This window comes from Polyodon spathula, chromosome 4 (genome assembly GCF_017654505.1).
Source record: "Polyodon spathula isolate WHYD16114869_AA chromosome 4, ASM1765450v1, whole genome shotgun sequence".
In the NCBI taxonomy this organism is placed as follows: domain Eukaryota; kingdom Metazoa; phylum Chordata; class Actinopteri; order Acipenseriformes; family Polyodontidae; genus Polyodon; species Polyodon spathula.
The window spans coordinates 94,581,604-94,840,489 of record NC_054537.1 but is presented as its reverse complement, the minus strand read 5'-3'; the positions used below and the strand labels follow the sequence as shown (position 1 = coordinate 94,840,489).

The 258,886-nt window shown below is 39.8% G+C and overlaps 4 protein-coding genes across 10 annotated transcripts; 2 read left to right on the top strand and 2 right to left on the bottom strand.

The window, feature by feature from the left end:
* Positions 1-15,310: 15,310 nt before the first annotated feature.
* Positions 15,311-59,708, bottom strand: trpn1 (transient receptor potential cation channel, subfamily N, member 1). Of its 2 annotated transcripts, XM_041249172.1 has the most exons (28): positions 59,301-59,708; positions 58,503-58,604; positions 47,579-47,674; positions 44,218-44,331; positions 43,944-44,048; positions 41,545-41,643; positions 41,200-41,301; positions 40,717-40,818; positions 40,490-40,588; positions 39,949-40,149; positions 38,405-38,506; positions 37,979-38,077; positions 37,316-37,444; positions 36,919-37,047; positions 33,986-34,102; positions 30,286-30,384; positions 29,603-29,803; positions 28,752-28,850; positions 27,723-27,929; positions 25,816-25,917; positions 25,446-25,544; positions 24,644-24,790; positions 24,283-24,390; positions 23,871-24,068; positions 23,279-23,485; positions 20,460-21,816; positions 19,908-20,057; positions 15,311-16,969 (listed from the first exon to the last, which is right to left on the bottom strand). In XM_041249172.1, the coding sequence occupies exons 1-28, from the start codon at positions 59,448-59,450 to the stop codon at positions 16,761-16,763; spliced, it is 4,929 nt and encodes a 1,642-aa protein (XP_041105106.1). In that variant the 5' UTR covers positions 59,451-59,708; the 3' UTR covers positions 15,311-16,760. The 2 variants fall into 2 exon arrangements, with proteins under 2 accessions (XP_041105106.1, XP_041105107.1); XM_041249173.1 differs by lacking the exon at positions 39,949-40,149.
* Positions 59,709-65,590: 5,882 nt separating this feature from the next.
* Positions 65,591-72,435, top strand: cfap20 (cilia and flagella associated protein 20). Its single transcript, XM_041249171.1, has 6 exons — positions 65,591-66,123; positions 67,311-67,390; positions 68,265-68,376; positions 71,451-71,639; positions 71,963-72,073; positions 72,265-72,435. Exons 1-6 carry the CDS (start codon positions 66,040-66,042, stop codon positions 72,268-72,270), a joined length of 582 nt encoding a protein of 193 aa, XP_041105105.1. The 5' UTR covers positions 65,591-66,039; the 3' UTR covers positions 72,271-72,435.
* Positions 72,436-75,445: 3,010 nt separating this feature from the next.
* LOC121315166 (diacylglycerol O-acyltransferase 1-like) lies at positions 75,446-112,922 on the bottom strand. Of its 4 annotated transcripts, XM_041249169.1 has the most exons (19): positions 112,545-112,922; positions 99,508-99,595; positions 91,115-91,155; positions 89,677-89,762; positions 88,880-88,932; positions 86,909-87,014; positions 86,400-86,423; positions 84,724-84,852; positions 83,684-83,758; positions 83,486-83,589; positions 83,153-83,191; positions 82,446-82,487; positions 81,862-81,906; positions 79,925-80,007; positions 79,856-79,885; positions 78,457-78,522; positions 77,891-77,978; positions 77,430-77,492; positions 75,446-76,516 (listed from the first exon to the last, which is right to left on the bottom strand). In XM_041249169.1, the coding sequence occupies exons 1-19, from the start codon at positions 112,769-112,771 to the stop codon at positions 76,355-76,357; spliced, it is 1,551 nt and encodes a 516-aa protein (XP_041105103.1). In that variant the 5' UTR covers positions 112,772-112,922; the 3' UTR covers positions 75,446-76,354. The 4 variants fall into 4 exon arrangements, with proteins under 4 accessions (XP_041105103.1, XP_041105101.1, XP_041105102.1 ...); XM_041249167.1 differs by having other exon boundaries at positions 79,856-80,007; XM_041249168.1 differs by lacking the exon at positions 86,400-86,423 and having other exon boundaries at positions 79,856-80,007.
* A 605-nt stretch (positions 112,923-113,527) lies between these two features.
* On the top strand, positions 113,528-138,736 carry zgc:63863 (uncharacterized protein LOC393372 homolog). 3 transcript variants are annotated; one of them, XM_041249164.1, is made up of 8 exons: positions 113,528-113,757; positions 114,563-114,748; positions 124,879-124,959; positions 126,648-126,834; positions 128,501-128,602; positions 134,357-134,498; positions 135,039-135,223; positions 138,163-138,736. In XM_041249164.1, exons 1-8 carry the CDS (start codon positions 113,694-113,696, stop codon positions 138,413-138,415), a joined length of 1,200 nt encoding a protein of 399 aa, XP_041105098.1. In that variant the 5' UTR covers positions 113,528-113,693; the 3' UTR covers positions 138,416-138,736. The 3 variants fall into 3 exon arrangements, with proteins under 3 accessions (XP_041105098.1, XP_041105100.1, XP_041105099.1); XM_041249166.1 differs by lacking the exons at positions 113,528-113,757; positions 114,563-114,748 and adding an exon at positions 114,763-114,840; XM_041249165.1 differs by lacking the exons at positions 113,528-113,757; positions 114,563-114,748 and adding an exon at positions 115,029-115,116.
* The last annotated feature ends 120,150 nt before the right edge of the window (positions 138,737-258,886 follow it).

Here is a 258,886-nt window from a genome sequence, read left to right as displayed (position 1 = left end):
ACTTTGAACACATTCAATGGGTTAATAAATCTAAAATCATTTAATGGTGTAACCAAATATAATGAAAAAAAAAAATCTGAAATGTTGACGGAAGACAGAATGTGGGATTCTAACCTGGTGATTTCCCAGCTGTATACATTGTGCAGGGAAATAAGTAGAAGATGCATTTCCTCGTGTCACTTGTAAAAATCTAGATGTGTGTGACAAAGTGGTTTGCAGTGTACAGGTGCAGGAGTGATGCAGCGTGTAATTAACAAACAGAGACTTATAATCCATTTGGAAAGCGTTTTCTTTTATTTTATAATTCGAGGTCTGTTGACCTCTCTGTCCGTTTTTATGCAGTCACACATGACCCCTTGGTAAACAAGTGCAGTCGTCCCTCCAATCCGTGACTGCCACATCATTTCTTTTCTGGGTCGATGAGTTAATGTACAGGAGTTCCACCCCCTTTCTAGCTGGCCGATTTTCCTTGAACCCTGGGAAAGAACTGTCAGGCCAACCTGTCCAAGGTATTCTGTTCTTGCTACTTAGCATCCTCACAGGTCGGAAGGGAGATTTACCACCAAGAAACACTATTTCTGTTGCAATGTGCCAAAAAAAAACCACACAGACTGTAATCATTTTATGACCAGATTGGGTTTTGGTTGTTTTGTGATACGAATCGATTCTCAAATGAAGGAACTGCAGTGGTGAACCTAAACAAGAGAAGGGGTTGTAAAATATTCTGTGGCCTGTGTGCTCGAGTGGTCTGGACCACTGTAACATCACACCGCTGAGTGGGTAGACCACAGACAACATAACACAGAATATGCTACAACCCCTACAGCTACCCTCTGGAAATGATACCTACGACTGGGTTTTGCTTCTCCAAAATAGCGCTTGCAAAGCCTCAGAAATGATTCTAAATGGATTTTTTAATCCCAGCTTTACTAGACTTTCTGGTAGAAGTTTAGGATTCCCTTACATTTCAGTCTTCTCAATCCCTCAGGGATATTACTATCCAAAGAATAAAACAAACGGAATAAAGTTGAGATATAGATTACATTGCCAAGAATAGTTTTAGACCAGTAACTTATTCTGTTCTGTAAACTTTATACAGTTTTAGACCAGGTTTTATTCCCCCTCTGACACTCTGAAGTTACAATTATGTTTCTTTTGAATGGATTAGTTCTTTCACTTCTTTTCATGGAGGATTAATACTATAGCAATTTACTCTGTACATTAGCAGATTCCCTCTGCTCAACACATCTAGTTAGGTCCCACTGGATGTGATATTGCTTTTACATGTTATTTTTTTAATGGAATTTAAACTACCACATAAAGTCAATACATGTATGTCTTGATGGTGGCACAGGAGAACACCAACGTTACAAACACATGAGGAATGGAAGTTGGAAATATAAATAGAAAAAGACAACATAAACATTGCATGTGGATAAACCCTGAATCTGTAAGATTGACATTTTCCTGTCTTCTGTTTTATTAGCTGGCAAAAAATAAATAAAAAATGAAATAATCCATGAATTGAAGGTACTGCAATCCACACGATTTCTTTCACTCTTTCGACAGTGCCAGAAAAAAAAGTAGACTTAAAATAATTGAATTGCCTACTTCAATAAGGGCACAAGGAGCCTCTGGAATTCCCTCTGGGTTTTCGGCATGGAGCAGGAACAAAGACTACAGACTCGCTGGGTCAGATTTTGATTTACTGACGTCAACCCTGTGTTTTCATTAAAAACAAGCTCATTCATGTTCAAGATACAATACCACACTGTTTGAGGAATATGGAATGTAAAAGAACATGTGGGATAGGCTTGAGTCCAGGCTGGTCTGATTGAAATGGAATATGGAATCTAAAAGAACATGTGGGATAGGCTTGAGTCCAGGCTGGTCTGATTGAAATGGAATATGGAATTGTGAGGCGAGAGTGTATTAAATGGAATGTCCAGACAGTAATTTATGTGTACAGAAATAAAATAATTTATTTTTATTCTCTATACACAACAAAATGATTAAATAACAAAAGAAAACAAAATGGTGTGAGGGAAGGAGTGCAGGGGTGAAATCCAAAACAAACCGTGATGACTCGTCTTTAATTGTCTTCGTGGCGACCCATACATAAACAAAAAAAAGACAAAAGAAATGTTAGTGTTTTTTTGTTTTAAAAATCCCGCTGCACCAAACCAGTCTCTCCCTCCACCCGTTACTCCTCCTATTTTACTTTCGGACCAACCCCGAACACAGTAGTACGTTCCCTTTAGTATGTAATGTCCCGCCTCTGTAGTCAGTGGAACACCAATCCCCAACTGACAAGTGTCCTTATCCTTCACTTGACTCCAGTGGCTGGAATTTACATACTCGTACTTCCGCCCCTCACCAAGGTGCCGCCCCTCAAAAGATGACTTTTGCCATGGTCACGAGATCTTGGTAAGGGAAGTCCCGAGTTGGTTTGATGCCATCTACTGTCGGGAGGCTGAATCACAGACCGAAAACCCTTTGACTCATCACAGGAATCTAAAAGAACATGTGGGATAGGCTTGAGTCCAGGCTGGTCTGATTGAAATGGAATATGGAATCTAAAAGAACATGTGGGATAGAGTTGAGTCCAGGTTGGTTTTGATTGAAATGTTGACAGCATTGCCACAGGAACCCATTCTACACTGGATTTACCTGCATGACTCAAGTCATGCTAGGATCCAGATTAGCAGCAGGCTGCAAACTTCAGACTCAAACAATAAGTAACGGGGCCAATGAAATAATTCCAAAGTCATGTCATCCACGATTGTCTTGAAAACTGGTATATTTAACAAAGCAACTCCATTCTACTTGCAACGCCCGTCAGAGCAAGCGCTGCATTGAAATCCCCAGGCATGGTTAAACAGCTTGTCACGATGATGAAGTACAGGGGTTTTTGTTTACCAAGGGCTATATCTCCAAAGGTCACCATTTTTGTTGATCCCATTTGTAACAGGTGTGGTTTAGATATGGTTTCTCATCATATTATGACCCTGTCATGAACATTCCACATTCCACATGGCATTTTAACAATATTTTTTTCATGCTTAGAAGTGGTGGCTAAATTTCCATTTTTCATTATAAAACACAGTGCTTATTTTCAATTGCTATCCCTAGAAAACACAAAATATCTTGAGGTTCCATGATGCAATACAAACCGAGAAGTCCCTTCACCAAGTTAATGTCTATTTTTATTTTACTTAATTCTCACTATTGATTAAAACAATATTATAATAGACCAGTTATAAATAAGGGTTGCCTTTAGAAATGTGTGTGATTATTATTGAAGTATATGAAGTGGTCTCAAAAATTAAATAATAATTGTCTGGGCAACATGTTGGCTGCAGTGTGCTGTTATTGCAGAGAACGACACTGCACAGTAAGTGTAAACCCTTCTTAAAACAGTCGTTTTGTTTTTATTGATTTGAATAACGTGGTATTAAGATCTGTCACTGGATTAAACATATTAAATATACCCTTGTAGCATGTTTTTGCAAAGCTTTTTTTATATTAATTATCTTTGCTGTGTCTCACCAAAAGCTTCTCTCCAGCTAAAGGCTGAACCTGTGTCAGAATCGAGGCCCCTCCATTATTAGGAGTCTGGAGACTTTGTCTTCCTTTATCCAGATGGAACCTGTCAAAGACATTTTCCGTTAAATAAACTATTTAGAGCAGGGAGACAGATGAAGAGAGATGGGAGGTGAAGTGAACAGGATGAAATGTAAATCTCCTCTCAGACCCAGACTGGGACACGCCGACTGCATCAGGAGCTCTTAATGTAATGCTGTCAGGTAGGAACTAAGAAGGACTTGGAAAACCAGGCCAGTGCTTTTAAATCAAAAAGCCTCCATATAAGGGGATAAGGATGAACACAATAGGGAAACCTGAACACAATGTACACAGATCACTGTATTCCTGGACAATATTCCTTCCAGACAGAAACATTCTCAACTTGTTCCACTGATTGATGTCATTTTGACGTCATTTTAATTTTCTATTTTTTTTTTTTATTCGTAAAGCCTGATTTTCAGAGAACTGAGAGAATTACAGCGGTCAGAAATTAACAAAACTTAGTCCAGGTATAGGCCCTGTGGCTTGAAGTGCCAAATTAGTCACGCAACCACGGTTCAAATCCTGCTTACACCAAATTGCTGATGTTGGCTGTGGACCCACAGAAAGAGTTGTGTCCAGTATAGTGTCGTTCATCTCAGTGTTCAGGAGCTTGGTAACATCTGTTGTTTAGGTTCGGCAGGTGAGAGAGGCTTTGTAACATGCATTGGCTTGTTAGTGGGAATGGAAGTTCAGGTCCTTATAACCGGAAAGTGTGTTTCAGTGGTGAGGTAACATTCAAACTGGATAGAAATAATGTGGGTATGGGGTTCCTGAGTGACTCGCCTGGTAAAAGCCTGGGCGCGCGGTGTGCAGGGTGAGTCATACTGACAGGGGAGTGCAGGTTAGTTTCCTGGCTATGTGAAGTTGTTGGTCTTTGCTGGGGATTCCTTTGGTAGCATCGCATTGACTCCGGCGCTCCCATCTGCTCACAGTAACTCGCTCACATCAGCTCTCCAGTGCCTGGGTGTAGAAGAGGAAGCTGGCTAGGTCGTGGGATCGGAGGATGTCCACTGAACCTTCACATCTCCTGAGCAGCAGGAGATCCCCTGTATAACAAGCCCCAGGTAGGAGTGAGATCTGCTATAACAAGCCCCAGGTAGGAGTGCCCAGGAGATCTGCTATAACAAGCCCCAGGTAGGAGTGCCCAGGAGATCTGCTATAACAAGCCCCAGGTAAGAGTGCTCAGGAGATCTGCTATAACAAGCCCCAGGTAGGAGTGAGATCTGCTATAACAAGCCTCAGGTAGGAGTGATCAGGAGATCTCATGTGTAATAAGCTCCAGGTAAGAGTGCTCAGGAGATCTCCTGTGTAATAAGCTCCAGGTAAGAGTGCTCAGGAGATCTCCTGTGTAATAAGCTCCAGGTAGGAGTGCTCAGGAGATCTCCTGTGTAATAAGCTCCAGGTAAGAGTGCTCAGGAGATCTCCTGTGTAATAAGCTCCAGGTAGGAGTGCTCAGGAGATCTCCTGTGTAATAAGCTCCAGTAGGAGTGCTCAGGAGATCTCCTGTGTAATAAGCTCCAGGTCGGAGTGCTCAGGAAATATCCCGTGTAATAAGCTCCAGGTAGGAGTGCTCAGGAGATCTCCTGTGTAATAAGCTCCAGGTAGGAGTGCTCAGGAGATCTCCTGTGTAATAAGCTCCAGGTAAGAGTTCTCAGGAGATCTCCTGTGTAATAAGCTCCAGGTAGGAGTGCTCAGGAGATCTCCTGTGTAATAAGCTCCAGGTAGGAGTGCTCAGGAGATCTCCTGTGTAATAAGCTCCAGGTAGGAGTGCTCAGGAGATCTCCTGTGTAATAAGCTCCAGGTAAGAGTTCTCAGGAGATCTCCTGTGTAATAAGCTCCAGGTAGGAGTGCTCAGATCTCCTGTATAACAAGCCTCAGGTAGGAGTGCTCATGGAATAATAGAAACCTTGCTCTGGAGGCCCTCTATTCACCTCCGCTTATTAATACTCTAGCCCTAAAGCAAAGGCCACTCGCTGACGTCAAGCCGAGCTTTAGAAACAAATTCTGCACTGGAAAATGACTCAATCTACTTCAATAATCAATCCAGCAAGGCTTTCTGTCTTGGTAACCAGGGTTTCTGGTTTATATCACCAGCTTATTGTTAAAAACTAAAAGGCGACACCTCTAATTTCTTTAAAAAAATGTCACACAAGCATTCCTCTCCCAGCCAACCTGGATGATAAATATTCCAACATGGATGAGGTCCAACTGCCTTGTTCGCACGTACATGTCTGAACTTGTGCCTACAAGTTTTTACATTAAAAAAAAAAAAAAAAAAAAATATATATATATTATATATATAGTATATCTATCCATATCCTAAATATTATATTATGATATATTGTAATATTAAGATCATATATATATATATTTTTTTTTTTTTTTTTTTTTGTTAAGTGACATGTACACAGCTGGAACATGCGAACAAGGCAGTTTAGGACTGAACAAGAAAGGTGAGGTGGTCTGTTCTGTAGGACTACAAAAGTCCTTCAATTCACATCAGGTTAAATTCTAAAGGCCATTTACTCCATATCTAAAATTAAAAAAAACTCAGAAATTGATGGTTTATTGGGTGTTTTTTTCTTTCCAATACATAGGCAAAATAGGCAAATTAGTGATGGTCAAATTTAATTGTTGACTTCAATAGGCCACACGTGCAATTCATTTAAAATAGTAAGAGAAAAGGAACACACAGCCACAAGTGGTAAAATGCATGAGACTTTAGAAGTTGTTTAAGATGCCTAATTAAAATGGTCAAACATTTCCAGGGCTTTTTATTTATAAAATGGCTCGGAAAAATTAAGTGCTATGTTTGGCTGTATAAAATCACATGACCGTGTGGTAATGATTGTCATACCGCACAGCTATAACATCACAGACCAACTTACTTACTGTTAATATTACTACCACATAATAGTAACAATTATCTAACAGTGTTTACCTGGGAAACAATGTCAACATACAATTGAAACAGCATTTAAATCACTCAACAATCTGTTTTTTTATTTTTGTCTCTGTCACTAAGAATTACAGAAAAATTGGCAAATATACTGTGGTATTTATTTAGTCAGAGAACAGAACAAAGAAAACTCAGAGGCAAGCAGTAGCAGTAACACTATTCAAAAGCCATCTGAGAAATCACTATGCAAGTCTCACTCAGCATTAATATACTGTATATGCAGCAGCGGCATCTACTTATTAAACTAAATATCGCATTATAAAACTGACTAGTGAGCGTGCAATTTTTAAATTCAACACAACAGATACATCTCACCAGGGCCATTTCTTTTGGGGGCCCTAAGCAGGATTTGATTCCCGCCCCCGTAGCCCACTCCACTTGGCACGACATCAAACCAACATAGGCTTAAGCCTACTGTCTTAAAACGTTTGTATGAGCACACATATGTAATGAGCAAACATACAATGTACAAATAAACATTTTTAGATGTTTACCGAGATCACAGTAATGTGAACAAAAAAAAAAAAAAAAAAAAATATATATTATATATATATATATATATATATATCTATATATATATATATATATATATATATATATATAATGTATCAATCTTTACATATTTAAAAAAATGAAGTGGATACTTTTTTAATTCTTATTTTGGTCTTCACAGTTAAGAACTGAGACGATTTTTACCGAGGGCCTCGACTACCTCAACGGACGCTACGCGCCTGGGCACAGCCAATATGCAAGCAAGCTACAGCAATAAAAACGAAGCAAAATCAAATAATGCAATACTTTTCTGACAGTTTGTGCATAAATCCTTCGGTTGTGCAAACCCACAGTTTCATCAGCTGTCCGAGTGGCTGGTCTCAGACGATCCCACAGGTGAAGAAGCTGGATGTGGAGGTCCTGGGCTGGCGTGGTTTCACGTGGTCTGCGGTTTTGAGGCCGGTTGGACGTACTGCCAGATTCTCTAAAACAACGTTAGAGGCAGCTTATGGTAGAGAAATGAACATTCAATTCTCTGGCAACAGCTCTGGTGGACATTCCTGCAGTCAGCATGCCAATTACACGCTCCCTCAAAACTTAAGACATCTGTGGCATTGTGTTGTGTGACAAAACTGCACATTTTAGAGTGGCCTTTCATTGTCCCCCAGCACAAGGTGCACCTGTGTAATGATCATGCTGTTTAATCAGCTTCTTGATATGCCACACCTGTCAGGTGGATGGATTATCTTGGCAAAGGAGAAATGCTCACTAACAGGGATGTAAACAAATTTGTGCGCAAAAATTGAGAGAAATAAGCTTTTATGAGTATGGAAAATTTCTGGGATCTTTTATTTCAGCTCATGAAACATGGGACCAACACTTTACATACTGCGTTTATATTTTTGTTCAGTGTAAATAAATAAATAAATAAATAACACTCAGAAGCTCCTCCCTTGATGTCAAGTGCCAGTGCAGTGTTTAGCTGTTACATGAATCCTCCCTCAGATGTGGGAAATCAGTCTGCTCTCAATTCCCAAATGCCATTTTGTCTCGAAACTGTTACTATAAATAGGAATGTACTGTTTATGGCAAATAAGAAAGTACAAAATATATGTATTCAGGGACAAAAAAAAAATTTCAGTGGAAGGATATGTAATACATTCCTATTTTCCTTAAAAAAGCTAGTTTGTGTAATTATTTAAAAAAAAAAAAAACATTTTTTAGCCATTTTATAAGTGAAATAACCCATGACAGGGTGTGCAGTAAGACAATTCCTACCGCACTTCCTGGATGGTTGAAGGCACTCACAACACACCCAGGGCGTGCGGTAAAAATTGTCTCACCGCACACCCTGTCATGGGTTATTTCACACACACACACACACTATATATATTCATATATATATATATATATATATATATATATATATATATATATATACATACCACACAGTGCCGAGAAAAAGTTTGTGAACCCTTTAGGATTTTCACATATTTCAAACCTAAAATGTTATTAGATCTTAATCTAAGTCATAATAATAGATAAAGATAACCTGATTAAACAAATGACACAAAAACATGATACTTTTTCAACACTTATTTATCCACAAATGATTCAACATTCAATATCAATGTGTGAAAAAGTATATGAACCTTTAGATTCAGTAATTGGTGGCACCCCCTTGAGCAGCAATGACTTCAACTAAACGTTTCCTGTAACTGTTGGTCAGTCTCTCACATCGGTTTGAGGAATTTTGGCCCATTCCTCCTTACAGAACTGCTTCAACTGGGTGATAGTTGAGGGCTTTCTTGCATGGACAGCTCGCTTCAGGTCCTGCCACAACATTTCGATGGGGTTCAGGTCTTGTCTTTGACTAGGCCATTCTAAAATGCAGAATTTCTTGGTCTGCAGCCATTCTTTTGTAGTTCTGCTTGTATGTTTAGGATCATTGTCTTGCTACATGACTCACTTTCGGTTCAGCTTCAGCTCAAGGATGGATGGCCTGACATTCTCCTCTAGAATCTTCTGATACAATGCAGAATTCATGGTTGTGTCAATGATGGCAAGCCGCCCAGGTCCTGAGGCAGCAAATCATCCCCAAACCACCACACTCCCACCACCATGCTTGACAGTTGGAATGAGGTTCTTCTGTTTGAATGCAGTGTTTGGTTTTCGCCAAACAGAACGTTTCTCATTGAGGCCAAAAAGTTCTACCTTTGATTTGTCTGTCGAGAGAACATTGTTCCAGAAATCTTGTGGATCATCTATGTGCTCTTTGGCGAACTTCAGATGAGCAGCAACGTTCTTTTTTGAGAGCAATGGTTTCCTCCTGGTTATCCTTCCATGAACACCTTCTTGTTTAGTCTTTTTCTGATATTGAATCATAACCACTCACATTAGCCAAGGCGAGTGTGGCCTGCAGATCCTTGGATGTTGGTCTGGGGTTCTTTCTGACTTCCTTGATGATTTTCCGGTTTGTTCTTGGAGAGATTTGGTAGGATGACCGCTCCTGGGTAGAGTGACTGTGGTCTTGAACTTTTTCCATTTGTCTGACAGTGGATTGGTGGAGCCACAAATCCTTAGAAATGGTTTTGTAACCCTTTTTAGATTGATGAGCATCAATAACCGTTTTTTTGAGGTCCTCAGAGATTTCTTTTGATCCTGACATGACGTGTCTCTACACACCTGTATGGTGAAGACCAAACTCACAAAGTTTCTGATCTTTATATAGGATGAGGCCTCCCAAACTCACCCCTGAAGATCTATCTAATTATTTAAACACCTGATTCTAATTATCCCCTTAAATTAGGTGATACAACCAGGGGTTCACTTACTTTTTCACATACCTGAATTTTAATTACTCATTGTTTGTCTAATTCATACATCATTTTGTTTCAGAAGGCATGTAATTGGTTAATATAAACCCTATTGGATATTTAAAAAAAAGACTGGTTTTGATTCAAGAAGGCTATCATGGTGAAACTATGGAATATCCATAACTATCATCGGGGTTCACAAACTATATATATATACAGTGGCTTGCAAAAGTATTCAGACCCCTGACCAATTCACTCATATTACTGAATTACAAATGGTACATTGAAATTTCGTTCTGTTTTGATATTTTATTTTTAAACACTGAAACTCAGAATCAATTATTGTAAAGTGACATTGGTTTTATGTTGGGAAATATTTAAAAAATAAATAAAAAACTGAAATATCTTGCTAATGGATAATTGCAAAGCATATGACATGGTTTATTTTGATTTCCAGAAAGCTTTTGACAAAGTCTGGCACAAAAGATTAATTCTCAAACTGAACGCAGTTGGGATTCAAGGAAACACATGTACATGGATTAGGGAGTGGTTAACATGCAGAAAACAGAAAGTACTGATTAGAGGAAAAACCTCAGAATGGAGTGCGGTAACCAGCGGTGTACCACAGGGATCAGTATTAGGTCCTCTGCTATTCCTAATCTACATTAATGATTTAGATTCTGGTATAGTAAGCAAACTTGTTAAATTTGCAGACGACACAAAAATAGGAGGAGTGGCAAACACTGTTGCAGCAGCAAAGGTCATTCAAAATGATCTAGACAAGATTCAGAACTGGGCAGACACATGGCAAAATGACATTTAATAGAGAAAAGTGTAAGGTACTGCACGCAGGAAATAAAAATGTACATTATAAATATCATATGGGAGACACTGAAATTGGAGAAGGAATCTATGAAAAAGACCTAGGAGTTTTTGTTGACTTAGAAATGTCTTCATCTAGACAATGTGGGGAAGCTATAAAAAAGGCTAACAAGATGCTCGGATACATTGTGAAAAGTGTTGAATTTAAATCAAGGGAAGTAATGTTAAAACTGTACAATGCATTAGTAAGACCTCATCTTGAATATTGTGTGCAGTTCTGGTCACCTCGCTATAAAAAAGATATTGCTGCTCTAGAAAGAGTGCAAAGAAGAGCGACCAGAATTATTCCGGGCTTAAAAGGCATGTCATATGCAGACAGGCTAAAAGAATTGAATCTGTTCAGTCTTGAACAAAGAAGACTACGTGGCGACCTAATTCAAGCATTCAAAATTCTAAAAGGTATTGACAGTGTCGACCCAAGGGACTTTTTCAGCCTGAAAAAAGAAACAAGGACCAGGGGTCACAAATGGAGTTTAGACAAAGGGGCATTCAGAACAGAAAATAGGAGACACTTTTTTACACAGAGAATTGTGAGGGTCTGGAATCAACTCCCCAGTAATGTTGTTGAAGCTGACACCCTGGGATCCTTCAAGAAGCTGCTTGATGAGATTTTGGGATCAATAAGCTACTAACAACCAAACGAGCAAGATGGGCCGAATGGCCTCCTCTCGTTTGTAAACTTTCTTATGTTCTTATGTTCTTATGCTTGCATAAGTATTCAACCCCCACACATTAATGTTTGGTAGAGCCACCTTTCTCTGCAATAACAGCTTTAAGTCTTTTGGGGTAAGTATGTACCAGCTTTGCACACAGTGTTGGAGTGATTTTGGCCCATTCTTCTTGGCAGATTTGCTCCAGGTTGTTCAGGTTGGTTGGATGACGCTTGTGGACCGCAATTTTCAAATAGTGCCACAGATTCTCAATGGGATTGAGATCAGGACTTTGACTGGGCACTGTAGGACATTCACCTTTTTGTTCTTGAGCCACTCCAATGTTGCTTTGGCCTTGTGCTTGGGATCATTGTCCTGCTGAAAGGTAAATTTCCTCCCAAGCTCCAGTTTTTTAGCAGACTGAAGCAGATTCTCTTGCAGTATTTTCCTGTATTTTGCTCCATCCATTCTTCCTTCAATTGTAACAAGATGCCCAGGCCATGCTGACGAGAACCATCCCCACAGCATGATGCTGCCACCACCATACTTCACTGTAGGGATGGTGTGTCTTGAGGCATGGGCAGTGTTAGGTTTGCGCCACACATAGCGCTTTGAGTTTTGGCCAAAAAGCTCTATCTTGGTCTCATCTGACCACAAAACCTTTTCCCACATCGCAGCTGGGTCACTCTCATGCTTTCTGGCAAACTCCAGACGTGCTTTCAGATGGTACTTTTTGAGTAACGGCTTCTTTCTTGCCACCCCCCATACAGGCCAGTGTTACGCAGAGCTCTTGATATGGTTGACTGGTGCACCATTACTCCACTCCCAGCCACTGAACTCTGTAGCTCCTTCAAAGTGATTGTTGGCCTCTCTGTGGCTTCTCTCACAAGTCTCCTTCTTGTTTGAGCGCTGAGTTTTGATGAACGGCCTTTTCTTGGCAGTGCCTGGGTGGTGTGATGCAGCTTCCACTTCCTGATTATTGATTCAACTGTGCTCACTGGGATATCCAAGCACTTGGATATTATGTTGTACCGTTTCCATAATCTATGCATTTGTATTACTTTATCTCTAACTTCTGTAGAATGCTCTTTGGTCTTCATTTTCCTTCAGATTCACAGCCTTACCAATGATCCTTCAACAGTGGGGTTTTTATCCAGAAAATGTGACAGCAACTTTAATGGTTCACAGGTGGAGGCCAATGGTAAGGTAATTCTTTCTTTCATCGGTGCAAACTGGGAGCTTCCACAGCGCAGGGGTTGAATACTTATGCAAGCAAGATATTTCAGTTTTTTATTTTTCTTAAAAATATTTACCAACATAAAACCAATGCCACCTTACAATAATAGAGTTTCAGTGTTTAAAAATAAAATATCAAATAGAACGAAATTTCAATGTACCATTTGTAATTCAGTAATATGAGTGAATTGGTCAGGGGTCTGAATACTTTTGCAAGCCACTGTATATATATATATAGTTTGTGAACCCCGATGATAGTTATGGATATTCCATAGTTTCACCATGATAGCCTTCTTGAATCAAAACCAGTCTTTTTTTTAAATATCCAATAGGGTTTATATTAACCAATTACATGCCTTCTGAAACAAAATGATGTATGAATTAGACAAACAATGAGTAATTAAAATTCAGGGGGTATGTGAAAAAGTAAGTGAACCCCTGGTTTTATCAGCTCATTTAAGGGGATAATTAGAATTAGGTGTTTAGGTAATGGCTATTTGGAGCAACTACCTTTGACGATCAAGCCTATAGTGTGCAAACTTCAATAGCTCTTTCTATGTGAACAGTCCTATTCACAGCATAACATACTAACTTTAATTAGCTTTAGTGCAAGTCTGGCTTTGGTTTTCACATGTTAAACACTACAGATGTACAATAAGAAACTCTTTTCTGTGTGACTGCCTGGTACACAGACAGATGTAAAAGTTTCCATTTTCACTGTGTGAATGGACGAAAACTAGAAACAATTTTAAATAAATAATTTTCGTAAAAGGCAAAAATAAACCTGCTTGTCTTTTTTGAACAGGATAGCATAGCTTTCCAAAGTGCTCATACTCCCCAGGGAAAACAAACAGTATAGTCAATAAGGCCCAGACATGGTCAGGTCATGGGAACTTTAAGGGCAGAGCATGCCACCCCCCCGATCAGTCATACCGATTCAATAGGCAATGCTTGGTATATTAAAGGGTGAGTACTGTAGCTTCAAATGACATACTGTCATATTTATCCTGCCCCCATTATACTTCTTGTTCTTTTTGCAATTACTCAAATGTTGTTTTTTCTTTTTTATATGCCTTTGCACGTGCTTTCACCTGAATTCAGCAGCTGCTCTTGCACGTGCTTTCACCCGAGTTCAGCAGCTGCTCTTGCACGTGCTTTCACCCGAGTTCCGCAGCTGCTCTTGCACGTGCTTTCACCCGAGTTCCGTAGCTGCTCTTGCACGTGCTTTCACCTGAGTTCAGCAGCTGCTCTTGCACGTGCTTTCACCCGAGTTCCGCAGCTGCTCTTGCACGTGCTTTCACCCGAGTTCAGCAGCTGCTCTTGCACGTGCTTTCACCCGAGTTCCGCAGCTGCTCTTGCACGTGCTTTCACCCGAGTTCAGCAGCTGCTCTTGCACGTGCTTTCACCCGAGTTCCGCAGCTGCTCTTGCACGTGCTTTCACCCGAGTTCCGCAGCTGCTCTTGCACGTGCTTTCACCCGAGTTCCGCAGCTGCTCTTGCACGTGCTTTCACCCGAGTTCCGCAGCTGCTCTTGCACGTGCTTTCACCCGAGTTCCGCAGCTGCTCTTGCACGTGCTTTCACCCGAGTTCCGCAGCTGCTCTTGCACGTGCTTTCACCCGAGTTCCGTAGCTGCTCTTGCACGTGCTTTCACCCGAGTTCCGTAGCTGCTCTTGCACGTGCTTTCACCCGAGTTCCGTAGCTGCTCTTGCACGTGCTTTCACCCGAGTTCCGCAGCTGCTCTTGCACGTGCTTTCACCCGAGTTCCGCAGCTGCTCTTGCACGTGCTTTCACCCGAGTTCCGCAGCTGCTCTTGCACGTGCTTTCACCCGAGTTCCGCAGCTGCTCTTGCACGTGCTTTCATCCGAGTTCAGCAGCTGCTCTTGCACGTGCTTTCACCCGAGTTCCGCAGCTGCTCTTGCACGTGCTTTCACCCGAGTTCCGCAGCTGCTCTTGCACGTGCTTTCACCCGAGTTCAGCAGCTGCTCTTGCACGTGCTTTCACCCGAGTTCCGCAGCTGCTCTTGCACGTGCTTTCACCCGAGTTCAGCAGCTGCTCTTGCACGTGCTTTCACCCGAGTTCAGCAGCTGCTCTTGCACGTGCTTTCACCCGAGTTCAGCAGCTGCTCTTGCACGTGCTTTCACCCGAGTTCAGCAGCTGCTCTTCAGTAACAGGTTCCTGCATGAATGCAACATGGGCTTGATCAGTCACAGTGTCTTTATAGAAGACAGTGCTCCGGCAGCACTATCAAAGTGACCAGGTATTTTCCTTTTGTATTGCTGATAGTACGCAGCTGAGCACTAGATGGTGCTAGTGTGTCCCAATATAAAGCAGGCCCGACAGCAAAATACTGTACAAGTGTAACTGGAGCAAACCTTTAAATACAGACAGAATAGGTCACTCCACTTTCATTTGCATGCAATAATATAACGCTAATTTTCAGCAAAGTAAGCTGTCTATGTGCAAAAAAACGTATATGTTAAAGACATAAACACTTATAGAACAATCCCTATCTTAAAAAAAGAGTGCAACTTTACTGGTTTGAACAAAATGTAAAATCTGTCCATTCATTCATAAACAAAAAACACACATTTGTAAAGAATATATACTTTTATTCTTCATAAAAAATAAACATCAATTGAGTAGTTAAATAAAATACAAAGAAAACAAAAATAGTTTACACAATAAAGTAGGAGACGAAATCCATTGTACAAGGGTTAATACTATTCCTAGTGCAGTACCTGCCTTTATAGGAGTGTTCCACAGCAAGTTCTCCCTCACTGTAATGTTGCAGTTTACAATGAATATACTGCCATACGCTTTTAACATGCTGTATAATACTCAAGCCTGTTAGTTTTTTTACAAAGCTTTGTTACTTATCTGTACTTTACCACACTTGTACTGTGCTGTGGTGCTACACTTTGCTAAGTTTGTACCATGATATACTACAGTACATTTTTAAAAGGGCTAACCCTGTAGCAATTATTTCATTTTCCTAACTAACTATGAAAGGGTTTAGGTGGCGAGGTTGCATTGTTCAAAGATTTCCATAGTTATCAACAAGCAGAGTAACACTTATTTATCTATTCATTTTAAATGAAATTTTAATCTACAAGACATAGGAGCAATCCATTTGCAGGGTTTCAGGGGCCACTTGGTTGTTAGCATTTTAAACACCCTTAGTAAAGAATTCTAGCGGTTGTTGCCACAGAGTCTGATTCTACTGAGAAGGAGTAAATGGCAGCATGTGAGTGATGGGTAAGGACTATGGGGTTTGTAGGCATCAGTAGGGACTGTAGTTTAAAAACATCTTGTGCATATTTATTTCAATAAAACAGAACAGTGCTGCTCGTTAAATCTTTAATTCTGCGTTCATGACTGCAGCAATACAACATTTCTTGTGAACAATGCTTTGAAAGATTGGAGGGGGGCTTAGCAGAATTCTGACGTGACTATAGTCCACATTTACATATTTATGTAAAAAGATGTATTATAACATAGTAAAGAAAAATACAAATTATTGTGTTCATATATAAATGTTGGACAGAAACAAATAAAAAATAAAAAATACCCTGTGTTTTTATTTAAATTTTTTACCCCAAAATTAAAAAATGTATATACTGTCTAAGTTGAAGTTGGCTGACAAGAGCTATCAGGTGGCTGAATGAAGCTTTGAATAAATGGTATGCTTTCTTCCAAACTAAACAAGCTGACCAGTGAGAGTGAGCTGCTTGTACTGTAAATTATCTCTCGTGCCAAAGTGCATTGACTGCATTGCAACACAGACATGCTCCATTGGAATTGAAAATGTACTGGCTGACTGCATTGCCATAGAGACATGCTCCATTGGTATTTGATGTGTACTGGCTGACTGCATTGCCATCGACTGTTTCAGAGAGCATGATGGCAGCCCAGTTGGCCGTGTTACTGTTAGGCAGTGGAAAAGGCCAGTGTTGGTCAGGAGATCTCATCTGGTACCGTCACAGCGGAAAAGGCCAGTGTTGGTCAGGAAATCTCGTCTGGTACTATCACAGTAGAAAAGGTCAGTGTTAGTCAGGAAATCTCGTCTGGTACCATCACAGTGGAAAAGGCCAGTGAAGGTCAGGAGATCCTGTCTGGTATCTTCACAGTGGATGCAGCTCTGAAGTGTTCTGCCCTCATGGTCTCCTCGTAGGGAAACAAGTCTTTATCCAGCAGTGTCCCATCAGTCTGCCCCTTCATCGCTAAGTAACGAAGTGCCACACTCTGCCAGTCAGTCACTTCGTCGATATGTATGAGTCCACTCTGTCTGGAATGTCTTACCAATCCTCCTGAAAGACACAAACCATGTCTATGTATACCTCTACCCCCTGACCACAGTGGCTATTCTTTAAGTGTATTGACCCAGTGTGTTACTAAATCGTCTCACTGTTCTAATGGAGATGCTCTCTCATAGAGAGTAAGTAAAGGTCCTGTGAGCTTTACAAAATGTCTTGGAGACCAAGCCACTTTTCTTGATCTACATGTTATGTAGTAATAATCTAATCCCCCAAACCATTATAACTTTTTTTTCTATCTATGATTCTATTTTATAATGTATTTTTTTCAAAGTTTTGGCAGGGCAACATCTTGAACTCCTTAGAGTTCACACAAACTTTTTTAGAATTTCTAAAAATGGAAAACGTTTATATATATATATATATATATATATATATATTAATATTAAATCTCTCTCTCTCTCTCTCTCTCTCTCGCTCTCCCTGGATCACCCTCCCCGTTTCTCGGAGGGGCAAAAGAGAAGTGAACTGTTTAGAAAATTTTTCAAAAAAAGATGCAAACAAAATGATTTTTTTTTACGACAAAATAGTATATCTGAAAACTTTGGGTCAAACTACCCGACGGAGTGCCGAGTGGGCACCCACAGGGGGGGGGGGGGGGGGGGGGGGGGGGGGGGGGGGGGGGGGGGGGGGGGGGGGGGCTGACGGGGAGACACGGGTTCAGGTGTATACCTGACCCCGATGTCTCCGTGGAGGATGTGTTGTTGGCGGTGGGAAAGTCTCCACCCTGGCAGTCTGAGTGTTGGGGGACAACCCCCTCCCTCTGCCCCTGGGGGGAGGGGGGTGACTGTGTTTTAAGTCACGGCTCAAATGCCAGTGCAGGGGTGACTGTTTTATTTTCTCCAGGTTTTAAGGTGGAAAATGAGCAATAGATTACATTTTTCAAGTTAGAAAAGTAGAGATTACCCAGCAAAACACATTCAAAGTCATACTGGCACTTTAACACAACACTAGTGGAAGACAAACAATTCAACAATAATTTTAAATTATTTTGGGAAAATTGGAGAAAAAAAAAAAAGTATGCCAATTTGAGACAGTGGTGGGATATCGGAAAGATCCAAAATAAAGTATTTTGTCAGCAAGACACCCAGAGTGTCACCAGGTCAGTAGATGCGTGGTCAGTGAGTTAGAGAGTGAGATTGTGGAGTTTGACAGGCAGTTGGATGTTCAGCGCAGTGAGGAGGCATACCGGGGCCTGCAGGAGAGACGGCAGCACCTGGGCAGACGGCTGGAGGAGAAGGTGAAGGGCTCCCTGCTCAGAGCCTGCTTCACTAAGCTTAAAGGCATGGACGCTCCCACAGACTTCTTCAGCCCGGAAAGAAAGACAGCAGAGCGCAAGCAGATGATCTGTCTGAGGCTGCCCTATGGGAGAGAGGTCTCCAGCTCTGTGGAGCTCAGGCATGCAGCAGTGGATTGCTACAGTGGCTCTATAAGGTTGAGAACTGTGACCTGGGAGAGGTGGAGCGGCTGTATCAGGGGCTCCTCAGTCTGAGTGAGGAGGAGTGGCACGTGCTGGACACCCCGCTGACCTCCCAGGAGCTCACTGTCGCCGTCATGCAGCTCTCCAACCAGAATGTTCCTGGGATCGACGGGCTGCAAGCTGAATTTTATAAACAGTTCTGGGACTGTATCGGACAGGACATCTACAAGGTTCTTCAAGAGTGCAGCCGGGATGGAGAGATGCCTTTGAGCTGCCGCTGGGTATTAATCATGCTACTACCCAAGAAAGGAGACCTCTGCAACCTTAAGAACTGGTGCCCCGTCTCACTGTTGTGCTCAGGCACATCGGCTGCGGACACAAATAGGATCAGTGATGCATAAGGATCAATCCTATTGTGTACCAGACCGATCCATTTTTGATGACTTGCTTTTAATAAGAGACCTTTTTAATGTGTCCAAACTTTTTAATATTGACATTGGTTTAATTTCAATTGACCAGGAAAAAGCGTTTGACAGAGTTCACCATGAGTATTTGCTTCATACACTGAAGGCATCTGGTTTTGGCCCTGTTTTATTTCTAATATTAGACTCCACTATAAGAATGTTTTTAGACTGGTGAAAGTAAACAATGATCTGAGTGTCCCTTTCCCTGTGCAGAGGGGGGTACGGCAGGGCTACTTCCTCTCAGGGATGCTTGATTTCGTCTCTCTAGAGCCCTTCCTGCACCAGTTGAGAGAGAAGCTGACAGGGCTGGCTGTGCCAGCTGCACCCAACAGCACCTTCATCAGGCTCTCCGCATATGCTGATGACCTTAATGTTTTCTTCACCAATGACAGGGATGTTGCTGTGCTGCAGTCCTGCATTAAGAATTATGAAAAGGCTACCTCAGCTCAGGTCAACTGGGCAAAAAGTGCAGCTTTTCTGTCTGGTAGCTGGGAGGCAGTAACCCCCCCATTACTGCCCCAGCGCTGACCTAGGAAAACACTGGGGCTAAGATATTGCGAGTGTCTTTTGGAAAAGAAGCTGGGAGGGATTGCTGGATAAAGTGAACGGGAGGCTGCAGAGCTGGCGTTGGCTCCTTTCAAGACTCTCATTTACGTGGAGGGTCCTCGTTATTAACAATCTGGTGGCATCCATGCTCTTGCACAGGCTGGTGTGTCTGGACCCTCCCCTGGGTCTGTTAAATGAGAGTTAGAAGTGTCTGGTCCAGTTTTGCTGGAGTGGGGATCACTGGGTGCGTCCGGCTGTCCTGTACCTCCCCCGTGAGGAGGTGGGCAGGGGCTGATTGATATCCCTAGCAGGGTGGCAGTGTTCAGGCTGCCCATAAGCTGCTCTATGCCACAGAGCTGAGCTGGACAGGACTGGCTCACTCTCTCCTGCACAGAGCGGGAGGGCTGGGGCTCAACAAGCACCTGTTTTTAATACCCCCTGTTTTTAATACCCCCTGAACACCTGACATCAAACAATAAGAAGTGATGGTATTTCTATGTACCTTCTGGGGAGATCTGGGTCCTCTTGTTAGTGGTGCGCATCCAGCCTACAGAGGTGTGTGCCAGCGTATCCAAGGAGCGGGTATCTGTGTAGGCATCCAGCTCCTGCTCTTCTGTCATCAGGTCCCTCCCATCAGAGGAGCAGATCTTACCTGAGCAGACACACAATAGCACTGGCTACAACAAGGGCAAGGGGGGTGCTTGGTGTCAGGAAAACATGATGTCAGAGGAAGAAACATTGTGAGCCATGTTTGAAGGAGATAGTTTGTTTACAAGATGCTTCAAATAATTTTCATGCTAAAATTACATATACAAGCCCAAAGAAATTAATCAAAGTAATAAGAATATTAACCAAGCAAGAAACCAATAAAAAAAAAGGTTCTCACATGATGTCCTAGGTTAAATTAGGGAGGTCTACTTTAATGATCTAAACAGTGATCGATCTTAATACAGCCACCTAAAACATAAAGCAGATTTTTCAGAATGTAGACCTGCCACTGTTTAAGTCATTTAAATAAGGAAGGAAGTGAACAAGAAAAGAAAATAAGACCCACCGTCACGTTTGAAGAGCATCTTGAAGTAGCAGAAGAGGTTGGTAAAGAGGTTAAATGGGGACGGCGTTCCTGATTTCCGGTTCATATCCCTGATGAGCATGGCCCTCCCAAACTTCCACTCTGTGTCTGACTGCGCCTGGATTCGCTGGTAGGTGTCGCTCATCATGGCAATTAGAAGGTTAATCAGCACGATGACGGTAACCACCAAATACATTCCGTAAAAAAAATTGCTGATGACATTCGTAAACGCTGGCGTTCGACTAAGCTTGGGCATGGCTTCTGGGTCAACGAGGCCAAACAGCGCGAAGAAGAGCTTGATGGATATCTCTAAAGGGGTCTGGATCTCAGTGCTCTCACCCCCTGTGCTATTGGCGGACTGTGTTTCCTCGGGGTAAACCGGCTGATAGACAACAGAGAGATTCATAGTAAAGGCCGTGTGGAACAGCACGAGGATGACTGCAAATCGGGCCAGGTCCTTTATGAGGTCCCTGATAATGATGGCCCAAGGACCAAAGAGGTGGTGGAAGGTCAGAAACTCAAGGAACTGCACAAAGCTGAGGGTCATGGCGACCGCTAAGAAGATATTGCGGGCAAACAGGCAGTGCAGGCGGTCAGACGACTGGAAGGCAAAGGCAAGCAGGTGACAGAAGAAAGCGATGGCAGAGAAACCTAGGACCAGGACTCGGATCCAAGCCAAGCCAATCCTCTCCCCTGGGTGGGTCAGCTCAGAGACTAGCATCCCAGAGAGCCAGGCCAGGAGCAGCCACTCATTCCAAGAAGGCAGCAGCTTCCCCAGGTAGATAGGGCTGATGGGAGGGTAGACAATGGTCAAAATGAAGAATATCAAGAGGTATATGTGGGACACCAGGTGGCTCATGAACTTCATGATGGGGATCTTATTGAACCTGTGATTCAGGGGAAGGGAGAAGACCAGCCAGACCACAGGGCACAGCAGGAAGCAGAAGAATAGGAGCACTATCTTCCACGGCGCCCACTTCAGGTTTCCATACCAGACCTCCGTCAGGTACTTCTGCACTGCTGGGTGGGCCACCACGTCCTTCTGCTGACTCTCAATCAGACAGTCCAGCATGGGAGTGCTCCGGTGGTCCACTGCACGCAGGATGCAGCCGGCGGTCTTGCCTCCAGAGGCGACGGTTAGGAGCTCAGTGGCCATGCCCTCACAGTACTTGGCAGCGTTGAGGAGGTCCATGGAGCGCTCCTTCTCTTTCAGGGCAGTGAGGCTGAATGCCCGGGAAAGCTTGACAGCTGTGTCCAGGGGGGCTCTGGAGTGCAGCACAAACTCCTCGATAACCTTGTCGTTGTTCAGTTTCCCGCAGACCATTAGATCAAAAATAAACTGCAAACAAGACAGCAAACAGAATTTTTGCAAAAATGATCAAAGTATAAGACTCATATTATCACACATGCCCAGAACAAAAAAAAAAACCTGAATGAACTATAATAATAATAATAATAATAATAATAATAATAATAATAATAATAAATAATAATAATAATACGTACAAATATAAAAGTTATTCTTTCAGTAAAGTATTATAAAGAATTACATGCTTAATTGATGTTTCATTTCCAAACAAGTGAATGATAAAAAAGAAAGTCAGAAAGCAATTCATGTTTTGAACATTCTTTTTTTCTTTGTATTACTCTCACATATACTCATGTGTGTTCATTGAAAATACCCACAGTAAGTTAAAGGGAATATAACATTCTGCATCCATGCGCATACTTAGAATTGAAACCTTTTATGACGCTAGCCTAAGTTATGCTGCCATCTTCTGGTTAAATAAAAAAGGGCAACTTAAATCTGTATCTTTACTTCCAAAACCAATTAAACAGGAAAACATGCAGTTTAAACTGTATATGTACTATTCAGTTTACTAATGCAATAAAACCCCTCATATTATCTTTCAAATAATGGATAACACTTGTTTATCTTACAGATAAGGAGTTCCACCAATTGCATGTTAATGGTCCCTTTCTTATCCCTAATGAGAATCAGTACCATTTCCACTGTCCCTTTTGTCATGGTGAAGGTCAGCTGATTTGTGTCCTTTTTGGGGATCCAGAGGAGGATCTTGTTAGTATGTGCACACTGGGACAAATCTGCCTTCTAACATGGAATAGACTGAGCGAATAATTAGGTAACACTTTACATGGTCTTTAACTACTGTGTATTTACATAGTAGTCACTTAGTAAATACACATGTACTTACACATAACTACAATGTTACTATGCATAGATACAATCCACTTAATGTGGAAATCTTTTTGCATGATATAACACTAACCCTATTCCTATCTCTGAGCCTGACTCTAACCATTTTCTAATATAATTGAGCAATTACATATATCATACAAAAAGAGCTACACATTAAGTACATTGTTAAAAACTAATTAATCTATCATTTCCATTTTTATTTTACTGTTTTTCTGTTTTTATCTTTTTATGTACTAGAGTTTTATTACTGTTTTTTTATGATTTTCACAGTTTTATTTGTAATTTGAACTGTTGTTTTCGTTAAGTGCCTCGAGATGGCTCTGCCATGAAATGCACTATATAAGTTTGATTTGATTAGAATAATCCTATGGTATTTAACAAATAGAACCGTTGATAGGCAGTGAAAACAGGACTAACCCTAATACAAGGTTCAGAGTGTAGTGGTTTCTAAGCGAGTGCCAGTATAAAATCACCCTGTGCACACAGGGGCCCCACCTTCCTGTCCTCGACCAGGTTCAGAGTGTAGTGGTTTCTAAGCGAGTGCCAGTATAAAATCACCCTGTGCACACAGGGGCCCCACCTTCCTGTCCTCGACCAGGTTCAGAGTGTTGTGGTTTCTCCGGAGCAGGAAGCTCACAGTTCCCTGGTGGTTTTCCTCGGCAGCGTACTGAATCGGGGTCCGCCCCTCCTTACACTCGAGCTTCACAGACGCCCCACTCTCAACCAGGAGCCGCACTGTCTCCAGGAACCCCGACTTGGACGCGAAGTGGAGCGGAGTCCAGCCATTCTGGAGGGTTAGGGGGAGAGAGTCAGCATGTGTGCCCTTCTCCCTCTCTACCTACTTTACTGTTTATTAAGAAGGTAATATTGGGAAAGGCTAAATGGGGCTCCTATGTCTGGGAGCATACATACCCTTTCCACCCTGGGGGAAAATCATTTGATCCCTTTGTGCCCCCAATTAAACCCACTGGTAAAAGTGGATAGAAAGCTTTCGGAAAGAAAGGAGATTCTCTCTCTCTCTCTCTCTCTCTCTCTCTCTCTCTCTCTCTCCCTCTCTCTCTCTCTCTCTCTCTCTCTCTCTCTCTCTCTCTCTCTCTCTCTCTCTCTCTCTCTCTCTCTCTCTCTCTCTCTCTCTCTCTCTCTCTCTCTCCCTCTCTCCCTCTCTCTCTCACCTTGTCTGTGTCATTGATCTCGGCCCCCTGGCCCAGCAGCCCCCTGACCATCTCAAGGTGCCCGTTGGCAGCAGCCAGGTGGAGACAGGTGCGCCCACGCCGGTCCTTGAGGTGCAGCTGGGAGGTGGACTTGCTGAGAAGCAGCCCCACCACCGCAGTGTGCCCGTTCTGAGCTGCCAGGTGCAGAGGAGTGGAGCCCTGCGGGAGCAGAGACAGGGGAGAGATGGGAAGGTGAAATGGAGCCTGGCTGCAGGGCCAGGATAAAATCACTTCTTTGGAAACAAGTGCATCCTTATAAGGGGCTTATATACTGTATTGCAGGGGAGTGGCAATTCTACAGTGAGCCTTGCAGTCAACCCCATTTTGAAAACTTTGTTCTGAAAATAAAAACTTTGAATGCAACAAAACGTACATGTAGGTTAGTCTCTGCGTCGGCCTGCACCCCAGGGTAGTTGAGTAGAAGCCTCACCAGGCTCTCATGTCCTGACTGGGCAGCGAGATGTAGGGGGGTAAACCCTGACTGAAACCATGACAAGAAACACAACACAGAGGCGTTAGTTCACTGGTTTTAAACCGCTCCCCCCCACTTGGCAGTCACTTCTGTCTACTTGACTTCTTTCTAACTGTTTTACCTCAAAATGTGTTATTAGCTGTGAAGTTATGACCTTTTTAGACAGATGCTACATCTGTGCAGGTAAGTAGTGAGACCACATAAACATGTCTGCTTCTGTTGAAACACTTGAATGGAAAGCAGAGCTGCAGCGGTCAGGTACCTCGCTGGGCTGCTCTCGGATCCCCTGCCCCTCAGCTGTACTCTGGGGAGGCTCGCTCTGCATTGTCGCTGGCACCCTTCTCAGGATCTCCCGCACAAAGTCCACCTGCCCGAAACTGGCTGCCACGTGGAGCGCAGTCAGTCCGGTCTGCGGGAAAGGGAACACTGTATTACCATACACAGACTGACACTATTCAAAATGCTTTATTTCTAAAGGTTTGGTATACAAAAAATAAAAGATTATTACATATTAGTTGGACAATTATGCATTTCAATTGTAGGATTTATTTATTACCTGACAGCAACACTTGCTAGATAACAGTACTGGAGCTACAAAAATAATTAGTGGTAAATTATGCTTTGAAGAGATTAGTCCCAATGAGCACTAACACATGGTAAAGACTGCACTTGAACCACGCGTCAGATATTACTCCAGTCATTTCCAGTACTCTTGAATTACACAAAGAGTCTGCAATTGGCTACTCAGCACCTGTAAGCAGTTCTGGTACATTTCACATATGTGGTTACTGCTGGGAATGTCTTACAGTAATTTGTATTGAATATGTTGAGGTGCAGATAGTTTATACAATTTTAAAGTTGACAACCAGCTACAATACAGATAACAGGCATGCTTCTGGTTATTCCTTAGCTTTCAGTAAGTGAAAGGGCCCATTATAAATAATCTTATAAAGCACATAGACAGAAACAATTATAGTGCAGAAGTTGTTGTGAAAATAATAATAATAATAATAATAATAATAATAATAATAATAATAATAATAATAATAATAATCAACTCTTACCTTAGTGCTAGTTATTTTAAAGGACATACTCCCTTTAAGAGCATCCAGGACGTTTATGTGCCCGTTCTTAGCAGATAAATGGATAGCAGTCATCCCCTCCTGAAAAAAAACATATATTGCAACAATTTAAGAACATAAAAACCGGGCTGCTGCAGAAAGAGAATGCATTGATGACAGCGAGACATACAGTAAGAAATGGACTGTCAGTACAAAAAAAAGAGACAAACTCAAACTTAGGACCTGTGTGGACATGACAACATTTGTGTTGACGACCATACAGCGCAACATTTGAGGACTAACACGGTCGGTGCATTGGCTTGTCATTGAAATTAGTGCAGCTGGTAATTAAAGATGTGACGGCAGCACTCACAGCGTTCTCTTCTGCAGCTGAAGCGCCAGCCTCCAGTAAAACCTTCACAACCTCTGAGTGACCTCCAGCGGCTGCCAGGAGCAGGGGGCTGGAATCATTAGACTGGAAGGACAACAGAATTAGAGAGACAGGTGCAGTGGCTCTCTTGAAGTGAAGTCTCTATGGAGAAGGGTAAGAACGCACTGTCCAAGTATAACCAATAATGATTAAGTAAAAATAAACACCATTGGCCTCATTTTCAGAGCGTTTCCTCCAGTCTTTAACTCCTGCTTTTTGAAAGGAGAAATAAAATCATGTTACTGTTACAAAATGAGAAACAGAACCCCTTGAAGTGCTGAAGAGAACTGGGATTATATGGGTTAGGTGTCTAGTTCTACCTTTGTAAAATTAACTAACCCTAACCTTAGCCCTAATCCTAACCACAGGGATCAGTATTAGGTCCTCCGCTATTCCTAATCTACATTAATGACTTAAATTCTGGTATAGTAAGCAAACTTGTTAAATTTGCAGATGACACAAAAATAGGAGGAGTGGCAAACATTGTTGCAGCAGAGAAAGGTCATTCAAAATGATCTAGACAAGATTCAGAACTGGGCAGACACATGGCAAATGACATTTAATAGAGAAAAGTGTAAGGTACTGCATGCAGGCAATAAAAATGTGCTTTATAAATATCATATGGGAGAGACTGAAATTGAAAAAGGAATCTATGAAAAAGACCTAGGAGTTTATGATTCAGAAATATCTTCCTCAAGACAATGTGGGGAAGCTATAAAAAAGGCTAACAAGATCCTCGGATATATTGTGAAAAGTGTTGAATTTATATCAAGGGAAGTAATGTTAAAACTGTACAATGTATTAGTAAGACCTTATCTTGAATTATGTGTTCACTTCTAGTCACCTCGCTACAAAAAGGATATTGCTGCTCTAGAAAGAGTGCAAAGAAGAGCGACCAGAATTATTCCTGGTTTAAAAGGCATGTCATATGCAGACAGGCTGAAATAATTAAATCTATTCAGTCTTGAACAAAGAAGACTATGCGGCGACCTGATTCAAGCATTCAAAATTCTAAAAGGTATGACAATGCTGACCCAAGGGACTTTTTTGACATGAAAAAAGAAAAAAGAAACAAGGACCAGGGGTCACAAATGGTGATTAGACAAAGGGGCATTCAGAACAGAAAATAGGAGACACTTTTTTACACAGAGAATTGTGAGGGTCTGGAATCAACTCCCCAGTAATGTTGTTGAAGCTGACACCCTGGGATCCTTCAAGAAGCTGCTTGATGAGATTCTAGGGATCAATAAGCTACTAACAACCAAATGAGCAAGATGGGCCGAATGGCCTCCTCTTGTTTGTAAACTTTCTTATGTTCTTAACTAGGGCTAATTAAACACTATTTGGATTATATGGGTTAGTTGTCTAGTTCTATCTTTGTAAAATTAACTAGGGTTAATTAAAGACAGGAGTAAATGCTTTGAAAATAAGGCCCTACGTATCTAGATTTTGTTGACAACATCATGTACAGCTATGACCAAACGTTTTGCATCACCCTACAGAATGAACTAATTTTGTTTCATAATGTCAAATGAAACATGCTCAATAATGTGACATTAACATATTGAATTACATACTGCTTTGTAATTTTCCATATACTTTCCATATACAAAAATAGAAAACTAACATGAAATACTGTACTACTATATGGCTTCCGGTAGACTTTTGCAATATTATTTTGTAGTTTATTTGATTACACTATCTTAAATAAAATATCAAAATTATGTCATGTCTCAGTCCTGAAATTCTAGACGAAGCAAAACTTTTGTCCATAGCTGTACACAGTGAATGTCAGGTTTGCTTTTCCAGTGTTGCATCGTGGGATACGTATATTGCTCCCTGAAAGTCACCTGATTACGAGCAGAGGTCACCCCAACTTTGCTGAACTTGAGAAGCTCCTTGATAACAGCCACACTGCCCTTTGACGCTGCGATGTGGGCGCACGTGGCTCCTTCCACGTTGGCAGAGGTGGCCAGCTCCGGGCAGTGCTTCAGGAAAAGCTTTACCACCTCCGAGTGGTCATTCTCTGCAGCCAGGTGGAGGGGGGTCTGCCCATGCTGGAGAGAACACAAGAACTGAACCATCAACCCCTCTGCTGTCCATGCTGGAGAGAACATGAGAACTGAACCATCAACCCCTCTGCTGTCCATGCTGGAGAGAACATGAGAACTGAACCATCAACCCCTCTGCTGTCCATGCTGGAGAGAACATGAGAACTGAACCATCAACCCCTCTGCTGTCCATGCTGGAGAGAACATGAGAACTGAACCATCAACCCCTCTGCTGTCCATGCTGGAGAGAACATGAGAACTGAACCATCAACCCCTCTGCTGTCCATGCTGGAGAGAACATGAGAACTGAACCATCAACCCCTCTGCTGTCCATGCTGGAGAGAACATGAGAACTGAACCATCAACCCCTCTGCTGTCCATGCTGGAGAGAACATGAGAACTGAACCATCAACCCCTCTGCTGTCCATGCTGGAGAGAACACAAGAACTGAGCCATCAACTCCATCCACAAAGCACAGAGCACAGTGCACAGTGCACAGTACACAGTGCACAGTGCACGGTGCACAGTACACAGAACACAGAACACAGAGCACAGTGCACAGTACACAGAGCACAGAGCACAGTGCACAGAGCACAGTACACAGAGCACAGAGCACAGTGCACAGTGCACAGTGCACGGTGCACAGTACACAGAACACAGAACACAGAGCACAGTGCACAGTACACAGAACACAGAGCTCAGAGCACAGTGCACGGTGCAGTCCGCTTGTCGTCTATGAATGTCAGAAACATTTTGTTCATTTACTATTTTTTTTACTTTGTGAACTGAGCAACCTTTTGAAGGGTAATGGAAAAGTTGAGTGCTTACGATGTCCGTGGCATTAACATCTGCCTTCATGTTCAGTAAACTGCAGCATACGTCCAGCTGACCGCTGAGAGCTGCCAGGTGTAATGGGGTGCGTTTAGTCTGGAGGGGAATGGAGAGCATGGTTAGCACTCAGCCTCACAGACAAACATATAACAATATGTTTGCAAAAGGTAGGGAAATACAATGTAAAACATTGGTTTGCTATACATGCAGATTACAAACTCTGATCTCTCTTTCCATTGTCGTGGGTCACGCTTGTACCCCAAAATGTATTAAATTAGTATAGCTGGGAATTCATGCCAGTAGTCTCCTGTATTGCTGTGGGCTACCGACCTCAACACCAGGCTTGAGAGAGCAGCTATAGAGTTGAAGTAAAATCTCTTAACCCTAATTCATGGAGAAAGATTAATTTAATAAAAAAAAAACATGAAAAAGAAAAAATAAAACCTGTTGGTTCCATGAATGTGTTCTAAAACGACAAATAAGGGGCTTAACATCAACTTGCTGCAAGACTTACAGAACAAAGTTCCAGAAAGTTACAAAGATGCCTGGGTGGATTAGCATCTATTGAGGACTTTGTTGAATTGGTATGGACTAGGTATACTGGATCCGCAATCACAAAATATAAAACAACATTCTGAATAGCAAATAATGCATGGTATTTTAGTTTCTGACATCTGTGTAACAATATGTCTGGGCTATTGTTCAGTTTCCCTTGCTTTATTTATTTATTCTCTCCCTATATGAAAAACTACATGTATAAGTAAACCCAAATTTGCCTGAAAGGTACTATCAAAGCAGCCTGCTTATTTCTACTTGTGCCTGTAAACCGAGCCCTTGCTACTGCTCACCAAGGAGAGTGCGTCGATGCTGGCCATGTGAGTCTCCACCAGCAGCTTCACCAGCCTGCAGTACCCGTTCTGTGCTCCCAAGTGCAGGGGGGTCAGTCCCAGCTTGGTCTTGGCGTTGACGAAGGCCTTGTGAGACAGCAAGATATCTACGATCTCCTCGTGACCGTTCCCTGCAGCAAGGTGGAGCGCTGCCTTGCCATGCTACAAAAATACATGAGTGGTACAGAGGAGACTGGATCACAAAAGCCCATCCGGGTTTCATGCTGAAAAGGGGTGGTCTAAACCATTGAGACGCCCCTAGCGCTATGCCACTTCCTCGGTGCTACGTCACTACCCTCACCTCTCCAGCATACAACTGCCCTTGGGCTTATCGATTGTATACAGGGGTCTTCTGTCAGCCTAAAATATCTGTCAGGGAACCGTCTTACTAAGTTCAGCATGCAAGAGGTTAAATGCTGTATCAAAATATTGCTTTCATTTCTCTGTACGTTATATTTACAAATTGTGCTTTAAAATCACTTTCTCCTAAGTATTGAATATTGTGGCCCAATTGTGGCTGATGTCTTTATCAGTAAAGTCTGGTCAGATAATGTAACTACAGTTTGTGGTCATAGTATTTTGCTGTGTGTAAAAATCACAGCTGAATGCTGCCATTTGTTTCCCCCACTGTCTCCCTGTCTTACTTCATCAAAGACGTCCACGCGAGCGTGATTCTGCAGCAGGATCCTGACCATCTCTGTGTGACCTCTCTCTGCAGCCAGCAATAACGGAGACCAGCCATTCTGGAAATTAAAAAGGCAGAAATTAGCTAACACGTCTATCTGCTGTCCTCATGATTTTTTACATTACTTTATACCGGAACTACTGCCACGTGCCTCCTGGACCCCTGGCCGACTAACTTTGTCCATTTTTGTGCTTCTGATCTTTCTCCCTCCATTATGCATACTCTCAACCTGCCTCTGGGCTCGGTTCCTGCTGCCCTCAAGCTTGCCAGAGTCACGCTGGTACTCAAAAAACCCTCCCTTGACCCGGCTGACTTATCTAATTTCTGTTCCATCTCCAATCTCTGTTTTCTCTCAGAAACTCTCGAAAGGGCTGTAGCCAGTCAGTTGGTGAAACATCTTACAAACAACAATCTGCATCAGTCTGGTTTCCAGCCACATCACAGCACTGAAACTGCTCTGCTGCGGATTGTGAATGATCTCCTGTTCAGTGCTGATGCTCCCTCTGTGCTTGTCCTTCTTGACCTAACAGCTGCTTTTGACACCATAAATCATGGCATTCTTCTTGACCGGCTTCAGAAATATGCTGGAATCTCTGGAACATGTCTCTTCTGGATGTCCTCTTACCTATCCGGACACAGTCTGTTTTCTATGCTGGACGCAGTGGTGTCACAAACCCTGTCACTTGTGGTGCCCCCCAAGGATCTGTTCTTGGCCCCCTTCTCTTCAATATCTCCATGCTTCCCTTGGGTCACCTCATCCGCCAACACAGCCTCATGTTTCACTCCTATGCTGACGACACCCAGCTCTACTTAAAATTTGACCCTGGAAACCCCTCTGCCATGGCCCGGCTCTCTGCCTGCATTCAGGACATCGAGGCCTGGATGTCTGCCAATTTTCTTCAGCTAATACAGTAGCAAATCTGAACTCCTTCTAGTAGGATCTAAAACTTAACTTAAGAATCTTAATTTCACTGCCCTGAACCTCGGAAACTGTTAGCTGCTGCCTTCCCCCACAGTACAAAGCCTTGGTGTACTTCTTGACAGCAACCTCTCCTTTGATGCTCCATTGTCAAATCTTCCTTCTACCATCTTCGAAACATCTCCAAAGTCCGTCCCTACCTTTCCCTCCCGGATGTGGAGATACTTTGTCATGCATTTGTCTCCTGTTTCTATGGTGGCCTCCCGGCACGCACCATAAACCGACTGCAGCTAGTTCAGAATGCCACTGCCATGATCCCTACCAGATATAAAAAACCTGAACACATCACCCCCCGTCTTGCCCAGCTGCACTGTCTACCTGTAAAGTTCAGGATTATTTTCATAACTCTCCTGCTCACCTACAATGCCCTTCATCACACAGGTCCCGAGTACCTCCTCAACCTGCTGACCCGCTAGGTCCCTGTCTGCAAGCTAAGGTCCTCCAACTCTGGCTTACTTGTTATCCCCAAGCAAAAACACACCACTCTCAGACAATGCTCATTGAGCTTCATGGATCTGACTCTCTGGAACTCTCTCCCAGCTTTGGTTCGTGATGCTCGGTTTAAATCAACTCTCAAAACCCACCTGTTCTCTCTTGCTTTTCATGCTCCTTAAGCCTGATATCTGTTATTAGCTGCTGCTGCTATTTCACGTATTGTTACTATCATGTATTCTGCACGTTCCACTGTATTCAGTGTACTATTTCATGTATTATGTACATTCCACTGCATTTAATGTACTATTTCATGTATTATGCTACTATCATGTATTCTGCACCTTCCACTGTATAGCATGTATTATGCAATTCTCTATTTGAAGTATTATGGATTTTCTTGTATTTATTGCATATTGTAAAGCACTTTGTGATGGTGTTCCACTATGAATATAATATAATTTAAAATAAAGATTGATTGATTGATTACATTTTGTAATTGTGCTTTTATAAAATGGGATTAAAAATGCACAATTAATTAAAACCAAGGGTGAAATTCTACTCACTGATACTCTGTACTGGGACTTATTCTGATGCCGGTACTGGGTACCGGAACTTATTAAATCTGCTTTTCATCCAACGCGGATGCATTCCATCCACTCACACAGTCCACTAGCGCAGTATTTCTCAAATGCACTTTCATTCAGCACAGTTCAGCTGCTTGCATTCTGTTTCCTCATACTGCTTCTGTTACTGTTAGCTGCTACTGGCCACCATTAACATGAGTAAAATCACTGTGTGTTGATTGGTTAAGCTTTCATTCTGATCAGATTTCATTTTGGCATGAGTCACACATATCTGTTCATTTCGCTTTGTGTCAGTGCTCATTCATTGATAAACGAAAGGACTTTAGCAGTGCAACATGAAAACAGAGTTATGGAGTAATTATTATTTTCTTTAGGGTGGCGGAAAAACTACATGAAATATTCTAAACAAACATTGCTGGCCATAAATGTAAAGGCAAAAATCCATTGCAGTGTTTGCCATAAATTACATAGTTCATAAATATTAGAAATAATTATCATAACACATTTTGCCTTACACAGATTTACCACCTTGCCAGAAATTCTGTGAAATTTTCAAAAATGGAAAGTTATGTGCGAAACAGTAAGAATTAACAATAACATAAAAAAACAGGATCAAAGTACAGTTTGAGATTTTGGTAAGCGAGTCAGAATCGGGATACAGGTGGAGGCGTGCTTCACGCTGTTCAAACACTGGCCCAGCCTGCAAGGTACATGGTAAGCATAGTGATCAATGTTTTGTTTTGTTGCGATCCTAGTATTTTCTGTTATAAGGACTGTAATAAATGAAAACCAAAACGGTGAGGTGTTTTTTCTTTGTGCAATGCCCACTTTTCTAAAACATTTTGAAGAGTTTATTTAAGTTAAATGTGGGTTTTTACTTGAGTGCACACTCAGAAGTAAACCACAGTAATTATATTAATTTATGAAAATGTGTCTTTTGCCACTTTGTTTCTTGTGCAGAAACCACAATGCCAGGGATAAAATAACAATAAAAGTCTACTTTTATACTGTTTCTGGAATAGATTATGGTAATTAATCTACACAGAAACACAACAGAGAAGCACACAGAACATATCATTGGAAGATAAGTAATAATTACAAAATAAATAAAAGAAACAGGGATATATGTTCTAATCCAAGGCTTTTATTGTAGCACGGCCAGGTCCTGTAGGTGGGTACCCAGGGTCTGGAAAGCATGGGGATGATTGCTGAGAATACTATGGAGATTAAAATGGCCAAGTACATCATTAATAGTAGTGTCTGTCACATAATACATTTGAGGGGTATTGTAGACCCTTTTTATATCATTCTTTCATAATATGTTTTTTTTTAAACCATTTTTTATACCATCATCCCTTTTTTTAGGATATCTTGAAACGAAACTCCCTCTACAGCAGTTACTACATAGTGTAATATTACTTAATGCCTCAAATTGTCTCAATTTTTTAAATGTTTACACCCGGCTGTGCATATGAGTACCTACACTTTTTTGTTGAGAATTTCCACCCTGATTAAATCTACAAGTAATCTGTACACAAAAAATACATAAATAAGTGCACTGGTATTGGTTAGCCTCGGTGGATCTCTGCTTTGCGCACTCAGCAAGCTGATGTCCTCCCATCGTCCTCGTGATTAAATTTACTGTTTCTGAAACCCTGTACCTTGTCATGCTTGTTGATGGCCTGCTGCAGCTGGTTGGCGTTAAAATTCTTCAAAATCTCCAGGAGCACGTCAGTGTTCCCCACTCGGGCGCAGTAGTGCAGGGGAGTCTCACAGGTCTGCACACAGATCCAACACACAGGTCAGGACACACACATTGCAAACCTGCTAATCTAAAATGACTGGAGCCCATATTTTTGTGTACATTATCTGACCCATCAAAAGACAGTCAAGGGTTGAGAGGGGGCTGGCACAGGAATAACATATACAAGTGTCCCAGACATTCCAGAGGAGCAGCACACTCAACAGAAAAACTCTTTCAGACTCCTGAAGCTGAAGCATGTCTTACTCAGCTGTGACTGTCCCTGACTCCTGAAGCTGAAGCATGCCTTACTCAGCTGTAATTGTGAAGCTGAAGCATGCCTTACTCAGCTGTGACTGTCCTTGACTGAAGCTGAAGCATGCCTTACTCAGCTGTGACTGTCCCTGACTCCTGAAGCTGAAGCATGCCTTACTCAGCTGTGACTGTCCCTGACTCCTGAAGCTGAAGCATGCCTTACTCAGCTGTGACTGTTCCTGACTCCTGAAGCTGAAGCATGCCTTACTCAGCTGTGATTGTGAAGCTGAAGCATGTCTTACTCAGCTATGACTGTCCTTGACTCCTGAAGCTGAAGCATGTCTTACTCAGCTGTGACTGTCCCTGACTCCTGAAGCTGAAGCATGTCTTACTCAGCTGTGACTGTTCCTGACTCCTGAAGCTGAAGCATGCCTTACTCAGCTGTGACTGTGAAGCTGAAGCATGTCTTACTCAGCTGTGACTGTCCCTGACTCCTGAAGCTGAAGCATGTCTTACTCAGCTGTGACTGTCCCTGACTCCTGAAGCTGAAGCATGCCTTACTCAGCTGTGACTGTTCCTGACTCCTGAAGCTGAAGCATGTCTTACTCAGCTGTGATTGTGAAGCTGAAGCATGTCTTACTCAGCTGTGACTGTCCCTGACTCCTGAAGCTGAAGCATGCCTTACTCAGCTGTGACTGTTCCTGACTCCTGAAGCTGAAGGATGCCTTACTCAGCTGTGACTGTGAAGCTGAAGCATGTCTTACTCAGCTGTGACTGTCCCTGACTCCTGAAGCTGAAGCATGTCTTACTCAGCTGTGACTGTCCCTGACTCCTGAAGCTGAAGCATGTCTTACTCAGCTGTGACTGTCCCTGACTCCTGAAGCTGAAGCATGCCTTACTCAGCTGTGACTGTGAAGCTGAAGCATGTCTTACTCAGCTGTGTTTGTGTCCCTGACTCCTGAAGCTGAAGCATGTCTTACTCAGCTGTGACTGTCCCTGACTCCTGAAGCTGAAGCATGCCTTACTCAGCTGTGACTGTCCCTGACTCCTGAAGCTGAAGCATGTCTTACTCAGCTGTGATTGTGAAGCTGAAGCATGTCTTACTCAGCTGTGACTGTGCCTGACTCCTGAAGCTGAAGCATGCCTTACTCAGCTGTGACTGTCCCTGACTCCTGAAGCTGAAGCATGCCTTACTCAGCTGTGATCCCTGTGAAGCTGAAGCATGCCTTACTCAGCTGTGACTGTCCTGAAGCATGACTCAGCTGAAGCTGAAGCATGCCTTACTCGGCTGTGACTGTCCCTGACTCCTGAAGCCGAAGCATGCCTTACTCAGCTGTGACTGTTCCTGACTCCTGAAGCTGAAGCATGCCTTACTCAGCTGTGATTGTGAAGCTGAAGCATGCCTTACTCAGCTGTGACTGTCCTTGACTCCTGAAGCTGAAGCATGTCTTACTCAGCTGTGACTGTCCCTGACTCCTGAAGCTGAAGCATGTCTTACTCAGCTGTGACTGTTCCTGACTCCTGAAGCTGAAGCATGCCTTACTCAGCTGTGACTGTGAAGCTGAAGCATGTCTTACTCAGCTGTGACTGTCCCTGACTCCTGAAGCTGAAGCATGCCTTACTCAGCTGTGACTGTTCCTGACTCCTGAAGCTGAAGCATGTCTTACTCAGCTGTGATTGTGAAGCTGAAGCATGTCTTACTCAGCTGTGACTGTCCCTGACTCCTGAAGCTGAAGCATGCCTTACTCAGCTGTGACTGTCCCTGACTCCTGAAGCTGAAGCATGCCTTACTCAGCTGTGACTGTCCTTGACTCCTGAAGCTGAAGCATGCCTTACTCAGCTGTGATTGTGAAGCTGAAGCATGTCTTACTCAGCTGTGACTGTGTGACTCCTGAAGCTGAAGCATGTCTTACTCAGCTGTGACTGTCCCTGACTTCTGAAGCTGAAGCATGTCTTACTCAGCTGTGACTGTTCCTGACTCCTGAAGCTGAAGCATGTCTTACTCAGCTGTGATTGTGAAGCTGAAGCATGTCTTACTCAGCTGTGACTGTCCCTGACTCCTGAAGCTGAAGCATGCCTTACTCAGCTGTGACTGTCCCTGACTCCTGAAGCTGAAGCATGCCTTACTCAGCTGTGATTGTGAAGCTGAAGCATGTCTTACTCAGCTGTGACTGTGCCTGACTCCTGAAGCTGAAGCATGCCTTACTCAGCTGTGACTGTCCTTGACTCCTGAAGCTGAAGCATGCCTTACTCAGCTGTGATTGTCCCTGACTCCTGAAGCTGAAGCATGCCTTACTCAGCTGTGATTGTCCCTGACTCCTGAAGCTGAAGCATGCCTTACTCAGCTGTGATTGTCCCTGACTCCTGAAGCTGAAGCATGTCTTACTCAGCTGTGACTGTCCCTGACTCCTGAAGCTGAAGCATGCCTTACTCAGCTGTGACTGTCCTTGACTCCTGAAGCTGAAGCTGTGTTGATGGCCCTGCCTGATGTCTGAACAGGCTTCCACTGCATCCCAAAACACAAACCCTGCTCTACTTCGCCGCACCATTCCTCAGTAAATGACTTTCCCTGCTGCACAGATGACTGCTGTACGTTACCAGTCTGGTTGCTGCTGTGATGTCAATGTCATACTCCATGAGGATTCGGATGATCTTGGTGTCCTCCTCTTCAAAGTGGATCATATCCTTCTTTATCTCAGCCGCCAGGTGCAACGGGGTCTCTCCTTCCTAAGGGGGAACAAAAACTAAAATAAGATCCACTCCATAGATGAGGTACAGATAGCATTCTCAAGAATACATAGGTGCAATTACATCTCTTTGCCACAAGGTGGCTCCTGGTGTGTAGAGGTTCAATTACCCAACACAGCAGATATCGTACTAGAGAATATTAAGCAATACACGGCAAGTAAGATTTAATTCTCAATTTAAATTTTTCCATCTACAGTACCAGACCTTTCAGCACACACACATTGCCTGCCTCACCTCCCACTCTTACCCTGTTCTCCTGGCTGACGCACACAATGGCCTCAGCCTGACTCTTCTCGTTGGCCAGATAGCTGAGTATCTCCTCTACAACGTGAGCATGGCAGTGGCGCACTGCAATGTGGAGTGGGTTCTCTCCAGCCTGCGGGACAGAGGCGCAGCATTCACAGCGGTTTCAAAGCTCACAGAAAGACTGCAGGTGCATTTTGACAACAAAAGGATTAGTTAAAAAAAAACGTGTGTGCTGAAAAGCTGACAAGTAGACATGAAAAAAATAGTGTTCAGAACATCTTCAGTAACAGCATAGTGTAAATAATAAAACTGAGCACCCAATATTACAAAAAAGAGTAAACCAAAAATCAAGCAACATAGTATTTTCTAAAAGCTAGATTTAAATTAGAGCATTGATGTTGTCTGCATTGTTCAAAGTAACTGCATTTCGATGTACTATATATAAATACACACAAAAGCCGCACTCCATGGGGAGAGTCCCATTCGACTGATTAATGACAAGCCAATTTTAGTTTTTTTTTGTTGTTTTAAAAACATGTAAAATGTCTTTGTAAATACATTTTGCATTGCATAAATGTGAATCCAGTCTTGAAGTGGATTAAATACATAGTAAATGGCCCCTTTCACAATGCTAAATAAAAGACATCAAACCAATGTGGATTACCTTAGACTGGCATGTCAGGTCTCCTCCCTCCTCAATCAGAGCTTGCAGCATTCTGAGGCTGCCGTGGCGAGCAGCAATGTGCATGGCTGTCTCTCCATTCTACAGTCAAATAACTGATAGTCAGGGCTCTGAACTTTATCACTTTCCTTGAAAACTGTGACCAGGAACTTGTCTTAATAACAACACAGGCAAGGGCGGAAAGGGTTTGAAAATAGACAGGATCTCTACATAATAAAAACAATATTGAACAGGCAACTTGTTCAAAAAAAAATAAAAATAAAAAATAAATCTCCAAGTGCAAAGCTTGCGGAGCAAGGTTAAACGGTTGTGTGACAGTGGCATCCAGGAGCTCACATATCAGAACCTCCCCTCCTTCACCAGTGATCCTGAAAATGGTTCCAGTATTGTATAGCCTGCCTCTCTTACCTCCTGCTCTGCATTGACGTCAGCCCCGCTCTTCAGCAGCATCTCTGCCACCTTCTCTCCCTCCTTCACTCGGGCAGCGATGTGCAATGGGGTTTCCCTCGCCTGCATCGACCAACAACAGAAACAAACACACAGAACCACACTCACAGAATGCAATCAACACAACTGTGGCTACAACTTCATAGTCATAACTAAACAAAATATATAAAAATACAATGAACAAAAACACAAAAAGCAGGACCTGTTCAGTTTGAATCAACCCAACATTCTAATTAATTGTCTTGATGTTGTTCATATATGTAAAACCAGCCCTTATTTATACTTTTCGATATTTCAGACTAAACCATGTAAAAACTGCTTTAGTCCCAACGACATTCATAAATAAAAAAAGAAAATTTAAATCTCACTATAAAAATCTCAGCAAAAAAAAAAAACGGTCACAGAATGAAGTTGTGTTAAAGACACTGGAGTAAGCTCTATCAGGGGTAGATGCACTAAGATGGGCCAGTCGCAGTGCAAACATACTGCAATCTGCTTTTCCGTTGTGAGAATTCGCAAAGTATACATTTTGCTGTATGTACTAAGAAGAAAAATGTTAATGAAGACAGCCACAATATACTAATTCAAATATGTGTTGTCTCATCTCTGCTCCTGAAAGGGGCCCTTGTAGACAACACCACCAAGGACAGTTACAGTGCTCTGCACATCGCAGTGCAGCACTGCAAGCCTCCGCTACAGCGCACTGCACATCGCAGTGCAGCACTGCAAGCCTCCGCTGCAGCGCTCTGCACATCGCAGTGCAGCACTGCAAGCCTCCGCTTCAGCGTCCGGCACATCGCAGTGCAGCACTGCAAGCCTCCGCTGCAGCGCTCTGCACATCGCAGTGCAGCACTGCAAGCCTCCGCTGCAGCGCTCTGCACATCGCAGTGCAGAACTGCAAGCCTCCGCTTCAGCGCCCTGCACATCGCAGTGCAGAACTGTAAGCCTCCGCTGCAGCGCCCTGCACATCGCAGTGCAGCACTGCAAGCCTCCGCTGCAGCACCCTGCAAATCGCAGTGCAGCACTGCAAACCTCCGCTTCAGCGCCCTGCACATCGCAGTGCAGCACTGCAAGCCTCCGCTGCAGCGCTCTGCACATCGCAGTGCAGAACTGCAAGCCTCTGGTGGTGCAGACTCTGCCGGGCTTTGGGGCTCAGGTGCAGTGTCACGATTAGTACATCTCATTATAATATTTGAGAACCCTGATTTGCACTACCTCCACCCGTTTTTTGCGAATTTATGCAGGAACGCCCAGAAATACATATTCATCTAAGGCTGAACAGCAAATAAAAACTGTGGTCGCAAAGCATTCCCTAAAAAGTCGCTAACAGCATTGAGCTTGTTTAGTACATTTCACCCTAGACTTCCGACTCATTTTCAACTGGTTTGAGAGTATTGCGGCAGGTGGAACACTTTAGTACATCTACCCCTGGGTGTTAAAGACACGGGAGTAAGCTTTATCAAACAGACTGAGTGTTAAAGACACAGGAGTGGGTGTCCCCTTACCTTGCCCCCTTTGAGCTGCACCTGAGCCCCGAAGCCCAGCAGAGTCTGCACCACTAGAGGCTTGCAGTGCTGCACTGCGATATGCAGAGCGCTGTAGCTGTCCTTAGTGGTGGTGTCTACGTGGGCCCCTTTCAGGAGCAGAGCCTTCACCACTGCCGTGTGGCCTCTCTTAGCCGCTGCGTGCAGACAGACTGCTCCCGACTGCGATGAGAGGGAGTGAGGGCAGGGAGTAGTGTTAGACCAGGAATCTGCTGTAAACTGTTTTGTGGCACACAACAGCATGTTTCATTTTGCTTTGTTCTAGTGTAATGTTTAAACAATAATATTCACCACATTAAGCACTGCCAGCAAAATAGTTGAATGGTCAGCTCTCTGGAAGCAATATAATAAACCGTGTTAGTGCTATTCATTTCAATTAAGGAGGAGCATGCATAATATTAGTTACTTGTGCAAAAGAAAGTTGTAGGCCGTGCCTTTAAGTTAGTGACTATGAATCGTGTACAACTGACTTGTAACATTCAGGGGTAGCTATTTGTATTACCTTGTTGGGCATGTGCAAAGGGACACCTTTCTTCAGGAAAGCCAGTGCTGTTTCAGGATGCCCACACTGGGCGGAAATGTGCATCAGAGTGCTGCCATCCTACAATACAGAACAATATTACAGCTATTTCTTCCTCTCAAACACTTTACTTGCAAACAAAACTCAATCTCATGCCCCTCTTCATATTACGCTGTATTACGCTGGCACCCTGACATCCAGCACTGTACCTTTGTCCTGCCCAGAACATTGGACCTGAACTTCTCTGTCAGGACTTCCACCACGTTGGTGTGGCCTCTTTCAGCTGCAATGTGTAGAGGAGATCTGTCCAGCTGGGGGAAAAAACAAGACACTTTGGTAACAGTACACAGATACGGCAATGCATTTTACCATCAGAGCATAGTTACAAAAGTTTTATGGTAAGCAAAATGGAATAATTTGATACATTCACACAATATGATTATGTGTCACAGAAATCATTATTTTTTGGGATGCTTTTATTCTCGGGTAACTAATAAATGACAATTGTATTACTTTAATAGTTTATCTCAATATCTCATTTATTTATTTTTTAATCACAGCTGAAAGTGAGTGGCAGTTCAGTCAGCACTTTTACTATGCTGTTAAACAATGTCTGTCTGTCTATACTAACTGTTTCTATAGAATTAAAACATGTATTTGACTTCATATTCAAATGATATGCATAATAATACCTTGTCTGCAATGTTGGGGTTGGCTTTACACTGGTAGAAATATTTCAGCATGGATTCATCGCCTTCCCAGGCAGCCACGTGCAGAGGAGTCTGTCCTTCCTCCTGCAATCAGAGAAAAGGATCCTGAACTGGAGCAGCCAACGTTACATCTCACTGAAGGAATTGTACACTTCGCCATCAGATTCATGCTAATACTCACAATGTGGAAATCGAATCCCTGTATCTGACTGCAGCATTGTACACTTCACAATCAGACTCATGCTAATACTCACCCTGTGGAAATCCAATCCCTGTATCTCACTGCAGCATTGTACACTTCACAATCAGACTCAAGCTAATACTCACGTTTTGGAAATCCACACTGGCTCCGTATTCCACCAGCAGTTTCGCCAGGTCTGTATCCTTCCTTCTGCAGCACACGTGGAGAGGAGAATCCCCACTGCCCTGAAACCAAATGAAACACAACATCACACATAGCAATAACATTGCTCACAGTATGAAACACACATCACACATAGCAATAACATTGCTCACAGTATGAAACACACATCACACATTTCAATAACATTGCTCACAGTATGAAACACACATCACACATAGCAATAACATTGCTCACAGTATGAAACACACATCACACATAGCAATAACATTGCTCACAGTATGAAACACACATCACACATAGCAATAACATTGCTCACAGTATGAAACACACATCACACATAGCAATAACATTGCTCACAGTATGAAACACACATCACACATAGCAATAACATTGCTCACAGTATGAAACACACATCACACATAGCAATAACATTGCTCACAGTATGAAACACACATCACACATAGCAATAACATTGCTCACAGTATGAAACACACATCACACATAGCAATAACATTGCTCACAGTATGAAACACACATCACACATAGCAATAACATTGCTTACAGTATGAAACACACATCACACATAGCAATAACATTGCTCACAGTATGAAACACACATCACACATAGCAATAACATTGCTCACAGTATGAAACACACATCACACATAGCAATAACATTGCTTACAGTATGAAACACACATCACACATAGCAATAACATTGCTCACAGTATGAAACACACATCACACATAGCAGTAACATTGCTCACAGTATGGCACTCACACACAAACTCTGAACTAGGAGGCTCAATTTCATGTTCATATGCATTAGGAGGTGTGCTGACCCTCATATTTTATTTACGTCGTTAGGGGTTAATTAAAAGGAATAAAAGGTGAGAGTTACTCAACACTAATGTAAGGAATTTTTGTGTTAGAACTGATTATAATATGTTATTTTCTTTTACAAATTGAACAAAGAAGCTGGGAGTGGTATTTTGGGTTTTGGAGTTCAGGACTGTAAGGAAATGTAATGGTCCATACTCATATTGTCACAATATTTGGAATGTATGGTACTTTCAATGGAGATATATTGAGCACAGAGCTTAGGTGGGGTATTTTGGAATGCAGGGTCTGTGTCAATAAATTATAGATTCACTCGAGGGAGAATAAATATGACCATTTATGGGCATTTGTGAATGGGGTCCTTGGTTCAGCTCTGTTTGGTTGCATGAGGGGATGGGAGGATCTCAGAGATACCAGATGCATAGGAATTTGAGGGGCCTTGGTAAAGGAATGTTTGTGAGGCTTGGAAACTTGCCACATATATAGGTATAGTGAGGAGGGGGTCATTAAAAGGGTGTGTTTTGGAATCTACAAAACTGTAGTGAATGCATTGTCCAGGGCTCAGTTCTATCAATCTCACTGCAGCCCAGAGTGATGCGACTCTGTTCAATACAATTGTCTAACATATATAGTTGACAAAACTAATATTGTTAATCAGTTTCATTATTTCTTACAATTGACACTGTTATTTATAGAACTTGTTGTGATCAAACTAACTATATGTGATTATTTATCTTTTTTTTTTCACTTTCCTTAGTTTCCTTAGAAATGTGTCACATCTGCAGTGCACTGTGTGATTGTAGTCCTGGGCAGTGTTATCTCTGATTAAACTCAACAACAACATACATATCCCAGTTTCCTTGAATTAGGGTTATGGAAAGATCATGTTTACTTGACGAAGCAGTTGCATTTGTTAGTTTTGTAACATTTTAGGCTTTGGTACAGCAGTGCGGCAGTTAACCATTGATTGGTACTCAATAGCAGTATCAGCACACCCCTAATATGAATTATGGCACTAAAATGTTTGTTTTTTTATACTCGAAGGTGTGGTGTGCACAGAGGAACGATGGTGGTCAATCACAGTCTGATATAAAGAGTACCAGCACTTTCCTGAACATGTTTATGTCTTACCACTTTACATATATATGGTAATGTCAACCTTTTTATTAATTATAGCTTTGACTTTATGCAGACGTGTAATACTGTATATGTATATGCAACTAATGTATCTGAGCATGGCAAAATGACAGCACAAAAGAGCTAATAAATTTCATTGTTACATATAACAGGAAGCTGGAGCAAGAAAATAGGTCTCTATCAGCTAAACTCTCAGGAGCATCTTCTTTGTTCAGCCCCAAATGTGTTCATTTCACTCAAAATAATGAACCCTTTTAATAAGGTATCAAAAAGATGGGAAGGATTTACTTTTACTGACTCCTTTCAGGTAAACACTAGATTCGAATACCTGAAATTCTCCCACACTGGAATGGTGGAGTAACTTCAACACAACAGTATAACATACCTTCTTCTGTGCCCTGAGCTGCGCCTCAGTCATTACTCCAACAAGTTCTTTACAGACTGCGATATTCCCAGCTTCAACTGACAAAAACAGGGGGATGCAGCCATCCTAGATACAGTGCAAGACAGAAAGTACATCAATGCACACTGCTGCATAGCTTCTTTCATCAGAGATATGACATTTTACATGGCTGTTACGTATCTTCTGTCATGAGATCAATGAATACTACAGGATTGCAGAGATACCTCTTGTCAGGTGAACACGTGTAAAGGAATACCTCGTCTTGGACCAGGCGAGCATCTTTATGGGAGAACTTGAGTAACGTCTGGATGACATTCTGGGCACCTGTGGGGCGAGTGGCTGCATAGTGCAATGGCAGCTGCTCTTTGGGCTGTAAAATTATAATTAAACACACATTTTAACATCTACAAACAACTCAACTGCTCCAAACATTGGTAAGGTACAGCACAACTTAAATTGAAAATCGAAACAAATATAACATTACAAAAATGTAAACTTGCTGTATACAAATCTCTAGTTGTTTCACATCTTAATAATAACAAGCAAATCATTAAAAAACATTTTAATCTGTGTGCAGCCTTTTAAATGCTTCACTAAATGGTGTACTGTATTAAGGACTAGGACAAAGACTAATTGTTTCAAAGGAATACAAGCATTGTATCTAAATATTATAAGAACATAAGAACATAAGAACATAAGAAAGTTTACAAACGAGAGGAGGCCATTCGGCCCATCTTGCTCGTTTGGTTGTTAGTAGCTTATTGATCCCAAAATCTCATCAAGCAGCTTCTTGAAGGATCCCAGGGTTTCAGCTTCAACAACATTACTGGGGAGTTGATTCCAGACCCTCACAATTCTCTGTGTAAAAAACTGCCTCCTATTTTCTGTTCTGAATGCCCCTTTGTCTAATCTCCATTTGTGACCCCTGGTCCTTGTTTCTTTTTTCAGGCTGAAAAAGTCCCTTGGGTCAACACTGTCAATATCTTTTAGAATTTTGAATGCTTGAATTAGGTCGCCCTGTAGTTTTCTTTGTTCTTGTTAGCCTTTTTTATAGCTTCCCCACATTGTCTAGATGAAGACATTTCTGAGTCAACAAAAACTCCTAGGTCTTTTTTATAGATTCCTTCTCCAATTGCAGTATCTCCCATATGATATTTATAATGTAAATTTTTATTTCCTGCGTGCAGTACCTTACACTTTTCTCTATTAAATGTCATTTGTCATGTGTCTGCCCAGTTCTGAATCTTGTCTAGATCATTTTGAATGACCTTTGCTGCTGCAACAGTGTTTGCCACTCCTCCTACTTTTGTGTCATCTGCAAATTTAAAAAGTTTGCTTACTATACCAGAATCTAAATCACTAATGTAGAATAGGATGTTTATAGGACATTATAGAATGCATTTCCTTTGTTTTTGTTTCAGGGTGTTTAATAAGTGTTTATCCATTACTACCTAAAACCAGAAACCTATGCAGTATATATACAGTTTTTTTTGTTTTTTTTCTTTCATCATGGTTTCAGCATCAGAAGCACTGTGCCCCTTGAGGCTTCATTTGAGCCAGAGCCTGCTGAGGACCCCTGTAATAGAGTAGAAGAACTGCACTTTTACCAGCAAGGTTCCCACTGCACTTTCTGAGAGCAGCCATTCACTGGGAGAGTCCCATCAGCCAAACGCATCAATGGACCATGGTCAGACCCCTTGCCAGCACTGCAGTTCAAGGCTCTGGTTAGGAATTTTGAAAGCGCATTTTAAGCGTATTCTTTATTCACAGTTCTGACTGTGGGTTAACCTCTCATTTAGCCTTTTCAGAGAGCCTCTCTCGCTCTCTCCCTATCCCTCTCCCTCTCTCTCTGTCAGGTCTCTTGAAGTTTTCTGAGGACACCATTGTTTTTCTGAGGGACATTGTGAGCAGTCTTCCTGGGGGGTACATCTTACTTCTTAAAATGCACCATGCTGTCCCAACAAAGACACCAGTGTTGTGTTAGGGCACTCAAAAATAAAATAATTTTCTTCAGTACTTTGATAAAAAGTTTTCAGCTTCTAGCCTGTGTGTTTTGTATAATAATTGAATTCAAACTTTGTTGCTTTATAAATACGATTTCATCGTTCTATCTGCTTCCAGGCTGACGCAGCATGCATCATCCAGATACATCTGCATTAAAAGGTGCTGTTTGTTGCACATCACACAAAACCAGTATAATATTTGCCATTAAATAGGGTACAAAAATAGGACCAGTGGCATACTGCAAAATCTGTGCGATCTTTCTGAGTGCATATTCGGCATGCTGCTGTCTCTTCACCCGTTGTCATCACATCCTCACTCTTTGTAAGAGTCGGTGCATGAAAAAATGATAATTGCAAAGGGTAATTAAGGTTACAAAGTGACTGGGCATGATTTTGTTGGCCAAAAACCCCAGCAGAGCAATGACAGGGGGTGTGGTTAAACAATGACTGTCGATGAGTGCCAGTACAGATTACTTTACTCTAGTATTCAATTCAAATCCATAATGCTGTCCTAAAATGACCTACTGAGGTTCAGCTGTTTGCAGTGGAAGCTGCAAGCAGAAAGTTGATAAACAAGTGGCTTTAACGCAGCAACATCACACTGCACACAGCTGGCAGAGGGTAACACTTAATAAAAAACAGTACAGCTGGATCTACATAAAACAACATTCCCACTTGAAGGCTTAAGTCTGAAGTCACAATATCACAGGTCAATATAAATTTGAACTGCAGGTAAATCTAGAGCCAATTTCTACCATAATTCAGGATTGTTGAAGAAAAAAGGTGGCTGTACTGGAACACAGAAGTTTTTATTCAGCTCAAGTGCTTTAACCTCAACTTTGAAAGCTATTAGCCCTCTGCTGAATGGACAGGATTCTATATTTCGTTCTGATCTATCGAAATATAAGGGCGTATGAAAAATGGGAACGGTTGCTAATGATCACTAATCCAGAATTTCACAGGCACAATTTCTTGTTGTTTCGTATAAGAGTGAATTGCCCTGTAAAAAAAGAAAAAAAAACCCTAGAGAGAGAGAGAACAAACAGAGAGAGATATAAAAGAGAAAGTTTTCCGTCTTTAGAAAAATGTCCTTGTCAGTAAATCAGCAGGGTAGTTGGGTCGTAAATAAGGCCCCTGGTTTTTGTTTGCGAGGCCCTGTAGGCGTATCCTCCAACACTGTGCCCCGCTCTCCACTCACTGCGAGCCAGCATGCTGTAAATCAGAGGCCAAACACGGCAGCCTGGCATGTTTACAGGGTTTATGGGGTGACTGGAGAAACTGCATGGCAGCAGCTGTAAGTTACATTTGTGTTTCGCTGCCCTTTCCCTACCTCCGGCTGTCTATTAGTCTGTATGGAAATTATAGAAGCCCACTAGAACAATAGTTATTCTGGCATGAGCCTCAGGATGGGAGGGAAGGACTGAACATTACAAGACTTTTGTCTTGGTTGTTTCTTAAATTATCTGCCAATAATCTGATAACATTCAAATGAATTTGTTTAATAAGTGCTGGGCAACACGGCAATGCAAGACGCTCCCGAGTTGCTATGAGCGTACATCTCAGTGGCAAATGAGACAACAATAAAAAAGGTGAAAACCATGTGGCTGCACTTACCCCTCCAGGTACATTCGGATCTGTTCTCTTCACCAACAGCTTGACGATTTCATCTTTGGAATGAGCTGCAGCCACATGGAGAGCAGTCCTGCCGTCCTAGAGAAACAAACCCTAATCAGTGGATCACGTGCACCACAACCTGCTGACAGAATGGTACATGCAAGCCCCCTTGGTTTGGAGAAGAGCGATGCTCTGCAGGACGACAGCAATTCAGCATTAGGAATTTGAAGAGCCAATACAAGATGGGCAAGTGAACCATACGTACCGAATGTAAGCAATTTAAAAGTTCCAAAACTAAAAGAAACTATTTTAAGAATAGTGAAATCTGTACGAGGCCATTTTAAATTTTGACTGCAATATGTGACCAAATTGTTGCAGCCAGAAGAAAGCTGGTGCTTGCCAATGAATAATTAAATGCAGCAGAACGAACAGCTCCACCCTATTGACCCACCTACTCGCCTCGGATTCACCCAAAGAGCACAGAGACATGAACCTGAACATGCATAGGGTCATCTTACTGGCAACACCATCACAGGACCATGCCCTGACCATCGACTGCTCTCCTGAACATCCAGCAAAATCTGGACCAGGGTATGACACAGCCCCTCAATAATTCCATTGTGAGCATGTTCAGACTCTGCAGAGCCCCTCACTAATTCCATTGTGAGCATGTTCAGACTTTGCAGAGCCCCTTGCTGATTCCATTGTGAGCATGTTCAGACTCTGCAGAGCCCCTCACTAATTCCATTGTGAGCATGTTCAGACTCTGCAGAGCCCCTCAATAATTCCATTGTGAGCATGTTCAGACTCTGCAGAGCCCCTCACTAATTCCATTGTGAGCATGTTCAGACTTTGCAGAGCCCCTTGCTGATTCCACTGTGAGCATGTCCAGATTCAGTAGAACAGGAACCGGTAACCTGAACTGATACCAAGAACAGCATTGAGATCGTTGTGCTTTTCTAAAGCTACTACAATAAAACCTGTTCTTTACAGTATTCTGAGAGATCTACCTGTACAGTGCAGTACAGTATATAACTACAGCATACAGCTTCCTTACAACACTGCTCTCGTGGCAAGGAACAGCTGCTCAGCATTTAACCCTACCTAAACAATGCTGGTTTCAGGTCCCATAGCCTCTCTAGGGTCAGTGAAACCCTCATTCCAGGCTGCAGCAGTGCAGAGAGAGAGTGGGGTGGCCAGGCTACATCATATTTCAGTTTGGAGCGCTGGTTGTCATGGAGCTGGCTTGTTAAAGCATGGGGGGGGGGGGGGGGGGGGGGGGGGGGGGGCAAAAATCTGCAAAAGTACTGCAGTACAGCCTTTAGGTTCACCTCTGTAAACTTTTCAATTTCAGTTTAATTCCTGGGATTCAAATATTTGCAAGCCTTTTCTGAGTGAGCAACCGCAAAAAATAAGTAATGGAGATTTAATTACATACTCAAAAAAAACCACAAAAAAAACTGCTGATCCTTTAACTTTAACATTCATTGGTTTATTTTTATGGTAGAGGGGAATCTTTATTTAAATAAGGCAATGTGAAAAGGCTCCTCCTGCTTGCTTATTGCATGCAGTTTAAATAACTCAGTAGGGTTTAGTGGTGGGGGGTATGGAACAGGAACGCCTCGCCATTTTGCTTATATTGAGTGGGAACCTTGAAGACCGGACTTGAAATACTTATAAGATCAATCAGCTGCTCAGCTGCAAGTTTCCTGACTGACCTCATAAATTATCATGTGTTAACAGCCTACAACATGAGAAATACCCCGACAGGACGGTGCAAATAAATATTTTTAATGACTGGCCTTGTGGGTTTTCTGCTTGGTCACCTATAAAGAATTTCTTCTGTGCTGCGTGAAGCCATTCAGTGGAGACAGTTGAAGGACTCCAATAATCCTTCTCATACCAGTCAGTCCTACAGATGCTTTCCTCAAAGTCTGACAGCTACAGTGCGCAGGTTAGGTAGTATAACATTAATTATTTTTCATATGTCAGATATAATCAAGGAATCAAAAGGAAACTTCAGTTATAAACCACTCAAAAATTATCTCAAAAATGACAACTGCTGAGTGACAACCTACTACCCTATAATGATTCTTATACCAGTGTTTCCAGCAGGGACCCCCAGGTGTACCAGTAACTATGTGCAATCTTAAATGGCTGTTGTAGACCTAGCCTATTACAACTGGGCCTATTTTCTCACTGAAAATGTGATGGCATCATCTAAATATATGACAAGAGTTTACCGCAATCAACAACACAGAGTGGCTGCTTTGGTTCCCAATCAGTAACTTTGAAAGTTCACAACAAATACCTCTCTCTAGCAAACTGATACATTACCAAAGTGAGATTAAGGGAGTACTGTGGTTGAGGAATCATATCATCATAAAGAACAAATGTCTGTCACGTATCAAAGGTTGAAAACCACTGTTTTAGAACATACCATATTAGGTATTATCAATATTATCACTGGTGCAATATAAAATGTTAAACACTTTATTTTGCACTGGTGGAGGGGACAAACAGCAATGCCACTGCTCTATATTACCGCTATGTGAGACATATCATCACCACGCTACTCAATATGCATGTTTTCATGCACAGCAATGCTGAAAATGCTGTGGACAGGCGCTCAATCCAGGCTTCTGAGTCGTAGCCGTCAGTGTAGCTAGCCAGAGAGGGTTTAAGACAACACACAATTATAACCCTCACTCCTTCCGCTCACACGAGAGACCTTGAGAAAACCCCAACCTCCAGAGAGACCTCAGCACGCCTCCGATAACCATCACTGAAACTCCAAAGTGACCTCAGCACGCCTCCAATAACCATCACTGAAACTCCAGAGTGACCGCAGCACGCCTCCGATAACCAACACTGAAATCAGAGCGACCTCTGCACGCCTCCGATAACCATCACTGAAACCAGAGTGACCTCAGCATGCCTCCGATAACCATCACTGAAACCAGCGTGACCTCAGCACGCCTCCGATAATCATTACTGAAACTCCAGAGTGACCTCAGCACGCCTCCGATAACCATCACTGAAACCTGACCTCAGCACGCCTCCGATAACCATCACTGAAACCAGAGTGACCTCAGCACGCCTCCGATAACCATCACTGAAACCAGAGTGACCTCAGCACGCCTCCGATAACCATCACTGAAACCAGAGTGACCTCAGCACGCCTCCGATAACCATCACTGAAACCAGAGTGACCTCAGCACGCCTCCGATAATCATTACTGAAACTCCAGAGTGACCTCAGCACGCCTCCGATAACCATCACTGAAACCAGAGTGACCTCAGCACGCCTCCGATAATCATTACTGAAACTCCAGTGACCTCAGCACGCCTCCGATAACCATCACTGAAACCAGAGTGACGCACTCCGATAACCATCACTGAAACCAGAGTGACCTCAGCACGCCTCCGATAACCATCCTGAAACTCCAGAGTGACCTCAGCACGCCTCCGATAACCATCACTGAAACCAGAGTGACCTCAGCACGCCTCCGATAATCATTACTGAAACTCCAGAGTGACCTCAGTGACCTCAGCACCTCCTCCGATAACCATTACTGAAACCAGAGTGACCTCAGCACGCCTCCGATAACCATCACTGAAACCAGAGTGACCTCAGCACGCCTCCGATAACCATCACTGAAACCAGAGTGACCTCAGCACGCCTCCGATAACCATTACTGAAACCAGAGTGACCTCAGCACGCCTCCGATAATCATTACTGAAACTCCAGAGTGACCTCAGCACGCCTCCGATAACCATTACTGAAACCAGAGTGACCTCAGCACGCCTCCGATAACCATGAAACTTCAGAGTACTGAAACCATTACAGAGTGACCTCAGCACGCCTCCGATAACCATCACTGAAACCAGAGTGACCTCAGCACGCCTCCGATAACCATCACTGAAACCAGAGTGACCTCAGCACGCCTCCGATAACCATCACTGAAACTCAGAGTGACCTCAGCACGCCTCCGATAACCATCACTGAAACCAGAGTGACCTCAGCACGCCTCCGATAATCATCACTGAAACCAGAGTGACCTCAGCACGCCTCCGATAACCATCACTGAAACCAGAGTGACCTCAGCACGCCTCCGATAACCATCACTGAAACCAGAGTGACCTCAGCACGCCTCCGATAACCATCACTGAAACCAGAGTGACCTCAGCACGCCTCCGATAACCATCACTGAAACCAGAGTGACCTCAGCACGCCTCCGATAACCATCACTGAAACCAGAGTGACCTCAGCACGCCTCCGATAACCATCACTGAAACCAGAGTGACCTCAGCACGCCTCCGATAACCATCACTGAAACCAGAGTGACCTCAGCACGCCTCCGATAACCATCACTGAAACCAGAGTGACCTCAGCACGCCTCCGATAACCATCACTGAAACCAGAGTGACCTCAGCACGCCTCCGATAACCATTACTGAAACCAGAGTGACCTCAGCACGCCTCCGATAACCATCACTGAAACCAGAGTGACCTCAGCACGCCTCCGATAACCATCACTGAAACTCCAGAGTGACCTCAGCACGCCTCCGATAACCATCACTGAAACCCAGAGTGACCTCAGCACGCCTCCGATAACCATCACTGAAACCAGAGTGACCTCAGCACGCCTCCGATAACCATCACTGAAACCAGAGTGACCTCAGCACGCCTCCGATAACCATCACTGAAACCAGAGTGACCTCAGCACGCCTCCGATAACCATCACTGAAACCAGAGTGACCTCAGCACGCCTCCGATAACCATCACTGAAACCAGAGTGACCTCAGCACGCCTCCGATAACCATCACTGAAACCAGAGTGACCTCAGCACGCCTCCGATAACCATCACTGAAACCAGAGTGACCTCAGCACGCCTCCGATAACCATCACTGAAACCAGAGTGACCTCAGCACGCCTCCGATAACCATCACTGAAACCAGAGTGACCTCAGCACGCCTCCGATAACCATCACTGAAACCAGAGTGACCTCAGCACGCCTCCGATAACCATCACTGAAACCAGAGTGACCTCAGCATGCCTCCGATAACCATCACTGAAACCAGAGCGACCTCAGCACGCCTCCGATAACCATCACTGAAACTCCAGAGTGACCTCAGCACGCCTCCGATAACCATCACTGAAACCAGAGTGACCTCAGCACGCCTCCGATAACCATCACTGAAACCAGAGTGACCTCAGCACGCCTCCGATAACCATCACTGAAACCAGAGTGACCTCAGCACGCCTCCGATAACCATCACTGAAACCAGAGTGACCTCAGCACGCCTCCGATAACCATCACTGAAACCAGAGTGACCTCAGCACGCCTCCGATAACCATCACTGAAACCAGAGTGACCTCAGCACGCCTCCGATAACCATCACTGAAACCAGAGCGACCTCAGCACGCCTCCGATAACCATCACTGAAACCAGAGCGACCTCAGCACGCCTCCGATAACCATCACTGAAACCAGAGTGACCTCAGCACGCCTCCGATAACCATCACTGAAACCAGAGTGACCTCAGCACGCCTCCGATAACCATCACTGAAACCAGAGTGACCTCAGCACGCCTCCGATAACCATCACTGAAACCAGAGTGACCTCAGCACGCCTCCGATAACCATCACTGAAACCAGAGTGACCTCAGCACGCCTCCGATAACCATCACTGAAACCAGAGTGACCTCAGCACGCCTCCGATAACCATCACTGAAACCAGAGTGACCTCAGCACGCCTCCGATAACATTACAAACTTCAGAGTGACACTGAAACCAGAGTGACCTCAGCACGCCTCCGATAACCATCACTGAAACCAGAGTGACCTCAGCACGCCTCCGATAACCATCACTGAAACCAGAGTGACCTCAGCACGCCTCCGATAACCATCACTGAAACCAGAGTGACCTCAGCACGCCTCCGATAACCATCACTGAAACTCCAGAGTGACCTCAGCACGCCTCCGATAACCATCACTGAAACCAGAGTGACCTCAGCACGCCTCCGATAACCATCACTGAAACTCCAGAGTGACCTCAGCACGCCTCCGATAACCATCACTGAAACCAGAGTGACCTCAGCACGCCTCCGATAACCATCACTGAAACCAGAGTGACCTCAGCACGCCTCCGATAACCATCACTGAAACCAGAGTGACCTCAGCACGCCTCCGATAACCATTACTGAAACTCCAGAGTGACCTCAGCACGCCTCCGATAACCATCACTGAAACCAGAGTGACCTCAGCACGCCTCCGATAACCATCACTGAAACCAGAGTGACCTCAGCACGCCTCCGATAACCATCACTGAAACCAGAGTGACCTCAGCACGCCTCCGATAACCATCACTGAAACCAGAGTGACCTCAGCACGCCTCCGATAACCATCACTGAAACCAGAGTGACCTCAGCACGCCTCCGATAACCATCACTGAAACCAGAGTGACCTCAGCACGCCTCCGATAACCATCACTGAAACCAGAGTGACCTCAGCACGCCTCCGATAACCATCACTGAAACCAGAGTGACCTCAGCACGCCTCCGATAACCATCATGAAACCAGAGTGACTGAAACCATCACTGAAACCAGAGTGACCTCAGCACGCCTCCGATAACCATCACTGAAACCAGAGTGACCTCAGCACGCCTCCGATAATCATTACTGAAATTCAAGCCTGACTTTCTGAAGCACCTGTGCACTGGTGCAGTGAACCAGCATGCAGCCTCTTAAGTCTCTCTCTCACGCTCTAGCGTGCCTGGCGTAAGGCCCAGCCCGTGGGTAATGGGCCAGCAAGATGTGCTCAGTGTAAGTCAACAACCACAGACAGTCTGTCTCTCTGTCTATTATTATCACAAACAATGAATCTTATTTCTAAGATATTATAAATCCAATGGTGATTGCTGTGTCAGTTACTAATGTCTAGCAAGCGAGTGTCTTAACCACAATGCAAAAGAGCCAGGCTCGTCTGCATTTGTGGTTTTAGAACTTTTAACCTCCTTTTATCTCACCAACCGGGGACACAATCTGTAATGGCAGAGCATCACACAACACTGCCTGTTACATACACAGCTACACCTGTAGCTTGTATCTCCCTAATACTGTAGAATCAATCAAAAACTCTTCACCAGCATCCCCAGCCAGTTTGTCATTGAGTTTCACAATCTTAAATCTTCGACGTGAGTGACTCAGGAGTTAATAAGTGCTGACCGCTATTTTAAAATCCATTTTATTACCTCTCATTAGCTTTATTTATATCATTACTGCTTCCTTTTTTTTCTTTTACTGTACAGATTTCTTTTGGTTTATATGCTTTCTTTTTTTTTTTTTTTTTACAATCATTCCATTAATTTTCCTGTCACTTGAAAGTGGATTGTTAATTTTGAATTTCATGTCAACAGAACACAGCTGAGGGCTGCTAGGAGTGAAGGATGCTTTCAAAATAATTTAACCCCTTCAAACAAACCTCTGACAAAGTGATCTACTGAATACCATTCAACTCATACAGCAGTGTGCACACGTATTACAACACCTCACTGCTTCTGTGGTTTTGATTTGTTGTGCCTATAAAATCAAACCATTGGAACTGGAAATCTGGGAAAGCATCAATATAGGGAAATTAGTAATTGTCTAATTTAATTGATGACGTTAAGCCAGACATGCAATTAATTTAAAATAGTAAGAGAAAAGGAACACATAGCCACAAATGGTACCATGCATGAGACTTTTTAGGAGTTGTTTAAGATGCCTAATTAAAGCACAAAACGGTCTAACATTTTCACACGAGTGCCTATTGTTTCTATATCCCTGATTACTGACTGAAAATTGAAATGGTCACACCCAGAGGTTTCCCGCAGGTAGGTATATAAAGGTATATAAATGACACATCTTGAGGAGTTCTAATACATGTGCACACTACTGTACATGACTCACTGCTGCATGATTCTGTTCAGCTGTGCACAGTCATCCAGGACTGAGCAGCCTCACTGAGCCCCTCCGGGTGCTTGTTTGAGTAGCTGAATAACCCTCCACTCATTCCTTGAGAAGGGGCTTGCACTTGAACAAACTCAGGGGGTGGTCCAGTCATCTTGCAAGTGCAGGCAATAACAACTGCTGGAACTGTGCACACTCGGGGAAATAAGGACAGCAGTTACAGTCTGTTCAGAGACAGCAGAGCTCTTAATTGCATGGAGTGGTTGAAAAAAAAAAACATTCTTCTATACTATAGTATAGAAGAATAAGTCTTTGGCTCCCACAAAACAAAAGAAAAAAATAATCTTCCCAAACTTTTTTTTCTTCTTTTTTTTCTTTCTTTAATACAAAAAGAAGGTGTTTATGCCAGACAGGAAAGGGCCTTGTTATTGTGACCACAGTGACGTTAGTTGTCGAGGGCAACAGACAGAGTTATACAGCACATTGCACTGTTTAAAATTCATTTACAACCACTGAAGACCCAAGAAGAAATATTTTGATTTTGTTTGGGGTTCTGAGTCATGTCCCTCATAAAAGTCTGGTACATTTTGGGTAGGCAGTATTAAGCAATGCTTACAATGTTTAACATGGGGTTAGCAACAATTGATAATAAAACAAAAACATATTTATTTTATTAGTTTTGGGAAGGTTCAAAAATTCCCAACCTAACACATACTCCACCCAACCTTGTCACTAACCAGCTGGCTGCTTCCCTTAACGGTGGAGCTGCTAGTCCCTCAGTCACTATGGCCCTTTTCTCCACTAACCCAGAACTAATTACAGGATGAATCACCACAGGAAATAAAAACATTCCGTTTTTTTTTTAAATCAAATACACTGAGGTAATATAATGAAACAAGTAATAAAAAAAACATAATTAATACCAAGAATAAACTACATTTATGTAAATGTTCCTTCAGTGGGAATACTGTTGTTGTCTGGAAGGCCGCTGTATGACACACAAGCTCAGACTGGTGCATGGGTTTGCAGTGCATGTGTTTAAAATCATGACTTACATGTCTATGGGACTGCTGCTGAGCAACAAACAAGGGCTCCTTTTCATTCTGAGACAGGGACCAATATTTAGTAGCACTGGGACACTGTCATGTTATGGTTGTCTTGAAGCTCGTAAAGGGGCTACTGGGTGAGTAAAGCGGTCCCAAGCTTCATCAGCTGGAATGCTGGTCCGGACTATGTCTTGTGAATGAGCAGGTGGGGTGTACAATGATTAATCTGACCTAAATTATTAAAATTGCATTTCCAATCAATAAAAGAAAAAGAAAACAACAACAACATCAATGGAGTGAACATACAATCATATCTCGAAATGCTGATCTCCCAAACCGTTTTATTTTGTGGGTTGTGCAATGACTGGTTCATGTCAGTGTGTGGGTCGTGGTCTGCAGTGCCCTCAGAACCTTGCTGGTTCAGATTCTGGCTCTGTCCATCTTGGCTGAGGGCCCATGGCGAGCACTGACTATGACTGCATGTGGTATGATACATTTATATTAACTGCACGCACACCATCCACTGTACATATCTGTATATTGTACAAAAAAACCCACATAAACGTGAATGAATAGTCAAAGACATGAATAATAAGTCATATAAATCACACCGAAATATACAACACAAATTTATACACCGTCAGTGCATCAGCTAGCTTAGCATTTATCGTGACAAGCAGGGCCAAAATAATTATTCTGTTAAGAATTTTGCACAGGAAGCAGGGAAAGCACTAGCTGCGGTAGAATCTCCCACTACCAGTTCTTAATAAAATCCCTCCTAATCTCAGTCAGCAGATTTGTGTTGAATATGAAGTTAACCAAGCACTATATACAACATTACATATAGACCTACATTGTAGCAAACTAAAACCGAAACATGTATATAAAAATTAAATTGTGTTTACATATAGTATACGATTTTATATCATTCAAGCCAGGATGTTGGAATATCTTATAGGTGTACATTTGTGTAATCTGAGTTCTAGTTAACGAGATTTGACTGCATAAACAAACCTTATGGGCACTGATTAAAGATGTATAGAAGCAGCACTCTATACCTAGAGTTTACTCAAAATACCAAAAAAGCTTGTTGTATCCATTCTTTACTACTAGCGTGTAGCCTCTCAGAGTAGTTATCATTGTAGGCTGTCCTGCAGTATCTACAGTGCATGCTGTTGCAACTGGCAATCTTTAAAATTATATTTTGTGTGGTCTCAGTGGTGTTTAAGTCTGGCCAAGTGCTCAAGCGTCTAATGCTCCAAGCACCGCCTTTCACAATCACTAAATTCAGCTCCACAGTTTTGTTTCCTTCTTCCTAGGACATCAGCAACAACAGGGTATGCGCATCTCAAAGAGAGAGGATTTACCAGCAGTATTTCTATTTAAAGGTCAGTGCTACTGAATTCAGACTTCTTTATGGTTCTCTGCACCTCGCTGCTTTTTCTAGCAGTGTATGACCTTTTCCTCAAGGAGCACAAGCCCCCCCCAGCCTCCCTTAGCCCCCTCCCTCCTTGTAGGAACAACTTATTGGCATTCCTGACATGTGCGGGGAAGGAAAATGAAAACGGATTAGCTCTTAAGAGTGCTTCCAGGAATTCATTTTTTGCCCAATTATAAACGGTTTTGTTAGACAGCCTTTACAGGTAATGAAAAAAAAAGACTTAACAGACTGCTAAAAATCTAGATTCCTAACCGCCAGCCACTGTGCTGCTGACTGTCAGGACCCTGTAGCTTGAGTCACAACTAAAAGGGTAAATAGCTCCAAATGTCATTTTAACTGTTTTTCTTATTTTATGGCATTTGCAGTTAAATACGAGCTGTTCTTGTGGTCTTATCTTTTGATTTCTGATGCTCTTTTAAGAGTCGGGACATTTCACTGCTTGCTTAGCGTGATGGACAGGTCTCTGTTGTTTTTGCGTGTCACTTACCTTTGTTCGATCGGTTAGGTTCACTCCTAGCTCCAGCAATCTCTCCACTATCGACAGCCGGTTCTCTTTGACTGCAATCATCAACGGGGTCAAACCTGACTCCTAAAAAACATTAAAAGAAATACTGAATATTGCCTATCCTGCAAAAAATCTTAATATACTCATGTACATGCATACCCAGTCTTGCACTCCAAAAGACAGCCTTGGGAATATGTTGCAAAGTGCAACACTGGAGTTAATGTAGGATTCTCTCTACAAGGGACTTGGTAACTGTACCAGAAACCTTGGTCTATATGGCCAGACCCCCATCGCACAATATCAATTGCCATCGATCTCAGGCTTTGCTGGATTCTTTTTTAATTTGCACTCCCAAGATGTAAGGAAGCTGGTTGTGAACTCAGGACCTACTGTACTGACTTCTAAAACCAGTCCCACCGAACATATAAAGCAGCACCAGCTGCCTGATGCTGCTTTATATGTTCACTTGCAATTTGCAATACTTAAATGCTTGATCTAAGAATTTGTTGTTTTATGTTATATTTTAAATTGTTCTTCAAAATAAACGGCCCAATGTACAGCTGTCGTTACTCTGTAACTGTTTTTAAATATTGGTATATTTCAACAGAGTACTGTACACCACGGGTTTATTTTAAATACATACTGTTTATAAAAAGTTAGGGAAATTAGTAAGCAAGTAGGTAAGAAATACATTTTAAAAAAGCAATGATAAAATATAAAAGCAGAACTAACAGAATGATTATGTAGCACTGTAATGTAACATTGATTTAAAGTACTCACTTCATCAATGTGTGAGATTTCAGGGCCCCCCTTTTCAATGCCTTTAAGCGTCAGCTCAAGCGCGATCCATTCTCCCCTGCTCGCCAGTAAAAGCACTCGGTCACTTGAAGTCACAGTGGATCCAGAACTCACAGAGCTGCTCTCTGGCATGTTTTTTTCTGCTTTGTTTTACTCCGTTTTGGAGAGAAAGCAACCTTCAGATGTCTCTGTTTTAAACACCATCCCCACCGGAATAAATGCGTTTTGATTTCACTTTATCAGTCAGCCAGTTACTGTTGGTATGCTGCGTTTTAGAGTTTCAGATGAGTTTAAAGATAGTTCGTTTCCTTCCACCCGCCAATTCCCTCTGTGATTAATGTCAATTCCACTGTCCTGGTGGGAGTTAAGACTGGAGAGCTCGCCGTTCATTTCGCTATTTATCCAGCCTCTGCCAATGAGGGACCCTAGAGCCGCTGGTTAAACCTTTTAAACTCCGCCTTTGCATCCCCGTTACCGTGGAAATCAAGTGCCTGCGTATCTTTACTCATTTTATAATTGGCAGTTTATTTTAACACTATACAGACGGTCTAGTAAAGTTTTCTGAAATAGGTGCCTATTTCAATGTACTTATTGAGCACACTGTATATTGTGCTGCTGGTGTCTAGTTCAATGCACACATTGAGCACACTGTATATTGTGCTGCTGGTGTCTAGTTCAATGCACACATTGAGCACACTGTATATTGTGCTGCTGGTGTCTAGTTCAATGCACACATTGAGCACACTGTATATTGTGCTGCTGGTGTCTAGTTCAATGCACACATTGAGCACACTGTATATTGTGCTGCTGGTGTCTAGTTCAATGCACACATTGAGCACACTGTATATTGTGCTGCTGGTGTCTAGTTCAATGCACACATTGAGCACACTGTATATTGTGCTGCTGGTGTCTAGTTCAATGCACACATTGAGCACACTGTATATTGTGCTGCTGGTGTCTAGTTCAATGCACACATTGAGCACACTGTATATTGTGCTGCTGGTGTCTAGTTTAAGTTCAATGCAGTCAACTTATGCCTAAATAATGAGCACACTGTATATTGTGCTGCTGGTGTCTAGTTCAATGCTGAGCAGCACGCACACACTGAGCACACTGTATATTGTGCTGCTGGTGTCTAGTTCAATGCACACACTGAGCACACTGTATATTGTGCTGCTGGTGTCTAGTTCAATGCACACATTGAGCACACTGTATATTGTGCTGCTGGTGTCTAGTTCAATGCACACATCACACTGTATATTGTGCTGCTGGTGTCTAGTTCTGCACACATCACACTGTATATTGTGCTGCTGGTGTCTAGTTCAATGCACACATTGAGCACACTGTATATTGTGCTGCTGGTGTCTAGTTCAATCTTGAGCTGTATATTGTGCTGCTGGTGTCTAGTTCAATGCACACATTGAGCATGTATATTGTGCTGCTGGTGTCTAGTTCTATCTGTATATTGTGCTGCTGGTGTCTATTCTGCACACATAGCACACTGTATATTGTGCTGCTGGTGTCTAGTTCAATGCACACATTGAGCACGCTGTATATTGTGCTTGTCTAGTTCAATGCACACATTGAGCACGCTGTATATTGTGCTGCTGGTGTCTAGTCTATCTGTATATTGTGCTGCTGGTGTCTAGTTCAATGCACACATTGAGCACACTGTATATTGTGCTGCTGGTGTCTAGTTCAATGCACACATTGAGCACACTGTATATTGTGCTGCTGGTGTCTAGTTCAATGCACACATTGAGCACACTGTATATTGTGCTGCTGGTGTCTAGTTCAATGCACACATTGAGCACAAATATTGTGCTGCTGGTGTCTAGTTCAAAAGAACTAGTTCAATGCACACATTGAGCACACTGTATATTTGCTGCTGGTGTCTAGTTCTGCACACATTGAGCACATCTTATTGTGGCAGTTCGCTTGAAAAAAAAACAAAAACAAAGAAATACTTTTCTATTTGCATGTTCAGCATATTAAAAACGTATCGTCACAATAAACTTTTTTTTTATTATTTTTTTATTTTTTTGTATATCTCATACCTGCACCAGCACGGTTTTATCCTATTCTTTAGACATATTAAAATACAATGTTCATATAAAAATAAAGTATTGAAAGACAATAAATAAATAAATAAATAGTGATTTGATGACAGACTTAACAAAGACAGTACTTTCCCTCTGTTACCATTGTGTACACTTGGCCATTCAATGGGCCTTCTGTAGTCCGTTTACTGTTCAATTGTCTTTGACATTCCTTGGAGAAATGTCAGGGCCACCAGCCATCTTCCTGTTTCCTCAGCTGTGTTTTATCACACAGAACTGCTGGAAGAGGGAAACCATTTAGAAGGTCTATTGTAGGTGGGAAAGTAAATTACTTCAATCTAAATTATATTATACATTTCATGGTACCAACTTGCTTTTGCTCAGGACTTCTGCATTTATACAACAGCTCAGCTTTTCTTTACTGTCTCAACTGTGCTTTTCACAAAAGATATGAATAAAAATGAAGTCTGGTTCATACATTATGTCATGGTTTGTAGCGATTCCATTTTTTGTATCGATGGGGAGCTGGCTGTCATGACTTAGCCTCCTCCCTAATACCCCAGTAAAGGCAGACCAGCTGCGGATCATGCTACAGACTTTCTCTGAGCGATGCTTTGTCGGCTTGTTCCATCTTAAATTGGTCCAATGTCAGACAGACTTCAAATCTACTATATACTAAGTAAGCTGCTATATACACTAAATATATGGGTTTGAGGAGTGAATTATATCAATGTGCCACAGCCATCTGGGGGCTCTCCTGCCACTTTGGTTGCTTCGGTACTCCCATTTGTGATGCCCTACAGTGCTGGAGGCAGTGGCACACACTGTTCAACATCTTCAGCTGTTGTTCCTTTCAGAATACATGTGCTGACAAGTACAATACTGTACTGCAAAATATTCACAAACCTCAAGGCAAGGCATGCGTTCTGAAAATTCTAAGACAAGTTTTCTTTAAATACACTGCAGTAAAGCAGTACTGTTTTCTATGAAGGATATTACTTTGTTGCAAAAATGATCTGTAGGCTACCAATGATTATTAGATTTTCTGTTATGGATATCCATTCACAGAATTGCCACAAGACACAGCAGTAGCTCCCCTGTGTTACAGTGCTCACGATGAGCTAGTAAGTTGGTTATGAAGAAAGCCCTCACAACATAATGGTAATCATTTCCAATTATGCTGTGCAATAACCTGGGTCTGTTGCACATTCCTGTAGAAAATGATTTGTATTTAGGCTATCAAAGCACTGTAATTCAATCAAGAGGGAGAGAAAACTGAAGTTACAGAACTGTGCATCACGTTTTATTGCTCAAAAGACAGATGCAATGAAATATGAATCCCATTACCTTTATTTGATTTCACCATCGAACCATATTGATTGAGTTGGCATTGTGAAATGGTCAAAGAAACCTGAATTGAGTGAGTTCTGGTCGTCTCCATTTGGTTCAAAGTAGAATAATATCACTATCAAAAAAGTCCTAACAGACCAGTTAGAGCTCAGTAAATAAGCACACTATGGAATTAGGACTGTGAATGTGAAAGATCAGAAGTGTATAGAAGGGTGACACAGGGTTAGGAGAAATTATAAGAAGGCATTGGGAAACCTTGGAACCTATATTGCAGGACTGTGGGATTTATGTTCTGAAGTATTGCTAGTTGCACATTGAACTGTATTATTGTCTACAATTGTTGAGAGCAGCGTTAGTGGAGGACAAAGAACCAAGAACCAGACAGAGCGTTAGCATGGCAGAGACAGACAGACTGACCCAGAGGGAGGAGACCCAGCAAAGCAAAGGGCCGGGTGACCAGGGGAGTATATTGAAACGGGCAGAGCATCAGCATTGCAGAGACAGACAGACAGACTGACCCAGAGGGAGGAGACCCAGCAGAGCAAAGGGCTGTGTGACCAGGGGAGTATATTGCTTTCACTACCAATTGTATGCAAACAAGTGTTGCTGTGCTGAAAAGGACAATTGCTGCTGTATACATGCATGTGGTGTGCTCTTTGGCCCTAGCTATTCTTCTGGACGTGCTGCTGGGACGCAAGGGAGTGAACACGGCCCTGGGCAATGCAGGGGACCTGGAGGTTGCCACACCTCAAGGCCGGGTTAATGTGCCTTTAAGTCAAGTGTCAGTAGCCACATGCATAAAGGACATTAGCCGTAGAGGTGGAGCGAGAAAAAAACTGATAGTGACTGTGGCCAAGGAACTACATAACTCAGGGACGTGCATCCCTCCCTTTCCTTTTCAGGTAGAGGCAGTGTGTCGGAAGGGAGCTGAGCGACCAGCAGGGAGGTTATATGGGGACTGGTGAAACTATTTATTGTTCTTAGTGAGGGGTATAGGTTTTTGAATTGTATGCACTTATTCACTTTAGGTGTTGAGGTAGCTGAGAGAAGTTTTTCTGTTCTATTTTAATTAGAATAATGGGTGGATGTTACATCACTGTTTTGTAGTCATTTATTTCTTATGGTGGTCTATATTTCTGTGTTTGTGGGTACACTATTTAGCCATTTAAGGATTTAGACTGGAGGATATTTAATATACTGTTTGTCAATTTTAACTTGTTTGAACAATAAAGAATTATAATTTTATTTTATGGTCTGTGTGGTCTGTTGTTTTGTATCATTTTGTCTTTATTTTTTTATTCCTTCACATTATCTAGCATCAAGGTATTTTTAACAGAAACATTCAACATGAATACTTACACCCAAAACTGAATATGAAGCAGATAGGGTATCTAGTTAGTAATGGTTGGATTGAGAGTGAAGTTGGGTAGCTGTGATCTGGTTGACAGGAGGCCTGGTGAATACAGCTCCTTGTAAACTGATCATTACGTGAGATCATACTTCCATTATAACTCAACCATATATAATGTTTTTATGCTTTATAATGAATCAGTGGTCTACAGTTACAGATTTGTAACATTTTTATAAATGAATTATTATAGATGCTGTTTCTTAACATAATACATGGCAACTTAAGGCTAATTGTCCCTGCTCTTTAAAAAACAAAGCTGCAACAACTCCCCCACTGATTAAAATAAATAAATAAATAATGTACTAGAGTTTTATTGCTGTTATTTTTTTCAGATTAATTTGTTAATGTTTTGAACTGTTTTCTGTTATGTGCCTTGTAAGGCACTGTATAAGTAGTTTGATTTGATAATGAGGAATCAGTTACTCTCCTTGCTTGCTAACAGATTCATGGGTTGGAGAGGAGCAGCTGTATCCAGGAGTCTCTATGCAGCAGTGCTATGTTCTCAGTAACAAACCTCGCTTGTTTGCACAGGTTGATTAAATTGGGGTCCATTGAACAGCCTGGCTCTCTGTTTGTATTGCCTTTGTGTGTGCATAACCCAGTAAAACTGAACCGTTTAGTAAAGGTCTGTGTTGCAGTTGCGCTAGAAAAGAAATGTCAATCCTATATGGACAAGGTGGAGGAGCAGAGCATTCTGAACAGGCAGGTGCATAGTGACTGCACCAGACAGGGAGAGATATTGAAACCTGAAAACTATGATGTGAAAATAAATTGTGAGAACAGACACTTCAAAAACATACAATCATTCAGTACAAACTTTCCTGGTTCTTAACTTGATCTGGTTAAGAAGTGCTTTTAATAATAATAATAATAATAATAATAATAATAATATACAGCTGTACTGACATATCGAATTGTGTTTCCTCTTGGAATTGAAGACCACTGTTACAGTAACACCTCTATTAGCGCAGTATGATGACTGTTGTTGCTATAGTTACAGTTCTGCAGATTAGCAACTAACAAGAATCAAATTTAAAAATCCGTTCAAATTAAACCGAGCTGCCTGGGACTGGGATCTCTCTTGCAAAGGCACGGACCACTTGAACCGATTAAGCAGATTTGTGTTACTATGACTACCTCAGTGCGTAAACAAATCAAGAGCCCGATGTGATAAAGGAACCCGCGCAGTGTTTCAAAGCAACTTAAAATACAGACGAGGGCTCACACATGCAACTATGACTAGTTGTCTGCTGCTGGCGGAGAATTTAAATTAGACACGGGTTTGTATAGGAAAAGCAGTTACGTAACTTGTTTTAGAGGGTAAATCAATGCATGGTTGAGCATATAAAATTGTTAGAAATAATAATAATAATAATAATAATAATTATTATTATTATTATTATTATTATTATTATTATTATTATTATTATTATTTATTTGTCTTACAATTTGAGGTGACGCGCTATAGTCAACACCACACAAAGTGCAATATTGTAATTTATCGAGTTTTTTTCTGGTTGAGATTTCTAGTGGATGTTTTTTTACTGTATTCAGTATGTAATTAATTTGAGATTTTGAACTGTATTTAAAAATTCCGTCCTGTTTTTTTTTTTCAAGAATATCGTCTGTCAGAGCCAGAATACATTTCAGTGTTATACAGCTTCTTTTACTTATTTAATTTCATACCGCAGCGGAACTGATTATTTTCTGCATTTTGAGTGTTTGATTCTACCCGGAGGTTGTTTTGAAGAGTGAAGAAGGTGGCAGTTTTTTTCTGAATGTGATGTAGTTGTTTGTTTGAAACTAGGTTAACATATAATAAAAAATAATTAAACAAAACAGTACATTAAGCCGTCTTGTGTATATTTTAAATACATTATAAAAGAAGAAGAAATAAGAGATGTTTAAAAACACGTTCCAGAGTGGGTTTCTGTCTATCCTGTACAGCATCGGTAGCAAACCTCTTCAGATCTGGGACAAAAAGGTAGGAACAAAAATACCGAACGATACGATTTTAGCGGTAGGAATGCATGTTTAATATTGCTGAGGTAGAAATATAGTTTTCCTTAGACTGCCGGGAGTCTGCCAGTAGTTATGGCGAATATTGTCATGTATTTGATGCAAAGAACATGCCAGCGTGTTCAGCGGGACAGTTCAGGCTGTTTCAACTCACAACCCAATGCATTCTGGTACATTTGACCTGTTTCAGGTACCATTCTTTCCTTTAAGAGAAGCAGGACTACGCTTACCAGAATGCCCTGTGTTGTGAGTTGAAAAGCCTGAGCTGTCCCAAACTGTCCCGCTGAACACTGAGCCATATGGTCACCATAACTGTACTGCAGTGCAATTAAAATTTTCATTGAAGACAGAAACCAAACAAATTTCTGTTATTGTACTGTACTGCTTACTATAGTATTGCACTGTGCTTACTGTAATAGTGTAGCACTGTACTGCTTACTGTAATAGTACTGTACTGCTTACTGTAATAGTACTGTACTGCTTACTGTAATAGTACTGTACTGCTTACTGTAATAGTGTAGCACTGCACTGCTTACTGTAATAGTACTGTACTGCTTACTGTAATAGTACTATACTGTTTACTGTACTAGTACTGTACTGCTTACTATAGTACTGTACTGCTTACTATAGTACTGCACTGCTTACTGTAATAGTATAGCACTGTACTGCTTACTGTAATAGCACTGCACTGCTTACTGTAATAGTGTAGCATTATACTGTTTACTGTAATAGTATAGCACCATACTGCTTACTGTAATAGTGTATGTAGCACTGTACTGCTTACTGTAATAGTGTAGCATTATACTGTTTACTGTAATAGTATAGCACCATACTGCTTACTGTAATAGTGTATGTAGCACTGTACTGCTTACTGTAATAGTATTTGGGGCAGTTCTGCACCCACACCTTGTAAAGGTGTGTGTGGTATATATATATATATATATATATATATATATATATATATATATTTTATACTTAATATTGAATTACTGATTAACTGAACCAGATTGTGTTATTTGGTCAAATTCTGTTATGCTAGAATTCTGTGATGCCAGAGGAAGCATTTGTTTGTTAAATATTTTCCTTCCCAAACTATTAAATGCATCGCCTTTGCATTTGAATCTGACGTCTCTTATATCACTACATGTTCAGGTGAGAAATGGACACATTAAAAGGATAACGGACAGTGACATCCAGTCGCTGGTTTTGGAGGTTGAAGGCACAAATGTCAGGTGAGTGTAGTTGTCAAAAAACAGTACAGATGGTTTGGCTCCTTTCTTTCCTTTTTCTTTCTGTCAAATAACATCATGAACAAAATACTTGTTAAAGCATGGTTTCAACTACACTAAAGCATTTTATGAATCTGAATCATGGATCACATAAAACATGTGATTTGTCCTGACATTTACTATTGCTCCATCGGAACCGTGTGCATCAAAATCTGAATGATTTTAAGCGTATTATTGCAGAGAAAGTACACACACTTTTAAATGTACAGTAGTGTGCAAATTTACTAGACCCCCCCCCCACTGCTTGTGCATATTTAATCAAACCACCGTAACAGAATCTTGGAAAATTGTCAAAATAGGGAAATTAGTGATTGTCTAATTTAATTGATGGCGTTAATAGGTCACACATGCAATTCATTTCAAATAGTGAGATAAATGAAACACAGAGCCACAAATGGTAAAATGCATGAAACTTTTTAGAAGTTCTTTAAGAGGACTAATTAAAGCACAAAGTGGTCTAACAATTTCACACATGAGTGTCTATTGTTTGTATATCACTGATTTACTCACTGAAAATTGAAATTCTCACACCTTGAGGTTTTCAGGCAGGTACGTATCTGAAGGTTATAAATGACAAATCTTGAGGTGTCTAATAATTTTGCACACTACTTTTTTTTTTATTGCATGTTAGGAAGTTTTGAAAGATTTAATTTCCCACAAAGCTGTGTACCACATTAGCTCCACCTGACATGTTCTGAATTGTTTCCAGTCTAACCTAAAAACCCTCAGCAGCATGTGTATTTTTTGTTGGTTACTAAGATACAGAAATGACAGTATGGGTTTATGTATTTATTTATTTATTTATTTATTTTTTCAGCACTACGTATATCACATGTCCAGCAGATCCAAAGAAGACACTTGGTATCAAGCTTCCATTCCTGGTCATGATTATCAAGAACTTAAAGAAGTATTTCACATTTGAAGTCCAGGTAAGGTTTACATTTGTATAACCAGCTTTTGATGTGCTTTCAGCTGAATTATACTTGTTGGTTACTCTTAAAAGACTGCCTTTAAAGACTGCCTTTTTAATCAAGCAGTGTTGTCACGAGGAATTTTTCACAGCATGGCGGTGGGAGCAGCAGGGGGTGGGGCCTGGGCCGGTGCCGGGGCGGGGCAAGAAACGGAGATCCTCGCAGCTCACAGCAGGGGAGGCAGGACAAGTCATGCACATGCTTATGCTTTGTGGAAGTAGTTGTCAGCATGTATAATATTCTATATCTATGGTTGTCAGTAGATAGATGCAGAGGCTGTGTCATAGGATGACGTACTTCCTAGCAACGCATGGACGCCATCCTGTGGAGGGGAAAGCAATACTGGCAGCACATTCAACGTGTGCTGGTAGATGAGTCAATACAGACTGTTTAGTTTGATTTAATTTTGCCAAATGAAAGCTCTTTAGCGTCATCACGTAACATATCCATGCCACAAACAGGTGGACAGAGGCTCTAATAGAAACAATCAGCAGACAGAGCTGCTTGTAAAAAACAAAAAAACAAAACAAAACAAAAAAACCCCACATGGCATCCAAAAGGAAAAAAACAAATTGTACAGACCAATTACCAGAATGGAATAGCAGTCACCCATGCACACAACTAAAACATGACCATGATACTACTAGTCACAGGGAGTGAAGATGCCATGGTTTCAAACATACGTTTTTTTAAACACAGTAGTGGCTGTACAATCCTACCAATATTAATCACATTAGTACAATGTTGTGTAACTGGAGCTGCGGTTGGTCAGGGAGGCATTAATATTGTAGCATTCCGGGGTGAAAACGGAGGCAGATGACCGCAGCAAGATCTCATTCAAGTTTTATTGAGAAGGTCAGCAAACCACAGCACAGCCCACAGCAGCGTACAAGCTGCCCCTTTATACCCCAAAACCCAGTGAAAACATGTAACATTTAGACATAACAAGACACGTTACTAGACAACATTCACAAGCACACTGGGACCACGACTCATTCACGTGGGACTAAGTTTGGCATTTATTAAATGGGAATCAGAGTTATAGTGCAAATTAAATATAAGAACATAAGAACATAAGAAAGTTTACAAACGAGAGGCCATCTTGCTCGTTTGGTTGTTAGTAGCTTATTGATCCCAAAATCTCATCAAGCAGCTTCTTGAAGGATCCCAGGGTGTCAGCTTCAACAACATTACTGGGGAGTTGATTCAAGACCCTCACAATTCTCTGTGTAAAAAAGTGCCTCCTATTTTCATATTTATGTGTATTGTAAATGGTAGGTTATGGCATTATATGGCAAATATGTAGGTGTTTTCAGATAAAATGCACGTCTTTTTGCCTTGCTGAAACAGTATGTTAAGTGGCTAAAGTTTTTCCAGTGTGACTAAAATATGTTAAGTTACTTGTTACTTTTGAGGCATAAGCAATTAGGAAATAACACTTACTACCCAGGAACAGAAATTGTGTTACATAGTATTATTATTTTTTGGCCGTTACGCAAACTGAAAACACAGCGTAGCGGCCTGATTACACCGTCATTTTTCCAGTTAACAATGTAACGGCCCGTTACGCTTAACAGCGCTGGCGAAAACCCTGACTCGTATTCAGTCTGGAGTAGTTGGGGTACGGTTTTGTTATTAATCTTACACTAGCAGACCACATTGTAAACAATCATCAATTTAGGGATTAGGCTGAAAAATAATGGAAGCATCTAAACTGGCTTTTCTGATCTACATTTTTACCGAAATCCTCCTCTTCAAATGTTTCTTTTTTTTGTAAAGGCGAATTTCGAGCATGAAGCCCTTTGTGTTCAGTGAATCCCAAAGTTTTTAGTGTGTCCATATCAATTTAAGGTTATTTACGTAATGCCAGAGTTAGAACTGGGGAAACCCTGGGCATGATCCAGCACACCATATCAATGCAGTACACATACATCCTTATTGCTATGCAAGTGGCAGAGTACCAAACCCTCATTTGTGCAACAGAGCATACTACACACACTACTATACGATTGACAGCAACACCCACACTGTTTAAATAGCCGATTCAATCACACCTGACCGAATCATATATCTAGCAATGCTATATCCCCTTCAGTCACTGGGTGCACAATATGTACCCTGTTAAGTTTCATCTCTAAGAATCTCTGTTGTAATGCATATTTTTTTATGGCAGGGCAACACCATAGAGTTCACACAAGCTGTTTTAACATTTCTCAAAGTTAAATAAATTAGTCAGTGTACGGGATATAAGACAAATCAGTCATGAATCAGTTACATTTTTAAAAAGGACTGTTGCACATCAGTCAAGAATTTGAGCCTCGTACAGTGGAATCGAACAGTGTTAGTTAGCTTAAGCCAGCCAGTACAAAACCTTTTAATTGTAGTTTGGAATTTTACTTGTGATATCAAGTATGCAAAATTTTGGCAAGCCTTTCTAATTGAACCTCCTGCACGAATTTGCTTTGTATGTCGACCCACTTGTGTTGCTTTTTTTTTTTTTTTTTTTATATGGCTGATGGTTTAACTCTTTCTTGACTGTTTTTGCACATGTTAAATCTGCTGCTCGGATATCATTGGCAGGTGTTAAGTGGCTCACCGATGTGAGTCTTTGTGATGGGATGGATTAACCCAGATTGTATTCTAATTCTTTATTATTAGTAAGGATGAAATAGGTATTTGTGCATATTTACAGGGCACAGCAGTCTTACTTTCTTCTGATCTAGCAAATAGCTCTAATAAACTTGTTTTATGCTTGACCTGGCACCTTCCTGTACTCTTATCACTCCTGGTCACTTCTAAGTTCCTGCTTTTCGTTTATAATTATATCTAATCATGCAGTGAACGCATCCAACATTATATATCTTCCAATTAAAAATACACAGTTATACAAGTTCCAAGTTTTTTTTTTTTTTATCAGTTAAAGGCTAGACATTGCTGTGACTTACAGCTGCTGGCTAACACAGGGGAATAAGTACATTATTAAACGCAGCTTGCAGCAGCATTGCATTGAATGCACTGTCTTGTATTTCCAGGTGCTGGATGACAAGAACGTCAGACGCCGTTTTCGGGCGAGTAACTACCAGAGCACCACCCGGGTGAAGCCGTTCATCTGCACCATGCCCATGCGACTGGATGACGGCTGGAACCAGATCCAGTTCAACCTGTCTGATTTCACACGCCGGGCGTACGGGACCAACTACATTGAGACCCTCCGAGTGCAGGTGAGCAAGGGGTCAGCCACAGGGGTCGGTGGTGCTGTTGTTACAGAACTTCATTTATCTCCTGGCGTTTAAGGAAATGTAATGAATAAAGATGTCATGGAATAAATGTGAAGCCAGTGTTGGAGTGAGCTCTGTTGGTGTTAGTCTAGTTTTCCTAGTGGACTCGCATTGCAAGCTGCTTTGTTACCGGCGTTTTGGGAAAAGTTAAAGATTAGATGGTCTTTGTTGATTATCATTTTAAACCCATGGGTGAAGCATGTTGGAGGGATAGTGTTTTAAAGGCGCTCTTGTAGTGATAGCGTTTTCTTTGTTTTTTCTTTCAGATTCATGCAAACTGTCGTATTCGAAGAGTGTATTTCTCAGACAGACTGTACTCGGAAGATGAGCTTCCAGCAGAATTCAAACTTTACTTACCCGTCCAGAATAAAGCAAAGGTAAGCCATTCGTTACCAAGGTAACATGCTAGAGTTATAGGCAGATCTTGATCAGCACTAATCTTGGACTAACTTAGGAAACACTAAAATTCTTGATGTAGGCTTAATACTTTCTTTTCTTATGTTGTGTTGTGTTATGTACCACACAGGGATGGATAGAAAAATCTGTTTTTTTTTTTCTTTTCTTGCAGCAATGAAGTCAGCAGTTTCAACCCAGATGTTAAATATTTACCTTTAGATCCTGCACTAGAATGAGATAAGAACAGTCTCTTATACAGTCAGTTTTTTTACTACTGATACCTTAATTTGTGACCCACGTGATTGCCTCTGTATTCAGCAATTAAAGATGTTTATATAACAAACCATCACTGAGGACTTCTTTATTTCTTATATTTAGAAAATGTTGTAAGTGGCCATTCTTTCAAGTTACGATTTTTATTTTTATATTAAATTAATGTAGTCTGTTGCATTGTGCTGTCCACATCACAAAACCGTTATTTCTGCATAAGGCCCAGGACTCAATAGGCAAGGCAGCAGAGCTGACTAACTTTGAAGACAGATTGAGGACACTCAAGTTAACACATTGAAGAATTTCCCTCCCAGGATTTTATAAAGCTTAAAAAAAAAACATTAACAAATTAATAAACCTTATTTGTGCTCTGGATTTATTGAAGGCAAGTGCCGAATGAGAAGATAGGGTTTCTTAATTTTCAGGTTTTAATGAGTCATTTCAAAGTGATTTCTTAACCCTCCCCCCTCTTTTCATTACTTTCAAATGCAATACATTTTTTTAATTTGAGTTACAGGTGCCATTTGATAGTTGTGTACAAACCCAAAGTGTCACTTTGAAATAAAAATGAAGAATCCTGTTCCAGTTGTAAGGTACACATACCCTGTGGGTATAGAGAAAAACAGATTTTCCATTTAGTAGACCAATTTCTTATACCTTATAGCAGAGGTGACCGGACCGTTCAAGTACGGCTCCCAGTGAAATGCTGGGTGGCGCACACTTTGTGGCTCAAATGAACTTAATAAACAAAGAGTAATAGACAAAAACAGAGAGAAAAAGCGAAAACATGAGTTTATTTGTTTTCTGTATTCATTTATGTTTTTTATTCTTCTCTTCAGTTTCTTTGAGCCTGCATTTTCACTACAAGGACATTCAGTCACTTGATAACTTTCAACATCGTTCGCTGGCACAGGCGTATTTCGATCACCTCGAGTGTAAGCTGGATGTGCAGTTGAAAGTTTATTTCATAATTAAGTACTTGTTTGTTTCGTGGTCTCATCTGCGACAAACCGCTTACACACTAGTCTGTACAAGAGCAACCTCAAATGCCATTCTGAAACAGATCACAGCACATTTTCATCTGAGTATCCTCCTGGATCAGACAGACAGGCCTCTTTAAAAGCAGGCCTCATCCGTCAGCTGATGCTCCTTTTGGCCTTCAATAAAAAAGCTGATGTAATGACTCAAGACTTTTGTAAGGCATGGAATATCACTCACGTCAAACGTCCTTATTCCGATGAATGAATCTTTTTAAAATTGGCAGCGTTGGCGCTAGACTAGAGAATGCATGTTTACATGTTTATATTGCAGGTCTGAAATTTATTACATTTACAAATCTTGCATAACGTCATGAGCAGGTACTGTAATCCGTTTAAAAAAAAAAAAAAGTGCATTTGTCATCCACAAAGCTCTCAAAGGTATTTACTACATGCAGCAAAAAAGCTATGTTATTTATTTGGTTTTAAGCCCATCATTCAGATCTTCAAGAGCTTATCAAAAAGAATCCTTACAAAAATATGTCTGGTGTTTTTGGTGAAATCAGCGCAGTTGTCGTATTTTGCTTCATAATAACTGAATATATTTGAAGTGCGTAATACACAGTATAAACAGAAATAATGGAACACACCAGTGTTACATTTAAAGTTTAATAAACTGTAAATCACCATTACAACAATTACATACAAACTGTAAAGCTCTGCAATGTTCTCTCCCTTGTTTTTGTGTATTTTGCTGCAGACAAGAGATAACTACTGCACAGACCAAGATTCCCTTATAATGTCTGAGAGAATTACACATTTTTAAACACTGCTAGTATTTAAAATGTCTTGCTACAAACACTTCATTTTGTACAGTACGTGTCTTGCGGCTCTCTGCCATATGAAACTTTTGGTATGCGGCTCGTAGGGTCAGAAAGTTTGGCCACCACTGCCCTAAACCATGTATAATACAAAGTGATAAAACAGAGGTGCTGCCAAAATATGGATTTGTATGCACCAACTATTTTTGTATGTGTGCAACATGCCCTTTAAGCCCATTGGTACAACTCTGCATACCTCAGAGACTTAACATCTAAAATGAACAATTTTGAAAATACAGTAACTTTAGTTCCTAAACACACAGATTTGTGTTTTATAAACTTACTGAAAACTGTTACTTAAAAGGCAAGCGTTTATTCCAGAGGTACAATAAAAAAATTTGAAAACAAAAATCCCAAGTATCTAAATTTTACAAAACAATTATATTAAAAATAATAATAATAGTCACAATAAAAACAGATTAAGGTGCCAGATCTGCTCAGTTATACATTCACTTTTTAGCCATCAGTTTAACATTTTAAAGATTGGAGAGTCCAGTGAATTAACATTGACCCTTTATAAAAACATGCAGTGGTTTAAAATGGAGTAACTTGCAGTGCCTCAGGACAATTGAAAAGAAATAGATCCAGAACCCCCCCAAGGATAGTCTTGTTGGGTCGATTGCAGCGTACAAGTGATTCAGCCCACATCAAGTAGACTAAAATGCGGACTAGAAAATTCTGCATATCTGTACTTAATCCTGTTTGCAGCGTACCAAGCAGATGATCCTGGTAACTGGCTTAACTGGTCTGAACAAGTCCAACAAGTTAGACAGATAATAGGGACTAACCTACAGCTATGGCCAAAAGTTTAGCATCACCCTATAGAATTTACACATTTTGCTTCATAAAGTAAAATGAAACCTGTTAAATAATGTTACGTTAATATATTAAATTACATACCATTGTAGGTTTTCCATACACAAAAAACACACATTGAAAAATGTGACATTTAGAAATCTAACAAGAAAGAATGCACTGTTAGGCTTCTGGTGGACTTCTGCATTATCATTATGTAGTTTCTTTGACTATATGATGTTGAATAAAATATCTAAATTATGTTAATATTGTTTTTTTTTTTTATTTTGTACATGCCATATATATATATATATATATATATATATATATATATATATATATATATATATATATATATATATATAATAAAGTAAAAGTCAGCTATATCTATCAAGTCAAGAATAGGAAGTGTATGATGCAATAGAATTCAATGCATAGGACAGTCAAGAATACTAAGTTAGTCTTATCCTTCACAGTACTGAGCAAATCCACTTGAACAGGATCATCTGAGATCTGATTTGGTACGCTGCTGCAATGGGGATCATGTTTAGTCTGATTTAGCAGAAGATCCACCTGTGAGGATTACCTTCTTGTACGCTGCAATCAAGATTTGAAGGTGTACTAATTTAGTCCAATCAAGTGGACTAGAACTGCTTAATCCACTAGTTAGACACATCAAGTGGACTAAATCTGGTACACTGCAATTGACCCATTGTGACTACTTACTGAGAAAACGGGAGTATATACGGCACAGTTGCATTGGAGACCACACGGACAGCATTCCCGCAATAACCGTTCTCAAAGGAAAGCTGGTGTCGGTACTGCATGCTTTCCACTTTAGGTACTGTATACCACACAGGTTCACAGACCTTCCCACCCCTGTTATGAATATCTTCCTCCATCCCAAGCATTTTAAAGTACACGGTTTTACAATATATAAAAGAAAAACAGATGATTTGTTCTAAGGTTTAATGAGGGCGCTTTTATTGTTTAAATCAAAAGTAGTAAAAATAACCGAAAAAACCATAAAAATACAGGACACACACACACCAAGAGCTTGCTTTGGCTAGTAATTGTTTGCTGCACGACAGAAGCAAATAAAACTCAATGATCCATCTCAACAAAGTACCCACTGCTCCACTGATGCTCCTCTTTGAAAGGATTACACATTTACCCTCCACAATTAAATATGTCCAAAAATATTTACCCCCCCCACCCCCGTTTAAAATAGAAAATGATATACAAGGCATTATTGTTCTTGCACCGTGTTTGAGGGCATCTTCGCACCTCCGTGATACCTGGTTCCTGATCCCATCTTCCTCTTTCCTATTTATTGTTCTCAAGCCATTCCTGCCACTGGGGTTTCCTCGTAGTTCAGGATGTAGTAGTCATGAACATACATCAGCACTGCGACAGGCTGCCCAATGATGAGAGAAATCCAGACTGCAGCATTGCCATAGTTGCCTCTCAGAAACCTGCCCACAAACCAGGCCAGGGGAATCTGTAGTTGTTGGAAAACATGGATTGAGAATTGATTAGCAGTTTGCTACGCATGTGGACTGGCAGAGCTATACTGGTGTTTTTTTCTGAAAAGAGACTAATATTGCAGATAGCAGACTGTTTGGTTCAAATTGCATGTACTGCTTACAATTGATAGAGACGATGCATCTACAAGTTTCTTGCCCAGCATTGACTGCAAGCTAAAAAGATAACAATGCTGTGGACCTGAAGGGGCCAGGCTGTAAGACTTTGGAATGCAAAGCATAAAGGGGCTAAAAGGCTCCCAGGGACTGGCGTTGGACCCAGAGGTTCTCAGAGAGATCGAAAGAGATAATGCCACTGGGATCAAAGGGGCAGATTTATGGACCTTTTTTCTCCAGGAGTGTGAAGAATGCACACTAGACTACACACACACACACTAAATTGACAGAATAACGTGTTGTACCTTGACCATTGGTTAAGTGTCAGAGAAAGGGGAGGTGGACCATCTATACAGAAGGGTACTTAATGTCATGCAAACATTGTAATGATGAGTATTCTGTTTGTCCTGTACCTGGGACCAGACTCCCTGCATATTTCAATAAACCTGGCAACTGATTGAAGAAAAGGACTCTGTGCATTTTCTTGAATCTACTTACTCACCTATTTTGTTAAGTTACTTCAGTAGTTCATAAGAAAAAATCCATTAAATAAAGCAATCAATACTCAGAGACCAGGCAGAATGCCCTCATTCATCCTAATCTCAAATTAGATCTGTCTTGTATAGGTGAACACAATATCAAGCACTTCATTCAGCACTTACATTTCAACAAACTAAAACAAAACCTGTTCAAAGGAAATTAAATCAGTCAGCTATAACATTAATAAACTGGATGCAAAGGGTTAATGTTAACATGAAATCAGACAGTGCCTACCTGAGACATCATGCCCATAAATGCCCATGGTCGGAACATCTTCAGGGGAACACTGACCAAATACTGTAAAAGAAAGTTCTCCATGAAGTTTCAATAATATGTGGGGATTAGACTTTCAGCAACCAACCCCCTCCCCTCTTTCTGAGCCATCAGTCTACCAGAGGTGTTCTGGATTCTCAGAGCCATCAGTCTACCAGAAATCTTGTGGATTCTCAGGTGGCTCTATAGTGTCCTGCATTCAGCAGTGTATACGCACAGGTATGCCTGTTTATTCCCTCTACTGCAACTGTCCAGTTTCTTTTCATTTAATCCAAATCGAGTGGGAAACATTTAGAAAGTGTATTTCTCTGTCTACTACCTGCAGAAAAATAGTGTGCAAAATGAGCAATGCAGGATTTAGAAAACACCACCACAATAAAGGGTGTGATTAGGAGTTGGTAAATATTCGTATGTCTCCTAACCTCATGAAAGAAAGCTGATGCCAGGAAAACTGCTGTTTGTGCTGCCCATTTACTTGTGCCTCTCTTCAGAATAGGTTTGTAGAAGTGTCTTTACAAAAAGAAAAAAAAAAAGAAAAAGAAAGAGATAAGATCAAACGTGACAACAAAAAATACAAGAATAAACTTGACTGTGCTTCTATAGCTAAATGCAGTGAGAGACACAAAATGCAACTCATTAGCATTTGCCTCCTCGGTCCTGAGACCAGCTTTAAGAGGAAACAAAGTTTGACAATGAAACATGTTTATTTGCTTTACATGAGACCACAAAAACATACAAAATATGAGGCCGATATTTAGAATCCTGAAATACTGAATGTTCAGTATTCTGAGAGTCCGTATCGAGGGCTCTCTCTCTGGCTGACAGTAGCACAGGCAATTTCAAATGAATAAATGTCTGGTGTACTGAGCTAAAGCACACAAGAGGTTAGCATTAACCACATTATAACTATTTTAGCAAATGTGCTTTGGTTAGGAAGCCAGGCTGGTGGCTCACGATTGCAGATCAGCTGGGATTAGCTCAGACTCACCTAATGCACCACTTGTGGACGGGAATATTCCAGTTCTGCCAGAAGTAGGTGACAGTTTCAGAGTTCCTTAAAAAAAAAACAAAAAGTATCCCACATCAATATACATATATTATAGCTTATATATATATATATATATATATATATATATATATATATATCTATCTATATCTATATATATTATAATGACGACACGTGTTCCAGAATCTGACTCTGAGACGAACCTATGACGGAAGACCAGTCCGGTTTCAATTCAACACTTGTCTTTCTATTCCTTAAGGTTATTATCTTCAAGTATTGCTCATCCTTGTTAGACCGCTTTTTGGGTCTCCCAGTCCTGGTTTGTCAATTACAGATGATGTTTCTCTGTACTTCTTGATTATGCTTTGGATATCACACCTTGAAAATAGAGTGATGCACACTATTTCACTCAATGTTTTTCCTTCTTCATGAAAGTCAAGATTGTTATAATAGTATAAAACAGTAGTGGATGCTTTGAGTAAATTGTTGATGCTCAAAAATGCAACATGTCTAAGACTTTTGCACAAGGGCAGTGTATATATTATAGGTTTTGCTCAAAAAGAGCCAACATTGATATGTTTAACATCCTTTGTCAAGGGAAAGTGTTTGAAAACAAACAGTGGAGGTAATTATAGGGTGCGTTAAGTAACTGAGCAGCTCAGAGCAGCAATCTTTCCGCTCACTCAGATCATCAATGAAATCTGCTCTGCAGCACTCTGAGCTGCTCAGGGGGAGCGGAACTGAGAGGACCTGAACATGCCGTTTAGTGGGTTCTTTCACCGAGCTGCTCAGGGGGAGTGGAAATGAACATGCCGTTCAGTGGGTTCTTTCACCGAGCTGCTCAGGGGGAGTGGAAATGAACATGCCGTTCAGTGGGTTCTTTCACCGAGCTGCTCAGGGGGAGTGGAAATGAACATGCCGTTCAGTGGGTTCTTTCACCGAGCTGCTCAGGGGGAGTGGAAATGAACATGCCGTTCAGTGGGTTCTTTCACCGAGCTGCTCAGGGGGAGCGGAGCGGACCTGAACATTACACAACTACTCAGGTATATGATTGTACAGTTCGGCTTTCAATCACCAACTTCGCTTGTAAACTCGAAACTGATTGGTCCATCGTGATTCATGGTGTCCATGAAAACAAGCCCAGAAACAAAATGCCCTAACAGAAGGAATGTTTTACTCTACTTACATACGGGATGAAATGTGGAAATTGCTGCTATTTTACTGGAAGAAAATAAACATTTTGTATACTATTCACTTGAACAAACAAGCACTATAAAAACGTTTTTTATTTTTTAAATAGTTTTTTTTAGGCGGCTCATCTGGCAAAGTAGATGGCAATTTTGCCGTCCAGTGGCTGGAAACGAGAAGGCTGTGTACCTACCACCAGTCTCTGTAGAACTCCCTGTCTCCAGGGGGAGTGGAAATGAACATGCGTTCAGTGGGTTCTTTCAACTGCATGAGCTCAGCCACGAAATTCATCGACGAGTGGAAAAACCAATAGAAGAAGATCAGCCAGATTAAGTGATTGGGGACCTGTTAGGGAGAGGGGGTAAAGAAAAGCCTACGCTTTTAAAACGTAACAAAATAATAAATAAAAAAAAATAAAAAAAATCAGCAACTACAACAAACAGATGCAAATGAAAACTGCTGTAAACTGCAACCAGTCACTCTTACAGAATGTTACACTATTTGAAACAAATAATAACAAAACAGCCGTGAACGAAACAAACAAGTATCGTGCTGGGTTTTAGCCAGCACGTGTAGCAATTGTTTACTCAAGTTTAATCGTCTTTCACAGACTTGCGTCTCTCCTCTGACACCCTCCGCCTAATAAGCCTGGAGTGCATCTTGTTATAGTCTGTAGCCGGAGCCTTAATTATCTAATTTGATACAATAATTACCGTAAGGCTCCAGCCACATTCCCACGAGGGTACTAGGGAAGGAGTTTTAACCCCATCCCCACCGACTACACACTATAAGAGCGGCTTTTTACCGGTCTCAAACAGGAAGTGATAAGATGGACGGTGCTCGACTGCCCGCACATAAACACAGTAATAACAAATGAATACATACATCAATAATAAACACAAGGGGCGAGCACCCCGTCACATGCACACATAGGTGAGCCTCCTCTCTGGGCTTGTGCCCATACTCACACTCCTAATTGCCATTAATAATTACTATTAAAAAAAAAAGGGGAGGCAGGTATTAAATAAATCCATTCATTAATATGTTGATTTCAAAACAAGAAAAGATGTCCTTCCCTTACATTTACAATTGAGTCTTGGTCAACGACAGTGAAGGTCCTCATGGAGTGTTATCAAAGCAGACTGAGTCTCAGTCAACAGCATGGAGTGTTATCAAAGCAGATTGAGTCTCATTCAACAGCATGGAGTGTTATCAAAGCAGATTGAGTCTCAGTCAACAGCATGGAGTGTTATCAAAGCAGACTGAGTCTCATTCAACAGCATGGAGTGTTATCAAAGCAGATTGAGTCTCAGTCAACAGCATGGAGTGTTATCAAAGCAGACTGAGTCTCAGTCAACAGCATGGAGTGTTATCAAAGCAGATTGAGTCTCAGTCAACAGCATGGAGTGTTATCAAAGCAGATTGAGTCTCATTCAACAGCATGGAGTGTTATCAAAGCAGATTGAGTCTCATTCAACAGCATGGAGTGTTATCAAAGCAGATTGAGTCTCATTCAACGGCATGGAGTGTTATCAAAGCAGATTGAGTCTCATTCAACGGCATGGAGTGTTATCAAAGCAGATTGAGTCTCATTCAACAGCATGGAGTGTTATCAAAGCAGACTGAGTCTCATTCAACAGCATGGAGTGTTATCAAAGCAGACTGAGTCTCATTCAATGGCATGGAGTGTTATCAAAGCAGATTGAGTCTCATTCAACAGCATGGAGTGTTATCAAAGCAGATTGGCCAAGGCTGTAAACTGATAACTAAGTTTACAGGTTTGGTTCGAAGCTCCCCGGATGAGAGGAAAATTGACTGGTACTCAATTGCAAAGGTGAGGAAAGGACAGCTTTTCTTGTTTGTAAACACACTGATGATTGGATTGAACACATGCCAATAAATACTCCTTAAAAGTTAATTAAAAGCATGAGTACCAGCCCAGCTCTATACCCCCAACATGAGGACACTTATTCAACAATAAAATAAAAGCAAATTAAAAAAAACATAAAAAACACACAAGAAATAATAAATAACTACAAATCTATCAAACATAAGATACCTTTCAAAGTTTTTAAATATGAACATATTAGCATCCATAGAACACGTAACCAGCAATAATGGGTAACCAAACAAACAGCTCACATTTACTATCCTTTCCTGTTTATATGGTCAAGTATTATTATTTTCTGCGATACTTACTGCAAGCTTCAAGAGACGCTCTATAATCCTTGAATAATCCATGTCCTAAAGAAAAAAATTACAATATAATTTCAATGAGGACTGGCTAGCAACCTAGTACTAATATTATATATACACACACATATGAATCAGTCCTCAGAAATTCTGGCATGTGATGTGACCTAAACAGTTATAAGTATTGCCCTGGGGTGCTGTTTTCAGTCAATAGTTTATTTCTCCCTCCCTCAAATTACATCATCACACCCAGTGTCTTACTCTCCACACACACACACACTTCTTAGTGTGCAGAGCCCACATCCTCCACCAACTGTGATCGATTGATTGACATGAATACACACACACACTTCTTAGTGTGCAGAGCCCACATCCTCCACCAACTGTGATCGATTGATTGACATGAATACACACACACACTTCTTAGTATGCAGAGCCCACATCCTCCACCAACTGTGATCGATTGATTGATTGACATGAATACACACACACACTTTTTAGTGTGCAGAGCCCACATCCTCCACCAACTCTGACTGATTGATTGATTGGTTCATACACACACACACACTTCAGGGTGTAAAACTGCTTACCTTAAATGGCTTCATAGAATTTTGAATTGTTGGAACCATCCACTGAAATATACAAAAAGGATGCAAAATGAATAAATAAATAAATCACATTTTAACATTAGAAACAACACCTATACAAATTTTTGCATACGTAATCCAAGAACCACTGGCGACATCGGCATCATTTCCATGTCCAATCAGAGGGTGTTTGCAATTCCACCGATTCTGGGACTTTGGTTACACATATCTAACTACTGTAGGAATTAATCCTGTTTTAAATACCATTATACACAGCTGTAACAATTACTAATTTCACACAATTATTGTTTTGAGGGTGCGTGCGGTCACAGCTGTGAATCGAGATCGAGACGGTCGTTGAAGTTGATACGCCCCGCAGGCGAACAGGATTTACATACATATCAGCACACTGAACAGCTCATGGGACACTACCAGCTATGGCAGCACACGGAGCACATACAACACTGTGTACAAAAACTTTGGCTGGATCTACAATCTCTGAACCAGTCTTCTCTGTTGAATAATAAACTAAAGTTGCTGAAGAGATTGATCATGGCAGATAAACTGTTAGGGTGGATATGTGACAGGTGGATACGAGACGGATTACTGTAGTCCAAAGGGTTTCTGACAAATACACACAACTGAATGTAACGCAGAGGGCTAGTCTGGACACAGTACATCTCCACCACATTGTGAAGATACAGACATACCTGTTGTATTAATCCCACCAACAGCTGTATAAAGAAAAGCTGGAAAAAAAAAAAAAAAAAAAAGCATACAATTACTTTTGGTCAAAGTGCCAGAAAAATGCACAATAATCGTAGCCATAACCAGAACAGCCCTGCAGACTTTCCACTGCTAACTTCAATACTGAACACTAAATAGGCTGGTTTAAAGGTTAGATTTAGTCTTATGACGCTACAGTAGTAGAGTGTATTTGTATATATTAAAAAACCCCAAAAAACAAAAAAATAAACACAAAAAACCCCTTAGCTCTTATACAAAAGCAGATTAAAAAAAATAAATAAATCCACTCAACTCACCATCTCAAAAAGCCTCCGCAGCAGAAAGCGCTTGCGTATGCGAGGGGACCGTGGAAAACTGAGCTCATAGCAGAGAGTTGGCGCAAACACAAAGTAATATAAATCTGGACAAGAGAGAAAGAGAATTGTTGAAGGTGGGGAGTACTTTCCGCATGAAGCTCTTCTGGTTGCAGTGTGTTTTAGGGTTTTTACTCTTACCTCTGTGTTTGAGGTTTCCTGGATATGTCACGTGGGCCTGTACGGCATCACCATTAGCTTTGTGGGCCATGGGGACTGGGGAAAATGCAAGAGGTAAGCGTGACATACGGACAGACAGACCAGAAAGTTATCACTGCATATTCTAGATACAATAAAAAATAGACATACATACTAAAGATATGCTCCATGCTGTCTGTACAGCCTGGTGAAACTGTTTCTGCTCACAATACTACTGCAGAACCAATACATAATAGACATCCACCCACAGTTTTATTGTCAAATTAAACTACAGGAGATAAAACAGTTCACACAAGATACTCTGGGAGAGAGTTTAGGGTTCAAGGATAACCATGCAGGTCTCGTGGGGCAAGTCAAGCTCTAGGACAGTGCAGTCCAGGTCAAAGTCCTTTAAAGAATCTGGCACAGAGGTAATGAGTGCAGACTGCATTTTTCACATGGCTGGCAGGTGGAAGTAATTGCTGCGTTGGCAAGTTTAAAGAAACCAAACAAAGAAATACAGCAAGCTCCAGTGAAACAACACATATTACATGTTGCATTTTTTATCTAAAATATTGCACTACTCATAAATCATGACTAATGCAACGCTTCATAAAATTAATATGCAAATGGATACATAAAGTGGACCAGCAATGATTGGTTACAGTCTGCAACAAGAGGGACAATCTTGGACTAAGCACTGATAACATCTGCGTCTCAGCCTGAAGGAAAGAGAGAGGGGGCATAGCCATGCCAAGTCCCTGTTGTGAAGTACGGAAAACTAAATGCTAGTGCCTGCTGGTGTGTTATTTTTCAATTTAGTAGACACAGCAAGTACCTCAGAGACACAGCACACAATCTCCAACATAACCCCCCCCCAAAAAAAACCCCACAATTCATGTAGTAATATTTGTAAAAATAAATAAATAAATAAAAACAACAACAACACAAAAAATGATGATTCCTTATTGTTGTTTGACTGGTTACAATCACAGACTAAAGGAAGGCAGGGCAGTGTAGATGTGAATGTGCAGCACACTTACATGACTGTGATCGGGCCAGAGTTCGAGCTCTAGCATGTCTGATTTCTCTGCACCACTTATTCACATCTTTGTAGGAGTACAGCTTGAGGAACAGGATGGTGTAGACTGTCAGTGCAAACACACCGCCAACTGTGTTCACATACAAAGAAAGAAAAATGAGCACATGCAGCAGCAAGTGGAATACTGAGCTGTCATATTCAATTGTGTGGTTACACGGCACCCTAGCATTTTACTTTAGTAACTCTCCTGTGTTTATTTAACAGTATATAATCTACATTATGATAGGCTCCATACAATTTACCATTAAAGCCAGATGCAGTATACTTAAAGTATACTTTACTCACTGAAATATGCTCTTTTCCAGTCATACCTATACATTGCAATCTATAAGCATTATAGCTTTGTACTTTATTTGGTAGTGTGCAGTTACTGAAGCCATGGAAACAGCAAATGCCTTTTTACATGACATTGGACATAACTTCAAATTGGTGTATGCAGTGTTTGAGCTAGATTATGCTAATAAGCAGTTTTCAAAATAAGCCACTGACCTGCGTGATCCACTATATTTGCGCCGGCTACTTTATTAAAATATTACAATTATTTTCGGGTATTATCATTCAGTCCATTTGTTGTATTATCGTACTGTAAGGCGATATATAGCACACAATAGTTATACAGTATTCTTGTTGTGGTATTGTAGAAATATCTACCCAGGTGCTTGTCAAAGATATTGGCGGTTCACGTATAGAGGCTGTATGCCTTTAAAAAGAGCGTAATGGGATATCAGATGAGCCCTTGTCAGCTGATATACAAATGCTTCACTGTTGCTTAGTCTGCTTGTAATAAGCGGAATTGGGCTTGTTTTGTTTAAAAGCTGCTTTAATTTTTTGAGAGTTGCAGGTTTGTTGATTGACTACGGTCAATGTATATGCACGCCATGAGAATTTTAGAATCATCCTAGCCCCACTCCAGTTCAAGTAAGAAAACTACTACTACTAAATATATGAAATATGCTGGGCTTGTTTTGAAAGACAGTGCCGCTTTTTTTTCTCGTGAGAGTTGGCAACACTGAAATGCTTCAGTGTAGCGAGAGGTGCTCTGTTAACTCCTGCAGAATACGGTAACCCCAAATTCATGCAACTGTTGTGATGGTGACCAAACGTCTGCGAGTACTGTTGTGTAAAAAAACTGCTTAAAATGAACAGTTGCACTCAATAAATTTAGAACAGTGAAACCAAAAATACCCTTGAGGATTGTGTGTTCCACATGTTGTGCCATTAACAAAATGCTCTGAAAGCTTAAAGAAAATAATTTTAATGAAGGACTGTAACTCCAATAAACGAATATTGTCTTTTGCCAGTCAAATCATAGAGTGCCTAAATAAAGTTTTGGAGTCAACACAAACTGATTTTTTTAGTGTTGCATCTTCTTTAGCAGCCGCAGCATTGTTTTCCATCACAAGTTCAAGGATGGTTTATTAATCGCACAGCAGATTCCCCAATTAGATGATGAGCTGATAATCTCTCTTCAGCTGAAGCAAGCACAGTCATTTAAGAAGTTACCATAATGAAAAACAGTAACGTAGCGTGAGTTTTGTACTAAAGCAGGGTCAGCTGTTGCAGGGAAAACAAGTTTATTTCTCAAACTGACCAGAAAGTTGAAAACAGAATGCATACTTGGGTCTGTAATTAGGAAGTGCACTGATGAGAAAAAACAAACAAAAAATGAAATATTTAGGGAATTAAAAATGAAATTCACTAAATTTAGCTCTCAGATTATGCTTGTGAAAATATGACAAATGTGCTTGTTATAGTGTATTTAATATTAAAAATAACAGAATGAACACACTGCAATTTAAACTTGTTTTTACTGAAAAATAAACTAACATGTAATACTAAGAGCTGTCTGTGTTGCATGCTGTCAGATCAGAACTCCACTGACACTGAGCATGGGAGCTGCAGCATGCGGTTTCCTTCCCTTATTACACCTGTACAAAACTGAAGGTGCAGTCACTAGTGCCACACACATTTCAGCCAGTCTTGCATTGCAGGGGCCTTGATGCTTAAAGTTATTGTTTCTTCTTGCCTTGCTGTGAGCAGTGCTGAAATATCTGGTAAAAATGCCTGCTGGTTTCAGGCACCCCACATTGTGAACCACTGATTTGTTACAGGGTGCACACACTTACCTGGAGTCATGGATCTGACCATCAACACAAGAGCCACAGGGAAGCAGAGGATCATGGAGAGGTTGAAGAAGTGAAGCCAAAAACCAACCCTCTCTGAGAAAAAACCCTTTGGGAGCAAAAACAACCACAAATGAGTGCAATATATTAGTGCGCTGTATCACTTTCACATTAACATTAACTCTATAAACACTCACAAAACAGAGCAGAAAGAATACACCCGTTACTCAAGCTAAGATTCTGCATTTTAAAACGTTACATTGCAACTGTGTTCTAGAACTCAAGCAGCCAACAAAACGTTATTAACTGCGAGAGAGCAAGGAATAACAATGCATTTGCAACAGTACAAGCTGCAAAGAGGTTTTCAATCAGGTCAGTCAAAAGGACTCTAGCAAGGGTACCAGTCATGTGAGCTGGAACTGGAACTGCAGAAAACATTCTTCTTGTATTACCAAATAATAACCATAACAACAATCAGTCAGTCAGTCAAAGGAGTTACACTTTCAATGTCTGAAAAATAGATTGTTTTAATTCTTTGACTATTTTACACTATGTTCAATATTTGTATGCAAGTATCTCACAGGAGCAGCCAATAAATCATTACCAGGGATCCTAGTTTTCCGCAAAAATAAATAATTCAAATACAAAAAAAGAAAAAAGAAAAATCTGTGTTATACCATGAGTAAAATAAAAGGGTTGAAAATGAGTTTTCCTGCCACATTATGAGAGACACACAAACAGCACTACTGGGTAACGGTTAACACAGGAAGCATTTATTGTTGTTCTTGTTACACTTGATGTGTATCTGTTGTATTTTATGTTAATTATTCTTGAACTGTAACCTTGTATTACAGTGGAATATGCAAGTCACTTTGGATAAATGCGTCTGCTAAGTAAAATAAAAATGGTTACACTTTCAAATTCAAATTCTAAGCAAGTTACAAGTACCATTAATCAATAAAATAAACAAATAGATTTTTTTTACTTCAAATATTCCCTGTTGTAAAAATAAATAAATAAAATATTCCTGTTGTAAAAAAAAAAATATATATATAAATATATATATATATATATATATATATATATATATATATATATATATATATATATATATATATATATATATATATATATTTCATGTTAAACGTACAATTTTCACCTCCAAGTTATTGTATTGTTAAAACAGAGCTGCCGCATTCCAGATACAGTCGGTCTGACTTTGGAATGGCAGCACCTTCCCAATGTGCTTACTGAAAAAATCTTGAACTGCCAGTTGATCCACTTTGTACAGAGGAATATCGGCTTTTACACACATTTTGACAAACTCTGAGACCACGGTTTCCCACTGTTCTTTGGCAGTTGTAAGATGCTGAAATGATCCAAACACAGTGGTCTGTTTCAGTGTTTTCAATGGCCCTGCTGTTTCAGCCTCATCTTGTTTACGTTTCCTTGCATTCGATTTATGTTTAGCACTTCTCAAAACAGCACATTACCATCGACGTGAAATTCGTCCTTGCCAAACTCATTGGCCCGATCTTTAGGGTTGATTTTTATTTTTTTCGGCATCTTTGAACAGCTCTGAATACTGAAGTAAACTGAGCTTGAATACCGGAAGCAGTTTTATTAGGCAGGTATGTTTACGCAAATTTAAAGCACAGTTGCCTGTGTTAATGTTATACATGTATTGATTTGGTTATTATCAAACAAAGAAAAAAAGTTTTGCATGTCAAGGAGTGAACTATGACCTTGAAGACCCAGTTTTTTTCAGATAAAGTGCAGTATCAGATCCAGAAAAAAAAACTAAAATGTACAACTTCAGATTCCCCAACCTGTATGGAGTTCTTAGTCATTCTTCTGTCTCGTCCTTTAATCAGTGGAGTAAAAGCACCTTTTTAGGATTCCCAGAATACATCAGCCCTGATTTACTGCATGCCATTTGAACATTAGGGACATGTGTATGCAGAGAATACTCACCATTGACAGCCTTTTCTCTATGTACAAAGCCGCTAGTATAAATACATTGGACACTGAAAAACAAAACAAAAAACAAGTTCATTTTTAAATTAAAAAGGCAAGGTTGGTGACCTACAAGATACGTTGAGAATAACGTTGTGAAAATGTTTCACATTTTATAAGTGTTGCTCATCTACCTCAAAAGAAAATCTCTCAATATAACCTGCTCAAACTGGAACTGTATACAGTACATGACAGTAGTCAGGAGTAGAGATTTAAAAAAATCTCTAAAGTAATTGTGTGTGTGTGTGTGTGTGTGTGTGTGTGTGTGTGTGTGTGTGTGTATATATATATATATATATATATATATATATATATATACACACACACACACACACACACACACACACACACACACACACACACACATATATATATACACAATAAGTTTGTCCTGAATGAGGTTTCAATATCTCTACCCGTCTCGTGCAGTCACTATGCACCTGCCTGTTCAGAATGCTCTGCTCCTCCACGTTGTCCATATAGGATTGACATTTCTTTTCTAGCGCAACTGCAACACAGACCTTTACTAAACGGCTCAGTTTTACTGGGTTATGCACATACAAAGGCAATACAAACAGACAGCCAGGCTGTTCAATGGACCCCAATTTAATCAACCTGTGCAAACGAGAGGTTTGGCAAAGTTATTTGAAAAAGATCCACTTCTGTACATTGGTACGCAAAATTGTTTAACTGGTAAAGGAAACACGGACATTAATGAACGTAAGGTTCAACCCAAACAAGGCCAGAATGCATACCAAGAACAAGGCACAGGGCAGGCCAGCTATATGGGTCCTTTAGGAAGAGTGAAACCACCTGGATTGGATCCACTAATATTCCATACCTGTAATAAAGAGAACAATCTGTAACAGTGTGCGCGTTAAAGATTAGATAAGACTGACTCCCAATATGCACCACTGCAAGCGATTCCGATCAGGTGCCCTTTATACATTCACAAATCCTCATTTTGTATTCAATGGCAATTTTACTCAAAGGTTTTTTTCACTGCTTTATCACTAATATCTAGCTTGCTTAGTTCTTGAAAACTCTATGCATATGTACAGCAACATTTTGGCCGATTTAGAACCATTCAGAGTCTGAAGTCCTACATTACAGTTTTATTTGCATGAACCCTGGGGCCTCATGTAAAAGTCCACAATGTTGAAACACCGGTTTATTGTTTGGTAGATAACAGCACTGCAGTAATACTTCCCATGGAATAGCCCACTTGTGTTTTTCAGTGAGCCTCAAATGTTTAACACTGAACAGCAGTTATTCTCTTAGTCTTGGAAACGTGCTTTCCTCACTCTGTCGATTGTAATGCAAAACGTGAACAAACAAAACTAAAATACATCTATCCCTGACTTTGATACTTGTGATTTCGTGTGTGTGTGTGTGTGTGTGTGTGTGTGTGTGTGTGTGTGTATGTTAGTGGGGACCCTCTCCCCTCCTGGGGGCGGGTGGAGGACTCCCATGAAAGATTTATACAGAGATAAAAGGAGCAGTTGTTTAGATCATTAAAATTGACCGCAGTGCCTTTAAGGTCTTAAAACAATCCAACGATATGTTTAAAATATACGATTTAGTTTATTTGCATGGCAGTGTCCGGTGTATACAATTCATTACTATATGAATTCATTTTGACATTGCCCCCTTGTTATAGAGTGTACAGGTACAGCATATTATTTGGAAGGGGGGTGGAGGGTATGACTAAACTCAACTGCTTTTGCATTCCTAATTTTAGAAAACATTTGGATTACAGTATTTTTTGCGTAATTAAAAAAATCGGCATAATGTTGAAATACTGTAGTGAAGCGAGTGCTGGATTACTAGAGCAAAAACGTTTCAGCAGTGTGACTGGGGTCAGGCTATTATTAGACTACACTGTATAGCCAACTAGCCCTGGAAACAGTGCAAAATTTACAGCCTTTTGAGGCACAGCACTGCGGTGCTGCAGAGCTACACACAGCACACAACACCAAGAACAAACAAGTATGATAGCAAGGGGTACAGTAAATAACAAGTAAGTCTATCAGTATGGTCCTCTGAATGGCACTTCCTCCTTATAGCCCCAAGAATATCAGTTTAAATACAACTGATAAACTGTTCTCTAGACACAACAAACTGCAAAGGCTATGTATTTCCGTCTATGAGAGAATGCTGTACATTACAGTACAAGACACACTGATTACTTACTTTATAAGGTTTTCTAAGAAAAGGCGTGCATTGCTCAATACCTGGGAGAGAAAGAGAGAGAGCGAGAGCCTTCAATTAGTAACTGTACCAATAAGCATACAGTAATAAAGAGATTGGGATGAGAGAGAGAGAGATCTCTCCACAGACACTGTAGGAATCTTTATTATATGCAGTTTTGTAAGTGATTGGAAGTATAACTGACCCTAAGTCTGCACAAGGGTAACATGGTGTGTCGACCGTGCCTCAAACAGTATTTCAAAGAAGTCATTGAATCTGGCTGCTGTGAAATGGGGGTTTTGGATGACTTTGCGTGTGCTGTGCAATTCAGGTGAAGCTTGAGAAATGTTGAACAATGTCAAAAAAGCAGCACAGTTGGAAAGGTCCCAAAATGAAGCAATGGCTGTAGGGAAAGGATGTGGTTTGTTTCAATCTCGTTTTTACTTTACGTTAATAAATTGATATAAAAGCTCACTGAAATGACACATTGCCGATGTAAAGGTACTACAGTGCTTGAGGGGTACTGTAAAAGGGTGTAGCGAGAGGACGTTTTTAAACAGTCAAACAGTCAACTGGGAAGGTGGAAGAAGCCAGCAATGGAATCGTTCCATTATTAAATAAGTTTCATCTGATGAATTAGGTTTAAGGTTACATGTTGTACTACAGTATACAGCAGTTTCATCAACAACTTCACAAACCTTACATTTAAATACGTACTTCTAGGGTAAACATTATAGCAACGGGCCCCCTTTCCCACCTCATGCAAACCCAAAAGCATGTTATTTTAGCATTCCAAACGGTATAATGTTAAACATAATTCAAATCCACATGGTACCGTATTCAAGTACTTTCAATACTGGCCTCTAGTGACATCCAGTTACGAAAAATTAATAACATTTCACAGGATTTCTAAAATGCCTTTTTTATGTACAGTAGCACAGATGAGTGGTACACCATTTAAATAAACATAACAAATAAATTAATGAAATAAAGTTGCACACAGAGCAGTGTGAAAACCTGCGAGTACACCAGAGACGTGAGTGTGTTTCACTAGAAAGGTCCACTCAGCCCGGTGTGCTGGGTTACACTGCATTATTAATCCATATTCCAGTTGCTATTTTTGTATCTCTCTCTCTTGGACTCTACGCTTGTTCTTGGCTGCTTCCTGAACACAACACCAGTGAGCCAGAAAACTGCCTGATCTTCCTTTATCACATTTCCCTTGACCGGTTGGTTCGGTTTTGCCTTTCAAACACTGTGGGGTTCTATTCAATTGATCTAAATTAGGGATGGAAATAAGACTCTCATTGCTGATTTTACTATGGGTTTAATAAGGCACATCTGAGCTTATTATCTATGCACACTGTGGCTAATCAAGCTGGTAGTAAAATGTGGAATGGGCGAAACTGCTATGCATTAGTCTTACTTCTATCCCGTAGAGGCAGACATAATAGTGTTGGAGCTTAAATCTTTAAAACGGAGAAGGATCCTTCCTGGCGTTTTGCATATTTTACAGACAAAGACACTCGCAGCACTTGCTGCTAGTCTGACCTCATACCCATAGCATAGAGACATGTTTTAACAGGGAGTGACAGTATTAAAATATACCACTTTACAAACTGAATCAACCCCTATTTTAAAAGGGTCTGTACCGCACTGCACATGCTCAAAATAGTACAGTAAGTGGTATTAATTAGCTTCACTTTGCATTGGCAGACAGAAAACATTTCAAGATGAATCTATGATGCACTGTGGGCTGTTACCCATGCTTTACACATTTATTGTTCATATGCATTTGGTATTATTATAATTATAACTTAGCCCAACAAAGAATGTGTGCTCTGTTTTATAATGCAAGTACGAGGTACATTTTTCAGGAGAGGACTAAAATAATATTACTGGTATACAGATTAGAACACTGCTCAGAATAGTAATTACTGCTTTGTGTTGCAGCTTAATTATTTTGTTGCTAGAGTTATACAATTCCTCTCTGAAGATTCGGCATTGGCTTTGCACCTGCTTCAAAGAAGGTCTTAAGAAAGGGATGCTTTAATCTCCCGTTCTAATTTTAATAATCTGCATGCTCTTGGGTAGCAATGCCCTACATTTCCGATTAGGAATGATGTGCTGCAGTCTGCTGCTCTGGTTGTACCGCTCCTCTTCATCAGGGATGCTGACTGAATCCTGGTGCGAGTAACCAGCGAGAGAAAGATACTGTGTATGCAGTATCAGGTAAGACCGTGCCCCTGCTATTACAGCAGATGGCATTGGGTATGTCAACGGGTCAAACAGAATGGCATGGCTAACATTGAGAAAAAGCTTTACTGCATTAAGAATGGCTGTTCCAGTCTATCGCTGGGACAACAGGTGTCTCTTGATACTGGCACAGTGGATAAAGACACTTGTGCATGTCTAATATTGTTGCAGTAATTATCGTGAACTATAATTTACTTTTTTTTTTTTTAAATAATGAAGCATTTAATTCCAGCTGGGGCTCAGTCATGTTAAAATCCATGCAGGGACGGTATAGAACAGGGAATATGGACCAGGCGCTCTGCTTTGGTTTCCTTTTTTAAATAATAAATGCTTCGACACAAGATTAAATGGCACTGTAAATACTGGTGGCAGTCCAGGTTTCCAAGCTACAGCAAAGCATGCAACATGGAACAGCAGCACTGTGAAACCTCAAAAGCAGGGCAGCTGATCCAAGAAGCTTTCTAAAAAGAGGATAGTCAGACCACATGCAAGAGAACATCAAACACATTGAGAGTGAACTGCACAGCAGCAGCGTCCCAGCAGCACAGAAATGTACAGCTTCCCCTGCCAGTTTAAGGAGGCTGCAGTGCCAGGGGGTTCTTCAGTAGCACATGGGTAAGAAGTATGACTGACTGTAGCCACGTTCACTCCGGTGGAGCTACTGCTGGCTGGGGTGAATACACTGTGAACGGTTTCAATACACTGTACAGCGTACAATGGGCTATGCTGATGGGACTACAATACAGTACAAGTCTTCACAGTTACTATTACAGAAAAAGAAATGGTCTTCTGCAATGGAGACAGATACTCCAACAGTTAATACAAATACAAGTAAGCAGTTCCAGCTTGCTCTATAAAAGAGAGCCAGGCTAGAGGCTGGCGCTGGATACAGCACTGCTCTGTCACAGTCACCTTTGATAACACAACCCCCTGAAGAATCCAGTGTGACATGTGCGTTCTCTTATTTGCTTCTTGTTTTTCTTTCTCTAAGCAACCTGTAGATGCTTCATTTGTTTTTCTCTCCTCGTTAAACAGCAAATTGAAAAACAGGTTAAAGTAACTTTACATTAGATGCATGTATTTTACAGTGAAGCACTCTGTTCTCGTCCACGGAGTTAGTGTTGAATCCTCTTTACATTAGATGCATGTATTTTACAGTGAAGCACTCTGTTCTCGTCCACGGAGTTAGTGTTGAATCCTCTTTACATTAGATGCATGTATTTTACAGTGAAGCACTCTGTTCTCGTCCACGGAGTTAGTGTTGAATCCTCTTTACATTAGATGCATGTATTTTACAGTGAAGCACTCTGTTCTCGTCCACGGAGTTAGTGTTGAATCCTCTTTACATTAGATGCATGTATTTTCTGCGATACCCAATTGGGTCCGTTCATTTGTATAAAGCAGTGGCAGATCTAAATAACTAATATCATGGAATCTTGGTACACCAAGGTCATTCAATAAATATAAAACACCATGCTCGAGTCTCGTCCTTAATCTTCAATAAAAAAAAAAAAAATAATCTGATTTTAATGATTTAAAAAAATTGCAGCATTTGTAAATCAATTGAACATACCCCCAAACACTAACTGTAAAGTAGACATGAACAGATTTACAGATTATCAGACACAAAGAAGTAACGTTGTCTGGTTTGTTTCATAGAATTAGCCACATTAAGCAGGGACTATAGGAGTAATGAGCGCCTCATTAAACTTCATGCCGCATGGAGTGTCACAACCACGGGCCTGCCTCTTTGCTTTTGATTATCTGGTTGGTCTCACTCTCATGATGAAGGCAATGTGAAGTTGAAACATATGAGGAGAAGTGAAAGTAACAAAAAATAAATATAAAATGCAAACTCATCTATTTACAAAACAGCATACCTTAAAATTGAAATTTAACTTACGCTAGGGGTGCAACATCTTTACTTGAGCTGTGTACTTTTGCTCCACAGTATTTAAATATGTTTTATTTTAACTGTGCAAGCACAAAGTGTCAATCATTCCCCTCAGCCTCGCCCACTTCCATCGAGGAAATCAGAGCTCGCTCTTGACGACACGTTCAGCCAGTCACAGCTAACTTTAGCTGGAACCCAAAACTGACACTCAGACGAGTTCTGGATGGGGGCTCCGAGCTATACAGAAGGATCGGCCTTAAGTCAGTTACTTATTCCCGATTTGAGGGCTGAAGTTAGTTACTTATTCCCGATTTGAGGGCTGAAGTTAGTTACTTATTCCCGACTCAAGGCTGAAATGAATTACTTATTTGCAGTTACCTATATTAGCTCACATTCTAAGGGGGAAATTACATATATAGTCTGGATGTGCCACCTCAAGCAGGGTATCATTTTAAAGCATTTAAAGCATTTCTCTTCAACATAAAGTAGATTGCAGAGTGGCACAAGTAGCCATTCACAAGCTATGCCATGAAATATACACACACACTCTTCTTTTCCTGCATATTAGCGCACATTGCGAGGGCTTTGCCACCTCAACCTGGGTGTGATGTTGAAGGTTAAGCAGTTGTTTTGCAAACAGAGTATGGTGCATAGTGACATGTACAGTACTATTAAGTGCTGTTTAGTATGACAACTTGAGCATTTATTATTAATTATTTTGCTCAAATTGCAAAATGGAAAAATATCAAAAACAAAGAAAAAACAGTAAAGAAAAGACAGCAGAGACAGAGACAAAATGTAAAATCTCAAATTGAGCATCTTCAAAATCTGTGAGGGAAGTGTTTATTTGTTCAAAGCACATTTTGCAATTTGATTATATGGCTTTACTCAAAGACCGAAGAAGCCGTCTCTTTTCTGTTTTGCTATTTGCTTGTTTGATATTTTCCTTTTCACCAAAACAATTTGCTCAAAGACCGAAATAAACTTTAATTTCATTCTTTGATAATTTGTAGGGATGCACCAGATCCAGGATTCGGCCAGAATACCTTCTTTTTGAGCAGGGTTCGGATTTGGCCGAATAGTTAGGATTAACGAACAAACAAACATCAATTTTAACACATCCCTTCAATGTGTGCAGTTCTTCTTTAAATAAAAGACACAAATCCGGTAGTGAACATAACTGTTGTATTCATGAACATAACAGGTATTCAAGAATAAGAACATGTTTGACGAACTCTGTCGTGGCTCTCAACTCCCTAAATTACTGGTGGCGCACGCACTAAACACATCATGCAGCTTCTGAATGCAAACATACCCTCCCGTATGCAACAGAGCACAGTGACATTACACTTTTGATGGAGTGAAGTTATGCAGTAAACCTGTAATATATAGTAACAGCAAACTGTTGTAGACTTTTGTGCTTTGTTGTTTTGTCTGTGAAATCTGTTCAGAGATCATACTGCGATTTAAAAAATAAAGAAATATTTTTTTTGTAACTTTATAACTGTCAGATGTGCAAGACGTTGTCAAACAATATGCTTTAGTAAATTACATTTCACGTTATTGTAATGTGGCAATACAAGTTGAACCATTTGGGAACTGCTGTGTTTTATTAAAATCATTTTAAAACTATTTCGTAGCCTATTTGATAGCAGTTACACATACGCTGCATTTAAATCCACGTGGGTTTTATTTTAAGTTTAGATTAAGGTCACTCATAGTAATTTTTTCCTCACAGCTCTCAGATCAGTTGACATGGGATGAAACGCCATAAAAGAAAATAGTGGTTTATGGCAAAGATGCAGCTCTCTTTTCTTGTAAAGGTAAACTGTTCTATATTTTCATATTCAGGGATTCATATTCAAAACTATAGATTGTGTGCATCCCTCGTAAGTAGCTGCCAGTCTGTTTTACATTCAACAGTTTCCTTCAGTTTTCTTGACAATTTTTATAGATTCAATTGTGTGTGTGTGTGTGTGTATGTGTGTGTGTATGTGTATATATGTATATATATATATTATAATGACAGAATATTATAGCAGGGAGCACGTTTAACTGAAAAATAAACTTGTCTTACCTTAACTATATAATACAACAAATAATTTGAATAATGTGTTGTCTTTCGTTATCTATCTGGTTGTGCTTTTTTATGTTGTACATTCTTTTTCATTACTGTTTTTTATTATGGTAAATTATACCATAATTTATTTATTTAGGCACTCTACCATTTGACTGTGGAAAGTTAACACAGGGTCATTGGAGTTCACATCCAGAAAAAAAAGTAACCTTTTCACTTCCTTTTTAGCTTAATTATTGAGATTATTGCTTCATTTAAATTGTTTTCTTTGTTAAGTTTTCACGTCTATTTTTGTTTTTTGCTGTTCTACATTTTTTGAATGCAGCTGTTCATTTTAACTATGTTTTTTTAACACAACAGTACTCACACATGTTTGGTCACCATCATAACTGTACATGAAACTGGAGTGTAATAATCCAGCACCTCTGCACTTAAACATTTGTATGTCAGCTGACAAGTGTTAAACTGATATCCCAGCACACCGTTACTCTTAAAGGCGTACAGCCTCTATACATGCACCCCCACTATCTCTCTCAAGCACCTGGGTACATATTGTTACAATATCACAACAAAAGGAATAGACTTTTTTTTTTTGGTGCATATGTGCAGCTATTATGTATATATCACCTTACAGTACAATAACACGACAAAAAATGGACTGAATGATATTACCCGAAAATAATCTTAAAATTTTTTAATTTTTTTTCTTTTAAGTAGCCAGTGCAAATATAGTACTAGGTGGTGGATTGTACTGATTGCCGGCTTATCTTGACCCCTGAATTCACTGTCACTATTTTTGCTTTGAAAATAACTAGTTTTTTTTTTTTTAGCAGTCGTTTTAACATTTTAGCCTCTCAAAGTGCTTAACATTGAAAACCCGCTCCTTCACCTCTCCGAGTTAACTCCTGGTTAAATGTTGTGTCAAGACGTAACACGGCTGTCATGTGTTCCAAGCTTTATTTCAGCCAGCAACGCACAACTGATCTGGTCTGCTAGAAACACAAGCAGTCCTTATTGTGTGAGTGTGAGTGTGTGTTCTATTATCTATTATATCATGTGTATATTATATGTATGTATATATATATATATATATTATATATATATATATATATATATATATATATATATATATATATATATATATATATATATATATATATATATATATATATATATATATATATATATATATATATATATATATATATATATATATATATATATATATATAATTACACACACACACACACACACACAGTGCCTATAGAAAGTCTACACCCCCTTTCAAAATATTCACTTTTGAAAGTGCCTTGGTGCTCATGGTTGAGTCTTTGCTTTGAAATGCACTACCCAGCAGAGGGAACCTACAGGAACTGCTGAATTTATCCTGAAATCATGTGAATCACTACAATTTAACACAGGTGGAGGCCATTTAACTTGGTGTGTGATTTTGAAGGTGATTGGATACACCTGAGCTAATTTAGGATTGCTATTACAAAGGGGGAGGACACTTATCCAACCAAGCTATTTCAGTTTTTATTTTTAATTCGTTTTCTACAAATTTCTAGAATATTTTTTTCACTTGGAAGTTGTGAGGGCGGCTGTGTCGATAAATGAAAAAAACAAACAAACAGCTATTTTAATTCCAGGCTATAAGGCAACAAAAGGTGAAAATTTTGAAAGGGGGCGTAGACTTTCTACAGGCTCGCTCTCTCTCTCTCTCTCTCTCTCTCTCTGAAGGCTACATTGAAGCTGACACCCTGGGATCTTTCAAAAAGCTGCTTAATGAGATACTGTGGTCAATAAGCTACTAACAACGAAACGAGCAAGATGGGCCTCCTCTCGTTTGTAAACTTTCTTATATTATACTACATTATATGACAGATAGATATATTTTCTTACAGAGAACCACCACCATCTATTATGTTGTTATTACTGTGTTGTGAAAGGAAAATCCAGAGCTGATGCGATTTCCTACAGACTGTAGTTTGGTAAGTTCTTGAGAGAAAGACACATGGTGCTATTCAGTGAGAGGACTTATTTTTTGCACATTTACTATAACAAGTATGCCTGTAAAATGTATTAAGATGACTGACGTATTTTCAGTTTAAAACAATCATTTCTGTTTAGTTACAGTTCTTTACAGTAGTGCTATAAAGCTATACTCACCAGCATGACCACACACCAGTTGAGGATTCCCCTGTAGTTGCTGTAGCCACTGGCCGAGCTGAGCAGGGACTCTTGCAGCCTGTGGCAGCTGTGTGTGTGTGTGTGTGGGGGTGGGGGGGGGGAGAGAGAGAAAGGAGAGATGATGATAAAAAACCTGTGCTGCGAGTACTTGAATTAAAAAGATCAAACACACGTGTCTACTACAGTACGATTGCGGAAATAATTATTATTATTATTATTAGGAGTGGCACTATTCAAATGCAACCTAGAAACAAACAATACAATGTACTGTCTGTTTATAGCATGCTTTGATAAGGCTTTAAGTTTGATTTACAGTACATCACCCAACCACAAATCTACAGCATTTATGAGAGAAAATACCAGGCTGCTATAGTTACAAGTACAATGTAATAACTTCTGATGGTGTAGTTGCATAAAACAGTGTTACCCTCAGTGAGTCTTTACACTACATTATCATAACAGAAATACCAACAATATTAGGTCCATTCTCTAGCAGGGCTCTACGTTTAGACTTTTAACTACTGGCCCCTTGGGCCACTGAGCTAGTGTTTTTACGGGCCCGGATGCAATTTTATCTTGATGGTTTTTATTTTCAGTATGTTTCTAACTGTGCATGGTAACCAAAGAGAGCCCATGTCTCAAAAGAAAGTGGCTAAACAAAGCCTTTCAATATATGTTACTTCAGCCATTTAACATGTACTGTATATAGCAAGTGCTAAAAGAAGTACGGCTGTAATTAGTAATGTAATTAGTAATGTTAAACCAATGTAATGTTGGAATGTATTTTCTATTTTGGTCAGGTTACAATATTTACACTAAGATTATTTCATAAATATTATTTGTTAGAGTTCAACAGATGTAGAATATTTAGGTTGATAGGTATTATTTTATTCTGAATGTACTACAACAAAAATTATTATTTGGTGATTTGTGCAATATTATGCTACTGTTGCTTTAATTGGAAGAGATACACACTTTGACGTTGCTGCTGCTGCTCATTGAGTTCTGTATTTCAATTCAGCAAACAAAACAAAAAACTTGCGCCTAAGGAAATAGGGTACTGGGGGAAGAAATCTCATCTTGGACATTGTTTGAACACTTTGTGAACCCGGCTAAACTTTACCGGCTTACACCATTATGCTGTCTGCTTGTGCACACGCATTTGCCTTTTACTCTTTGTAGAGTAAAGGACCAGAGTTCGGGCAATCAAATATACAAAAAGCTTGCACCCTGTGTATTCAACTAGGTAACTATTCGAAATTCCCATCCCTAATCCTAATAATAAACACTATTAAAACAATATTCATAATACAAAATAATAGCAACCCTATACAGAGTGTTGTCACTTGTGTCGCCTCTCCCAAGGCAGCGCCAGTCTTGCTGAGTGATACCAGCGAGTCCTGGAAAGAGAGTGAATGGCATTTTTGACCTGCACACCTGATCCCAAAACAGAAAGTTAGACAATTCGATGCATATCTGGGTATCCATCGGGACATCTTACTGCGAGACTGGATACGATCCAAACGAAACGTTGACTTCACAACAAATAACGCTGCTGTTTTATCTGCAAGTCTGGGAAACTGACGCCAAACAAGGCAAAACGTTATTTTTTTTCTCTGTCATAATGAAGCCTCAACTCATGTTTGTCTACATATTTTTTTTTCATAATTACATTCTTTATGATTTATTGATTTCAGTGCTTTCATTTTGGCTTATTGATTGCTTAGTTGTAGAAAACCCGATTTGTAAAAGATTTCCTGCGGGAACGAGTACCAACACAGCACTTTGGTACGTAGTCTCAGATTCTGACTGTAGAACAAACACAACGCGCGGCGGGAAAGTTAGGATTAGTTTGTAGTTATGCTTTTTAAAAATGTTTTCTTCGCGGTCGCGGTGGCTCTTCATTGGTGCACTGTGGTGTTCATGCCTGTAGTAGGCGTGGTGTGGTATCAATTCCACGGTATTCCATGGTATTACTGACCATATCCAATTAACTGCACAGGCAAACATTAGATTAATTACTTGATATATTACTTGATTGTGTGTTAGTTTGACATTTAGAATAGGGCTTGTGGCAATGTTTGGGAGGTTTATGTATACTAGTACAAGTATATAGAGGAGAGTGGTGTTTGATTCGAGTACTCGGAAACTGTAATGCTCAAGCACTCGTCTCAAGCAACAAAAGATATCAAAAATCGCACCTCTACTATCAAAGACTGCAAACTTTTAAATCTGAGGCAGACTTTTTAATATCAGTCACAGTGCTCTTTAAAATTCCAGAATATTGTGCTATTTTATCGCTGGTAATTACCTTTTCCAGAAGTGAAAGTACTTCCAACTTTGTTTCAATTGTAAGCACAACTCGCTTTCAATTTCCTGTAGCCATTTTGCATTAGCGCTGTTGTGTTCAATATTATATATATATATATATATATATATATATATATATATATATATATATATATAATATAGGGGGGTGATTGTTGACTAACATGTTGGTGTTTTTTGTGTGTAAACAAATATATGTGGACACAAAAAACAAAAAATAAATTGTTTTTTACATCAATTCAGTAACGCTAAGTCATTGCGATGTTTTAAAACGAACTTGCTTATTTAGGGTTATTTGCGTATAATGCTAAATGAACCTGGGCTGTCAGTATCACAATGTAATATAAAGAGAGAGTGTGTGTGTAGATAATCCTGGGCTGTCAGTATCACAATGTAATATAAAGAGAGTGTGTGTGTGTAGATAACCCTGGGCTGTCAGTATCACAGTGTAATATAAAGAGAGAGTGTGTGTGTGTAGATAAACCTGGGCTGTCAGTATCATAGTGTAATATAAAGAGAGAGTGTGTGTGTGTAGATAAACCTGGGCTGTCAGTATCACAGTGTAATATAAAGAGAGAGTGTGTGTGTGTAGATAAACCTGGGCTGTCAGTATCACATTGTAATATAAAGAGAGAGTGTGTGTGTGTAGATAAACCTGGGCTGTCAGTATCACAGTGTAATATAAAGAGAGAGTGTGTGTGTAGATAAACCTGGGCTGTCAGTATCACAGTGTAATATAAAGAGAGAGTGTGTGTGTGTAGATAAACCTGGGCTGTCAGTATCACAGTGTAATATAAAGAGAGAGTGTGTGTGTGTAGATAACCCTGGGCTGTCAGTATCACAATGTAATATAAACAGAGAGTGTGTGTGTGTAGATAACCCTGGGCTGTCAGTATCACAATGTAATATAAAGAGAGAGTGTGTGTGTGTAGATAAACCTGGGCTGTCAGTATCACAGTGTAATATAAAGAGAGAGTGTGTGTGTGTAGATAAACCTGGGCTGTCAGTATCACAGTGTAATATAAAGAGAGAGTGTGTGTGTAGATAAACCTGGGCTGTCAGTATCACAGTGTAATATAAAGAGAGAGTGTGTGTGTGTAGATAAACCTGGGCTGTCAGTATCACAGTGTAATATAAAGAGAGAGTGTGTGTGTGTAGATAAACCTGGGCTGTCAGTATCACATTGTAATATAAAGAGAGAGTGTGTGTGTGTAGATAATCCTGGGCTGTCAGTATCACAGTGTAATATAAAGAGAGAGTGTGCGTGTAGATAAACCTGGGCTGTCAGTATCACATTGTAATATAAAGAGAGAGTGTGCGTGTAGATAACCCTGGGCTGTCAGTATCACAGTGTAATATAAAGAGAGAGTGTGCGTGTAGATAACCCTGGGCTGTCAGTATCACAATGTAATATAAACAGAGAGTGTGTGTGTGTAGATAACCCTGGGCTGTCAGTATCACAGTGTAATATAAAGAGAGAGTGTGTGTGTGTAGATAAACCTGGGCTGTCAGTATCACAATGTAATATAAACAGAGAGTGTGTGTGTGTAGATAACCCTGGGCTGTCAGTATCACAATGTAATATACACAGAGAGTGTGTGTGTAGATAACCCTGGGCTGTCAGTATCACATTGTAATATAAAGAGAGAGTGTGTGTGTGTAGATAAACCTGGGCTGTCAGTATCACAGTGTAATATAAAGAGAGAGTGTGTGTGTGTAGATAAACCTGGGCTGTCAGTATCACAGTGTAATATAAAGAGAGAGTGTGTGTGTGTAGATAAACCTGGGCTGTCAGTATCACATTGTAATATAAAGAGAGAGTGTGTGTGTAGATAAACCTGGGCTGTCAGTATCACAGTGTAATATAAAGAGAGAGTGTGTGTGTAGATAACCCTGGGCTGTCAGTATCACATTGTAATATAAAGAGAGAGTGTGTGTGTGTAGATAAACCTGGGCTGTCAGTATCACAGTGTAATATAAAGAGAGAGTGTGTGTGTAGATAAACCTGGGCTGTCAGTATCACATTGTAATATAGAGAGAGTGTGTGTGTAGATAATCCTGGGGTGTCAGTATCACAGTGTAATATAAAGAGAGAGAGTGTGTAGATAAGGTTTAACCATTTAGAATGGTGACACTGCAAAGTGTTTAAATGTTCATAAAAATGTACCAAAAGTACATCCCTACAAAACAAGTCCTCCTAGTTAACGAAGACTGCCGGGTCATTACATTACATTATGGCCTGTTGTAATTTGTGTTTATATTGCTTAATCTGCACTGGTTGCGGGTGCATTTTGAAGAAGAAATTAATTTTCCTTCATTTTTTAAGTAACAAATTAAAGTTTGACTTTTGTAACTGGAAATTTTATATTTATGGACATCTTTTTTTTATTTTTTTTTATTAAGTGAACAAATTGAAGTTGTGCTGCATTTTTAAGCAGTGTATACTTAAAATAAGAATTTAACGAACATTGTTGTAGTTAAAATTCTAATTAAGTATAATTTAAGTTATAATTAAGCAATAGAGCCCGTTGATGCTGGCTCTTCCTTGTGGTAGATGACCGCGACTGGAGTTCTGCATCCCGAGCCGTAGGAGAGGGCGCTAACGAAAGTCAATGCCATCTACCACACGGTAGAGCCCGCACAGAGAGGGCTCTATCGCTAGTAGAAAATTATTTCTTTCTTTATTTTCTCTTTAAAAAAAAAAACTTTAAAACCTACATTTACCTTGAACTTCTAATATTTCGCCAGTTAACAGTCCGCTGAGAAAAAACAGTCCCCAACATAATTTGAACAGAAAAACGACACACATAGAGAAAACATTATTATTATTATTATTATTATTATTAAAAATTATTATTTGGCTAACATTTATTTATTGGGGTCTTACTCTTTCTTATAAATTTATCTGGACATGTACAATTGTTGAACAGTCCGTGTAGTATTGAGTCTGACTCGAAACTTGTTGTTGGAGGCGGGGCGTCAGTCAAGCTGGCAGGGAGTGGATTGGCTGGGTGTTGTTTGGATCCAGCTGATGACAGAATTGTGGACCAATCGTGTCTTCCCTGTTGATTAGTTGTCCAGTAGCTGCGAACTGAGCCTTCATTACGGTGTCCTGTCACAGACATGGCTTCCCTTGTCTCTAGACCAGCGTCAGAAAGTGTGTTTAAGTAGTTTTTTATGTTATCACATTAGTTGTAGATTAGAATGTTAAGGGAGAAATCTGGTATTTGTGCGCGGATTGATTTTAAAATATAAAATTCACAGTTAAGCACTTCAGCATTCCAGCGGGAATCTATCCAAATAGAAGCCCGCTAGACATGGAAGCTGTTCGCACTCAATCATTTTCTAACACGCAATGTTTGACTGCATGTGGCTATGAAAGTTAATGTCACATTATATATTTGTTTTACAGAAGTGTTTTTCTAGTATAAATGGAAAATGTTATTTTTGTGTGACTGTTGTAAACAAATGTATAAATTCCTGTCAAGCACACAATATAATAGTATGTTATTCTTTGTATTAATTTTCTAAAAGTAAATGCAACAAGTAAACAATACCTGTTCATTTTTGTCAAATACATCAAGTAAACGATCTATTCAATTTTTAACATTTCTAATTCTAAAACAGTTTAAAATACAGGCCCTATGTCTTGCAGTGGTTTACAATCTACTATTAATTATCTGTATTGGCCGATATGGGTAGATATCCATTGGCTATCGGTATTGGCGAAAAAAATCTTATCGGTGCACCCCTAATTATTATTATTATTATTATTAAGATATCAATTCGTTTGAAGGAATTGGAAATTGATTTTAAAAAGGAACTGATAAATTGCAATAGACCCCGACCCTGGCAGCAGTATCCATCTGCGACTCTCTTACCAATTCGTTAAATGTCGTAAATCAAGCAGGTAATTTGTTCACACTAAAAACGTATCATAAGCTTTGCTAACAGACCCACTACTCCTGGGGTTATTTTGCAAACCCAAGAGGTCTGGCAGGTTTATTTTTAAACTGATTAATTACATATTAAAAGGACCGGAGGGTTAATCCCCTATAATTTCAGTTAATCTAATCCTACATACTATGGGTTTACTGTCTCTGCTAAAGAAAATGCCAGGGGTGATTTATCATGCTTTGCTCATTAGGTCAGACTGCAGGAAATATAACTATAGTGTTGTGCCCATTTAGTCAGAACTGCTGGAAAAAAACATTTAGGTAAAAGTTTCCCGAAAACGTATGAAGTGGTATTATTAATAAATAGAAATCGTCAATCTGGCAAACAGCGCTGCTGGTTTTAAATATTACTGTATGTTGTCACAGACCCAGATTAGCACTAATCTGGAGCTGGGAATACCCAGTGTTACCTTTTGGTAAAGTAGTCCTTGATTTCTGCCAATACAGGTCTGTGAACCCAGCCGTAAGGCATCCAAGTTGATTCTTCACGAGTATTATACTCCAAGATTAGCTGTCTATACAACAACTATAGTAATGCAACACAAAATGGTTACAGAAGTAAAAAATGCTTTACCAAGAGCTACTTCTTTTGAACACATGATGTTCTGAAATTTGCAATTTAATTAGGCCAAGTGGAGAACACTTACATTTTGACAGGTGGATTAAAGAAGTGCTACTGTACAGTAACTAAGGTTCTCAAATATTTTGTTCTTCTTTCCGTTTAGAACTACACACATTGCCACTGCCCAGGTGTCTTGTGTTGAACAGCTTTGGTTTTGTATGTTTATTTTATATACAGTCAACTCCAGTTAGTTGAATACTGGATAACTGTACAACCTGTTTAATTGCACAGCATGCAGCTGGTCCCGTTTCTCAGTGCATTATTTTCTATGATTGTATGACACGGTTTAATGCATATCGGCTAAATGCATAACTAACTTGCATAATTGCATAATGCAAATAACGTTAGTGTTTAAAAAAAAAAAAAAAAAAAGACTGAGTGTTTCAACAAAAGCGCATAGCAATGGCATGACAGCGGAAACGCAGGCAAGAAAGACGCAGACAATGCAAAGCAAGCGAGTAAAACTCGAGCCTTCATGGAGGCAGATGGTTGTCAGTCATATGACTGTTTTTACAGTTGTTTGTCAGCCAAATGGGGTGCATACTTCCATCAAATTGTTTTGCTCCGTTGCAGTCACAAGATCTGTAGTAAGGTATTGTACACCCCTGTTTAACTCAACTGTATTACGTTAGTGCTGTGTTCGAAGGTTCGTTTGCAAGCCATGAATTCAAAGCTAGTTCTAAAATCTTCGAAGATTTGTCAGGCGGCATTCGCATTCGTTTTTTTCTGTTAACTGAAACTGCTTGACTATGTGTGAATACTACAGAACACACACTAAATGTCACTTGCGTGCAAAATTCGATCTTTTGATTTGTATAATGCATATTACTTAAACAAAAGTTGTTGTATTAAAATTCACCAATATACCAAATCGTTATACATAGCAACTCTATATGGCGCTGCTGCCGTGTATGGCGCAGGATATATGACAAGGCACTGGGGGAGGATACCTATAGCGGTTGTAATGCTTCAGTAAAATATGTACTGAACACCTAGTGTACAAGACAGTTTAAGAGAAGTGCTATGTGCTATGTTATCCAGAGGCAAACCTTTAATTTCTTCATTCTCCATCTCGACAGCAAAGCGTTGTATAGCGTAAGCTGTATTGAAAGAAATGTCTCAAAACCCTTCTGCTGTTTGGGATTTTTTTTGTTAAATGTCCATGCAATCAAAAGAAAAGCTAAATGCAAACTGTGACTGTTGATGAATCATGGAGGCACAATCGATTTCCAGGGTCACTTAACAAACGTAAATTCATATTAATAATAATAATAATAATAATAATAATAATAATAATAATATATATTTAGTAGTGGTAGTAGTAGTAAAAAGTGACAGTGACTGATAACCTGCTTGGAACGACAACTTAAATAAGATTTGTTTTGCCGAAGTCTGCTGCAGTTGGTGCTCCAATGCAAGCTTACTGGATATCGGAAGCAGCATCAATTAAGAGTACATAAACAATGTGTATTCTTATTTAAATTATTAAAAAAAAACAAAAAAACATGATTACTGTTCTATACAACGTATTTTTAAACTACATGTGAATCTTTTGCTGTGTTTATATGGATTACCCGTAAAATAGGGTTTTCAATCAAATATAAACAAGCAGCTATGGTGACGTCACCAGTAAATTCTGTAAATTAGTACAGTAATCCATTACATATCAGTCTGCGGTGGGACCAGAGTAAGGACGGATATGTAAAAGGTCGGATAAATGAATCCTGCTTTAAATATCATTATACACAGCTGTGACAATTACTATATCCACACAATTATAGCTTTGACATTCAGCTTTTATTAGGGAGCTCCCCTAAATCCCTTGTTTAGAAAGATCCAGGGTATTAATGCTTGTGACAGGGTAGCCGTATGTCGTGTGGGTGTGTGCATTCATGGAGTGACAGGCAGGAGATTGAGAGGGAGGTTTAAGTTGATATGCCCCCCGCAGGCGAACAGGGTGTATTTACTGTACTTATCAACACACCGAACAGCTCACGTGACACTATCAGCAATGGCAGCGCACGGAGCACATACAACACAGTGCAAGAAAACGTTGGTAGGATCTACAATATCTTAACTAATCTTCTCTCTTCAATAATAAACTCACGTTGCTGAAGAGGTTGATCATAGTTGATTACTGTAATAGCAAAGATTCGAACCTTCCTTCGGTAATGTGTTCCGAACCTTCGAAGGTCAAAACATACCCTTTGTTGCAGCCCTAATTGCAATAACTTAGTTTAAACCGGCTGTTATATATATTATTTCACTTTTCATATTGTGAGTTGCCAGAGAGAGTAGTGTTGTTCGCATTGAGCATATAACGTATTTCAAGTTGGTTTATTTTTCTGAACTTGTTCAGTATTTTAAGTTACTTGTAATAAAATATAAGGGAAAAATAAAGTTATCAATCTGATCAAAAAGAGTCACATGTACACGTACCTATTGTCACATTCTCCCACTCCGGTTATGTGCATGACCTCACACTGGTCCCAAGCCCATGCAATTATACAGAGCCAACTATTTAATTTGGGATAGGTAGATCTTTTAAATAGTACCCTATGGATGAAAAATGATCACTGCTTCATAGTAGCTACAGCAGGTTCTCACTCCATGTCTTTCAGTTCTAGCTCTTTCCAACATCTGCTGCGCTGCAGTCACACAGGTACAGTGACTAGGGATGTCGGGCGACTACTCTGTGGGTTATTATCACGATACCTGTAATACAGCCAGGGCTGGATTAACGTATAGGCAAACTAGGCATGTGCCTAGGGCCACAACTCAAGGGGGGGGCCCCCAAAAGGCTTGTGTTGTGGGTTTTTTTTTTTCTCAAAATCTAATTCTTCTGACAATGCAGATTTCTGTAACATTACCCCATAGAATTATGTATCCCCACACAATTCCATGCTTGTGCAGATGCAGTTTGGAAAAAGCTTGCTGGACGTGCATGCGAGATATTTGTCCGTTGAGTTCTGCTGCAGCTTGCAACAAATATTGAAAACAAGTCAAAACTAATTCTGTGGCAAAATAAAACCGCACATTTAACACCACTGATTTTCTAGATATACAGTACGTTCAGCCTCCTGCGTTGCTCAATCACAAAACGATTGATTAAAGTAACCTTATACAACTTGTTTTTCTTTTAAAACACATTCATTGTATTACATGTAAAAACTGTTCAGAAACATCAAGCGTTCACGTCCAGCAGTCTTTAAAAAAAAAAAAACGCAGCTGTGTCTGCGTGGAATCAAGGGTACAGAATTCTATAGGGTACAGATATCTACCATACGCAACACCTAAACTTACTGGTATGCCAAAACATAGGCAATTTCTCTGCTCTGGAGAAAAGGGCATTTTCTTTACAATGTACAGGCATGTTTATTTTTTTACTATTTATTTTATTGTGGCACTACCATTATTGATAAAAAACTTTGAGCATCCCCTTCTATATATTACCTTTTTCAACTTCATCTGGTGTTCCTTGTTTGTTTCAACTATTTCCTTTTTATTCAGTAAATCAGGAAAAGTAATTCGAGCTGTGCTACAGGATTTAACGTAGGCTTCAGTTTTGTCCTGTTTTATTCTGAAATTTACAACACCTAGTTAAATTTTCTGTCAGATTCATTCAGTCATTCATAATACCTTCAAATTGAGAATTATACCTGTTGTAAAAGGGTGGAGAGTAGTTTAAAGGCTTTAATGTATTGTAGCCATCTTGGTTCCCATAGGCAGGTGCATCACCATTGGGTGAGGTAATCCACACACAGGCGGAAGGTGGGCACGAACCCGGGACCCCTCACACTAAAGCATAGCGTCAATACTGCTTTTTTATAATCATTTTAATCCTGCTTTAAAAGCAACTCCCTTTGCTTTTAAAGCATGATTAAAATGTAGCGTATGTACTTTAAAGGGAAAATGTATCTTCCTGTTTTATTCTATTTCTTTTGTCACTGCTTTTTAAAGCATGACTATAAACCCATTTGTATCATTTCAATGTTTGTGTAATTTAAAGGGGCACTGCATCATCTTATTTTGTGCTAGTTCAATTGCTTTGTGCACTTCACATTGTTAATCTGTAAAGCTCTTTGAGTTGATCCCTCATGAAAGGCACTGTATAAGAAATAGATTCATTGATTAACTAAAAACAAAACTAAGATTTTCAGCAGAATTAAACAGAGACTAAGAAAGCTGTTAATACGCTGACTTCAAATCATTAGCTAGTGCTTTCCTTTAAAACACTCCGATTTCTGAACTTAGACTCACAGTATATCAACTCCTATCAGTTACAGAGATACCGAGGCTGTCCCACTTGCATAACTTACACTCTGACTTGGTGTTCTCCACTAGAACTTTGTACTTGCACTATACGTGGGTTGTTAAAATGCCGCTTTAACCTGGATTAGCCAGGTGCGTCTCCTATGGCCTGGAACCGCTTAACATTGCACAACACTATCTAGTGTGGAGGCAGGCCACATATTAATGTATGTATGTATGTGTGTGTGTGTGTGTGTGTGTGTGTATATATATGTATATATATATACACACACACACACACACACACACACACACACACACACATATATATATATATATATATATATATATATATATATATATATATATATATATATATATATACATATACACACACACACACACACACACACAGAGTGAACCCATCAAGAACATACTAATTTAGAAAACAGGTTAAAGTTATTATTCATTTATTTTTCAGGCAGACTATTCTCACTATAACTGGAGGGCTTCTATTTTGTCAGGGACTTCCCAGCCATGGTAAAAGGCAATACCTTTCTTATTGCACCCTATGCTGTAAAATAGAAATTTTAAATAGGTACACGACTACTAGATAGTGCTACAATGAAAGACACTTCAGCACATAGATCTGCAGGATCGGTAGTACCAGATCATTTCCCTGATAACTCTATATGTTATTAGCAATTCTTGATAAAAGCTCATAACTGTAAATGGCTGAACCTCACTCTCTTCAGCTTCCTTGATTAAACTGCCATTGCCTCGAGTTGCCGATTATTTCTATAGACTTACTCTGGTGCTGTTAAGCAATTTGCTCACCAATGAGGTGGAATATGACACGAAGTCCATTTCCTGTGCGAGCTGCAGCATTGCACACATTATTAAACTCCAGCGTTGGGCAACTACTACCTGCAATGGAGTACTGGTTATAAGAGGACTCTGCGCAACACTTCCCTTTCAACACTGTGTGACATTTCATCTATATTGTGTAAGGACCATGCCTTACGGGAAGTTGCAGCAGTCTTCAACACAACTTTGTATAATGCGATGGTAATTACAGCAACCCGTATTAATAATGAGAAGCAAAAAAACCCCAAAAAACTACAGAGTGTACGTTTCACTGGGGCTTGGTTTGCACTGCAGCGAGCATGATCATTTAGCAAATACAGATAGCAAACACACCTTTACAGCAGGTTAAGAACTTTGGGTCACACCCAGACTTCACTTCCATAACTTAAGCAATCCCTACTATCAGAACCTGTATGCTCAACAACCGGTCAGGCCATTTTGAATAATGTATTTTATCTCCAAGTTATAATAATATAAAAAACTGCAACTGGCACTGGTGATATCATAAGAACATAACAAAGTTTACAAACGACATAGTAGCTGATTGATCCTAGAATTTCATCAAGCAGCTTCTTTAAGGATCCCAGGGTGTCAGCTTCAACAACAAAGCCATGTTTCAATTGGTAGCAACATGTTTCGAGTAAGAATGATTACTAGAATAAAAAGGTGAACACATGTGTAATAAGGGTTATAATGAGTTAAACATGCTTGTGCCCTGAACTTTTCGAGTATCCCAGAATACCGAATTTAGCCCCCAATGGAAAAAAAGGAAAAAAAAAAAAAAACCTCAGTCAATATCTGCAGTAGTACTGTAGTATTAAATAAACACTTCACATCAGTATAGAGACGAGTAGCACTAATGTACTTCATGCAATCAGCTCCCGACAACATTTCACCCCGGAAAATTGGGATGCATGCAAACCAGTTAATACAGTCAAGCTAACCTAGTATGTGCGTTTATCAATGGGTGTACAATGTTTATGTATTCTTACCGGAGTTTGTCGTAAGGGGCTTCATATCTTCCCTTTTCTTTTGTCGGCTTCCCAGCGACTTGTGCTGTCTTTACGTGTGTCTTGTTAGTGACGGTGTGGGTCGTAGTACTGTTATCAACATTATTTTCACAACCTGACTTCTTGCCATTTGTTTTCAAACTTGACCCTCCTGAGATAGTGGTTCTCCTTTTCCGGCTAACGGGGAGCTTGTCCAGTTTATCCCCCATGTTCTTTCAAACACATTAAATGTCCTTCGTTGTAATACAAGTTTTCCCAAGTTTTTTATTTTTATTTTACCCTCTCTCAACACGGTCGCTTCCTATTCACGGGACAGCTGCATGAGCAGCTTGGCAATACCACAGCTCTCGGGTTCTCGGGTCTTTTCTCTGTGTACCACGGGAGTTGTAGTTTTGGCATTTTACAGTTAAGACGCAGAGAACTCTGGGAGTTGAAGTGCTTTTACCTTTTGTTTCAAGGACAGAGGGAGATTCAAGCATGTATTTGCTTTTTGGCTTATATTACACCTCACAATATATTTTAAGATTTTACTAGTGGTGTTTTTTTTAACCCGTTTAGTCCTGAAGAATAAAGTCCTTTATTAAAGTGTCCATTCCTTATGTTCTTATAAGAACAGGGCCATTGTAATAACTTGGTTCTCCACAGTTTTGATCACGCAGAATTGCTGTACATATACATTATTTAATAACTGTATTTCATTCATTTACAACACATTTTGATTACTTTTCTTCGACCAATGTGTCATGAAAAAAAACACAGCCCTCGGAAACTGCATTTCCCACAATCCACTGCACGATTGTGGCGCTTTCATTGGAAGTTCCAGACTCCTCTTTCAGAGGATTGTAGTGTAGCGACATATTTAACCAATCAGATGAACGCCTCGTCTGATTGCAGCACCTACCCACCAATCAGAGCGGAGAGGCAGTACTAGTTGCTTGGCTTCTGCAAAGGTAGGTTTGAAAGATAATAGTCGATTTAGAAGGAAGAGCTGTGATGTGATTAAAAAGCTGCTGTCGTGCTGGTTTATTTATCTATTGTTCTTTTGCGACTTTTAAAAACGTGTTAATTGTTTGAATTATGTAATACGTTACGATAACGTAAGGATAACGATTTATACGTTTTTATAAGGAAATGAAGAGGGTAAATAAACATTATAATGTTACCGGCCATGGAAACATTAGGAAACCGCAAGGAGGTAGGTACTGCTGTAGATTCGGGTGTGTCTAATGTTAACACATCTATGTTGGTTCTGCAGTACGTAGTAATTAATATCGGACAAAAAAAAATAGGTCTTCCCGTTACGCGTTCTGCCAAACAAAACCACTGTGTGTTTGTCACCGGCTGAGTCACTGTATTGCTAAACCAAGTTTGTGGGTTCACTTCTGATACGCCTATGTAATTATTATGTTTTTACTGCAGGAAATTATTTCACACTGACAGTATTAACACTGCAGTTTGTATGCGCTAGATCTACTGTTGACGTGGTGCTCTGCGAGGGTTTCCAGGGGGTGTGCCAGCCACTCTTTACATGCCCCAAAACATGCGGCAAGATTCGTCCTACTGTGCTCGTATATGCGGTTCCAATGATTGATCTCTCCTCCACAATGCAGGCCAAACAAGCACTGAAAGAGGCACAGGGAATTCACCCGAAAAGCTTTATTTATTTATCTTTATTTTCATAAGCCAACTCTGAATATATCTTCCTGTTCACATGTGTTCTTTTGAAATCCTACATTAATCTAATAGGAAACACTGATAACATTACTACTACAGTATTGACAACCAGTGAAGATTGTGGGTCAATTGCAGTAACATTGTTGTGCTCAATTTATGGTACAGGGAAGGCATATTTAATTCCCGGGGCACCTTCCTCAAAACTGTGACGATCCAGGAAAAAACAGGGAACTGGCTGTAACCCTAGTTCTGTAGTAATCGCAGCTCCCGTGGGTTTCTGAGTTTATACTGGCTCATATAAATTAATTTTTCTTCATATTGTCCAGAACAAGAGTCAAGGAAGAAGCAGAAGCTGGTTGAGATCCACCAGGCGCTGAACAGCGACCCAGTGGACATTGAGACTCTGCGAAGAGCTGCCGTGAGCGAGGGGGGACTCCTGACTGATGAGATCAGAAGGAAAGTGTGGCCCAAGCTTCTTGGTGTCAATGTGTATGATCTACCTGCTAAACCAGGTGAGGCTCCTCAGTGTCAATGTATACGATCTACCTGCTAAACCAGGTGAGGCTCCTCAGTGTCCATGTATATGATCTACCTGCTAAACCAGGTGAGGCTCCTCAGTGTCCATGTATACGATCTACCTGCTAAACCATGTGAGGCTCCTCAGTGTAAATGTATACGATCTACCTGCTAAACTAGGTGAGGCTCCTCAGTGTCAGTGTATACGATCTACCTGCTAAACCAGGTGAGGCTCCTCAGTGTCAATGTATACGATCTACCTGCTAAACCAGGTGAGGCTCCTCAGTGTAAATGTATACGATCTACCTGCTAAACCAGGTGAGGCTCCTCAGTGTCCATGTATACGATCTACCTGCTAAACCAGGTGAGGCTCCTCAGTGTAAATGTATACAATCTACCTGCTAAACCAGACATGAGAGAATTGATCAGATCCAGTATCCTGTGATATAACTTTACGTTTTCAGTTCTGTGGAAAATCTAATAGTACTCGTTGCTTTGACCTGTGAGCCTAAGGTGGTTGTCATATTGGTGGTCATTTGACTTTTTTGTTGAGATGTTGCCTTTGGAAGGTTTCATGCAGGACCCAGGACAAAATGAAATACACTGAACAAAAATATAAACACAACATGCAACAATTTCAAAGATTTTACTGACTTACAGTTCATATAAGGAAATCAGTCAATTGAAATAAATTCATTAGGCCCTAATCTATGGATTTCACATGACTGGGATTACAGATATGCATCTGTTGGTCACAGATACCTTAAAAGGTAGGGGTGTGGATCAGAAAACCAGTCGGTATCTGGCCTCATGCAGCGAGACACATCTCCTTCACATAGAGTTTATCAGGCTGTTGATTGTGGCCTGTGGAATGTTGTCCCACTCCTCTTCAATGGCTGTGCGAAGTTGCTGGACATTGGCGGGAACTGGAACACGCTGTCGTACACGTCGATCCAGAGCATCCCAAACATGCTCAGTGGGTGACATGTCTGGTGAGTATGCAGGCCATGGAAGAACTGGGACATTTTCAGCTTCCAGGAAGTGTGTACAGGTCTTTGCGACATGGGGCCGTGCATTATCATGCTGAAACATGAGGTGATGGCGGCGGATGAATGGCACGACAATGGGCCTCAGGATCTCGTCACGGTATCTCTGCATTCCAATTGCCATGGATAAATTGTGTTCGTTGTCCGTAGCTTATGCCTGCCCACCGCCACCATGGGGCACACTGTTCACAACGTTGACATCAGCAAACCGCTCGCCCACACAACGCCATACACGCTGTCTGCCATCTGCCATCTGCCAGGTACAGTTGAAACCGGGATTTATCCGTGAAGAGCACACTTCTCCAGCGTGCCAGTGGCCATTGAAGGTGAGCATTTGCCCACTGAAGTTGGGTATGTCACCGAACTGCAGTCAGGTCAAGACCCTGGTGAGGACGACGAGCACGCAGATGGGCTTTCCTGAGATAGTTTTGACAGTTTATGCAGAAATTCTTCGGTTGTGCAAACCCACAGTTTCATCAGCTGTCCGAGTTGCTGGTCTCAGACGATCCCGCAGGTGAAGAAGCCGGATGTGGAGGTCCTGGGCTGGCGTGGTTACACGTGGTCTGCGGTTGTGAGGCCGGTTGGACGTACTGCCAGATTCTCTAAAACGATGTTGGAGGTGGCTTATGGTAGAGAAATGAACATTCAATTCTCTGGCAACAGCTCTGGTGGACATTTCTGCAGTCAGCGTGCCAATTGCAGGCTCCCTCAAAACTTGAAATATCTGTGGCATTGTGTTGTGTGACAAAACTGCACATTTTAGAGTGGCCTTTTATTGTCCCCAGCACAAGGTGCACCTGTGTAATGATTATGCTGTTTAATCAACTTCTTGATATGCCACACCTGTCAGGTGGATGGATTATCTTGGCAAAGGAGAAATGCTCACTAACAGGGATGTAAACAAATTTGTGCACAAAATTTGAGAGAAATAAGATTTTTGTGCATATGGAAAATTTCTGGGATCTTTTATTTCAGCTCATGAAACATGGGACCAACACTTTACATATTGCATTTATATTTTTGTTCAGTGTACAAAGGTACATAGAAAATGTCAGTTCAATAAAAACAAATCAAAAGTTAAAATAAATCTGCAAAAGCTATCTTAAAAAGGTGTGTCTTTAAGTGAAATTTAAAAATATCCACAGACTCAGAATCTCGAACAGAGCTGGGCAGCATGTTCCATAGTCGCGGGGTGGCACTACAAAAAGCTCACTCTCCCATAGTACGGCGCCTAGACCGAGGGTGAATAAGACACCCGGCATCCGTGGATCTTAAACTGCGTGCTGGAATGTACTCTTGCAATAGGTCTCTCAAATAAACGGGGTAAACTTGTTTAGACTGCACTTGTAGATCTCTTGATCTACCCTGATGCACTGGACTCTCCTGACCTCAGCACCGCGTTACTGGATCTTCAACTGATGCTCTGTCCTTGCACTATTGCACAACTAATATGTCATTGTTAAGGCCCTGTGTAAGTCATGATTTCATGGACTGCGAGGAAATTGTGAAATTAGCCCAGTATCCCAATTTGTTCAATATTCTTCAGAATTTTTTTAATTATTTCATAATTATTTTTATTTCATACAAAAAAAAAAATCACACTAACTAAACTGTACAGCTCTGCTGTGTGCCTGCGTGTACTATTCGCTATGCATATAGTGCTGTGCAGTGATTATGTCCTGTCACTCTATGCGATCTAGGAGGGAAATGAAAATACTACACGCTGTAAAGAAGAAAATGGGTGCCTCAAAAAAGGCTAAAAATGTGTCTGCAGCAGATCACGTAAAGCAACTTCCAGCAGGAGTTTTAAGGTAAGCTCCTCTGTACACATGTGCCCAACTGCTTTGAATGGGCAGTTACTTAAGAAAACAACTACCAGCACTCATCACACATGATTGCACTATTTGGTTCAGCAAGTTAGCCCCTACAAGCATAAGAACATGTGTACTGGATATATTATCAGGACTGACTAATGCTAAAGTTTCTTCAGTACCACAGGCTTCTGTGGGAAACTGCACTTCCAATTCAATATAAGCAAGATATGGTACCTTCTGCCGTGCAGCACCTTGTACATGCAAGTTACTCTTGAGCATTTAATTCCTTGTAGTTCAGTTGTTCCTTATAGAAAGATAACCGACTAGATTTAGAGTCTAAACCACTGTTAAACGCTGGCTGAGTGGAGCACACATTTGCAATCTTGTTGGGACCATGTAAATTTGTATCAGTTCCTGTTTGTCAATCATTTGTCCATCAACAAAAACCTTTATGCAGTTAACGACATAGCAGCCGGGTTCAGTACTTTACTGCAGTCTGCGAGTTGGCTCTGAAACCTCTCTTTTAGTTTCTGGTGGACTAATGTTACATCTGCCTTATTTGAACACTGACCTAAGTGGTGATCATCTTGCCCATGTTCTAGCAGAATCTAGACATGCACTTTACCCCAGTAGCCCCCTGTTTGTCTACTTTTAGTTTTACTTCTCTGGTTTGCTGACATGCTGCCAACCCCATGTGCTCCAGGCACTTTCTTATCTGTCTGTGTGATTAGAGATTTTAAATTAGATTCCAATTGGGCTACCTTGTTTTGTAGTGCTAGTACTGTGCTGTTAGTGGCCATACTCTGCTCAGTGTGTGGGATTTCTGTGACACTTTCACCTGGTTTCCAAGATCTTCTTTTTCCTTTCTTTTTTACTTTCTCTCATACTTTCCAGGGACCTCACTTTCACCAACAGTGAAGAGTATGGCATGCCTTCACAAGACCCTGACTCTCAATCTTAACTGAAATATATGATTTTCATCCCAGCACCCAGGTACAAATTGTCTCAATTCAGGGTGTGCACCATTTAAAACATGTCTTTCCACTAGCTTATGCAAAAGTTTATTCAGGCGCTTCAAATATCCGGACTGCTTCTCCTCCTTGTTCTGATGCATCTCTAACCACTGCACATAAAGCTCTTCACCCATGGTGACATTTCCAGAGGTCTTCTCCAACTCGTCCCTATACTGCTGGACAGTGGCTTCAGGGCCTATGTGCAGCACTCTGTTCAAAGCAGATGGGAGGAGACTATCCAGTAACTTCCTGCGCTTATCGTTTGGTGAAAGGTCTGGATCACACACAACTTATCTTGCTGCATGCGCCAAGCTTCATATTCAACTTCACTACTGGGCTTGCAAGGCTCCCAGAAAACATCTTCAGTTTTACTTGGCTGACATATGTTGAAGTATTATGAACGTTACACACTGCATGCTCTACTCTTCTGGACAGAAGGTGGGACATGTAACGCTGGGTAAGTTGGCTGTTCGGACAAGGCTGAGAAGTCTAGAGAGTCAGTAGAAGCACAAGGTTATGGAGGAGGGATAACTTGGCTGTCTGTTACCTGAGGAGTCCTGTAGACTTGGCAGAGGGTTAGTATAGGTGGTTCTCATATTTGAATCTTTAACGCCAATGAATTGGCACACTTACATTATTAGCATCCACGGTATACTGGGAGGCAAATGAATCTAAAGGTTCTTGAAAAGTGTCCACCGTGGTCCGAATGATGTGGTTTAACATGCCATTGTGTCCCTCTTTAATAGGGACAGTGCAGTCCTGCAAACACAATCTGGATCCATGTCAGAGTATATGTCGTGGCTATGTATCTTTCTTACTGTCCAGTTATTTTCAGTATCTTGTTTGTCTTCTAAAAGCAGTGATGACTCAGTGTCTTCAAACTCTGAAATGACTCTATCATTTAGCAATTCCTTCACCCCTGTATTATTACCACTATACTGTAAGTCAGTCAGATATCCTTGGTTGGGGTTCAAGGTGCTACTCCCCCTACATCAATAGTACGGTCTGGATCAAAGCTATACTGTTTACAGAGATCCATTTGTAATAAAATGCAACTTGGTTATCTCGGGTATTGGTCTGTACCTGTAAACATATAGCAATTGATAAGTGCACCTTCTACATTTTATTTAAATGTATTTTTTCAACTGAAACCATCCCACGTTGCTGGGCGCCAATTATGTAACCCAAGTTATCATAAAACAGTACTTCTAAACTGCTAAGTTATATATAAAAACATGTTTAGTTCAGGGCTCAGTGTAATTTTATTACTGTTGTTTCAATAAGGCTATAGTATTTAAAACATAACAGAACTCATCGGTGCAGTGGTACCAGTTGCGATATGCAGTGTAATTATTTCAATGTACACGCAGTTATTCATATGCAACAATCAAGGTACAACATTTACAGTTTTTAATAAATAATACAAAAATAAAATAAAACAGCATACAACAAAATGTGTTCTGAATTGAAACTTGTAAGTTATCCCACAATGAATCCTCCACACTGAACAGTAATGTTCTAATAAGGAAAGTACAGAGCAGTACTAATGTTCTAATAAGGAAAGTACAGAGCAGTACTGATGTTCTAATAAGGAAAGTACAGCGCAGTACTGATGTTCTAATAAAGAAAGTACAGCGCAGTACTGATGTTCTAATAAGGAAAGTACAGAACAGTACTAATGTTCTAATAAGGAAAGTACACTGCAGTACTGATGTTCTAATAAGGAAAGTACAGCGCAGTACTAATGTTCTAATAAGGAAAGTACAGAGCAGTACTAATGTTCTAATAAGGAAAGTACAGCGCAGTACTAATGTTCTAATAAGGAAAGTACAGAGCAGTACTGATGTTCTAATAAGGAAAGTACAGAGCAGTACTAATGTTCTAATAAGGAAAGTACAGCGCAGTACTAACGTTCTAATAAGGAAAGTACAGAGCAGTACTAATGTTCTAATAAGGAAAGTACAGAGCAGTACTAATGTTCTAATAAGGAAAGTACAGCGCAGTACTAACGTTCTAATAAGGAAAGTACAGAGCAGTACTGATGTTCTAATAAGGAAAGTACACTGCAGTACTGATGTTCTAATAAGGAAAGTACAGCGCAGTACTAATGTTCTAATAAGGAAAGTACAGAGCAGTACTAATGTTCTAATAAGGAAAGTACAGAGCAGTACTAATGTTCTAATAAGGAAAGTACAGCGCAGTACTAACGTTCTAATAAGGAAAGTACAGAGCAGTACTAATGTTCTAATAAGGAAAGTACACTGCAGTACTGATGTTCTAATAAGGAAAGTACAGCGCAGTACTAATGTTCTAATAAGGAAAGTACAGAGCAGTACTGATGTTCTAATAAGGAAAGTACAGAGCTGTACTAATGTTCTAATAAGGAAAGTACAGCGCAGTACTAACGTTCTAATAAGGAAAGTACAGAGCAGTACTAATGTTCTAATAAGGAAAGTACAGCGCAGTACTAATGTTCTAATAAAGAAAGTACAGCGCAGTACTAATGTTCTAATAAGGAAAGTACAGAGCAGTACTGATTTTCTAATAAGGAAAGTACAGAGCAGTACTGATTTTCTAATAAGGAAAGTACAGAGCAGTACTGATGTTCTAATAAGGAAAGTACAGAGCAGTACTAATGTTCTAATAAGGAAAGTACAGAGCAGTACTAATGTTCTAATAAGGAAAGTACAGCGCAGTACTGATGTTCTAATAAGGAAAGTACAGAGCAGTACTGATGTTCTAATAAAGAAAGTATAGAGCAGTACTGATGTTCTAATAAGGAAAGTACAGAGAAGTACTGATGTTCTAATAAGGAAAGTACAGAGAAGTACTAATGTTCTAATAAGGAAAGTACAGCGCAGTACTGATGTTCTAATAAGGAAAGTACAGCGCAGTACTGATGTTCTAATAAGGAAAGTACAGCGCAGTACTGATGTTCTAATAAGGAAAGTACAGAGCAGTACTAATGTTCTAATAAGGAAAGTACAGAGCAGTACTAATGTTCTAATAAGGAAAGTACAGAGCAGTACTAATGTTCTAATAAGGAAAGTACAGAGCAGTACTAATGTTCTAATAAGGAAAGTACAGAGCAGTACTGATGTTCTAATAAGGAAAGTACAGAGCAGTACTGATTTTCTAATAAGGAAAGTACAGAGCAGTACTGATGTTCTAATAAGGAAAGTACAGAGCAGTACTGATGTTCTAATAAGGAAAGTACAGAGCAGTACTAATGTTCTAATAAGGAAAGTACAGCGCAGTACTGATGTTCTAATAAGGAAAGTACAGAGCAGTACTGATGTTCTAATAAAGAAAGTACAGAGCAGTACTGATGTTCTAATAAGGAAAGTACAGAGAAGTACTGATGTTCTAATAAGGAAAGTACAGAGAAGTACTAATGTTCTAATAAGGAAAGTACAGAGCAGTACTGATGTTCTAATAAGGAAAGTACAGAGCAGTACTGATGTTCTAATAAGGAAAGTACAGAGCAGTACTGATGTTCTAATAAGGAAAGTACAGAGCAGTACTAATGTTCTAATAAGGAAAGTACAGAGCAGTACTGATGTTCTAATAAGGAAAGTACAGAGCAGTACTGATGTTCTAATAAGGAAAGTACAGAGCAGTACTGATGTTCTAATAAGGAAAGTACAGAGCAGTACTGATGTTCTAATAAAGAAAGTACAGAGCAGTACTGATGTTCTAATAAGGAAAGTACAGCGCAGTACTGATGTTCTAATAAGGAAAGTACAGAGAAGTACTAATGTTCTAATAAGGAAAGTACAGAGCAGTACTAATGTACTAATAAGGAAAGTACAGCGCAGTACTGATGTTCTAATAAGGAAAGTACAGAGCAGTACTGATGTTCTAATAAAGAAAGTACAGAGCAGTACTGATGTTCTAATAAGGAAAGTACAGAGAAGTACTAATGTTCTAATAAGGAAAGTACAGCGCAGTACTGATGTTCTAATAAGGAAAGTACAGCGCAGTACTAATGTTCTAATAAGGAAAGTACAGAGCAGTACTAATGTTCTAATAAGGAAAGTACAGCGCAGTACTAATGTTCTAATAAGGAAAGTACAGAGCAGTACTAATGTTCTAATAAGGAAAGTACAGAGCAGTACTGATGTTCTAATAAGGAAAGTACAGAGCAGTACTGATGTTCTAATAAGGAAAGTACAGAGCAGTACTAATGTGTAGCTGCTTGCATGCTCAAGTGGATTAGTCTACACCTGTTAAAGGGGCAGATGCATTATTAAAGGAGCACTAAAGGCACATAGAATAAATGCCTGGCAAGTAGTATTCAATCCCCACTTATAATGAAGTAGAATAGGTTCTACTTTGTGTAATACAAAACACATATTCACTTCTTGATGTAGTAATAGTTTAATAAGGGTTAATATATCAATTATTTTTATATATATATATATATATATATATATATATATATATATATATATATATATATATATATATATATATATATATATATATATATATATACAGTGGCTTGCGAAAGTATTGACCCCCCTTGGCATTTTTCCTATTTTGTTGCCTTACAACCTGGAATTAAAATGGATTTTTATTTGGATTTCATGTAATGGACATGCACAAAATAGTCCAAATTGGTGAAGTGAATTGAAAAAAATAACTTGTTTCAAAAAATTCTAAAAAATAAATAACAGAAAAGTGGTGCGTGCATATGTATTCACCCCCTTTGCTATTAAGCTAAATAAGATCTGGTGTAACCAATTACCTTCAGAAGTCACATAATTAGTTAAATAAAGTCCACGTGTGTGCAATCTAGGTGTCACATGATCTGTCTCCTGATCTCAGTATATATACACCTGTTCTGAAAGGCCCCAGTGTCTGCAACACCACTAAGCAAGTGACACCATGAAGACCAGACAGGTCAGGGACAAAGTTGTGGAGAAGTACAGATCAGGGTTGGGTTATAAAAAAATATCTGAAACTTTGAACATCCCACGGAGCACCATTAAAGCCATTATTAAAAAATGGAAACAATATGGCACCACAACAAACCTGGCCGCCCACCAAAACTCACGGACCAGGCAAGGAGGGCATTAATCAGAGAGGCAACAAAAAGACCAAAGATAACCCTGAAGGAGCTGCAAAGCTCCACAGCGGAGATTGGAGTATCTGTCCATAGGACCACTTTAAGCCGTACACTCCACAGAGCTGGGCTTTACGGAAGAGTGGCCAGAAAAAAGCCATTGCTTCAAGAAAAAAAATAAGCAAACACGTTTGCTGTTTGGCAAAAGGCATGTGGGAGACTCCCCAAACATATGGAAGAAGGTACTCTGGTCAGATGAGACTAAAATTGAGCTTTTTTGCCATCAAGGAAAACGCTATGTCTGGTGCAAACCCAACACCTCTCATCACCTCGAGAACACAATCCCCACAGTGAAACTTGGTGGTGGCAGCATCATGCTGTGGGGATGTTTTTCATCGGCAGAGACTGGGAAACTGGTCAGAATTGAAGGAATGATGGATGGCGCTAAATACAGGGAAATTCTTGAGGGAAACCTGTTTCAGTCTTCCAGAGATTTGAGACTGGGACGGAGGTTCACCTTCCAGCAGGACAATGACCCTAAGCGTACTGCTAAAGCAACACTCGAGTGGTTTAAGGGGAAACATTTAAATGTCTTGGAATGGCCTAGTCAAAGCGCAGACCTCAATCCAATTGAGAATCTGTGGTATGACTTAAAGATTGCTGTAGACCAGCGGAACCCGTCCAACTTGACGGAGCTGGAGCAGTTTTGCCTTGAAGAATGGGCAAAAATCCCAGTGGCTAGATGTTCCAAGCTTATAGATACATACACCAGGAGACTTGCAGCTGTAATTGCTGCAAAAGGTGGCTCTACAAAGTATTGACTTTGGGGGGGGGGGGGGGGGGGTGAATACTTATGCACGCTTAAGTGTTCTGTTTTTTTGTCTTATTTCTTGTTTGTTTCACAATAAAAAATATTTTGCATCTTCAAATTGGTAGGCATGTTGTGTAAATCAAATGATACAAACCCCCAAAAAAATCAATTTTAATTCCAGGTTGTAAGGCAGCAAAATAGGAAAAATGCCAAGGGGGGTCAATACTTTCGCAAGCCACTGTGTGTGTATGTATGTATGTATATATGTATGTGTGTGTGTGTGTATATATATATATATATATATATATATATATATATATATATATATATATATATATATATATATATATATATATATATTTTCTTTTTTTCAGGCAAGGATGCTCGACAAGACCACAAGGATTTCGACCAAGTGGTCCTTGATGTTCGGAGGTCAATGCGGCGTTTCCCAAAAGGTATAGTGCTGAGTATTTGCTGCGTTGGTGCTGCTGTCACTGGAGTGGCTGGTTTTGCGATGGTGCTGTGCTCAGAAAGAGGAAGAAGATGCATCCGAGTAAAAGGCATTACAATGTTTCATGAGGTTACAGCCATCTGCTTTATTTTCATTGTGATTTTTTTTTTTTTTTTTTTTTTTTTTTTTGATACATGATCACACTGTAAAGAGTTTGAAGATAGGGACGTTAAACTGATGTATTGTGTCTTCTCTGGACAGTAAAGATCTGTTCTATGCAGCCTTCCTGCTCAAAGTGGTTCCAGCTGCTGTCGTATATTACCAGTTGTGCACATCCAATTTGGTATATTATTATTATTATTATTATTATATTATTATTATTATTATTATTATTATTTATTTATTAGCAGACGCCCTTATCCAGTACGACTTACAATCGTTACAAAATATCACATTACAGATAAGAGCAGTTATAGAGTACAATACAATCAGTAGCAAATAAAATCAGATTCAAATGAGCAAAATAAAGAATACAGTAAATAACTACATTTGAGAGTAATTACGTTCGATCTAAGAGCAGTTAACGTATAGTAAAAATATTTGCTTATATAAGTAAAGTCCAGTAAGAGCACGTAGTAAATACGATAAATGGATGAGAATGATTTGCAATTAAAAAAAAAAATGTGACTATGGACACCTATGTACTGGTAAGAGTAAAATCAAATACAAGATACCGGAAGTAGTTATAATTAACCCTTCGCGATCCTATGTTGGACCAGGTCCGACATTACAATTTTCCCTTTCCGGTCCAAAGTTGTCCCCTGTTCGACATCATCAAAAAAACGTCAAGCACAGGTCTCTAGTCAATTTTTCTCTTGAAAAAGCAGAGAAAACCTTTCAATGGCTGAGTTAGACCGATAGAAGCTGAATGAAGCCGAAAAAAAGGGGGGGGGGGGGGGGGTGGGGGGCGTATCTGAGCAGTACACATAGCCCCTGCACCACAAAGATAACACGGATACAAACAAACAAGATAGCTGCTTCTGCATCCAGCACTGAGAGAACATCACAGACATCTGCAGAGCTTTTTGAGATGTTATAGTAATAAAATAATGACTTGGATTTCATTATTGAGGAGTTTAGTGATAAAATGAGTGATCATGGAGAGGATTTATCAGTTTGCACGACTATGAAGAGGTATGTGATAAATACAGCGAACAGTGGTTGGAGGGGGGGGGGGGGGGGCTGAAGATGCAATACTGAGTGTCCTGTTGATATGCAGTGTCTTTTAAACCTGTTTTACTGTGAATGAAATGACTTTTAAACAACGCGTGTGAAAATAAATAAAATAAATTGGATCTGACGCACCTGACAGGCGCTGAATAAATGGACCGCTAAGGGGTAAGAGCAGTAGTGGAACAGGGCAAGGTATGGAGCCGTTCAGTGCAAGGTGGGGGGAGAGTAGAAATCCAGCAGAGTGGTTAAGGTTGGAGAGGTGGATGTTGAAGTCCCCTAATAGAACAACAGGGATGGAGTGAGAGTATACAAGTCTCACATTTGCAGTTTTGAAAGAAACCTATTTAGTTGGTCTTGCACTTCCTTGGTCATTTCCCCTGGAGATTATTTTTATCTTATTTAGTGTTTGTCCCTGCAGTGCAGCTGTAACTGTAGCATTCAGTCATTCTCTTCCACCAGGCATGCGTGATGACCAGAGAGGGGTCCTGCAGGAGCAGCTAATTGATATCATCCTGTTGATTCTGAAGAGGAACCCTCAGCTGCACTATTACCAAGGGTACCATGACATTGTTGTCACCTTTTTGCTTGTGGTCGGTGAGAGGATGGCAGTAGCGATGGTGGAGACCCTTTCCACTCATCATCTCAGGTGAGGGGCTAGGGATTACACTTTACAAGTGCTAATTTTTTCCTTATATTTTTATGGGTTTTTTTTTGTTTTTTTGCTATTCCGCTGTGCAGCAAGTAGAGGTATACTGATACTTGTACTCATACTCGTAATTGCCTTTTTCGAAGTATTTATCAACAGGTGTTAAAGAAATTCATTCATTAATGTGTTGATTTCGAAGCAAGAAAAGCTGCCCTTCCCTCACCATCACAGTTGAGTGCCAATTTATGGCAATTAACTTCAGCATTGGATGTTTTAAATGCTGTGGCGAATTTTCCTCTCATCCAGGGCGCTGACGTTTCTCCTGCCATACTGCCATACCAAGGCCGTATAGATTAGTGAATGGATTTATTCATGCCCGCCCATAAATACTTCTTAAAACTACGAGTATCCCGGTTCGAGTCCAGGCTGTTCCTTTGCCAGCTGAGGACGGGAGCTCCCACGGGGCGGCGCACAATTGGCCGAGCGCTGCCCCGGGGGAGGGAGGGTTAGGTCGGCCAGGGTGTCCTCGGCTCACCGCGCACCAGCAACCCCTGTGGTCTGGCCGGGCGCCTGCGGCCTTGCCTTGAAGCTGCCCAGGGCTGCGTTGTCCTCTGACGCTGTAATTCTGGGTGGCTGCATGGTGACTCTGCAGCATGTAATAAATAAGTAAATATGGGTATCAGTACACCCCTAGCAGCAAGTGCTTCACAGTGCTGTTTACTAATGTGTACACAATGCAATCGCTGCAGATAAGCTTGTCTTTTATCATGATGAACGCATTTCTAGTTTTCACATATACAGTACATTGGAAATGAGAGTTTTTGGGGTTTTTTTGCACTTTGTTTTTTTTTTTCTTCTTTTTTGTGCCTGGAGGGCAATTCTATATCTCTTTTCTTTTTGGGATACCAATCAAATTGCAATGCATCACATGTTTGAATTTTATAATCTCAGGATAGGGCACTAACTCTTGTTGCTTAGAAACCAGTCCACAATTCATTTTTTTGTGTCACATTTAGAAGCTGTTTAGTCTGTAACTTATTTAAAACCTTTACCCTCAAGGAGGTCTAGTTTACAAGGGGGTCCTTAGGGCACACTCAATCAGGGTACAACGTTCATACAATACAGATATCATTAAAATCCAATATTGCTGGAAGAACTCCACTAAAGTCTTTGATGCTGCTCTCATTCCTTGTACCTGGTAATAGATTCCAATCGCTCGGGGCATTACAGTATATGCAAATGCCTGTGTTGTATATTCCTCTTTTAACTGTCTGAACCTGAAACACTCTACTTGATTTAAAGTAGCTTTTCTAGTCTAGCGCTGCACCAAATGATTACTTGGACTGAGCTTTCCTCAGAAGTCAGGTGCTGACAATCCTGTGAGGGTCATTGGTGTCGATCGGGCTAATTTACCATTGCAAGTGAAGAAACAGCTGCTTGTATTTGTGTGGGTTGCTTTTCTTTCTTTTCGGTTGGTAAATTAGCCCGATCAACACCGATGACCCTTACCTGTGGAGAACTTGATTGGAATAATCGGTTTGTACAGCTCTGCTAGTCAGACACTCAAAGAACATGTACCAGTGAAAACACGTCTATTTAGCATTTTGGTAATTAAACTTTACATATTTTGAGTAAATATAGACTTTTTTTTCTTTTCTTTTTGTAGGGATTTTATGGACCCTACTATGGATAGTACAAAACATATCTTGAATTATTTGATGCCAATTCTAGAGCAAGTAGACCCAGAACTCCATGAATTTATGCAGAGGTAAGACATTTTAACAAAGATATATTTAATTATTAACTACTAAATGCATTACAAAGCATGCAAGGGCAACACCCAGTTGGTTAGTAACAGAGGGCAATGTGTAAAGGTGTCAGTACTGACTTAGCTTCGCCTCGTGCCTCACAACCCACCCTGGAGTGTGTAATTACTTACATAACTACTATGTAGGCTTTTTGTCTGAAGTAATGCTTCCACCACCATTTTCCCTTTCATCAAACCACATTATATATATATATATTAGCTCAAAGAGCCAGCTGCCCAACATTTCGATATGTTGTACATATCTTTCTCAAGGGAGACTGTGTTTGAATCAAAACATTGGAGGTATTTATAGGTGTTTGACGGCATGACAACTACTTGTTATTGTTTATATTCAAATCAATGATTTCTTCTTACATGATGTAATGGTGTTCTATATATTGTGACATCATTTTTACTTATCTTTAAATCTATATTCTAATTAACATTATTTTATATAAACTTTTATCTCCCCAGCGCATCAGCATGCACAACTTTTGAATTAATTTTGTTTATTTAATTATTTTTAACTTTTATATATTTATTGGAATTAATTAGTTCATTCTTTTCTGCTGAGTCCCGCTGGCATAATTGTGTTCAGTCTATTTATCCATTTACTTTCTTTTATTCTTCTATATGTCGCATTGTCTAATTTTAGCTGTTCTAATACTGCAAACTTTACATCATTCATGTCATGTCCTTGACTGCTGAAGTGCTGTACTATTGGTTCATTCATTTTTTCATTTCTAATTAATGACAGGTGGTTTTGAATTATTTTATATAAAGTTGTTCCAGTCTCCAACATATTTTATTTCATCACATTTTTCACAGGCTATTCCATAAACAGCATTGCTATTTTTACAGTAGATATTAGTATTTAGTGGATAGGTGGTGTTCTTATGTTTAATTATATTTTTACTTTTGTCCATGTATTTACAAACTTTACATGTACTAGTGCAAGTATTTGTAGAACCTATTTTGTCAGTTGTTCTTTTTTGTTTACTGTGAACTAAAATATCACCTAAATTAGATTCCCTTTTGAATGCTACAACAGGGGCCTTAAGAAATACTTTTTTCAATTTTTCTGAATTATGTTGAATCTGCAAGTGTTTCCAAACTATCTTAGAACTTGTTTGCTATGTCAACTATCTATCTATCTATCTCTCTATCTATCTATCTATCTATATGGGGTGGGGGGGGAGGGGTGGTTTGGCTGCCAGAGCAGGGCTGAAGTGAAGCTGAAATGTCTTGTCTCCTGGAAAAAGCTGCAGCTCCTCTCTCAGCAAAAAACTAAATGCATTAGGAAAGGTAACCTCATAATAGACCTAATATTTATTTAGTTATAAAATGAATGCTGCATAAGAGGTCTGTGTTATAAAGTGCCAGCGCAGCTTTTCTTCAGTTCAGATTCTGTATCAAAAGGGAGAGACAGAAACTGAAGTTAGACTGAGACGTTGTTTACAGTTTGAACACCGGTACTGTTTTTACTGTAGAAATATTGCATGAATCGCTAGTATAGGGAACTGGGGGACATGCTGTAGGAGCGTTATATCCGAGGCACGGATGTAGAGTCACTGGAAGTCAAAGCAGACGTCCTGCCGTGGAGACTTCAGACATCGGTCAGGGTATTGTGCACAATATTATCAAGTGTTTTCCCCTTGCACCCCATTTTCAAATCAGACTAGTAATTGTCACCATATACCTATAGCAAAAGCTTACCTACACCTTAACCTGCTAATTTCAAAGTAGGTGCTTTGAATGACAGGCTCTGTAGCTGGCAAAGGTCCTGGTGATTGACAGTCATTTAAGCGAATGAGAGCATTGTAGAACTGCATCAATCAATGACATCTGACAGAACAGGGTGAAATGACAGTACTAACGGTCCACTGAGATGATTGACAGCGACCCCCAGCCATTCAGAGTGGAAAGGAGACAGGACAGACAGTAAGTGTGAAAACTACACAAATTAAATATTATTTCTAAATTATTATTTTTGGTTAAAAAATCAAAAATAGAGAGTGGTTTTACCGACGTTTATCCTTTTATAGGTTTATTTCGGTCAAACTCATATTTTTGGGGAATTTGACGTTTAACAAGCTTTATCAATATATTTCAAAAAGTAGCAAGCCTGGTTATAATCGAGAGCCTTATAGCGAGGGGGCACTGTATAGAAGTGTTGCTCCCTTTTGTTTATAAAGAAATTGCATGTTCGATGTAGGAAATAGATAGTCCCAGGTAATGCCGCAATTTTCATTTTTATTTTTTTTGGAACCATGCTGTTTCCATCTTGAAAGCCTGATTTGATTATCAACAGTGTAAAGTTGACCCTCTTTAGCGTCCGTAACATGCTGTATTGGGTTCATTACAGAACTTGATCAACTTCCCCAGTTTGCCTTTGACAGACTAGTGTAGTTGAGACCGTGCTGTGTACTGATGTGTATCTCACACTGAGTAATACACAAGTGACAGCTGATGATGTAATATAGAAGTGACAGCCTGAAACTGTACAAAGTATGAGGTGCTGCAATAAAGTGACAGCCTGAAACTGTACAAAGTATGAGGTGCTGCAGTAATATTCAAGAGTGTTCAAAGATGTGCTTGGGCTGTAATGAAGTGGAGAAGAGAAATAAGACACATTCCAAAAAGAAACGATATTAGGCCTTTCATCACTGTGTTGCCACATTAATTTAACTCATTGGTGACCGAAAGCCAGCTGGACATCATCCCACTCCCATCTCCTGACAAAAAAAACAAAACAAAATGTATCATTGTTTTGAGAATTGTAGCCAAATCTCAGCTAGGACTTATCAACTAGGGGAAGTCTCCCCAGAAAATGTCCCCTATGGGTGTGAGAATTTCAATTTCCGGTCAGTAATTGGTGATATAGAAACAATAGGCACTTGTGTGTAAATGTTAGACCACTTTGGCCCAAATTTATAAAGGGGAAAAACCAACCACAAAAAGCCACTTAATGTGTGTGTTCAGTACGGCCGCTGAACTCTCACAATAAACAGCGGGTTGGGTCAGCCCTGCGTGTGGAGGCTACACATTCCAAAAGAAAATGAATAGCACACAAAGATCTCAGCCTGGTACTACTAGCCATGGTGATGAGGATGCTCAGAAGCGAAAACTGAAATTTAACCATTGTAAACTCTAACAGGCGAATGTGTTTTAAAAAAAAAAAAAAAAAAGTACAGTAGGCTAATATCGGTAACGTTAACTGCTGTACTCTGCAACAGCATACTGTACTACCAATGACCATAGAGAAAAATAAACTGCTGATATTGTACCTCCATTTAATAATCAAGCACAATTTTAAAAATAGCTGAACAATGTTGTCTGCTTTTTACGATTTGCCACCTCCAAATGCAAATCCCTGTCAATTTTCTGAGCAGCTTCATAGCTGTTTTCAAAGCCACGATTCTGGCATATCCTGCGAAAAATGTCCACTGCCTGCAGCTTTACTTTCAGTGAAAGTTCTGGTGCAGTATCCTCTTCTGTTCCTTCCACCTGTGGGTGCCTGTCAGCTGTTACTGCCTCCAAAAGTTCTGCATCTGTGAACTCACTTGCCGTCTCCTCCTGACTGTCAAACTCCACCATGGCCTCAGACTGCTCTCCTGTGAGATTGTCAGGAATGGCAGCATCGGCAAGCGCATCAGTATCAATGTGCTCCTCGCTGTCCGTGGCAGACACAAACCCTCCCTTTCTGAAACAGTTGGAAACAGTCTCAGGGAGAATATTAACTAGGTGAAGTGCTTTTTCACAGCATATCCATCTCAAGAAGCATTCTCTTTTTCACAGCATATCCATCGCTCGCAGCTGTGGGTCAGTATCCAGACAGGCAGTAATGTGTGCATTGAGACGAGAGCGGTAGTGGCTTTTTAAGTTTTGATTCAACCCCATGTCCATTGTTGTATAACAGAGGTCATGTTCGGTGGAGGAAACTGCAACACAATGTGAGACAGTTCAATGTTGTGTGGATGAGCTGGGCAGTCGTCACTTAAAAGGCAAATGTGACGGTCTTGTAGCTTTAGCTCCCTGTTCCAGTTTTTCAGCCACTCTATAAACAGTGAACTTGTCATCCAGGCATTTCCAGAATTCCTGTAGATCACAGGAAGGTGCAAGTGATTTTTTGGAAAACAGTGAGGGCTTTTACTTTTTCCGATCACAAAAAGAGGGCGCTTCTCTGCCCCATCCATGTTTGTACAGCACATCAATGTAATGCAGTCCATGGCTTTTACCTCATGGAAACACTTCCCCCCTCAAACCAAGTCCCTTGTCTGGACAGTCCTGGTAGAACAGAACAGTTTCATCTGTATTAAAAGTCGACGTAAGGTCTTTGTCATCCATTCAGCAACCACTGGAAGGTCAGTATTTAGTTTCTTGCTGTGTTCCTTACGTTGAACCACATCCTGTCCGGTTTTCCAATGACTGAGCCACCCATCTGATAGACTTTCCTCACTCTATTGCTGGTCGCTTTCCAAACTTTATCGGTTATAGACAGGTCTACACGTTTGGAAGCCATTAGGCCTACACATAAACAGTCAGTGGATACAAATGTACTAAATACTGTGTAGGCTGTCTGCAAGTTTAATAATACAGGGGTTGATTCAGACTGTTATGACCTGTACAGAGAAGCTGAAATGTGTGCCCGTTTTGCATTCCCGCTCATTCTGTAACCATGGAAACGTTTGAAAAAGTTATCATTAAGCGGTATGCCATTGTTAATATCCAAAATCTGTTGGCATTAAAGTCTAAGGGATGGAATTGGTTCCCACAAAAGTGTTGACAATAACAGAAAGTTGTTCCTATCAGGATTGCTAATAAGCGGCATCTGCTGTGTGTGTGTGTGAAGGCAAAATATAGTTTTTCTATGAAAGCTTTGTGTTTGTTTCTATCCAGGGTGGAGGTTGGTACAGTCTTTGCACTGCCTGTTTGTTTGTTTGTTTCTATCCAGGGTGGAGGTTGGTACAGTCTTTTCACTGCCTGTTTGTTTGTTTGTTTGTTTCTATCCAGGGCAGAGGCTGGTACAGTTTGCACTGAGTTGGCTGTTTGTTTGTTTCTATCCAGGGGGAGGCTGGTACAATCTTTGCACTGCCTGTTTGTTTGTTTGTTTCTATCCAAGGGGAGGCTGGTACAGTCTTTTCACTACCAGTTTGTTTGTTTGTTTGTTTCTGTCCAGGGTGGAGGTTGGTACAGTCTTTGCACTACAAAGTTTGTTTGTTTGTTTGTTTGTGTTTGTTTCTATCTGGGGGGAGGCTGGTACAATCTTTGCACTGAGTTGGCTGTTTGTTTGTTTCTATCTGGGGTGAGGCTGGTACAATCTTTGCACTGCCTGTTTGTTTGTTTGTTTCTATCCAGGGTGGAGGTTGGTACAGTCTTTGCACTACCAGTTTGTTTGTTTGTTTGTGTTTGTTTCTATCCGGGGCAGAGGCTGGTACAGTTTGCACTGCCTGTTTGGTTGTTTGTTTTTATCCAGGGGGAGGCTGGTACAGTTTGTTTGTTTGTTTGTTTGTTTGTGTTTGTTTCTATCTGGGGTGAGGCTGGTACAATCTTTGCACTGCCTGTTTGTTTGTTTGTTTCTATCCAGGGTGGAGGTTGGTACAGTCTTTGCACTACCAGTTTGTTTGTTTGTTTGTTTGTTTGTGTTTGTTTCTATCCGGGGGCAGGCTGGTACAATCTTTGCACTGAGTTGGCTGTTTGTTTGTTTCTATCCAGGGCAGAGGTTGGTACAATCTTTGCACTGAGTTGGCTGATTACCTGGTACGGACACGTCCTCTCAGATTTCCGTCACGTCCTCCGGCTCTACGACTTCTTTCTGGCCTCCCACCCTCTAATGGCCATTTACTTTGCTGCAGTGGTATGAAGCCATGTCCTTATTTACAGTACAGTCTGTTTGCACTGCTGTCTATGTGTATGTGTGTCTCTGTATAGTCCTTTACACTGCTGTCTGTGTGTGTCTCTTTGTATAGTCCTTTACACTGCTGTCTGTGTGTGTGTGTCTCTGTATAGTCCTTTACACTGCTGTCTGTGTGTGTGTGTCTCTGTATAGTCCTTTACATTGCTGTCTGTGTGTGTCTGTTTGTATAGTCCTTTACACTTCTTAGTGTGTTTTTTTGTATTGTCCTTTACACTGCTCTCTGACACTGTATAGTCCTTTACACTGCCACCTGTGTGTGTGTCTCTGTATAGTGCTTTACACTACTGTCTGTGTGTGTCTTTTTGAGTAGTCCTTTACACTGCTGTGTGTGTCTTTTTGAGTAGTCTTTTACACTGTCCAGTGTGTGTCGCTGTATAGTCCTTTACCTGCTGTCAGTGTGTGTCTCTTTGTATAGTCTTTCACGTTGCTCTTTGTGTGTATAATATATGGTGGTTACATTGTTTATCCTTTCTGTTTTAGATTGTTTTGCACAGAGAGAAGGAGGTGAAGCACTGTGATTGTGATATGCCCAGTATCCACCAGCTTCTCTCCCAGATCCCACAGAATCTCCCGTACGAAGAGCTTATCTCCAGAGCAGAGGAGCTGCTGAAATGCTACCCTCCAACCCTGCTGGAAAAGAGAGCTGCTATCCAGCCCCGCAAAAGGTGAGCGATGAAACAAACCACCGGGCACGAGTCGGTCTAAACTAAAGAGTATACACTAAAGTGTAAAATCAGGGAGCACATAACCACAAAGGGATGAAGTTATGTCACACATGGTAAAACACCATGTTTTGTACTCAAATTTAGTGCTTACTCCCAAGGCGTTAGCTGGCAAGCTAATGCTTTGATTCAATTTTCCCATTGAAACTCAGCTGGCCAGATGTTCATTGAGCTAGAATAGTGTGATGACACTGTAAGTAGATTTCTGTGTTACTGTGCATGGAGCAAGCAGCAAATGAAGAAGGGCAGTAGCAGGTGAACTAGTAAACAGGATAATCACAACACAAACTGTTTGATAAATGATTAGGTGTTTGATTGAGTTAACCAGACATACACTACAATAATTTGTGGACATGATGAGGTTTAGCCAGAAGGTGGTGCTGGTGTGTGTGTGTGTGTGTGTGTGTGTGTGTGTGTGTGTGTGTGTGTGTGTGTGTGTGTGTGTGTGTGTGTGTGTGTGTGTGTGTGTGTGTGTGTGTGTGTGTGTGTGTGTGTGTGTGTGTGTGTGTGTGTGTGTGTGTGTGTGTGTGTGTGTGTGTGTGTGTAAAAATCCATCTTTTTTTTTCTCCACTGGTTTTAATAATACGTGTAACGGCTACCTTGTGTAATAGAGTTTAAAGCAGCCTGCACACAAGACCTCCTCAGAGCATTCTGTAAACCTAAGGATAAATATGTGTAACAAAGGTGCTTTAGAAAAGGTATTATGTGTCATTTTAGAATCCATTACGGAATGAGACTGCAGTTGTATTGGATTTGAAATACTGCACTCTCAGGATCTGGCAAATAGCAAAGGCAGCAATTCTACAGGCATTCTCCCAATGCCAAGGTCAGGTGGAGCACAGGTAACAGCAACAGGAAAATTCCTTGTTTACTGCTCTACCAAGGAAATTCTGTCCCACGTCTGTTGTGATATCATTTACATCCCCATGCGCTCACACACACATAGGCACACAAACATACACAAGCACAAGCACAAGCACACGTGTTTATGAGGACTGCACATTGACTCCCATGCAGTGTTTCTTATCTTAAAGTCCAGAAGGGCCTGGGGGGGTTGTGTAAACACAATAATACAATAATGAAGGTTCCGGGGCTAACAGAAACACTGCTACATTTTTATGTTTGAAATATCTGTTTAAACATCACAGGGACTTGGCCCGTGTCTTCATAAGGTAGGTTTTGTCACAGTTTACTTCGTTGTTGGGACTTTTCTGACTCGGCAAGCATTATAAACAAGCACGCACACACACACACACACACAGGCCTTGAATAACAGTCAGATCCTGCTATCCCATAAGCCTGGCTGTGGTTTCCATCAATGTGGGCTGTTTCCCACTGTGCCCCTCTGGTATTTGCATACATGTGAGCCCTTTCTGTGTGTTGGAGCTGGAGAAGTAGCTTGTAAACACAAGGTCCAGGGCTTTAAACCCCAAAGCAGAAAATACACCTAGCATAGAGGCAGCCCCTGAAGAAATGCATGGAATATTAATCTCATTAGTGGGGAACTCCATAAGGTACACACTTCAATGAGTGGAGTGCTTTAATTATTTAGTAATAGTCAAGCAAAAAATTCATTAGAACATATCGGTCAGAGGAAAGCTTCTTTTATTATTTTATATGATTAGTAAATGTGATCGTACATCTTGAAAGAGTTCAGTTCTTACCTTGGTGAGTTGATATATTATTTTATCTTATTCTGTAGATAATTGGTTGGACCTAATCTCGAACACTAATTTACTATGAAGTTGTTATTGTTTTTTTTTTTTTTTTTTAAGTTCATTTCAAATTTTTATCCATCAGCACTTTTAAAGTCATCATCTTCCAAATGTTTTTTTTTTTTTTTTTTTTTTTTTTTGGTTAGTTTTTTTGCTGACATTTTTATTTTTAAATATAAAATGTGATAACATTAACATTTGCAGGGTTGTGCCAAAAATGTGAAACACAAGTCACGTACCTATCCTATCCACTGGCTTGTCTCCTGTGACTCAACAGACATCCCAGTACCTATCCTATCCACTGGCTTGTCTCCTGTGACTCAACAGACATCCAAGTACCTATCCTATCCACTGGCTTGTCTCGTGTGACTCAACAGACATCCCAGTACCTATCCTATCCACTGGCTTGTCTCGTGTGACTCAACAGACATCCCAGTACCTATCCTATCCACTGGCTTGTCTCCTGTGACTCAACAGACATCCCAGTACCTATCCTATCCACTGGCTTGTCTCGTGTGACTCAACAGACATCCCAGTACCTATCCTATCCACTGGCTTGTCTCTTGTCACTGAAGCTGACTTACAGCTGGGTGATACAGCTTTTTACTTTTTTCAGAATACATTACAGAAATTTCATTTTCAAAACAAGATAATCTGGCACCAGTCCAGAGAGCAGTACATTTACACAATGTGTGTGCTACATGCTGCAGGTGTTTGTACTTTTTTAGTCAAACACCTAGTCTATATTTTGAGAAGAGTTGCAGGGTTGTTTTTTTGTTGCTGTTTTTGTTCTGTATATGTTACCCAAATTTGACTTTGAATGTAGGTCTTGGTAATCTTCTTCACAACACTGACCACCATTGGCCGAGCTGTTGAAGAGTACAGAACGTTTGGACAATTATTTGTGTGTGTGTGTGTGTGTGTGTGATGAAATAAAATAACTTCCATGAGGTAGGGGATGGATAGCCTGATGACTTCATTTTTTCTCTATGCTGTAACTTGGGTTTTCAGCTGTTCAAATCAGAGTTTAAAAGTGAATTGCTCTGAGGTTATCTTCCGTCTATTTCCATGACGGAAGCTGTGGTCATAACTCATCTGACCTCTCCCTGAAGAGGGTAGCTGAATTCTCTGTCTAATAAAAAGCTCTTGTTTTCTGATTTTTGGCAGCCTCACCATCAGTTCGTTCCAAGACTTTCAGAGGGCCAGGCTGCAGCAGCGCCCGGATGCGGTGCTCAGACGGCAGCTCCAGAAGAGACCTCCAGCTGAACTCGCTGCTGTCGAGGATGCTGCAGCAACAGAAAGCAGCCACCTGGTGAAAATGGCTGTGTGGGGGATATCAGCAACACTAGGGGCAGCAGCGCTGGCTGTGGCTCAGACGGCATTAGAATGGGCACCAGAGTTTTTACTACAGCTCTTTTAACAAGAAGGTGCCAAAACCAGCCTGACACACAAATTGTGTGAAGTATGTCAATGTCACTTGTATAAGTATGAAGGGTAGGGGAAACATCACTCTATGTATGTAAAGTACACATCGGTAATCCTGCCCAAGCCAAAAACTAAAAATAAATTTATAATAGAAAGTTGCACAAAAGTGTTGAGCAATAAGAAAAGTAACAGTGGAAGCTGAATTGAAGAAGCAAGTAAAAGGGTCATGTTCTTAGCTGTCTTGCAAGGGATCTCTTTGCTTGCTTTTTAATGACTGTACAATGTAACCATCCTCAATAAAGATTTTTCAAAACAGATTAACTCGCAACTTGAGATGTCTTTACAAAGCAGCTTGTTGCATCAGTTGTAGATACCTGTTCTTTCTGCACAGCAGACTCTGCTTCCTCTGTCAGGGATGTTAGACATGCAGTTTGGGAATTGCAGGAGACGGTGGCCTGTAATTGTCAGTGGTTACAGCAAAGTACTTTTTTAGAACTTTTGTGGTGAAGAAGGAAGAACTAGTTTGACACAGTTGTAATGTTTGATTACTGTATCAGGAAATCCTGTCAGAATGGCTTTGACTTGAATATGCTGCTTCCACAAATAAGGATTTCCAAGTTTGAGAAAGCAAGTGTGATTACAAGTAGCATTCTCTACATTCTCGGTGGTATTTCATTTCGCTTAGCAAGGCAACTCGATGTGCTGTAGTAACATCGCTGTGCACAGTTTGAATAATGGAATAATTACGCTGCATTAAGTACAATGCCTTCCATGCTAATGTAACTCAACCCTACACTGAGGGTATCACTCTCTTTTGGGGGGAGAGGGTTGTTTCGCTCTCCATTCCCATCTGGTCCTTGAGGACCTCTTGCTTGTTAGTGTGCTTTCAAATTCAAAGATGAAATGCTTCTGTCCCATTAGACAATCCACTGAATCACCAGCTCCCCCTTTGCAGCATGCTGTTGACAATAGAAGTGCTGTATTGAAGAAGTGTTGAATTTTATCAATAAAGATTGCATTGGAAAAAAAAAACACTTCTAAGAAAGTAGGTGCCAGCTGTTCATGCTCGTCATTGAAGGGTAAAAGGTTCCCAGACATTAGGCAGGCTGGGCAACAGGGCTGGAGGGGTCATGAAGCTCTGAGATGAGAAGAAGACTGGAAATGTAGGTCTTCCCTGCAGTGGTTAAGGTAGCACATACTGCTGGACTGGTAGGCAATGGCATGAATTTGACTGTCGTCTTTAGAGTTTTGCTTTTTTTCCAGCAGGTGTCACTACTTAGCAGTGGTGGTTCAGTGTTCCAATTATAGGGATGAGGAGTAAATGGGAAGAGAATATCAATACATACTGTACTGAGGGGGGCGAGAATGGATCGATTAAATAAACATTGGATAAAAAAAACAAAAAAAAAACTGTTTTACAGAGCAGGGGCTGCAAGTTTCTTCACATTTCTAAAATTTGGAAAATAACAAAATTAAAAATGTTTGACCGTAACTTGTGGTTCACAGGGGTAGTGTTTTTTAAGCCAGCAGTATAATAAATTGGATGTGAAGATCACGTGTACATACACACGTCAAGTAAGTGTATCTCACTTGCTGATCTGTTTGCAGTGAAAATGGCCAGTTTGATCTAATCATGGGGCTCGTTGAAATGACTCAAACCTGTTGATGCAGACATTCTCTTTATTTAACCTGAAACATTTGAAACACTACAGCTACCAATTCTTGTGTTTTAAAAATGTAAATTTAGTTTCCTTAAGCACATTATTGCAAAGGTTTCACTGAGCCTTAACTGCAGATATAATCAATCATTCATTAAGAGGTCTGTCAGATCTTAATTACTACTGCTATTGGTCAGCTTTGGTTGACTGAAGTATGGCTTTTTAATGAGACTCAAAAGTGGTGGGCATCCTTATCTATCTTATCTATAGGACACAAGCAGGTAACACAAAGGACACAAAGAAGGGCATGCTGGGATTTAAACCAAGGATCTTTCTGTGCTTTGTCTCCGAATATTATGAATAACCCTGGCACCTGCTGCTATGTGCATTCACTGAAAACCAAAGTAATATTAAAGAAAGCCTTCAAATGAGTTAATCGTCACTCATTAAAACTCAGCACATTTTGTCAGTCAGTAATAACAGAGTACTGTAACACCGACCATTGGCAGTGCTGTAAGACTTTTACATTGTCTGGAATAGATTGGGCCCAGGGCTCCTTCAACATTATAGTGAGCTACTGAACTGCTGAAGTATTTCCTACTTTTCGGTCACTTCTGTACAGTGTATTATGAGTTGATATTGAGTGTGCCAACCACATACGTCTGAGCTTCGTACATGGAGCTGCTGACTTAGTATACGGTGCGCTCTCGGTGTACAGTGACTCTGCCCTAACCCAGTGTGCAGCAGAACCCATGGAAGGTTGCATTGTAGTGCGATGGACACAACTGCAGCTACAGCAGCGAGTGCAATCTGCGTCATACAGTATGTATCCTCTTCATCTCGGAGCCAGAGTGGGGAGTGAGTGAAACAGTGCAGTGTGTGCAGATACAATGAATGAACCAGGTGTTAGAAAGTATGTATAAATGTAACTCACTCAGAGGGTAAGCAGTAACCTAACAGCTGCTTTAATTAGATAAAAGGGACTATTATATATGTGGTACTTCTTTTTAAAAGGTACAATCATTCTGCCTCTGTTCTTGGGTTCCCTTTTCAAAATAAGTGCAGTGAAACCATTGTTGTTTATTATACATTTTGGTACACATCCTTTTGAGCAAGAAAAGCTGCAAAGCTGTGGTGTAACTGCATTGAGTGAGACTGGCTTTGGCACTGAACTCATTGAATAGCTGCAAAGCTGTGGTGTAACTGCATTGAGGGAGACTGGCTTTGGCACTGAACTCATTGAATAGCTGCAAAGCTGTGGTGTAACTGCATTGAGGGAGACTGGCTTTGGCACTGAACTCATTGAATAGCTGCAAAGCTGTGGTGTAACTACACTGAGGGAGGCTGGCTTTGGCACTGAACTCATTGAATAGCTGACTGGCCTCTAGCAGCAGCCCTCAAAGGCAAGGGCACACACATGCGGAATTCTTAGCAGCATCACTTTCTGTAAAGCTTACTGATGCTTCTGAATGAAGTGTTTATTGTAGATGTAATGTATGCTTTAATTCATTCATGTTACGCTTTTAAGTAGTCTTGCATTGCTTGCCTTTTTATTCCATGTGCCAATTTGTTTTGTATTTTATATATATATATATATATATATATATATATATATATATATATATATATATATATATTCCTCAAAAAAATAACTGCATAGGTGTTTTGAATGTATTTCAAATTTCAAAGGTCAAACAAAGTTCAAGGTCAACAGAAGTCTATAACGAGTATGGCCACCACTGGCATTGATAGCGGCCTGACATCTAGATAACATGCCGGGGAATGGCAACCCGTTCTTCCTCAAGTGCACGGAAAAGTCCTTGTAACGTCTGTGGCTCGGGGTGACGTCATCACACACGTCGATCAAGCTCATCCCGCAAATGCCCAATGGGGTTCAGATCTGGTGATTGAGACAAACAGTGAAGTGCTTGAACATTATTCTGAGTGAGGAAGCTGTGGTGGCCCGGGCTGTGTGCGGTCGTGCATTGTCATGCTGGAAAATAACAGTACAATGTTTCATGAAGGGGTTCACATGAGGCTGTATGATCACATGACAATAGTGCTGAGCTGTGAGGATGCCTTGAACATGAACATGGTTGGTTCTGCCACTGAGATTGCCACCCACGCCATGACACGCCCACCACCACATCTGTCAAACTGTCGCACACAGTTGGCTGCAAAACGTTCATGATGTCGCTTGTATACCCCGGCTCTTCCATCTGCACGTTGAAGAAGAAATCTGGATTCATCACTGAACACCACGTTTCTTCATCCTTGTATGGGCCGTAATCTGTGGTTATGACACCACTGAAGTCGTAGTCGACAATGTTACAGCGGAAGAATCACTCCTCTAACTGGTCTTCTTGCTCAGATAGACATGCCCTGGATCAGCATCACTCACCAGTAGTTAATATATCATAGACATGCCCTGGATCAGCACACTGATCACCAGCGGTTAATATATCATAGACATGCCCTGGATCAGCACACTGATCACCAGCAGTTAATATATCATAGACATGCCCTGGATTATCACACTGAACACCAGCAGTTAATATATCATAGACATGCCCTGGATCAGCATCGCTCACCAGCAGTTAATATATCATAGACATGCCCTGGATCAGCACACTGATCACCGCAGTTAATATATCATAGACATGCCCTGGATCAGCACACTGATCACCAGAAGTTAATATATCATAGACATGCCCTGGATCAGCACACTGATCACCAGCAGTTAATATCATAGACGTATCAACACTGTGACATGTGGCAGCACAAATACAGCTCTAAGTTGCTTATTTGTTGATATTATATAAAAGTACATGCCAAAGTGTCTAAATGCTGAGGATGGTCTTGAACTGACTTGCACTGTTTGTCTATCACTTTTGGCCCGTAGTTTTGTATAAAATAAATAACTCAGATTTATTAGCGACTGAAGAAGTCGGCAGAAGAGGGAGTCTGAAAAATAAAGAGTGTGTATGAAGTGCTATTTGAGCCCAAGTCTATTACTGCAGCTCTGTTGATGCTTTGCCTGCTGGCTTGTAGAGGTCTGAAAATCTCCCATGTGGCTGTCTGAGGGATCTATGTTATTTGTTTCATTGATTTACCAGCAGTAAATACAACTGCATCATCTCTTGTTTTAGATACAGACAGAAGGCAGATGATGTATATATAAAAAAAGAATTGATACCCAGAGCAACTCACTGAATTCTATAGGATTGATACCCAGGGCAACACACTGAGTTATATAGGATTGATACCCAGGACAATACATTGAGTTCTATAGGATTGATACCCAGGACAATACACTGAGTTCTATAGGATTGATACCCAGGACAATACACTGAGTTCTATAGGATTGATACCCAGGACAATACACTGAGTTCTATAGGATTGACACACTGAGTTACGTATTTAAATCAAGACCAACTCAAGCCAGTGTAGCAAAGAGCTGCTGACCCCCATTGCAGCTCATTTAAGGAGAAGTAACCTCTGTTCCAGAAAGTCAAAAGCCTTTTACAACTCAAGGAATACTGCTTCCAACAGTGGAACACAGTCCAAAACGGTTGCTGTGCTGCTGTAGGATTTCAGTGATGCAGTCAGTTAAGGTCACTTTCTAAAACCCAGGCTGTTTTTGGAGCAAATGTGTCCACTTGAAAAGAAGGCGTATGTATTGATTATGAATTAAACTAACTACCTTGGGAGGTAGGTGCTTTCAATCACCTTGTGACAAACTGGTTAGCAGTGCGCAGGTGCAGAGGTGATGCAGTGCACAAGTAACGACAAACAAGTGATTTCAATGTCTAATAATGTTTTAATTGGAATGGGGGTTTTCTAATTCCAGGTCTTTTGTGACTGCAAATAATAATCCCAGGCAATACACAGCAATGTGTATTGCACTGTTAAACTACAGGTTACAGTCCCAAAATAATAAGCACAGCTATTAAACACACACACAGGATCACAAGTCTACAGTGAGTGCTAACGTGCAGGTGGAGAATATACAATGAATCTGTGAACAACAGTGCAGTGTTATCCGGGTTTGTGATGACAAAGCGACAGCTCCGGATCGTGTTAGCTGTCTAATAAATAGCAAAACAGTACAATTAGACTCGACAAAACAAACAAACACTTAACACTCACGGTTATATTTCGCTTGTCCTTTAGCGTTCTCTTAACCATAAACAAAGGAACAGATCACCTAGCCAAGTCCCCTATTTGTACCTTCAGTCACGCCCCCTTGGTTTCTCCTCCAGTCTGCGGCTACCACATCGCTTTCCCTCTGGAGCGATGTGTCACAGAGTGACCCTAAAAGCCATCTTCACATGTATAGAATATGCGGCAGAGATGTCTGACTTTGATAGAAATAGTTTCATTTATTTGAAGTCTTCCCACTAATTATGGGAATGAGAATGTAGAGACGGGGGCCCAGCTAACAAGATTGAAGTTTTTGCAGGTATCAGGCTTTTAAAGACTATCACCCACACCTGTGAGCAGAAACTGACCCAAGACTGTCACAGCTACTGGAAGCAGACTGATCTTTGGGAAACAAAATGAATATTTGTGAAACTGCAACAAATATTGTAATGACTGTAATGTGCTTTAGAAATAATTTTTGGCAGATCTGCACAGGCCTGTCGTGGTGTTCGCTGAACGAGTCCGAGCTGAGCCTGGAGCAGAGTTTGAATCCTGTTGGGAACGTGCTGAGTTATTAGACATGAATAGGATGATTTAAACTAGCTTGTACTGATTTAAATAATATGATATACTCTTTGTCAATAATTGTAGTAATACTGTATATACTCCTTTCAAATAATATCATATACTCTTTGTCAATAATTGTAGTAATACTGTATATACTCCTTTCAAATAATATGACATACTCTTTATCAATAATTATAGTAATACTGTATATACTCCTTTCAAATAAATCTGTAAAACCAGTAGAAAATATTATTATCAGTCTATGAAAGCACCTGCTGGAAGGAGTCAAACTTGGCAGGCTCTTATCATAAGGCCTTGTCAACATATTCCAGTTTTATGATAAAAAGTAGCCAGTTTTTTTTAGTTACTTTACTTTCATTACTCCATGTCTCATATTAATCAACACCAAAAACTTGGCAAAATGCCAGGATGTCTTAAAACCTGCTTCAACTGGATTTAACTAAGTAAAATAATATTACCATTTCTAGGAGCAACTGTTGTTATACTGAAGTAACTGAATTAGAAATACATGTTAACTGTTAACATGTTAATAACTGACACTGTCAGAATATTGTAATAATTGTACTGTGTTTTAAAGAATATAAAACCAGCACCAAACAAGTATTCTGATTTTATAATAGAGTGACAAAACTCTCTGAAGAGAAATAATGTGTTAGGTATTTTGATCTAATAAGAAACATAATATTTAAACTAACAAGTGTTTTTGCTTGTTTAAGGCTCTACTGTAATACAAATAGACTGTAAAAGCAGGAGCGAGCATTTAATGAATTTAAGAATTTGTTAATTTTCTTTCTGCAACTAAACAAAAAATATTTTAGACATTACAATATCCATTAAATTAAGGAATATAAATGATAAATTATAGAACATTTTTACTGCAATACAAAACAGGAACTGTTAGGTTGGAATATTAGATACACTGTAAATAGAGTGTAAACTGAATTCAATAATTGTAGTACACAAAAAACGTACAGAAAAACAGCCTTGCCCTTATCTGCTTGCAAGCAGAGCTGTGCTAGATATAGAAGGTTCTTTTTGGCAGTCAAAGTGAGATTTGCTTGTAGTCTGCAGTTTTGAATCCAGGGTCTTTCTATGATAAGAGGATCTGGCAGTTGTATCGAGCATTCCACGAATTAGGGGTGTTGTGTCCAGAATCAGTTATTATCAAATAAGTAGTGTGGCAAAGTGGCTGGTAAACGGAACAGGTGTAGCGCTGATGCGGTGCAGGAGTGATAGACAGACAACGATACTTCCGTGAATTCGTGTTTATTTATATCCCAGGTCTGGTGACCGTCAAATAATAAATCCCTGGCAATACACAACAATGTGTAAAGCACGGGGATAACAAAACAGGGCACAGACCCGAACAAAAACAAAAGACGCGGTCACCAGTCCTGGGTGAGTGCAGAAGTGCAGGTGCTCTGTGCAGACACAGGTTGTGTGGTGTGCAGTGGTGCTCCGGATCGTGCTGACCCTGGCCACAACTCCGGAGGTGTGCTTAACTGTCTAGTAGTGAACATAAAAACAGATAATTATACGAACAGACACAATAACACATAACACGTATTTAATTCACTCTGAGAGCTCCTCTCTCAGTCCTTCTCTCTCCCACTGTTTAACCCAAATGAAGGAAAAGATCAGCATTACCCTGGCCCCTATATGTACTCCCGCATGGCATCTAGGTAAACGGTTGCAGCTGCCTTATTACTTGCAGCTGCCCCTTGTTTACCTTTCAGGTCAATACGGTCTTACAACAAAGTCTCGCTTCTTCCCAGGCTGACCCACTTCCCGGTCCCAGAAACTAACTGTCAGGCCAGCCCTTCCAGATACTACTCCTCCCGTTCTTTAGCGCCCTCACAGGTCAGGAGGTAGATTTATCACCAGAATTCATGTATTTCTGTCACAAGTAGTGACTTTCTTTGGGAGAAAACTGACTTAATGCAGTGAAGTGGTTATAATGGTGTTTCATATTAATCAAAACAATAGTCTTGACAAGAAAACAGGGTGTCTGAATCTTGCTCAGAGAGAGGTCAGGCATAGTCCGAGAATGGCACAGTTAAATAAGGATATTATACTTAACATGTTCACTATAGTTTAAAATGTAAATGAAGATAACTGAACTGCCCACTGTATGCTTATTCAAAGGCTGTCTTTGTCCCACACTTTGTTAACACACATTTGTATATGAAGTTAAACTGGCCCATTGACAACACACTGAAAAGGTAACATAATATATGGCTAAGAGGGACATTTAATTGACCCAGCTTAATATAATCAAATAGAGCTTTTGTTACATATTAAAAACTCTCATATATATATATACATATACTTGTATTATATTATAGCAACTTTGGTCCACCTGACTTTTTAGAAAAAGGAGGAGTTGGAAAAAGAGAGCGATTAAATCTGAGAGATGACTTAATGTACTGCAGATGTGCTCCCTTTCTAGATGGCTGACTTCCACCTAACCCTGGGAATGAATTGTCAGCCCATCCAGTCCAAGGCACTCTGTTCCCTTTACACAGCATCCTCACAGGTCGAGAAGGAGATTTATCACCATTTCTGTCTCTGTCACACACCTATATCCCGTACTTCTGATTGGTTAACTGTATTTAGTCTGTACTTTTAGACAACAAACAATCTGGGTTTTTGTTTCTAGTGACATTAAATCTGCACTTCATAATACTCATAAATAACCCTTAAACAGTTTGTTTAAGTAACTATCTTATATAACAACGTACAGTGTCTTACATTTTGAGTGACATTCAGGCTCTGGGATGCTTATTTATAATAGATGCTTGATTACGTGAGGGTTGCTGGATGAAAGATGTTAATGCTGTATTACCACATCCCAAAATCAATGAAACAAGATGTATTAGTGGGGTTCATTGCGTACTATCATTACCTATTGCTGCCTTTTGCATCCTAAATGTAAGGAACTTATTTTCGTAAACTTTAGAAGGAAATACAGATGTTTTGAATGGTGCTCAAAAGAATGAGTCTGTATCTTTGCATGGTAACACTGTACCATGAAAGCCAAAACAGCACAGCACTGAGGTGGGTCTATATCACTAGATAACAGACAGCAGACTTAAACAGCCATCAATGCATAATACAATGCAATACAATAGAATAAAATACAATACAACACAACAAACATTCATACTGTATTTTTCATGCTGTCTTTTTACTATATTCAAGCATGGGTGGAATTATTATTTTATTTAATTTTTTTAAGTTAGGTGATTTGCACATCAATTGTTGTTGTCTTCCAAGAACAAACAATATTATTCCAGAACTCTGCAAAGACATGTCTTGCCATCTGGTCTGCATTTAATTGGACTGAAATTCACCATGAAATATGGCACTCTCCCAAAGCACTCTACCAGGCTGTGAAACAGCAAGGTGTTTTATAATGCAGGGACTGACCACCACAGTGTCCTGACCTGTCATCCACTGACCTTGCTTGGGATGACTTGGACAAGCCAGTATGACAACCAAAAGGTGCTTAGCAGCTGGGGAGCTACATGGGGGAAGGAAGGACAACATAAAACCAAGCTGGAAAATGTTCTCAGAATAGCTGGTGTATCAAATGCCTAATTAGAATCAAAACATTGAGCTTTCATGAAACAGAGTTGTGTGGAAGATTAAACAGGTTTGATTCACCAGCACTATCTCTTTCTCATTTCCACTGGCACTTCTGAGCCGGGAGGGCCCCAGGCCCCAGACCCTCATGGTACAGGTGTTTTTTTATTGAATATTTGTCAAACCGAGAACCAAACCATGAAATTCTGGCCACACAACACGTGCATCAGGCTCGGAGTCGAGCAGGACCAGGGCCGGGGTTGATGATATTCATCATTATGTTGTGGTGTCGAAGGCAGAGTATCTTGCTTGTAGTCAGATCCAAATCTCTGCTTGAAGCATTCTTCTCTCCTTTGTGTAATCAGCCCACTGTTTCATTTCAGTTCTATGATATATCCGTAGACTACTCTGGTGCAAACAGACAGGCTAATTGTTATTGACAAGATGTAACAGTTGGGCTGCTTTCAGAGTGCACAACAGGCTAAGTGAATACTCTGCCTTTTTTTCAGCAACTCTTTCTAATAACAGTCATATCTATAAAACAAATAAAACCAATGATGGAAACATCCTGCTAATAGCAGATGGATTTTTTTTTTTATTGTGCATTGCTTCTGTGTACTAGATATTGAACCTGGGATATTGACAATGGAATCAACACACATTATGAAACCATTGATTCTCCATTGTGTTCCAAAACCATTCTGCAAGTGATGGCACATGGACAATATAGCTAGTAAGAGGGTGCATCTGATACAGCAGACTGCTGTCCAGCTACAGATGTCACCTGTGCTGTATGGAGGACCAATTGTGGTAACAATGAACAGCAGGTATGAGAACAGAAAGGGTTGAGAAAAGATGACTCTTGACAGTGCCGTCATCTGCGTGTCACTTGAGCGATAGATGACATTCCAATAGGGAGAAGAACATGCACATTCAGGTTAGCATGACTGATACATGTTCCTGAGAATCAGCAGTACTTAAACAATAATCTTACAATCCAAATACAGGTCAGAACTAAATGATCTGAAAAAAAAATGCAACAACTGGAACACAATGCTATTTACTGATAGTGCTGGAATTGACAATGCATAGAGGCTCTCAGACTGAACTTGATGAATTGGTAAAGTGCTGAAGTATTGGTTGGAAATCCAATTCCATTATATAGCAGAAGGGTATTTGTACTGTATAAGCATTTCTGTCACCTGTTTTCTTGCAGCTCACAGGTTTCCTGCAGCAGCTGTTCCTGACCAACAACTAGCTGTGCACATGTTTAGGGATATGCATGGTTTCTGAAGTCTCTCTTCCCTGGAGAAGCAACCATTAACCCAGTCATTGGGGTAAAGTGACCTCAGCTGTTTTTGTGATGGATATCAAGAGCCTCACCAGATTTCTGGGTTTGGTTTTTAACATCTTGGCTTGTCTCAGAGTCATAGAGCCACAGTTAGTTGAAAAATGCACCTCATTGTGTTTTAAAGACAGTGAATGAAGGTACATCTCTAATGGCTGCTACTGGGATATAATTTAAGAGAATCAGAGGATTATCAGTGGGCATCAGTATATTTAAAGGTTAATGCTTTGCCCTGCTGGCATGAGATTTCTATTCTGCTTGAGTAGCACAAGAAAACTCAAGATTCTACAGAACACAATGCTTAAGGTTCTGTTCAGCTACCGTTCCACTGTTACCAGGCAGATGAAAATGTGGGTGTGCAGTAACTGGATCTTATTAAAATACATCTGAAATTGTGTAGCCCCCCCTTGGCCAGATAACTACTACCAGGGCCAGACTAACCTCTACACCCCCACGGGGCCCCCACCAGTTCATCGTCTGTCTGGGACATTTTACAAAAAATGCATGCGGGCAGATGGGACCACATACACAGGAAGAGAGGAGCACAGAAGCTTGCTTTTGGTTAATTTTCACATTTTAGAAATGTTCTTTTTTCATTTGGGGTTTGGAATTTTAGAGACAAAGGCAGGTAAAGGTAAATGTATACAATGCGGGAGGCTGAAGGAAATTTAAATGTGGATATCTGCAGCTCGCAAGAACAGTTTAAGTCCATTGTGTTTGTTTCTCTCACTACAAAAAAAACAAAACAAACAAAAAAAAAACCCCACAAAAAATGAAGTAATTGACAGAAAAGCTATTCCCCCCTTTTTGTTTTTGTTAAACTACATTGTTTTGTTCTACTGAATGCAATGCTACTACTGGTCCGTAGAAGGGATCTATGAACAGGTTTGGAAAAAATAAACATTGTTTATAGATAGATAGATAGATAGATAAATAGATAGATAGTGATGGATTGCCCTCCAGTCACACATTCTCCTTCTTCAAATAAACGCTTTAAATACAGGATGCCAAGAAACTCCGTAGCGTGTGTTTATTGTTTACAATATTAAGAAGAAAAATAAACAAAACCTAACCCGTTCTCAGGCCTTAGCTAAACAGTTCTTTCTCTATTTAATAATGAGGCAGGCTAAGTCTGTTCCCTCGTCGTCAAAACCGATTCACAATCCAAATCGTACTCCCAAATACTTTTTACAATAATCCGCTTGCTCTCCAACTCTCCAAACCAAACTCCTACTCCTACTCCTACTATCACCCACACCAAACACACACACCCACCCACCCATACACTCCCACACCCATCCACACACACACGCACACAACCCCCCACACACACACACACACACCCCCCCCCCCCCCCCCCCACACACACACACACGCACACACACACACACACACACACACACACACACACACACCACACACACACCCCCACACCCACACACACACACCACACCCCCCCACACACACACACCCCCCCCACACACACACACCCCCACACACACACACACACACACACACACACACACACACACACACACACACACACACACACACACACACACACACACACACACACACACACACACACACACACACACACACCCACACACACACACACACACACACACACACACACACCACACACACACACACACCCCCACACCCACACACACACCCACACACCCCCCCACACACACACACCACACACCCCCCCCACACACACACACACACACACACACACACACCCACACACACCACACACCCCCCCCCCCCCACACACGCACACACACACACACACACACACACACACACACACACACACACACACACACACACACACCCACCCACACACACCCCCCCCCCACACACACACACACACACACACCCACACCCCCACACACACACCCACACCCACACACCCCCCCCCCCACACACACACACACACACCCACACACCCACACACACCCACACCCCCCCCACACACACACACACACACACACACACACACACACACACACACACACACACACACACACACACACACACCCCCACCCACCCACACACCACACACACACACACACACACCACACCCACACACACACACACCGCCCCCCCCACACACACACACACACACACCCACACACACCCACACCCACCCACACCCCCCACACACACACACACACACCCCCCCCCCCCCCCCCACACACACACACCCTTTTAAACATTAATTAATCTGCTAATTAGTCTATTAAATAAATGTGGTTTTGGTCCTGTAGCTACAACCAGGTCCCAATGCCCCCATTATCATTTAACAGTGTACTCATTAACCCATCTTTAGTTTTGATCCCAAACACTTTATATTAATTACTTTGTTTACCAACTAGGTTGTTTACATTGTCTTTTACGTTTTTTAACTGACCAATCCCTTTCAATATGTATATATGTAATTCTGCTGCTATAGTATATATTTTCTGCTGGACTTTCTGGTAAACTAACAAAACCTCTGACCCACTAACCTCAGTGGATGTTATATTATGCATTTGCTAATGCTTTTGTACTTTACTGCCAGGGACTGAAGCTTTTTTTTATGCCTGTGATCCATATTGCATCATTTTGTGTTCTATATTCTCATGGATGTTTGAATGTTACCGTAATCTGGGGATATTTTGGACGTCATTGAACATTGAACAGAAATTAAAAAAAGTAATTTAATAAAATACAGTGTCTCACATATTTTAAACTGTGCATAGGATTTGTATCAAATTAGCTTTTTACTGGGCTTGTTTGTATCCGACTATCTCATAGGGAGCTCAAAGCAATCCACAAACACATATGAGTGAGTCTCAATGGGGTTGATGGTCCACCCTGGAGTGTATGAACTATTAACAGCACAGAAAATCCAAACCGTGTTCCCAGCGCTGTATTGGGGCATAACCGTGGAACTGTTTAAGAACAATATAGGGTATGTAATAACCACAGACAGATGGTCACGCGGATGACGTTTCTCACATTTTTATATGGCAGCGCCACAATCAGGATAATATATATTCCCCCTCCCCATAATGAAATATGAATTGCAACTCCAATTACATTGAATATAAAAGCTTTTTTCAGTTCTTCTCAGTGCTGTGAAAGAGTGGCCTGAAAATGTTTGCTCCATGCTGCGATACAGCAACTACCCTGCTATGCTCCCCCGGTCCATGTCCAATTGGCTCGCTCCACTCCGCTCACACGCTCCATCCCCATTGCAGTACCGTATTAACCAATATGCCAATTACACTATTCACCAGAACATGCACAGGACCCCCAAAATATGGGTTAGCGTAGGGTAGCCATGTCCCTTAATCCAGCCCTGACTACTACTGAGAAACACAAGAAAAAAAAAAAAAAAACATAAAAAAGCAAGAAATATAATAAATGGTGGGTAACAAGAGGCCAACCTGATGCCAATCAGAGCATATGTTGTCCTTATAGCCTGGTACAAACTATAGCAGTTAAAACATGTGTCAAGTGCACATTCATTAGGAGCGATAGGTGATGTGTTGTTATAGGTCTGTACCTAAAAATGTAAACTTAACTACAGTTGCAAGCTTCTATGTACCGTATTAAAATTGTTTAGGTGGGGATTGATATATGACATGCATTTTACTCCACTGTAAATGTATTATTCTTTGTATTATTATTATCATCATTGTTAAGTTATTTTCAATGTTAATAAACCCTCATAATAGCGCCCACTTGGTTAAAGACATTAAAGGTTCTCACACAATAAAACAGCATGTCTGGCAAACTCCAAAGGGGATTAATTTAACTTCAGTGCTTTCACTCCCAGGGCTACAGTACATCACAGTATTCAAGACTGCTGAGCTGCAACACATTATCAGTTTCTTTATATTGGCCACACAGGACACAATGGAAATCCTTTTCTAAATTCACTTAAACCTCAGCATGCAAGATGGGACCAATTTGCAAACCTTTTTCATGCATGCAGCATTATCAATGAAACAATCTGTCTGACCATAAAAGACAAGAATGAGTAGGAGCTCCATATAAATCTCATGATGCGTTTCATTGCTTTATTTCAGGATAGCTGCCACATCTTGGAATTGTGAGTGGGTGGAACTGCAAGAACCAGTGGGTTTCCTCCTCCGTCACACTGGCAGTCAGTAATCTCCATTGTGTTTCATTTTACTGTACAAATACATTATAAAAACAATTGATTAAACCAGCTTGTGTTTTCCAAACGGGGGGGGGGGGGGGGGGGGGGGGGGTTCATTGAAATGGGGGATCATATGGCATCCGATTAAATTTGGAAATTCTTCGTTCAAAAACATTACTGTATGAACTGTAACAAAGTTTCAGTTTTCACACTAGAGGAACCCAAAACTTTAACACAGTCCCATTTCTTTTTTTAAACACTCCCTGCTGACTGGCTGGTGGCTTTCCCATTGCTTCTCCTAGAGTTGTGCAACACCTCCCTGGTACGCCTACACAAACAGCATCTCACAAGATCTCTCTTTCTTTGTCTCTTTTTTCTCTATACTGTCTGAAGGCTGTGCTCCATGCCACTGTAAGCTACACGCTGCACCTGTTGTGTGGCTACACTGGTTGTGTGACTGCACAGTCCAGACTAGACACCAGGCCCAGTAACCTCAGTACTTATGCCCCTGGTGCTCGGTGTCTTCAGTGTCCTTGGTAACCCAATGTTCCAGAGCTTCAGTGCCTTGGTGCTTCGGTGCCATCAGTGCTTGGACGCTCCATGCATCGGTGCCCTTGGTGCATAGGCACCTTGGAACCTTGTGCATCAGTGCTTCAACACCCTCGGTGCCCCAGAGCCTCGGTGCCCCTGTGCTTCAATGCCCTTGCTGCTTGATCGCTCCCTGCATTGATACCCTAGGTGACCTTGGTGCCTCGGTGCCCGAGAGCCAGTATGCCTAAATTCTCCTGGTGGCCCCCAGATGGCCCAGGAGAATCTGGTTTGCAAACTGTGGGTCTGTCCCCTGAATGAGACCGTCTGTCCGCCTTAGGGCTCTCATATGTGGTCGTCCGTACACTGCACAATGCTAAGGCCTCCTCCACAAGGGCACTGCATGACTACTAGTGGAGGTATTTTCAAAAATGGTGTATGACCAGGGGTCACGATCTAATCTGTTGCCCTATAGCAACTATTTTACAGTTTCTGCAAGATCTTTTGGAGGCGGGCAGGTTCCCCTCTATGCTGAAAGTGTACCTTATAGCTGCATGCCATGTCCCCATTGACTCAGTTTCCTCAGGCGCTCATATTTTGATGACATGTTTTTTAAAGAATGCTCGTGGCTATATCCTCCTAAGAAGGAAGTCCCCCCCCGAATGGAGTCTAGATGTGGTATTGAAGGATCTCAGTAAGGCCCAGTTTAATCCTATACATTCCATTGAGTTTAAATATCTCTCTATAAAGACAGCTTTTGTGTTAGCCGTCATCTCCGCTGTCAGTGCACAGCTTCTGTATGCGTGTTTGGGATGATGGAAACAGGATGTCGTTACGCACAAACCCTGCTTTCCTTCCTAAAGTGGCTATGGCTTTCTACTTAAATCAATCAGTGGAACTAGAGGCTTTCCACCCGTCTCTTTTTTCTTAGGAGAGGATCAAAGATTGAATTTTCTCTGCCCGGTTTGGTCATTTAGATGTTATGTAAATAAGACGAGAGTGCTGGTCAGTCTGACCAGCTCTTCGTCTATCATGGTGAAAGGACTCTGGGTCAAGCCCTCTCGAACCAGCGATTGTCCTACTGGATTATGGACACTGCATATACTAATGCCAGACTACCCCAGCCTAGGCGGGTGGCTGCGCACTCTACGAGAGGAGTGGCTACGTCATGGGACCTCTTTAGAGGAGCCTCATTGACTGATATTTGTACTGTGGCTAGCTGGGCTACTCTGCATACATTCACCAGGTTCTACCGACTCAATGTGGTAGATCCATCTACGCCTTCATTAGGCACAAGGGTCCTTGAGGTTTGCACGCTCACACCACAAAGATTAATTAATATAATTATATAGAATAAATACTGACTGTGACAGGCATATCCCAAAAGTATTGTTGTTGGTGGTCTCCTCTTTCTGGGAACCGGAGTTACATCCCTAATCATTATACCTCTAGGTTCTTTTTATTCAGAAAACAGATTCAATAGCAGGAACAATGTTACCAGGAGCAACACCCAAATACATTTAAAAGACATTTGTTTATTGTAAAGATCCTAAAGTAGCAACACATTGTTTACAAGGTACTTGTTTCAGACAATCATTCCAATCACCTATAAAAAGGCAGTGAGATTTCAAACAGTTTAACAAGGTTCATATTAAAGGGAATCCTTTATTTTCTAAAGTGCAAATGCAACAATGATGCTACCCAACAAAGAGGGGATATACACTTTCTTTACAGAGCATAGTAATAGCAATAATAAAAACAAAATGTTGTGGCCTACAAATCTAAACACACACACACACACACACACACACACACACACACACACACACACACACACACACACACAATGTCCATACAGGGGAGGGAACACAGAGAGAGACAGAAACCAGCATCACAATATAACCTATTCTGTTTCACTTCCTAAATTCCTATTGGCTACCGACAGGCTAAAAACACTCAAGCCACTCACGTTCATTATTCAACACTCAACACTTAGTCGGGATGCTCCATTTACTGGTTGGTTTCACTCTCTCTTACTCATTGTTCCAAACTCCAAAAGCTGCGTTCCCACTCTTGCACAGACAGACACAAACCCCAGGATGGCCATTCTGTTTGTAAAAACATGGGCTATTTATATTCGAGTGGGTAAATTGATCAATAATTCAATTAGTCAGTGACCAATAAGGCAGATAAAGGGAAACAAGTGGAGATACCAACATAACGTGATACAAATCAATTATAAAGTGTCAGACAACATAAAGCGTGTAATAATCAAATCAATAAATACAATTATAAATATAATAGCATACAAGTGCAGAATGCATGTGAACAGGGCATTCTTAACCCTGTTACAGTTGTGTATAAGTGTAGCTGGGGAAGGAGAAGCTGAGCACAACGTGCCTGTACATGCTGATCTGTTGATTCACCGAGTGATTGATTGATTGATAGGCAGGTGATCTGCTCTTCCACCATGTCACTCCTCAGAGCTGAATCTAGTTTTAACAAGCAGTCAGAGGCAGTGGTGTACCATCTCTGAACACACAAACTGCCTGGCAAACAGCACAGGTGGGATACACACGGACTGCCCTTGTCTTCACAATGTCCAGACATCAACTCAATACAACATGTCCCCTCTTCACAAACAACTGCTTATTTTCAGGAATTAAAGAATTGCCTCCTGGACATCTGTCAAGACATATGTAGAACAAAGGGCCATATGCACCCACACTGGTTCCAAGCTCTGGCATCTTCAAGCACAAAAATAGAGTAACACACAGTAACGCAAAACTGATAATTACTCATAACTCATAATTACATTTAGCATACAAACAACCACACACACACACACACACACACACACACACACACGCGCGCGCACACCTACAGAGTCCATCCCCACCAACTGTATTTAAACTGACCTCAGACTGCAACCCTGTTTGAACTGACCTCAGACTGCAACCCTGTTTGAACTGACCTCAGACTGCAACCCTGTTTGAACCGACCTCAGACTGCAACCCTGTTTGAATTGACCTCAGACTGCAACCCTGTTTGAACTATTAAGTGGCTCACTGGTGTGAGCCTTAGTTTATAGATAAACCCCGAATAATTAGTTGAAATACAACAATCCATCAGTTTAATACACAAAGGGTCCTCAATAGAGCTGACATCTGCAGCTGGACATTTCTTTTTGTAACTGTTCCCCAGTACAGCTTGGTATCCTCTCGTACCTTCTCTCTTTTGTCACTTTTAATTTTCTAAGATAAACATACTCCCGATTCGCACACATACCCTGCTAAAAAGATATGTTGCTACAAAAGATTACAAAACACCGATATTGGTACAGAAGGTTACAAGATTGACAACCTCCATACATCATACCTTATAAGAAACATGTTTCCTTATCAGTAACTTTCTATAAGCTGCCTATACAAAGACAAAGCAGAGCAACATATAGAGTAGAAAAACAACCCCAAAACAACACCTCATGTTGTAACAGAATTCCGAATTCACAGGTAAAGCTGGTCAGTGTGCAGAATCATCTCTTAACCCACCGTGTCCCAGCATGCTCAAATACTGCAACACATTTTGTACCCAGAAACATTTTTTTTACTGACAAGTGTGTTAATTTGTTACAATAGCAAACTAGAAAAAACATATGTCATAGCCTAAGGCCATTTGTAGAATTGGCAGAGAAACAGTGGCCAGTACTAACAGGGAGCGAGACACTGCTGCGGTTCAGCCAGTACTCACAGGGAACGAGACACTGCTCTGATTCAGCCAGTACTCACAGGGAATGAGACACTACTGCAGATCAGCCAGTACCAACAGGGAATGAGACACTGCTGCGGTTCAGCCAGTACTCACAGGGAACGAGACACTGCTCTGATTCAGCCAGTACTCACAGGGAACGAGACACTACTGCAGATCAGCCAGTACTAACAGGGAGCGAGACACTGCTGCGGTTCAGCCAGTACTCACAGGGAACGAGACACTGCTCTGATTCAGCCAGTACTCACAGGGAATGAGACACTACTGCAGATCAGCCAGTACCAACAGGGAATGAGACACTGCTGCGGTTCAGCCAGTACTCACAGGGAATGAGACATTGCTCTGATTCAGCCAGTACTCACAGGGAACGAGACACTACTGCAGATCAGCCAGTACTAACAGGGAGCGAGACACTGCTGCGGTTCAGCCAGTACTCACAGGGAACGAGACACTGCTCTGATTCAGCCAGTACTCACAGGGAACGAGACACTACTGCAGATCAGCCAGTACTAACAGGGAGCGAGACACTGCTGCGGTTCAGCCTGTAGCAACAGGGTTGTGCTGCACTGTGGCAAAGTGCCCCGGCCCTGGGCTATTTATTTGTGTTGCATGTTACGTGTAGTGTGTTAATGTTGGTGTATAGTCATTGGTACACAGGATATAAATGGGTCTTTGTAACAGGAGTGGTTTAAAATGTATATTTGTATTTAGGCACAAGGATTGCACAGCACTTCACATGCAGGTAAAATGTAGTATTCTGTCAGCGAATCTGGGACTGTTTTTAAGTGGAGATTGACAACTTATTTTTACAAAATAGCTTTTCTATCTGAGTTTTCCTATTTTACAAGCAAAACTGCATTTTCTTTTTGTCCGTTTTTAAAATCCCAATTGTATTACATTTTTGTTTTAGACTCTCTTCATTGTTCTATTTATACAAATGACTTAATATTAGCAGGCAGACGTGTGGTGCTACTGTAATATTACAATTAGTTTAGTCTGTGTCACCCCACTTGCTCAGAACATTGAGAGCAGTCAGGTTTGTCATATATAATTCTGTTATTCCAGTGACTTTTAACAATGCAAGGAATGTATTTATGGTTATTCTAGTTTAATCATGTAATATTTCCACTGCAAATGAAACTCAATCATTTGATATCCCCTTAACGATACCCACTTCATATGCTTGAAGAAGGAAGAATTACCAGGATAAAAAACCTTTGCAAACTAAACCGTTTAATCTCCCACTGGGAAACAAACCATTGCACATGCAAAACACGTTAGTAAGGCTGGCTTTGTTTTTGTATTACTGATGAGAACAGCGAAAAAAAAATAAAGCCTATTCCTCAATATCAAATAACTAATTATATCTTTTATTAACATACTCAGGTCTTTTCCAAGGACTACATTTAAAATGATTGTGAATAAAAATTATTTCATAACGCTCACCTGCAATGCTCGTCTACTCACTCTACAGTATAGGTCTCACTTTTGAAAGAAACACATGCTTTAATAAAATACCTGAGCCAAAGGTGAGGAAGCAGACTTGATCTGCATTGGCAGACAGCATTCAGAGGGGGTGTACTAGTAACAGATTTTATTTTTCATCAAGCAGAAGCATGCATATTGTATTTATGGATTTCCTGGCAGATTGATTTGGAACAGTGATTAAAGATAGTTTGAGCGCTAACATTTGAGGTCCCAGAGATTAAGGACCTCATAATGATCAATCAGGTTATAGGAAACCTCTGATCCATTTTGTATTCCTGTCAGTGATTACATCCTGGTGACTTTTTAAAACCTCTGACAGGTGACAGGGGGGCTGTTAACTCCTCGCCTGGATGTGATGGTGACTTACAGAAAATGACAAGGCAACGAGAAGAAGAACACAGCTGAGATATGTACCATATTTCATCCCTGTCCCAGGCTACCATGTATGAACAGTAAATAAGACAGCTTTAACATTGCTCACCTGCTCACTCTTTCTTACTGTTTCTTCTCTTGCTGTCTGGGCTGCCTTGTAAATGAGGCAGTGTGCATCTCATTTGGGTTTCTGCTGTGGAAAACAAATATTAATAAACTGTCAACAGAAGTGTTTTTTTCAGTGCAGCTCAATATTGGCATAGGCTTTCCCTCCCTTGAGGGGGAATAGAGGGGAGAGATGGGGGGGGGCGCGGGGGTTGTAACTCAAGGAGTTGATTTTCATTTCCACTTGGCACCAAACATCCGGCCCCCGAGAAAGCAAGCTGGCACTGCATGCTGTCAAAAGCAATCCTGCTGCCTGACCCTCATGCATAATACAGGACTTCACAATAAAGAGAATGATTGTTGTCATATTCCGTTTGTATGCTTTCTTTTGTGCATGGCGTGTTATTTGTTCAACCAAGTCGTTTAAATTGTAATGAAGACAGTGAAAAATAATTCTAGTTTATTTTAGCATTTCTTATTTAGTTATTTATGTATCTATGCATTTATTTGCCTGCTTGTTTATTTATAATAATAAGTGCAGAGACATTCTCTCTCAGCAACTTAGTGTGTGTACCATTTAAGTGATCTTTTTCTGAGTGTCATGCCAATGTAAAGGTTAGGGCTGGAAGTATGTCAATTTTACAAGTAGCTGGTAGAATCAGCTGCATACTATCAACTGGATCAATCCAGCATTAATACATTTTGTCTTTAAAAGTAACATTTTATACTACTATACTCCACAGATCTTGAGATATTCATGATTAAGATTGAACTTGTTCTTCTCAGTCAAATAAAAACTCCACATAATGATGTGCTGTATGGAATGTGAAGGCCCTTTATTTTGGTTTGTATTTGATATAAATGTCCATTGGATTTATTTGTGGTGGGCGGTGGAAAAGCAGACAACTTGCCTCTTTTGGGAGTGAATGTATTCTGCAGAGTCTGTCATATTTCCTGCAACAACCAAATGCCTTAGATAAAGGCGTTTGCTAAATAAACTAATAATAATAAGTACCATAAAGTTATGTAAGCAGCACCCTTTGCATTAAAGACATCCCCAAAAATTCTGATGTGTTATAAATGTGCACTATGTATTCAAACAAAATAAACACTTGATCTCCATTTTTGTAGTGCTCTTATTTTATGTGGTAGTATTTACATCTAAACAGGAAATTGTTATGTGTTATAGCGTGTGTGTGTATATGTGGTTGCATGTTATTTATAGAAAGTTATGGTAGTCCTTTGTCTTTGAACTAAGCATCAAAGCAATGCTACAGTAGATGTGGAAGTTTCCTTGTACTACACTGCTATAATGTGCGCACACAGTACCTACAGTAAGAGGGTTTCTTTCCTCAATCTAAAATAAAGCTAGTTTTACTCTATCTATGATCTTTTTCCCATCTGTAACACCCCTCCCAGTTGTCCACTGTGTCAGATTAATTTACTTTCCTTCGTAGCTCCAGGGGTCACACCTTGCCCCACACCCAGGGGCAAACCCTGGATAGGGATCTTCGTCTACAAGCAGCAGGTTGCACAGAGCAGCTCAGTGAACACTGCAAGAGAAATGGAAAACAGACCATTTCGATAACTAGAGAGCCTCTGTTGAAATTCAGCCAGGTGCACCTTGAGCTCCAGCAGCTTCTCTAGGAATTTCTGGAGCTCACAGTTCTCCCCATGCCAAGTTCCAGTGGATTTATATGGCCAGCAGGATCTGTGGGGTAAAGCAAACTCTCATCACATGGTGATTTTCTTATGGAGTTGCTGCTGGTAGCCCTCATTTCAGAAAATCCCATTCTGTAGGAATGAAGCCACTGTTCGACCAGTGTAGTTAGAAAAGCTTTAACTGGCATTCTTATAAATTCCTCTGTGGATTCCTTTTTATTGATCTATTACTGCAAATACCACCCATATTCAGAATGAAACTGGACGGGTGAGACAAAACAAATGATCTTTTGGGAGGACAGAGAGTTTTGTACCAGCCTTGGCAGTCAGCATGGCTGAAATCTATGTTTAGGTCAAATGAAGAAGAAATACATTTTATAAGCAAAGTCTCAAAGCGCTTCTACCACTGAGCAAGTTACCACTGAAACAGCAAGCGGTCTCCTCGGGTTCAACACTGCAGCACACTGCACATCAGCTTCCACTGTGTGTCCCAGGTGACATTAAACATCGATACTGAATCTGGATTTTAACTGAGCTGGGCACTTTTTAAAAAACAAAACATAAAGCTGGGACTGTAAGCTAGCAAGGTTAGAAATAGTGCTTTATACCTTTGTGCAATGCAGACCCCTCCATTCCCTCCATCCCATCTCCATCCACCCCCTCGTTCCCAGCCCAAGCCCTTACACTCCAGTTATTAACAGATGCAGATTGTATGAATAGACCTCATTAACACTTTGCACTACATATAGAACAGATGTCACAAACCTATTTTCATACAAATCTGGCTAATTAATTCACAAACAGTAATTTCTTACTGAAATCACACCATGAATTGTATTTTAAATACTTTTTTTTTCTAAAAAAAGCCAAGTGAGGTGTTCATAATCTACTTTGTTGGGATGAGAAAAAAAGAATCTCCATTACAATGGATCATCGGTTTCGAATTTCATGCTTGTGAAATACGAAGGGAGCTCAGAATTGAGAACTGAGACTGACTGGGGGAAATCATTTCGGAGAAAGGCAAAAAAGATGCTGAAAAGATACTTTTCAAATTACCTAAAAATAAGACATAATGCCGCTGACCAGTAGCCTTCTGTATACTGTATAGGCATACTGTACAGATTTATGTATTTAATGTGAATATAATGTGTAGCCAACCCAAAACACATTAGTGTTATTTCAGTGCAATGATTTATATACTGATGCACAATAAAAACGCAACAGTGTAAGTTTTAAGTAACGCAAGAACAGCGAAAGATACGACCATGCCCCGCTAGAGTAATGAAGATCATCTGGTTGCTATCGGCATGATTGAAGGCAGTCTGTCTGTGAGAGGAGTTGTCTGGAGAATGAGATGCTCTGCTTTAACAATCGGCAGACTAGTCCAGAGAAACCTGGAAACTGGCTCTGTAAGGGACAGGCCACGTCCTGGAAGGCATCGGGTCACCACACCAGCCCAGGATCATCACATCCGCTTGATCGATCTGCGTAATCGTTTTCAGACTGCAGCGGCTACAGCACTAGAAATTGCAAGAAGAAATAACCCGCGCATCAGCAGAATGACTGTAGCTCGCTGTCTGCATGAAAACACAAAAACACCTTTGGTACAGATTGAGGGCAACCTTACTGCTCAGCGATACATTGACAAAGTCCTTGAGGTAACAATTTTTTTCCGTTCCTCCAAGTCAATCTGGAAGTGTCGATTTCCCAGCAGGACAATGCAAGACCACACAGTGCTAGAATTGCACGACTTCAGGAAAACAATGTTGAGGTCTTTCCATGGCCAGCTTTTTCTCCTCAACATCTGTGGGACCAAATCGCCAGAGCCATCCACAGGAGACAACCACGACCAGCCAATCTTCGTCAGCTGACTGCAGCTGCACAGGAAGAGCGGCGGAACATCCCACAGCAGTCTATCCAGAGGCTGATCAGGTCTATGCGTCAACGCTGCCAGGACTGTGTTAATGCTCAGGGAGGGCATGCCCGATACTAACTTTGTAATGGTTTTCATTTTGATTCTTTGATCCTGTAATGTTGTTCACGTTTTCTGTGATTTTGTTTGATATCTCTGTTTAAAATGTTTGATTAAACCCATTAGACCTGAGTGTTGCATTTCTTCTGTGCATCAGTATACATTTAAAATACATTGAACACTATAAATGTATGTGTGCGATTTTATTGTATTGTTTTTAAACCCGACACCTCCTTATGACAGACAAACATGTCCATTTTAGGAAGGGCTACGGTATGATTATGAACAGCTTTTTGACAGAAACCCATTTTTTATTTGGGGGTCAAGGTGGGGGCAATGCTAGAGATCTCGCTAAGATGACACAACAAATATTTAAATTGGTATATTGAGTCTCTCTTTATTAACATATTTTCTCTTCAGCCCCTTTCACACTGACACTGCTACCCTGGTCCGGACCCGGGCCTGGCTACCCGGGTCACAATCCTGTGTAGTGTGAAACCACGTACCTGGCATGTACCCAGGTTAACTCAGGTCGCAGCGACCAAGCTCAGGATGTGGGTTGATGTGCTTTGACCCTGGTTGAGCGAGACAAAATGCTTGACGGCCATTCATGAGCCGATACAATGACAAACAGCCACGCCTGCGTGAAGGTTTCACTTCCACAAACAACATTTCTGTTTATTCTGTTTGGCCATATTTTTGTTGATTGACACACACCATGAGTCAGATTGCAGCAGGGATGAAGAAACATTTACTCTAATCAACATTTGGGCCGACGGTTCAATCCAGAGAAGCTTGGATGGGAGCGTCTGTAACAAGCTTCTTCTGGGGAATTGATATGCGTATTATGCAGCGTGAAATTGTGAGGTCATTTTCAGACAATGTGTGAAACAGCTGTTTATGTAAAACACCCACAGAAGTGGAAAAGACCCCCCTTATCCACCACGTCACAGAAACAAATACAGAGTCAGCTGAGGAGGGTTTAGTTTACCTTGAACTCTTTAGATTCAAAGAAGCAGACAGAAAAATAATTTGGGTTATTCCACAAGTTGAGGGAGTGACACTTAAAATGGAGTTAGAAATGAGGCGCACTGTTCTCAAAGATTGATTTGGCTCAAGCTTACTTACAAATGGAAACATCCAGAAAGTTTCTTACAATTAATACTCATAAGGGCCTTTTTCAGCACAACCATCTAGTGTTTATTATCAGCACCAGTGATCTGGCAAAAGGCCATGGATCAAGTGCGGCAAGGAATACCACATACTCAGTGTTGCCTGGACGATATCATTGTGACAGGAGCTGACAATATAGAACACTTAGAAAACTTACAGAAAGTACTAACTAGCCTGGCTGGGTATGGACTGAGAACTAACAGAGACGAATGTGCATTTTTCAAAGAAACCATAGCCTACTGTGGCCATACCATTGATAAACAGGGGCTGCACAAGTCACCAGACAAGATTGATGCTGTCCTCAGAGCACCACAGCCACAAAATGTTGCACAGCTTCGATCCTTTCTCAGACTGATTAACTACTACCACAGGTTTTTACTACTACCAAATCTGTCCACAGTGTTACACCCCTTCAATGCTTTGTTGCAGAGTGGAAGCAAATGGCAGTGGTCGAAGAGTGTAAACACACATTCAAGGAGGCTACTAATAACCTCAGAGATGGTACTCACCCACTACAATCCCTCCTTACCCATTCAGTTAGCTTGGGATGCTTCTCCTTATGGCATTGGTGCAATGCTATCACATAAGATGAAAGAGGGCTGAGAACGGCCAATAGCTTTCGCATAGAGATCCCTTTTGGTCACAGGACACAATTATGCCCAGATTGATAGAGAGGGCCTCAATCTAGTGTGGGGAGTAAAAAAGTTTTACCAGTATTTGTTTGGCAAGAAGTTCACGTTGGCTACGGACCACCAACACCTAGTTTCCATCTTCAATCCCAGCAATGGTGTTCCAGAAATGGCAGCAGCATGGCTACACAGATGGGCTTTGTTTTTACCACTGGACCACACTGCCTCCTAACATAATCATAAAAGGCTGGCCGACCCGTGGAGACCCCAGTTGTCTGCTTTTCATGTCTGTCAAGATCAGTTTTCAGTGTACCTTGGATGTGTTATATGTGGCACCAGAGTTGCTAAACCTTCCAAACTGCACCCACGAGTACTTGAGGCTTTGCACGATGGCCACTTAGGAGTGGTTAAGATGAAAGGACTTGCCCAAAGCTACATCTGGAGGCCTGGAATAGACCAGAAAATTGAAGACCTAGCCAAAGGATGTCCTGGGTGCCAACAAATACAATGCATGCCCAAACTAGCGCCACTGCACACATGGGAGTGGCCGTCCACCCCATTGCAACAAGTTCACATTGATTATGCTGGACCGTTCATGAACAGAATATTTCTTGTGACAGTGGACGTACATTCAAAGTGGCCAGAGGTCATCTTTGTAAAATCTGTTATTTCCACTAACACAATTGAGATCTGAAATGTAAGGTCACGACTGGACTTGCTGAAACCTGACCTCCGAGGAGACATGCAGAAGAAGCAGTACAACCAAAGCACCAGCAGGGGACTGTTGCAAAACTTTACAGTGAGACAGGATGTCTCAGCGAGAGGCTATCGGAATCAGAAATGGATGCCTGGAAAAATGAATTCACGAACCTGACGGCTTGCCTATACATAATGTTCCACCTTTCTGGTTTATTTCAAATTTTGAAATTACAAGATTATTTTTTTTAACTGGACGTTGGTTTTTACTGAGACCCGATTTTTGTCTATTATTCAATATTTTCCTGGTACTATGGTCTAAGAAATATATAATATTTTGATTAAAATGCTGTTATTTTGACTCTGATATTGTAGTAAGCAACCGTACGCTGTATCCTAGGATCAAATAACGTTCAAACGTGGTTCTCTGTCACGTCTCAAACTCATTATCACCTAATTATGTTGGCCAATCAAAGTCGGATTATTGTGGAAATTGGTGGGTGTAGTAACTACTAGCTTCATCAAAATAGTTTTAATGGATGGGGAATGGGGAGAAAACTTAAACCAGTTTATGAATATTTGAAAGAAAATGAATGTTTCATAGTATACAAAAAACAACAATAGCAGAAGTGGCTCAGGTGAGGCAGAGGATGCACAGCGTTGCAAATACTGCTGCATTGAGGAACATGTTTGCACTGACAATAAAAGAACATACATTCAAATAAGGGACACATTAAACTAAAACAAGAAAGTGATCCGAGAGAAGCAATCCATTTATGCAGCTTTTAAAGGCCACGATACTGTGCGATGCGATTGTATGCGATCAGATTGTAGCCATGGATCGCATCATTATCGCATCACTATTGCACCTTGCAATCGGGTTTGCAGTATTGCATCAAGTTGCAAGCTATCGAGCGGGGCTCTAATTTTTTACAAACAGATGCGATCACCCTGGACAAGTATCCAATCAGTGAGCAAAGTGGTGTCACGTGACAACGTAGCTGACAGTGACAATAAAGAACTTGAACTTGACAGAAAAGAGCTAGCCCTGATGCTTACGTAATGTCCCTACACATGAAATTGGTAAAAGCTGTACATTTATAAGTATTCTGTCAACGTACATGTTTACAAGCACCAAGTCAATTTAAAAATAAGGAAAGGGGAAACATATAGTAGCAATCTCGGGTAACGCAGCCAGGCGCATCACACAGAGGCAATCTACACAAAAGCAAAGGGCGGGCGCGAACGCGGGATCTCTCGCACTGAAGCATAGCGCCGATACTGCTGTATAAAAAATCCCGCTCCTTTGCAAGGCTGTATGTCGGGCTCATGTCTTTGAATGTGATTACGTCACCTACCAGCCCTGCTGCTGCCTTGCCCTGTGCACGCTATATATATAGAGAGACACTCTCTTCTCCTGTCTAGTATTTGCTTTTCTCCTCACTCCTCCTATTTCTGGTTCCAATCACCCTTTATAGTGCCTGGAATGGCACACTATCACATTCACCTGGAGCGACCGACCGCTATTGCTTGCGATCAGTTGCGTGTGATCAATCGCATTCGATCGCATCGCACGAAATCGCATCGTGCATCTTGGCCTTTACACGAGATTTAATACAAGAGAACACAGAATTACTGTGTTAATGTTACTGTGTTGTCAGAGCGCTGTGCTTTGATGGACAGCCACTGTTTATTAAATAGAGGTATGTTTGGTGACTTTGTGACAGTACTGTCCATCAGGTAAAATACTACCTAACGCTGACAATCTTAATCGTGAATATCTGACAGAAAATGATAACACTTTAGTTGGTAAACTTGTGGAACGCATTGATGGAAATGTCCAGTGTGATTTTAGACACGTCTCCCGATGGCTTGCACCACCCAGTTCTGTAAATTTTCTTTTCTTTTTATGATTTCAAGGTGAATAAACCTGGCTTGTTTTGTGCTGATGTCATGTTCATACCTTCAGATACTATTTCCGTCAGCATAGCGATTGCCCAAACATTCGCAAAGTACTTGGGAAAATGTGTGTTTGACTTGCACAGATTCTGCTTCATCATACATGCCAGGGACATTAAACTTAATCAGAAACCAGAACTGCACCCCATCATATTCCACTTGTAAAGTGTATATACAGAAGATTTATTCCCTTGATTTTTACCAGTTTCAATTAAAAACTTTTTTTTTTAAAATTTAATTAAATTAATTAATTAATTTATTTATTTTTACCGAAAAAACGAAAATGCGGAACACTACCTATACAGTAGTAGTGGGTCCAAATGTTATCTGGTGCAGGCATGTTCTTCAGCTGCTGAGGGCAGCTCCTCCCAGACTATTCAGATCCCTACCTCACCGGCAGTGTCCCCTCAGGCAAGATTAACGTCAACACATGCTTCTCAGTGGGCGTCAGAAAGCGCTGAACATCCTGTGGAAAATGTGACTGTCTGGAAATCAGCTCTGCAGACCCTACAGGGTACCAGAGCGAGCCTGGGGTCCGCCTCAACGGCTCCATTTATAGTTAAGGTTAAACAATTGAAAGAGCACGATATTTGTAGCAGTATTATTCTAAAAGTAATTGATTTCATTTATTTAATTCCAGGCAAGACATAAATGGGGAGGCAGTGTAATGTATCCTGTGCCATTAGTTCTGGGCACTGCTTTCAGGTGTAAGGTCCCCGGTTCACATAGTTTAATCAGGTGGCGTATTGATACTAAATATGTCTTGTTAATGTGAACCACACAGTTGTGTTGCTGATGTGTATGTGTCGTTCCTAAGTTAGAGTTTGTGTAAAACAAGTTAAATACACAACATTATGATTAACTAATATATTTATGAAAACATAATCTACTGTTACCGTATTTCTTTATTTTACAGTAATGGTACAGTACATACGTGCATGTAGTCACCAGTGTATCAGAAAATCAGTTGATGCATTTTCTAATACGGTATTATTTTTACAATATTAAAAGGGATAAGAAACATTTTATATATATATATATATATATATATATATATATATATATATATATATATATATCTATATATATATATATATATATATATATATATATATATATATATATATATATATATATAGTATACATTCCAGATTAAACTTTAGCAGCTTTAGGGCAGTGGGTGTAACTGCCCTAAATGCTAAGTAAAATCCCCTCTGTTGCTATTTATGTGGAGATGTTTAAAAAAATGAATTAAATGTGAAAAGACAACATAAACCAACTGGATGGTAAACAAAATGTGGAAAAATGTAACATGTTTAAAAGTAAAATCAACGAGAGTTAACCAATGAACGTATACATGGTTATCATGTGTTAATTAAGTTAAACAAACAAGTTTTGGTTTAAAAAGAATGAATGTCATGTTTAGTTGAAATGCTCACCTTAGTAGGGTACATGGAGGCATTAAGACCCCGGGGAAGATACGGGAGTCAGGATTAACTCCAGTGTAGGTTAATTGTTTGTTTTTTAACCTAAGACATTTTAATGTTCGTAAAGATCTAAGTGTCCTCTGTCATGGCTTTGAAATATTGCATAGGCATAAATATCAACTTAGCATTTTACTGCAAGCAGCAGCACCGTAACTACCTGTAACAATATTACACTGTGTGGTCTCGCTAAGCCAGAGCTCTTCTCTGTGTCGTGGCGTTGATTTAAATCTACCTCTAACAATATTAAACTGTGTGGTCTCGCTACGCCAGAGCTCTTCTCTGTGTCGTGGCGTTGATTTAAATCTACCTCTAACAATATTAAACTGTGTGGTCTCGCTAAGCCAGAGCTCTTCTCTGTGTCGTGGCGTTGATTTATATCTACCTCTAACAATATTAAACTGTGTGGTCTCGCTACGCCAGAGCTCTTCTCTGTGTCGTGGCGTTGATTTAAATCTACCTCTAACAATATTAAACTGTGTGGTCTCGCTACGCCAGAGCTCTTCTCTGTGTCGTGGCGTTGATTTAAATCTACCTCTAACAATATTAAACTGTGTGGTCTCGCTAAGCCAGAGCTCTTCTCTGTGTCGTGGCGTTGATTTAAATCTACCTCTAACAATATTAAACTGTGTGGTCTCGCTACGCCAGAGCTCTTCTCTGTGTCGTGGCGTTGATTTAAATCTACCTCTAACAATATTAAACTGTGTGGTCTCGCTACGCCAGAGCTCTTCTCTGTGTCGTGGCGTTGATTTAAATCTACCTCTAACAATATTAAACTGTGTGGTCTCGCTACGCCAGAGCTCTTCTCTGTGTCGTGGCGTTGATTTAAATCTACCTCTAACAATATTAAACTGTGTGGTCTCGCTACGCCAGAGCTCTTCTCTGTGTCGTGGCGTTGATTTAAATCTACCTCTAACAATATTAAACTGTGTGGTCTCGCTAAGCCAGAGCTCTTCTCTGTGTCGTGGCGTTGATTTAAATCTACCTCTAACAATATTAAACTGTGTGGTCTCGCTACGCCAGAGCTCTTCTCTGTGTCGTGGCGTTGATTTAAATCTACCTCTAACAATATTAAACTGTGTGGTCTCGCTACGCCAGAGCTCTTCTCTGTGTCGTGGCGTTGATTTAAATCTACCTCTAACAATATTAAACTGTGTGGTCTCGCTACGCCAGAGCTCTTCTCTGTGTCGTGGCGTTGATTTAAATCTACCTCTGACAATATTAAAGCTGTGTGGTCTCGCTACGCCAGAGCTCTTCTCTGTGTCGTGGCGTTGATTTAAATCTACCTCTAACAATATTAAACTGTGTGGTCTCGCTAAGCCAGAGCTCTTCTCTGTGTCGTGGCGTTGATTTAAATCTACCTCTAACAATATTAAACTGTGTGGTCTCGCTAAGCCAGAGCTCTTCTCTGTGTCGTGGCGTTGATTTAAATCTACCTCTAACAATATTAAACTGTGTGGTCTCGCTACGCCAGAGCTCTTCTCTGTGTCGTGGCGTTGATTTAAATCTACCTCTAACAATATTAAACTGTGTGGTCTCGCTAAGCCAGAGCTCTTCTCTGTGTCGTGGCGTTGATTTAAATCTACCTCTGACAATATTAAAGCTGTGTGGTCTCGCTAAGCCAGAGCTCTTCTCTGTGTCGTGGCGTTGATTTAAATCTACCTCTAACAATATTAAACTGTGTGGTCTCGCTACGCCAGAGCTCTTCTCTGTGTCGTGGCGTTGATTTAAATCTACCTCTAACAATATTAAACTGTGTGGTCTCGCTAAGCCAGAGCTCTTCTCTGTGTCGTGGCGTTGATTTAAATCTACCTCTAACAATATTAAACTGTGTGGTCTCGCTACGCCAGAGCTCTTCTCTGTGTTGTGGCGTTGATTTAAATCTACCTCTAACAATATTAAACTGTGTGGTCTCGCTAAGCCAGAGCTCTTCTCTGTGTCGTGGCGTTGATTTAAATCTACCTCTGACAATATTAAACTGTGTGGTCTCGCTAAGCCAGAGCTCTTCTCTGTGTCGTGGCGTTGATTTAAATCTACCTCTAACAATATTAAACTGTGTGGTCTCGCTAAGCCAGAGCTCTTCTCTGTGTCGTGGCGTTGATTTAAATCTACCTCTAACAATATTAAACTGTGTGGTCTCGCTAAGCCAGAGCTCTTCTCTGTGTCGTGGCGTTGATTTAAATCTACCTCTAACAATATTAAACTGTGTGGTCTCGCTAAGCCAGAGCTCTTCTCTGTGTCGTGGCGTTGATTTAAATCTACCTCTAACAATATTAAACTGTGTGGTCTCGCTAAGCCAGAGCTCTTCTCTGTGTCGTGGCGTTGATTTAAATCTACCTCTAACAATATTAAACTGTGTGGTCTCGCTAAGCCAGAGCTCTTCTCTGTGTCGTGGCGTTGATTTAAATCTACCTCTAACAATATTAAACTGTGTGGTCTCGCTAAGCCAGAGCTCTTCTCTGTGTCGTGGCGTTGATTTAAATCTACCTCTAACAATATTAAACTGTGTGGTCTCGCTAAGCCAGAGCTCTTCTCTGTGTCGTGGCGTTGATTTAAATCTACCTCTAACAATATTAAACTGTGTGGTCTCGCTAAGCCAGAGCTCTTCTCTGTGTCGTGGCGTTGATTTAAATCTACCTCTAACAATATTAAACTGTGTGGTCTCGCTAAGCCAGAGCTCTTCTCTGTGTCGTGGCGTTGATTTAAATCTACCTCTAACAATATTAAACTGTGTGGTCTCGCTACGCCAGAGCTCTTCTCTGTGTCGTGGCGTTGATTTAAATCTACCTCTAACAATATTAAACTGTGTGGTCTCGCTACGCCAGAGCTCTTCTCTGTGTCGTGGCGTTGATTTAAATCTACCTCTAACAATATTAAACTGTGTGGTCTCGCTAAGCCAGAGCTCTTCTCTGTGTCGTGGCGTTGATTTAAATCTACCTCTAACAATATTAAACTGTGTGGTCTCGCTAAGCCAGAGCTCTTCTCTGTGTCGTGGCGTTGATTTAAATCTACCTCTAACAATATTAAACTGTGTGGTCTCGCTAAGCCAGAGCTCTTCTCTGTGTCGTGGCGTTGATTTAAATCTACCTCTAACAATATTAAACTGTGTGGTCTCGCTAAGCCAGAGCTCTTCTCTGTGTCGTGGCGTTGATTTAAATCTACCTCTAACAATATTAAACTGTGTGGTCTCGCTACGCCAGAGCTCTTCTCTGTGTCGTGGCGTTGATTTAAATCTACCTCTAACAATATTAAACTGTGTGGTCTCGCTAAGCCAGAGCTCTTCTCTGTGTCGTGGCGTTGATTTAAATCTACCTCTAACAATATTAAACTGTGTGGTCTCGCTACGCCAGAGCTCTTCTCTGTGTCGTGGCGTTGATTTAAATCTACCTCTAACAATATTAAACTGTGTGGTCTCGCTACGCCAGAGCTCTTCTCTGTGTCGTGGCGTTGATTTAAATCTACCTCTAACAATATTAAACTGTGTGGTCTCGCTACGCCAGAGCTCTTCTCTGTGTCGTGGCGTTGATTTAAATCTACCTCTAACAATATTAAACTGTGTGGTCTCGCTAAGCCAGAGCTCTTCTCTGTGTCGTGGCGTTGATTTAAATCTACCTCTAACAATATTAAACTGTGTGGTCTCGCTAAGCCAGAGCTCTTCTCTGTGTCGTGGCGTTGATTTAAATCTACCTCTAACAATATTAAACTGTGTGGTCTCGCTAAGCCAGAGCTCTTCTCTGTGTCGTGGCGTTGATTTAAATCTACCTCTAACAATATTAAACTGTGTGGTCTCGCTAAGCCAGAGCTCTTCTCTGTGTCGTGGCGTTGATTTAAATCTACCTCTAACAATATTAAACTGTGTGGTCTCGCTACGCCAGAGCTCTTCTCTGTGTCGTGGCGTTGATTTAAATCTACCTCTAACAATATTAAACTGTGTGGTCTCGCTACGCCAGAGCTCTTCTCTGTGTCGTGGCGTTGATTTAAATCTACCTCTAACAATATTAAACTGTGTGGTCTCGCTAAGCCAGAGCTCTTCTCTGTGTCGTGGCGTTGATTTAAATCTACCTCTAACAATATTAAACTGTGTGGTCTCGCTACGCCAGAGCTCTTCTCTGTGTCGTGGCGTTGATTTAAATCTACCTCTAACAATATTAAACTGTGTGGTCTCGCTAAGCCAGAGCTCTTCTCTGTGTCGTGGCGTTGATTTAAATCTACCTCTAACAATATTAAACTGTGTGGTCTCGCTACGCCAGAGCTCTTCTCTGTGTCGTGGCGTTGATTTAAATCTACCTCTAACAATATTAAACTGTGTGGTCTCGCTACGCCAGAGCTCTTCTCTGTGTCGTGGCGTTGATTTAAATCTACCTCTAACAATATTAAACTGTGTGGTCTCGCTACGCCAGAGCTCTTCTCTGTGTCGTGGCGTTGATTTAAATCTACCTCTAACAATATTAAACTGTGTGGTCTCGCTAAGCCAGAGCTCTTCTCTGTGTCGTGGCGTTGATTTAAATCTACCTCTAACAATATTAAACTGTGTGGTCTCGCTAAGCCAGAGCTCTTCTCTGTGTCGTGGCGTTGATTTAAATCTACCTCTAACAATATTAAACTGTGTGGTCTCGCTAAGCCAGAGCTCTTCTCTGTGTCGTGGCGTTGATTTAAATCTACCTCTAACAATATTAAACTGTGTGGTCTCGCTAAGCCAGAGCTCTTCTCTGTGTCGTGGCGTTGATTTAAATCTACCTCTAACAATATTAAACTGTGTGGTCTCGCTAAGCCAGAGCTCTTCTCTGTGTCGTGGCGTTGATTTAAATCTACCTCTAACAATATTAAACTGTGTGGTCTCGCTACGCCAGAGCTCTTCTCTGTGTCGTGGCGTTGATTTAAATCTACCTCTAACAATATTAAACTGTGTGGTCTCGCTAAGCCAGAGCTCTTCTCTGTGTCGTGGCGTTGATTTAAATCTACCTCTAACAATATTAAACTGTGTGGTCTCGCTAAGCCAGAGCTCTTCTCTGTGTCGTGGCGTTGATTTAAATCTACCTCTAACAATATTAAACTGTGTGGTCTCGCTAAGCCAGAGCTCTTCTCTGTGTCGTGGCGTTGATTTAAATCTACCTCTAACAATATTAAACTGTGTGGTCTCGCTACGCCAGAGCTCTTCTCTGTGTCGTGGCGTTGATTTAAATCTACCTCTAACAATATTAAACTGTGTGGTCTCGCTAAGCCAGAGCTCTTCTCTGTGTCGTGGCGTTGATTTATATATACCTCTAACAATATTAAACTGTGTGGTCTCGCTACGCCAGAGCTCTTCTCTGTGTCGTGGCGTTGATTTAAATCTACCTCTAACAATATTAAACCTGTGTGGTCTCGCTAAGCCAGAGCTCTTCTCTGTGTCGTGGCGTTGATTTAAATCTACCTCTAACAATATTAAACTGTGTGGTCTCGCTACGCCAGAGCTCTTCTCTGTGTCGTGGCGTTGATTTAAATCTACCTCTAACAATATTAAACTGTGTGGTCTCGCTAAGCCAGAGCTCTTCTCTGTGTCGTGGCGTTGATTTAAATCTACCTCTAACAATATTAAACTGTGTGGTCTCGCTAAGCCAGAGCTCTTCTCTGTGTCGTGGCGTTGATTTAAATCTACCTCTAACAATATTAAACTGTGTGGTCTCGCTACACCAGAACTCTTCTCTGTGTCGTGGCGTTGATTTAAATCTACCTCTAACAATATTAAACTGTGTGGTCTCGCTACGCCAGAGCTCTTCTCTGTGTCGTGGCGTTGATTTAAATCTACCTCTAACAATATTAAACTGTGTGGTCTCGCTACACCAGAGCTCTTCTCTGTGTCGTGGCGTTGATTTAAATCTACCTCTAACAATATTAAAGCTGTGTGGTCTCGCTAAGCCAGAGCTCTTCTCTGTGTCGTGGCGTTGATTTAAATCTACCTCTAACAATATTAAACTGTGTGGTCTCGCTAAGCCAGAGCTCTTCTCTGTGTCGTGGCGTTGATTTAAATCTACCTCTAACAATATTAAACTGTGTGGTCTCGCTAAGCCAGAGCTCTTCTCTGTGTCGTGGCGTTGATTTAAATCTACCTCTAACAATATTAAAGCTGTGTGGTCTCGCTACGCCAGAGCTCTTCTCTGTGTCGTGGCGTTGATTTAAATCTACCTCTAACAATATTAAACTGTGTGGTCTCGCTAAGCCAGAGCTCTTCTCTGTGTCGTGGCGTTGATTTAAATCTACCTCTAACAATATTAAACTGTGTGGTCTCGCTACGCCAGAGCTCTTCTCTGTGTCGTGGCGTTGATTTAAATCTACCTCTAACAATATTAAACTGTGTGGTCTCGCTAAGCCAGAGCTCTTCTCTGTGTCGTGGCGTTGATTTAAATCTACCTCTAACAATATTAAACTGTGTGGTCTCGCTACGCCAGAGCTCTTCTCTGTGTCGTGGCGTTGATTTAAATCTACCTCTAACAATATTAAACTGTGTGGTCTCGCTACACCAGAGCTCTTCTCTGTGTCGTGGCGTTGATTTAAATCTACCTCTAACAATATTAAACTGTGTGGTCTCGCTATTTAAATCTACCTCTAACAATATTAAACCAGCCAGAGCTCTTCTCTGTGTCGTGGCGTTGATTTAAATCTACCTCTAACAATATTAAACTGTGTGGTCTCGCTAAGCCAGAGCTCTTCTCTGTGTCGTGGCGTTGATTTAAATCTACCTCTAACAATATTAAACTGTGTGGTCTCGCTACGCCAGAGCTCTTCTCTGTGTCGTGGCGTTGATTTAAATCTACCTCTAACAATATTAAACTGTGTGGTCTCGCTACGCCAGAGCTCTTCTCTGTGTCGTGGCGTTGATTTAAATCTACCTCTAACAATATTAAACTGTGTGGTCTCGCTAAGCCAGAGCTCTTCTCTGTGTCGTGGCGTTGATTTAAATCTACCTCTAACAATATTAAACTGTGTGGTCTCGCTACGCCAGAGCTCTTCTCTGTGTCGTGGCGTTGATTTAAATCTACCTCTAACAATATTAAACTGTGTGGTCTCGCTAAGCCAGAGCTCTTCTCTGTGTCGTGGCGTTGATTTAAATCTACCTCTAACAATATTAAACTGTGTGGTCTCGCTACGCCAGAGCTCTTCTCTGTGTCGTGGCGTTGATTTAAATCTACCTCTAACAATATTAAACTGTGTGGTCTCGCTAAGCCAGAGCTCTTCTCTGTGTCGTGGCGTTGATTTAAATCTACCTCTAACAATATTAAACTGTGTGGTCTCGCTAAGCCAGAGCTCTTCTCTGTGTTGTGGCGTTGATTTAAATCTACCTCTAACAATATTAAACTGTGTGGTCTCGCTAAGCCAGAGCTCTTCTCTGTGTCGTGGAGTTGATTTAAATCTACCTCTAACAATATTAAACTGTGTGGTCTCGCTACGCCAGAGCTCTTCTCTGTGTCGTGGCGTTGATTTAAATCTACCTGTAACAATATTAAAGTGTGTGGTCTCGCTAAGCCAGAGCTCTTCTCTGTGTCGTGGCATTGATTTAAATCTACGTCTAACAATATTAAACTGCGTGGTCTTGCTACGCCAGAGCTCTTCTCTGTGTCGTGGCATTGATTTAAATCTATCTCTAACAATATTAAAGCTGTGTGGTCTTGCTACGCCAGAGCTCTTCTCTGTGTTGTGGCGTTGATTTAAATCTACCTCTAACAATATTAAACTGTGTGGTCTCGCTAAGCCAGAGCTTTTCTCTGTGTCGTGGCGTTGATTTAAATCTGCCTCTAACAATATTAAAGCTGTGTGGTCTTGCTACGCCAGAACTCGTGGCGTTGATTTAAATTCCCTGCACAGCTGTCAAATACAAGATGCAAAACGACCTAAGATCTTAATCATTAAAACCTGTGAAGCTGGCTCTTTTTAACACTCGGTCTCTTACAAAGAAGAGTCTTATTCTTTCTGATTTTATATCTGAGAAGAAGCTTGACTTCTTATGTTTAACAGACAAAATTATTATTTTCTGTTAAACAAAGTAGCCCACCTGGCTGCGTCTATGTGGTAAAAGCTCGGGCTGCTGGTCGGGGTGGGGTCTAGCTGCTTTTTTTTAACATTTAGATGTAGAATTGAGCCTGGTACCTATTCTTGATGGTAACTCGATTGAATGTCTGGCCTTTAAATTAAGATCCTCTCATCCACTTTTGTAATTCTAGTCTTTCCCCCCCTAGACCCAATACTAATTCTTTAGCTAAGTCTGCTGACCTACTTTCACCTCTGTGCCCAATGTTGAATAGAATTCTCCTGTGAGGTGATTTTAACATTCATGTAGATTCCATGAGCTGGCCGTGTTCAGCATCTTAATATTCTACACATACAGTAACTGTGCTCACGTGTTAGATCTCAATATCCCTGGTGGTTTGTCTGTTTCTGACTTCCATGTTCATGAACTTGGTATTTCTGATCATATGGCTGTTCTTCTGATTACCCATGTCTAAAATCAATCAACACAGTTGTGTTTGTGGATGTGGTTGCTGCCTTATCTTTATGTGTTCGGAATCTCTGTTCCTTGAATGATATGGTAAAGTTGTACAACCATTTCTTATAAGTGACACTTTGGACTATTTTGCACTGGAAAAAAAACAGTCTTGTGTCTTTCTCCTGTTCTTCCCCATGGTGATACATACCATGAAAGCAGCAGGGTGTAGAGTCTGTAGAAGAAGACCGGTCTACCTGTTAATTTACAATCCTACAAGCAGCATCAATCAGCTCATGGTGCTGCCTTGCAATTAGCATTGCATTACTCTGGCCTTATTGAAGGACATAGTGGTAATTCTAAGCTGCTATCTCTACTATCAATCACATGCTAAAGACAGCATGCATGAGGAGGAATTGCTGATTACGGAGAAAAGAAAGTAAGGAAAACTAAATAAAGTACATATGTGTGTGTGGAACTCAGGGGAAACAGGAGCAGCCTATCCCCTTTTAGACAGGAACGGTATCCAGTTTAGTTAGGCCCAAGAAAGGGTTCGGCCATTCTTTTGTTTTGATTTATAATAATGCCACGCCACAGCGTGTTTTCCTTCAAAGTTCTGTTTCCTTGGAATTATTGTTACATATTTCTCACAAAGACGCTTGCAGTGGGTGACATCAGACCAGAAAACAGGAACCAACAGAGAGGTGGAGTTTTGATGAAGCTGAGTGCCTGCTTGCGCTCAGAATTTAATAAATTAACAGACAGAAAATAAAATGTTGCAAGACAAACAAAACACAGGACACAGCACTTTAGCCAAGACAAAAAGACAAACAAAATGGACTACACAGACAAACAAGGTGAGCTGAAATTATGATTTACTTTACCTTATTACTTTCTCCTCTCCACACCCGTTCTCCACTCACCGAACACACAACCCCGAGTGAGTGAAAACATGCTGCTTTTATGCAGCTGTACCGAGACTCGATTGCTAATCAATCATTCAACTGGAATCTCGGTACAACTGCACGTGAATTAATAAAGTGCAATTCCCCGTGCTAACATATTACTACATTTTACTTGCACGTGAAGTGCTGTGCAATCCTTGTGCCTAAATACAAATATACATTTTAAACACTTGTGTTACACAGACCCGTTTATATCCCGTGTACCAATGACTATACACCAACATTAACACACCACAAGTAACATACAACCCAAATAAATAGCCCTGGGGTGGGGCACTTTGCCACAATATTACACACTACAAGGTCATTATCCTGGAAGAAGGGAGCAGTTCATTAAGTAAATACTATATATATATATATATATATATATATATATATATATATATATATATTGTGAGATAGCAGGGAGGGGGTTAAAATTCCTCCCTGCTAGATACATGTGAGAATGCACGCTTGGGTGAATGGGCTAAAGGTTTTAATTGTGTTATTGTTTAGTTAATCCCCTGCACCTGGTGGTAATTTCAAATTAGAACCAGGTACAGGGTATTTAAGAGAGGCAGCCAGTCTGCTCAAGGCTGCTGAGTGGAGAGCCCGACTGTGTGTGTGTGTGTGAGAGCAGTCGTTGCAAAATAAGGTATTGTGTGAATCCTGTGTGTTATTGTGTTTGTGTAGCAGGTAAACGGCTTAGCCGTCCTGCGTATTAGTCAGGGATATATTGGTGTTTAGTGAGAGCTCCAAAACGGAGTTAGGTTTTTGTTTCTGTTTGTTTATTTTGATCTGTGTGTTTATTAAAAATAGCTCGAAAACGCTTTAAAAATCAATTTCCGTGTCCTGGGTCTACTTTTAAAGGGGCTACAAACTCTGAAAGTGGCGCAATCGTTCACAATATATATATATATATATATATATATATATATATATATATATATATATATATATATATATAATCTCAAAGTAAATATAAAATGAAAAACAATCTCATTTTATGACCCACCCTGGTGCAAGACTGACAGACTCCTTGCCCTTGAGAGGGAAGTTTGTTTATTTGGACCCATGACTTCATTCTGTATTGTCCAGTTCCCCACTGTTTAAGAATTTAAGAGATGCACAGAAACCCAAGGCAGTTTTTTAAAGGTCTGGGTGACAGGGTAGATTAGTGTGCTACAGCTTAGGCTGAGAAAGGCATTTTACTTCAGGGAATCAGAATTAGGTGCAGTTCTTGGAATTCGCCTGGAACACATCATATGGCTTGCTTTTAGATCTCTTCCTTCTTTAGACTTTTCCTTCATTAGTCCTTCACCAGTGAAACCCCTGCCCTGTATAATTCACTTCTTCGGTTTGTACTGCAGGACTGTACACAGCATATTTTCCACTAATCACATTTCTTCAGATTCAAAACCAAATTGAAGAACTCAGGCTTTAGATCAAACAACTATCAGTCAGTCTTTATTAAATCAAACTCTATTTTCAAAGCACTTTACAGACAAAAATAACAAATATGAATAGTCTACAAAACAATTTAGAGAAACTGTAAATGACAAGATGATAACATACCCCTCTAAATAAATATGATGTATAAAAAACAAACAAAAGCAAGATAAAGTTGGATGCTACACTTTCCCTTTAAACTGCATGTACTGAATAATAAAAATGGGTTTATAGTCATGCTTTAAAAAGCAGTGACAAAAGAAATAGAATAAAACAGGAAGATACATTTTCCCTTTAAAGTACATGCGCTACATTTTAATCATGCTTTAAAAGCAAAGGGAGGTGGAGCCTCCCTTACAAGTCGTGACTGATCATTCCACAGCTTCGGTGCTCCAAGTCTGAACGCTCTGCCACCTGTGCCCATGGAATGCTGAGCAAACCTCCGTCCTGTGATTTAAATGAGCGATTAGGGGCATATTTTAGATAGAGGGGAGCAAGGCCATTTAAAACTTTATAAGTTAGAAGCAGGACCTTAAAATCAACCCTAAACATACAGGAATCCAATGTAAAGCTGCTAACACAGGAGTAATGTGTTCAGACTTTTTTGTTCTTTTAAAACTCTGGCAGCAGTTAGTTAAACGTTAAAATGGCTCTTGTTATAGCTTTCCTCCATATTATTATTATTATTATTATTATTATTATTATTATTATTATTATTATTATAGAGTCACATGTTACCTAATTCCAATGACACTGTCTGCGATATTTTACCCTGTTGTGAAGCCTAGCTGTGTACAGTAATGCTATTGTATGCTATTGGTAAGACTGCAAAGCCTTTATTCGACTGTTTTTGTCTAAAGTCTCCTAGGACACTACTAGGGCCTGCAGCAATATTAACTCGGATGCTAATCTGGTTAGCACTTGGAGGAAGGACCTACAGTAACGTTGATATATTTGTTCTATATATCTGTCATTATTGTCTCAACCATGCTATGAAAAGAAGTGCCCTCTACAGGTGTGAGAAGCTAGGGTATTTATTTTACATGAAGTGTCGCTATTTACTGTATATTTACATAGTAGTTACTTAGTAAATACATGTATAGGTACAACGTACTTAATGTGTAGATGTTTTTGCACAATATATGTAAGTACACAATTGTATCAGAAAAGGGTTAGGGTTACAGTTAGGTTTAGAATTAGGGTTGGGGTTAGGGTTATATCGTGCAAACATTTTGTACACTATGCATAATAACATTGTAATTATGTGCAAGTACACACATATTTACAATGTAACTACTATGTAAATACACAGTAATTAGAGACACTTACGGGTAGATGTAAGGATACAATGCAATGTATCTATAGAATAGTGTTCACCTGCCGTTCTGCACCCGGTATCAAATTTGCATTTTCCAATCATTAGTCCATTCAAATTATATTGAAATGCATTAAAATGAAGGAAAGAGCATGGGATTGGGTGGGATCTGGATACTGCATTTGCTGACCCTGCAAAAACTTTACACCTCTTCTTACAAGGTGCAAAACATTGTAGAAGTCAGTCATTAAGAGCTGTATAAAAGCACACACCTGCAGACACAATGGTTTCAGGGTGGCTGCTGTGGTGCACTTCCTGATGCTGTGACACTTGGCTCTTGTTGAGGAGAGACAGGAACACATTTGGAGGAGAAGGGCAAGACAAAGAAGACCCTACATATTCAATCTCAGGGTCACTTTGTTTGGGATGCTGGAGGATGCAGTGCTAAAGCGTTATTGTCTCACTCCGCAGGCCATCCTAGACCTAATAGCTAAAGTGAGGGCTGTGTTCTCTGTACTACTTAGCCTCTGGTTCCTTTCAGACCACAGTTGGAATGTCTGGAGGGATAGCCCAATCCACCTGTTCCAGAGTGCTAAGCACATTTCTGGATGTCATGGTGAAAAGGGCAGGCTAATGCATAGATTTCCTAAGGGTACTAGCATAACTGACTTTGGCTGAGGTTTTTCCAAACAACTCTGTTTCATGCTGACTGACCTCAGCCGTAAGGCCATCTCAGCTCTTTCTCAGAAAACTTTTTTTTTCTTTTCCGTGTGCCAAGAGGACTTCGCTGCCCTTTCTCTGACATTTTTTTTTTTGGTTTGTATTTTTGTGCTCCACAAATCTCATACAGCAACTGCTGCTCTCTGTACTCCTAACTCTGCAAGTGCTGCCGCTAAATAGACCGATGCGCTCATTGAGACCCTCATTGTCACAATTACAGATCATTATTTGTGCGTGTTGAGTAATTTGCATTGCTCTTAAGCTTGCATAGGGCGCAGTGCAAAATAATTGCCTAGACACAATGCAATTAAAATTTTGCATCTGCAATTATTTGCACTGCGCCTATACTTACATCTATCCCTTCATGTAAAGTGTTATCAAAGGTAGTTAAGTCCCTCAAGCTAGTTCACTGTGCCATTGGCTGACTTATTTAATTTCTGTCCAATCTCCCTTTTCTCTCAAAAAATCTCGAAAGGGCTGTAGCCAGTCAGCTGATAAAACATCTCACGGACAACAATCTGCTTGAATCTCTACAGTCTGGTTTCCGGCCGCATCACCGTACTGAAACTGCTCTGCTCTGGATTGTGAATGATCTCCTGTTCAATGCTGATGCTGGTGCTCCCACTGTGCTTGTCCTTCTTGATCTAACAGCTGCTTTTGACACCAAAGATCATGGCATTCTTCTTGACTGCCTTCAGAAATATGTTGGAATCTCTGGAACATGTCTCTCCTGGATGTTCTCTTACACAGCCTCATGTTTCACTCCTGTGCTGACAACACCCAGCTCTACTTAAAACTCGACCCTGGAAGCCCCTCTGCCATGGTCCGGCTCTCTGCCTGCATTCAAGACATCGAGGCCTGGATGTCTGCCAATTTTCTTCAGCTGAACACTAACAAATCTGAACTCCTTCTAGTAGGATCTAAAACTCAACTTTGAATCTCAACATAGCTGCCCCGAACCTTGGAAACTGTCTGCTGCTGCCTTCCCCCACAGTACGAAGCCTTGGTGTACTTCTTGAGAGCAACCTCTCCTTTCATACCCACATCTCCTCCGTGGTAAAATCTTTCTTCTACCCTCTTCGAAACATCTCCAAAGTCTGTCCCTACCTTTCCCTCCTGGATGCGGAGATACTTTGTCATGCATTTGTCTCCTCTTGACTCGACTACTGCAACTCTCTATATGGTGGTCTCCCGGCACACACCATAAAGCGACTGCAGCTAGTTCAGAATGCTGCTGCCAGGATCCTTACCAGATGTAGAAAACATGATCACATCAACCCGTGTCTTGCCCAGCTGCACTGTCTACCTGTAAAGTTCAGGATTATGTTCAAAACTCTCCAGCTCACCTACAATGCCCTTCATCACACAGTCCCGAGTACCTCCTCAGTCTGCTGACCCGCTATGTTCCTGCCTGCAAGTTGAGGTCCTCCAAATCTGGCCTGCTTTTTATCCCCAAGCAAAAGCTCACCACACTTCGACAACACTCCTTTCTCTTCATGGCTCTGACTCTCTGGAACTCTCTCCCAGCTTTGGTTCATAATGCTCTGACTGTAAATCAGCTCTCAAAACCCACCTGTTCTCTCTTGTTTTCCATGCTCCTTAAGTCTGATATTTGTTATTAGCTATATATTCTTTCAATGTATTCTGGTATTGATAAATCACAATATATAGTTTCTTTCAATGTATTCTGGTATTGATAATTCTGAGTCTCAAAAGGATAATTGGCAGGAAAAGGCCCCAGTCCTGTCCTGGTGCATCTGTCTGGTACCATGAAGTCACTCTAATTAATCATTTATCAAATCACTTCACTTTGTAATTTGTGCTCCTTTTAACAATAACATGGTGTAAATGAGTGATTGAACCAGACTGACAAAACTGTTTTCAGGACCGTTTTAAGTACTTCATTTTACAGGCTGTTTTTTGAAGAGTTAGGTTAAACAATTATTTTTAATACACTTCTAACCCCCTCTGATACAGCTAATAAAATAAAACAAATAAAAAATAATTGATGCAATTAGTCAGAATAAATTTAACCCTTAGCGGTCCATTTATTCAGCGCTTGTCAGGTGCGTCATGTCCAATTTATTTTCACAAGCGCTGTTTATTTTACACGCACTGTTTATTTACATGCGCTGTTTAAAATATATTAAAGTAAAACAGATTTAAAAGGCCCTGCATGGCAAAACAACATCAGTACTGCATCTTCAGTCAAGCCCCACCCCTTGTTCACTGTATTTTTCACATACCTCTTTATAGCTAAATCCTATAACATTGTTACTATAATATCTCAAAAAGCTCTGCAAATGTCTGTGATATTCTTTGAGCGCTGGATGCAGAAGCAGCTATCTTCTTTGTTTGTGTCTGCGTTATCTCTGTGGTGCAGGGGCTATCAGATACACCCTTTTTTTCATTCAGCTCCTATCGGTTTTACTCGGCCATTGAAAGGTTTTATCTGCTTTTGCCGGAGAAAAAATGACTAAAGACCTGTGCTTTAATTCTTTTTGATAATGTCGCTCATTTGTGGTCTCTGGACTGCAAAGGTTTAAAATTGTCCATAATTAAACTAAACTAAAATTCCTTAAAACAATCCTACATTTTGATAAAAGAGCACATTGTGGGGGCTCCCGAGTGGCGCATCCAGTAAAGGCGCTCCACGTGGAGTGCAGCATGCTCCCTATAGCCTGGGGATCGCATTCGAATCCAGGCCGTGTCATTGCCAACTGTGACCGGGGGTTCCTAGGGGGTGATGCACATTTGGCCGAGTGCCACCCAGGTAGGGAGGGCTTAGGCAGGGCAATCCAGAGTTCACCACGACCCCTGTGGCTGATAGGGTGCCTGCAGGTCTGCAGTGCAAAAAATGACAGATTGGCAAGAACATGTTTCAGAGGATGTGTGTTTCAGCCTCCTTTTCCTGAGTTACTGGGGGGTTGCAGCGGTGAACCAGGATAAAAAAAATATATAATTGGGCATTCCAAGTTGGGGAGAAAACCAGGGTAAAAAAACATTGGCAACAACTAAATTAAAAAAAAAAAAAAAAAAAAAGCACATTGTTTTTTTTGCTGCTTGGAAAATAAATAAATAAATACATAAAAAGAATAATCTGTTAAGCTAGTTTGAAACTCATTTCCTTATACTGCCAATCTGTTCCCAGGCAGCATTTTTCTACTGGCCTATTGTGCAATCCTCCTCTAGAGCTGTGGGAGAGAGTGGCAATTTAGTTTAATTACTACCAGAGGGTTTGTGGCCAATTTTCCCAAAAGGCACTAGAGGGCGATTTGTTCCAGCTGAGATGGATGAATCTTATTTCTGTTAATTAGTTTGTATTCAATTATGAGTAAGATTACAAAACGGATATATTAACCTGGGGCAATGTGAGTACACCAAATGTATTTCAAGGTGTATAGCTTGTACCTTTATGAGCAGATTACTGGGTGGTAATAACATCAAATCCTAATGCTCTCTTTATAATCCCTTTGCAGTTTATTAGGAAATAGAAATGCATCATTGTGACAGAGAGCAAATGAATCCGAGTCAACAATCTCAGGAACAGTGTGCCCCAGACTGGATGGTATTGCAGTTCATTCCAGGGTCAGTCGGAAGCTGGCCATCCAGAAAGGGGGCGGAGTCACAATACCAGAAGTCATCGACTTAATGCGGTAAGCGATGTGGCAATCGCGGATTAGAGAAAAAGCGATTTCGCTACAGAAGATGGTTTGACTGAAGGTATATCAGGGGATGTGACATAGTGATCTGTTCCTCTGTTATGGTTATGCAAAGAAGAGTGTAAAATAACCATGAGTGTTTTGTGTTGTTACAGGATTATTGTTGTTATTATTTTGGGACTGAAATCCCTGTGAGGTTTTGGCTGAACAACTACACATTGGTGTGTATTTCCAGCCTTATTATTTATAAAGGAAAAATAAAGCTTTCATTAACTGTGGAACTGTGATGGGTCATTATTCTACTGCACTGCATCAGCACTACACCTGCACACTGCAAACCACTTTGCCACCATCAGTTACTGTTGAAAAATAGACAGACAGGACAGAGACTGGGCGCAAACCAATGATCCAGACACTACAAGCAAGTGTCTGAACCAAAATGCACGTAGACTGTATTATTAGCAGTGTTGGGTAGTGATACATTATTGTAATCTGATTACATTTTTCAGTAACTTGTAACGTAAAATGCACAGTGTAAAATGTAAACTGTATCTGCAAGGTTAGTAACTAGTTCATTTCGTTTTTCAAAGTAATAAGTAACTGTAGCCACTGTAGTTACAGTTTTGTAAAAGTAACTTCCCTAACATTGAATGTTCACATGTCCATGTGACTCAGAGTCATGTGATTCCCTCCCATAAAACCTTGCAGCTTGACCATTCAAATCTCACAGGGCCCTGTCAACCCATGAAGACTTTCTAGTTCATAAGAGATATTTTATATAAAAGTAACTGGGACAGTCATGTGGACTGGCTTCCAAGTGAATTAAAGCAGCTGGTTAGTTAGTGGGCATGATGTCAGAGGTTCACAAGTATCTCAGGATTGACATGAATACAGAGAGGCCAGACCCTGACCTCTACCTCCAGACTGACTGCCTGCTGTCTATTCCAATGCAATGCAACACAGTGATGAGGCAATGGACCCCCGGTGCCACAAGCAGTGAAAGGCTGCAGACAGAACGGCTTTTCAAAGTTCAATATGTCTAACTTTGCTCCTATTAATAATAGATCATAAACACCAAGCACATTTTTCTCACTAGGAATGTGAACCCCAATAGCAATTAGAATAAAGCAGGTCTGTAAACCAAGATGGCTTTGTAGAATGAGACAGGAAAAGATCTTTACAGTCTCTTCCCAAATGAAATGGTGAGTTTGCTGATAAAGGAATATCATGTCTACTGGCTCAAGAATGACAAGAAATAAAAGACAAAGTGAACACTTTGGTATTCCACAGTGCAGAACGCAGAGGGGAGGGCATTTGTAAGAGGTAGAATTGAGAACAGTCTTGCCCTGGATGCTAGCTCTCTCCATTGATGATGACGATGGTCTCCATGGGGTCTCTGCAGGCTAGCTATGCTGCACATGCTACAGGGCTTCAGGGTGTGCCAGCCTGGCTCAACAGGGGGGCACATGTGCTCAGACTTGAATTCCCTTCAAAGGCAGAAAATAGCCTCTCGTTTATTATATTGAAACTCATGATAAAATAACATGTTAAAAAAGGAACAGGTGCAGATGTTGATAATGCTACACCCATAAACCTTTCAGAGAAGCAGTGCACAGCTTACTGAGTTAGCGTGAGCTAATCAGCTTTACGGTGTATTCAATCCCCACAGCACTCCCAAATATTGGGTAACTTGTTCACATTTTCTGTTGGTTCAATTTTCAGATGTAAGGAATGGGGATTTGGTACCAAGTTTACTACTGATTTAATATTCATGATCAGATAAACAATTTTCCATGTACAAGGTCTCTTGAGATTATTTATTTATTTATTTATTTATTTATTCATTAAACCAGAGATTTACCCATTGAGACAGAGGACTCATTTCCAATAGAAACATGCATGCTTCGAACTTAATCAGCAGCACACAGATTAAAGAGTAAATAAAACATGTATCTATGTGTTAATGCGGACTGAAGGAGAAGCATTGGGAGGAGGGTCTAAACAATCCCCAAATACCATCTTTTAAACCTAAGTTTTTGCTTTAGACATAACTCTTGTTTTCTTTCAGTGATTGATTATGGAGATATTCTTTACATGCATGCAGCTGCATCTAGACTGAGGATACTAGGCTCTCTTTATCGTGGAGCTTTTAGATTTGTAACCAATTCTAGATCTTTAATTCCTCCTTGTGATCTGTACAGGCTAATGGGGTGGACCTCACTTTCTTCACGCAGACTGAAGCACTGGTATATCTCTGTATATAAAGTTATTCCGGGAAAACTTCCATCTTATCTTAGTGCTCTGGAAATCACCAGAACTGATATTAACTTGGATCATAGTCAGTAGTACATTCTTCAATTCCAAAAATAAGTACTGTGTTTGGGGAAAAAGGCTTTCAGTTATTCTGTCCTTGGTCACGGAACAACCGTCAAAACCACTTAAAACTATCTGATTATATCTCATGAAGAGATTTGAAAAATCAGGTTGGAAATTTTGTTTCTGATAAATGCACTTGTTTTAATTCAAGGTTACAAATAATCCAATGAAATGTACTGATGAATTTATTTTTAATGGTGTTATTATTTTTGCCATGTTCATGTTAATCTATGTAGTTCTGTGTGTGTCATTATTTCTGTACTGCTGTCTTCTTGGCCAGATGTCTCTTGAAAAATAGATTTTGAGTCTCAATGTGACATCCTAGTTAAATAAAGGTTAAAAAAAATAATAAATCGAAGAGCTGGTTGGTAGCTTCATAGTTTTGGTCTGTTGCAGTTCAAGTGTCCTTACAAATAAAGAGGCATGGCTATTGCCTGTAGAAATGATTGAAGACACTGCTATATGGGTAATTGCTAATGCTGGCAAGTAGATGATTGGCACCTATTCTGAAATTCCTGCAATGACCCCCAGTTGAGTCCTGCACAGTATCCTGTGTAAAGTGACGCTGCTAGTCTTTAAATGCTTACCACTCTGCGCTACCCTTGCCAGCACCTCACACCTGACCGCACCTCTCAGACTTCCTCCCTGACAGTTCCAAGGTCCTTTTAAAATACACACGGAGGGTTTCCATTGTCACTCGTTGCTCCTCTTTAAGCTGTAAATTTCCCTCCCTACCAGAAAGGGAGAGAGCGAGTGTTGCAAGCCATGCAGTTAACACACAGGTGAGTTTAAAAAGTCCACCCCAAAAGACTGGTCTTCTTAAAACAGTATCACACAGAACTCAGTTTCAGAATCCATTCACAGTAATTCACACAGAATAATTGTAGGCAAGGTTTCCACTAAGAAATAAATTGTTTGCGCTTCCTTTTGCTTTTGTTATACTTCATTTCATGACTTGGTATACACACACCGCTTTGCTCCGGCTACACACTAAGAAAGCACTACTCGCCGTTTTAAAGTAGATCTCTACAGACTCCTCTGGGCTTGTGTGTTTAAAGGCATCACACTTGCAAACACAGTTTGGTTCTGCTCTTCTCTCTCTGCTCTACAACTGCGCTGTTATACCACATTCTGTTATCTCCGCAATTTCACGCTCTACATCAGGGGTGGGCAAATCCGATGTTTGAGGGCCGCTGTCCCTCCTGGTTTTTGTTCCAACTGTACACTAAATTAATTAATTTGACCAATTAAGTGCTTGCTGCATGTTGATTGGCAGAGCTTTCATTCTGGCATGAGTCACCAATCTCTGCCCATTCGTTTTGTGCCAGTGCTCATTGGTTGACCAACGAGAGGAGACTTCAGCAGTGAGACATGAAAACAGCGGTGCAAGTAATTAATATTTTCTTTAGAGTGACAGAGAAACTATCCGAATCTTCGAACGTCCATTGCTGGCCACGAATTTGAAAGCAAAAATCCTTGTTAGTGTTTGCCATAAACTACATAGCTGATAAATATTAGAAATAATTGTCACAAAGCGTTTTTCCTTACACAGATTTACCACCTTGTCAGAAATTGCGCAAAAGCTTCTAAAATGGCAAGTGATGTGTTGGACAGTAGAGATTAACATTAAAAAAAACAGGATCAACAAAATGCTGCTTCAGATTTGGTAAGTGAGTCAGAATTGGTTTACATTGCAGATGTAGGTGTGCTTCACGCTATAGTGATCAATGTTTTGTTTTGTTATGATCTTAGTATGTTCTGTTATGAAGACTTGTGACAGGGCAGCGTCACTGGCAATGCTGCTTCAACCTGGAAGGGAGATTCAGACACACAAGTTTCAGGTTAAGTGCTCAGGCGCACGTTTATTTACAAACAATAAAACAATAAACAAAACACAGGAGCAAAACAACACGGCTACATATAATACATATACATTTCACCCTATTTATAAACCCGTGACTCTGTTTATACACGGCTCTAGCCACATTCCCACATGTTTTGACAGGGAGCAATGTAACCCTCTCCCTGCCAACCCATCATTCCCCACACCAGCACACACCCATGCACCGGCAGACTGCCACAGGACTGTAATCAAAGAAAACTAGAACAGTGAGGTGTTCTTTCTTTGTACAATGTCCACTTGTGGGAAGCTTGTCAGGACAGAGGGGAGAATGGATGGTGCAAAGTACAGGTGAATCCTTGAGGAAGACCTGTTTGAGTCAGCCAAGACTCTGAAACTGGGGAGGAAATTCATATTTCAGCAGAACAATGACCCAAAGCACAAAGCCAAAGCAACACTGGAGTGGTTGATCAAGATGAGAATTAATGTTCTTGAGTGGACCAGTCAAAGTCCTGACTTGAATCCAATCGAAACTGTATTGCAAGACTTGAAGATTGCAGTCCATCGACGATCCCCAACAAACTTATCATCACTGGAGCAATTTTCCCGTTAAGAATGGGCAAGAATTTCACCATCCTACTGTGCAAAGCTAGTAGAGACCTATCCAAAAAGACTCATAGCAGTAATTGCTGCAAAAGGTGCTTCTACCAAGTACTGACTTAAGGGGCTGAATACTTATGCAACCAGTAAAATTCTTTTTGCACATTTTCTTTGCAAGTTTTGCTGACATTTAACCTCCTCCTCATAGAACAGTGTTCAGTTTAACCACTACAGCTTTGAATAAAAAAAAGTTTGTTTGAAAAACTGTGTGCACATTATTGGTAGGGGGTGAATACTTCTGCACACCACCGTATATATTACATTGATTTGTCCTATGTTGTTGCTGCTTAAGCCATTTAACTAAAGTCACTTGTAAATTAGGCTCATTCACTGTGGGAATGAGAGTGTGCTGAATACAGAAATAAAGAATTGCAGTGTATACGATTGTAATTCAGGAGGTCCCCCGATGTTTGACCTTGTGATGTGACACCAGAACTCACTCTTAGGGAGGAGCGCCCCTTGCTGTGCATTGCAATGAACATGCCAGCCTACCAACCTCTTCCTTTTAAATGACGCGACTAGGTTAATAATAATAAGAAAAATGCCTTTGCTTTGAGTCCTCCGGGGAAAAGGGGTTATAGAAATTCTCCCCCTCTATATTCTATTTGCAGCATTTGAAGATAATTGTACAGCATTGCTTTCTGACAGCCACATGCTTTCATACTTAAGTGGCACCTTTTTTTTTCTTTAAAGGACATAAATCTGGAAATTGTTATAAAACTAGTGGGAAATAGCTCAGAACGTTCATTTACTTATTGCATTGTGACTATTGCTTCACAAGGTTATCTGAATATGATGTTATTATGTTACCTTGCCTTCCGGTGTGCATTGTGTTATCTTCTCTCGTGTGCATTGTGTGAGTTGTATTACCTTGTCTCTCGTGTGTATTGTGTGAGTTTTGTTACCTTGTCTCCCAGTGTGAGTTGTGTTACCTTGTCTCTCAGTATGTATTGTGTGAGTTGTGTTACCTTGTCTCTCGTGTGTATTGTGTTAGTTTTGTTACCTTGTCTCCCAGTGTGAGTTGTGTTACCTTGTCTCTCAGTATGTATTGTGTGAGTTGTGTTACCTTGTCTCTCGTGTGTATTGTATGAGTTTTGTTACATTGCCTCCCTGTGTTTTTGTGTGACTTGTGTTACCTTGTCTCTTGTGTGAGCTCTGTTACCTTGTCTCTTGGTGTGTATTGTGTGAGTTGTGTTACCTTGTCTCCCAGTGTGCTTTGTGTGCCCTCCTATATGTCACAGCCCGTGGGCATGAAGCACTTTGCATGTGATAAGAGGGAGGTGACCATGAAGGTGATTCAAAGCACTAGCTGAATTTATATGCTCTATCCTTGGAAACAACTGTTGTAGAATGATAGGCCATTGAACATTATACCCCAAAATTCCAATAGTTCTCCCTGTTTTGGAATGTTATGGAGTTTTTTGCATGGGGCGGAGGGGAGGATACACTTTCAAGATCTGTTGCATTAGCTACATTGGAATTACACTGCACAGTTTTCAACAATACATTCTCTGTACACAAATTCTGGACTAAGTATTATAGAACTACTTATTAGTTAATTGTATTTTTTTCTAAAATAACATTAACATTTAGTTATATTGCAGTTGTTCAGCAATCAAAATAAATCCCTTCCCTCCAAGAGGTATAGAAGAGGAATAAAAAATAACCATCCCAAAATGCTGTCCTAGTCTGTAAATCTAATTGAGATCATTCACTGTTTTGATTAATTGATCACTACCAATGCTTCAAACTACAGTGCCTGTTGTTTGAAGCATGCTGGCTGCAACACTAATAGAAAATCTGTAACACTTTTTCGGCAGTCTAAAACACTAAATAACAATGACAGACAGCTTTCATCCACCACCATACAAACACATAATATTGTAATAATAATAATAATAATAATAATAATAATAATAATAATAATAATAATAATAATAATAATAATAATAATTATAATGATCATACATACATAACATACACACAAGGAGTGGGCCCCAGTCACATACTTTTACATGCTCTATCCTTGTACTTAGTAAAAACATGTGTACTTACACAAAAATACAATGTTATTATGCATAGTTTCAATCTACTTAATGTGTAAATCTTTTAAATAATATATGTAAGTACACAATTGTATCAGAAAATAGTAGGGTTAGGGGTTGTTAGGATTAGGGGGTGTTAGGGTTATAGTGTGCAGAAAATGTACACATTAAGTACATTGTAATTATGAGTAAGCACACATGTATTTACAGTGTACCTACTATGTAAATACACAGTAATTAGAGACACAATGTAAAGTGTTACCAGAAAATCTTACTGAACGCAGTTGTGCCCACAATAATTTAGATGAACAATCCCTTTCACGGGCTCATGTTTTCTCAACAGGCAGTGATAAAGGTTCTGCTGCAGCTTCAGAAGTCTGTCTCCCTCTTGAAGAGCATTGGATGTACAGCCTTCCAAAGCAGTGATGTTGGGACTGAATTGTGTGGATCAAATAGGAAGCTCAGAAGCTCAGAATGAATGAAAAGGTTGGAATCAAATAGTTATTTTCCCATCTTGAAACTCTGATACGCTTGGTTCAAGTGAGAGAGGTGCAGTTCAGGTGAGCTCAAATGACTGAACTTTGTGAAACGCAAACTAAACTTCTAACCTCCAGAGATAAGGTTAAAGAATGATTCATCCTTGTGACAGGGATGCGAACGGTGGAGTTAGTACAGAAACAGAAACTGAAACACAGTTAGGATAGCAAAGTACTGCGGCGCTATTTTTATTAACACAAAAATAATAACATATTTGAGCACAAAAACACTGCTCACAGAGCAAAATAAAGTTATAAACAAAACAAAATCACGAAACACTAAAACAACAGGCTGGGCAGTTGCCTTCACTGATCCTCATTTTTACTTTCATTTTAGTTTTGTTTTCCTCTTTCTCTCTTACTCTCTCGTTCTCTCCTCCAAACACCCACCCAAAAGAAACAGAGGTTTCTGCCTGCAACTATGAGGATTTTTTATTTTATTTTCTTATATGTTATTGAATATAAAGTATTTGAATACATAGATACAGTGGTATAATAATAATAATAATAATAATAATAATAATAATAATAATAATAATAATAATAATAATAATAATAATAAACTAATCCATTTGAAATCTGCAGGGCTTTGCCCTGCCCCCTTTAATCGTGTGCAGGGCTCTCTCCTGCTGCCCTGCCACACATCCCCAATAAAACAAATATCAATTTGTCTGCTATAAATATGTAAAGAACGTACACATTAATATGACATGGGCATTTGTCACTTTTTACATAAGATCACTCCAGTCAGCACTCTGATATATGTTACCCAGACACATGTCAGTTGTGTTTTACCGCCCTTGTGTTAAAAATAGATCCAATCCCCCTTACCTGTCACACGAGATTTCCAACTCCAGTTTTCTGATACAAAGCCCATCTCTTCAATGTTATGCCATATGAGTGTGCACAGTAGCTACTGCAATCACGATCATTATAATAAATTATCTCATTTTTAAAAAAATATATAGAGAACAACACACACACATAAAAAAATTGGGCACAAATCTGTGTGTACTATTGACTATTCTGCTGAGATTCTGTTTTAAAAGAAACTTAAAAGATTACATTTTTTCTTCTATGTACAAATCATCTCTCAGTGACAACTGGCTAACAGCAATTAAACATGGTAATTATAGTTGTGCTCATAATACTAAGTATTTTGACCATCCACATACAGGTAACAAATATAAAATACAAGATTTCATCAATTGCAATACAACTCATGTCATTTACATGCTTTAATGCCCTTGTGCTTAGCATATATTGGTCAAACGAAAGCAAATTTAAAAACAAGGCTAGCAGAACATAAGGCAGCTATTTGCAATAATAACTTAGACTATGCAATTGCTAGACATTAGCAAACAATGAAACATGGTTTAGTTTCAAGCCTTACATTTGTCGGGTTAGAAAAGGTGTCAATACCCGAGAGAGGGGGAAATATAGTAAAGTTACTATTAAAAAAGGGAAACCTATTGGATATTTACTGTAAAAACCTCAGGCCTCAATGAGAATTCAGATCCAGGTCCATTCTTCTAAATGATCATGAATGTAATTGAAATGTTTTGATATATGTGACCGGTTGGCTTCTTCCTAATTGCTGTTTGATTTTCATAGAAAAATCATGGGCTATTCATCTATGAACTAAATTAAGAGACAAAATAAGTATAACAAAGTGTTGTATTAAGATTTAAACTTGCCATTAATCTGTTAATTGATATTATGATTGAAGGTGAATAATGATGGCCTGTATAAAGAGCGTTGCTGCTCATATTTGCTCATTGTATTCACCGCCTCATTCGAGTCGAAACGCGTCTTGGACGTGGACTTTTAAATGTCCTGTTTGTCTAAATAAAATGAAAAGAATCTTTCATCTTTGAGTTAGTGTGTATCATTAAGGAACATTGCGGAGTGTGTGACCTTGCTGTCTCGATTATCCTGAGCCATGGGAAACTGAAGTTTGAAGGACTATTCCCTAACATTGGTGTTAGTTAAGACACACTTGTACTATAGACTCCTATCTTATTGTAGTCGACACCTTTGTATATTGAAACATTGTTGTGCATGAAAGGTTACATTTTGACTTTTGAGATATATAGTTGTACTCTAGAACAACACATAGCATGGCTGTTTGACTAACTGGTTAATTGGCATGAGTGAGTAACCAGCAGTGTTTACCTGCCACAACCCCCGGGTCTGGCAGAACAGCATCATTGTGACCTTTGGTCCCTCAGTGCTGCATGGGGCTGTGCTGGGCTGTAAACAAACTCTGCTGAACAAGCTGGTTGTGGGGAGGCAGAAAGGCCAAATGAGGAAAAAAGTGTCTTGATTAAAGGTGTAGTTCCTAAAAATCATTCTCCCTATCATTTATACTGGCCCCATTTTCACAGCTCCACTTATTTATCATTACACTGTTAAACATTGCTATTTCAAAAGGCTATATGAAAACAAACTACAAGACAAAAAACAATGCATGTGAAAATTGCACGCGTTCAGTTACCAATAGGGTCAGGATTAGAGAGCAGTGCTGGTAGTTTACTGTATCAGGAAGGGTAGATCAATCAAGCAGGCAATGCCACCATCATGTATTCTTCAAGGGAAAATGGAAACAAATCACAAGTGGCTGATTTACGCAATAATTCTTAGTAAAAATCAGTTTAATATACCTCATTAGCAAGGAGATCTGAAAGCAATGCTATAGCTCTGTTGTTTTGCTCTGCAGTTTACAGATCACCAGTCCCCTGGTCCCCTTTGATTTAAGAGAAGAAAAATTACAAAAAAAAAGAAATATGCACAATCCCATGTTTCATCATGCTTTTCAGGGACTCTCATGGTTTTGTTACTTCAAAAAGTAGTAAGAAACTTGGATGTGAACTACACTGTCTATGGCTCTTCAGTGGCGTGCTGCATGATCTTAAACTTGCAGCAATGTTTCTTTTAAAATATTATTGTTGACCTACAAGGCTTATATCCCTGGGAGGCAGCTTCAATCCTCTAACTCTGGACTGTGTTGCACTTGGAAGGCGTCGTTTTAGCTGTGTTGCTCCTTTTCTCTAGAACTCCCTACCAACTTTCATTAGAGAATCCACAACAGCAGCCACAATTAAAAACACCCTTAAGAAGCACTTATTCTCTGCTGTATTTTTTTTTAACTCTGACTCTACTGCAGTCTGCACTGTTTATTATAATATATTTTACTTTTATGATGTTCAGTTTTATTTTTATATTTACCTATTTTATTGTATTTATTATTATTATTATTATTATTATTATTATTATTATTATTATTATTATTATTATTATTATTATTAATAAAAAAGAAAATACACCAGTGGCTCACTAGAATGCAGAGCTTTTGTTCCAACTAACTTAAATGCTTTCATTGAAGCTAATTGAAAAGATGCTGGGACACCAGTGAGTACCAATGCATTACACTGCATTTAGAGAGGTGTGCTAATCAAGCGCCAGCTCATCACCTCTGGTATGGCCAGGACACTGGAAGCAAGGTGGCAGTGAGGTCTCATCCCTAGCAGGTGACTGAATTAATGCGTTTCAATCCCATCCTGCTTCATTGCAACACTGGCCATGTACTGCAGGTGATCTTTAACAGGGTCAGTTTTATAATTGCGGGACCAGCTTGATTAAAGAACCAAGCCGGCTGGAATTGTTACTTCATAAAACAATGACGTCAAAGAGTCATTTTTAGCACATTTCTAAACATAATCATTCTGTGGGAAGTTCAACCTGATTGTATGCAATTCCCCTCAATTTCTCTTCTCCATTGACAGGAACACTCTGCCTCTGCTTGCAGTGGTTATAACAGTAAAGATGCATCAATGGAAATGATGCAGGATTTTAACAGGAATTATGTATTTATAGATTTCAATAGAACAATTTCCATAGAGTGTAGTTACTGTTTAGTCATAGCTGCAGTTCTGTTTATTAGAATTTATTATTTGTTTATTTATTTATTTATTTTTACAAAAACTGTAATAATAATTGTTCAATTAGTTAGCAGTGTCAGAAGAGTGTTGAAGATGACAGTGTTTCAATGTATCGCATAGGGAATCACTTGGGTATTCAGCAGCAGCTTTTAAGTGCCGTTAACAGATTTCTCAGTTCTCAGTTCAAATCAGACCGCACTGAAGCAACGTGTTTCTCGCATTCTTTTTTTTTATCCTAATAAATTCCAGACATACAAAAACAGCAACACACTGCGAACCAGACGGAAAACAGGTGGAGCGCAGCAAGGGTTTTAACAACAAATCCATTGAAGGCTTCAACATGAAAAACATGAAAAAGAAGAGAGACAGAGCGACAGAAAAAAACTACTCAGCCATGGTTCCTTCCCTGTGTTTCCTTGAAGGAATTTCTCAGTAAATAATTGACTTCTGCTGTCGGCAAATTTTTTATTCTGCTAGTTACGTTCCACAGGGTATTTTGTTTTCTTTAACATATGTTTTATAAACATGCTCCTGTGAATAAGTTAATGGGTCTACATGCTGACTGCTAGATTCCTAACATCACCCCCCCCCCCCCCCCCCCCCCTCCACCTCCACCTAACCCCCCTCCCCACCAACAATTCCCCTTCATCACATTGCTGCTACCTCATGGACACGGTCATGCACACTAGCAAATGAGCTGAGGGAGTCTGGGGTTTGACAATCAATCACTGGCAGTGAGAGAGAGAGGGAGAGGAATAGCACTGAGGCCACTCCAATTACAGAACATTCACTCACTCTCCCTCTCTCACTCTCTCTTTGATCCCGCCTTTGGGTCTACTTAGCTAAGGACAGGCATTGGGCATTCCACAAATAAGGTAGGCCTCGCTTTATTAGCTCCCCTTGAGCAGAGTTAATGCTTTCACTCTAGGAAAAACAAAACAAAAAAACTTTTGTCACACACCATTTGCAATCACAGATGCAGATATAAAAAGGTTGAAAATAAGCAGGAGGAGGGAGAGGGGATGTTCCTCATCAAAAAAACTGAAGCCTTAATAGTAGTACAGTATTTCATGTTAGATTTCCAAATGTCCCATTTTTCAATTTTTGGCAGTTTTTCGTTAAGTATCAAAGCGATGTGTAATTCAATATGTTAACGTAACATTATTCAGCAGGTTTCATTCGACTTTATGAAGCAATATTAGTTCATTGGACAGGATGAGACAGGATTTTTTTAACTGAATGTTGTTTTTTTCAGATTTTTACTCAGCTTTTAGTCTATTATTCATTATTTTCCTGGTACTATATTCTAGGAAATATATTGATTAAAATGCTGTTTTATTTTGACTCCGACATTGTCATAAGCAGACCTACACTGTATCCTAGGATACAGGAGGTATGTTTAGACGTCAGAGAATCAAATAACATGCAAACGTCACACGTGATTGGTTCTCTGTTGCTTCACAAACACATTATCACCCTATTCTGTCGGCCAATCAAAGTCTGATTATTGTGGCACGTGCTGGGCATAGTAACTAGCTTGACCAAAAGGACTCATTTTAAATACTTACACAAAAATATAATATTTTGAGTGGAAGAGGAATGGGGAGAAAATGTAAATCAGTTAATGAATGTTCAAAAGAATACGAATGTTTCGAAGTATACAAAAAGCCAGGGGGCTAGATGAGGCAGAGGATACACAGCACTACAAATACAGTAGAACCTCATTTATCCACGACTTCAATTATCCACAGCTCCCTGATGAGTTTTATCTCTGAAATACAGTACATTATTGCCAATTTTGGTTCACCGTCTGCAGTGCGCACACACACACACACAGATAACGAATATTAATGCGTGGAATAAATTAACGATAGGGTAGTCTCCACGTATAGGAACACCTCCTAAGAGAACACTTCACCTAAGGGAACACCCTTGTGGTGAAACTGATTTTTCCCATTGTAAATGCTCTGGCTAAAGGAGCAGGAACCTTGCTTATAAGAACACCTTCACACTGATAGCGATTTGTTCACAATGGATATAGTACTGTTTTCTAACTGATAACTCATCATCATCAAACTTAAATTAAAATGGTATATTCAGTTTTTTCAAAAGCGACTTGTCATCGAGAGAGTGTTTTCAGGCACACTGATTGGTTTATTAAATCTTTTCAGAAAAGCCGTAATATCATTGACTCGTTGTATTCTGATTTCCATGAGTGCATCTCATCACTAAAAAATGGCATGCAAACAAAACGGCGAAGTCAGCCACTGTTTCTCTTGCTACACTAAGTTGGAAATTGTTCGGGCTCCTGAAAAAACCTTGAACCAGATACAAGCCGTCGAGCCATTTGATGTTTTCCGTTGTGGTGAGTTGCTTCACCATTCTGTTAAATAAAGTGCATGTCTTGTATATTGCTGCTGCATTTTTGAACATGTGTAGGGGTGCTGTGTCGGTTTAGTTTGACAGTTAGTTTATTAACGTTTGCTTTTGATTTACTTATTCAGTTCATTTCATATGTTAATGCATGTGCATCATGACAAGTAATACATATTTATGTATTTATTTACTCATATTGTCTGATGGCTAACTTTGTCTTAGATGACGTGACAAGATTTTTAAGCCCTTAAACTGGGACGTTATGGAAACATTGTGAATAACGTCCGACAGTCACAGGGAAACTCTATGGTTTTTATTTTCACTTTGGCAATGCTTGATCTAATATCATATTGAAAGTGAATGCAGAGACCCGTGGTGATATTAAGAGTGGAATCTTTTACTTTCAAAAACTTTTTTGTGAATAAATTATCTTATTGTCTTTGGAATTAAATTTCAGCACAACAAGTATAGTTATTACATTACACAGTATCAATTCAATAATTGTGGTGAAATGAAAGTGAATATAGGCTTATTTTAAAAGAAAATATATTTTCAAATATATGTGCCATATATTACAGCCCCTCCTATTGTTGTGATGGGCTATTTTGATTCACAAAGTGTTCAAACCATGACAAGCTGAAGTGCACTGCGTGGTAAACATGGCACTGTGATTTGACATGACACCGTTGATTTTTGCAATTGTCTCCTATAGCTACACACAAAGCAATACCGTTTGCATGCAGATATACAAATATCATGGATGAAGAGAATAATTAACACAATACAATGGTACCTGTATGAGTTGTTATTGTTAGACTACATTAATCTAGCCTCTTCACACAGCGAGAATGATGATTCAGACAAGGATAGCCGCCAGTTCGCTTTAGCAACATTCAGTGGATAACCTCACCTGCAATTCTTTGTGATTGGTTGCAGATATGAACATTGACTGTTCTGTAATTCTCCAGATTTGCACGCCACTGTACAGCTGCTTTTATTACTGGTCACCCAACCTTCCCTTTAGTCACATCAAGGGTCATTGTACTGTAAAAAGTTAGATATGGTAGTAATACAGCAGCCTGCATGAGCATCTCCTAAGAAAGGTCCTGGGGACACTGAGACCAGTATTCCAAAAGTGTGGTCACCTTAGTCTTAGAGAACACTTTGACTATAAGAAATCTGCGCTTGCTTCCCTTGGGGATTTCTCTTAGCTGGAGACTACTGTAATACCTTGTGATATTTCTAGCTGCTAGGCTTGGTTTATAGGAAAATGATGAGCTCTGATGGGCTGAATAGCTTATTCCCATCATAAACTTATGATCTTGTAGCTTCATAGTATTTTTATTTATTTATTTATTTATTTTATAGAAAAAGCTAGGGAAACAGGGTTGGAGGTGATTTTGGTTTTGCTAGGAATAACACTGTCAAAATAAACTCATTTTAAAACATTCTTCTGTCTTTGTAATATATTGTATTGCATACATATTCAGTAAATGCTAATTTGGTTTACATAAGAGGAACATAAGAACATAAGAAAGTTTATAAACAAGAGGAGACCATTCGGCCCATCTTGCTCGTTTGGTTGTTAGTAGCTCATCAAGCAGCTTCTTGAAGAATCCCAGCTTCAACAACATTATTGGGGAGTTGGTTCCACACTCCCACAATTCTCTGAGTAAAAAAGTGCCTCCTGTTTTCTGTTCTGAATGCCTCTTTCTCTAATCTCCATTTGTGACCCCTGGTCCTTGTTTCTTTTTCAGGTTGAAAAAGTCCCTTGAGTCAACATTGTCAATACCTTTTAGAATTTCGAATGCTTGAAGTATATTGTCACATATTCTTCTTTGTTCAAGACTGAATAGATTCAATTCTTTTAGCCTGTCTGCATGTGACATGCCTTTTAAACCTGGAATAATTCTGGACGCTCTTCTTTGCACTCTTTCTAGAGCAGCAATATCCTTTTTGTAGCGAGGTGACCAGAAGTGAACACAATATTCAAGATAAGGTCTTACTAATGCATTGTAAAGTTTTAACATTGCTTTCCTTGATTTAAATTCCACACTTTTCATTATAAATCCAAGCATTTTGTTGGCCTTTTTTTATAGCTTCCCCACATTGTCTAGATGAAGACATTTCTGAGTCAACATAAACTCTGAAGTCTTTTTCCCAGATTCCTTCTTCAATTTCATTTTCTCCCATATGGTATTTAATGCACATTTGTATGTTAATGAGTTTGTCAGAGCGCTGTGCTTTGCTGGACAGCCACTGTTTATTGCAGAGGGGTGTGTATTGGTGACTTGGTGCGACAGTGCTGTCCATCAGCTAAAACACTGTCTAACGCCAACAATATTTTTATTTTTTTAATTAAAAAAAAAAAAAGTATTTAAGCAGAAAAGGTGTTGATACATACATACATGATACAATGTTTGTTCCTGTAGTTTTTTATCATCCATTCTTCTTGTTTTTGTTTTCCTTTTTACAATTCATAATTCTGTAAGAACTATTTACAAATTGTCTGCCTACTTGGAAATACAGTTACGTACAGTACAGGGGGTATTGTTACTAAACCACAACCGAATCACGCATATTTAGGGCTGGTTTTCAAGATACCAAGTCTGGGGACAAAGTAGTCCAATTTGTCTAAAATTCTGTACGTTTTTTCCATTTGTAATCTCAAAGAAAAGGTCAATTTTTCTATAGTATATATCTTGTTTGCAATAGCAATCCAATCATCAAGCAGTGGAGTTTTCCCGAAAGAACCATTTCCTTGTTATGGCTTCTTACTTACTCTTTCTTTTCTATTGATTAGAAAGTGAGGTTTTCTAAGTATGTTAATGAGAATTCCAGGGGGGTTCAGTGTGAAGTATTCCCATCATATATCTATCTTTCTTTTCTATGATTCGAAAGTGAGGTTTTCTAAGTATGTTAATGAGAATTCCAGGGGGATTCAGTGTGAAGTATTCCCATCATATATCTATCTTTCTTTTCTATGATTCGAAAGTGAGGTTTTCTAAGTATGTTAATGAGAATTCCATGGGGGTTCAGTGTGAAGTATTCCCATCATATATCTATCTTCCTTTTCTATTGATTCGAAAGTGAGGTTTTCTAAGTATGTTAATGAGAATTCCAGGGGGATTCAGTGTGAAGTATTCCCATCATATATCTATCTTTCTTTTCTATGATTCGAAAGTGAGGTTTTCTAAGTATGTTAATGAGAATTCCAGGGGGATTCAGTGTGAAGTATTCCCATCATATATCTATCTTCCTTTTCTATTGATTCGAAAGTGAGGTTTTCTAAGTATGTTACTGAGAATTCCAGGGGGGTTCAGTGTGAAGTATTCCCATCATATATATATCTTTCTTTTCTATGATTCGAAAGTGGGGTTTTCTAAGTATGTTAATGAGAATTCAAGGGGGATTCAGTGTGAAGTATTCTCATCACATATCTATCTTCCTTTTCTATTGATTCGAAAGTGAGGTTTTCTAAGTATGTTACTGAGAATTCCAGGGGGATTCAGTGTGAAGTATTCTCATCATATATCTATCTTTCTTTTCTATTGATTCGAAAGTGAGGTTTTCTAAGTATGTTAATGAGAATTCCAGGGGGGTTCAGTGTGAAGTATTCCCATCATATATCTATTTTTCTTTTCTATTGATTCGAAAGTGAGGTTTTCTAAGTATGTTACTGAGAATTCCAGGGGGGTTCAGTGTGAAGTATTCCCATCATATATCTATCTTTCTTTTCTATTGATTCGAAAGTGAGGTTTTCTAAGTATGTTACTGAGAATTCCAGGGGGGTTCAGTGTGAAGTATTCTCATCATATATCTATCTTTCTTTTCTATGATTCGAAAGTGAGGTTTTCTAAGTATGTTACTGAGAATTCCAGGGGGATTCAGTGTGAAGTATTCTCATCATATATCTATCTTTCTTTTCTATTGATTCGAAAGTGAGGTTTTCTAAGTATGTTACTGAGAATTCCAGGGGGGTTCAGTGTGAAGTATTCCCATCATATATCTATCTTTCTTTTCTATGATTCGAAAGTGAGGTTTTCTAAGTATGTTAATGAGAATTCCAGGGGGATTCAGTGTGAAGTATTCCCATCATATATCTATCTTTCTTTTCTATTGATTCGAAAGTGAGGTTTTCTAAGTATGTTACTGAGAATTCCAGGGGGATTCAGTGTGAAGTATTCCCATCATATATCTATCTTTCTTTTCTATTGATTCGAAAGTGAGGTTTTCTAAGTATGTTACTGAGATTTCCAGGGGGATTCAGTGTGAAGTATTCCCATCATATATCTATCTTTCTTTTCTATGATTCGAAAGTGAGGTTTTCTAAGTATGTTACTGAGAATTCCAGGGGGATTCAGTGTGAAGTATTCCCATCATATATCTATCTTTCTTTTCTATTGATTCGAAAGTGAGGTTTTCTAAGTATGTTACTGAGAATTCCAGGGGGATTCAGTGTGAAGTATTCCCATCATATATCTATCTTTCTTTTCTATGATTCGAAAGTGAGGTTTTCTAAGTATGTTACTGAGAATTCCAGGGGGATTCAGTGTGAAGTATTCCCATCATATATCTATCTTTCTTTTCTATTGATTCGAAAGTGAGGTTTTCTAAGTATGTTACTGAGAATTCCAGGGGGGTTCAGTGTGAAGTATTCCCATCATATATCTATCTTTCTTTTCTATTGATTCGAAAGTGAGGTTTTCTAAGTATGTTACTGAGAATTCCAGGGGGGTTCAGTGTGAAGTATTCCCATCATATATCTATCTTTCTTTTCTATTGATTCGAAAGTGAGGTTTTCTAAGTATGTTACTGAGAATTCCAGGGGGGTTCAGTGTGAAGTATTCCCATCATATATCTATCTTTCTTTTCTATGATTCGAAAGTGAGGTTTTCTAAGTATGTTAATGAGAATTCCAGGGGGGTTCAGTGTGAAGTATTCCCATCATATATCTATCTTTCTTTTCTATTGATTCGAAAGTGAGGTTTTCTAAGTATGTTACTGAGAATTCCAGGGGGGTTCAGTGTGAAGTATTCCCATCATATATCTATCTTTCTTTTCTATTGATTCGAAAGTGAGGTTTTCTAAGTATGTTACTGAGAATTCCAGGGGGGTTCAGTGTGAAGTATTCCCATCATATATCTATCTTTCTTTTCTATTGATTCGAAAGTGAGGTTTTCTAAGTATGTTAATGAGAATTCCAGGGGGATTCAGTGTGAAGTATTCCCATCATATATCTATCTTTCTTTTCTATTGATTCGAAAGTGAGGTTTTCTAAGTATGTTACTGAGAATTCCAGGGGGGGTTCAGTGTGAAGTATTCCCATCATATATCTATCTTTCTTTTCTATGATTCGAAAGTGAGGTTTTCTAAGTATGTTACTGAGAATTCCAGGGGGATTCAGTGTGAAGTATTCCCATCATATATCTATCTTTCTTTTCTATTGATTCGAAAGTGAGGTTTTCTAAGTATGTTACTGAGAATTCCAGGGGGATTCAGTGTGAAGTATTCCCATCATATATCTATCTTTCTTTTCTATGATTCGAAAGTGAGGTTTTCTAAGTATGTTACTGAGAATTCCAGGGGGGTTCAGTGTGAAGTATTCCCATCATATATCTATCTTTCTTTTCTACTGATTTGAAAGTAAGGTTTTCTAAGTATGTTACTGAGAATTCCAGGGGGGTTCAGTGTGAAGTATTCCCATCATATATCTATCTTTCTTTTCTATGATTCGAAAGTGAGGTTTTCTAAGTATGTTACTGAGAATTCCAGGGGGGTTCAGTGTGAAGTATTCCCATCATATATCTATCTTTCTTTTCTATTGATTCGAAAGTGAGGTTTTCTAAGTATGTTACTGAGAATTCCAGGGGGGTTCAGTGTGAAGTATTCCCATCATATATCTATCTTTCTTTTCTATTGATTCGAAAGTGAGGTTTTCTAAGTATGTTAATGAGAATTCCAGGGGGATTCAGTGTGAAGTATTCCCATCATATATCTATCTTTCTTTTCTATTGATTCGAAAGTGAGGTTTTCTAAGTATGTTACTGAGAATTCCAGGGGGATTCAGTGTGAAGTATTCCCATCATATATCTATCTTTCTTTTCTATTGATTCGAAAGTGAGGTTTTCTAAGTATGTTACTGAGAATTCCAGGGGGGTTCAGTGTGAAGTATTCCCATCATATATCTATCTTTCTTTTCTATTGATTCGAAAGTGAGGTTTTCTAAGTATGTTACTGAGAATTCCAGGGGGGTTCAGTGTGAAGTATTCCCATCATATATCTATCTTTCTTTTCTATGATTCGAAAGTGAGGTTTTCTAAGTATGTTACTGAGATTTCCAGGGGGATTCAGTGTGAAGTATTCCCATCATATATCTATCTTTCTTTTCTATTGATTCGAAAGTGAGGTTTTCTAAGTATGTTACTGAGAATTCCAGGGGGGTTCAGTGTGAAGTATTCCCATCATATATCTATCTTTCTTTTCTATTGATTCGAAAGTGAGGTTTTCTAAGTATGTTAATGAGAATTCCAGGGGGATTCAGTGTGAAGTATTCCCATCATATATCTATCTTTCTTTTCTATTGATTCGAAAGTGAGGTTTTCTAAGTATGTTACTGAGAATTCCAGGGGGGTTCAGTGTGAAGTATTCCCATCATATATCTATCTTTCTTTTCTATTGATTCGAAAGTGAGGTTTTCTAAGTATGTTACTGAGAATTCCAGGGGGATTCAGTGTGAAGTATTCCCATCATATATCTATCTTTCTTTTCTATTGATTCGAAAGTGAGGTTTTCTAAGTATGTTACTGAGAATTCCAGGGGGGTTCAGTGTGAAGTATTCCCATCATATATCTATCTTTCTTTTCTATTGATTCGAAAGTGAGGTTTTCTAAGTATGTTACTGAGAATTCCAGGGGGGTTCAGTGTGAAGTATTCCCATCATATATCTATCTTTCTTTTCTATTGATTCGAAAGTGAGGTTTTCTAAGTATGTTACTGAGAATTCCAGGGGGGTTCAGTGTGAAGTATTCCCATCATATATCTATCTTTCTTTTCTATTGATTCGAAAGTGAGGTTTTCTAAGTATGTTACTGAGAATTCCAGGGGGGTTCAGTGTGAAGTATTCCCATCATATATCTATCTTTCTTTTCTATTGATTCGAAAGTGAGGTTTTCTAAGTATGTTACTGAGAATTCCAGGGGGATTCAGTGTGAAGTATTCTCATCATATATCTATCTTTCTTTTCTATTGATTCGAAAGTGAGGTTTTCTAAGTATGTTACTGAGAATTCCAGGGGGGTTCAGTGTGAAGTATTCCCATCATATATCTATCTTTTTTTTCTATGATTCGAAAGTGAGGTTTTCTAAGTATGTTACTGAGAATTCCAGGGGGGTTCAGTGTGAAGTATTCCCATCATATATCTATCTTTCTTTTCTATTGATTCGAAAGTGAGGTTTTCTAAGTATGTTACTGAGAATTCCAGGGGGGTTCAGTGTGAAGTATTCCCATCATATATCTATCTTTCTTTTCTATTGATTCGAAAGTGAGGTTTTCTAAGTATGTTACTGAGAATTCCAGGGGGGTTCAGTGTGAAGTATTCCCATCATATATCTATCTTTCTTTTCTATGATTCGAAAGTGAGGTTTTCTAAGTTTGTTATTGAGAATTCCAGGGGGGTTCAGTGTGAAGTATTCCCATCATATATCTATCTTTCTTTTCTATTGATTCGAAAGTGAGGTTTTCTAAGTATGTTACTGAGAATTCCAGGGGGATTCAGTGTGAAGTATTCCCATCATATATCTATCTTTCTTTTCTATGATTCGAAAGTGAGGTTTTCTAAGTATGTTACTGAGAATTCCAGGGGGATTCAGTGTGAAGTATTCCCATCATATATCTATCTTTCTTTTCTATTGATTCGAAAGTGAGGTTTTCTAAGTATGTTACTGAGAATTCCAGGGGGGTTCAGTGTGAAGTATTCCCATCATATATCTATCTTTCTTTTCTATTGATTCGAAAGTGAGGTTTTCTAAGTATGTTACTGAGAATTCCAGGGGGGTTCAGTGTGAAGTATTCCCATCATATATCTATCTTTCTTTTCTATGATTCGAAAGTGGGGTTTTCTAAGTATGTTAATGAGAATTCCAGGGGGGTTCAGTGTGAAGTATTCTCATCATATATCTATCTTTCTTTTCTATTGATTCGAAAGTGAGGTTTTCTAAGTATGTTACTGAGAATTCCAGGGGGGTTCAGTGTGAAGTATTCCCATCATATATCTATCTTTCTTTTCTATTGATTCGAAAGTGAGGTTTTCTAAGTATGTTACTGAGAATTCCAGGGGGGTTCAGTGTGAAGTATTCCCATCATATATCTATCTTTCTTTTCTATTGATTCGAAAGTGAGGTTTTCTAAGTATGTTACTGAGAATTCCAGGGGGATTCAGTGTGAAGTATTCCCATCATATATCTATCTTTCTTTTCTATTGATTCGAAAGTGAGGTTTTCTAAGTATGTTACTGAGAATTCCATGGGGGTTCAGTGTGAAGTATTCCCATCATATATCTATCTTTCTTTTCTATTGATTCGAAAGTGAGGTTTTCTAAGTATGTTACTGAGAATTCCAGGGGGATTCAGTGTGAAGTATTCCCATCATATATCTATCTTTCTTTTCTATTGATTCGAAAGTGAGGTTTTCTAAGTATGTTACTGAGAATTCCAGGGGGATTCAGTGTGAAGTATTCCCATCATATATCTATCTTTCTTTTCTATTGATTCGAAAGTGAGGTTTTCTAAGTATGTTACTGAGAATTCCAGGGGGGTTCAGTGTGAAGTATTCCCATCATATATCTATCTTTCTTTTCTATGATTCGAAAGTGAGGTTTTCTAAGTATGTTACTGAGAATTCCAGGGGGGTTCAGTGTGAAGTATTCCCATCATATATCTATCTTTCTTTTCTATTGATTCGAAAGTGAGGTTTTCTAAGTATGTTACTGAGAATTCCAGGGGGATTCAGTGTGAAGTATTCCCATCATATATCTATCTTTCTTTTCTATTGATTCGAAAGTGAGGTTTTCTAAGTATGTTACTGAGAATTCCAGGGGGGTTCAGTGTGAAGTATTCCCATCATATATCTATCTTTCTTTTCTATTGATTCGAAAGTGAGGTTTTCTAAGTATGTTACTGAGAATTCCAGGGGGGGTTCAGTGTGAAGTATTCCCATCATATATCTATCTTTCTTTTCTATTGATTCGAAAGTGAGGTTTTCTAAGTATGTTAATGAGAATTCCAGGGGGGTTCAGTGTGAAGTATTCTCATCATATATCTATCTTTCTTTTCTATGATTCGAAAGTGAGGTTTTCTAAGTATGTTACTGAGAATTCCAGGGGGATTCAGTGTGAAGTATTCCCATCATATATCTATCTTTCTTTTCTATTGATTCGAAAGTGAGGTTTTCTAAGTATGTTACTGAGAATTCCAGGGGGGTTCAGTGTGAAGTATTCCCATCATATATCTATCTTTCTTTTCTATTGATTCGAAAGTGAGGTTTTCTAAGTATGTTAATGAGAATTCCAGGGGGGTTCAGTGTGAAGTATTCCCATCATATATCTATCTTTCTTTTCTATTGATTCGAAAGTGAGGTTTTCTAAGTATGTTACTGAGAATTCCAGGGGGGTTCAGTGTGAAGTATTCCCATCATATATCTATCTTTCTTTTCTATTGATTCGAAAGTGAGGTTTTCTAAGTATGTTAATGAGAATTCCAGGGGGGTTCAGTGTGAAGTATTCCCATCATATATCTATCTTTCTTTTCTATTGATTCGAAAGTGAGGTTTTCTAAGTATGTTACTGAGAATTCCAGGGGGGTTCAGTGTGAAGTATTCCCATCATATATCTATCTTTCTTTTCTATTGATTCGAAAGTGAGGTTTTCTAAGTATGTTACTGAGAATTCCAGGGGGGTTCAGTGTGAAGTATTCCCATCATATATCTATCTTTCTTTTCTATTGATTCGAAAGTGAGGTTTTCTAAGTATGTTACTGAGAATTCCAGGGGGGTTCAGTGTGAAGTATTCCCATCATATATCTATCTTTCTTTTCTATTGATTCGAAAGTGAGGTTTTCTAAGTATGTTACTGAGAATTCCAGGGGGGTTCAGTGTGAAGTATTCCCATCATATATCTATCTTTCTTTTCTATTGATTCGAAAGTGAGGTTTTCTAAGTATGTTACTGAGAATTCCAGGGGGATTCAGTGTGAAGTATTCCCATCATATATCTATCTTTCTTTTCTATTGATTCGAAAGTGAGGTTTTCTAAGTATGTTACTGAGAATTCCAGGGGGATTCAGTGTGAAGTATTCCCATCATATATCTATCTTTCTTTTCTATTGATTCGAAAGTGAGGTTTTCTAAGTATGTTACTGAGAATTCCAGGGGGGTTCAGTGTGAAGTATTCCCATCATATATCTATCTTTCTTTTCTGTTGATTTGAAAGTGAGGTTTTCTAAGTATGTTACTGAGAATTCCAGGGGGGTTCAGTGTGAAGTATTCCCATCATATATCTATCTTTCTTTTCTATTGATTCGAAAGTGAGGTTTTCTAAGTATGTTACTGAGAATTCCAGGGGGGTTCAGTGTGAAGTATTCCCATCATATATCTATCTTTCTTTTCTATTGATTCGAAAGTGAGGTTTTCTAAGTATGTTACTGAGAATTCCAGGGGGATTCAGTGTGAAGTATTCCCATCATATATCTATCTTTCTTTTCTATTGATTCGAAAGTGAGGTTTTCTAAGTATGTTACTGAGAATTCCAGGGGGGTTCAGTGTGAAGTATTCCCATCATATATCTATCTTTTTTTTCTATGATTCGAAAGTGAGGTTTTCTAAGTATGTTAATGAGAATTCCAGGGGGGTTCAGTGTGAAGTATTCTCCTCATATATCTATCTTCCTTTTCTATTGATTCGAAAGTGAGGTTTTCTAAGTATGTTAATGAGAATTCCAGGGGGATTCAGTGTGAAGTATTCCCATCATATATCTATCTTTCTTTTCTAATGATTCGAAAGTGAGGTATTCTAAGTATGTTACTGAGAATTCCAGGGGGATTCAGTGTGAAGTATTCCCATCATATATCTATCTTTTTTTTCTATTGATTCGAAAGTGAGGTTTTCTAAGTATGTTACTGAAAATTCCAGGGGGGTTCAGTGTGAAATATTCGCATCATATATCTATCTTTCTTTTCTATTGATTCGAAAGTGAGGTTTTCTAAGTATGTCACTGAGAATTCCAGGGGGGTTCAGTGTGAAGTATTCCCATCATATATCTATCTTTCTTTTCTATTGATTCGAAAGTGAGGTTTTCTAAGTATGTTACTGAGAATTCCAGGGGGGTTCAGTGTGAAGTATTCCCATCATATATCTATCTTTCTTTTCTATGATTCGAAAGTGAGGTTTTCTAAGTATGTTAATGAGAATTCCAGGGGGGTTCAGTGTGAAGTATTCTCATCATATATCTATCTTTCTTTTCTATTGATTCGAAAGTGAGGTTTTCTAAGTATGTTACTGAGAATTCCAGGGGGGTTCAGTGTGAAGTATTCCCATCATATATCTATCTTTCTTTTCTATTGATTCGAAAGTGAGGTTTTCTAAGTATGTTACTGAGAATTCCAGGGGGATTCAGTGTGAAGTATTCCCATCATATATCTATCTTTCTTTTCTATTGATTCGAAAGTGAGGTTTTCTAAGTATGTTACTGCCTGCCGAGGGAGACCACCGCCCCGCCCTGCAGCCGGGAGAGGGAGACACCGCCTCCTGAGCCTTCCGCTACGCCGCCTCCGCCAGCTGCAGCCGGGAGGGGAGACGACACCGGCCTCCGCGGAATTCCAGGGGGGTTCAGTGTGAAGTATTCCCATCATATATCTATCTTTCTTTTCTATTGATTCGAAAGTGAGGTTTTCTAAGTATGTTACTGAGAATTCCAGGGGGGTTCAGTGTGAAGTATTCCCATCATATATCTATCTTTCTTTTCTATTGATTCGAAAGTGAGGTTTTCTAAGTATGTTACTGAGAATTCCAGGGGGGTTCAGTGTGAAGTATTCCTCATCATATATCTATCTTTCTTTTCTATTGATTCGAAAGTGAGGTTTTCTAAGTATGTTACTGAGAATTCCAGGGGGATTCAGTGTGAAGTATTCCCATCATCTATCTATCTTTCTTTTCTATGATTCGAAAGTGAGGTTTTCTCCCTATGTTACTGAGAATTCCAGGGGGGTTCAGTGTGAAGTATTCCCATCATATATCTATCTTCCTTTTCTATTGCTTCGAAAGTGAGGTATTCTCCTCACCCCTGTCTGGCTCTGGGAGCGACGGGGGGTTCATGGGAAGCTATTCGACCGGCATATCCCCCTGGTGGCGGACGGCAGCGCCTCCCTCTCTGGCTCTGGGAGCGACGGAGGCTCCTCCTCCCTCTCTGGCTCTGGGAACGACGGCAGCTCCTCACCCCTCTCTGGCTGGGAGAGACGGCGAGGCTCCTCCTCCCTCTCTGGCTCTGGGAGCGACGGCAGATCCTCCTCCCTCTATGGCTCTGGAAAGTGGCAGGTCCTCTATTGGAGTACCGGCTCCCATGGGACGACGGCAATTCCCCACCCCTCTCAACCTCTGGGAAGGACGCGAGGGTGGTCCTCACTTCCTCTCTCTCTGGATCTCGACGGCAGATCCTGTTCCCTCTGGGGAGAATCTGGGAGGTCGACGGCGCATCAACTCCCTCTCTCCTGGACGGAGGTGAAAGTGAGGTTTTCTAAGTATGGGTAACACGGCAGAATTCCTGGGGGGTGGGAGTTGTGGCCGTCCTCCTCCCATCATATATCTATCTTTCTTTTCTATCTGATTCGAAAGCCAACGGTGGTCCTTCTAAGGAACACCAGTTACTGAGGCCCGGTCCTCCAGGGGGGGCTCAGCAGCTGTGAAGTATTCCCATCATGTCTGGCTCTTCTTTCGACGGCAGCTCCTCAGAGATTCAGTGTGCAGTATTCAAAAAAAATATCTCTCTGATTCGAAAGTGACGGTTCCTTCTAAGTATGTTAGAGGCCCGACACACCGGCCACTCTGGCAGTCCTCAGCTCCCTCTATGGCTCTGGGAGCGACGGAGGCAGATCCTCACCCCTCTCTTTCTAAGGGGTTAATGAGAATGGCAGCTCCTCACCGCTCTCTTGCTCTGGGAGCAACGGCAGATCCTCATATATCTCTGGCTCTGGGAGCGACGGCAGATCCTCATCCCTCTCTGGCTTTGGGGACGATTGAGCGTGAAAGTGACGGCAGCTTCCTAAGTATGTTACTGAGAATTCCAGGGGGGTTCAGGCTGTGAAGTATTCCCATCATATATCTATCTTTCTTTTCTATTGATTCGAAAGGTGAGGTTTTCTAAGTATGTTAACTGAGAATTCCAGGGGGGTTCAGTGTGAAGTATTCCCATCATATATCTATCTTTCTTTTCTATTGATTCGAAAGTGAGTTTCCCTAAGTATGTTACTGAGAATTCCAGGGGGATTCAGTGTGAAGTATTCCCATCATTTATCTATCTTTCTTTTCTATTGATTCGAAAGTGAGGTTTTCTAAGTATGTTACTGAGAATTCCATGGGGGTTCAGTGTGAAGTATTCCCATCGATATCATCTTTCCCCTCTATGATCGAAAGACGGAGGTCCTCTTTACTGAGAATTCCAGGGGGGCTTCAGTGTGAAGTATTCCCATCATAAAGATTCGAAAGTGGCGGTTTTCTAAGTATGTTACTGAGAAGCTCCAGGGGGGCTCAGGCAGCGTGAAGTATTCCCATCATATATCTATCTTTCTTTTCTATTGATTCGAAAGTGAGGTTTTCTAAGTATGTTAAAATCTCAGAATTCCAGGGGGGCCACTTCAGTGTGAAGTATTCTCATCATATATCTATCTTTCTTTTCTATTGATTCGAAAGTGAGGTTTTCTAAGTATGTTACTGAGAATTCCATGGGGGTTCAGTGTGAAGTATTCACATCATATATCTATCTTTCTTTTCTATTGATTCGAAAGTGAGGTTTTCTAAGTATGTTACTGAGAATTCCAGGGGGATTCAGTGTGAAGTATTCCCATCATATATCTATCTTTCTTTTCTATTGATTCGAAAGTGAGGTTTTCTAAGTATGTTACTGAGAATTCCAGGGGGGTTCATTGTGAAGTATTCCCATCATATATCTATCTTTCTTTTCTATTGATTCGAAAGTGAGTTTTTCTAAGTATGTTACTGAGAATTCCAGGGGGTTTCAGTGTGAAGTATTCCCATCATATATCTATCTTTCTTTTCTATTGATTCGAAAGTGAGGTTTTCTAAGTATGTTAATGAGAATTCCATGGGGGTTCAGTGTGAAGTATTCACATCATATATCTATCTTTCTTTTCTATTGATTCGAAAGTGAGGTTTTCTAAGTATGTTACTGAGAATTCCAGGGGGGTTCAGTGTGAAGTATTCCCATCATATATCTATCTTTCTTTTCTATTGATTCGAAAGTGAGGTTTTCTAAGTATGTTACTGAGAATTCCAGGGGGATTCATTGTGAAGTATTCCCATCATATATCTATCTTTCTTTTCTATTGATTCGAAAGTGAGGTTTTCTAAGTATGTTACTGAGAATTCCAGGGGGATTCAGTGTGAAGTATTCCCATCATATATCTATCTTTCTTTTCTATTGATTCGAAAGTGAGGTTTTCTAAGTGTGTTATTGAGAATTCCAGGGGGGTTCATTGTGAGGTATTCCCATGATATATCTAGCTTTCTTTTCTATGATTCGAAAGTGAGGTTTTCTAAGTATGTTAATGAGAATTCCAGGGGGGTTCAGTGTGAAGTATTCTCATCATATATCTATCTTTCTTTTCTATTGATTCGAAAGTGAGGTTTTCTAAGTATGTTACTGAGAATTCCAGGGGGATTCAGTGTGAAGTATTCCCATCATATATCTATCTTTCTTTTCTATTGATTCGAAAGTGAGGTTTTCTAAGTATGTTACTGAGAATTCCAGGGGGGTTCAGTGTGAAGTATTCCCATCATATATCTATCTTTCTTTTCTATGATTCGAAAGTGAGGTTTTCTAAGTATGTTACTGAGAATTCCAGGGGGATTCAGTGTGAAGTATTCCCATCATATATCTATCTTTCTTTTCTATTGATTCGAAAGTGAGGTTTTCTAAGTATGTTACTGAGAATTCCAGGGGGGTTCAGTGTGAAGTATTCCCATCATATATCTATCTTTCTTTTCTATTGATTCGAAAGTGAGGTTTTCTAAGTATGTTAATGAGAATTCCAGGGGGGTTCAGTGTGAAGTATTCCCATCATATATCTATCTTTCTTTTCTATTGATTCGAAAGTGAGGTTTTCTAAGTATGTTAATGAGAATTCCAGGGGGGTTCAGTGTGAAGTATTCCCATCATATATCTATCTTTCTTTTCTATTGATTCGAAAGTGAGGTTTTCTAAGTATGTTAATGAGAATTCCAGGGGGGTTCAGTGTGAAGTATTCCCATCATATATCTATCTTTCTTTTCTATGATTCGAAAGTGAGGTTTTCTAAGTATGTTAATGAGAATTCCAGGGGGGTTCAGTGTGAAGTATTCCCATCATATATCTATCTTTCTTTTCTATTGATTCGAAAGTGAGGTTTTCTAAGTATGTTACTGAGAATTCCAGGGGGGGTTCAGTGTGAAGTATTCCCATCATATATCTATCTTTCTTTTCTATGATTCGAAAGTGAGGTTTTCTAAGTATGTTACTGAGAATTCCAGGGGGGTTCAGTGTGAAGTATTCCCATCATATATCTATCTTTCTTTTCTATGATTCGAAAGTGAGGTATTCTAAGTATGTTACTGAGAATTCCAGGGGGGTTCAGTGTGAAGTATTCCCATCATATATCTATCTTTCTTTTCTATTGATTCGAAAGTGAGGTTTTCTAAGTATGTTACTGAGAATTCCAGGGGGGTTCAGTGTGAAGTATTCCCATCATATATCTATCTTTCTTTTCTATTGATTCGAAAGTGAGGTTTTCTAAGTATGTTACTGAGATTTCCAGGGGGATTCAGTGTGAAGTATTCCCATCATATATCTATCTTTCTTTTCTATGATTCGAAAGTGAGGTTTTCTAAGTATGTTACTGAGAATTCCAGGGGGGGTTCAGTGTGAAGTATTCCCATCATATATCTATCTTTCTTTTCTATTGATTCGAAGGTGAGGTTTTCTAAGTATGTTACTGAGATTTCCAGGGGGGTTCATTGTGAGGTATTCCCATGATATATCTATCTTTCTTTTCTATGATTCGAAAGTGAGGTTTTCTAAGTATGTTAATGAGAATTCCAGGGGGGTTCAGTGTGAAGTATTCTCATCATATATCTATCTTTCTTTTCTATTGATTCGAAAGTGAGGTTTTCTAAGTATGTTACTGAGAATTCCAGGGGGATTCAGTGTGAAGTATTCCCATCATATATCTATCTTTCTTTTCTATTGATTCGAAAGTGAGGTTTTCTAAGTATGTTACTGAGAATTCCAGGGGGGTTCAGTGTGAAGTATTCCCATCATATATCTATCTTTCTTTTCTATTGATTCGAAAGTGAGGTTTTCTAAGTATGTTACTGAGAATTCCAGGGGGGTTCAGTGTGAAGTATTCTCATCATATATCTATCTTTCTTTTCTATTGATTCGAAAGTGAGGTTTTCTAAGTATGTTAATGAGAATTCCAGGGGGATTCAGTGTGAAGTATTCCCATCATATATCTATCTTTCTTTTCTATTGATTCGAAAGTGAGGTTTTCTAAGTATGTTACTGAGATTTCCAGGGGGATTCAGTGTGAAGTATTCCCATCATATATCTATCTTTCTTTTCTATGATTCGAAAGTGAGGTTTTCTAAGTATGTTACTGAGAATTCCAGGGGGATTCAGTGTGAAGTATTCCCATCATATATCTATCTTTCTTTTCTATGATTCGAAAGTGAGGTTTTCTAAGTATGTTACTGAGAATTCCATGGGGGTTCAGTGTGAAGTATTCCCATCATATATCTATCTTTCTTTTATTGTGAAGTATTCCCATCATATATCTATTTTTCTTTTCTATGATTCGAAAGTGAGTTTTTCTAAGTATGTTAATGAGAATTCCAGGGGGATTCAGTGTGAAGTATTCCCATCATATATCTATCTTTCTTTTCTATTGATTCGAAAGTGAGGTTTTCTAAGTGTGTTATTGAGAATTCCAGGGGGGTTCATTGTGAGGTATTCCCATGATATATCTAGCTTTCTTTTCTATGATTCGAAAGTGAGGTTTTCTAAGTATGTTAATGAGAATTCCAGGGGGGTTCAGTGTGAAGTATTCTCATCATATATCTATCTTTCTTTTCTATTGATTCGAAAGTGAGGTTTTCTAAGTATGTTACTGAGAATTCCAGGGGGGTTCAGTGTGAAGTATTCCCATCATATATCTATCTTTCTTTTCTATTGATTCGAAAGTGAGGTTTTCTAAGTATGTTACTGAGAATTCCAGGGGGGTTCAGTGTGAAGTATTCCCATCATATATCTATCTTTCTTTTCTATGATTCGAAAGTGAGGTTTTCTAAGTGTGTTATTGAGAATTCCAGGGGGGTTCATTGTGAGGTATTCCCATGATATATCTAGCTTTCTTTTCTATGATTCGAAAGTGAGGTTTTCTAAGTATGTTACTGAGAATTCCAGGGGGGTTCAGTGTGAAGTATTCCCATCATATATCTATCTTTCTTTTCTGTTGATTCGAAAGTGAGGTTTTCTAAGTATGTTACTGAGAATTCCAGGGGGATTCAGTGTGAAGTATTCCCATCATATATCTATCTTTCTTTTCTATTGATTCGAAAGTGAGGTTTTCTAAGTATGTTACTGAGAATTCCAGGGGGATTCAGTGTGAAGTATTCCCATCATATATCTATCTTTCTTTTCTATTGATTCGAAAGTGAGGTTTTCTAAGTATGTTACTGAGAATTCCAGGGGGGTTCAGTGTGAAGTATTCCCATCATATATCTATCTTTCTTTTCTATTGATTCGAAAGTGAGGTTTTCTAAGTATGTTACTGAGAATTCCAGGGGGGTTCAGTGTGAAGTATTCCCATCATATATCTATCTTTCTTTTCTATTGATTTGAAAGTGAGGTTTTCTAAGTATGTTACTGAGAATTCCAGGGGGGTTCAGTGTGAAGTATTCCCATCATATATCTATCTTTCTTTTCTATTGATTCGAAAGTGAGGTTTTCTAAGTATGTTACTGAGAATTCCAGGGGGATTCAGTGTGAAGTATTCCCATCATATATCTATCTTTCTTTTCTATTGATTCGAAAGTGAGGTTTTCTAAGTATGTTAATGAGAATTCCAGGGGGGTTCAGTGTGAAGTATTCCCATCATATATCTATCTTTCTTTTCTATTGATTCGAAAGTGAGGTTTTCTAAGTATGTTACTGAGAATTCCAGGGGGGTTCAGTGTGAAGTATTCCCATCATATATCTATCTTTCTTTTCTATTGATTCGAAAGTGAGGTTTTCTAAGTATGTTACTGAGAATTCCAGGGGGATTCAGTGTGAAGTATTCCCATCATATATCTATCTTTCTTTTCTATTGATTCGAAAGTGAGGTTTTCTAAGTATGTTACTGAGAATTCCAGGGGGGTTCAGTGTGAAGTATTCCCATCATATATCTATCTTTCTTTTCTATGATTCGAAAGTGAGGTTTTCTAAGTATGTTAATGAGAATTCCAGGGGGATTCAGTGTGAAGTATTCTCATCATATATCTATCTTTCTTTTCTATGATTCGAAAGTGAGGTTTTCTAAGTATGTTACTGAGAATTCCAGGGGGGTTCAGTGTGAAGTATTCCCATCATATATCTATCTTTCTTTTCTATGATTCGAAAGTGAGGTTTTCTAAGTATGTTACTGAGAATTCCAGGGGGGTTCAGTGTGAAGTATTCCCATCATATATCTATCTTTCTTTTCTATTGATTCGAAAGTGAGGTTTTCTAAGTATGTTACTGAGAATTCCAGGGGGGTTCAGTGTGAAGTATTCCCATCATATATCTATCTTTCTTTTCTATTGATTCGAAAGTGAGGTTTTCTAAGTATGTTACTGAGAATTCCAGGGGGGTTCAGTGTGAAGTATTCCCATCATATATCTATCTTTCTTTTCTATTGATTCGAAAGTGAGGTTTTCTAAGTATGTTACTGAGAATTCCAGGGGGGTTCAGTGTGAAGTATTCCCATCATATATCTATCTTTCTTTTCTATTGATTCGAAAGTGAGGTTTTCTAAGTATGTTACTGAGAATTCCAGGGGGGTTCAGTGTGAAGTATTCCCATCATATATCTATCTTTATTTTCTATGATTCGAAAGTGAGGTTTTCTAAGTATGTTACTGAGAATTCCAGGGGGGTTCAGTGTGAAGTATTCCCATCATATATCTATCTTTCTTTTCTATGATTCGAAAGTGAGGTTTTCTAAGTATGTTACTGAGAATTCCAGGGGGGTTCAGTGTGAAGTATTCCCATCATATATCTATCTTTCTTTTCTATGATTCGAAAGTGAGGTTTTCTAAGTATGTTACTGAGAATTCCAGGGGGGTTCAGTGTGAAGTATTCCCATCATATATCTATCTTTCTTTTCTATGATTCGAAAGTGAGGTTTTCTAAGTATGTTACTGAGAATTCCAGGGGGATTCAGTGTGAAGTATTCCCATCATATATCTATCTTTCTTTTCTATTGATTCGAAAGTGAGGTTTTCTAAGTATGTTACTGAGAATTCCAGGGGGATTCAGTGTGAAGTATTCCCATCATATATCTATCTTTCTTTTCTATTGATTCGAAAGTGAGGTTTTCTAAGTATGTTACTGAGAATTCCAGGGGGATTCATGTGAAGTATTCCCATCATATATCTATCTTTCTTTTCTATTGATTCGAAAGTGAGGTTTTCTAAGTATGTTACTGAGAATTCCAGGGGGGTTCAGTGTGAAGTATTCCCATCATATATCTATCTTTCTTTTCTATTGATTCGAAAGTGAGGTTTTCTAAGTATGTTACTGAGAATTCCAGGGGGGTTCAGTGTGAAGTATTCTCATCATATATCTATCTTTCTTTTCTATTGATTCGAAAGTGAGGTTTTCTAAGTATGTTACTGAGAATTCCAGGGGGGTTCAGTGTGAAGTATTCCCATCATATATCTATCTTTCTTTTCTATTGATTCGAAAGTGAGGTTTTCTAAGTATGTTACTGAGAATTCCAGGGGGGTTCAGTGTGAAGTGTTCCCATCATATATCTATCTTTCTTTTCTATTGATTCGAAAGTGAGGTTTTCTAAGTATGTTACTGAGAATTCCAGGGGGGTTCAGTGTGAAGTATTCCCATCATATATCTATCTTTCTTTTCTATTGATTCGAAAGTGAGGTTTTCTAAGTATGTTACTGAGAATTCCAGGGGGGTTCAGTGTGAAGTATTCCCATCATATATCTATCTTTCTTTTCTATGATTCGAAAGTGAGGTTTTCTAAGTATGTTACTGAGAATTCCAGGGGGGTTCAGTGTGAAGTATTCCCATCATATATCTATCTTTCTTTTCTATTGATTCGAAAGTGAGGTTTTCTAAGTATGTTACTGAGAATTCCAGGGGGGTTCAGTGTGAAGTATTCCCATCATATATCTATCTTTCTTTTCTATTGATTCGAAAGTGAGGTTTTCTAAGTATGTTACTGAGAATTCCAGGGGGGTTCAGTGTGAAGTATTCCCATCATATATCTATCTTTCTTTTCTATGATTCGAAAGTGAGGTTTTCTAAGTATGTTACTGAGAATTCCAGGGGGGTTCAGTGTGAAGTATTCCCATCATATATCTATCTTTCTTTTCTATTGATTCGAAAGTGAGGTTTTCTAAGTATGTTACTGAGAATTCCAGGGGGGTTCAGTGTGAAGTATTCCCATCATATATCTATCTTTCTTTTCTATTGATTCGAAAGTGAGGTTTTCTAAGTATGTTAATGAGAATTCCAGGGGGGTTCAGTGTGAAGTATTCCCATCATATATCTATCTTTCTTTTCTATTGATTCGAAAGTGAGGTTTTCTAAGTATGTTACTGAGAATTCCAGGGGGGTTCAGTGTGAAGTATTCCCATCATATATCTATCTTTCTTTTCTATGATTCGAAAGTGAGGTTTTCTAAGTATGTTACTGAGAATTCCAGGGGGGTTCAGTGTGAAGTATTCCCATCATATATCTATCTTTCTTTTCTATGATTCGAAAGTGAGGTTTTCTAAGTATGTTACTGAGAATTCCAGGGGGGTTCAGTGTGAAGTATTCCCATCATATATCTATCTTTCTTTTCTATTGATTCGAAAGTGAGGTTTTCTAAGTATGTTACTGAGAATTCCAGGGGGGTTCAGTGTGAAGTATTCCCATCATATATCTATCTTTCTTTTCTATGATTCGAAAGTGAGGTTTTCTAAGTGTGTTATTGAGAATTCCAGGGGGGTTCATTGTGAGGTATTCCCATCATATATCTATCTTTCTTTTCTATTGATTCGAAAGTGAGGTTTTCTAAGTATGTTACTGAGAATTCCAGGGGGGTTCAGTGTGAAGTATTCCCATCATATATCTATCTTTCTTTTCTATTGATTCGAAAGTGAGGTTTTCTAAGTATGTTACTGAGAATTCCAGGGGGGTTCAGTGTGAAGTATTCCCATCATATATCTATCTTTCTTTTCTATTGATTCGAAAGTGAGGTTTTCTAAGTATGTTACTGAGAATTCCAGGGGGGTTCAGTGTGAAGTATTCCCATCATATATCTATCTTTCTTTTCTATGATTCGAAAGTGAGGTTTTCTAAGTATGTTACTGAGAATTCCAGGGGGGTTCAGTGTGAAGTATTCCCATCATATATCTATCTTTCTTTTCTATTGATTCGAAAGTGAGGTTTTCTAAGTATGTTAATGAGAATTCCAGGGGGGTTCAGTGTGAAGTATTCCCATCATATATCTATCTTTCTTTTCTATTGATTCGAAAGTGAGGTTTTCTAAGTATGTTACTGAGAATTCCAGGGGGATTCAGTGTGAAGTATTCCCATCATATATCTATCTTTCTTTTCTATTGATTCGAAAGTGAGGTTTTCTAAGTATGTTACTGAGAATTCCAGGGGGATTCAGTGTGAAGTATTCCCATCATATATCTATCTTTCTTTTCTATTGATTCGAAAGTGAGGTTTTCTAAGTATGTTACTGAGAATTCCAGGGGGGTTCAGTGTGAAGTATTCCCATCATATATCTATCTTTCTTTTCTGTTGATTCGAAAGTGAGGTTTTCTAAGTATGTTACTGAGAATTCCAGGGGGGTTCAGTGTGAAGTATTCCCATCATATATCTATCTTTCTTTTCTATTGATTCGAAAGTGAGGTTTTCTAAGTATGTTACTGAGAATTCCAGGGGGGTTCAGTGTGAAGTATTCCCATCATATATCTATCTTTCTTTTCTATGATTCGAAAGTGAGGTTTTCTAAGTATGTTACTGAGAATTCCAGGGGGGTTCAGTGTGAAGTATTCCCATCATATATCTATCTTTCTTTTCTATTGATTCGAAAGTGAGGTTTTCTAAGTATGTTACTGAGAATTCCAGGGGGGTTCAGTGTGAAGTATTCCCATCATATATCTATCTTTCTTTTCTATTGATTCGAAAGTGAGGTTTTCTAAGTATGTTACTGAGAATTCCAGGGGGGTTCAGTGTGAAGTATTCCCATCATATATCTATCTTTCTTTTCTATTGATTCGAAAGTGAGGTTTTCTAAGTATGTTACTGAGAATTCCAGGGGGGTTCAGTGTGAAGTATTCCCATCATATATCTATCTTTCTTTTCTATTGATTCGAAAGTGAGGTTTTCTAAGTATGTTACTGAGAATTCCAGGGGGGTTCAGTGTGAAGTATTCCCATCATATATCTATCTTTCTTTTCTATTGATTCGAAAGTGAGGTTTTCTAAGTATGTTACTGAGAATTCCAGGGGGGTTCAGTGTGAAGTATTCCCATCATATATCTATCTTTCTTTTCTATTGATTCGAAAGTGAGGTTTTCTAAGTATGTTACTGAGAATTCCAGGGGGGTTCAGTGTGAAGTATTCCCATCATATATCTATCTTTCTTTTCTATGATTCGAAAGTGAGGTTTTCTAAGTATGTTACTGAGAATTCCAGGGGGATTCAGTGTGAAGTATTCCCATCATATATCTATCTTTCTTTTCTATTGATTCGAAAGTGAGGTTTTCTAAGTATGTTACTGAGAATTCCAGGGGGGTTCAGTGTGAAGTATTCCCATCATATATCTATCTTTCTTTTCTATGATTCGAAAGTGAGGTTTTCTAAGTATGTTACTGAGAATTCCAGGGGGGTTCAGTGTGAAGTATTCCCATCATATATCTATCTTTCTTTTCTATTGATTCGAAAGTGAGGTTTTCTAAGTATGTTACTGAGAATTCCAGGGGGGTTCAGTGTGAAGTATTCCCATCATATATCTATCTTTCTTTTCTATTGATTCGAAAGTGAGGTTTTCTAAGTATGTTACTGAGAATTCCAGGGGGGTTCAGTGTGAAGTATTCCCATCATATATCTATCTTTCTTTTCTATTGATTCGAAAGTGAGGTTTTCTAAGTATGTTACTGAGAATTCCAGGGGGGTTCAGTGTGAAGTATTCCCATCATATATCTATCTTTCTTTTCTATTGATTCGAAAGTGAGGTTTTCTAAGTATGTTACTGAGAATTCCAGGGGGGTTCAGTGTGAAGTATTCCCATCATATATCTATCTTTCTTTTCTATGATTCGAAAGTGAGGTTTTCTAAGTATGTTACTGAGAATTCCAGGGGGGTTCAGTGTGAAGTATTCCCATCATATATCTATCTTTCTTTTCTATTGATTCGAAAGTGAGGTTTTCTAAGTATGTTACTGAGAATTCCAGGGGGGTTCAGTGTGAAGTATTCTCATCATATATCTATCTTTCTTTTCTATTGATTCGAAAGTGAGGTTTTCTAAGTATGTTACTGAGAATTCCAGGGGGGTTCAGTGTGAAGTATTCCCATCATATATCTATCTTTCTTTTCTATTGATTCGAAAGTGAGGTTTTCTAAGTATGTTACTGAGAATTCCAGGGGGATTCAGTGTGAAGTATTCCCATCATATATCTATCTTTCTTTTCTATTGATTCGAAAGTGAGGTTTTCTAAGTATGTTACTGAGAATTCCAGGGGGGTTCAGTGTGAAGTATTCCCATCATATATCTATCTTTCTTTTCTATTGATTCGAAAGTGAGGTTTTCTAAGTATGTTACTGAGAATTCCAGGGGGGTTCAGTGTGAAGTATTCCCATCATATATCTATCTTTCTTTTCTATTGATTCGAAAGTGAGGTTTTCTAAGTATGTTACTGAGAATTCCAGGGGGGTTCAGTGTGAAGTATTCCCATCATATATCTATCTTTCTTTTCTATGATTCGAAAGTGAGGTTTTCTAAGTATGTTACTGAGAATTCCAGGGGGGTTCAGTGTGAAGTATTCCCATCATATATCTATCTTTCTTTTCTATGATTCGAAAGTGAGGTTTTCTAAGTATGTTACTGAGAATTCCAGGGGGGTTCAGTGTGAAGTATTCCCATCATATATCTATCTTTCTTTTCTATTGATTCGAAAGTGAGGTTTTCTAAGTATGTTACTGAGAATTCCAGGGGGGTTCAGTGTGAAGTATTCCCATCATATATCTATCTTTCTTTTCTATTGATTCGAAAGTGAGGTTTTCTAAGTATGTTACTGAGAATTCCAGGGGGGTTCAGTGTGAAGTATTCCCATCATATATCTATCTTTCTTTTCTATTGATTCGAAAGTGAGGTTTTCTAAGTATGTTACTGAGAATTCCAGGGGGGTTCAGTGTGAAGTATTCCCATCATATATCTATCTTTCTTTTCTATTGATTCGAAAGTGAGGTTTTCTAAGTATGTTACTGAGAATTCCAGGGGGGTTCAGTGTGAAGTATTCCCATCATATATCTATCTTTCTTTTCTATTGATTCGAAAGTGAGGTTTTCTAAGTATGTTACTGAGAATTCCAGGGGGGTTCAGTGTGAAGTATTCCCATCATATATCTATCTTTCTTTTCTATTGATTCGAAAGTGAGGTTTTCTAAGTATGTTACTGAGAATTCCAGGGGGGTTCAGTGTGAAGTATTCCCATCATATATCTATCTTTCTTTTCTATTGATTCGAAAGTGAGGTTTTCTAAGTATGTTACTGAGAATTCCAGGGGGGTTCAGTGTGAAGTATTCCCATCATATATCTATCTTTCTTTTCTATGATTCGAAAGTGAGGTTTTCTAAGTATGTTACTGAGAATTCCAGGGGGGTTCAGTGTGAAGTATTCCCATCATATATCTATCTTTCTTTTCTATTGATTCGAAAGTGAGGTTTTCTAAGTATGTTACTGAGAATTCCAGGGGGGTTCAGTGTGAAGTATTCCCATCATATATCTATCTTTCTTTTCTATGATTCGAAAGTGAGGTTTTCTAAGTATGTTACTGAGAATTCCAGGGGGGTTCAGTGTGAAGTATTCCCATCATATATCTATCTTTCTTTTCTATTGATTCGAAAGTGAGGTTTTCTAAGTATGTTACTGAGAATTCCAGGGGGATTCAGTGTGAAGTATTCCCATCATATATCTATCTTTCTTTTCTATTGATTCGAAAGTGAGGTTTTCTAAGTATGTTACTGAGAATTCCAGGGGGGTTCAGTGTGAAGTATTCCCATCATATATCTATCTTTCTTTTCTGTTGATTCGAAAGTGAGGTTTTCTAAGTATGTTACTGAGAATTCCAGGGGGGTTCAGTGTGAAGTATTCCCATCATATATCTATCTTTCTTTTCTATTGATTCGAAAGTGAGGTTTTCTAAGTATGTTACTGAGAATTCCAGGGGGGTTCAGTGTGAAGTATTCCCATCATATATCTATCTTTCTTTTCTATTGATTCGAAAGTGAGGTTTTCTAAGTATGTTACTGAGAATTCCAGGGGGGTTCAGTGTGAAGTATTCCCATCATATATCTATCTTTCTTTTCTATGATTCGAAAGTGAGGTTTTCTAAGTATGTTACTGAGAATTCCAGGGGGGTTCAGTGTGAAGTATTCCCATCATATATCTATCTTTCTTTTCTATTGATTCGAAAGTGAGGTTTTCTAAGTATGTTACTGAGAATTCCAGGGGGGTTCAGTGTGAAGTATTCCCATCATATATCTATCTTTCTTTTCTATGATTCGAAAGTGAGGTTTTCTAAGTATGTCAATGAGAATTCCAGGGGGATTCAGGGTGAAGTATTCTCTTCATATATCTATCTTTCTTTTCTATTGATTCGAAAGTGAGGTTTTCTAAGTATGTTACTGAGAATTCCAGGGGGGTTCAGTGTGAAGTATTCCCATCATATATCTATCTTTCTTTTCTATGATTCGAAAGTGAGGTTTTCTAAGTATGTTACTGAGAATTCCAGGGGGGTTCAGTGTGAAGTATTCCCATCATATATCTATCTTTCTTTTCTATTGATTCGAAAGTGAGGTTTTCTAAGTATGTTACTGAGAATTCCAGGGGGGTTCAGTGTGAAGTATTCCCATCATATATCTATCTTTCTTTTCTATGATTCGAAAGTGAGGTTTTCTAAGTATGTTACTGAGAATTCCAGGGGGGTTCAGTGTGAAGTATTCCCATCATATATCTATCTTTCTTTTCTATTGATTCGAAAGTGAGGTTTTCTAAGTATGTTACTGAGAATTCCAGGGGGGTTCAGTGTGAAGTATTCCCATCATATATCTATCTTTCTTTTCTATTGATTCGAAAGTGAGGTTTTCTAAGTATGTTACTGAGAATTCCAGGGGGGTTCAGTGTGAAGTATTCCCATCATATATCTATCTTTCTTTTCTATTGATTCGAAAGTGAGGTTTTCTAAGTATGTTACTGAGAATTCCAGGGGGGTTCAGTGTGAAGTATTCCCATCATATATCTATCTTTCTTTTCTATGATTCGAAAGTGAGGTTTTCTAAGTATGTTACTGAGAATTCCAGGGGGGTTCAGTGTGAAGTATTCCCATCATATATCTATCTTTCTTTTCTATTGATTCGAAAGTGAGGTTTTCTAAGTATGTTACTGAGAATTCCAGGGGGGTTCAGTGTGAAGTATTCCCATCATATATCTATCTTTCTTTTCTATTGATTCGAAAGTGAGGTTTTCTAAGTATGTTACTGAGAATTCCAGGGGGGTTCAGTGTGAAGTATTCCCATCATATATCTATCTTTCTTTTCTATTGATTCGAAAGTGAGGTTTTCTAAGTATGTTACTGAGAATTCCAGGGGGGTTCAGTGTGAAGTATTCCCATCATATATCTATCTTTCTTTTCTATTGATTCGAAAGTGAGGTTTTCTAAGTATGTTACTGAGAATTCCAGGGGGGTTCAGTGTGAAGTATTCCCATCATATATCTATCTTTCTTTTCTATTGATTCGAAAGTGAGGTTTTCTAAGTATGTTACTGAGAATTCCAGGGGGGTTCAGTGTGAAGTATTCCCATCATATATCTATCTTTCTTTTCTATGATTCGAAAGTGAGGTTTTCTAAGTATGTTACTGAGAATTCCAGGGGGGTTCAGTGTGAAGTATTCCCATCATATATCTATCTTTCTTTTCTATTGATTCGAAAGTGAGGTTTTCTAAGTATGTTAATGAGAATTCCAGGGGGGTTCAGTGTGAAGTATTCCCATCATATATCTATCTTTCTTTTCTATTGATTCGAAAGTGAGGTTTTCTAAGTATGTTACTGAGATTTCCAGGGGGATTCAGTGTGAAGTATTCCCATCATATATCTATCTTTCTTTTCTATTGATTCGAAAGTGAGGTTTTCTAAGTATGTTACTGAGAATTCCAGGGGGGTTCAGTGTGAAGTATTCCCATCATATATCTATCTTTCTTTTCTATTGATTCGAAAGTGAGGTTTTCTAAGTATGTTAATGAGAATTCCAGGGGGATTCAGTGTGAAGTATTCCCATCATATATCTATCTTTCTTTTCTATTGATTCGAAAGTGAGGTTTTCTAAGTATGTTACTGAGAATTCCAGGGGGGTTCAGTGTGAAGTATTCCCATCATATATCTATCTTTCTTTTCTATTGATTCGAAAGTGAGGTTTTCTAAGTATGTTACTGAGAATTCCAGGGGGGTTCAGTGTGAAGTATTCCCATCATATATCTATCTTTCTTTTCTATTGATTCGAAAGTGAGGTTTTCTAAGTATGTTACTGAGAATTCCAGGGGGGTTCAGTGTGAAGTATTCCCATCATATATCTATCTTTCTTTTCTATTGATTCGAAAGTGAGGTTTTCTAAGTATGTTACTGAGAATTCCAGGGGGGTTCAGTGTGAAGTATTCCCATCATATATCTATCTTTCTTTTCTATTGATTCGAAAGTGAGGTTTTCTAAGTATGTTACTGAGAATTCCAGGGGGGTTCAGTGTGAAGTATTCCCATCATATATCTATCTTTCTTTTCTATTGATTCGAAAGTGAGGTTTTCTAAGTATGTTACTGAGAATTCCAGGGGGGTTCAGTGTGAAGTATTCCCATCATATATCTATCTTTCTTTTCTATTGATTCGAAAGTGAGGTTTTCTAAGTATGTTACTGAGAATTCCAGGGGGGTTCAGTGTGAAGTATTCCCATCATATATCTATCTTTCTTTTCTATTGATTCGAAAGTGAGGTTTTCTAAGTATGTTACTGAGAATTCCAGGGGGGTTCAGTGTGAAGTATTCCCATCATATATCTATCTTTCTTTTCTATTGATTCGAAAGTGAGGTTTTCTAAGTATGTTACTGAGAATTCCAGGGGGGTTCAGTGTGAAGTATTCCCATCATATATCTATCTTTCTTTTCTATTGATTCGAAAGTGAGGTTTTCTAAGTATGTTAATGAGAATTCCAGGGGGGTTCAGTGTGAAGTATTCTCATCATATATCTATCTTTCTTTTCTATTGATTCGAAAGTGAGGTTTTCTAAGTATGTTAATGAGAATTCCAGGGGGGTTCAGTGTGAAGTATTCCCATCATATATCTATCTTTCTTTTCTATTGATTCGAAAGTGAGGTTTTCTAAGTATGTTACTGAGAATTCCAGGGGGGTTCAGTGTGAAGTATTCCCATCATATATCTATCTTTCTTTTCTATTGATTCGAAAGTGAGGTTTTCTAAGTATGTTACTGAGAATTCCAGGGGGGTTCAGTGTGAAGTGTTCCCATCATATATCTATCTTTCTTTTCTGTTGATTTGAAAGTGAGGTTTTCTAAGTATGTTACTGAGAATTCCAGGGGGGTTCAGTGTGAAGTATTCCCATCATATATCTATCTTTCTTTTCTATGATTCGAAAGTGAGGTTTTCTAAGTATGTTAATGAGAATTCCAGGGGGATTCAGTGTGAAGTATTCCCATCATATATCTATCTTTCTTTTCTGTTGATTCGAAAGTGAGGTTTTCTAAGTATGTTACTGAGAATTCCAGGGGGGTTCAGTGTGAAGTATTCCCATCATATATCTATCTTTCTTTTCTGTTGATTCGAAAGTGAGGTTTTCTAAGTATGTTAATGAGAATTCCAGGGGGGTTCAGTGTGAAGTATTCCCATCATATATCTATCTTTCTTTTCTATTGATTCGAAAGTGAGGTTTTCTAAGTATGTTACTGAGAATTCCAGGGGGATTCAGTGTGAAGTATTCCCATCATATATCTATCTTTCTTTTCTATTGATTCGAAAGTGAGGTTTTCTAAGTATGTTACTGAGAATTCCAGGGGGATTCAGTGTGAAGTATTCCCATCATATATCTATCTTTCTTTTCTATTGATTCGAAAGTGAGGTTTTCTAAGTATGTTACTGAGAATTCCAGGGGGGTTCAGTGTGAAGTATTCCCATCATATATCTATCTTTCTTTTCTATTGATTCGAAAGTGAGGTTTTCTAAGTATGTTACTGAGAATTCCAGGGGGGTTCAGTGTGAAGTATTCCCATCATATATCTATCTTTCTTTTCTATTGATTCGAAAGTGAGGTTTTCTAAGTATGTTACTGAGAATTCCAGGGGGGTTCAGTGTGAAGTATTCCCATCATATATCTATCTTTCTTTTCTATTGATTCGAAAGTGAGGTTTTCTAAGTATGTTACTGAGAATTCCAGGGGGGTTCAGTGTGAAGTATTCCCATCATATATCTATCTTTCTTTTCTATTGATTCGAAAGTGAGGTTTTCTAAGTATGTTAATGAGAATTCCAGGGGGATTCAGTGTGAAGTATTCCCATCATATATCTATCTTTCTTTTCTATTGATTCGAAAGTGAGGTTTTCTAAGTATGTTACTGAGAATTCCAGGGGGATTCAGTGTGAAGTATTCCCATCATATATCTATCTTTCTTTTCTATTGATTCGAAAGTGAGGTTTTCTAAGTATGTTACTGAGAATTCCAGGGGGGTTCAGTGTGAAGTATTCCCATCATATATCTATCTTTCTTTTCTATTGATTCGAAAGTGAGGTTTTCTAAGTATGTTACTGAGAATTCCAGGGGGGTTCAGTGTGAAGTATTCCCATCATATATCTATCTTTCTTTTCTATTGATTCGAAAGTGAGGTTTTCTAAGTATGTTACTGAGAATTCCAGGGGGGTTCAGTGTGAAGTATTCTCATCATATATCTATCTTTCTTTTCTATGATTCGAAAGTGAGGTTTTCTAAGTATGTTACTGAGAATTCCAGGGGGATTCAGTGTGAAGTATTCCCATCATATATCTATCTTTCTTTTCTATTGATTCGAAAGTGAGGTTTTCTAAGTATGTTACTGAGAATTCCAGGGGGGTTCAGTGTGAAGTATTCCCATCATATATCTATCTTTCTTTTCTATGATTCGAAAGTGAGGTTTTCTAAGTATGTTACTGAGAATTCCAGGGGGGTTCAGTGTGAAGTATTCCCATCATATATCTATCTTTCTTTTCTATTGATTCGAAAGTGAGGTTTTCTAAGTATGTTACTGAGAATTCCAGGGGGGTTCAGTGTGAAGTATTCCCATCATATATCTATCTTTCTTTTCTATTGATTCGAAAGTGAGGTTTTCTAAGTATGTTACTGAGAATTCCAGGGGGGTTCAGTGTGAAGTATTCCCATCATATATCTATCTTTCTTTTCTATTGATTCGAAAGTGAGGTTTTCTAAGTATGTTACTGAGAATTCCAGGGGGGTTCAGTGTGAAGTATTCCCATCATATATCTATCTTTCTTTTCTATTGATTCGAAAGTGAGGTTTTCTAAGTATGTTACTGAGAATTCCAGGGGGGTTCAGTGTGAAGTATTCCCATCATATATCTATCTTTCTTTTCTATTGATTCGAAAGTGAGGTTTTCTAAGTATGTTACTGAGAATTCCAGGGGGGTTCAGTGTGAAGTATTCCCATCATATATCTATCTTTCTTTTCTATTGATTCGAAAGTGAGGTTTTCTAAGTATGTTACTGAGAATTCCAGGGGGGTTCAGTGTGAAGTATTCCCATCATATATCTATCTTTCTTTTCTATTGATTCGAAAGTGAGGTTTTCTAAGTATGTTACTGAGAATTCCAGGGGGGTTCAGTGTGAAGTATTCCCATCATATATCTATCTTTCTTTTCTATTGATTCGAAAGTGAGGTTTTCTAAGTATGTTACTGAGAATTCCAGGGGGGTTCAGTGTGAAGTATTCCCATCATATATCTATCTTTCTTTTCTATTGATTCGAAAGTGAGGTTTTCTAAGTATGTTACTGAGAATTCCAGGGGGGTTCAGTGTGAAGTATTCCCATCATATATCTATCTTTCTTTTCTATTGATTCGAAAGTGAGGTTTTCTAAGTATGTTACTGAGAATTCCAGGGGGGTTCAGTGTGAAGTATTCCCATCATATATCTATCTTTCTTTTCTATTGATTCGAAAGTGAGGTTTTCTAAGTATGTTACTGAGAATTCCAGGGGGGTTCAGTGTGAAGTATTCCCATCATATATCTATCTTTCTTTTCTATTGATTCGAAAGTGAGGTTTTCTAAGTATGTTACTGAGAATTCCAGGGGGGTTCAGTGTGAAGTATTCCCATCATATATCTATCTTTCTTTTCTATGATTCGAAAGTGAGGTTTTCTAAGTATGTTACTGAGAATTCCAGGGGGGTTCAGTGTGAAGTATTCCCATCATATATCTATCTTTCTTTTCTATTGATTCGAAAGTGAGGTTTTCTAAGTATGTTACTGAGAATTCCAGGGGGGTTCAGTGTGAAGTATTCCCATCATATATCTATCTTTCTTTTCTATGATTCGAAAGTGAGGTTTTCTAAGTATGTTACTGAGAATTCCAGGGGGGTTCAGTGTGAAGTATTCCCATCATATATCTATCTTTCTTTTCTATTGATTCGAAAGTGAGGTTTTCTAAGTATGTTACTGAGAATTCCAGGGGGGTTCAGTGTGAAGTATTCCCATCATATATCTATCTTTCTTTTCTATTGATTCGAAAGTGAGGTTTTCTAAGTATGTTACTGAGAATTCCAGGGGGGTTCAGTGTGAAGTATTCCCATCATATATCTATCTTTCTTTTCTATTGATTCGAAAGTGAGGTTTTCTAAGTATGTTACTGAGAATTCCAGGGGGATTCAGTGTGAAGTATTCCCATCATATATCTATCTTTCTTTTCTGTTGATTCGAAAGTGAGGTTTTCTAAGTATGTTACTGAGAATTCCAGGGGGATTCAGTGTGAAGTATTCCCATCATATATCTATCTTTCTTTTCTATTGATTCGAAAGTGAGGTTTTCTAAGTATGTTACTGAGAATTCCAGGGGGGTTCAGTGTGAAGTATTCCCATCATATATCTATCTTTCTTTTCTATTGATTCGAAAGTGAGGTTTTCTAAGTATGTTACTGAGAATTCCAGGGGGGTTCAGTGTGAAGTATTCCCATCATATATCTATCTTTCTTTTCTATTGATTCGAAAGTGAGGTTTTCTAAGTATGTTACTGAGAATTCCAGGGGGGTTCAGTGTGAAGTATTCCCATCATATATCTATCTTTCTTTTCTATTGATTCGAAAGTGAGGTTTTCTAAGTATGTTACTGAGAATTCCAGGGGGGTTCAGTGTGAAGTATTCCCATCATATATCTATCTTTCTTTTCTATTGATTCGAAAGTGAGGTTTTCTAAGTATGTTACTGAGAATTCCAGGGGGATTCAGTGTGAAGTATTCCCATCATATATCTATCTTTCTTTTCTATTGATTCGAAAGTGAGGTTTTCTAAGTATGTTACTGAGAATTCCAGGGGGGTTCAGTGTGAAGTATTCCCATCATATATCTATCTTTCTTTTCTATTGATTCGAAAGTGAGGTTTTCTAAGTATGTTACTGAGAATTCCAGGGGGGTTCAGTGTGAAGTATTCCCATCATATATCTATCTTTCTTTTCTATTGATTCGAAAGTGAGGTTTTCTAAGTATGTTACTGAGAATTCCAGGGGGATTCAGTGTGAAGTATTCCCATCATATATCTATCTTTCTTTTCTATTGATTCGAAAGTGAGGTTTTCTAAGTATGTTACTGAGAATTCCAGGGGGGTTCAGTGTGAAGTATTCCCATCATATATCTATCTTTCTTTTCTATTGATTCGAAAGTGAGGTTTTCTAAGTATGTTACTGAGAATTCCAGGGGGGTTCAGTGTGAAGTATTCCCATCATATATCTATCTTTCTTTTCTATTGATTCGAAAGTGAGGTTTTCTAAGTATGTTACTGAGAATTCCAGGGGGGTTCAGTGTGAAGTATTCCCATCATATATCTATCTTTCTTTTCTATTGATTCGAAAGTGAGGTTTTCTAAGTATGTTACTGAGAATTCCAGGGGGGTTCAGTGTGAAGTATTCCCATCATATATCTATCTTTCTTTTCTATGATTCGAAAGTGAGGTTTTCTAAGTATGTTACTGAGAATTCCAGGGGGGTTCAGTGTGAAGTATTCCCATCATATATCTATCTTTCTTTTCTATTGATTCGAAAGTGAGGTTTTCTAAGTATGTTACTGAGAATTCCAGGGGGGTTCAGTGTGAAGTATTCCCATCATATATCTATCTTTCTTTTCTATTGATTCGAAAGTGAGGTTTTCTAAGTATGTTACTGAGAATTCCAGGGGGGTTCAGTGTGAAGTATTCTCATCATATATCTATCTTTCTTTTCTATGATTCGAAAGTGAGGTTTTCTAAGTATGTTACTGAGAATTCCAGGGGGATTCAGTGTGAAGTATTCCCATCATATATCTATCTTTCTTTTCTATTGATTCGAAAGTGAGGTTTTCTAAGTATGTTACTGAGAATTCCAGGGGGGTTCAGTGTGAAGTATTCCCATCATATATCTATCTTTCTTTTCTATTGATTCGAAAGTGAGGTTTTCTAAGTATGTTACTGAGAATTCCAGGGGGGTTCAGTGTGAAGTATTCCCATCATATATCTATCTTTCTTTTCTATTGATTCGAAAGTGAGGTTTTCTAAGTATGTTACTGAGAATTCCAGGGGGGTTCAGTGTGAAGTATTCCCATCATATATCTATCTTTCTTTTCTATTGATTCGAAAGTGAGGTTTTCTAAGTATGTTACTGAGAATTCCAGGGGGGTTCAGTGTGAAGTATTCCCATCATATATCTATCTTTCTTTTCTATTGATTCGAAAGTGAGGTTTTCTAAGTATGTTACTGAGAATTCCAGGGGGGTTCAGTGTGAAGTATTCCCATCATATATCTATCTTTCTTTTCTATTGATTCGAAAGTGAGGTTTTCTAAGTATGTTACTGAGAATTCCAGGGGGGTTCAGTGTGAAGTATTCCCATCATATATCTATCTTTCTTTTCTATTGATTCGAAAGTGAGGTTTTCTAAGTATGTTACTGAGAATTCCAGGGGGGTTCAGTGTGAAGTATTCCCATCATATATCTATCTTTCTTTTCTATGATTCGAAAGTGAGGTTTTCTAAGTATGTTACTGAGAATTCCAGGGGGGTTCAGTGTGAAGTATTCCCATCATATATCTATCTTTCTTTTCTATTGATTCGAAAGTGAGGTTTTCTAAGTATGTTACTGAGAATTCCAGGGGGGTTCAGTGTGAAGTATTCCCATCATATATCTATCTTTCTTTTCTGTTGATTCGAAAGTGAGGTTTTCTAAGTATGTTAATGAGAATTCCAGGGGGGTTCAGTGTGAAGTATTCTCATCATATATCTATCTTTCTTTTCTATTGATTCGAAAGTGAGGTTTTCTAAGTATGTTACTGAGAATTCCAGGGGGGTTCAGTGTGAAGTATTCCCATCATATATCTATCTTTCTTTTCTATTGATTCGAAAGTGATGTTTTCTAAGTATGTTACTGAGAATTCCAGGGGGGTTCAGTGTGAAGTGTTCCCATCATATATCTATCTTTCTTTTCTGTTGATTCGAAAGTGAGGTTTTCTAAGTATGTTACTGAGAATTCCAGGGGGATTCAGTGTGAAGTATTCCCATCATATATCTATCTTTCTTTTCTGTTGATTTGAAAGTGAGGTTTTCTAAGTATGTTACTGAGAATTCCAGGGGGGTTCAGTGTGAAGTATTCCCATCATATATCTATCTTTCTTTTCTATTGATTCGAAAGTGAGGTTTTCTAAGTATGTTACTGAGAATTCCAGGGGGGTTCAGTGTGAAGTGTTCCCATCATATATCTATCTTTCTTTTCTGTTGATTTGAAAGTGAGGTTTTCTAAGTATGTTAATGAGAATTCCAGGGGGGTTCAGTGTGAAGTTTTCTCATCAAATATCTATCTTTCTTTTCTGTTGATTCGAAAGTGAGGTTTTCTAAGTATGTTGCTGTGAATTCCAGGGGGGTTCAGTGTGAAGTTTATGTTTTAAAGCTTCTCTTATTCACTGCTAGTACACCTGTACGTTCGGGCAAGAGCAGAACATGTGAGAATGGTTCGTGTCCTGGTTCCCACAATGTCTCCAGCACTGTGCTATTACTCCAGTTCCTTTCATCTTTAGTTTCAGGGTAATAAAGAAGCAAACCAATTTCTTCCAGCATATTCCCTCCAAGCACGTGAGCTAGTGGAATCCCATTGGAATCTACATCCCCATTGTTCTTCTGAGATTACGAGATTGTTTACTTTTTCCCATATTTTGTTGAGTCTGATTTAGATGATAAAATACTGTTAAATAATTTGGATATTATTTTTCTAGATTATTTTCCTTTAAATACAGAAACAATCATTTGAATTATTTCATTACCAATTCATTTCTTCATATCCGGTCTTATCAGTTTAGGAAAGTACTGGCGTACCTGAAGGTATCTGTAGAAATCCTGACTTTCTAAATTATTTCTTTCTTTTACAATTCCAGAGCTGTCCATTTCTCCCGTATGCATAGCTGTGCAGAGAGCAGAGAGACCCTTTCCAGCCCAGGTTTTAAATCTCCGGTCTAATATAGCTGGTACAAATCCAGAGTCAAAAGCACACCAATTTAACTACTATCTCATTTTCTAACCAGTAGTTCTTTATAATCTTATACCACAGTCTCACTGGTAAGGAAACCCGATGATTCTCAATATCAAATAACTGTTTTGCTAGCATTTTATCAGCTATAACTGGTTGTATTAACTTATTATTATTGAAACTTCAAGACCTTTCCTTCTAGTCTTATAACCTGAATTGCACCAGTATATCAGTGGTCTCAATTGGGCAGTATAATTGTAATCCTTTAAACAAGGTAAAGCCAAGCCACTGGCTTTCTTTGTTAATCGTAGTGGTTTAAATCTGATTCTTGGCCTTTTTCTCATTCCATATAAATCCTGAGACAACCCTGTCCCAATCATTAAATAGTTTTTATCAGTATTTCTACTGGTAAAGTCTGGAATAAGTATAAACCCCTAAACTCCACTTTATATGCACTATAATCGTATATCAATATTTGAGTTTTTTCTACATGTCATATATAGCCTGACCCAAATTTCTTCAGAAATCTCATTAATTCAAGAAAAGAGACTGCAGACTCTTCCAGGTACAGCATACAGTGCAATTCTGTGTTCTCCTCTGATTTGCATTACAACAGCTTACAGAGTCAAAAGCCTTTTCGGCATCCAGGCTAATCCAGACTGCACTCTTTTTTTCAGTTTGAATATGGCTCATAATATGTAAGGAATGTCTAATATTATCTTGAGTTTGTCTGTTTGCTACAGACTTAGTTTTTAGTTACTATCTCAACAGTTCCTGTGTTGTGGTAACAAGGGAACCTGCATTGGAAGTGGGGTCAGTAGCAGTAACCTATATGTAAAAGATGTCTTTGTATCAAGATAAGTGGAGTTGAACATCTTTACAGGGAAAACATCTTGTAATGTACGTTTAGCCAAAAACGCCCTTTCACAGTCGTTTAAACTCTGTCTTCCCCCCACCCCCCTTCCCAACCACTGTGATAAGTGTTCCCACATTGAGAATGTTTGCACTGCTGTGACTGCATCAGGTGTTGAGTATGTATGCTTTGCCTGTCAAGGGTCATTTCTTATGTCCTGTTCAGTTCTGTCTTGCATGTGTATATAACCAAACCATATACAGCGCTTATGATGCAAGACTGTATATCGAGAGTGCTTGGGTGTCAAGCAAGATGATCTGAAGTGAAGTCAGTATGGAATGGGGTTTTACTCCCATGGAATTGAAACTGAGCAAGCTCATCTGATAAAGGGCTTTTATCCCTGGTGATTAAATTGGAGGCTTGCTGTATGTAGACGGCAATACATAGGATGCATAATATAAATAACTAAGCAAAAATTACAGGCATTCCTTTGCACGAGTACCACATGGTTTCATATGCTAGGTCATCTTACGCTACTTTTTAAAGTGAACTGGCATCTGGTTACATCTTAGGTAGTTTTACTTGATGCGGATGTAGGTCATTGGGACATGTGCATTCCATGGCTCCAATCATGTGTTGTGTTTTTTATGTCCTTGGCAGGCCGGATGTGTGTTTTGCTTATATTCTGTGTATGATTTCATCCTCGGTCATGGTCAGAAATGAGTTCTAGTCTGGCTTAAAACCATGTAGCTCCTTGTAGCGTGAATATGGGCACTGGCAGAAGATAGAGGCACACAAAAACACAGCTGCTAGGCCCCTGTGCTAAGGAATGGTGTGGTATATGTAATTAAAATATTATATGGGACATATACAGTATTGTCAATGTACAATCACTATACATATAACAAAAAAAGAACCTGCAGCTTTCTACATTCAGCATTATTGATTTAGTGGGTTTTTTTCATACTCTATGGTTTAGGTTTATATATTTTTTGCTTGTACTTTAAGGGGTAAGGGTCTTGTCAGTGATCTTTCAGTAATGTGTTGGTTCCTTTATATATTTCTGAGGCTCACTGCTACTTTTACTGTACTGTTTGTGCCTCATGTTTACTGATCATTAAGAAAAGAGGTACAAACAGCACTGAGTGTACCAATCTGATTTCGTAACACGATAGCTGTCTCAAGTGTAAAATAAAGGCGGTTGTAAATTGATTTACATTGTAACTGCATAGTTCACTGTGTTTGGTGCTACGGTTTCATTAGATTGTACATCTGTTACAGTCCCAGCTGGGTGGCAAGTAAAGGTTAACATTTAAAGATATCTCTAAATTGCTTTTCCAGCACCAATATCTTGCAGCTCAGATATTTAACAAAAGTGAGATAAATATATTAACAGAAGAAAAAAAATATTATGAATGAGGCTCCAAATTAATAAAATTATTAGCAAAAAGATTACGAAAATAACAAGCAGATGGTACTATGTATAAAATAAGACCCAAAAAGTAAAATACTCTGCAAACTAGAAGAAATTCAAATAGCATTTGAGGAGTGTTATAAAAAATTATATCTGCAGCCCCATAATGAAAATGACCAATATATAAAGTATTTTTTTAGCTCTTTAATTTTTCCTACCCTTAGTGTGGAGCAGAGCAACAATTTAAATACAGCAATTACCATTGAATTAAATAAAGTTTAAATCAAATAAATCGCCTGGAAGTGATGGTTTTACCTCGAAGTGGTATAAGACCTTTAAAGAACAGCAGGCTCCGCTATTGCTTTGTACTTGCAGTCGGATACTAGGGAAAGGAGTACTTCCTCCCTCATGGAAAGAAGCTGTTATTTCAGTTATACCACAGAGGGGAAGGATAAAACGCGATGTGATTCTTATCGCCCAGTCTCGATCATTAACTTAGATTACAAAATATATACTTCACTTATAGCAAAGAGAATAGAGAAGATATTACCCCAATCAATTCAATCAAACAGGATTTATACTAAACAGTTCTTTTTTTTATAGGTCATAAAGGGTCCAGAAAGCAGTGGACCTCTACTATGGAAGCAGTAGTGTTCACACAAATATGTTACTTGTTACTGTTAAACACACTTGATTATCAATACCACCCACATAATATAATAAGAACAGGAGATCGGACAGTGAAACAGGTACAGAGAAGATGTATAATTAATCTTAATTCTTACTTACACAACATGACTCACCAAGATTTTAAACTAATGTCTTTTAATGTTAACGTGTTGAATAATCAGATAAAATGAAGTAAAAATGTATCAAAAATGAAAAGAGAAGGCACGCATCACATTTCTTCAGGAAACTCATCTTTCTGAACTAGAACATTCCAAACTAAAACAAATGGGATTTCAAAATGTTCTTTACTTCTCTTATAAATCTGGCGATAGATGAGCGGTCACTATCTTAATATCTAACATGAAACTAAAGATGAAGAGGGGAGATACATCTTGGTGAAGGGGAGAATTCAGGATACTCAAATAACCTTGTTGAATATATATGCCCCTCCAGGTAGTAATTATTTTAAAAAGATGTTTGATATGATGGCTCTGGAAACATAAAGCGTCCTGATATGTGGGAGCGACCTAAATATACATTTGAATAAAAAACTAGATGCTTCAAATAATTATTTGAAAATTCCAAAACCCTTGAATGAACTAATAAACAGATCATTGGAGGAGACAGGATTAATAGGTATGTGGAGGGAAAGGTTCCTTTCAGGACCAGACTATATATATGTTTCTGCTCAACACTCAGTGTATTCAAGAATAGACTATGTTCTAATGTATAATAGGAAGAGAAATAGGGAGAGATACAGAGTTAAAGAATACAGTATTGGAATAATAGATCTGTCAGGTGACGTGCCTATTTATTTGACAGGAAATAGATTATATCTGCAACATAATGATAAAGGGGAGCTATCCCCGGCAATTGTCTGGGATGCAGCAAAAGCTGTTTCAAGAGGAAAACTTATTGTTATAAGCTCACATAGAAAGAAATTAAAACAGACAAAAATAACTGATTTGCAAGCAAAATTTTAAATATTAGGACAGAATCACAAGAAAATTCTGAACCTTAATGCACTGCATCTGATGAAAAAATGTATTAACAGAAGAAAAAGGAGTCAGGAGTTTGACTGGGCCACTCAAGAACATTAATTGATCAACCACTCCAGTGTGGCTTTGGCTTTGTGCTTTGGGTCATTTTCCTGCTGAAATGTGAATTTCCTCCCCGGTTTCAGAGTCTTCTACATGTTTTTAGATGAGGCTTTTTGAGAAATGGTGTCTTTCTTGCCACATGTCCATACAGGCCAGCTTCGTGCAGGGACCGGCTTATTGTTGATGTGTGAGCACTGACTCCCATCTCAGACACAGAACTTTGCAGATCTCTCAAGGTCATTGTTGGCATCAGAGTGACATTCCAAACCAGTTTCCTGCTTGCCCGGCTGCTCAGTTTGGGAGGGTTACCTGATCTGGGTAGTGTCTGGGTGGTATGGTGCATCTTCCACTTCTTACTGATGAACTTCACAGTACTAAGAGGGCTAATCAGCGCCTTTGAAATGTTCTATTACCCTTTAGTCTCTCTACCACTTTATCCCTGAGTTGTTGAAAGCTCCTTGGTCTTCATGGTTGCTTTGTTGGATCACTATGTGAGTTGCAGCTTGAAAGTCTTTATATACCTGAGGGAAGTGAAACCATTTCACTCATTTTGTGACCTTTCAAACAAATCATTTGCACCTGAGCTGATTTAGGGTTGCGGTAGCAAAGGGGTTGAATACTTATGCAACTGAGATTAATCTGTTTTTCTCTGTAAATCTTACTTATTTATATTCTATATGCATTTTTTAACTTTATCAGACAGAGACCACAATCCCCAGATCTCAATCCAGTTCAACATGTTTGGAATGAACTTGAACTATGCATTCTTCAAACACTGGCCCACCCCGATATTATGAACAGGTTTGAATAAAGTGCAAGTACGTAGAAATACCAATTCAAATAATATAATAAGCGACGTCGGAAACATTCAGGAAGAAACATTCTGTGTCCCCAACTTGCTTTGAATGTCCTTAAAGAAACCCACAAAAATACAATTGATTTTTAAGTCTGCTTTGTGTAAAGGCTGGCCCTGGTCCTGGATTGCAGGCCCAGGCTCACGTCGAAATGGTGCCGGCCCTGGGCTGCCTTTTCTTTTTTGGAGTGTTTATATACTGTAGAAGAGGCCCTGAGACAGCCTCGGGCCTCCTTAAATCACAAGTGTGAATGGGGTCCAGGTCTCCCGGTCTCCTGTAACCCGATTTCAAGCCACTGTTCCTGAAAAAGTGGCACTGTGTTTATCAACTTTAAGTCTTTAAATAACACAAGTTCATGCTTTCTGCGTAGTTGCCTGTAGCTCAGATAATAAACATATTATTATTATTATTATTTATTATTATTATTATTATTATTATTATTATTATTATTATTATTAATAATAATAATAATATCATTTTTTTATTTAGCAGACGCTTTTATCCAAGGCAACTTATAGAGGTGTGTGGGTGTGTGAACTGTGCATCAGTTTCAGAGTCACTTACAACAACGTCTCACCCGAAAGATAACACAAGGAGGTTAAGAGATTTGCTCAAGGTCAAACAGTGTCATTGAGTGAGCTGGAATTGGAATTGGGGACCTGGTTACAAGCCATTTTCTTCAACCACTGGACCACCCAGCCTCCTATTAGCATAACTTTAGAGTTTTGATTCACAAGCTTACAGGATGTCAAAGCATGACAGAGGCTGTAAGGCATTTCAGTCATTAGGGGAAGCAGAAAGAAGGCTTAGAAAGGATGGGGACAATTTTGTTCTACTGGTTAATTGGCCTAGGAAGTACAAGATTACCTGAAATTGAGGCATGCAAACTGAGTTTAATACACTGTGTAACCATGTATCCTTGTTTTAACAGGTGTTTAAAAGAAAATGCGCACAGACAATGGAAGAGCACAACAGAAAAGGGCATTTTGAGTATTTAAGGGTTAAATCTCTATTAACGCTACAGTACAGAACTCAGTCAATTAGAACAATTGCAATGATCATAAACGGGAACATTTTTGTTTAGTTCAGCTCACCGCTGCCACCCCCGTGCTGACTCGGGAGCAGCGAACATGAACTTTTTTTTTCCACACTCAGTCTTACTTGTAACCACCTCAGAGCTTCAGCGTCGGAGGACAACGCAACTCTGGGCAGCTTACAGGCAAGCCTGCAGGTGCCCAGCCAGACTACAGGGGTCGCTGGTGCACGGTAAGCCGAAGACACTCTGGCTGACCTGAGCCCTCCTCCCCCACCTGGGTGGCACTCTGTCAATTGTGCACTGCCCCCGGGAGCTCCCATATGCGGTCAGCAATGGAAAATGCATTTTTTTAAAGCATTAAAAGGATACTTGAAGCTATGTACTCTTTAATAAAGTAAGAAAAAAACATTATCCCTGTGGTATTTTTGTGTATTTACTCCATGGGTAAACCACATACAGTACAACTGAATATTTATGAAACCAATCGAAAAAATAAATAGTGCTGTAATTATCTCCTAGACTCCCTCTGTACTTTTAACATTGCATGCAAATTAAAACAGTTCCTAGTACATTTAGCAAGAAAACCTCTAATGAACATCAATGCACACAGGGCTTACAAATATGTCATCTTTAGTATCCAAACTGGAAATACAAGAAATACAATTCGATAACAGTATACATTACTTACATTACACAAAGACAAACAACAGTTACAGCTGACACTTAACAACACAAAACAAACATTCACGGTTTCTAGTACAGCACGGTATTCCTTCAAGGTCAAATCCAACCATTTACAAAGGAACAGATTACTTTGCTATGCCCCTAATTGTATACCCTCGCTCATGACCCCTTAGTTAACGAGCACATCCGCTTCTCCAATCCGCGGATGCCACGCCTTTTCCTGTTCGGGTCATTGAGTTCAGGTACCGTAGCTCCACCCCTTTTCCAGCCAGCCAACTTCCACCTACCCACGGTAATAAAGTTTCATGCCTTTTAGTCCAGGGTACTCTGCTCCCTTTATCTAGTACCTTCTCAGGTCGGGAGGGAGATCTAACACCAAGCGTCATTTGATCTCTGTCACAGGGCCCTATGCTTATTATTGTGAATGGTTATAGGCAGATTGGTTAATCCGGCCCTGTGTTGTGAACCTATACCAAGCCATATTTTGGGGGTCACCTACATACTCTAACACAACAACCAGGCTACTCGAGGTAGGAAGCTTGTTAAACTATTTATGCCTTTATTGACAGAAATCACATGCGGGTGATAATTAAATCTCATGGTTGTTAATTTAATGATAATTTGAAATTACATACAAACATCTGTGGGAACATAAAACAAAAAATGATGCAATATGGATCACATCTACAAAAGAGCTTCAGTCCCAGGCAGTAAAGTACAAAAGCATTAGCAACACAAAATAACATCCACAAGGTTAATGGATGGTTTTGTTACCAGAAAGTCCAGCAGCTATTAGATAAACATTAGCAGCAGAATTATATATATGTTTTTTTTTTTTTGCTTCAGTCCCAGGCAGTAAATTACAAAAGCACTATGGACTTAAACAGCCGGCTGCAGAATAATTTCCTTCAGCCTCCCGCATTGTACACATTTACCTTTACCTGCCTTTGTTTCTAAAATTCCAAACCCCTAATTAAGAATGTAAGTTTCAAAATGTAAAGAGGCATACTGTGCACATTTGAGACAGGACAGGTGGTTTTGTTAGTTTACCAGAAAGCAGGTAGGGGTGTAGAGCATTTGGTACATGAGCAGGAAGCTGCTTGCGCAAAATACTCAGGTATGCTGTAATCGGGAAAGAAATGCTTAGCTGTCATAAGAAAAAAATAACCGAAAGCAAGCTTCTGTGCGCCTCTCTTCCTGTGTGTCTGGGCCCGTTCACCCACGTGCAGTTTTTGCAAAATGTCCCAAACCATAGTTGGCCTTGTGTGGGCCCCAGTTCTGCTGGAGGCCCTACGCTATAGCGTAAATTGCGCATATGTTAATCCTGCCCTGCACACACATTAACACACACACACACACAAACACACACAGACAAGGTATTAGTCTCCATTAGGCTCACAAACAAATGCTAATAAATAGACCTCATATTTAAAGAAGGGTTTTTGATTTGCCCATACATACTCTGCATACACCCTACTGTGACTTTTCTGCTGATCTATGGGGCACTTAGGAACTCAGTCCATGCAATAATTCTACAGGGAAGCAGGTTTACAACCCCTGCTGAGTAAAAGTGAAATGGAGTGCAGAGAGAAGCCACACCAATCTTCCTATAACTAGACGCTTGTGTTGTAAATTTACATAAGATACTTAACTGTTTATCAATGGCTTCTACCCCTGTAATAATGAGCCTGTAAATGCATGGTGTCTTTTACAGAAGATTCTTTGCCATGACGTCAATCTTAAAAAAAACCCAGCTATTGCTTCATCAGAGTGACATCAGTGTGTGGAGCGATCAAGGACGATTTAGCAGACTTCAAGAGGTACCCCCATTTTTACATCTAGGGACATTAAACCCGTTTATAGTTTTCGATGCAGGTTGAGAGTAGTTCATTTTCCATTGTTCTTTACAGTGTGGTAGGATATAACTGGTGACTCCAACACCAGCTTCAAAACCCTTGCAAATTCATCATGTCCTGGCTGTTCATGGTAACCCAGCACCTACTGACAGTGCTATGGCAGGTGTTTATAATTCTCTTTCTGACACATCTCTCTTTGCTATACTGTGGTTAACTGGGCACAAATAAAAGCTGTAAAAACAGTCTAAAATTATGGGGTCTTTTCTTGGGCCACAGTATAAAACAGAATAAGATAAAATAAAAGGTTTTGGATTGCTTTAAACCCAGTCGCTATTAACTTGTCACTGGTATCAGCCAAGTGAAAGTGGTCAACTGGAAAGGTCAAATGGAACCCTTGGTAATGAAAGAGTTAAATCAATACTGTATCTCAGAGGTGCCACACTGTAATCTTTCACAACAGGGTGAAGTGATTGGTTGCAAATTGCAGTTTCTATACACTGGCTTCTTGTCTCTGAATTATTTTTCCATCGTCAAGGGTAACAGGTGAACCTCTGATAGAGGCAGAAGTGTAAGCAGGACTGAGGTTTGCGTTTCACATCTCAGGGAAATCAATACTCTTAATATCGAAAAGGTCTTGAGGGTTTTTGAGAAGACATTCTGTCAAGGAAATAATCCGTCTTGGCCAGGAGTAGTAGCTCAGGTGTTTTTTTTTTCCATGTTGTTTTCTTAGTCTTGCAGTCAGCGGGAAGATCGCTAGATCAGTTAATAACTCTGTCAAGATCTGCTAGCCCAACCTGCCATCTGAAACTTGCACTATAACTTTTAATGGTACAGGCTTTTGTGTGTCTAATAGTTTGTAGTGAGTAAGAACTGAGGAGGACAGTAAAAGTAAATACAGTTTCAGAAATCGTGAGTGTTGTGTTTTGTTTGTTTGCACGCACCCAGGGCTGGTGACCGTGTTTGTATTATTGTGGGATGGATATTGGTTCTTATTTGGGACTGTCTGTTCTTGTATTATATACCCTGTGCTGTACACATTGGTGTATGCTGCTGGGTAATTATTGTTTGGTCACCAGACCTGGAATTACAAAATAAAAACATTTCCAAAATGTATTATAATTATCTCTGTCTGCTTCTTTCACGCACTGCATCACCCCTACACCGGTATACAATACAACACTTTGCCACAAGCACATACACACCCATGACACGGACAGCATTCCATTGTCCCAGTTGAAGTTGACAATCCTATAGAATGAAGAATCAAATGTGTATTTTAATGTTATTATATTTACTTGCCAAATGTATTGGTTGTCAGTTGTGAGAAGAATATGACACACTGTTGTTTTCTATGTTTTGTAAATAGTTTTGAAGCCAGATTACACATCCCAAATGTGTTTAGAATTTTATCACAATGCATAACAATTTATTTAACCCCAAACAAGTGTTTATCTGTGTCTGAGTTTAAAAAATGTGTTAAGATATGGTTGTGCTTCCAAATTGTTCATCAAAATTATGTCTAGCTTTATGATTATCAGCTAGGTAAGTTAGTATTTAAATCATATAAAAACATGCATCAAATTAACAAACAGCTCAGAGTAACCCTAATAATTCTTTGGCCCATTCGCCTAAAAATATTTCACAGTAAAGTAGAATAAAATAAAATACATGTTCTTCAAAGTACTGACCTTGACACTTTTGTAGTACTGTAAGTTATACGTTTTAAAATCTCATATTAAAGAACAAATCATAATTACTTAGCTAATGTAATTTGCAAATCATAATTACTTAGCTAATGTAATTTGCAAGACATGTCTTAAGTCTTCTAAAGATGTCTTCATAGCCGGGTCTCAAGATATCTAAAGACATGTCTCAAGGCATCTCTCGGCACGGCTTGGTATGTTAATAGAACCTTTTGGAACCCAAAGTTTTAAACTGCTGATCTATATATCCTTATTTGGAGACTGATATTATTGTTTCTTCATGTGATTGTCAATAGTGATTCTAGTGTGCTTTGTAAAATATGAATCTAAAGTATACGTTTAGATCCGATAGGATTAGGCTTACATGTTGATTAGTATCACACTTAAAATAAAATTAATAATAAGGAATGATTAGTTAAATAGACACTGCAGGTTTTTCCTTTTGAACACAATTATGATGTAAAAAGTGTGTGTGTGTGTGGGGGGGGGGGCATGCCCCCCTGTGGCAAAGTGGTTGACAGTATGCAGATGATTAACTAACAGACAGACAATTGTAATCCAGGTGAAAAGGTTTTTTTTTTTTTGTCCATTTGTGGCTGCCATGTAGTTTCCCTTCCAGGCCAATACATATTTGCAGACTGGCCGACTTCCCGACCCTGGGAAAGAACTGTCAGACCAGCCCGTCCAAATAACTTTGTTATTGCTGCTTAGTGCCCTCACAGGTCAGGAGGGAGATTTACAACCAAGAATCATTGTATTTCTGTCACACACCCATAATCCCACCTATGAGTACAAAAAACACAGTACAGGGAGGTCATCATTCTCATAAGTGTTAGGAGCTGAGTCCTACACTGGTTATGACAGGGTCATCATTCTCATAACTGTTAGGGCCTGAGTCCTACACTGGTTATGACAGGGTCATCATTTTCATAACTGTTAGAGGCTGAGTCCTACACTGGATATGACAGGGGGGGGTCATCATTCTCATAACTGTTAGAGGCTGAGTCCTACACTGGTTATGACAGGGGAGACATCATTCTCATAACTGTTAGAGGCTGTCCTACACTGGATATGACAGGGGGGTCATCATTCTCATAATTGTTAGGGGTTGAGTCCTACACTGGATATGACAGGGTCATCATTCTCATAACTGTTAGGGGCTGAGTCCTACACTGGTTATGACAAGGTGATCATTCTCATAACTTTTGTTAGGGGTTATGGTTTTGGTTATGGTTTTAAGAATGAATGGCTCACTGGTTTCCAGAGCAATCCCTTTTTCTGTCTGTTTCCCTGAAAATTGGCATCAGCTTCTTTTAATTCAAATTCTGTAGCAGCTCAAGAGCAGCTCAAGGTTCTGTGTCAGAATGAGCAGTAGGGTTACATTTACTTGGGTTGTATTTGGTATCTGCCACTCAAAACTGCAACTTCAATTTTGGATGGACTGTGACTGGGCTGAAAACACAAAGACCATGGTACAAGTTTGATTACAAAGTGTTTTGATTTGTGAAGAAGAAGAAGAAGAAGAAGAAGAAGAAGAAGAAGAAGAAGAAGAAGAAGAAGAAGAAGAAGAAGAAGAACTGAACTGAGCTACACCTCTACACTGTTTACGTGGGACTGACATGAATGAGTGCTACTCGTTCTGCTGCCGACCCTCCAGCCTGCTTTGTAAAGCCAGAGTGTTTGAAACAGGGATGTCATTTACAGTGCTCTGTTCCTGGGGCTCCTATAACAAGCAGAGTAATGTCTTAGTGAGTCCTGCATGTGCCAGCAGCAGAATGTTCTTGGGTAACTATGCAACAGAACATTAACACAAGATGAAAACAGTGAATTGTGCTTGGTAGTTAAAAGTCAAAAATGCTGTAAAATGAATTGTGCTTGATTGTTAAAAGGCAAACATGCTGTAAAATGAATTGTGCTTGGATGTTAAAAGGTAAACATGCTGTACAAGGTTGTTACGGGTTACACAAAGATACCTGCCCAGTGTAAACAGAACTTCACTTTTCAACAGCTTTTAAAGGATCGGTTTCTTTTTGTTTTTTTTTTCTCAGCAGCACCTTGTCAGCAATGTATTTTTATCCAGGTCCCAGGGTGGGGATGGAATCATAGTCCTTTACATTGTCCTCTCGAGTCCTACAGCAAGCCACGTGACTGTGTACAGCCACAGGGGCCTCCTTCTGCAGCTGCCATGTCATTGACAGAACAAAACATTTCAGGCTGCAGGGCTCTGATTTGAAACTCTATCTGACCACATCTACTATCAGATTACTTTTAAGATTTACTAATCACACTAAAAACAACAGTATGTACATATTTGTTTATTTTTTACAGATATCGTACTGAAGTGTGTAACCACATTCTATATGGGATGGTGCGTGAATGGGGACTGCAAACTATTATGCATCTGTAGACAGTATGCACTCCATCCATACTGAGAGACAGTGTGTTGGAGGGCAATGTGTGTGTGTGCACAAAAAAATATTAGCCAACATCTCTGCAAAAATTGTTTCTGTTAGAAACTAGTATTGCGTATGACCTGCTTGGAGGCCTATTTGCTTCTATGAACTAAGGAAGCTTATCATTTAAATGCAAAAAAACAGGCTTTTTGTTTAATTTTGCCTTGATAACATATTAGGGTTATGAATATGCATGGTAATTGTGCAGTTCACGTGGTTAAACTATGTATTTACTGTGCTTAACCAAAGTTAACCATGTTCTTCAACATTTGTGCCAATGCTATGCTCTTAATATGGTAAATCTTTTAAAGAGATGTTCTCAGTGGTTGCCATGTCCTATCTGTATGCAGCTAATCAAAGCGTTGTGGTGGGTAAAGATCTGTGCCCAGCTGCAATGTTTACAATACTGCCACTTCATGGGCCTGACATTCAAAGTGTAAACCCCACACAACTACAACCTGTTCATTTTACTTGTACTCTTTCAATGGAATTATAGACCTGAAGAGTAAAATGTGTTGGCAATGTTAAACCAGTTTGCTGGAGGTGACTTTGACAAAAGATGTGTTGCTCAGGTAACTTAGGTTAAAATGACTGGAGAGATAAAGCATGTGCAGAAATGTATGGGAAAGAAAAATAGGTAAACAATTAACCACAGTAACCTTGTAAGGTAGTTAGTGGTCGGTTGCACTTGAATGGGGAAACAGCTGATTAACTCATTTATATTGATAATCAGTAAGACAACAAAAACAAACTGTAGTCATGCATGTTGTGAGCCTGCTATAGTATAAATACCAGGCATAGAGGAATACACAGACAGAGAAGCTCTGAATACCTCCAGAATCATTGTGGACCATCAGGAAGGAACTTGATCAATCTCCTTAATACCAGTGGCACGTATTGTATCCAAACAATAACGTTCAGTGTAGAATGTAATGTGGGTAATTGGAACTAATAATTGTGTAACATTGTTAAAATTTGAAACATGATCTGGGCTCATCCTAGTGTAACAAAGTAGTTAATTTCATTTCTACCTGAATTTATAAACCATATAGACTAGAGTAAGTACATTGAAAATACCCCCCAATGAGTCCCACATAGTTTCTGCACACCCAGCATGCTTTCTGGTATCTTTCACCAATTCCCAACAGGCTTTAGTTCTTCTGTGAGAGGAATGTGTTCATAAGCATTCCTGGTCCACGTTGTATGGTTTAGCCTATCAGTACTGGTGTTTCGTATTCCTGTCTGTGGGATCGTGGTGCTCCAGTGGTGTTTCTCAGTCAGGGCCACCAGTCCCCATTTCTTTTGAATAAATAACAGTTTGTATTATGGACTGAAACATTCAGTCATGCAATATATTCTTAATGTATCCTTATTGCAACTCAACCCCAACAGCCAACTTATGTTGCCATAATATAAAAGACAATAACATAGAATAAAACTAATTATGTGCAGTACTAAAATTACATCAGATAACAATATAAAAATATCAGTAATACGCAATATATAAAACTTGATTTAAATACTGGTAAAACCGTGTCATACAACAAACGTGAAGTGGCAGTGAATACAGCAATGTGGGTTGAATGTAAAAATGACTGTGACTCATGTTTGTGGCACACACAATAATGCATATAATTTTTTAACCAGTTATACAACATATTGTCACCTAAAAACTGTACTTGAAAACATTAGGGCAGTGGCTCCCAACCTTTATCAATGTAAGGACCACCTTGATGTTTAGATTTTTCCCACAGACCACTTGCCACGCATTTGTTCACAACAGCATTTTGAAACAAATGTTTTTGTGTATACCGGAAGGAATGTTGTCATTTTGCGTTGAAAGTTGCTGATGGCAAAGTTCCTGTTTTTCTTTTTTAATTTTTTTTTTTTCACATTCTGGATGCTTTGTAGATAAATGGCATCTCAATTTTGCAGGATTAAGAGTCTGGTTTGACAAAACCACCTGACAAATAATGCACTGGGGCTTGGGTTGTCCTCGGATCCAATAAATGTAAATAACAGTACTGGTCCCCGCAACCGTTACCTCGTGTAGCAAAATAATCTGTCCATTTCTAACACAACTTATTATTCACCAGCTTTGCTCAATGCACATATAAAAAGCGCTGGAATACAAAGACGAGGTGGGTGAAGCAATTAAAGAATGATAGGAGAGTGTACAGGATGTTACATACCTCTTCTGGTGTAAATTAAACAGGATTGGTGGCACACAGTCAATAGGATTTGTAGCATTTTGGTTAAATATGACGCTGTCAGAACAGACTGTACACATTGTTTCCAGAAGTAGTGTTAATAGAATTTCCTCTTGGTCTATAGTCTTGAGATATTGAACCTGGCTGAATAAACCCATATAAAACGTGGAGCTGAAATCGATCACTCACACTGCGGCACAGTTCACAATACAAATATAGCCTCTTTTTGTTACATATTAACTTCTGTTACTACATGCAGCATGCCTCTCTAAAAACGTATCATATTGAAATAATAGGAATAGTCCTATATCCCTGGCAACACTGTAACACGTAGTTTATACTGTTGAACATGAAAAGTAGGTTTTAATGTTTTTTTTATTTACTTATTTATTTTTTAATTTAGTCATTCTAACCGAGTTAGGAATATTCAGTGTAGTGCACTACTTTTATGTGGAGTGAAAATGCCGGGACAGCCAGATTAGTTTTTTTTCTTCTTTTTTTCCCACAAACAGTGAACACAAGCAGTAGAGTGAGCATGCATTAGAAATACAGTATGTTCATTTACATGAATGCTAGTTTAAAAAAAAAAAAATGCTGGCTAAAAAAAAGAAGTCTAATTTTGAAAGACAAATGTGCTTCATAATGTGTAACAGTTATTGAGTTAGTATTTGTTTCACATTAGAAAGCTCTTTCAGTTAATGGCAGCTTTGAAGGCGATGCTTGGTATTGCTTCAAAGGGAGCTGTAATATATATTGATTTATAAACACGCCCGTAATGAAAGAAGACAGATAAAGAGGGAGAATGCAGACTACATGCATCTCTTATAATGATATATCACGTGGGTAAAGCTGTTTGTTGTGTTGCTTAGTAACATTAGTAGCACAGCGTGTGATTGTGTGGAAATGGGCTTTTGCAAGAACTGCGTAACCGAATTTTGGGAGTTGTTTGCGGACCACCTGGAGTTTACTCACGGACCACAGGTAGGGAACCACTGCCTTAGGGGATTACAATGCCTACCAAACAGTAAATTCATATACCCATGTATATACATGTATCCTGACACTTGGATTGAATCAATGAAGAGCTCACAGGTATTTTCAGTATCTCTATAGGGTTTACAGACTGTGACTCTGCCCTCATGTGCACTCCTAAGCTGAGAAAACTTCCTGTAGAAACTGTTTGTTTGGTAGCTGGTATCACCAGTGAGATTTGATGCTTCCAAAAAAAGCCTAGAAATGTGTGAAGAGCAGATGTTTGAGCAAAACCATCTGGAGTGCTTTACAGTGACGGTAGTAAACTGTGATTGCATTTGAAGTGGAGACTCTCCTTCACCTGTCGCAGTGATCTGGGTAGTTTACATATGTCATACAAATCCTCCATAACAATTAACCTTTAGAAAGGAATTCAAAAGACAGCAGAGACCATTCGAGTGAAGCTATCAGCAATCAACCCACATTTAGAATAAATAATCCGGTTTAAAATATACAACTGTAGCCACAAGCATTGCATCAACCTATACAATTAACTAATTGTGCTTCATAAAGTCATATGAAACTTGCTGAATAATGTTATGGTAACATGATGAATTAGATACCGCTGTGTAGTTTTTGCAATACTTAATGAAAAACTGACAAAAATTGAAAAATGTGACATTTCGAAATCTAACATGAAATACTATACTACAATTATGGCTTCTGGTAGACATTTGCAATATTATTTTGTAGTTTGTTTGATTACATGGTGTAAAAGCTAGTTGCATGGTAGTTAAAAGATCTCATTTATGTTCATATTTTTTTTTTTAAATTCTGTTCTGGTCTTCATATCATTAGAAAGACAGGCCTTGGTATAGCAGATTCAAAGTACAAGGACGTTTATGTAAACTGATGAATTTAAGTGGAAAAATGTAGCAAAAAAGGAACAGATAATTATATTTGGGGCTTAAATTTTTCCAGTGCAATTTCATTTTAGAGCTTCTGAAATACTGTAATAAATCCCTTGGTTTCTTCATTAAAACATCATGAAACCTGTTAATTGTGCAAGTTGCAGAGGTTTGCCACTCACTGTAATGTGGTAATTGTCAACGCATTGTTAGTTTCCAATTCAATTAGGTAAACATTCCTGAGTGGATGAAAGCTGGATGCATTCTGGTCATTGTCAATCATATGTTACGGCCAGGGGTTCATTTGTGGCAGATCACAGCGGATCCCAGATCTGGTACCTGTCTGTCTGAAAGGCGAGGATTGTACAGTTTGCAAATGATGAACTGTTTGGAAATGAAAGTTTACTACAAAAAAAGAACTCTGGATGCATAAAATACATAAAATACATAAAATATCGATTTCCTGTCCCATGAATTGAGTGTATCGCAACAATATATTTTAGGATGTGATGTCTAGGAATAAGAAAATGGCTACACATCAAATACCAAAAAACTACTGCTCTTAACAACACAGTGTCATACCTCCTGTTCACCAGATGCCTGCCACTGGCATTGTTCAAACCTAAGATTATGTTAAAACATGGCTAGGCAAAGGTTGGCATGCATTAATTATAAGATCCTGTACCTTTTTATTTACAAATTAACCCCTGGCTGTGGCCCTCCCTATCGGCGCCGAAAAATAACCTACAGTTGGGGGCTTACGCTGAACTTGCTCTTAGTGAAGACCTGTGATCTGGTCTTTCTGATTCAATGCTCAGCATGAACCCTTTAGAGTTAGAATGGCAATCAAATTGCTTGCACTCATCATTGTTTACCATTATATTAGTGCAAAAAAAATGATTGTGGAATACTGGGTGTGGCAATGCGATTGCCCTGCACAGTGGTAAATTAGTGTTGGTGTGGTTTATATGTGGGAATGGGTTTATTTTGTGTCGTTTTGGGACTTGATTAGTTTGATTGTATTATTGTTTACAGACGGGCGCTCGATTGAGACTTGCTGCCTGCTATGCTTGGTTGAGAGGAAGGGCAGCAAGTGATTGTGCTGATCTTCAATCAGCAAGTGGGCGGGTCTCGACCGAGTGTCCGTCAGTTTAAAAACATCCGCGGGAGATTGCTCGGGGCTGCTGCAAGGCCTACCGTTTTCACGGTACCTTTGATTTATAGTTTGTTGTATTGTGTTTTATTTTGCACTTTTTGTACAGTTTGCTGTATTTGTCCTCTGTGCGTTACCATCGCTGGTAACGTCACATGACCGCCTTTATTTTACTTTCGTTTTCTGTTTGTTTGTGATAATAAATCCTGCGCACCTGTGCCGGCGTTTCAACATCAACACCTTGTCTGTCTCTCTGTGTGCTTGAACAACGGCGACTCACATGCATGACTCGGAAGGTTTAACATGTCACCTTACAAAGCCTAGGAACCAGCTCACATTAATGTTAGCCTATAGGTGTATTTTGGGGGACGAGATCCGGGGCTCAACCCTGCTTTCCCTGTCAATTTTTTCCTATTTCCTATTTAAGTCTGAATCTCACACAACTTGCTATCTAGTGTTTTTCTCAGATTGTTTTCTTTTTGCTTTCTAGCAGTCGCTCAGACTCCATCAAACATGCTTAAACTTTTTCTCTTTACTAATGTCTAAACTTAGTCTTATTCTCTCGTCCGACTCAGATGAGTTTCCCCACCTGCTCCGAAGATTTTTCTTTTCCTATAGCTGCACCGTTCAAAGCGCCTCTCTATTCAACCTCCGCTGCGTCTTCATTATAAAGATCGGCTTTTTAAAGCTGTGTTCATCACAGGCATCAACATTCACGTCTGCAGCAATCGCCTTGCCCTTATCTATTACAAAATGCTGCAAACAACTAGAAGCAGGCACCCCTCCCTGACTTTTCTTTAAAGATTCGTACATCAACAAGATTCTGAAAGCTATTTTTGTAAAGGAATGTTCTCCTCCGTAGCATCAATGTTAAAGCAGCAGTATTCTCCCTCCCCACCTGGTCATTCGATAACAGAATCACACAATTCTGTTACACTCTTGTCTAGATGCCATTGCAGCCTCTGCTCCTTCAGCACCCGCCTCTGCAGTAGATCTGTCAATCATCTCGCTTGTGTCTGTTCTCCACGTGGGTTCCTGGTTTAGCAATTCACTGCTACTTACGTTCAGCAGCCGACACCAAAAAAGAAAAAAAACATAATGGGTAAGCACATTCATTTTGTTTCAATTTCCAGCTCAACATGAGAACCTCAGCTTTGTTCTCTATCTAGTTTTGTGCTTTGTAATGTATTACTTGAAGCCTTCTCGCAAAACATCACTTTCAAAACAAACCATTGCAAAAAAAAGAGAAAAAGCATAAACTCCAACTACACTGCTGCACTGCAACTTTCCACTGGTGCCTCCTAGGCCATGGTTACCACGGCAATGCCCCCATCGAGCTACTACTAGGAGTGTTAAGTTGCTGTGGTAACCAGGCAGTCATGAGGCCCTGTGAACTCAATGCCTCGGTACTGCAATCTTCCAGCTTCCTGCCGCTGCGTTTTCACAACTGGAGAGAGTAATTTCAACTCACCAAATTCTTGACATTTAAATAAACTGCAGCTGACCGGTTTCGTGGACCTATGCTAACTTATTTATATACATGCTTAACTGTCATAAAATATGTATTCAGTATATTTAATTAATAATAAATATATAAAGAATATGCAAAATGTCTTCATAGATAGTCAGATATACGACGCTCAGCGGACCTTGCCTCACTTGCCTGTACTGACGAGCCAACTGTGATTTCAGCAGCCCCCTCTATCAGGCGTCACTCTCTCGCCTAACATCAGAAAATAAATCATTGAAGGTAAAGATATCAATGTTACATAAAATCACACGACATTAACTTCCACACCGCTATCAAGAGCTGGAGCAATACTTTATTCTACATCGTGGAGCTCTCAGTTAGATACGGGGTACTGTGTTCTACGAGTTCCATAAAGCATTCTCCGCTAAAGCCACCACCATCTTATCAGCAGATAACCAGTTTATCGACCGGTCTAACCCTGATTTTAGATATCTTTTAACCGCGTTTTCAGCGGTTTGTGAGCCAATGCATGCGGACCCTGCACATCCACAGTCATTCAACTATTATTGAAGATCGCCAGATTTCAGTTGTTGGCATGTTACAGCATCAGAGCGTTTAGGCTAAACATTCCAATCACTATTGATCACAATAATCAAATCTATTCTACCCTGCAGCATTTTCTAAAGCCAACAGTTTATTCATTACATCCAGATGGCAGTATAATACCACAAGTTCTATATTTTAGTTGGTCCTTTCATTGCGAAAGTCATGTATTTTCAAATCAGATTAATATTTAAAACAGTCAAATACCTTGCAATGGACAATACTCTCATTGACTGCTCATGATCAAATCAATAGGTTTTGCAGTGATCTCACAGCAATGCATTCTACATCTCTTCTGAAAGCAGCCTCATCTTTGGCTCCATCTAACTCCTTAACACGTAAAGACCAACATTGACGTCCTATCAAAATTCTAATTGGCAGACAATTGTGCAACAACCTCCTGCAGTCCCAAGGAGGCAGCTTAAATTTGCTCATATCTCACAATGAGTTTCTTTTCACTCACTTCAGCAGATCTGTGCTCTCTACAGCAGGCTACTGCCCACTACTGATGGCAGTCCACCGTACACTGTTAGAGATCACTGCTTCAGCAGATCTCTGCTCTCAATGAAGCAAGAAAGAATATTAAGATGTGGGCTACTTTAATTCATCACTGGAATAGCCTGTCCTTATTCTATCAAGACCTGATTTCAGCTCATGATAATTTGAATCTCTTTACTGACACGTCATTATTAGGATTCAGAGCTTACCTAGGGAATTAACGTTTCTCTAGAGAATGCCCTCCTGAAATTCAGAATCTTTCTGCCCATCTCAAAGCTACTGCTCTTCTGGAACTGTATCCCATCGTCACAGCTGCTCACATCTGGGGCCACCGATGGCCAAGAAAATCACATTCTTTAGCGACAATAAATCTACAGTCCATACCATCAATAAAGGAACATCTTCCAGTGTTTTTTAATTTCTTTATCGAAGCCCATTACATTCCCAGTTCACATAATGCAGCTGATGCTCTTTCTCGCCTACAGATCGCCAGATTTCAGCAGTTGGTTCCCACAGCATCCAAGTTCCACAATACCAGCACCCAGTATATCTGTGAGCTGTCCTGTCTTCAACCTTCTTCAATCTGCTAGAAATTACATGTCCCCTGCCCTAGCTCCAGATCATCCTACTCTACAGGCTGGTCTTCTTTCTCCTCCTTCTGGGCAAAATGAAAACAAATTCAGCCAGTTCCATTTAATCAAGACTAGAGTTTAGTCTTTATTGTCCATTCACTAGCCATTCTACATCTCTTTGCTTCCACAATCAAATCTTGTATCTCCAGAATTCAGTTCTATTGTCGTCTCATGTCAGTGTCCTCTCTGATTCTTCTGGCCATTCTAGCAATGTGCCTGATGACATATCTAAGAACTCCCCTCCTACTTCCCCATCTCGACTTCCTATATCTTCAGATATTCTACAGTCACTCATATCAGTCTTGCAAAAAGGCTGTTTCAACCCTTTGATTTCCTTATGGAAGTCATGTGCTTAACTCCTTTCTTTGGATTCCTCTGATGTTCCGAATATACAGTCCCATCCCTTTCCAGCTTCCCTTCTCTCGCAATCTGTTCCAACGACATCTCCTTATTTCCAGATTCTCATTTCCTAATTATGCTTTGCATCTCTAAGACAGATCAACTTCTTCAGGGTCAATTTTTACAGCTGTCAATGATTAATTCTCCATTTATGTCCCTACACCTCCATGTCTAAATACATCTACAGCAAGAAGCCGTTCCTCATGACGTATTTTCTGTTCACCAGCTCCTCCCGTACAGTAGTTACGAGACATTGGTTCTCAACTCACCTTGCCTCTCTCATCTACAAAGTAATCCTTTCTCCTCAGTTCTACACTCCTCACTCCTTTAGAACTGGAGCAGCCACCTCAGCAGCAAAAGCCAACATTAATCAGCATCTAATTAAGAGTCCGTTTTCGATATAGCTGCAGCTCACCAAGACATTGTTAGCATGCCTGTAGTGAGGGCTACCTTGTCCGCTGGGTCCACCAAAGGTTTTCCTCCTAATAGGGTGTTTTTTTTTCCTCTCCATGGTGCAGCAGAAAAACACATAATTTCACTTTACCTTTTCTTATGTCCAAACCCTCCCCCCAAAAAACTAATCCATCTTGTATGTCGTTTTTCCTCCTTTCTTAAATGTTATGCATTAGCACGTGAGCTATTGTTTGTCCCACGGTTGTGGGGTTATGCGGGGAGCCGGGGATCCAACCTTTGGGGGGTAAGTGAGGCTCACTTCCCCGACCATCCGTGCCTCCTCTGAGGGGGGGGGGGTTCTCACCGCATGAGTCAGAGGGGACCCCTGGCCACACACTCTTTCCTTTAGCAGCTCCTGTTCTTTACCTTCCTCAAAT

What these genes read in the sequence shown, in the direction of transcription:
- LOC121315166 (XM_041249167.1), bottom strand. Translation starts at nt 112,771, where the DNA reads ATGGGGGATAAACTGGACAAGCTCCCCGTTAGCCGGAAAAGGAGAACC. An exon ending in TGCCCTGTGCCTTGTTCTTG is followed by an intron (nt 88,933 to 89,676) that starts GTATGCATTCTG and finishes TTTGTTTTTCAG; the next exon opens with TGTCCAATGTATTTATACTA. An exon ending in AGCGTCTCTTGAAGCTTGCA is followed by an intron (nt 80,008 to 81,861) that starts GTAAGTATCGCA and finishes TCTCCCTAACAG; the next exon opens with GTCCCCAATCACTTAATCTG.
- cfap20 (XM_041249171.1), top strand. Translation starts at nt 66,040, where the DNA reads ATGTTTAAAAACACGTTCCAGAGTGGGTTTCTGTCTATCCTGTACAGC. An exon ending in GTTGAAGGCACAAATGTCAG is followed by an intron (nt 67,391 to 68,264) that starts GTGAGTGTAGTT and finishes TTATTTTTTCAG; the next exon opens with CACTACGTATATCACATGTC. An exon ending in TTGAGACCCTCCGAGTGCAG is followed by an intron (nt 71,640 to 71,962) that starts GTGAGCAAGGGG and finishes TTTTTCTTTCAG; the next exon opens with ATTCATGCAAACTGTCGTAT.
- trpn1 (XM_041249172.1), bottom strand. Translation starts at nt 59,450, where the DNA reads ATGCCAGAGAGCAGCTCTGTGAGTTCTGGATCCACTGTGACTTCAAGT. An exon ending in AAATCTCACACATTGATGAA is followed by an intron (nt 58,605 to 59,300) that starts GTGAGTACTTTA and finishes AATGTTTTTTAG; the next exon opens with GAGTCAGGTTTGACCCCGTT. An exon ending in ATGTTAATGCCACGGACATC is followed by an intron (nt 27,930 to 28,751) that starts GTAAGCACTCAA and finishes TGTTCTCTCCAG; the next exon opens with CATGGGCAGACCCCCCTCCA.
- zgc:63863 (XM_041249164.1), top strand. Translation starts at nt 113,694, where the DNA reads ATGAAGAGGGTAAATAAACATTATAATGTTACCGGCCATGGAAACATT. An exon ending in CTTTCCACTCATCATCTCAG is followed by an intron (nt 126,835 to 128,500) that starts GTGAGGGGCTAG and finishes TTCTTTTTGTAG; the next exon opens with GGATTTTATGGACCCTACTA. An exon ending in CTCCATGAATTTATGCAGAG is followed by an intron (nt 128,603 to 134,356) that starts GTAAGACATTTT and finishes GTTTCTATCCAG; the next exon opens with GGCAGAGGTTGGTACAATCT.